The 288,358-nt window shown below is 36.3% G+C and overlaps 5 protein-coding genes, 1 long non-coding RNA gene and 1 pseudogene across 14 annotated transcripts; 4 read left to right on the forward strand and 3 right to left on the reverse strand.

The window, feature by feature from the left end:
* Window positions 1-596: 596 nt before the first annotated feature.
* Window positions 597-18,946, forward strand: GNRHR (gonadotropin releasing hormone receptor). Its single transcript, XM_020999837.1, has 3 exons — window positions 597-1,165; window positions 16,028-16,247; window positions 18,681-18,946. Exons 1-3 carry the CDS (start codon window positions 647-649, stop codon window positions 18,893-18,895), a joined length of 954 nt encoding a protein of 317 aa, XP_020855496.1. The 5' UTR covers window positions 597-646; the 3' UTR covers window positions 18,896-18,946.
* Window positions 18,947-35,235: 16,289 nt separating this feature from the next.
* Window positions 35,236-114,513, forward strand: UBA6 (ubiquitin like modifier activating enzyme 6). Of its 2 annotated transcripts, XM_020999834.2 has the most exons (33): window positions 35,236-35,387; window positions 38,508-38,576; window positions 45,491-45,585; window positions 45,845-45,873; window positions 46,043-46,137; window positions 46,545-46,656; window positions 48,402-48,482; window positions 51,820-51,942; window positions 56,976-57,099; window positions 59,242-59,345; window positions 62,146-62,208; window positions 63,093-63,169; window positions 65,190-65,256; window positions 66,079-66,222; window positions 72,411-72,478; window positions 72,781-72,859; window positions 75,222-75,302; window positions 76,429-76,506; window positions 77,854-78,035; window positions 82,614-82,719; window positions 84,825-84,914; window positions 85,019-85,099; window positions 86,349-86,477; window positions 91,242-91,293; window positions 91,390-91,453; window positions 94,290-94,359; window positions 95,301-95,372; window positions 97,400-97,517; window positions 100,655-100,848; window positions 103,057-103,184; window positions 103,959-104,046; window positions 104,356-104,450; window positions 109,551-114,513. In XM_020999834.2, exons 1-33 carry the CDS (start codon window positions 35,302-35,304, stop codon window positions 109,681-109,683), a joined length of 3,177 nt encoding a protein of 1,058 aa, XP_020855493.1. In that variant the 5' UTR covers window positions 35,236-35,301; the 3' UTR covers window positions 109,684-114,513. The 2 variants fall into 2 exon arrangements, with proteins under 2 accessions (XP_020855493.1, XP_020855494.1); XM_020999835.2 differs by lacking the exon at window positions 45,491-45,585 and having other exon boundaries at window positions 35,297-35,387.
* Window positions 114,514-116,554: 2,041 nt separating this feature from the next.
* On the reverse strand, window positions 116,555-169,043 carry STAP1 (signal transducing adaptor family member 1). 4 transcript variants are annotated; one of them, XM_020999809.2, is made up of 10 exons: window positions 168,815-169,042; window positions 142,697-142,768; window positions 137,004-137,117; window positions 134,236-134,292; window positions 130,488-130,660; window positions 127,208-127,336; window positions 121,383-121,452; window positions 119,781-119,877; window positions 117,331-117,444; window positions 116,555-116,645 (listed from the first exon to the last, which is right to left on the reverse strand). In XM_020999809.2, exons 1-10 carry the CDS (start codon window positions 168,932-168,934, stop codon window positions 116,632-116,634), a joined length of 960 nt encoding a protein of 319 aa, XP_020855468.1. In that variant the 5' UTR covers window positions 168,935-169,042; the 3' UTR covers window positions 116,555-116,631. The 4 variants fall into 4 exon arrangements, with proteins under 4 accessions (XP_020855468.1, XP_020855471.1, XP_020855469.1 ...); XM_020999812.2 differs by lacking the exon at window positions 142,697-142,768; XM_020999810.2 differs by lacking the exon at window positions 134,236-134,292.
* Window positions 164,144-171,474, forward strand: LOC110217412 (uncharacterized). Its single transcript, XR_002327040.2, has 3 exons — window positions 164,144-164,373; window positions 168,505-168,598; window positions 171,310-171,474. It is a non-coding gene; the product is annotated as an uncharacterized LOC110217412 (long non-coding RNA).
* Window positions 171,475-200,948: 29,474 nt separating this feature from the next.
* On the reverse strand, window positions 200,949-204,521 carry LOC144455417 (uncharacterized). The gene is made up of 2 exons (XM_078148797.1): window positions 203,937-204,521; window positions 200,949-201,815 (listed from the first exon to the last, which is right to left on the reverse strand). Exon 1 carries the CDS (start codon window positions 204,519-204,521, stop codon window positions 203,997-203,999), a length of 525 nt encoding a protein of 174 aa, XP_078004923.1. The 3' UTR covers window positions 200,949-201,815; window positions 203,937-203,996.
* Window positions 204,454-262,921, forward strand: CENPC (centromere protein C). 5 transcript variants are annotated; one of them, XM_020999806.2, is made up of 18 exons: window positions 204,454-204,537; window positions 209,020-209,066; window positions 209,997-210,067; window positions 210,793-210,902; window positions 213,366-213,480; window positions 214,367-214,520; window positions 214,994-215,197; window positions 221,961-222,832; window positions 226,339-226,539; window positions 231,545-231,848; window positions 234,903-235,013; window positions 237,926-238,005; window positions 252,069-252,161; window positions 252,462-252,569; window positions 254,853-254,948; window positions 257,845-257,999; window positions 261,527-261,617; window positions 262,710-262,921. In XM_020999806.2, exons 1-18 carry the CDS (start codon window positions 204,493-204,495, stop codon window positions 262,793-262,795), a joined length of 2,943 nt encoding a protein of 980 aa, XP_020855465.1. In that variant the 5' UTR covers window positions 204,454-204,492; the 3' UTR covers window positions 262,796-262,921. The 5 variants fall into 5 exon arrangements, 4 of the variants coding, with proteins under 4 accessions (XP_020855465.1, XP_020855466.1, XP_020855467.1 ...); XM_020999807.2 differs by having other exon boundaries at window positions 210,805-210,902; XR_002327039.2 differs by lacking the exon at window positions 257,845-257,999 and having other exon boundaries at window positions 262,710-262,798.
* LOC110217418 (pre-mRNA-splicing factor RBM22 pseudogene) lies at window positions 245,106-250,063 on the reverse strand (annotated as a pseudogene).
* Window positions 262,922-288,358: the final 25,437 nt, after the last annotated feature.

The following is a 288,358-nucleotide window of genomic DNA, read 5'->3' on the forward strand; positions in this document are numbered from 1 at the left end:
ATGTATTGAATTTCCCAGTCAACTAAATAATGTAGTTGTCTTTAACATGAATGGCTACTGAAATTGATCTCTCCCCATCCTAGTTTATGCCATTTGTTTTTTGAAAGATAATTTGTTATACTTTGCATATGTAAGCAGTAAACATTAACCTCTACTGGACTGTCAGGTTTTAAATACACTTCTTTTTCAGCATTCCTATTTCATTCTGCATGTATTCTTTATACAACTAAAATTCGACAATTTTTAAAGACCTCAATTAATATTACTAGTATAATGAAATCAGTAAATTCTTAAAGTCAAAATAAGGCTTGAGTCCCTCCTATTCTATTAGAAAGGAAAATGGAGGTGAATCAGACTTTAAAAGGGATTACAAAGGCCATCTGTTCCAATGCTACAGTTACAGCTGACCCTCAGAAAGTGTTCAACATCATCTGCTTTAGCGCATGCTTAGATTAGATGCTCACTAAACAAGTTCACCTTGATCTTTCACGTAAAGCCCCAAGTATCTAGGGAACATAATTTAACACAGATCTATGCCAAGGACACTTCCATTTAGGTAAGGCAGAATAAAACCCGACTGTATGAACTGTCACCATAATCAGAAGTACCAGAAACATAAGTTTACAAGGTCTATTGGCATACAGCTATGGAGAACAGAGCCTACTCCGAGCAGGAGCAAACTCACTGCTCAGTCATTAACAGTAGCTTCCCAACAACACACAGGGATCTCCCCACCCTGACTTTGTCTGGCAAAATCCGGGTAATGGTCACTTTCTTCCTTTTCCTGGTCTCTACAGCCTTCAATGCCTCCTTTCTAATGAAGCTGCAGAGGCAGACCCAGAAGAAAGAAGTAAAGAAGTTCACTCGGATGAAGGTGCTTCTTAAGCATCTGACGCTAGCCAACCTGCTGGAAACCGTGATTGTTATGCCATTAGATGGGATATGGAATGTGACTGTGCAGTGGTATGCTGGAGAGTTCTTATGCAAAGCTCTCAGCTACCTAAAGCTTTTCTCCATGTACGCTCCTGCCTTCATGATGGTAGTGATCAGCCTGGATAGATTCTTGGCTATCACCAGACCCTTGGCTGTGAAGAGCAACACAAAGGTTGGAAAATCTATGCTTGGTGTAGCCTGGTTTCTCAGTATTGTCTTTGCTGGGCCACAGGTAAATATCTTTTCTTTTTTTTTTTTTTGTGAGGCAATGGGATTAAGTGACTTGCCCAGGGTCACACAGGTAGTGTCAAGTGTCTGAGGCTGGATTTGAACTCAGGTCCTCCTGACTTCAAGGCCAGAGCTCTATCCACTGCACCACCTAGCTGCCCCTGTAAATATCTTTTCTTGTTGGAGTAATGGGACCTATTAGGATTCACATCCCAGATCTCTTACCTAACATTTAGGAAAGACCTTTTGAACCCGTAAGGATAGCCTCAAACTTAATACCCCAGTCACTGAAGTAAAATTAATTAATTAATTGACCAATCAACTAATTGATAATAATAACTAACATTTATGTAGCACCTTAAAGTTTGCAAACTGCTTTTACATATGCTGTCTCATTTGATCCTTACAATAACCCTGTAAGGTCGGTCCTATTGTTATCCTTATTTTACAGATGAGGAAACTGAGGCTAAAAGAGGTTAAATGACTCGCCCAGGATCACACAGTTAGTGTTTGAGGCAAGACGTTGATATTTGGATAAATATGTTGATACATATGTGATTCAGAGAGTGAGAGAGAAAGATGTTAAAAAACAAACAAAAAAGATTTAATAATATAATTCATTACATGGAATACCTTAAGCAATATACTTGTTTACTTGGGGGTTGAAGGGAAAGGAGTTAGAGTTTTCAGCTAGCCAGGATTAACTTAAAAAGGAAAAACAAAAAAGCGAGCTTGTGAAATTTTTAATTTTTACCAGATGCTGAGTTTGGGCTTTGTTGGCCCTAGGCAAAGGTTCTACAGTAAGAAGGATATATGGCTTAAGTAGGTGAAACTATTGTTTTCACTTGCTACAGAGAACCAAGGTTAAATTCTGAGAATCTGACCAATTAGTTGACCTAAAGAATGTGATTTTAGCACAGGACTTTCAGTAGAGGCAATCACAGCCAAATGGTCTGGTTTCTTCTGGAAAGTAGAAAAGGCTCTTGCAAACAGTAAATATCCCTAACCACAGCTGTCTACTCCCTTATGTACTCTAATGAACCTAGGGTGTGGACCAAGGATGAGCTAACCAGGATATTCTCTATATATACTACCACTCCCATCAGGGACTAATCTGAGAATCTTGAACTTCCCTAGCTGTGAAAAAAATTTTCCTTAAGAGGGAGGCAGTCTAAGCTTTAAAAAGCTCAGTGAAGCAGAAATCAGGTTTTCCTTAACATTTCTTCAACTTAACTTCTTAGGCAAATCTAATTACTACGTCTCTAAATTTACCCTAAGAGAGTAAGGACAAGACAGTTCAAGGGTCAACTGTAAGTATTAATGAAATAACAAAGAATAAAATTATTTTATTTCCTTGAAAAAGTTAAATATAAACCCAGATATCATCATTAGTCTCTCTACAATTGAATATGCAGGAAAAGGTCAAGTGAAATTGTCCCCTTGAAATAGGGTATGAAGGTATTTCATTTAACGGAAAAGTTGAAAGTCTTTCTTTAAAGCCAATTCATGAAAATTTCCAAGTCTTTACTTCTATAAAAGTGCCACTGTGACTTGGTAATTGGTTGGTCTTGATGCAGAAAAAGAAAAAATGAAATACGTGTTGGATTCCAGCTAAATGGTATCCTTCTTGCTCTAAGTCTACAATCTTATATGCCCAACAGTCTGCTAAGTACTAAGCATGTATAAATGAAAGGTAAGATACGATCCCTGTTCTCAAGTTTACAATTCAGCTGTGCTGGAAGGACTAATATATGTGGAATAATTAGAGGACAACTGAGTATGAAGCTTCATGCTGCTGACTTTTAGTGCAATAGAAGTCCAGAGTAGACACAGAATAGGAGAGAATAATCAGGGGAGGCTTCAAGGAAGAGATGGGATTAAAAAGAGTTTTGAAGATCTGGAGGAAGAAGAAAAAGACACGAGCATTCCAGATACAAAAAAAGGAACATAGTGCTCTTCAGAGAAAAGTTGAAGAGGCTCCTATGGCTAGCATAAAGGATTCATTTGAGGTAATGGTAGAAAATAATAAATAAATAAAAGTGGGATAAAGTGGGACCAAATTACAGAAATTTTGAAAGAGGAGGAAAGGAGTTTAGAATTAACGTGACAGGCAATAGACAGCCATCGTAAATTCTTGTGCAGGGGGATAATTTTATGAAAGTGATGCTTTAGAAAAATTAGATTAGCAGCAATATAGTAAGTAAGTAAGAATTTCTTAAGTACCCACTAAGTATAAAGCAAGAGTAGGTAGGTGGTACAATGGATAGTGCACAGGGCCTGGAGTCAGGAAGACTCATCTTCCTGAATTCAAATCTGCCCTCAGACACTTACTAGCTGTGTGACCCTGGGTAAGACACCTAACCCTGTTTACCTCAGTTTCCTCATCTGTAAAATGAGTTGGAGAAGGAAATGGCAAACCACTCTAGTATCTCTGCCAAGAAAACCCCAAATGGAATCACAAAGATTCAGACACAACAGAAACAAATAAACAACAAATGTACAAAGCACTGCACTAGGTACTAGGGATACAAGGACAAAGATGAAGAATAATCCTTTTCTTCAAGAAGCTTAAATTCTACTGAGACACAGAATTACATGGAGAGAGAAGAAACCAGGGAGACTGTCTAGGGAACTGTTTAGGAATTTAATAAGATCATGCATGAGGCCTCTAACTAGTGACAGTTAAAATAGAAATTATGGGGGGGAAAAAATTCAAAAAAAAGGAATAATATGATGTGTTGACAGATTGGCTATAGAAGTAAAACATAAGGAAACTGAAAATGACTCCGAAGTTAGTAACATAGGAAACTGGGGAAACGGTGACATCCCTGAATGAAATGGAGAAGTTGAACAGGGAAACTAATTCTGGGGGTTAAGGAAGAATAGATGATGAGTTTGTTTGAAAACACACTGAACTTGCTGTGACTGCTAAACTTGAGGAGTAGATATCCTGTAGGCAGTTGGAAGTATAAAATTAATGTACAATTGAGATACCAAACCCGAACAAAAGTATATAATTGATATATGGTATGTGTTATTAAGATTTGCCTTGTATCCATAGAAGGACCAGCTTCTATTTTCTCTGTATGTGCATGTATGTATATGTGTGTATATATACATAGATTAACAGGAACATAGTAGGTCAATCAGGTTTGTACAGAGAAAATGGGAAATGGTCCTTTTGTAGATAAAAGGTAAAATTTAATAGAGTACATAATACATTAGCATTTCTATACTTCAGAGAATCCAAGATCTTATCAGGATAGTTTCTCCATTTATCAGTACAGATAGCTATCCATATCCTCTCATTTTGGGATTCTTTCAGAAGAGATAACAGTGATTACCTGCACACCTACAGAGATTATCTATACAAAGATCTGGAGGCTTTCCCCTAGTTCTTTTGATATTTAATGTATACTTATGCAGCATTTGAGCTATCAATCTGTTCTTCCTCAACTTTGCTATATGACTACCCCATCTCTAGTTTTTCTTTGTTTTTTATGGCATGCTATCCAAATTATCATAGATTCATTTTAGTTTTAGTCTGAGGTCAGTGTGAAGGGAAAAGCTCAGGGTTGGATACTGGGTACAAAGAAAATATCATCATCCTATTCTTCTCTAAAGATCTTTAAGTGAATCACAAAATCTTCATATGTTGAAAAGATAACCCACATATTCATAAATCTAAATGGCAAAAAGGAAATAAGTAAATTGATTTTTCAATTTAGTAACATGTAAGAACAAAGGATTCTACCAATCTTTCCCAGGGAATTTTATGTGAATTTTTAAAGGACTATAATTCTTGATCACATTAGAAAAAAATGTTTTGATTAAAAGATGTCTCCCTTTACTAAAAAAGATTTCAGTTATGTAACTCAATTTAGGAGGCAGAAGACAAAGAAAGCTTATTTGTAAACCATTACATATAACCAATATGCCTAGTGTCTTACCACCTTCCATAGCTATGCCATCTGAGAATGACACACTCTTATATGGTTTATTTGTGACTGAAATAACTACTTAAACTCTGTTTCCTCTAACATTGGTATTTATTATCTATTACTTATATTGTGTTTAGAGCAGCACTGGATTAAGAATCAGAGGCCTACATTTAGTTTTCATCTTGATTTCACTGAACTATTGTTGTTCAGTCATTTTCAGTTGTGTCTGACTCTTTGTGACCCCATTTGCCATTTTCTTGGCAGAGATACTGGAGTGGTTTGCCATTTCCTTCTCCAACTCATTTTACAGATGAGAAACTGAGGCAAACAGGGTTAGGTGTCTTTCCCAGGGTCACACAGCTAGTAAGCGTCTGAGGTCAGATTTCAACTCAGGAAGAGTCACCTTCCTGACTCCAGGGAAAGTATTGTGCCACTTAGCAGCCCTTTCACTACACCAGAATTGCAGAAATACATAATTGACACCTGCCTCCCACTTTTTCTACCTTTCTACACCCAACAACTCCAAAAACCTGATCTCTATATTGGTGGTGACTTTGAATGGGTTTGATAGTTTCAGAAGTCTTACAGTTGTTAGCTTTAGGATACTGAGAAAAACAAAGTTTAGAAAAGTTGAGTATAAGAATGACAAGCTGAGATAGAAAAAACAGGCAATATAATAAAGGTTGCATATCTCAAAATTCATAAAATCTTTATTATCAATGACAAGAAAGTTTGGCCAACCAAGTACTACCCAAATTGCATCCATCCCATTTACTCTGAAAGCTATACTTACTAAGATATGACAAGATAACAATTTAGTTCTTGGGAATATAATTCCCAAGAATGATGTTTTTAAAAAATAGCCAATGGACCTTAGCTGTGGATCTGATTTAAAACAATCTGTTGTTAGGCTGTAACTATACAATGTTAGGTTGTAGGTACACCTGAATTAGGTATACTATACAATGTTAGGCTGTAGGTACACCTGAATTAGGTGTATCTAATTCATAATTAATTCATATCTAATTCATAATTAGGTCTTTTTAATTTAGTCATTTTAAAACTATAAGAGATATACAGAAGCAGATATTTTTGGAAAATTTTCACTAATTAGCTTATCTATGTTGATGGGAAGCATTACCTAGTGACAGCTTTAAATATCAAGGCTAATAATAAAAGATACATGAAAATATGTTCTCATGGAGTTTACATATCCATAATTTGGCATATCAGGATGGCAGTTAGAGGGACAGTAAAACATGTCACACAAGGATCAATCAACAGAACATCTCTTGGGGCAGCTAGGTTGCACAGTGGATAGAGCACCAGCCCTGGAATCAGGAGCACCCGAGTTCAAATCTGACCTCAGATACTTGATACTTACTAGCTGTGTGACCCTGAGCAAGTGACTTAACCCTGATTGCCTCAAAGAAAGAAAGAAAGAAAGAACATCTTTTTGTATCTGTTTCCTCTCTACTCATCTAGTTATTCCTCTAATTCAGTTCATCACCCCTTACCTGTAAAAACTTCCTGAAGTCTCCCTGTTCCCAGTCTCTCCTCTTTACTCTCCAGAATATTCTCTACAAAGCTCTGACCATGTCAACCTCCTCAAAAAAAAAAAACCCAGAACAAAACAAACAAACAAGAAAAACCCAAGCCTCTGCAGTGGGGTATATGAATTCAATGGAATATTATTTCACCATAAGAAATGTTGATTAAGACATTCTTAGAAACATGGGAAGATGAACATAGAATCATGAGAACAATGCATACAATAAACAATAACAATGCAAGTGAAAAATAAAATTAAAAGGAAGCTGAATTCAGACCAGGTGATGAAATACACTCCCCCTCCTCTTTTAAGGGAGACTGTCAGTATGGAATGCCCCAGCTTCAAATGCAATATCTGTCCATCAGTTTTGCTTGACTGTTTTTCTTTGTGATGAGGAAGAGTTCTCTGCCTGGGAGAGGTATTACTGGGTAATAACAGTGTAAAAAAAACAAAAGACATCAGTATTTTTTTAAATTTGGTGTCACCTCAGCACCTACAAATACAAATACCCTGGCATTTAAGACACTCTACAATAGGTTCCCGTTCCTACCTACCATTCCAGTCTTATTTTATAACTGCCCTCCAAAAAAATCTATATTACAGAAAAAATAGACTCTTGGTCTATCCCCTAATCCAACTCTCCATCACCATCCTCCATCTTTACAATGCCATCTCTCCTCATTTCCACCTCACAGAATCACTGTCTTTCTTAAAGGCTAGCTCTGGTACCACTTACACCATTAAGCCTTCCCTAACCACACACCTTTCTCTACCCTCTCCTCAGCCCCTTTAGGGTTCTCTAACTATTCAATTTTCTCTACTATATTTATTTGTGTACACATTAAAACAAATCCCCTCCACCAAGGACTGACCGGTAGAATATGATCTCCTTGAGGGCATGGATAGTTTTCTTTTTGTCTTTGTACTCCCCCAGAATATACTGCAATGCCTTAGACATCAAATAAATATTTGTTAAATTGTTAGATAAACTAGAACTACTCAGGAGAAACAAAGGATGGAGTTGGTGGTGTTACATGATATCTGTTTTCAAGTATCTGAAGGGTTATTATGTGGAAGATGGATCTGACTTGTTCTGCTTGGCCCCCCAAAAAAGAACTGGGAATGATGGATGGAAGTTGCAAAGAAGCAAATTTGAGCTAGACAGAAGGAAACTTTTCCTATGTGACTAGAATCATCCAAAAGAAGAATAGGTTACACAGGGAATTGGCCTCCCTTTTGGGGAGGTCTTCAAGCAGAGTCTACATGACTTCTTTTGCGGGATTTTATAAATGAAATTTGTGGTCAGGTATGGATTACACTAAATGCCCTCTGAGGCCCTGATACCTCTGACATACTGTGATTCTGAAAAAGAGTAATTTTCAGAGATATTTTGAAGGAAAATACATAGGTACAGCTACTTTTTTCTAAGTAAGAAAGATAAAGTACAGATTTCTAAGTCATGGAAGGATAGCAGGAGGGGACCAACACTGGAAATGATGGAATAAAGGAAGCAGAAACATGAAAAAATTAAGTGAAATTTAAAAAGAAGCTAAGGTACTACTTCCAGAGTAGTCACAAGCTAGACTAGCTCCCTAGCCTCCCTTGACAAAAACTACAGAAAGTTTGACAAAAGAACACTGGATTTGAAGTCAAAAGACCACAGCTTAATAGTAATTCTGCTACGTACCACTTATGTGATCTTAAGCACATCACAACTTCTCTGGGCCTCAGTTCTCTCATTGGTAGAAGAGAATTGAATGAGACCACCCCCAAAGCCCTTTTAGACTCTAAAACTATGATCCTATGAACTTAAGGTCACACACATACACACACACAAAAGAAGGGAAAGAAGAAAAGAAAGTAAAAATAAACCACCAAAACTTCCTTGCAGCTCTACATCTATGACCCTCTGATTCAAACTGATCTATCTGTTATTTTCTAAATTCAGAGGTTTCATCTCCTGCCTCAGTGCTTTTGCCCAGGCTCTCCTGTATCCCTCCTCACTTCTCAGAATCCTTAGTTTCTTTCAAGGCTCAACTCAGATGCCACCTCCTACCTGAAGCCTTCACTGATCTTCCTATTTGTAAATGCTCTCTCTCCTTCCTCATATGAGCTTATTTATAACATATGTTTATATATTCATAACATATTTATAACATATATGTTCCATCCCCCTGTTAAATATCCTCCTTGAAGGCAGAGAACCTAGCACATCATAGATGCTTAATAAAGGCTTGTTAAGTTGAATTGAACAGAAACAAGGTGGATCTGGTCAAGCCAAAGACACATGCTACTCCAGGATTAAGGTGGAGAGAGGCAGAGAAAGGACCTAGAGAAAATCAAAATCATTGCAGTTATGCAAGCAGGATCACCTGCTTCCTTTTCTCACCACCTTTCCCTTTCCCCTATTCTCCTGCCCCCTCAAAATTTAAAAGAAAAAAAAGAGTTGAAGAGGAATGGGAGTAGGAAGCATAGCTGCTTCCATGCGTTAGACAGAGAATAAGGAGAAAGAGAAGAAAGTCTACTGAATCTCTAAAACAGTAAAAAGGGTGGTGAGTAAACTGAATCCCTAAAACAACAACCTGTGGGCTAGCAATGAGAAGTAATCTGGCATGGTGGCTAGTGGGCCAATGTTTAATCCAAAAAGACCTGGGTTCAAGTCCCATCTCTGACACATACTGACTTGATGACCCTGAGCAAGTACCTTAAACTCTTGGTGCTCTAGGCAACTCTCTAAGACTGTAAGTTGCAGAGACTATTCCAACCTACATGAGTAAGGTAGTTCTCTACGTCAATGAAATCAGAGGTTCAGTCCCTATCCCACCTCTATGGGAAGCACAGCTTTAGCAATAGAAAATGGGCCTTAAGTATCTGACCATAACTATCACAGCTTTACACAATCCCTCCCATCCAAAGAGAGCAGGATTTGATTACATAAAGTCTAAAAAAAGTTCTGTACAAAAACAGTGATAGTAAATTAGATTGGAAGACTTAATTTACCTAATTTACCACCTTGAGGAAAATATCTATAGTTAATATATCAAATAAAATCTTATTTATAATGTATAATGTGCTAACACAAGGGCAAAGGCAGCACTCAATCACTACTAATCAACAGATATAAACAGAACATTTACCAAGAAAAAGAAAAGAAACATTGCAAATGGTCATTTTTTTAAATGTATAATGCCTCAGTATTAAGGCATTATCTTCTCTTAATATTAAGGCACAGTATTCTTTTAATATTAAGAGAAATGCACATTAGAATAACCTTGAAATCCTACATCCAATCCATCAGATTGGAAAAAAATAACTAAAAATAACAAAGCTCAATGACAGCAGGATTATGAAGAAGCAAGTGCACGCAAATATTGTTGGTAAAATTGGTAGAATGGGGGAGGGGAAAGGCAACCTGGCAGTACACAAAAAGAGTCACAAAATTGATCATGCCCATTAATGCAATAATCCTATTATCAATAGTATAATTAGTTTTATCATAAAGAGAAATAATACTGTATTTATTCATCTATATATCTATGGTTACATAGCAATTCAAAGCCTTTTTGTCTCACTTCAAACTACCTGAAGCACTCCCTTCCTATATGGTCTCTATTGAGGACATCATCTGATACTTCATAGAAAAAAATGATGCCGCTTGACAAGAGTTTCCTCTTTTCCCATCATCCTTGTTTCACATCACTCAGAGATCTTCCCCACTACCTGCTCCTTCACTTCAGCCTTGATGAAGAGGTGGTCTTTGTCCATGCTAAAGTCAACCTCTCTACAAGCACTCATCTCTCATCTTTTCCAGCAGATTGCCCACAATATCATCTCCACTCTCTCTTATTTTCAAATTCTCCCAAGATTAATGGCTCCTTCTCTCATGCCTGCAAATATGTACCCTATGTCTCTTCCATCCTTAAAAGAAACGCTCGCTTTACCTTACCGTTCCATAATGGTAAGATAATCTCATATCTCTCCTTTTCTTTATGGCCAATATCCTAAAGGGCTAAATTTTAAAACGATGAAAAAAATTAAAAATACCACTGGCAAAAATAAAAGTAGGGTACCTTAAATCAATCATGTAAGTAAATGTTGGCCTGAAAGACAAAATGGATTAGATTAAAAATATATTAGTGTACAGGTAAGAACTTAAATAAAAGTGATAAACATTAATAAGTGAGCCACAAAATTGGTACTGTTCTTCAAAGTCACTGTCCTCTAGTGTATTTTCATTACAATTTTGGAAACTATAAAATATAACTGAATGTTATACAAGACGATTTTTTAAAATCCCAATTCCAAGATATTAAGCTAATCTGCTTTAGAAGTATGTAAACATACTTACATCTGAGAACTAATGGAAACAGACAGAAAAAATAAGTTTTCTATTTTTCAAAGAAATCACCCATTTGTACCACCAATAGTGCTGAATTTGCAGATGAAATTTTGAGTTATGTTGTAAGACAAGAAAAATAAATGAATGAATGAATGAATACATATATATGTATATATATATGTATATATATATACATATATATGTATATATATGTATATATATATATAAAATGAGTGTATATGTAAATGAAAATTTCTTTTCCAAGTTACAGGAAAATCCAATTAGTCTTCTCTAAGCAGAAAAAAAGAAAGGAAGGAAGGAGTGAGGGAAGGAGAGAGAAAGTGAAGGAAATAAGGGGATAGGGAGAAAGAGAGAGAAAGGAAGAAAGGAAGAAAAGAAGAAAGGAAAGAAGGAAGGAAGGAAGGAAGGAAGGAAGGAAGGAAGGAAGGAAGGAAGGAAGGAAGGAAGGAAGGAAGGAGGAAGAGAAGAAAGAAAGAAGAAGAAAGAAAGAAAGAAAGAAAGAAAGAAAGAAAGAGAGAGAGAGAGAGAAAGAAAGAAAGAAAGAAAGAAAGAAAGAAAGAAAGAAAGAAAGAAAGAAAGAAAGAAAGAAAGAAAGAAAGAAAGAAAGAAAGAAAGAAAGAAAGAAAGAAATTCAACTGGATGAAGTGTCATTCATTTTCCTCCTTGATGTTAACAATATTGTGATCACTGGACTCCCTCTAGTGGGTTATATTAGTAATTGATTTGTTTTGTTTTGTTTTGTCTGTTTAAAAAAAAGCTCTGAATGCTTGTTTTTTTACTTTAACATCATAAATCAGGACTTAAGTAGTAGAAAAACAAAACTTGTATTCTTCTTCCTACTCTGCGCCTGTTTCTTCATCCGTAAAATAAAAGGGTTGGACCTCTAAGGTCCCTTCCTGCTCTAAGTCTTGATTCTAGAATCATACAAAACTTCAATTAAAAATTGGTACTAGGGCGCAGCCAGGTGGCGCAGTGGATAGAGCACCAGCCCTGAAGTCAGGAGGACCTGAGTTCAAATTTTACCTCAGACCCAACACTTGACACTTACTAGCTGTGTGACCTTGGGCAAGTCACTTAACCCCAATTGCCTAAAAGCCAAAAAAAATTGGTACTAGATGTTAGCTTAAAAGTAGTTGAAGGACAAATATGAATGTACATTTACTTGGCATATTTACCAGAAAAAAGCAGCATTGGCCAAAAATTAAGAAAAAGAAAAAAAATTCAAGAAAGCCAAGAACTGTTAAAAGTTTAATGTAAGGGTAGGGCCTGGTTCTGTGATTTCACTGGCATAAAGAACACCTTTCCATGTGAAGAAAGTCCCTCTACTAAAACCAGTGGGCACCTTCTCTGAAATCAATAGTTTTAGAGAGTTTTCTAGGTCATTTAAAAGTCAATTTGCTTGCCTGGGGTCACACAGCCAATGTTTGTCAGAAGTGGGACTTGAACCTTGGCCTTCCTGGCTTTGTTAGATATATTGGGTGTTTTCAATGCAAACAGAAAAAAAACTCTAAATTCACCACAAATTTTAAAATTCATACCAGCCCTACTGCTGAGGTCTAGAGGTTTAGGGTGCTGGGACCCCAAAATTACAACACGCAGGTCCTTCCCAAATGAATTCGACCCAAGCCTTCTTTCAGCCAGAGACAATGTTTATTAAAGATCTGCCATATTAGCCAGACTCTTAAGGAATCTGAGTATCTGTGAGCTATTGGCTAGATTGTAAATATCTGAACTTTTGGCAAGACTCTTAACAATCTGAGCACCTTAATGGAGACAAGATGGACCCTTATATACAGAAAGACAGTGAGAGAAATCTAGGGATCCAAGGGAGTACAGATAGGATTAAGGGGAGGAAGTGGCCTGGGGGCCACAGGGAGGTGAAACAATGGAGGGCTAGGATAAAATAAGGGTAAAGAGAACTGGGAGATTGAGCATAGGCCATAGCAAAAGGCCAGTTGACAGAATTTTAGCCTCAGGTGAAATCCAAAGATTTTGCCATGTGGGAAAGTCCAGGGTTTTTCCTTTCTGGGGTCCAGATCTCAACCCCATCACCACCATACAGTGGCTTAAGAAAAATCACTGCATATGTAAAATCAGTTAACATATCTTGCCTCTTCTGTTCCTGGTGGGTCTGCCTGCCTCTGTCTACAAGATCCATCCCCACTCCAATCCACCCTCCATTCAGCCACCAAAATGATTTTCCTAAAGCAAAAATTCAATCACGTCAGTCCCTCTACTCAGTAAACTCCAGTGGCTTCCAATTGCCTCATGGAGCAAAGAAAGACCTTTACAACCTACCCATTTTCTACCTTTCCAATATTTTTACACCTTACTTCCTAACACATACTCTGAGATCCACTGAAACTTGCCTCAATAAGACACCCCATCTCTCAGCTCTGGCCATTTTCTCTGTCTCATAGGTTTAGAATGTTCTCCCTCCTCTGCTCTAACTACTGACCTCCCTGGTTTCCTTAAAGTCCCAACTAAAACCCCACCTTCTATACAGGAAGCCTTCTCCAACCGTTCTTAATTCCAGTGCCTTCCTTCTCTTAATTATTTCCTATCTATCATATGTATATATATATATATATATATATATATATTATATATATATATATATATATATATATAGTTTGCTTCATATACATTTGTTTGCTTGTTGTCTGCCCCATTAGATTGTGAGCTCCTTGTCTGTCTTTTGCCTCTTTTTGTATCCCCAGCAGGTAGCACAATGCCTGACTTGTAGTAGGTGATTAATAAATGTTTGATTGATTGACTGATTGGTAGCACAGCTGGTGGTGCAGGAGATAAAGCACTCAGTCTAGAGTCAATAACCTCAGACATTAATTAGTTGTGTGACCCTGGGTGAGTCACTTAATCTGTTTGTCTCAGTTTCCTCAATTGTAAAATGGAGATAATAATAGCATCTACTTTGTAGGGTTGGGGAGGATCAAATAACTTAACATTTTTATTTTTTTTAAAGCATTTAGCACAGCGCCTGTGCTATATAAATACTTATAGGTGCTATATAAATACTTATTCTATTCTCCTCTCCTTCCCCTTTTCTGTTTGGATTGCTAGGCATCTGGGTGTTGGAAGGGATAAGTGACAAGGAGTACTCTGAGAATCTCTATTACAAGTAGATGTTCACATTCTCACAGTCTAATAACATGGGGGCATTATGAGTTAAAAAAACAATTATGGATACAAGTAGGTCAGAAGAAATGGAGAAAAAAATAAAATCTGACACACCTAATGTTTTCAAACACTGCTTGTGCTGCACCGAGAAATCAGCGAGCGAGACCCAGACGCAATTTAAAATGTGGATGGCTGCCAGGGGTATGCACACCCAAATCAAGCAGCCCCCATCAGGGTTCGAGCCAGGGTTTATATGGAAAAGAATATGGGAAAGAAATGCCAGGAACACTGATGAGGTAATCCAAAGGTGCAGGTGTCTTTGGGGGCTATGGATGGGTAAGTACAGGGAGTATACCGGACAGAGAGGGGGATGGATCTTTGGAGTCTGGCAGGAGGAAGAGTTCTTGGGCTGGTCAAGGACACCCCTCTCCCTCTGTCTTGATGAGAGAATGCTCTGCAACAAAGGAAAGCTTTCTCACAACTAAGGAATTGGGAGGCTTCCAGAGACATGATCTGAGGGCTGGGGCCTGAGCAGCCAGATAAGGGTCGTGCTGAGGCCCATGCATGAATAACTGCTAGGCACAGTGTCCTTGGGCTGGGGAGTGGTTGTCAGAGACAGTGTTTCTGAGACTAGGGAGACATCTGGGGCACAAGTATAAGCACAAGCACCTGAGCACCCCATCATTACAGGCCAGAGATCACACAAAGTAGACCATGTGTGCTGGTCTCTGGTATAAACATAATTATCTAAAGCAATTGTATTTCGAGCTTTCTTATCCATTTGTATTGGAGGTACGGCTATGCTGAGCTATGCAAGAGTACATTTCACTGTTGTTTAGATTTAGGAGAAAAGAGGTCTGGGGCAAGATTAAGCACCAACTTTTGCTTTCCATGGCTTAAAGGGCCCTACTACCTAAATGGCAAAATAATATTCTGCATTACATTTGCAAACTGAATGAATTCATGATGATCAATTCCATCCACTTTAAAAATGCCAAACTAGAAAACAACCTTGGCTATACTTGTTCATACATTTCTCCACCTTACAGGGTTTTCCTTCACTAATATTAATAATAACATTAATTTTTTAATAACAGCACCTTAAGGTCTATAAAGCACATTACATATATTATCTCATTTGATCTTCAAAACAACCCTGTAGGGTAGCTGCTATTATGGTCCACATTTTACAAATGAGAAAAGTAAGTACTAGGGAGGTGCTATAATTTCACCCATGGTCACAAAACTAAAGTTGTCTGTGGCAGATTTAGAACTCAGGCCTTTGAGGCTCCCGGACCAGGACTCTCTTTATGGCTCCACATCAATGGCTTAGGTGTATGTACTATATGAGCTAGTTACAACCAAGCCTGAGGTAGCTGAGGCACTTCCCTTTGTTCGCATAATTGTAAGGAATTTTACCTGAACAACTTGGAGTTCAGGTTTTGGTTTTTTGGTTTTTTTGTTGAGGCAATAGGGTTAAGTGACTTGCCCACAGTCACACAGCTAGTATCAAGTGTCTGAGGCCGCATTTGAATTCAGGTCCTCCTGACTCCAAGGCCAGAGCTTTATCTACTGTGCCACCTCACTGCCCAGGGTTTTAAAAAGTCCTCCTGATTACTATTATCTGTGCTAATCTCTGCTTCCAAATCTCAACAGATACCTGCTAAATTCCCAAGACAACTACTCATTCACAATTACCCTTTAATTTCTTTGAAGATAATATCGGGCAGTCATTTTAAACAAATGCTAATCATTTGTGGAGTTAATTTTAGCAAGTGCATTTTAAAGGTGTGGTACAAGACATTAGATAAAGTTTTCAGGAAGAAAATATAACCTAGGAACACCACCTTCTATTTTTAAAATTCCTTTCTACAGTTATACATTTTCAGGATGATCTATGTAGAGGATATCTCCGGACAGACAGGAAATTTTTCTCAATGTGTGACACACTGCAGTTTTCCAGAGTGGTGGCAGGAGGCCTTCTATAACCTCTTGACCTTTAGCTGCCTCTTCATCGTTCCTCTTCTCATCATGCTGGTGTGCAATGCTAAAATCATCTTCACCTTGACACAGTTCCTTCATCAGGATCCCCATGGTATGTACTCTACAATTTTTCTGTATCTTAAATACACAGTTGTTGAACAGGTGTGATTACTGTTGCTGACGAAATCCTGTCCAACTCCATCAGAGACAAACAAAGCCTGCCTCACCTCTGTGTGTTGGTTATTCCAGGATTTTTTTCCAGCCATTGTTATTTACTCCTCCAGGACTCCCATTTCCCTGCTAAAGGGGCTGTCTCTTTCTGACTGAGATATAACATCAGTCACTCAATTTGCACAGCCTTCTCTCACTTAAATCCAATTCACTTGCATGTCACGGCATCACCTCCCTGATGTCATGGTCCTCTTTCAGAATGAAGGACAAACAACAACAACAACAACAACAAGGTTAAAAATTACCTTCTGATCAGGATATTTGCACCCAAGTTTGACTGTGAAGTCTCCATTCCTGGAAAATTTTTACAAATTGGATAGATTTTTGGAAATAAAATATTACCTATAGTCGTATATTCAATAGAATCACTGGTGGAAAACTCTCCTATTTCACATTCAAAATTCTACAACTCAACAACATACGTTCTGCGACTTATACATGACAGAAAAATATTATTGAATATATAATGTGTCTACTATCTATGCAAACCCTACAATGATGGTTATTCCTCTGAAAGTTAATATGTTAAAATATTTGTTAATATATGAATAACTGTCCATAAGGCACCAAGAAGACATTTTGCTGAACAGTGAAATGATACATAGTTATCCTTGGTAATACTTTAACAGAAGATTGTATTTCAAGGGAGTGTTAGACAAACTTTAAAAGAAGATCGTGTTACAAGAAGTGATAGAAAGACTGAACTACTCATTCTCTACAGAAAATATTTTCAAAAAGTATTTTACTTCAGTGTTTGGAAGCTCATGCCACAAGATACTTAGGGAAACTCCCCCCTCCAACACACATACACACACACACACACACAATATCAAATGAAATTTGATCTTCCAAGACGGTAAAAGTACAAAAATGTATTTTTAATCAAATCTTCTTACTACACTGTCCCACTCTTCCATCATGCTGGTCTGCAATACTAGAATCATTTTCACCTTATCACAGGTCCTTTATTAGGAATGAGTTCTTCCTTTCATAGTTTCAGTACCATAGAGGCTAAGAAATGAAAGAGTAAAATGAACAAGGAGATGGGTTTGTCACCTGTTTGAACACAGGAACTGAAAATGAAGAGATGGAGCATTGCAGAGGAAGTTAGAAGCCAGTAGAGAGGTAGGGGACATTAAGCAATTATTAACAAGATAGATCCTAAATTCCTGGGTCTGGCTTTTTGTTGTAAGATTAGATCTCTATGCTGAATCAGATGTTCTTTCCCCCTTTTGCCTCCTTCATATATTTTTATTTCTTATAGGAAAAAGAAATAGCTTTGTTTATAGTCCATAACTCAAGACAAAAAAGGCTGTCTCACATCTTTCACTCATCTCTTCAAAAAGTGCATATGGACATCCATAAAGTCAAAAACAATGTGTCCTCTTCCTTAAAGTGTCATGTAGGTTTTTCCATGACTTCTAGACTCAATGCTATCTTAGAATGTCCTCAAAAGGTTCTGTCAATGATTAGAAATAGGATAAATTTCTCAGGTCTTTCAAATATCAGGGGAAGAGTAAGGTGGGGAAGCTATTTTCTTCATATTTTTATTACTTACACTTCAGTGAGACATAAAACATAATAAACTGATTAAAACCTGACAAAAAAGATGGCCTATCTTAATAGACCTATTCAGAAATCAGTTTTACAAGAATAAAAATGCTGATTCATTAAAAGAATGTATTCTCTGCCAATTGCTTCTTTTCACCAAGTATAGATGAGTAAGAAATTGTGAAAAAGATGTTTTCTTGAGTACAGAAATTATTTTCCTTGAAATTTTTAGTATTGAGTTATTGTTCTAAGATCATAAAATTAGGCCCATGTTACAAATGGAAATATGTTTTCTATCATGGAAATTCAAGAGCATTTCAAAGCTGTAGGTTGATTCCTTTAAGAATTAAGCCCTAAACTTAACAAAGGCAGTCTGACTTTGTTAAAACAGGCCAAATAGTTAAGGCTATGCTGACTTTAAAAGGCATGTCACCAAAAAAAGGAAAGTATTCATTGTAAAGAAACTAATCAGTGTGGCCAAACACAAAATAAATTTGGAAAAGATCACAAATTTTAAGAGTACTGAAAATTTAATCTTTTCCACATTTTATCTGACATTAGGAAAACTGAGACAAAAAGATGTTTTTCAAAAAAGGAGTATTATTGTTATTATTTAAGACAGGCTGATAGCAACTTGGAAAGGTTTGGGGTTTTTTTTGAGGGGGGATTAACTGTTGTTTTAGATTGTATCCTACTTCTTTTTGAGTTTTCTGATATTAATGGAAATGAAATACTCATTCCCTCCCCTTTTTTTTTTTAACAGAGCTGCAACTGAATCGATCAAAGAACAATATCCCAAGAGCACGTTTGAGGACACTAAAGATGACTGTAGCTTTTGCCACTTTATTTACTGTCTGCTGGACTCCCTACTATGTTCTCGGAATCTGGTATTGGTTTGATCCAGAAATGCTAAACAGGGTATCTGATCCCGGTAAATCACTTCTTCTTTCTCTTTGGTTTATTAAATCCATGCTTTGATCCACTTATATACGGATATTTCTCTCTCTAATTTTGTTTATCTATATAAGAAGACACAGAGAAAAGAAAGAAGCAATTAGCCATGATAAATAAGAATAACAAACTTTAGTAATACAGCTGTTTACATATTAACATAGTTCACAAACCATTCATCCCTCTCTTTTCCTTCTAGAAGGCTGTCAGAGTTCCAATTAGAAGAAACTCTCAGTTCTACATATCCTAGCCTGATTCTTATTATTCTCCTAGTATATACAACAGAAAGATTTACAATTGCCAGAGAAGGGAAAACTCAATAAAGTTTTGGGGGGTTTTTTTCTGCCTTAGTTCTCTGTGCATGAAATAGTTCAAAATTTAATTTTAGGCTTAAGAAAAGTGGAACTTTAGAGAGTTACAAACAATTAACTATGCAGGTTTTTGTTTTTTTAATCCAAATGAGATGCTTTTTTCACAAAATTGTCAAATTTCTAAGTTTCAGTTCTGATATTTAGTACTTCGATTAAGAAAAAGGAATGACTATTTCCAGCCATTCAGCAGAAATAAATGGCAGTAGGGTTTCACAGGAATACAAATCCTGACCTGTTAGAAGAGGGTAAGGGAGAAAAGAAAATAAGCATTTATATATCATCTACTATGTGTCAGGCACTGTGTTAAGAGCATTTTGCAAATATTATCTATCCCATTTGATCCTCTGTAAAGTGTTTTATTCCTCTAATTACAATGAGAAACAATTATCACGTTTTAGGCTATATTCTCTTCTTCTGGAAGTATCTTGCCAGTAATAGAGTCAATAGGATCCATTCACACCCTAACCCTAACCCTATTTTATTGGTGAAATCAAACTATCAATAGATACCACATGATGCCAATGGATATCACAACTCTATTTCTTTTTTTCCTTTGAGTACAAGAAACTTCTGTCTTTGGGCAAAAGATAAAGTGTTCTATACCTTCCTGGCCTATGAAAGTTATACAAAGGTCTCTTAATTTCCATCAATGACATGTCACAGGATATAATAAAATCATCTTACCTTTCTAAAGAGCTGTGAACTTACCTTAACTGAAAATAAAACATTTCTTGGATTATATAATCTATTAGAGCTATCTGCAATAATCAATAGGATCCAAGAATAGTATGTCATTTGGATGATACTTTATTTTTTATGCATTACTTAAACCATATCCTTCCAATATTACTGGTTTTAACTTCACTATCTTAATAAAACTAAGAAAGAAGCCTACTTATATAATGTAATAGCAAATACTTTATAGGCCAATATCTAAAAGATCTCATCACAATAGAGGGAATAACTACAAGGCAAAAAGATGGTTTGATATTCTAAAACTAATTTCCAAGGGGAGAGAAATAGTATATTCTGCAGAGTCTATAATGTTCAAAGTCCTTAACTAATAATCTGTTGAGTATTGCCTTGATTATTATACTTCATATGTATTTAAGATCAAGTACACAAAGGAACAAGTTACCCACAGTTGAAAAAGCAAATGGAAAGAGGCGTATTTAATGAGCAGAAGAATGCTCTACAAAAGACTAAAAAACATCAAAGACAGACCATTATTTTAATGAATTTTTTTAACTACTAAAAAAAAGAAACCTTTCAAATTCATTTGGGGCACTATCCAGAACAATAAGTGTATTAGTTTAACAAGAATGCTAATATTCCCAAAGCATGTGGTGTTATAGGAAGTAAATTGCTAACTGTGATCAGGTCTTACAGACACATGAAGCCTCCTGGTTTCCCTTCTCTAACCTCTACCCCTTTGCAATGTCTTTTCTTGCTTTGCCATGTCAGTCTCCAACTCTGCCTATTTCTGTCACCAATGGAGTAAAGTATTTCTACCCACTTCTTCATTGTATTTCTAAACAAATCCACTTGCTCTGGATACCTCCAAGTAACCAAAATAATGGCTGGTTCTAAATTGCTATGGTTAAGTCAGATCAGAACTGAAAATTGGAGTTTCTCAAAATTCTTAACAATAACATTTTTTGGTAATTTTTAAATCTTAAATAAAAAATGAGTAAAGAAAAAAAAACATTGTCATGTACACAGCAAACCATGAGAGATGATTCAGCATAAAATAATAAATTTCCTTTTCAAGAAAACTTATGTAATAAACACTACACATTGTTTTCAAAGCTGCCTGGCTTTTCTTTGCTTTCTTGTTTGTTTTCTTTTGTTCTCTGCTGTGTACCTTTTACTTTATTTTTTCTCTCACTCCCCTCTGCCACCCTAAAAAAGGCTACAATTAAGCATAGATATAGATATATACAGATATCTATAAATATATACATATACACATATATGTAAGACTGTACTATGCTTATTTCCTCCTATCATCTGTTTCTCTGAAGGTGGATAGCATCTTCCTTCATAAATCCAAGTCTTTCCATGTGTTTTCTAAATCAATCAGCTCATCATTTCCTACACCCAGAAATATTCCAACCCAATCACATCCTACCTGAGAGACTATGAAAGTTTTTTTCCTAATTTTCTGCATTCCTTCTGTTCTTGCCTACATAGGTTTTATATATACAAAAAAAAATTTAATTGAAAATAATTGAAAATATCCTTTTTATACTTCAACAATGCTCTCACCTTATCATATAGTTTGAGGTCTGATATTGCTGAATCTATTTCCTTTATATCTTTTTTCCCTGGTTTCTTGAAGTTCCTGACCTTTTGTTCTTCCAAATTAACTTTATTATTTTTCTAACTCAGTAAAATAATTCTTAGTAATTTAACTAGCATGACATTGAATAAATAGATTAGATAGGTACAATTGTCAATTTTTGAAATTATATTTGCTTTACTTACCCATGAACAACAAATATTACTTCAATTATTTAGATCTGAGTTTATTTGTATAAAAAGTGTTTTATGTTTATGTTCATATGGTTCCTGTGTCTGTTTTGGCAGGTATACACTCAGGTATCTTATGCTGTCTAGGTATTTTAAATGGTCTAAAATAAGATTGAATAATATTGCTGACACATAATGTAGTTTCTCTATTTTTCACTTTTGATTAAATCTATTTTAACTTTAACTTTGAGATCACGATTACTATCCCTGTTTTATTTTTAACATACTAAATTCTACTCCAGCCCTTTATCTTTATCTCTCATTTTCATTGAGTTTCCTAAAAATAACATATTGTTGAATTTAAATTTTCAATCTGCTATCCATTTCCATTTTACAGGCAAATTCCTCTCATTCACATTCTAAACCACAATTACTTGTTATATATTTTCCTCCTTCCTATTCTTCCTCACTATCCTTCTCACCCTATTTACCCTATCTGTCCGCACTCCTCTGCTTTATTTCTACCAACTACCTTTCCTTCCTATTCCTTAACCAACCCCACTTCTCAGTCCCTCCTTAACCTCCCCTCCCCACCCCATCCCCTTGTCTTCTTATTTCTTTCTGAATTTAGAAGCCTTTTATACCTTTCTAGATATGTGTGAGAGTAGGGACCACCTACCCATCCTCCCCCTATCAGTTTCTTCTGTATCAATTTTTTTTCTTTTTATGCCTTATTTATATGAGGTAATTACTCCTTTTTATCTCTCCCTACAGTTTTATTTTTTTTTAGAATCCTCCCATCATACTCAGCTCAGCCCATACCTTTCTTTCAAACTACCCAAATAATGATAACAATCATAAGAGTACTGCTAAAATTTTCACATATACAAAGTAAACAATTTGACTTTACTGAGTCCCTTATAATTGGTCTTTAATGTTTACCTTATATTTTTCCTGGATATTTTATGTCAAATTTTCCCTAATGTTTCAGGAGTTTTGTCACAAAAACCTAAAAGTATTTGAATTCATTGTGTCCATTTTTTTTTCACTCAGAATTATATTTAACTTTGCTGAGTAAGTTACCATTGGTTGTAACCCCAGCTCTTTTTGCTCTACGGAATATACTATTCCAAGACCTACAGTCTTTCAATGTAGTAGCTAATAGGTCTTGTGTAATCCATGATACTTAATTTTTTTTCCTTGTTTCCAATATTTTCTCCTTAACCCAGGAGCTTTGAAATTTGGCTATGATATTCCTGTAAGTTTTCCTCCTGAAATCTCTTTCAGGTAGTGATTGCTGGTTTTTTCCTATTTCTACTTTGCCTTCTTGTTCTAGAACTTCAGGGCAATTTTCCTTGATAATTTCTTGCAATAGTGTAATTTTTTTATTGTAATTTTCAGGTAGTCTAACTATTCTTATGTTATTTCTCCTCAATATGTTCTCCATATCATTTTTTTTCTGATGAGATTTATTTCTCTTCTATTTTTTCATTCTTTCAATTTTGTTTTATGATTTCTTGGTGTCCTGGAACTTCATTAGTTTCCCCTTGCCCAAATCTAGTTTTCAAGGAATTATTTTCTTCTTTAAGTTTTTTATTTTCTATTTGCAGTTGGTTGACTTTCTTTTCATAATTTTCTTGATTTTCTTCGATTACTCTTTTTTTTCTAATTTTTCCTCAATCTCTCTTCTTTCATTTTAAAAGTCCTTTTTAAGCTCTTCCAAGAATTCTTTTTGTGCTTGGGGCCATTTGACATTTCTCACTGAATTTTCTCCAGAGGTCTACTGTACCTAACTTTTCTAAGCTGCTATTCAACTCCTTAACTTCTTTCTTATTTATTTTGTGGTTAGATTTATCTAGTTCAGAGAGGGGGAGGTTGAGGTCCCCCAGTAGTATAGTTTTGCTGTCTATTTCTTCCTGTACCTTCCTGAACTTCTCCTCTAAGAATCTGAATGCTATACCACTTAGTGCATATATATTTAATAAATGACATTACTTCATTGTCTTTGGTGCCTTTTAGCAGGATGTAGTTTCCTGCCTTATCTCTTTTGATTAGATCTATTTTTGCTTTTGCTTTGTCTGAGATCAGGATTGCTACCCCTGCTCTTTTTACTTCAGCTGAAGCATAATATAATCTACTCCAGCCTTTTACCTTTACCATGTGTGTGTCCCTCCATTTCAAATGTGTTTCCTGTAAACAATATATTATAGGATTATGATTTTTAATTCATTCTCCTATCTGCTTCTGTGTCATGAAAAAGTTCATCCCATTCACATTCACAGTTATGATTACTAACTGTGTCTTTCTCTCCATCCTATTTCTCCCCTATTTATGGTTTACTTTCTCCTTTCTCCCTTTCCCTCCTCACTAGTGTTTTGCTTTTGACCACTGACTCCCTCAGTCCCACTTCCCTTCTATTAGCCCCCTCCCTTTTTTTCCCCTTTACTCTTACAACTTCTTTCCTCCCTTCTATCTCCCCTCCCTTTTCTTTTTCCTTGTCCTTTCTACTGCCTATAGGGCAAGTTAGATTTCTATACCTAACTGATTAGGCTACTCCCTCCATGAACCAAATCTGATGAGAGTAAGGTTCAAACAATGCTCATCCCCCTCTCTTCTTTCCCTCTAGTGTAACAGGTTTTTGTGCCTTTTCCTGCAATATAATTTACCCTTGTCTGCCTCCTCCTTTCCTTTTCTCCCAGTACATTCCCTTAATTAGATCAGATTAATCCACTTACTTAGATCCATTTAACCCACTTGATTAGATTTCTTCTATCATTACATCAAAGTCAACTTATACACAAGCCCTCTCTGTATACCCCTTTAAAATGGTGTAATAACAATACAGTTCTTGAAAGTTACAAGTGTCATCTTTCCTTGTAGGGATGTAAACAGTTTGTTCTTATTAATAACATTTTTTTCTGTCCCGTTTACCTTGCTATGTCTTTCTTGAGTCTTGTATTTGAAGATCAAATTTTCTGTTGAGCTCTGGTCTTTTTAACAGGAAGGTTAGGAAGTCCTCTATTTCATTGAATATCCATCTCCTCCCCTGAAAGATTATGCTCATTTTCACTAGGTAGTTGATCCTTGGTTTTAATCCAAGCTCCTCTGTCTTACAGAATGTCACAATCTTTTAATGTAGAAGCTGCAAGGTCCTGCGTACTCCTGACTGTGGTTCCATGATATTTAAATTGTTTCTTTCTGGTTGCTTGCAGTATTTTCTCTTTGACCTGGTAACTGGAACTTAGCTACTATATTCCTTGGCATTTTCAATTTGGGCTCTCTTTCAGAAGGTGATCAAGCTATGGCTATTTTGCCCTCTGGTTCTAGGACCACAGGCCAGTTTTCCTTGATGATTTCCTGAAAGACGCTGTACAGGCTCTTTTTTTCATCATGATTTGCAGGTAGACCAATAAGTTTTAAAATCTTCAATTAAATATCAAATTAGAAATACTGAAAACCAAAGGAGAAATTAATAAAATTGAAATTAAGAAAACTATTAAACCAATAAATAAAACTAAGAGCTGGTTTTATGAAAAAAAGTAATGATAAAATAGATAAACCTTTGGTTAATTTAATTAAAAAAAGAAGAAAACCAAATTACCAGTATCAAAAATGAAAAGAGTGAATCTGCCACCAAGGAAAAGGAAATTAAAACAATAATTAAGAACTATTTTGCCCAATTATAAGCCAATAAATTTGACAGTCTTAGTGAAATGGATGAATATTTACAAAAAACATAAATTGCCCATATTAACAGAAGAGGAAGTAAAATACTTAAATAACTGTATCTCAGAAAAAGAAATTGAACAAGCCATTGATGAACTCCCTAGGAAAAAATCTCCAGGGCCAGATGGATTTACAAGTGAATTCTATCAAACATTTAAAGGACAATTAATAATTAATAATAATACTATATAGACCATTTGGGAAAATAGGCAAAGACGGAGTCTTACCAAATTCTTCTTATGATACAAATATGGTGCTGATACCCAAAGCAAGAAGAGTCAAAACAGAGAAAGAAAATTATAGACCAATTTTCCTAATGAATATAGATGCAAAAATTTTAAATAAAATATTAGCAAATAGATTACAGCAACTTATCACAAGAATAATACACCATGCATGACCAGGTAGGATTTATACCAGGAATGCAAGGCTGGTTCAATATTAGGAAACCATCAGCATAATTGATCATATCAACAACAAAACTAACAGAAACCACATGATCATCTCAATAGATGCAGAAAAAGCTTTTGACAAAATACAACACCCATTCCTATTAAAAACACTAGAGAGCATAGGAGTAAATGGAGTCTTCCTTAAAATAATAAGTAGCATCTATCTAAAACCTTCAGCAAGCATCATATGTAATGGGAACAAGCTAGAAGCATTTCTAATAAGATTGGGGGTGATACAAGGATGTCCATTATTGCCACTGTTGTTCAATATGGTAACATTAGCTTTAAAAATAAGAGAAGTAAAAGAAATTAAAGGCGTTAGAATACGCAAAGAAACAAAACTATCGCTCTGCAGGTGATATGATAATATACTTACAGAAACCTACAGAATCAAGTAAAAAACTACTTGAAATAATAAACAACTCTAGGAAAGTTGCAGACTATAAAATAAACCCACATGAATCATCAGCATTTCTATATATTACCAACAAAGCCCAACAGTAAGAGATAGAAAGAGAAATTCCATTTAAAGTTACTATAGACTTTATAAAATATTTAGGAGTCTACCTACTGAAACAAACCCAGGAACCATGTGAACACAATTACAAAACACTTTTCACACAAATAAAGTCAGATCTAAATAATTAGAAAAACATCAGTTGCTCATGGGTAGGCCAAGCTAATATAATAAAAATGGCAATTCTACCTAAACTAATTTACTTATTCAGTGCCATACCAAAAAATAATTTTATAGAGCTAGAAAAAATAATAACAAGATTAATTTGGAATAACAAAAGGTCAAGAATATCAAGGGAACTAATGAAAAGAAATACAGGGGAAGGTGGCCTAGCCACACCAGATCTTAAATTGTATTATAAAGCAACAATCAACAAAACTACTTGGTACTGGCTAAGAAATAGGGTGGTGGATCAGTGGAATAGGTTAGGTATGCAAGACACAGTAGTCAATGACTATAGTAATCTACTATTTGACAAACCCAAAGACATTTCTCATTGAAAAAAGAGTGACTTTTTTAGCTGCATTATCTTCCTCTGAATATGAACCCAGTTTTTCTCTAACCCCATAGTAACTATCTATAATTGGGTTCTCTTTCCTTTGCTTACTTGCTTTTATTTGTTTTTTGTTTTATTTTGTTTTTAGCAGTTATTAGTGTAATCAAGTTGTAGTCACAAGGTATGGGGAACACTGCTCCAAGCCTCAGGTCCTTCTTACTGTTATTTTCTGAGGACTGTCTCTCAAGGCCCAACCTTGGGTTCCCCTCTCTACCCCTAAGTCACAGTTAGGGACCCCAGCCACACTGCCTTACAAATGATCTTTCTCCCTGACGTTCCTCCAGTGGCTGCAAACTACAGCTGTCCTCTCTTTCCCAGAATTGAAACCAGGGGCTCTGCTCCTGCAAATGCTCACAGCCAACAGGGTGCCTACCCTTCACTACTGTACTCATCATGTGTGTGCTAGCTCCTTCTCCCTTCAGCCACAGCCCAGGACCATCTGGTCAGCTCAGCTCTGCTTGGCATCCCTCCACAGAGGAAAGTCCTTCAATCTTTTCCTACTTAGTCCTCAGACCCACCCACGCCCAGAGTCTGTTAGATGAAAGTTTCTAAGGCTGAAGATTCCTCTCAACCAGCTGCCCCCAAGGGCTTGTTGTTTATGCTTCGGTCAGCCTGGAGGTGTTTGCCCTTCACTTAGGCCAAGCATCCAGCCCTGGAGATTGGGTTTTTCCTGGGGTCTTCTCAAACTGTTTTACGAAGACAACTGCTTTACCACCTGTTTATTTCTGCTGCTCTGAGGCAATGTTCTGTCTTTTTTTGTAGAAGAAATTAGGAGAAATGAAAGTTTTCTGACCTACGTTACCATCTCCCCAAGAATTCTCTAACAATACATTTACTTACTTACTAATTAATACATTTACTTAATACCATATAAGTTTTCTCTCTTAATTTCCTCTAATTATCCCTAATCATCCTTTGAATAATCTACACTATCTGATTTTGTACTATATAATCTTTGTTGAATAAACCATAAAGCACTAAAAAAAATCATAACTATGTGGAGTGAAACCAATTATTTCTCAGTTTTCACTCTTTGATATAAGAAAGTAGGTGAGGCATAACTAATCAGATTGTCCAAATAAGCTTATCAAAGCACAGCTTATCTTTCCTAAATCCTAAAAAGACAATGATCATACTTTTGCCCCCTTAAAAAGGGAAAATCCCTGTGTCTCAAATATGTTCGACAAGCACATCATATTTGCTGTTTAATTCACACATCATAACACTCAAAACAAGTATGTCATCAGTTACTTTTTAATATATTTTAAAAGGGCTATTCCAGGGCAGCTAAGAGGCACAGTGGATAGAGCACCAGGCTGCGACTCAAGTTCAACTCTGGTCTCAGACCAGACACTTGACAATTACTAGCTGTGTGGCCCTGGGCAAGTCACTTAACCCCAATTGCCTCACCAAAAAGAAAAAAAGAAAAAGAAAAGGGCTACTCAGAATCTGTAAGTGGGTCTTTGTATGCACAGAAATACATATTGTACCCAAAACTTACTTTTGTCAGACAGAATCATTTTCAGTGCATTAGATACATAATGGCATTATTCATTTTAAAGCTGGATTGTTTTAATTTGCTTAATTTCTCTTTAACTCAGAAATATTTCTTATTTTTAAGAAATAAGTTTTTAAAATAAAGGCTCTGTAGAAACTTCTAATATTCCTGGTTAGAATAATGGCATGTATGAACTCGTGGTATTTGGGGAAAAAAATAGAATTTATATAAAAAAATGTAAATTTAGATTTTTTTTTTAGTCTAATGCTAAACACAACATATTCTATGTTTATTGTTGATGGAGCTTTTCTATAATTATTGTGCTTACATGCTGTCATAATTGAAAAGGAAGATGCCATTTCTATTAATTTCATATTTCCTAAATTTTTATTTCATATTGATGACATAAGGGTAAAATGCTAATTTCTCACACATATATCCACACTCATGTTTATTTGCACTCAAATTTGTTTTTACATTATTTACATCAAAGGTAATGTGTCACTTTTTACTAAAAGAAATTTTATTAGTTTATAAACTCCTTAACAATAGCCATTGTGCTGTTTTTCATCCTTGCATTCTCAGCACCTAGCATAATATCTGCATGTTGCAGAAGGCTACTAAGTTCATTAACTTGAATTTTTGAAAGATATTTCTTAGAATTTTTTCTTTTGGCCTGATTTCAAACATTTAACTGGGTGGCAGGTTTATGTCAATATTCCTGTGGAAAAAGTAAGCCTTACTCTTTACTTCAAACTCATGGAAGAAGCTATCTTAACTATAAATAATACCATTAATTTTTACTCATTCTGACCATCAGATTATTAGATAAGTGAAATATCAAAATACTAGAAATGAAATGGAGACTAAATTTTGACATTGATTTCAAAAAGAAAATATTTAATATTAATAATGTCAGACATTATTTCTTCCAATCAAAATATTTCTGCCTTGTGATCAGTCTTTAATCCAGTGGAACCTGTGTAACATCTGTCTAACCACTATAAATGCTAATAAATGCTTTAACTGATTTGTCATTGATTTCTTAGAAATATTTGGTCCCTGGTTTCTCTAAAGTATATGATACTAGGGAAGGAATTTTTGTCTATTTAAAACTATAGCAGCAGCTTGACTGAAGAACCTTCTTCCAAGACTTGTAAATGTAACACTGAGCCCCATCAGAAAAAAGGCATCCTTTGAATTCTGATACTTCTATGGGAATTGAGAAATAATCATCTATTAAACACATTGAGTGCTGGTTATAAAACAGACACAAAGGAAAGTTCTTGCCTCAAGAAGTTTATATTCCGTCAGGGGATACATATATACATACATATACACACTCATACAGCACACACACACACACACACACACACACACACACACATATATATATATATATATATATACATATATATATATATATATATATACATATATATATATACGTATATATATATATATATATATATACACACACACACACACACACATATATATGTTGAGGTTTAGGGGTGCTGGGACCCCGAAATCCCACCCTTAATCCTAGCTAGGCTCCATTCTCCCTTGGCCATGAGGTCCAGGTCCCAGGCATTCTGTTCACCCCAGCTTACTGGCCACTCCCATTCAGATCTTCCTTAGACCCCCTCCTCCAGTCACCCCAAACTACTTGGACACTTCTGGGTCCCTCCCACAGCCTTTTGTATATAAGATCCACCTTGTCTCCATTAAGATGCTCAGATTCTTATAATCTAGCCAAAGGCACAGATTCTTAAAATCTAGCCAATAGCTCACAGATGCTCAGATTCCTTAAGAGTCTGGCTAATATGAACGATCTTTAATAAACCTTGTTTGGGCTGAAAGAAGGCTTGAGTTGAATTCTTTCAGAAAAGACCTGCATGTTGTGTTTTTGGGGTTGCAGCACCCCTCAACCTCAACAGATTCAGTCAAAGGGCTGCACTTGAGGTCCTAGAGAGCCACATGTGGCCTTGAGTCCACAGGTTCCCCACTCATGCTTGGGGACTACCTTCGTACAAAGACTCCAGAAAAACCAAATATTAGTGAGAGTCAATCTTTACTTTTTCTGCTCTATTGGAAGTGGAGGAAAGAAATTTTTACTACTTTCCCATTGCTCTCAGCATCTGCCAACTCCATGTACACTACTCTAGAATATAATTTGGTGATACATAAAGCAAACTCTCAAACAGGTAAGTAACATGAAGATTCATGAAGTTGTCTGGATGCAAAACAGATTTACCAGGAGGACCTGAGAATCTTTGCCTAACTACAGATTCATGAAAACTAGAGTCTCAGTGATACTATGAACTTAAGCCTTGGAAATGGGTAGCTACATACTGTGACAACTCAGCACTCCTGCATCATCAAACCACCAATTTGCAATCTGGCTTCCCATCTCATAACTCAACTGAAATTGCTCTCTCCAAAATTACCAGTGAGCTCTTAATTGCCAAATTGAATGGTCTTTTCTCCATTCTTATCCTTCTGGACCTTTCTTCAGCATTTAACACTGTTGACCACACTCTCTTCCCTACAGACTATCTCTTTTGTGCTTTCCTGACACTGCTCACTATTGGTTCTTCTCCTAGCTATCTGACTGTTCCTTTTCAAGCTCCTTTGCTGGATATCCTGCCTCCCAACTGTGGATATACCCCAAGATTCTTTCCTGGACATTCTTCTCTTCTATCTCTATTTTCTCACTTAATGAACTCATTAGCTTCCATGAACTTAATTATCATCTCTATACAGATGACTCCCAAATCTATATATATGCAGTTCTGGTCCCTCTCCTGGGCTCCAGTCCTCTATTACCAACTACCTAGAGGATATTTGGAACTGGCTCTCCCATAGGCACTTCATACTCTACATGTTCAAAAAAGAACTCATCTTTCCTCAAATACAAATTTCTTATACAATTCCCTATTTCTATCAAGAGTAGCACTATCTTTCCAGTCCCTTAAGGTCATAACCTTTGGGTCTCCTCATTCTCCCTTACTCAATATATAATCAGTTGTCGAGTCTAATTGATTCTACCTCTACAAATCATATTCTATCTATTCACATATCTGTGACACATTCAGGGCCTCATTACTTCTAGGCTGCATTATGAAGATAGTCTTGTAACAGGGGACTGGCCCAGTCTTTTGAGTATACACAATCTGTTCTGTCTGGTGCCAACCCACATGGATGCTTGGGATGCTAGCTTCAGAAATGTGCAATGGCATGTATGGAAGGTACTGCCCTCCACTTTATAGCATGCTAAGGTAATCTGTAACTGCTTCCTATCCACTTACTCCATGAAATCCAATAATATGATAATGAAAAGCTTAATTGGCTGTGGAACTAGAATTGAATATGCATACAAAAAGTTTCAGTGGAATAAGTCGACTTCACTTCCCCTTTTAGTGAGTGAGGCAAGAAATTACCTTAAGTTTCCAAGTGGAGAGAGAGGCAGGGCTGACACTTGATCTTAGGTGAATGGACATGAGGAGAAAACCAACCAGATCATGCTCTTATAAGCTTTGCAAGATCAGAGGAACCACTTAAGGTCCAGGCACTGTAGCCTGTAGCAGAGCCTGAGTTGGCTGCGGCAGCAGCAGCAACAGCAGCTAAACCCAATGAGGAGCCAGCTGCATGGCCCAGCCCAGCAGTCAACCAATCCAGCATTCAAGACACCATTTCCTGAAAGAAAGGAAAGGACTTATCATTTGCCTATGCTGTCCACATACAGAAATGAACTTGGGAGGTAGAATATTTGTAGCTCTGATTAAAGTTTAAGTCCATTCTCCCCAAGGACTGAGACCACAGAGGGGAGAGTGTGCCTCAGTTTGGAAGGCAGGGTCAGACTTCTATTTTTCCTGTATTTTGTAAGTAAATATCTTGTGGGAAAGGATATTGAAGAGCTATTATAATTGATTAATTATACTGGAAAGATACTAAGTGGCACTGGCAAATGATACTGTCATAGCAATCACTGATGATTGATATTGGAGGGAACACTCCAGAATGAGAACTCAGGACAACAGCATTAGAAAAAGCATACAAACCTTTCAGGTCAGGTTTACTCCTTGAATCCTGAGGGAATAATGTCATCAATCTCTGGGGACCCAACTTGCAATTGCAAATACAATTGTAGTCAAGAGAGTGAGCCTCAGAGCCTACATAAATTATGAGGCTTTGTTGTTGTTCAGTTGTTTCAGTCACATCTGACTCTTTGGGACCCCACTTGGGGTTTTCTTGGCAAAGATACTAAAGTAGTTTACCATTTCCTTCTCCAGTTCATTTTACAGATGAGGAAACTGAGGCAAACAAAGTTAAGTGACCTGCCCAGGCTCACATCGCTAGTAAGTGTTTCAGGCCAGATTTGAATTTAGGTCTTCCTGACTCCAAGTCCACCATTCCATCCATTGTACTACCTATATGTCACCTAAAATTATGAAGCTACTGCCCCATAATAGGCCTCCCTGCCTGAAGTCTATCCACACTCTAACACATCCTCCACATTTGATGCCAAACCAATTTTCCTAAAGCACAAGTCTGACCATGTCACATCCCCTACTCAATAAACTCCAGTGGTTCCCTATTGCTCCTAGGATAAAATACAATCTCCGAAATATAGCATTTAAAGCCCTTTACAATCCAATTACTGCCCTTCACACATTCTATGGTACAACCATACTAGTCTACTTGCTGTTCTTCTATCTTCTATCTTCTGTCTCTAATCCCTGTTCCTGTGTGCTGGCTGCCCCCTCCTATTCCCCATAACCAGAATGCAATTCCTCTTCACCTCTACTTCTGAGAATCTCTAGTTTCCTTCAAAACTCAGCTCAGGAGCCATCATCTACAATGAAGCCTTTCCTGATACTCCTAGCCTAGCAGCTAATGTTGTCTTCTATTTATTTTATATATGCTTAAACATGCACTAGAAGGCAGGAACTGTTTTATTTTTGTATTTGTAGTCCTGCCACCTAGCTAAGTTCCTGGCATAATGTGATTAATAAATGCTTGTAAATTGATTACTCCATTTTTCTTAACGACTCCAGCCACAGTTTACTACCACCTACCACCTTTTTCTACCATCACATAGGCCCCTAAACTTCAGTTTCTTTGGTTCGGAAAGACCATAGAATCTTTTTTGCTGCTCCTTCAAAGTAACATGCCTGTCTTTTATGTGTTTTTAAAAGAATTTACTGCAAAGTACATTAAGAGGAAGATACTTAGGGAAGACAGTAACACAAGAACTAGTAGAGCTGGAATATTTCCACCATGATACTAAGCACTAACCATAGACAGGTTCCCTCTTTGAACCCTGATTTCCCCTCAAAACTCAATTCAAGGTACCTTCTATATGAAAACTCTATTAACAACCTTCCTCCCTCCCAAGCTGCTAGTGTCTTTCCTCCCAAAACTATGTTGTATACATTTTTTATATATTATATATATTCCTATATCTCTACATTTTGTGTTTCCCTGTACTTTCTCTTCCCAAGGCAGTGACTAATTCACTTTTGTTATATCACCAGAGTTTAGCATAATACCTGGCACACTGATGGCACTTAATAAATGCTTTAAGGATTGATGTGCTTTGCACAGCCAAGAAAAAATGTTTAACTGGAGGAAATGGATTCCAAAAAGAAATATAGTGATTCCAGCATAATCCAGGCATACTTACCAATGTGACTATTAAATTGCTAATCCCAGAATGTTACAAATCTGTGATCATAAACGCATCTTTCCTGGGCAACAACTATGTTTTGTCACAGGACAGCTATCTATTGCTTTGCCAGGACTGACCATAAGTAATCAACCAACGATTTCACCGAGTGACCAACAACTTTCCAAGAGCACAAACATCTTGGAATAGACTCTAGGTTTGAATCCTGCCTCTGGGCAAGTCACTTAACTTCTCAGTGCCTCTAAGCAACTCGTAAGAATTTAGGCAGTTAAAAGAAATTTAAGTAGCAGTAGGACAGCTAGGTGGAACAGTGGATAGAATTCTGGCCTCCGAGTCAGGAGGGCCCTAGTTCAAATCCGACCTCAGGCATATGACACTTACTAGCTGTGTGACCCTGGGCACGTCATTTAACCCCAACTGCCTCACCAAAAAAGGCAAAAAAAAAAAATTTAGGTAGGTAGAGCAGCTGCTGAAAACATCGGGCATTTTCACTGGCTCTCCCCTAATCCTGAAATGCTCTTACTCAGATCCATTTCCTCTCTTTCTTAAAGTCCCAGCTAAAATCCCGTTTATCTTTGGCAGGCCTTTCCAGAACTTTCTTGTGCCTTCTCCCTGTTATTTCCAATTTACCCTATATATGACTTGTTTGTACGTTGTTGTCTCCCGCACTGGACTGTGAGCTGTCTTGTATCTATCTTTATAGTAGGTGTTTAATAAATGCATGTTAACTTTATGTGATCTAAATTTGGAAGGGGAGTGTCTCCATATCTGGAGTTCCCCTATCCCCCTCCCAACACACTGTCCAACTGAACTTACAGACTCCCGATCTCACACACACACACACACACACACACACACACACACACACACACACACACACACACACACACACACACACACACACACACACACACACACACACACACACACACACACACACACACACACACACACACACACACACACACACACGTCAGGACTACACGCCGGAAGTAGTGTCCGCCGGGAGCCGGAAATAGGGCCTTCCCCATCGCGCGACTTGACTTGTCCCCGCCCCCGTGACCCCTCAGGCTCCTCCCCGTTCCCTGCCTCCTTTGGGCGGCGGCGACAGCAGCGGCGGTAGCCACAGTAGCCACAACAGCTACCGCGATGGACGAAGCTCACTCTTTTCTACCGCCTCGGGGAGGAGAGACGGTAGCCTCAACGGCCTTTGCAGATCCGGGGGAGAGCAGCAGGTAATGCGGGCGGGAGGCCAGCATGAGTCAATAGGAGCTGGGAAGCGGCCACTGCGCTCCAGACTTGCCGCTTTTCACCCGCGGAGGCCGGAAGAGGCGCCTTTCTGGGCCGGGGGGAGAGCCCAGCTGGGCAGAGGAGGGGCGGGGCAGCCCCTGGCTCACGGACCCCGAAATCGGTTGAGGAGAAAGTGGCCCTCTGCCACCTCCCGGGATGCGCGCCAGATCCCGGTGGGGGCTCCACCCCTGGCTCCCAAGGCACGGGCTGAGCCTCCTCTCCCGCGGTAGAGCCCCAACCTCCACGCACCCCCTCGGCCCCTTCGCACTCTGTAAAATGGGTGCTCTGTAGAAAAAGTGCTGCCTCAGGCATGAGTGGCTGGAGGCTTTAGTGAGAAGAGAAATGGATCCGCCTGTAACATCCCTTGGCTACTGTTGGGGCTAGGAGGAGAGCCCCCCGAGGGCCAGCCCACCTGTCCTTAGCTGCGTTCGAGCTGGAAGAGACTCCTGCTTCCAGTTTGGGGCTGGAAACCATCGCTTTGTCGTCATGTGTATCCTCCTTTTCTGCCGCTAAAAAAACATAGTCTTAGATTCGGTCCTCTTTCTGTGAATACATATCTGGTATTAAAAGATCTGATGAATTAAGTGATAAGTTTGGTTTGTGAGTACAGTGGAATCTTTTTCACTTGGGAAGGAAGAGTTCTTCCTTAAGCCAAACAAATAGGGGCAGGAGTGAATGATGAAGAGGGTATGTATCCTAAATTGCTAAACTGAGAATATTCAAAATCCTATGTATTTGACAGTTCTGTAGTTGACACTCTGCCAGAATGATCCCAAACAGAATGGAACACTGACCTTCAGCAAGTCACTTAGCCTCTCAGTGTTCTAGGCCAGAGGTGTCAAACACTACCAAATTAAAATGTAATTGGGAAATAGTTAACTAAATAAAAATACAGTAGAATATAGATAATGTTTATATGTGATTTTCTAAGTTGATGTACACCGGCCGAGATCCTCATGTACAGTTAGTGGTGCCTTTTTCTCTTCCTCCTCCGTTTTCGGTTTGATTTTGACACCACTGCCCTGGGCAACTCTCTGACTTGCTGAGAAGGTGCTGACCTGTAGTGGACTTACCTCACTGGGGAGCTCCTTGTAGCCCTGAAATTATAGGTGCAGGGCCAGCTGGTGGTGCAGTGGATAGAGCACCGGCCCTGGAGTCAGGGGGACCAGAGTTTAAATCTAGCCTCAGACACTTGACACCAGTTTTGTGACCCTGGGCAAGTCATTTAACCCTGATTGCCTTACCAAAAAGCAAAAAAAAAAAATGTACGCGCCCAGTCCCTCTTCCCTAATCCTGTTGTGAGCCATGCAAAAGTCAATTGTAGAGGATGAATTATTGTATTAGTTGTAGTAGTAGTCCTCGGAGTCTACTACTACAAATAACTAGCATTTACATAATGTTTTAAGGTTTGCAAAGCATTTTACACATGCTAACTCATGTATCCACGAGTAAGTGCTTTTATTATCCCCATTTAATAAGTGAGAAAACTGATGCTGAGGTTAAGTGACTTACCCAGCCAGGGTCACACAGCTAAGTAAGTGTTTGGGGCAAAATTTGAACTCCGGGCTTTCAGACTCCAAACCCAGCACTGCATTCACAGTGCCACCCAGCTCTGTGATAAATCCACGTTATTTTGGGGGTACTCAGTTATAGTTTTCAGGCCAACTCTCTGTGAGTGTCAAGTTCATGACAAGACTGTTCTTAGAGGACCGACCTAGCTCAGTTTAGAAAAGCTCAACATAAAAGTTGGTCCAAGGTGATGACTTTTTTGGCTGTAGAAATTTTTAAAATCAAATTACAGAGGAGTTGGTTATCTGTGTCGGTTTAATCACAGATGTTTGAAATAGTTTTGTGAGGGAAACTTTTCTATAGATGGAAAAATTAAAGCCATTCAAAGGAAAGAGCTATTTAGAACATACCTTTTCCTCATTTCCATCTTTAAACTTTGCCCATTAGTCCTTCACTTTTTGAAGAATAGGAAGAATTTAAAGGGTACTAGCAAGCAAAGTGTCAAGGAAATCTAGTGTGTTCTTTTCTTTGTTCTTATTGTGCTACAAAGTTGAAGAAATTATAAGTGCGTTTCAGGGAGGAAATTTGTGGAGAATGATAACCTTTGGTTTCACCGAAAATCCATGAGTTAATCCAAGAGTTTTGTAATATTATATTTTAGTGACACAGACTTATAGACAATTTAATCATGACTGTCTGAAAACCTAGAAGGTACTTGCACAATGGCTAATACTTTTTTAAAAACTAGTAATTAATCCTGTTTTATAATTTTTTAAGACCTACTTTATCATCTTGTAGGCAATATTAGTTGCTCCTTCAGTGAAAGAGGGCTAATTCTTCAATAGGCTAAGAATATATATCATTAGTATCCAGCAACCCAGATTGCATTTACTCTATTAGATGTTCTTTGAAAAGTAGCAAATCTGAGATTAAGTCTTTCTCAGTTTACCTGGTCAGTTCACCAGAAAACAGGTCCCCTTGCTGGAACTGTTTTCCGGTTTTGAGTTTAGTAGGATTTGACTGTCTTGTTTGTGTCTTGCTAACTTAGCTTTTGAGAACAGAAGGTCATACTGTATCAAAATGAAATTTTCAAACCATACTTCAGCAGAAATAAAAATGTATTTGTGAAAATATATATATATATATATATATATATATATATATATGTATTTTAAAGGGTTTTTTTTAAGATTTATAAAAGTTAAAATTTTTAAATTTACATAAAATATCAGAGGTGGGCCTTGAGCTCAGTTCTTCTTGCCTCCAACCTTGCCTTTTCTACCTACTACATCATGCCACCTCTCACATACCTCTGACAGATACCAACTTTATGACCCTGCACAAGTTATTTAATCTCTCAGTACTTTATGCAGTTCCTTAAGACATTGGTCTTTAGTAGAGTTTCCTTATCCAAAATTTCCGTCTATGAGTGAAATCATAGTCCCTGTCCTACAGTTCCTAGACCATAGTAGGAGTTTAATAAATGTTTATTTACTGACTATGTCTAAATATTATTTAGTGACCTTACCCTTGTGATTGTTATCTTTTCTTTGCAGTTGCAGTAGAAACAAATATTTCCCCAGTATGTCAACTGAATCAATGGAAATTGATGATGCTTTATACAGGTAAGAGCCCATAGAAAACTAGTGTTTGGGGTTTGCATTTCAGCATTTGTTATTACAGTGCTCTTTTCTTAACATTGACATAATCTGAGGTTACTGTTAGACCTCTGAAGATTTTTGCAGATGTTCAGAAGAATTCTCCTTCAAATTAGAATTGGAGCATTACTTTATTGGCATACATTTTAAAATTTCATAAATATACTTGAAATCTCAATTGATAGTTAAACTACTATCTGAAAAATATTGCTCTTGAATCTTGGTCACATGCTTAAAATGAAATCTGTTTGGAAAAAAAATTACATACATTGATATAACTTTCTAGGCTACGCTCAGATTTCATATGAGCCAGATTGGAGGAATATCATATCAAATGACCTGTGTTTGGACCAGATCCCCACTTTGTAGGATTCTGAAGGAATCTATAGGAAATCCATTAGCTTTAATTGGTGAGGTGATCTGCTGTTGTATCATAAATATAACAGATCAGTTCATTAAAGGAAATAAATAGATAATGTATAAATTATTTATTTGAAGAACAGGTAATTTAACTGAGAGATGTCACTATTTTAACTATCTTCATTTTTTTCCTTAAATATGACAAAGTGACCTAAGTAACATTAATCATGTTGTCTTAGGCAGTTGAAACACATTTCTAGTTTTAACATTGGTATACCTGTAAAACAGTGAGTGTTTTAATAATTGAAGGTTTTTCAGGTTTTTTTTCCTCCTTTGGAAGATAAATATCAAAACTAAAGTCTTTTATGTATAGTCCAGCATTATTTGATTTGCCTTTCCTCTATAATCTTATAAGCACTGAATATGCAGTTTAACTTCTATAATACTGTCTTGTGTTTATCAGTGTTATCTTGCAGGTTTTAGTCTTCACCTAAACTGAATGCCCTGAGGTCCAAAACTTTCTTTATCCCCCTAGTCCCATCATTCTGTTCTAACTTCACTTGCTTCTTTACTGAACCTAAACCTGGGGATAGGGAACCTGCTGCCACATGGAGGCCACAGGTTCCCCTTTACTGGCCAGATACTCAGATCAGCCATTTCAGTCTACTACCGCTAAAATCTTCTAACTGCTAATCCCCAACCATGAGTTTGGAGCTGTATTCCTCATTCTAGAAGCTGGGGCCATTTCTATATATCTTCAGTCTTTCACTTTCTATTAAGCACCCTCCCTTTCTTTTCAAACTGTTCAGATGACACCTTTGTCCTAAAAATAGAAACCTCCTTTTGACTCTGCTACTCCCTTACTATCTTTTTTCTTATTGGATCATAGATTTAAACTTGGATGTAATTCCCTTTTTTTGGGGGGGGGGGCAATTGGGGTTAAGTGGCTTGCCCAGGGTCACGCAGCTAGTAAGTGTCAAGTGTTTGGTCTGAGGCCAGATTTGAACTCAGGTCTTCCTGATTTTAGAGCTGGTGCTCTATCCACTGTGCCACCTAGCTGTCCCCATAGATTTAAACTTGGACCTGCCCTCCAAAGACCACCCATCTCATTTTGCTGATAAGGAAACTAAGGCCTAGAGAAGCAAAGTATCGTGGGTCATATTGAAGTCACATGGGTCTTAAGTAGAATAGACAATATTTGAACTCAGTTGCTACTCAGCTGAAGCTGCTTCTTGGAGTTTATCACTGACCTCTTAATTACCTATTCATTGAACTTTATTCAGTGTTCAAGCTCCTTGACCTTTTTGTAACATTTAATGCTGTTTACCATCCCTCTCTTTGAAATTCCGTCTTCTTCGTTGGCTCCCATGATATTGCAGTATCCTGATTCTCCTCTAATGAATTTCTTTCTCTTTGCAAGCTCTTCCTCTCTCCATCTGCTCCCTGATGAATGGCTTTGCCTAAGGTTCTGTCTTTGTCCCATTTCCCTGTTCCTCCATGACATGCTTTCACTTTAGTTTAATTGTATATTTAAGTGCTTTCTATTTGGGCTAGATGTTGTAATCTCATTCACCCCTGTGGCTTTAACCATCACTTCTATTTGGTTAATTCCCATGTTTTCATCTCCCACTCTGACCTCTCCAGCATCAATTTTTATTTCTCTTTTGCCAATGACACTTCAAACTTGATGTACCTAAGTTGAACCCACCATTCACTTAAATTAGCTCACCTTTTTCAGCTGATTGTAGAACCATTACCCTAATTTCAAATCCCCTGAGCAATTTATAATCCTACTCTTTTCAGTAAAAAACCAAAACTCCTCTTTGTGGCTTTACCTCGTATATGTATATCTTTATGTTGCGGTCTAGAAGGGTGCCAGGACCTCAAAATCACGACGAGCGGGTCCTGCTCAAATGAATTCAACCCAAACCTTCTTTCATCCAAAGACAAGGTTTATTAAAGATCTGGCCATATTGGCCAGACTCTTAAGGAATCTGAGCATCTGTGAGCTATTGGCTAGATTGTAAAAATCTGAGCTTTTGGCTAGACTTTTAACAATCTGAGCACCTTAATGGAGACAAGATGGACCTTATATATGGAAAGACTGTGGGAGAATGGAGTCTAGATAGGATTAAGGGTGGGAATTGGCCGGGGACAATTGGGAGGCAAGAGAATAGAATGGGAGATTGGGCCTTGCCATGGTGAAAGGCCTATTGATAGGATTATGGCCTCAGGCAAAATCCAGAAATTTGGCCTTGTGGGAAAATCCAGGTTTTTTTCCTCTTAGGGGTCCAGATCCCATCCCCCTCACTTACATATGCCCTATTTGTTTCAGTAATTTTTTGAAATCTTCATTTTTGTCCTTCCATTTCAAAAGGGAGAAGAGATATAGGATGATGTACCCTGAGGGGATGGTAGGGTCAGGTGAAGGTTTTTTTGTGTCTGTGAATTGAGAAAAACTGGGCATGTTTGAAGTCAACAGAGAAGGGAACCAGTATATAAGGAAAGATTGAAAATGGCGGTAATGAAAGGGGCAAGCTCCCAGACCTAAGAGATAGGATCAAAAGCATAAATCAAGATAATGATCATTTCAAGAAGGACCTTGTTGGAAACTTAAACAAAGAAGGGAGTTTTAAAGTGTGAAGCTAGGGATGAGAAGGATCTCCCAGTGGATGGTATCTGTTACCTCAATTGTGAAATGGTTGGGAATTCTTCAAATAATTGTATCATAGGTAGTTAACAAAAGTAAGATCTTCAAGGCAGTTTTGAAAAGTTCTGTAGCAACAAATGGGAAAAGTCTTCCCATAACAATTGCACCTTTACTTTAGAAGAGTAAATCATTTGACTGCCCATTGGATCAATTCACCATCCTATTAACTCTCTAGACCAAAACACCCCATCCTAAGCACCACTCCCTATGTTTATCTGTTAATAAACTCCTTGAAGGTAGACCTGTCTTGCTTTTTGTAATTGAATACTCTCACCCACCTCCCCAGGCCCCTTTTAGTGTCTGGCACAAAGTAAGTGCTTAAGTGCTTTTTCTTTCATTCATCCCTTGTAGAAAACTGGCTATGGTAGTGACATGAAAAAGCTGAGACTAGGGATAATTGTGCCAGGAGGCAAGCAAGCTGGTCCACAAAATCTAGCCTGTATTGTTACATTATGACCAACTATCCTCAGTGCTTGATCTTTAACTTCCTGAGGAAGAGGGTGTGCTTGTGTAGAATTGGGGGGGGGGAATGGTACCCAGAGCACATGGTGGATAGAATACAGTGAATAAATTGTTAGAGTTGAAGTCAGGAAGGTACTTCAAATACAGCCTCAGCCAATTATTTACCTTGTGACCCTGGGCAAGTCAGTTAATCTGTCTTCTTCAGTTTCCTCAGCTGTAAAATGAAGGTAATAATAGCACCTATGTCCCAGGGTTGTTGTGAGGATCAAAATGTGATAAAATATGTATGATGCTTAGTATCATGCCTGATGGGGCCTACAGTACCATAGGAGAAGGAGTGGCTCTTCTGTCTTATAAATAGATGACTTCAAAACATGGCTCAAAAAATCAGCTTCAGAAGTCCAATATCATCTATGCATGGATAGACATCACTTTGCCTAAGAAAAATCAGGATATTTTAAGTGAACTAAATGTTCAATATGTGTCAACAGAATATGGACAAAAAAAGCTAATAAAATACTCAGCTACATTAAGATAGATATAATGTCAGACTAGGGAGGTGGTAGTTCCATTGTATTCTGCCCAATTAGTACATCTATACTGTTGTGGCCAACACATTTTAATGACAACACCAGTAAGGTAGAATAGTGTTCTTAGTAGAGTGACTAGAATTGTAAAGATTCTTGAAATCTTGCATCAGTTGAAGGAACTTGGAGACTATTAGAGAAGATTCAGAGGTGATATAGCTGTCTATTAGTATTTGAGCACTGTTATGTGCTTAAGGGATTATACTTTTTCTTGAACCCAAAGGGCAAATCTAAGAGAATGGGTGGAAGTAGTAGAAATCAAGATTTAGGCAGGATTTAAGGGGAATTTTCCTAACAAAGGTAACCAAAAGTGAAATGTGCTGCTACTGGATTTTCCCTCACTAGAATTAAGTCAGTTGGTCAGCACCTATACTGTGCCATGCAATTTGCTAAGCACTGGGAATACAATTTCTCTTTAAAGGCAAAAAAAAAAAAAAGAAAACCCAGTCCTTGCTCTCAAAGCGGTATTAGAGACAACTTATAAACAACTGCACAGACAAGATAGAGACATGATAAATTGGGGTTAGTCTCAGGAGGAAGGTACTAAGATTTAATAAAAAGGGCCAAAATTAAGAATTTAGGATGTCTAAATCTTTCTTATTATTTAATATTAATAATTTTCCTCATTCATTTTTTGAAATTTTGAATTCCAGCTTCTCTCTGTCCCTTCATTGAGAAGGCTGAAGAATGACTTTTGACTTAGTTCTCTATAATATTTGAGAAATGAGGCTTTTATAGAATGTATAAACCTTGAAGGCTGGGTAATGATTCATTAACTTTGTTATAAAGGGAATTGTTCAAATACATGTTGGATTGGATGACCTCTGAGATTCTTTTAAATTCTAATTCAACTTCTGTATTTCTGTGGGACAGCTGATGGCACAGCAGATAGAGCACTAGGCCTGGAGTCAGGAAGACCTCAGTTCAAATCTGACCTCAGACATTTAATAACTATGTGACCCTGGGCAAATCACTTAACCTTTTTGCCTCAGTTTCCTCCTCACCCGTAAAATGAGGATAATAACAGAACCTACCTCACAGTTATTATGAAGATCAGATGAGATAATATTTGTAGAAATGCTTAGCACAGTGCCTGGCACATAATAAGCACTATATAAATGCTTATTCTCTTTCCATTCCCTCTTCATTCTACTTCTCCCCCAGCACTGCAGTAGCCAAACAGTTGCCCAAGTCTTGTTGAGTCTACCTCAGTGTCTTTCACATCCATCCTCTTCTCTCTACTCTCAGGGCCACTACCCTATTTCAGACCCTCATCACTCTTACATGAACAACAATCAATCAACAAGCATTTATTAAGTACCTATTGTGTACGTAGTACTAGGTGCCAAGGATACAAATACAAAAAATGAAATAGGTCCGCCCCTGTTTACATCCTATCCAGGGAGAAAACATTTAAGTTTATGTTGTGTATTTACAGATACAAAATAAATACAAGGTAGTTTTGGGAGATAGGCACTTACTCCTAGAGGAATGAGGAAAGACCTCCTCCTGTAAAAATTGATATTTGAACTCTACTTTGAAAAGAAATTAGGGAATCTAAAAAGTATGGCAGTCAGGATGTAAATGCATTCCAGGCGTGATGTCTGGGAAATAGAATGTTATATATGAAGACCGCAAGAAGTATGGTTTGATTGGACCATAGATTCTCACATCCTCCTACTTGTTCCCCATTCTTCCATTCTCTTCCCTATCTATTCCATCCTCTAAGCTCCCAGATTGATGTTTCTATTCTGAATATCTGAACTCTGTTCTGATTGTCACTTCTGTTCAAAATTCTTCAGTGCTTCCTTCTTGTGTCTAGGATAACTCATAAGTCATGTAGAATCTAAAGCTTGACATTTAAAAGCTTCATAATATGGCTTCCATCTTCCTTCTGGTCTAATTTCCTATCATTCATCTTCATATATTCTTTATTCCAGTTAGGTATTCCCTACATACAACTTTCCATTTACTGCCTCCATGCCTTTGTGTGATCGGTCCCTCCTGCTTGGAATTCACTAACTTCCTTCAAAGTACAACTCACCTGCTTCCTCCTTTCAGGATCCTCACCCTTGTTGGAACTCTTGCCTTCTTGAAATTATTTCATATATATACTTTGTATTTTCTTAAGTGACATATTGTATTTCCTACCATTAAGTAAAATCTAAGCTACTTGAGGTCAGACACTCTGGCTTCACATCTAAGCACTGCCCTGAGAACTTTATTAGTAAGCACTTAAATATTGATTTGAATTGAATGAATAAATAAGGCCATTATCTTCAAGAAATGGTGCCTAGGTTTATGGGAGCACAGATTTAGATTTCCTAATCTTCACAGATTAGGAAACATGGCAGAATCTGAATTTGAACCCAGATTCCTTCGCCTCAAATCCAGTGCTCTTGCCACTACACAACATCAGTGTTCTTAAGTCATAAGTTTTGTAGCTAAACTCTTTTACCTGTTGGTTATAGTATTCCTAATATTTATAAAGTTGTGAATGTTCTATTTTTCCTTTTAATAACTCATTTAATGCAATCAAGTTCCTTTTTGCCATTTCTTTTGATTAGGTTATTAGTTTTAAAAATTAGAAGACTTTTAAATCATGTTGAAATATGATTTATAGGAACTTTTAATCTTCAGGTGAGGATAGAAACAGGTTTTTTTCTTCAGAAATGCTAAATTTAATATTAGTTTAAAGAAAGGATGCTTTTCTTGATAAGCTTTCTCCACCCCACCCCCCAAATGTGTTTCTTACTTTGTAGTCGACAAAGGTATGTTCTTGGAGATTCAGCAATGCAGAAGATGGCCAGATCCCATGTTTTCTTAAGTGGCATGGGTGGACTTGGTGTAGAAATTGGTAAGTTCTGTTTTAATGTTTATTTGGGACTCTAAGGTCCCAAAGTGCTTTTCAGAATTTTAAATGTGTTTCTTCAACATAATTTTCATTTTGCTTAACTTAAAAGTAAAAAGAAAAGTTCCACCAGATATTGATTGTCCCATGTATACCTCCCAGAATTTTTGTAAATTCTCTAGAAAGTAGATGATGAGTTAGCCACTTCTCTTGAGTGTTATCAATAATAGCCTATATTTATATATTCTTTTCCTTCCCATTTCAGCTAAGAATATTGTTCTTGCTGGAATCAAGGTATGTGAATAACTGTACATGACAAAATAATTCTTTGTTATAACGTTGTCCTTGTTCATTAAATTGCTTATAACTGGTTTTAAGATTATTTTCCCTCAACATGGTGAGTAGGTGTGTAAACGTATTTTTAAAAGGCTTGCTTTGGTTTTTTTGTTTGTTTGTTTTGAAGGCACTTACAATTCATGACACAAAGCAATGCCAAGCATGGGATCTAGGAACCAACTTCTTTATCTGCGAAGATGACATTGTAAATAGGAGAAACAGGTCTGGACAGATTTTATTATTTGATTTCTCTACTGTGTTTGCAAGTCTGTAATCCAGAATTCAGAAGGGCTAAAGCTGTTTAATCCATAGTTAGCTATAGTCTTAACATTACTGATCATTTAGATTTACTTTACCAATGTTAGAGGTTTCATATTTCATTGATATTATTGAAGTGTTTGGTTAGAAGATTTTTTGTTTGTTTGTTTGTTTGGGCAGTTGGGGTTAAGTGACTTGCCCAGGGTCACACAGCTAGTGTTATGTGTGTGAGGCCGGATTTGAACTCAGGTCCTCCTGAATCCAGGGCCGGTGCTCTATCCACTGCACCACCTAGCTGCCCCTGGTTAGAAGATTTTTAGCGATATATGCAGCTTAGATTTAGTAGACAAATTATGTCATTTTTATTTCAGAGCTGAAGCTATAATTCATCACATTGCAGAGCTAAATCCATATGTCCGTGTCACATCATCTTCTGTCCCTTTAGATGAAGCAACAGACCTCTCCTTCCTAAAGCAGTATCAGGTAGGTGGCTATCAGGTAGGCAATTATATTTAATGTTGGTATACTTTGCAGTAGTGTCTAAATGATCATGTGGTAAAATCCATTTAATTGAAATGACTTGGAATCGCATTATTTCAGTTAAGCCATTAATGTTTTTATTAAAAATCTGGGACTTTTCTAAATCCTTTAGCTCATGCGTGATATTTTGACTTTTTAAATGGCAATTCTTTTTTTTTTTGCCATTTCTGCACGCAATTCAGTTTTTCTTTTTCTTTTTTCTTTATACAAAGACATCACAAGATGTAAGAGGTTGAATTTTATTTCAATGCTAAAGCTAATACAAAAGTCAACAAAAACAAAGGAAATAACAATATTCCCCCCCCCCCGCGCCCAGCACCCTCAATAACATTATTTGTGTGCTTGCTCAATGGACTGAGGTTAATCTCTAATCTTTTTTCAAAGGTTATTTCTATATACTGTACATTTTGAGATGGTCATGGAAAGCTTGGCTTCAGCACACACACAGACACAGATACACACCCCAAAAGCTTGACTCAAAAGGCTGCATTTTGGCCCCACCAGCCCCCAAGAGTTTGGAGACTGTAGCCAAACCATAGTCCAGTCCATCATGCTTTGAACATTCGGTCTTCATCCTTCCTTTGTTGATGTATCTAGCCTATGTGAAATAACTAAAGAATATTATGTTTGACTTATATTGTTTTGTAATCTTGTGTTTTTGAATTAGTATGCATACGTACGCTAACTTAGAATAGTTGTGTGTTTCCCCGTACCTTTTTTGCATTATTTCTCTTCATGCATATTCCCAAACTCCATATGTCTGCTCCCTCCTTCTCATCCTCCCTTCAAGACTTAGGGCAATTGCCACTTCAGTCAGCTAGAATTTTCCTACAGTACTTTGTCTGGCTCTTCCCAGTTACCCCTTACCTTGTATTGTATTTATCTCCATACTGTGCTCCCTAATAGAGTATAAGCTCCTTGAGGACAAGGACTGTCAATATTTTTCGTTGTTTTCCTAGCAGTTTGCCCATAGTAGATGCTTAATAAATATCTGTTTAGTGAAAATTTAATAATCCATCCTTACCTAAGGATCTGGTTCCTAGATGAGCAAATGACCTTGGGGTCAAGTAGGTATCCTTTGTAATAAATGTTTGATGTTAGTGCTGATATTTATATGTTATTGCTTATCAAACAAATGTAGGGTATGTCAACAGGCAGTAACAACTTCCATGAAGCTTACATGAAAACTAGGTTTATTACAGGATAAATGAATATACATGTCAGGGGACCCCTTAATAGTCCTTAACAGGTAGTATAAAATAAAAGTAGAATTGATATGTTGACATCAATAGTAGTAAATTGTCATTCTGAAAATGCAGGTTAGATTCTTCCCAGAGAAAGAAAACTTAAATTTAAGTAGCTTATTTTAGAAGAAAGAGTGCTAAACGAGGAAAACTCAAGTTCTAGCCATGAATGTGTGAACTTGGGAAAGTTGACCTCTCTGAGGCTAATTTTTTTATCTTCAAAACCAGTATAATACCAGATTAGTATTTCTGTTTGATATTTCCCACTCCTGGACGTGATGACTTTACAGAGGGAGCAAAGAAACAATTTTCCCAAGGTGTATTTTCAGTTTATAAAATGTAGGGGAGTAACTAAAGTCAGAAATTGTATGCTTATACAGAAATGTTGCTTAAGGAATTATGGTGAGCTTTCTAGCAGTTAATATCATGTTTCTTCCTCAACAGTGTGTGGTATTGACTGAAATTAGACTTCCTTTGCAGAAGAAGATCAATGATTTTTGCCGTGCACAGCACCCACCTATTAAGGTAATGTTACCCATTTTAAACCTGTGGTTATTTAGTTGTGCAAGAGGTTACTAACATTATAAAAAACAAATTTGAAATGTGGGGTGTGGCAGGGTTTCCATGCCTTGTTCATCATCATGCTATCATTAAAACAAAAGGACTTTGATTTATAGATAGATTTCCAAAACTCATAAATTAATGAATTTAGAGATGTAGAGAGTGGTTTTCTGGCCTCAGAGAATGTTTCTTGGAAGTGTTTTTTTTACTAGAATTAAACATGTTATATGATCTTCCTGCCATTTGTTGCTGCAAAATAAGAAACAAAAAATAGAGCTTCCATTGTTAAGTCTAACTAAGAAATTGTTTACCAGGTTATAAGTTGTCTCTTAATAGCGGTCTTTTTAACAAACTGTCCACTGAACATAAGCATAAAACTTTATTTCCTATAATCTGTGCAATATTTTTTGGTCCCAACATTATACAGTCTTGTAAGTTACTTTTTTGTTGAGTTATATTCTGTCTTGGAAAGGAGTTCTTCAGATTCTTGTTTTCTCCCCTCACCTTTATTTTTTTTTTAGTACACTGTGAGGGATAAGAATATTCTGATATCAGTCTATTCCACATGAATTTCGTTTATGAACTTATGAAAATTCTAATCAAATAAGTTTGAGCAATAGAAAAAAGCATGGAGATCTGTTACTTTATTGTTTTGTAAAAAAATTAATAATTTTAATTGTAGCCTTTTGTTTTCATATTAGTCATTTACCAGTCTGACCCTGACATTGAATTCTTCTCTGTAACAATGAAAAACAGTTAAGCAAAAACTAATACAACAACTGGATCTAATTGTGTATTTTGCCTTTTTAGTGCCCTACCTCTCTAGTGAAGGGAGGGAGGTATGTTTCATTAAAGTATGGCTCTTTACAACCAATATAAGTTGTTAATTACTTTCAAAGTAGGGTTTTTTGTTTTTTAGTGCTCTTTTTATTTATAGTCAATTCTCAACTTTCATGGGGGTAATGTTTCTTAAAAATGGTGCAAGAGTCGAAAATGTGACATTGAATACATTGAACCTATGAGAAATAGGGGCTTAGGTTCCTTTGACCACCAAAACTAATTTTTCGCTAGAGATTGCTGAAAATACACTTTTCCTACATGTTTATTAAAATGTATCAATTCTGATAACGCTTTTCTCAACACAGTAACTATAAAATGCAGTGCACAAAATAAAATTGGCAACATGCAGAAGAACATTTTTCTCACTAGTAATTCCCTAGAGTTCGGTGACCTTTTAGCTAACATCTCAATAATGAAAAAAAAAATACTGATTTCAGACAGTAAATGAAAAAAAATAACTGATTTCAGACAGTATATAGTTTTCATAACACATGAAATGTACAGTACCATAAATACTGTATAGTAAATAAAATTCTTAAACATTTTATTTTTTTAACCCAAATCTTGCCTTCCACTGTGTCAGATGGTGGTGTGAGGAGGGCATTGTACTGTATAACAAGTTGTTGATTAGTTAACACCAAAATCCTAGCTGACAGTGGCTGCAGACAATCCTGCATGAAGTTTATCTTAACATCCTTATTTTCTCACTAACCTGTATCACTGACTTTGCATGCTTAGGCTTAGAGCCCAAAAGACTTGCACTATGCTTTGGGAACCTTTTCAACTTTTAAACAAAAGTTGAGTTTTAAAGGCAAACAATGAAAATATGCAGTGAATGCAGAGTGGTAGGATGAATAAGACCTGTGAAGCGAATTTAAATTGATACTCCACAAACTTGTGCATGTCGGGCCTCTCATTTTTTTTCTCTACTTCACGTAACCACAAATGTATGTTTGCCTAATACAAAAGTAGAAGTGATGTTACTAATAAAATCACACTAATGCTTAACGTTGGGAAAGTTAAATGTGAGAAGGTTGAGGGTTGGCTGTACATTGTTGTAGTTAGTAATCATTGTATGTGTTCTCTTGGTGCTACTTCAGTTCTTCCCAGGTTTCTCTAAATTCCTTGTACTTAATGATATTCTAGTACATTAATATACCATAGTTCATTTAGCTAGTTTATGGATTTTCAACTTCTTTGCCATCACAAAAAATGTTGTTATAAATATTTTGGCATATGTGGGATCTATCTGTCACATGTGGTTATTGTTGGTCAAAAAAATAGAGATTTCTTTCACATAATTCCAAATTGTTTTCCAACATAATTGAATCAATTCACCAATAGTATTTTGGTGTGTCTGTCTTTCCACAACCCTTTGAGTATTGACTTTCCATCTTTTACTTTCTTAACAAATTTTTGGTAGGTATTTGCATGAAATCTCAGAATTACTTTAGCTTGTCCTTCTCTTCTTTAGAGCATTTTCAAGTGATCATTGGTACTTCTTCCTTCTCTTGAAACTATTGATACTCTTTGACCATTTTGTTTGTTCCAGGGAACAATACTTAGTGTTATGTTTGTATCATTTTCTAATATGTCTTCACATTAGCCTTTTATCAGTAATTTTTGATGGAGTTTTCTTCCCATTCTTCCCCACTTATGTTTTAGCTGCATTGCTTTTATTTATTCAAGAGCTTTTAAATTTTATTTAAAGTTGTCTGTTTTTTCTCATGATCATCTCTGTTCCTTGTTTGGTATTTTAAAAAAAGTTCTCAACTAGCCACAATTGTATAAAATTCTTCTCATGAATTAAAAAAAAAATTATGTGGCTCTTTATATTATGTCTGACCCACTTGGAGCTCATTATGATATATGATACAAGATTTCTAGTCTAAAACTAATTTCAGCCAAAGTACTTCACAGTTTTCCCAAAAATTTTTAATCAAAATGGTAGCCTTATATTCTTGGGTCTGTCAACTCTACTCTTGATGTTTTTAACCAACACCACAGTAGTTTTGATAATTGTTACTTTATATAATTTTTGGTCTGATAATACTCTGCAACCTTTAATAACAAAAGTATTGCAGATGGTCTCAAATTTAACTTTGTTGGGAAACTGGTGTGGTAGCCATGAAATCAGGAATTAGACAGTCAACAAATATTTAAGTACTAAAACCAGTGAAGTGGCAAGAGTTTTGAAACCTAACCAATAGATGTAGTTTGTTATTTATAGTTTGCTTGTTCCAAAAGGAATCCTTAACTCGTAATTCTGAGATTGTCTTGAGACAGTGCCCATGGTTTAGTAACAACCCATATGTACACACCTTTAAAATAGAGAATGCTGTTTTTTACTATTTTCTCTTGGGGTTTTCATGAAAAAGCCATTTTGCAATCTCTAAAGCATATTGTTAATGTAAGCTAGTGCTGTTTGAAAGTGAACTTGTATTTATGTCTTATTTTGCAGTTTGTCAGTGCAGATGTGTTTGGGATTTGGTCGCGTTTGTTTTGTGATTTTGGTGAAGAATTTGAAGTGCTAGATACGTCAGGAGAAGAACCAAAAGAAATCTTCATTTCAAACATAACACAAGTAAGAGATTGAATTTCAAACTTAATAAATATATGTAATTTTGAATACTTATTAATTTGACACCATTACCTTTAATGTGATAGAGATAGATGAAGGATATTAGAATTATATTACTGTAATATTGCTTTCATTCCACTGCCAAAGTCTTACTTTGAAACCTGGTAATATGGAGGTTAGTTTCCCTAGGTAGTTGAGGACTTATGCAGTGAAACACAAGCTCTGACAGGTACTACAAACCTGGAAAGTATGGACATTGCTACTGATAGTATGTCTGTCATCACAGGATGAACCTTGCCTGAGTTTTGGAGAGGCTCTTCACCAGAAGGTTGAACACTTAAGTGAAGTTTTTTATCAGCCATAGTAATGTGTTCTGTGTAGAGGAGTTGCAATCTGAAATTAAGAAGGTTGTATGTATACCCCTGAAATCACAGATTATTGGAGGATTCATCAAATCTTTTTTACAAAAGAGATCCATTATAAGTTTGCCTATCTAATAAAGTTTAAGCTCTTTTGCCTGTCATTTTTTGGCAGTCTGTATATGATCTGGTACCATCTTGCTTTTGCCAAACAGGAATACTTTCCATCCCTTGAATAAGTCTTATTCTTTCCTGCTTCCATATCATTATTCACACTGATCCTATAGGTTTTATATGCCTTTGGTTTCCTTCCCTTACTCTGTGCCTGTTGAAAACCTGTCTGAAATGTTACAACCTTCTTGAAACTTTCGCCTTCTAGTTCCATATAACTTTTGTTTTGTACTTTTCTAGTGTATATAGGTATTACTGTGTTATTATAGGTAGTCTCCTTGAGAGTACAAACTTCTTATCTCTTGCAGTTGGAGGCTGTTTTGTTGAATCAAAAATGACGATCTAAATTTTCCTACAGTCATTTTGTACTCGACATGCCATCACTATGCTCTTTGTTTGCCAGTTTTTTTCATGTGGCATTTAGTCTTTCCTTCATTACATATGACATTAAATTGTATATTTATATGACATTTAATTATGATTCTAAATTTGCTATGTTAAATCAGAAAGAGAAAGGATTTCAGAAATGATCTGGTATAGCACTCTTATTCTAGGAAGGAGGAAATAAAACAGAGTAAAATAAAATAGAATACTGAAGTTGGAAGTGACTTCAGCCATCTAATCTAAACACATCCAAAAGGTGTTTCTGTTATAACATACTTGAACTATAGTCATCCTATCTCTGCTTGAAGAACTCTAGTGAGAGAGAACCCACTTCTTGAGGCAGTGGATTCCACTTTTGAACATCTGTAATTGTCAAAGCACTTTTTTTCCTCAAATTATGCTTAAATTTTCTTTGCGACTTCACCCATTATTCCTGAATCTACCCTATGGCATCTAATAGAACAAATCTAATTCTTCTTCTGCGTGATACCCCTTTAGATACTTGGAGACTGCTATCAGATGTTCAAGACCTGAGACTTCTCCCTGATATTTTTTTTTCCCCCAAGGCAATTGGGGTTAAGTGACTTGCCCAGGTCACACAGCTAATGTCAGGTGTCTGGTCTGAGACCCGCATTTGAACTCAGGTCCTCCTGGGCTGATGCTTTATCCACTGCACCACCTAGCTGCCCCTGAGACTTCTGTTCTCCAGTCTAATTGTCTTCAGATCCTTCAAGTAATCCTCCTGTGACATGGAGCCATAACCTATTCCATCGTGGTTACCCTTTTCTCTATGGTTAGTATCTCTAAACTGAGGTACCCAGAATTGGATGTCAGACTTTAGATGTGGTTTGACAAGGGCAGAATACAAGAAGGAGCATCATGTGTCTTTCTTCATGCAGCCCAAGATAACATTAGCTTTTTTTTGATGCTTCTTCATACTTCTGCCCCCAGAAGTATGATTTGCGACAAGCATTTGTCCAATCTGCTTCTTCCATTCTGTACTTAAGAAGGCGATTTTTTTTTCAACCTGAAGACTTACAACTATCCCTCTTGAATGTGTTCTTATGTAAATATCAGCCCAGTGCTCTAACATGCCAGGGTCTTTTTTGACTCCTAATTCGCATCTGATGTGTTACCCATCCCTCAGTTTTATCTTCAGTCCTGACACAGTTACCAATCTGATCCAGGCCTTCATATCCTCACCCCTGGACTGTTGCATAAACGTGCATATTGGACTCCATGCCACAAGACTCTCTCCCCACTTAAGTCCATTCTCTATCCTGCATGACCATTTTACCTCCACTTACCCCTCTGCTACTTAGTCAAATCCAGTGGCTCCGTATTACCTCCAAGATCAAATATAAAATTGTCTGTTATTCAAAACCATGTTCACAGCTGCCACTCCCACCAAACCTTTCCAATCATAAACAGACTGTGTGTGCTTTTATATCTGAAACACATACCCCATCTTCCTTTCACATACTCTTTAACCTGGTGACCCTGGCCATCTTGCTGTTCCTTACACAAGACACTCCCATCTCCCAACTCCATGCATTTTTACTGACTGTCCTCCATGTCTAGCATTCTTTTCCTTCTCATCTCTTTCTCCTGGCTTACAGTCCCTTCTACAGGAAGCCTTTTCTGATCTGCCTTAATTCTAGTGCCTCCCCCCATTGATTATTTCCAGTTTCTTCTGTTTGTAGCTTGTCTGTACATAGTTGTTTGTATGTTGTCTCCCCCATTAGACTGTGAGTTCCTTGAGGTCAGGGACTATCATTTATCTTTATATCCCAATCACAGTATGTGACACATTAGGCTCTTCTTAAATGCTCATTTCCAGATTGACTAGCTGACAGTTTAGTGTTTTCTTCAGATTTGATGAGTCTGCCCTCTGTGGCTTTATCCAAGTCATTGATCATTATATTAGAAAGCACAGATTTCTGATCTACTGCACTGGAGAATTTCCAGATTGACATTTATTGAACCATTAGCAACTACTTCAGATTTGTCTAATTGACCTGTTACAGGTTAATCCAGCTGTCGTCTTATTTAGAGTACATCTTTCTGTCTTGCGTACAAGAATGAGTGGCATGAGATACTTTGTCATATGTTTCTAGGTAACATGTAGCTGCAGCATGCTTTTGATCTATCAACTTAGTAACCTTATCAAAAAAGAAAATAAAATTAGTTTTGCATGACCTGTACTTGATGCTGTGCTGGATCTTTGTAATGACCACTTCTCTCAAGATATTAAAAGCAGTCTCACCAACCAATATAATTTGAAAATTGTATCTCTTCCCTTTTTTTAAAATTGAAAAATTTGCCTTTCCCCAGTCTTTTACAACTTTTATTTTACATGGTCTTTCACAGATTACTGACAGTAGCATACTGCTAGAAGCACTAACCTAACCCCTCTCCTATGCAAGTCAGGCTTATTTTTCCTTAAAAGGTAGTGAAACAGCCCTTGAGTCTTGGTTGATTGAAAGGACTAAAGCTTAGGCTGTTGACATCTCTTTCTGGTCACCTGAGTGCAGAGCAGCCATGAGGAGGTCCAAGAGTTCTGTGCTATTGGTAGACTATAATGAGCAACTCAGAAAAGTTCAAGCAGATCTCTTCAAGTTGTCTTTGATCCCTGTCCTTGTTGAATATTCCTCTCCAGCTATGAGTAAATATTCTGTCAAATGATTTTTGGCTATGAGTAAATATTCTGTCAAATGATTTTCAAATGTCTCATTTCATTCCAGTTTTGAACCTAAATTACAAGGCAACTGGTCAGAATCAGGCCCAGCCGGAACACAAAGTAGTGATGTGTTTTAATTTTTTCACATCTGGCCATGTGTTGTGAATTCATCAAGGGTAGCAACTAAGTGCTCTCCTACTATGTCCTTTTTTGTATTGGGTTATCACCTACTAGGTAGTCATTTTTTGTGATTTCCAGAGTAAAGATCATTGTCCTTAGCAGATTATTTTTGCAGAACTACCACACTCATATTTCCCTTTGTTACCTGCCCTTGCTTTCATCTTCTGCATATGTCTTTTTAAAATCTAACTTGGTTAGTAAGTTCTCTGTGAATATATGTTGGTCTTTTGAGAAAACTGCGTTTCCTCCTAAGAATTACTAAAGTTTTTGCATTTCGAATTTTATTTTTAAGAGTATCTCATTCCTCCCAGACTGACTTCCTCTATAGAATTTTAGACCAAGAGGGCCTGCCTATATTCTTATCTGTCTTTGTGTACAACAGGTCTTTGAAATCTGGTTTACTAAATTCTGTGACCTATGTCCAGCATTCCTCTTATCAGTCACAAGCTCTAGGAGGAAGTGATGAACCCAAGGTTCTCATCATTCTCGCCCCAAGTTCCTGCCTGTTAATATGAACTAGATTCAGGATAGAATTTCCCCTTATTGGCTCTTCCACGTTTCGAAGAATGAAATTATTTATATGAATAATTTTCTAAAATTTCTCAAATTTTCCTGGGTTGCTTATTTCAATTTTAATTAGCCCCAAAGTTGGGAATATAATCTTTATTGTCTAACAGTGAATTTCCTTTTCTTTAATTTGGTCTTTGGTAGATCTGTGATAAAAAAAAAAGACAAATATAATAACTTTTTTAAGTGGCTCTAATAAACAAGTACCTTTTGTTACATATTTTTTTAGTATTGTCATCTATATAACCTTTTGTCCAGTGATTTATTTTATCCTTAACTTTATTTAACTTCTGTGTGAAGTGGACACCAAAGTGACATGTATTAACTAAAACCTGATTAAAGTATAATGGGGTTATAACTTTCTGTCATTTGAATTATATGCTTGTGAATATATCCATGTGTAATAGATATTTTCTCTTACCCTGTTTTTAAGAAAAATTTTTAAAGCATATTACTAAAGGTTAGTGGTTCATTATGATAGCAGATCTTTCTCTTTTTTTCTAGTTATTTATTCTTTGTTGCTTTGTTAAACTACAGGTAAAATTCTCCATATCTTTTTCCCCCACTGGAATTTTGTTGTATTGGCTGTTGAAGGAATTTTAAGTGACTAGGCAAGAATTTGGACTAAAGATATTTGAGGCTGGGCTTTGAACAATTTTCTTTCTTCATTAACCTTCTGACTAATTTACTTTTAGGCAAATCCTGGAATTGTAACTTGTCTTGAAAATCATCCACACAAACTTGAGACAGGAAATTTGGTAACATTTCGAGAAATAAATGGAATGACAGAGTTAAATGGATCCACAAAACAAATAACTGGTAAGCTAATGGCATGTGTTGTAAGTACTTAAATTAGATCTGTGATCTCATTGATGTGGGTTCATATTTTATGCATACCAGTGAAATGTGGGCTATCATTATCTTTTGCTTTCGCATGTGTCTGACTTGTTTCCTTTTCCATGCAATGTCCTTTACACAACTTCTCTACAGTTTGTTGCTAAAATGCTATAGCATACTCTTGGCTACTGTCTTCCTCTCTTTTGTCTTTTCGATGAACCACAACTTCATTCCTTAAAGGTTAGGTCTTTGTTTCAAGGAGATATTTGAAATCATTTAAAGCAATACATAGTTTCCTGAATGTAGCCTATATGAAAAAAGGCATAAAACTCATCAAAGGTGTTTGCCATTTTCATGAAGGATGTCTGGCACAGAATCCAAATTGAATAAAGAACTCCTAATAGATGATGAGGTCCTTTAGATGCTCCTGTTTGCAGTGGCATTATGCTAACTACCAGAGAATATTGCAAAGCCTTCTTATGAAATATTCACCATTACTCAAAAGTGCTTATCCTTATTATCCCTGAAGAAAAACTAAGTGGGATGGGAAAATGTTTATTCAGACCATGCTATATGGTAGATTGATATAGGGATCCTACTTGGTAGGAAATACAGCTTAACATTTTGAGACATTTGAGAAATTAGTATGGCGTAGTAGAAAGACATTCTGTGCTTGGAAAGAAGAGTGACCTGAATTCTAATACCGTCTCTAGAAATTACTAGATCTGTGACCAGGGTCAAGTAAGTTACATGTATCTTTTTGAGCCTTGGTTTCCTCATCTGTAAGCTGTAAGTAGTAATGGCTCTAGTTGTGAGGATTAAATGAGATAACGTGTAGAATGCTTTTCAAACTTAAGGTGCTGTTTAACTATTTTATGTTGCTATTAATTATTAGCATTAAATGGATTCACAGCAAAAAACCTAGTAAGCCAGATTTAAGTTTTACGTAAAAAATAGAGGGCCAGCTTAATATAGCGGAAAGAATACTGAATTTGTAGAAAAGATGCCTGGTTTTGAGTTTCTCCTCCAAACCAGCTGTATGAGTGTGGGCAAGTCACTTGAGCCTATCAGCTTCAGTTCACTGATCTAGAAAACAGCAAGGCACATCGAATTTGCACTCCTAAGTAGCTGTGAGAAAAGGCCCGTTGTAAACCTTAAAGCCCTGTGTAAATGGGAGATGAGAGCTAACTACCAGTAAACCAACAATTCATTTCATTTGCTTAAACTTTCTAGTCGTGCTATGGATATAGTCCTGGCTTTGGAGTTCAAGGATCTGGGTTTAAATTCTGCCTCTGTCACCTAGTACCTCTGTGACTTTGAGCAAATCACCTAATCTCACTGGACTTGAGTTTCCTCATTGTGGAAATGAGGGAGTTTGTCTAGAGGACCTCACATACTTTCCTTCTCTCTCTTTTTTTTTTCTTATCAAAGAAATTTATTTGCAAGTAAGTAAACAGGTTCTTTTGCAGTGTTTTGGGGGAAAAAAACCAACAAAATAGATTTTTGTCTCCTTTCAAAAAAAAGAAAGAAAACCCCAAAGTCAAATTGGAAAACATTCTTTCTAGGATGATCTAGAAAAGACCCACCCCTGCTCTTGAACACCCCTGCACATTTCTGACCTCAAGAACTATAATATTTTCCTTCTCAAGCTCTTTATCTTTAGGTACTTAAGAGAATTAAAATGCAGGTTAGCCATCTCTATTATTTTTTAACCTTTAGTTTTCCACATAATTCTGCTGTCTTTTTTTTATCATATTGATCCAAATATAGAACAAACTTTCCCCCCAAATCTGACTTGTGCTTGTGTACTACAATTGATATTATTTTTAGTTATACAAATGTATTAGTTTTTTTCTTTGAAAGAGATAGAATTTTAGGAGCATAACCTATATCTAGATTTTTAAGATAGCTGTTTTAAATTAAGACGTCCTTTGACATTGGGACAAGTTGTCATTATAGAACCTGGTGGATAATTGCTTGAAATAGAATACAGTTGAGAATTAAAAATCTTGTTCGATGCTTGCCCTAAAGAGAAATAAAGTTTAGGGGGGGGAAATGGTTTTGCAGATATAAATCATTTTTATTATATAATTGTTTCTGTATTTTCTTTTTTTTTTTCTCCAGTGGTGTCACCATTCTCTTTCAGTATTGATGATACTACAGAAATGGAGCCATACTTACATGGAGGTATAGCTGTTCAAGTTAAGACATCTCAAACATTTTATTTTGTAAGTATTTTCTTTTGTTGCATATGTATTTATATTTAATGGCTAAAAGAATACCTAATGAACAAATAGAAAGTAGTATGTCTTCTGTTAGACTGCTAATTGAAGCTTCAGCTAGAATAATTTGTTTTGTTGTGTTTCTTAATCATTCCACATCAAGGAGAAGAAAGTAAATCATAAGAACAGTTTCCAGAATTTACTTTTTTTATTTCTTTTCTTTTTTTAAATTTTGCTAGTAATCTTCTGGAAGTAGTTTGAATTCAAGTCAGTATCCTTCTATTCTTCTAGTACTGGACAATATAATAAGTGTTTTTTACTGAGGTCCTGAGTCCACTTACACATGCTGCATGGTATAGTTGAAAAGAGCATTAATTGGATTTGGAGTCAAGAACCTGGCTGTGCTACATATCACTTCTGCACTTTGGAACAATTTACTTAACTTGTTCTAAGCTTCAGCTTCCTTATTAAGAAATGAGGATGTGTAGGGGCAGCTAGGTGGCGCAATGGATAGAACACTGGCCCTGCATTCAGGAGGACCTGAGTTAAAATCCAGCCTCAGACACATAACAGTCACTAGCTGTGTGACTGGGCAAGTCACTTAACCCCAATTGCCTCACCAAAACAAAAAGAAATGAGGGTGTGAATGGTCTCTGTTGTCCCAGTTTAGTTCTGTATCCTATGAAATAATATTGTTATATACTTCTCATATTCTTATATACTTATTATTTCAGAAGTGTGCTAATGTAATTTTTAAAAAGATTTTCAACAAATGTTAGATACTTCTCTTCTGAATCACTAGTTTCTTTACCCATAAGAGACTTGAATTTGGATGTTTCAGAAATACCTTTTCAGTACTGAAGTTCTGTGTTGCAAATAAAAAGAATTTTGTGTTATAACTCTGTTAACCAGAACATTCCACTGCATTAGCTTTTTAATAAATGAAGTTTTTACTATATTGCCAAGACATTTTACAAAACACACATACCAAATATGATAAAGCAGAGAGGTTCTAGAGCTAGATTTATTTCCTATTATTCAGAAACATAACTTAAGAATTATTTTAGTTAACTAGCAAGTAATATTATGCATTTCAGTTAAATTTATCCATAAGTTTAATATGAATGTTTGAAATTTTTTTTAAGTCTTACGAAAGAATAATACAGGGAATATATCTTTTGGGTAATAGGATAGTGGTCTTTTGGTGGGGTTTATATGAATCTGTTGTGTCTAAACCTCCATTGAGGCCAAGAAGAATACTTGTTCAGTGTCAGGAATTTTGGGAACTTGCAGAAGGGTTGTTTAGCATGAGAAAAATATTGCAGCCCAGGATATGTATACTGGATTGGCGAACTAGCACTTGGATTGCATCTTAAAGGGGAAACAAGAATTCTGAGAGGTGGTTTTAAGGAGAGTAAAGCATTTCAGACCTCCAAGAGCTCTTATGTGAATGCATATCAGCTTGAGCTTGTAGAACAGCAAGTATTCCGATTTGGTCAGAATATAGAAATTTGAAAAGGAGTAATGTAAAGAATGATTAGAAAGATAAGCCAAAACCACATTGCAGAGGGCCTAAAGCACCAAGCCGAAGAGAATTTAATCCTAGAAAGATTTGAAGGAGGGGAGTGATAGTGTCAGACTTATACTTAGGAATATTATTTTGGCATCCTTGTGGAGGATTTGTTAGAGAAAAGAAAGTCTGTAAACAAGGAGGCTCAGGTCCAGGCTCAGGCAAGAGTTAATGAATGTTTGAATTAGACTGTGAAGGGAAGGGTATAGATGTGAGAGGTGGTGTGGAAGATAGAATTAGCAAAGTTTAGCATCTGATCAGATAAATGTAGTGAGAGAGAAGGAAGAGTTAAGGATAACTCAAAGGTAGGAAATCTGAGCAATTGGAATAAACTTAATATGTTTTTTAAAACAAACTACATAACAAGTTTGCAGTTTTACTGTTACTCCTTTGGGTTGTTGTTTTGTTTTGTTTTGTTTTTTTGGTCAGTGATTAAGTTCATAATGTACATAGATTTTTTTTTTAAGAAAAGGCTGGTTATGGCCTCATTCAACATACTGTAGGACAGTTGAAGTGGTTGAGTCATTAGCATGTAAGATAATTTTGTTTTGGATGTGTTAGGTCTGAGGTAGGTATGTATAGGTAGATAGGTTCAGTTGGCAGTAAGGAATGGAAGTTCAAGAGAAAGAATAGGGCTAGGCTAGCATATTTCAGAGTCATCTGGATAGAGATATTAACATGAGCGAAGGGAGAGAATGAAGAGAGAAGAGGAGAAAGGAACATTTGTGGCAGAAATGAGGACTGATATTTTTTTCAGAATTAATCTTAGCTTCTTTCAAGCCTGCGGAAAAAGGGACACCTAATTAAAGGTTTTGTTGTTGATGATGTTGTTATTTCAACCTGTTGTTTCATTGGTGCAAAAAATTTCCGACGAGGAAATTTCCTCTTCCAAAACATATTGACAAAAACATCATTCTTAGAGAGCTTGCTTATGGCACTCAGAGGTTTCATGACTTGTGTACTCCTTCAGCTCCAGGATGTGTTAGAGGCTGGATTTGAACCCTTGCTTATTCCAAAGCTTGCTGTTTGTCTGCTATTCCACCCATTCTCTCATTGATTTATATAGAAATTATTTCTCAGAATAGACAAAAAGTACTATTTTGTTGTATGCCATTAACATGCATTTCTTCTGAAACTTTTCTTACTGATAACAATTATCTGACTAATGATTATATACTTTGTAGAACTTAAGTATTTTATCATTTGCTTTGATTATCTTTTGTTTTCCCCTGTCAGGAATGCCTGGAGAAACAAATGAAACATCCAACATGCCTTACTGCTGATTTTAGCAAACCTGAGGTAATTAATATGTTTGGGGAGAATGTACTGTTTTAAAATGGAATATACATGTTTATGTAAATGTTATGTAACCCAAGAAATTCTTAACTGGTCTTATATTTTCCAAGCAAAATCCTGGCTTTATGTGCAAATTGGGCCTTCAGTAAAATAGTTGTGTTGGTAGTCACCTAGTTTTTTTAATACAAATACATGAAGTGAGTTTAGGTGATTTTTTTCAAATTCACTTTTAAATTCCATTTTATATGTACATATATGTAATCTTAACACTTGTTAGGTGCTTAGTAGGCATTTGGTATAATTGTTTATTTTATTTATTTGGTATAATTGTTTATTATATTTATTGATTCAAATATATAGCTTGAATTAAATGTACAGAATATAAGAAAATATTTCTTTGAGGAAATAGTTGTAGTTCCAAATTGTTCACATTTTTTGTTAACTAGAAGTAGAAGGTAAAGGAATTAAAAGGACAAAACAGTGGTAGGGGATCTGCTCAGTGTACAGACCTTATGTCCTTCTAAGGCAAAAGCTCAAGGGATGGGAGAGATAAGTAGAAGAAGTATAAAGTACTCTGACATAAATCTACCACTACTAATTTGCTGTGTGACCTTGTCAAGTCACTTTACACTCTCTGGACTTCTGATTCCCTGTTGGTGAAAACAGGGGATTTGACTAGATGGCCTTAGGTTCCTTTTCAGCTCTAGAGGTTTGAGCACATTATTTCTTGGGGGCTCATTTTCCTCATCTGTAAAACTAGAGGCAAGAACTTAAAGCTTACTTCTTTCCTATTCTAACCTTGTACAGCATGTCATTTTTAATGCCAAATATTAAGAATAAAAATGTGTATTAATAGTGTTTTGTGGTTCCCTTTTTCTTCTGAATAGGCACCTCTACAGATCCATGCTGCCATGCTTGCTCTAGACCAATTCCAGGAAAACTACAATCGAAAGCCAAATATTGGGTAATATTTTTTGAGTGGTGTCTTGGGTCTGTTAATGAAATTTGAACTACTTAACCACCTAGCAAAAGGGTTGTTCTTTTTTGATTACAAAGGAACAAAGTGAAACAAAGCAATCAATTCTTCTTTTGGTACTTACTGATCGCCTACACTGTGCCAGGGTTTAGAGACCTATTTAAAAGGACATCCTCTTTGCCCAGTAATTCATTATTTTCTAAAGTACTCATATGTGATGGCTACTGATGGATAAGCCTTTCTTTAAGTTCTAGAATACAGCTGTTGATTTTTTGCTTTGTAGTCCACATGAGTTTAAACCAAAATTCTAGATTTTTTTTTGGTGGTGGGGGGCACTTTTCTGACAACTGTATATAAGGTTCTATACCTACGTGAGAGAGAGCTAACTTAAAACGAATACAGTAAAGAAGCAGTATGGCATAGTAGCAAGAGCATTTTGGCTCGGAGTCAGAAGACCTGAGGGAGGTGGTTGTCCTGTAGTATCATATATATACCCTGCCCTGGTCAGACCAAATCTGGAGTAGTCTTTTCAGCATTGGGCTTTTGGATGTCATCCCAGTTCTTGGATATTAAGTGTTCTGGTAATCATGATTCCATTAAACTTTAAGTAAATCACTAAACCTTAGGTTCCTAATCTGTATCATGCCTACCCTATACTTTGTAAGATGTGAAATTCAAATGGAATAATGTACATGAAAGGACGTAATGGTGGTGGTGATGGTGGCAATGTCTTATGATACAAAGAGGACATTTTTAAGGCTGAATTTGATAGATATGCTTGAGAAAATTGTCACATGGACCAAATTTTAGAGCCATTCCAGCAATTATTAATCTCACCCTCATGTTGATGTGTTCTTGTTCCTTTTCTAAAATTCACAGGATACCCAGATAAAGGCCTTTTTCCTCTTCTTGGTAACAGATGTTTTGTCTTTTTGAACCTTTTAATAAAGTCTTCCAAAAGCTAACCTTTGAGGAGAGTAAATTCAAGTCAGTGATACTGATTAAGCACCTTTGTGTTAAGGGCACTGCTGATTTCTGGGGATATAAAGATAAAAATGAAATAGTCCTTATTATCAAAGAGCTTGCATTCTATGGTAGGGATACCACATGTACACAGATAAATAGACACACCGTGGGGGCAGGTAGGTGGTGCAGTAGATAGAGGACTGGCCCTGGATTCAGGAGGACCTGAGTTCAAATCCAGCCTCAGATACATAATACTAGCTGTGTGACCCTGGGCAAGTCATTTAACCCCATTGCCCAGGCCCCCCCCCAAAAAAAATAAATACACCATAGATACAAAGTAACTCCAGTGGAAATAGAAAGGAGAACACCTAACCAACTAATAGGTTTCAGGAAAGGCCTCAAGTAGGAGGTGGAACCTCCATAGGCATGGACAAGAGTACAAAAGCAGGAGATGAAATGTCATGTGGAGAGAGCAGCAAATAGGCTACTTTGTGAGTGAATAAGTGGGAATAGAGTAAAGTCAATAAGGAAAGAGATTGGAGCCAGCCTTAAATGACCAATAGAGAAGTTTTTTCCCCCAGGGATGATTGGGTGCTACTGATAAAATTAGACATAGTCAGATATTAAATTCAGGAATCTTAGAAAAATAGTTGAAGTATTGTATTGCCTTAAATTATTTATCATAAATAATAACTGGCATTTATGTAGTACTTTGTTTATAAGGATTAACATATTTTCCATAAAGTTTAGTTTTATGTGTTCTTTGCTTTAAGCACCCCAACAGCCATGTGAGGGAAAGGTATTATCCCCATTTTACAGATAAGGAAACTGAGGCTCAAAAGAAATTGAGATGGTTACACAGCTAATTAAGTATCAGCGGTGGGATTTGAACCGAGGCTTCTCTTGGCTCCAAGTCCATTGTGCTTTTTCCAACCACACTGCCTCCTCTCTTAAATAGTTTAAGTATGAATCCATGTTTAAAACATTATACAGATCTGAAGTGTATTGATCTTTAACGATTATTCTTTGCGTTACATGCTAGATGTCATCAGGATTCTGAAGAATTATTGAAACTAGCAATGTCCATAAGTGCAGCCTTGCAAGACAAGGTAAGTGTTTTTTGTAAGCTACTACCTGTAGCCTTTCAATTTAACAAACAATTATTAATTTCTGCCTTTCTTAGGAAACTTCAGAGGCTGCCTATTTCCTTTAGAATAATATAATATGAACTCTTTGGAAGTCAGCCTTTCACCTTCTGACTTGATTCTGTTTTTCCAAGTTGATGTCATAGAACTGTTCATGTAAACTGTATTCCAACTCTACTAGACTCCATGAGATTCCCTATATGTGTTATTTCACACCAACTATCGTCCCTACACCTGGAATGTTCTTCCTCGTTACCCCTGTCTCCTAGAAAGCCAGCCTCTTTAAGGGCATAGTTTAGATGCCACCTCCTACAGAACGCTTTTGCTGTTTCTCCCACTTGTTAGTACCTTACTCTATCTCAAAGTACTTTGTGTTTATTTTGTGTACATCCTGTATTTATGTAACTATACGTGTTCTATTCCCTCCCCCCAATCCCCTCCGCTCCCAGTAGAATGTAAACTTCTTGGGAGGGGGGATGGTGTCAGTTTTGACTTTGTATCTCTAGCACTTCACTAACAGTACCTTCCATATGGGTTTTTAATCTTTTTGATAGGTTTAGTTACTTATTGTATACAAAAGGTTTACATTATAAGGCACAAACTTATGTGAATTTTTTTGTGAATCCAGAACTTTTATTACATCAACAACTTTAAAGTACATTTATAAGTTTTGAGCAGCCTTTTTAGAAGTAGACCCATGGTAATTTTCCCTTTGTCAGTAAAGTTTTAAATGGTCTGTGCTATAAAAATAATGTTGTTTATCTTTTTTCCTGGATTATTTTTCAGCCTGAAGTAAATGATGACATTGTGAATTGGCTCTCCTGGACTGCACAAGGCTTCTTAGCCCCACTGGCTGCAGCAGTAGGAGGGGTTGCTAGCCAAGAAGTATTGAAAGCTGTGACAGGAAAATTTTCTCCCTTATGCCAGTGGGTTAGTTTTGTATTTTAGTACTGTTTTATATTTTAATACTTTGGTAGAATTCTATATCTGAAGAGACTGAATAATTTGTTTTTGACGAACTTGAAAAATTATTGTAATAAAGCAAATTAGTATATTTCTTTGTACATAAATTTAAGATGAATAATTATCTATAAATCTTTCATTATGGAAATAGTTGCAGCAACATTTGAAATTTAGCCCACATATTAGATAACTTTCATGTTATCTACCCTTTGACCAAAAGATGTATTCTTTAATATATTTTTGGCGCTAAAGTCCTTAATGGTGTAGTATAGTGAAAGATCTTGGCTTTCAGTCCTACAGCCAATCTAAGGCTTCTGTCCCATCCCCCTGGGGTTATAAAAATTTCTAGTTTCTTTGACTATATTCAGGACTTCTTAAATTTTTTCCACTCGTGACCCATAATTTAAAAAGTGCTGGACTGGGGCAGCGAGGTGGCGCCGTGGATAGAGCTCTGGCCTTGGAGTCAGAAGGACCTGAATTCAAATCCAGCCTAAGACACTTGACACTTACTACCTGTGTTACCCTAAACAAGTCACTTAATTCCAATTGCCTAACCAAAAAAGGAGAAAAAAAAACCAAGCAGTAACACTGTACTATATTAGTCTTCAGGTGACCATCCTATTTAATATTATAATGATATTATTGAAGCATGTAACAAATCAGGAATTCTTGGGGTTTGTGAACTTGTCTTTTTAATTTTGGGGGCATTTAATTTCAATATAATTGGCTTCCTTTGTATTTGTGCATTTAAAAACATTATTCTGAAAAGGGATCCATAGGTTTCCAGACTGCCAAAGAGGTACATTACAAACAAAAAGGTTTAGACCCCCTGACGTAGATATTATGGAAATGTGAGGTACCTTTGATTACATGATCCTACAGTTTCACTTCCAAGTTATAGAGCTTACGAAACTATAGAGCTACAGGATTAGGAATAGTACTACTCTTGAAGCACAGAAGGGAGAAAAAAACCTTTGTTGTATTGCCAGGAAAAAGTTATTGGAGAAAGATGTCCATGTGCTTTTTAAAAATAATGTATTTTATTTATTAACATCACAGTCATTTCATGTTCCCTTCCACTCTCTCCCCTCCCCCAAATTATTTTTTAACTTTTTAAAATAATGTTAAAATAGACGAGTGAGACAACTACATCTGGCAGTACATGTAATATTTTAACATTTGGTCGTGCTTCTACTCCTTCTACCCATCCCTTGCCCATTCCTGACCCTTAGTGGTATAAATCATATGTGTGTGTGTGTGTGTGTGTGTGTGTGTGTGTGTGTGTGTGTGTGTGTGTGTGTGTGTTTTATCCTCTGGAATTATCCACTGTAATTTTGACATCTGTCTTTTAGCATTTTCATTTACATTATTATAGTCATTGGGTACATTGTTTTCTTGATTCTGCTCTCTTGACTTGCTCATACAAATCTTTCTATGTTTATCTGAATTTTTCATATTCCTCATTTCTTATAGTGCAGCAGTATTCCATTGCATTTACGTAGCACAATTTGTTCAGCTGTTCTCCAGTTGATGATTTTTCCAGATGTTTAGTATCCTCGCCTTTTTTAAATATCTTAAAATTGAACCCACAGTGCTTTTGAAATTGTCATTTACATCCTATCCTCTGGTCAAGTTTCTCTTCCAACTTCATGTTGGAAGTTCTAAAGTTCCAGTGTGGTATCACTGTAATAGATGATGAAATTAATGTACTATCAAAATACTGGCAGATGTCTTCCCATTTTTTCTTCTCCCAGTTTCATCTTCAGATGCCATTAAGATGATCTAACTTAATTGAATCTCATGGCAAGCTTCTTGCACTTTTCCCTCTTCTGTTACACTCTGCTATTTTATGAGCCATAATGCTCTTAATGTTCAACCATTCTCTTTTTAAAAATTTTACACTTCTGAAACAATACAAACCAGTATTGCCCTTGATGCTCTCTTCACTGTGGCAATTACTCTGTGTGGGTTAAACTTCTCCATTTTTGTTACTTTTAGCTATTTTATTGATGCATTGATTTCTTCCCCAACCCACTCACCCAAATAGAACAAGTACAGTCACATAACGCAAATGAACATATTTATTGTCCTGCCAAGAAGCAGGAGGAAACGTGCTATGCCATCATCTTCTAAAGTCACGTTTGGTTGCTGCATTAATCATAATTATGAAGTCTTTTTTCCTGAAGTCTTTCAATGTTATTTTCCTTTATATTGCATTAATATTTTTAATGTATTTTTATTGATTTTTCTGTTTCCTACATCATATCCTATGTATCTCTTCTCCCCCTACCAGAGAGCCATCCCATTGTAATTTTTTTTTAGAAGGGGGGGGAAAGTCAGCAGAACTGGTCAATACATTGAAAAAGGTCTGAAAATATATACAATGTGTAATACCTGTGGGCCTCCCACCTTCCCAAAGAGGTAGGTTAGGAGTGTCATATCTCTTCATTTTAGTTACACTTATCTTTATAATGTTTTTACATATACTTCTGATTTTTTTGTGTGTCGTTCTTTCCATTTTCATTGTTTTAGTTGATGTGTATATTGTTTTCTTGGCACTGCTTACTTCACTGAATCAGTTCATGATAGATCTTTTTATGTTTCTCTGTATTCATCACAGACATCATTTTTAGATAGAGCACAGCAGTATTTCATTACATTCATGTACCACACTGTGCTTAGCTCTTCCCCAGTTGATGGGCATCTGTCTACTCTGTTTCCAGTTCTTAGCTACCACAAAAAGCGTCACTTTCTTTAAGATGGCCCTATTCCTACTAGTTCTCCTCCTCTCATCCTTAGTCTCCTCTTATATTTCTTCCCTTTCTTTTTTCCTCTTCAGTCAAGTAGATACTCTTTTCTTCATCCACTTCAGCTAGTCATATTAATTAGTTTTTAGATTTAATTTTTTGTTCCCCTTTCCAAAAAGAATTTCTTTTGCTCTCTTCATTATCCATCTTTTCTTTCTGTTTACTATGGATGTCCATTCTCTGATTCATGATCCCTATCATTATCTAGTCTTTCTCTTTTCTCTGTGTCCTTCTTACTGTTAAAGCTTCCGAGGGTACTACATTCTAGGCTTTCCCTGTTCCATTGTACCTCTCTCCCAGAAAAATGCCAATTATTGCAGGTGTCAGAGAGGACACTGCCCCATGTTAGGGTCCCTCCCTTTACCATATTCCTGATTATGCAGATCATCACTGATAGATAGATAGATAGATACACACACACACACACACACACACACACACACACACACACACCCTCATATGTTGACCTTTTTTTGTATATTTGCCTGTAAATTTCTTGACTGTGTCTGGTCTCTCACTCCAGGCACCAGTTGCCCACAACAAAAACTCTTAAGTACCAAATCCCCCAAATTTTGTCCAGTGTAAAGACTTCATCTTCCATCACTGACATGTCTCTTCACACATAGGAGCATTCATCATTTGGACTCCTTCCAACCTCCAAAGAAAGGCCTCTTTCCATTACCTTACCAACTTCCCTTTAGGCTTTTCTTTTTCCTGAGACCACAGTGGTCACCTTCACTTCATTGCCAGCCTTTGGTTTGATCCCTGTGCATTGCTCCCTTCCCTTTGGCCCTTTTATGTACCTTCCCTTGTTGTAGTGTCCATCAAATCAAATTTAAAAAAATTGATTCACTCTTTTTATTGTTATCTTGTAACTTTTTTTGTTAAAAAATTAGGAACTTTAGATAGTCATCAGCAAACATACAAAGAACAGTTTAGTTTTTAAGTGTTTACTGAATTTAACAGATCTGTAGCAATCTGTTTTTCTGTTCCCTTCTGAATATTTTTATTTTGTCTTTTTGGTTTATTGATGTTCTTTTTGCATCTCTATTACTTCCCACTAACTTCCTACACCTACTCCCCAGCCAATAAATGCTCACTTATATTAGATAATCATAGGCAAGCAATTCTGCTTCATTTCGTAAGTCTTCCCCAAGTTTTCTTAATGTTTCATATCTGTTATTTCTTATGGTACAATAACATTCCTCTACATTCATGTACTACAGTTCTTTCATCCATTTTCTGATCAGTGGGCAACCACTTTCTTCCAGGTCTTTGTTACTACAAAAAGTATTTTTATATTGTACCTTTCCCTCTGATTTTGCCTTCCTTGATACACATTTATATGTAGTTTTTTCATATAATAAATTGTTCTCCAAAATGGTTGGATCATGTTACAGCTCCTCCAGTAGTACATTAATGTGCCTGTCTGCCTACAACTTTTCCAGCACTGAGCAATTTTGTTCATTTTTCGTATTTACCAGTCTGAAGGAGGTGAGGTAAAACCTAGTTAAAGTGCATTTCACCTTATTAGTGATTTAAAGCATTTTTATGATTGTTAATAGCTTGCCTTTCCTCTTTTGAAAATGCCTCTTTGTATCTTGTGATACTTATCAATGCCTTTTCCTTTATTTCCCATTTCTCACTTTCAATAGCTTATTGTTATTCAATATTATTATTATTGAATAATATTATTCAGTAGCTTATTATTATGTGTTGTGTTGGACTTTTTGTAATTGTACAGTCTGTGTCTCATCTTTACCCTCTTAGTTTGATGTTAGTCTTGACATTCATTGTAATGATTCATTAATCTTATTTCACACCAAGAGCTAATTCAGAAATGATTCTTATTGTTTCTTGTTATATATAGCTTGTGTGTGTGTGTATAGTGTTGTGCAATGCTAATTATGTCTAGAAGAAACGATTAATGATATACATGTATGAGGCTTCTGGATAGTCTACAAGTCTTTGACCTATTTTGTTTTATAATTCCAAAACACACGTCCTAACATTTTTCATCAACTCTTTGACATCTCCAAATATCATTGTATATGTTGACTAGCTTTGAAATCATGTGATAGTCTTATGAAATTCATAGATTTTTCCTGCGCGATCATCCCTTTTTTAAGGGATATTGGCACATAATTTGAAATTGTCCTAGTGGTAATCTTCTTGCTTATGCTGATTATCAAGGCCAGAAGGAAAGATGATCCGTTATCCCATTAAATTATGTTTCTTATTTTTGGCTATCATTGAACCCAACCTGTCTACCTACTCTCCGAGGAGAATCTGCAAACCCTCCTTTTGCTTACCTGAAACTTAACTTATGTGTTTTGCTATTATTTATAGATAAGAAATCAATATTGATACAGTTCAGTTACTAATTAGTGATGTATTGAAGTAGTCATTGGACAAGAATCTCACATTTTAGAATAGCAACTTAAATATTTACAGATTTCAAAACTGTGATAATTAGCTCTTGACCACAAGATGGTCAGCATGGAAAGGAACATGATATATTAATTAAATTATATAATATAACCACAATTTTATTATGGCTACTACATACCTGGTACTACATACCATAATTGTTTGGTTTTTTATTAAGTGATTTAGCTCTTTACATGGCAAGTGAGAGTCGTGGTTTACTCAACTCTTACTAAACTTGGACTATTTCAGTTTAGTCTTGATTTTATTTGTAACTGTGACTTGAGCTGGATGTATCACAACCATTGGAAGCCTCTATTTTTTTCATTTGTAAAATGGAGGTAATAATTCATGCCCTGCTCACTACACAGAGTTCTATATATCAAATCAGAATAAATATGTATGAAAGTACTTTGAAACATGTAAAATGAGTACTCTATGAGAGTAGTTTGTTACAGTTAATAAACCATAAATATAAGAATAATATTTATATAGTGCTTTAAGTTTTGCAAAACACCTTACATATATTAGATCATTTGATCTCACTTATATAAAATGTTGGCCATAGAAAAGTTAAATTAATCAGGTATTCATATAAGTATGTAGCTAAAATTAAGTAATGCCATCAGACTTCCCTTGGGGTCCTGAAAAGGAGCTGGAATTAAAGTTATTAAGGGTGGATTGTATTATCTAAAATAACCAGAGTGAATGTCTTTAAAACATAATTATCTGTTACTTTTAAGTTTTGTTAGCTTCATATGTACATATATTTTCTAGAGTCGTTCTTTGTTCTTTTTTAGGTTCATATAATGGTTTATTTTCCTTGCATGGTATTAAGTCCTTTTCATTATTTGTGAGAATCTGAAAGAAAAAAGTAGAATAAGGTACTTTAAACAATAAGTTTACTTTTTTTTTTCCCAGCTATATGTTGAAGCAGCAGATCTGTTTGAGTCACTGGATAAATCCAACTGTGAAGAATTCCTCCCCAGGTAAACAGTTCTGCTGTGTATTTTTATAGGTATGTGCTTACAAGACCCGATATTATATGGCCTAACAAAAAGTTAGATGAATGCCTTTGACCAATCGTTTTATCTCTCAAAATACAAGTTTCTTCCACTATGTTTGGTCTACTGCAGACATGTATTTTGAGCCTCATTTTCAAACTGATCATTTAGGTGCTGTTGTGGTAAGCATAATAAACGTTAAATATGCAATTTAAGTCTTATGGATGGCAATTTTTTGAAACAGTGAAGTTGTTGATTTGTCTTTCTGCTGTGTTTTTTTCCTGCAGAGGAGATCGATATGATGCATTAAGAGCCTGTATTGGTGACACTTTATGCCAAAAGCTTCAAAATTTGAATGTCTTCTTAGTAAGTATAGATGACAGAAGTATATGGTATATTCAAACTGTTATACTGTATCATGTAGCTAATTTAATAAAATAGAATGAGATTTACTAAATGCACCTCATATGAAGCATTTAGAATTTTTGGGGGGGCAGAGAAGTAGGACAATTTCTCTATAACTAGAAACACATTTCTGCCATTTATCTTTTTTTTTTTTTAAATAAATGAGGCAGGATTTGCCCAGAGTCTCACACAGCTAGTAAGTGTTCTGAGGCTGGATTTGAACGCAGGTCCTCCTGACTCCAGGGCTGGTGCTCTATCCACTGCTCCATCTAGCTGCCCCAATCCTTTCACTTTTTTTCTTTTTTAGCTTTTGTTATTATTTTATTTTTCCCCAGTTACATGTAAAAACAATTTTTCCAAATTTTCTCCTTTCCTCCCTCCCCAGCCCCCCCTCACTGAAAAGGCAACCAATACAATATAGATTATACAGTGTAGTCATGCAAAATACATTTCAATGTAAGTCATTCTGTAAAAGGAAAACATAGACAAGAAGTAAAAATCTCAAGAAAAATAAAGTTTAAAAAACATTTCGATCTGTATTCAGACACCATCAGTTCTTTCTCTGGGGATGGATAGCATTTTCCATCATAAGTCCTTCAGCATTGTCTTCAATCATTGTATTGCTGAGAATAGCTAAATCATTCACAGCTGATCATCTTAAAATGTTGCTGTTACTTTATACATAGTATATTTCACTTTGCATCGGCCCAGGTAAATCTTTCCTGGTTTTTTTAATAGTCTATACATACTCCTAACTACTCTAATAATGAGCACGGTCTTATGAATTACAAATATCATATTCCCATGTAGGAATATAAACATTTTAAACTTATTAAGTTTCTTATGATTTCCCTTTCCTATATACCTTTTCATGCTTATTTGAAAGTCAAGTTTTCTATTCAACTCTGGTCTTTTCATCAAGAATACTTGAATGTCCTCTATCTCATTGAATGTTCATTGTTTCCCTTGATTATACTTAGCTTTACTGGGTAGGTTGCCATTTATCTTTTAATTAAAGCTAATAGTACTTTTTAAGTGAGCAGTTTTTTTGTTGTTTGTTTGGGTTTTTGTATATAAATTTATTTATTTTTACCACAAGATTTTGAATTCCATATTTTTACCCCATCTTGCCCCTCCCCCCACTCCAAGATGGCATGCATTCTGAATACCCCTTCCCCTAGTCTGCCCTCCCTTCTGTCTCTCCCCACCCTTCTCTTATCTCCTTCCCCTTCTATTTTCCTGTAGGGCAGGGTGGATTTCTGTACCTCATTTCCTGTATTTATTTCCCAGTTGCATGTGGAAACATTTTTTTTTGAACATGTGTTTTTAAAACTTTGGGTTCCAAATTTTCTCCCCCCCCCCCATTGAAAAGGCAAGCAAGTCAGTAGAGGCCATACATGTGCGGTTATGCAAAACATTAAGTGACCAGTTTTTTAGAAATGTTGAAAAATAAAATATATATTTGTCTGTTTATTTAAGTGCCTCTTTGTGTACTTTTTTGCTTTCTCTTGCTTTAATTCAGTTAGATTTTTGAAGCTGATACTGTCTTCCACATAAGGAATTAAATTGATTATCATTCATTTGTGTTTTAAAAATTAGATAAATTGGATCACTTTTATAATATTCAAGACTTTGAGATGAACATCTAATGTTATTTTTAGAATGTTCATTTCTGTAGAACGTTATGATGAAAAACATCTTCATTTTTAAAAAATCACCTAAGTCTGGTCATTTAAGTCAAAAGTCTGATGAAAAGGACTTTGTGAAAGTAGAAGCTGCTTAAACTGACCATTTATTCCAAGGCAGATATAATGAAGAAAATGGCAGCAGAGAAGCAGAGTAACTATGTGAGGAAACATTAGCTGTGACTTAACACTGAAGAATTGACTGGGGAATCTTAGACTCTAAAAGAACCTAAGATTGTTGCAGCCTAAATGTGTGCTGTCTTCCCCTGCCCCTCCACCAATGCTTATCTTCCATAGGCACTAAATAAACTTGTTTGCATATGTATAAAAATGTAAATGCCTTTTAGAATAGGTAACCTTCATTTCTGCTCAGGCAGGTCACTTGTTGGAGATTGGATTCTTCCTAGATTTGAGACTTGCTGCACTGTTCCCTTTTTTATTTTTTTTTTGTGTGACTTATTTAGTAACTTTAAGCTTAGGGGTTTTTTTTCTTTTTTATGAATTTATTTTGATTTATCAATCACTTCCATATGCTTTTGAGTTTAAAATAAAATGTAGTTTTGAATAAAATTTGGAGTCATCTTTTAAAAAAATCACCTAAGTAAATGATTTAGTTCCCCTTGCTTTTTCTTCTATAGGTTGGATGTGGAGCAATAGGTTGTGAAATGTTAAAAAACTTTGCACTTCTTGGGGTTGGCACTGGCAAAGAGAAAGGAATGGTAAGATATATCCTTTTGATCTGTTTGACACATATGTTTCTTTTAATAATTTTACTTTGGACTGTGTAACCTTTGAAATTTTTATTTTTTGTACCTTTACCAAATGGTATCAAATTAAAATTTGTTTTTATTTTTTCACCTTGTAATAAAATTGACAAACAGAAATGACAAAGCTTTATCATTAGCTGGTTATGAGAAGTTATTAGAAGGATTTTAATTTTAAAATACATATTCCATTGTTAAGGCAAGTTGTTTTAAATTGGAATTTTATTTATGAGGGTTTTTTAAAACTAAAAGTCATTTTTGAAAATGAGTCAGTAATGTAAATTTCAGATTTTAGCAAAATTTGTCTTTGATGTTACTTTTTTCCCTCCTAAGGGGTGCATTGCCATTTCTGTTACCTAAAGGTATATTTCTGATTATCTTCTTTGCTTTTTTTTTCTTTCTTTCTTTCTTTTTTTTTTTTTTTTGGTGAGGCAGTTGGGGTTAAATGACTTGCCCAGGGTCACAAAGCTAGTAAAGTGTTATGTGTCTGAGGCCGGATTTGAACTCAGGTCCTCCTGAATCCAGGGCCAGTGCTCTATCCACTGCGCCACCCAACCACCCCTATTTCTGATTATCTTAAGCAAATCATGTTTAAGTTTTTAAAACCTAACTATAAAGAACGTGCTTTTATGACACTAGTCATTTTCTTTTCTGTACATCTCTTCCACCTTTTGCACATGTCAACATCCTGCAGCCTAGTTAAATACAAACATTCTGTTACCTTCCCCATACTATTAAACATAAATAAAGCAATCAATAGAAGGCCCACCCACCACTTTTGTGACTGGTTTACATGAGTCTAATAAGTTAGCATAGAGTCAGGAACAAGTGAAAGAGATTAGAAATAGCTTTGATGTTTTATTATTTTTAGAACTATTCCCAGAATATCAGAAATATACTTTCGCCTGAATATGTGTAGGAAAACATGCTAAGGATGATCCAGTAGCTTGGATTCTTTGTGCCATTGTCCCTCTCAGAGTAGACTAAAGAATTTACAGTCATTTTGGGAACTGAAATACCGTGAGAGTAGATCTAGTTTATTTATGATTGCAGGTCTTTTTGGTTTTTGCTTCATTTCCAGGTAACAATTACAGATCCTGACTTAATAGAAAAATCTAACCTAAATAGACAGTTTCTGTTTCGACCGCATCACATACAGGTATGGTGCCTATTCAATTCACAATATCCATTTTATTCTGCAAAAATAATTTAATAATGAAGTATTTTGTTTTCCATATTGATTCTTGTTTATACCTCCAAAAGTGTTGAATATTTAAAGGCATAAAAAGTAAGGAATTATTTTTTAAAATAGAAAACTTATGTTTGAGTTTTGGACATATGGGGTAAGGTCTTAATTAATATAAACCATTATAGCCAAAGTACTGTGTTTCATAACCGTCAAAATGAAAAGTTTTTATTTTCTGTATGTTAACATGAAGTTAGGTATATGCTCTTAGAATTTTTTAATACTGTTAATCTTGGTTGCAATACTTAGCTTATAACCTGTGTTTGTTCTTATTTGTACACAGTTATATAACAGGTTTGGTTATTTTAGTTTCTAAACTTTCAACAGCTTAAAAGCAACAGACTAGAAGGAGAAAAGCTTGAGAAGTAACAGCTTACCTCCTGATAACGTGGGAGAAAACAGAAAAGTATATAAAAAGTGGAGGAATTCAGAAGCACCATAGTATATATATATAGAGCAGCAGAGCAGACAGCTACATAAACCTCAGTTGGTCCTGAGGTGAGATTTGCAGCAAACATTGCTTTTTCCCACGTAACCGCTAGCAGCTACGGGAGCAACTAATGTAGTTTACAAAGCAGGTTGACTTTCATTTTCAGTTTTTAGAAAAAATCCAGAAGTCTTCAATAGAACATCACTATATTAAAGAATGATCTGAAAATTGGTATTAAAGTAACAATAGCTATCATTTTGAAATGCTCTTTTAAGAAATCAAGAAAATACTTAATGTATTTTATGTAGATTCCCATCCATTTTGATGTTTTCAGCACACATTTAAGTGCCTACTATATGTAAGGCAATCCCAAATAATGTTATCCACAATGACTCACACCCAACTTCTTCTAGATAGCTGACATTTATTTTTACTTTTTCTAGACACAAATCCTACAGTTACATAGATTCTAAATACAATAAAACTTTATTAATTTAAATATAAGTGATCTGGAAAATATGCTTTTAATTGTTTTATGTGGTATTTGTATTAATTAATGTTAATTCATATAGTTGTGCACTATTGTTGATTAGATTTATTCAGAAATTTATCATTTAGTCAGATAAGTGATATTTTGCTCTGAAATTACTAATGTAATGATACTCGTTCCGTTTTTAGTCATGATACATTATAATCACATTGGTATAGTCTATGACCATAGGAATGTGTAATAGCTCTATATCCGATTATATCTCTTTAAAAACCTGATTTTTACTTAGTATCTGTTCTCTTATTTAGAAAGAGTTTTGTGATTTTTTAAATTTGTTTAGAAACCTAAAAGTTATACTGCCGCTGCTGCAACTCTGAATATAAATCCTCAGTTAAAGATTGAGTCACACCTGCACAAAGTTTGTCCTGCCACTGAGATGATGTACAGTGATGAATTCTATACTAAACAAGATATAATTGTTACAGCTTTAGACAATGTGGAAGCCCGCAGATACGTAGACAGGTATAGTGGGTTTTTTTTTTTTGAGTCATAAAAAACCTTTGCCTTTGTTTCTGTGTCCACTCATTTCATCAGCTCTTTAGACTAAATTAAATATTGTTTTCTTTTACATTATAATATCTGCAGTCATATGGTGAGAGTAAAAATAAACTATTATTAAATGGTATAAGATAAAGAATTAATGACTTACATAGTGACCCGTGGGTCTTTCATAAGACTGTAGTCACAAGACATTAGAGCATAAGTGCCTATAGGAATAGATAAATAATAGAAAAATGTAATGACAAAAGATTTGATATACATACATACAGAAGGAAAGAAGGAAACTAGAGAAATGTTAGGAAAAAAGGTCAGAGATTGTGAAAAATGATTTTTTGATAAATAGTGTTTTGAATAAGATCAACAAAAGATCTTGAGGTGGCAGGTCATGAAAGGGATATTTTAGTCATAGTAAGTATTGAGAAAGGCAAAAACAAAACATACAATTAATATAATGAACAAAGTTTATTGGAGTTTAAGAGGTTAAGTGACTTTTTCAGGGTCACACAACTAGTAAGTGTCTAAGCAAGATTTTAAGTCAGATCTTCCAAATGCCAAGCCCAGAGCTCTTTCCACTGTACAATTAGCTATCTCTGTAAATTGCAAAGAAGTACTTCACTCAGTCGTTATGATCATCAATGTTTATACTCTCTCCAGTGGTGCAGATCACAAAGCATCCACGACTTTTCATCACGTGCAATTCTTGTTCTTGCCATCCTATAAATCCTCCAGTGGGAATCTACCCAGTAATCTACATTGTTTAATATTCCCTGGATTTCATGAAAGCATGTGAGCTGTCCATCTGTTTTGCTTGGTCTTGCTACATGGTGGGCCTGTCCTCTTGTCAGTCATACTTCTTCCTAGATGATTGTGTCCCTACCTGTAATGCATCTTTCCACTGACCTTTGGATCACCTGAAGTTTTCATTCTTCACAGATTATTTCATGGTTTGCAACCTTATAATATTAATAAAAATGAGAAGCAGCTTGGAATAGTTGAAAGTGCAACAGTTTCCCACATGCAATTAAGGAGAAAGGAGGAAAGGAAATAAGCATTTATTAAATACTTACTGTGGGCCTCGAAGTTCACTAGCACTTTAAAGATTTCTCATTTGAACCTCATAACAACTCTGTGAAGTTGGTGCTATTATCCCCACTTTGCATTTGAGGAAACTGAGACAGTGGTTAAGTGACTTGCCCAGGGTCACAAAGCTAGTAAGTGTCATGTGTCTCTGAGGCAGGATTTGAACTCAGGTCTTCCTGACTCCAGGCCCAGGTTTCTCAGTTAAACACATTCTCTTCCACCTGTTTATTTTTGGACCTACCTAACCATTCAGTACCTGTCCATGATATGGTGCTGCTGAGGAGTCCACCAGTTCAGTGGTTTGTCAGTCTTTCAATATCTTGGTCAATGAATATTTTCTAAACTTTGATTTTTACTGTGTGATTGTTAGGGCAGTGTCTTGGGTAGCTGTGGATCTCGTTGCAGAGGCTCTAGTATTCTGGAACTTCTGTTGCAATCAGTATGGTGTTTTCTTTTATGGGAGAGGTGTCAGATACATGGCCCATAGCATTCCTGAGTGCAGCCCAAACCAGATGAAAATGTAATTAGGAAATGTCTAACAAATTTTTTTTTAAAGGACAACATAATACATTTTAAAACTAAGTCAGCATATGGGCCACAGGGATCCGTATGTATGGATTGGTGCCTCACATTTCTACTTGAGTTTGAATACCAGTAGTTTAAGAATCGTCATCTTCAGGAGATCTGATTTCATTTGGATTCTGTACAGAATGCCCTTCACATCAGTCTTAGATGCACAACTTTCAAAATGTGTCACTGTTAATAATTATTCATTGTTCAATCAGATTATCTCTGTGCTTTCACTATCGATGAATCCTGTATATTCTTAGCACAAGCATTAGAAAGGCTTGGTTGGAGAAAAACCATTCTATTCAGAATAAAATGCTTTTTTTATAATCAAGAAATAATAATAGCTAGTATTTATATGGGACTTACAGATTTGCAAAGCACTTTACATAAGATAACTTACTTTATTCACAACAACCCTGTGAGGTAGGTGCTATTTTTAACCTCATTTCATAGATGATGAAACAGAAACAGAAAGGTTAAGTGATTTGGCCAGGGTTATATAGCTACTTAGTGTCACTGAGTCAGAATTTGATTTCAGATCTTCTTGATTCTGAGTTCTATTCTCTATCCGCTGCACCACCAAGGGAAAAGTCTTGTATTCTTTCTTGTATACCTTTTTGTTGGGTGTCAAACTAGACTTTCTATAGTCTTTTCCCGAGAATTGTCCTTGCCTGTTTTATGAGGCAGTACTGTTTTATAACCTTCCATCATTCTTCTCCAAAACATTTTACAGGTGGGTTCTTTTTTTAAACTGACTTTTGTCTTTCTGCTTGGCAAAGAGATGGACTATTTATTTGCTGGTTACAATTTTTCAGGGCTTTTTTGGCTTTCTCACTGTTACAGTTATTTTGTATATGTAATTGCCATAGGAAATTGACAATCCATGTTAATGCTTTAGTCCTTTATCTGTTTTCACTGTGAGTAACTTGTTTGTTTACATTGTTTGGAGCAGGTTTAAGTGCACCTTATGTCTTTTTTTGGTGGGGAGGGGGGATTGACAGCTATGCAGTGGCATTAAGTGACTTGCCGAGGGTCACACAGCTAGTAAGTGTTATGTCTGAGGCAGGATTTGAACTCGGGTCTTCCTGAATCCAGGGTCAGTGCTCTATCCACTGCACCACCTAGCTGCCCTCACCCTATGTCTTTATTTCATGTTTAGCCTGCTTTCTAATTTGCTGTTAATTCTGACCTTTGTTTTCGTAGATCCTTATTCTGTCTGTACACTGAAGAGTGTTTCAGGAATGATTCCCACGCTGATAATCAATTTCCTGTCTGTTAAGATAAAGTCAGTTTTATTTTTTATGATTCTGTCACATCCAGCACTCTCTATTTAAAGAAAATATTTAATGAAATATAAATATGCTTAGTAGTCTCCAAAAATCTTGGAATTATTTCATTTTTTAATGCTGAACCATAATTTCCAAAATGTTTCTCCTTCTTTATGCCCACTGTTGCACTGAAGTTACCAAGTATGTCTGTTGATTTGGTTTGGAAGATCTTGTCCAGATCTTTTTATCTACCTCTTTCCACTAAATATTACTATACAAACTTTATATGACAGTCGCCAAAGTATCAAAGTGATAAGAAACAGAATATTAGTAGCTGAATTAGTACTATTTTGAGAATAATTTGGAAATGGGAAGTGATCGTTCTCATTTCTGCGTACTATTTCCTGCATTGAGTGGAATATCTATCTTTCTCATTTTTGTGGTAAATTGTTATCCAATCTTGGAAGGGAAAAAGCTTGTGTATTGAAATGAGATTTATTGAAGGATTATTCTTTATAGACAGAACCTTCAGGGGGCTTGAGGTTGAGAGTGCTGTGAATCTCTGGGAAAGCTTCAACAAAGATGGCCTCCCACCTTCCTTTTTTTTATGCAGGGAAAGTTTCATTTGTGATATATGGCAGTAAATTTCCATTAGTTTTCTTCACTTCCCAGGAAGATAAGATGGCAATTATTGGAGAAAGAAGGTGTTCTATATTTCTTCTGCCAGATTTATGTTTTGGAATCTTTGACAGTTGTGATGAGTTAAGCGGGTAAAAGAGTCTGACTGACCGCTTAATAATTTATTGTGCCTGTTCTCAGAGCAGTAGATACCTACTTTTATGACCTTGGGTGGATTCCACAAAAAATTTATCTGTAAGTTCCTCAGAACCCAAGGATCCATCCCTTTTCACAGGTATAAGGGCCTGCACAACAAAACATGGAACAAAGGTATTATTCAGTTTGTTCATGGGCTCAGTTGCTAATAGCTCTCCAGTTCCAAGTCTTCAGACTTTAAAGTATTCTATAGGTGAATACACAGGGTGAATACTTTTGTCCAGCACAGCATATATTGGGATATCTTTTATCTGAGATGATCCAGAAAATAATTACTAATGTGTGTATATGCATGTATACGTTTTCTGGTAATGTTTGTTTACAGTCACAAAAGAGGAATGGCTTTTGGAATTAAAAAAAAAATCTTACATAGTAAACGTTCTTATATACTTTATGGGAAGGGTCATAGGAGCTACTAACCAGGGATCAGATGCCATGGAATTAATAGTGCAGTCATAATTCAGCAGGACCTACCATAGTAATATAAAAGGGTTCTTAGGAAGTGGTAAGTAATTTTTTCTGGTATTTAGTATTTTTTAATATTTCTAGTAAGGTTTTTTCACCGTGTTTGAAGATGTGTTAAGACCCACCAGGTTAAAAAAAAAAGGAAGAGAGAGCATATAGAGATAGACATAAATGGGGTACAGTAATGCCTATGAGGTGTATTTGGAGATTATCAACTTCAAAACAGTTAATGATACCTGGTTATTAGCCTTCTTATGTAACAAAATTACTGTTACTTTGCTTGTCTTTTACTGAATACTTCTGTTACTTTCTTTTCAAATAGCCGTTGCTTAGCGAACCTACGTCCGCTCTTAGATTCTGGCACAATGGGCACTAAAGGACACACTGAAGCTATTGTACCTCATTTAACCGAGTCCTATAATAGTCATGTAAGTGTTACAATTGTTTATGGGGAGGGCAGATGTTAAATTTTTCTTCTTATACAAAAGAGAATAGAAGGAAGTTCATAAGGAGATGTAAGCAGTCAGAACAGCTTTTAAATTAAAGTGTCAGGTTTACCATATGCTTTTAGAAAATTGTTGTTCGGTTGTTTTCAGGCATGTCCAACTCTTTATGACCCCATTTGGGGTTCTCTTGGAAAAGATACTAGAGTGGTTTGCCATTTCCTTCTCCAGCTCATTTTACAGATGAGTAAACTGAGGCAAACAGGGCTAACTGTGCCCAGAGTCATACAGCTAGTAAGTATTGACATCAGGCTTGTCACTCAAGCCACTTAGCTGCCCAGTTTTTAGAAAATACAAGTTTTACATAATAAAGTTTTGCAATTTTATATATATTTGTTAAAGCTATATTATTGTTTTGGAAATACTACAAAGGATAATTAACCTAATCAGGACAATTAAAATAAATAATTCCGTAATCAATCTGCATATTGATTTGTTCTTATTTTAGGCTAATTTTTATGAGCACATAAAAAGAATAAAGGAAAACATTCTGTTTTACATATGAACATTGAATTACAGTGAAAAAGAACTTAGGAAGTAGCTAGTCTAACTTCCCAAAAGTGGTCTCTGTGAGCATGTCCTTTAACAGAAAATTCAGCAGTATGAGATAGCTTGATGCATTTTTCAACAATTCTTTCTAGTATTTGACCCATATTGTTCTTCATTCTGTAATTTCTCCCTGTTAGCCTGTATCGGTATATAGAACTTGTAATCAACTAGAACTCATCATTTTCACATGCATAGCTGTCTGACCACATTACCCTTGTCATATACTCAAGCTACTGGTTCTGCTTAAGTGTAGAACTTTATTTTTATCTTCATTAACTTTTATCTTGTTTAGATTTGGTCTGTTTTTCAACCTTTGAAAATCTTTTTGAATCCTGAATCTGTCTTCAAGTGTTTTTAGCTTTCCTTGCTTGTTTTATGTAATCTATCCATTTGATAGACATTCTGTCAGTATCTTCTTCAGTCAAGTCATTTGATAAAGATGTTGACAAGACCTTGGTTAATTGTTTTATTTTAGGTACCTATTTCCTCAGAAGAAGATGTAAATTGTTTTCTTTGGGAGATGTAAAATAAGCATTCTAAATAATTGTTCTGACATAGAATACTATTAATATATTTTTTACATTTGCAAATGTCCTTCATTTTGCTAAGAAGATATAATCTAGCAAAATTCTCCACTAAATTTATTTTAAATGATTTATTCTCATTCACTTCTACTATAAACCCAGAAGTATATTTATGTACAAAAAAGTCATCCTAATATACCGATGTGAAAACTTAGCAGAGAGAAAAAAAAGCTATGTGGCAATAGGAGTCGTAATAGACTGTGCAGTATCCTGGGATTACTTTTGTAGCACTTTGCTTGTTAGTGTCTTCCACACGCTCATGTTGCTCCTGTTCACCAGCCTTCCTCAGATCTTGGAAACTTTTCTTATGTCTTAGAAATCTCACACAGTGACCAGCATTTGATCCCTTAAAGTGTTGAATGGCACATTAATGCATTTTTCCATTTTTAAATGTTTTTCCTCTTTGAAGAACAAGCAAAATATATACTTCGTATTAAGAAAAAGGAGAAAAATCTTAAGGTTAGAATTTCTTCATCCTGTTTTTGAGTAAGAGCAAGTAGTGTCCCTGTTATATGTTCTGGCCCTTATAGGAACTCTTGGTAATTATAAAAATTCTTACTTTTACTGAAAAAACAGTATGGAAAGGAGGCAAGTATTTATGACACATATGTGTGCCAGACACTGAAATGGATAGAGTATGATGTAATACTTGCTCTAGGAATTTACAATCTAGTCGACAGAGTATAAGGCAACTAGAAAATGTGTGATGTAGACTTAATGTTAAGGAGAATCTCCCACTTTCCTCCTTTTTTAGAGGAAAAAGATAAATTCAGGTTTTTCTTATTTTTACAATTTGAAGTACATGATGCCAGAGTTAAATATGATCTCAAAAACAAGAATATCTCAAATAGGTGTCCTCAACGATATGTAATCTTGCTTTTGTACTTACTAATTTAGCGGGATCCGCCAGAAGAAGAAATACCATTTTGTACTTTAAAATCTTTTCCAGCTGCTATTGAACATACTATTCAGTGGGCAAGAGATAAGGTAAATGTCTTTCTTTGGTATATTTAGTTCTCTGTGGAAAAGAAAGTGTTTTAGACTACCTAAAAAGTTCTTTTAAATTTATCTTTTTCCTCCCCCATATGCAGTTTGAAAGCTCGTTTTCCCATAAGCCTTCGTTGTTCAACAAATTTTGGCAAACTTACTCATCTGCAGAAGAGGTCTTACAAGTAAGAATCAATATGGTTTCTAAATGGAGTAAGATAGTGCTTTAGATTGATTTAAATTTTAGAAACTACATCTAAATGTTTTTCCCTCAAAGACTTACCCTCATTAATACTATAATTTGAAGTTTATAGAAATGATAGCTCAAAATTCTTAGTCTTCAACTTACAAACGCTATGTAGATTACAAGATTCTGAATTCTGATGTAAAAATTCATTAAAATATTTTACAGTTATTGAAGTGTATAGGCATAATGAGAATAAAATTCCAAATACTCAAGCAAAAAGCCTGGCTAAATTAAGTATGACCATTTGAAAAATTACTGAAATCATTGTCAGTGGTTGCTTCTTTTCCTCTAATCATAAGGTCTCCCTAAGGTATGCTTTTTATTTACCAGTATTTGTGAATAAGAAATAAACTATGCTTCTTAGTACTAAGGGCTGTCAAGGAATAACTGTGTGCAGAAAGACTAATGAGACAAAGAATGTTCAAGCTGGAAGGCTTCTCAGAAATTATTTAGTCCAGCCATCTTACAGATAGGAAAACAAGTCTAAAGAGACCAAATGGTTTCTCTGAAGTCACTTAATTAGTCAGTGGAAGACCCAATCCTAGAACCCAGGCTCCACACACCCACTCTAGTGCTAAAATTATTCTCAAGTAATTGATGTGTTCTAACTCAAAAAAACTTAGCCTAAGACTTGGAGTCTGAGGTGAAATTTGAAAAATTTATCTAACCAAGCTATTTAACAAAAGAAAAAACAGGCCTGAGAGGGCAGTTTTTCTGAGGCTTGGAGGCTCAACTGGTCACACAATGGGAAGAACATTGGGTCTGAAGGCAGGAAAACCTGAGTTCAAATGCAGCCTCTAACACTTACTAGGTGTGTGACACTGGGCAAGTCACTTAACCTCTGTTTGCCTCAGTTTCCTGTTATAAAATTAGAATCATAACACCTACTTCACAGAGGTTGTTGTGAGAATCAAATGAGATATTTGTAAAAAGCACTTAGGGCAGAACCTGGCACATAATAGGCACTATATAAATCCTTTTCCCCTTCTTCTTGCCACCTCAGTTTCTTTATACGTGAAATAAGGTCATACTAGATGTTTTGTAAAGTTCCTTCTAGATCTAACATTCTATGATCCTATTTTTCACTGTTATAATTTATGTAAACTTTATTTGCTTAATTAGAAATTATATTTATTTTTTCTTATTTTGTATTTCATCTTTTTTCTCCATCTTTTACCTCATTCTAGAGGATACAGTCTGGAGAGAGTTTAGAAGGCTGCTTTCAGGTTATTAAGTCACTTAGTAGAAGACCTAGAAATTGGTCCCAGTGTGTGGAATTAGCAAGAATAAAATTTGAAAAATATTTTAACCATAAGGTAAGTATGTGTTTTAGAATCTGTAAGTGTTGCATAAATGTTTGACAAAATCTAAGCCTTAATTAAGTAAACATTGAAGATAATAGATTTAGAATAAGGATGGACCTCAGGAGCCATCTAGTATAATCTTCCTTACTTTATGGAAAGAAAGCTTGAAATCTAAAGGGGTCACCCAGCTAGTAAATAATAGAGATAGTATTTGAACGCATGGCCTCTGACTCCAAATGTAGTGCCATTTTATGTCTCAGATTTTTCTAGATTTCATTGCAAAAAATATCCAACTTATATTTTCCTAGAAAACATTGTTAATAGTAAGTCCTGGAGAATATACCTTCCTGTCGTTATCTAAAAACTTGCAGAAGCCCACAATGAATTACAAAGTGATGGTTACACATTAAGCGCTTGGTAAAGTTTTTGACTAACCTAACAGCTTATAGACTGCCAATTTCCTTGAGATTTAACTGATGCCTTACTCTTAAGTGTATCATTGGATTTTAGGGGTTTTTATAAAGAATAACTTACATAGGAAAAGCATGAGTATCACTGGATTTGTCAAAGAAAGAAAAGCCAAAAAACACATGAAATTAAATTTTTGCTTCTCTGAATTTGATAGTTGAATGGTGATTTGATAAGTTCTGATTTCCTGCTATTCTAGGTTAAAGAATCAGAACTATATAATTTTGATGACTTTTTTCCTCTGACAGTATTAGAGTTACTGTATTATCAGAGAAACAGCTTTCACTTTGAACCTGCTCAGTTTTCTTCTGCTCATCATGTAAATCTCATTTTTGTCCAGAAGATACCACTCTCTTTCTAGTTTTCTTTTTAGTTGTATGCCCAATTCATTGATCTCCTCTTTTTCTGTTTTATTCATGTAAGCATTTAGAGATGTAAAACTTCCCCTAAGAACTGCTTTTGCTGCATCCCATAAGTTTTGGTGTGTTGTCTCATTGTCATTCTCTTGAATGAAGTTATTGATTATTTCTATGATTTGATGTTTGACCCAGTCATTTTTTAGCATTAGATTATTTAGTTTTCAGGTATTTTTTAGTCTGTCTTTCTATGGCCCTTTATTACATATAATTTTTTTTATTGCATCATGATCTGAAAAGGAAGCATTCGATATTTCTGCCTCTCTGCATTAGATGGTGAGGTTTTATCTAGATGGTGAGGTTTTATCTAGTTCAGAGAGAGGGAGGTTGACGTCCCACATTGGTATAGTTTTGCTGTTTATTTCTTCCTGTAACTCCCTCAACTTCTCCTCTACGAATCTGGATGCTATACCATTTGGTGCATATATGTTTAGTAATAATAATTACTTCATTGTCTATGGTGCCTTTTAGCAGGATGTAGTTTCCTTCCTTATTATCTCTTTTGATAGGATCTATTTTTGCTTTTGCTTTGTCTGAGATCAGGATTGCTACCCCTACTTTTTTTACTTCAGCTGAAGTATAATATATTCTACTCTGGTGTCCCTCTGTTTCAAGTGTTTCCTGTAAACAACATAGTGTAGGATTATGGTTTGTAATCCATTCTGTTAATCTGCTTCAGTTTTATGGGAGAGTTCATCCCATTCACATTCACTGTTACGATTACTATCTGTGTCTCTTTTTCCATCCTGTTTCCCCCTGTTGTGCATTTCTTTCTCCTTTTCTCCTTTTCCCTTCTCATAGTCCCATCTCCTTTCTGTTAGCCCCCTCCGTTTTCTTTCCACTTTTCCCCCCTACTGCCCTATAGTTAGATTTCTATATCTAACTGATTATATTATTCCAGAAGATACCACTTTGTAGCTGTCTTCTACAATACTGAATATTCTTTTCTCATTCTCCCCACCACCAGTATGCTGTACAGCTTACTGCTAGCTCCAGACCCTCTTTCCACTTTCCCAAAAATCCTCATTGCGGTTATCTACTGGCCTCTGCATTTTCCCTCTTTTCTAAAGGAGTACATAAAATTCCTAATCTTCTGTGCCCAACTGTTGCCCTCATATTTAGTGACTTCATTGAACATATCAACATACTGAACACCCTAGCGTCCATTTCATCAACCTTTTCAACTCCCAAGACCTGTGCTTTCACTCAGCCTGTCACAGGACTGTACTGATGGTCTGTCATCCGTAACTGTTTCACCTCCATGATCTTAAGTTTTAAAATTCCATTCTACATTTATAACCTCATATTCTGTCTCTGATTTCACTAGTCGTTAACATGTTCTTCATCCTCACTGTCACATTTAATCTTTCCACCCTGCCCTGTGATTGGTCAGTTCAGCTATATACACTCTTCTATCTTAAATCCCTTGCATCTTTGTTCTTTCATTGTTCATTCCTTACTAAGTCCCACTCCTCGGTTATCTCTGCCATCTTCACTCCCACTTGAGTTCAGCCTAACACTGCTGGAAAAAGTTCTATGCCATGCTGACCAGGTCTTCACTGCCATGCAACAGTCCTTTTTTTTCTTCCCTGATTGATTCTCTCTTTGCATTTTCCAAAACAGCTGTTCCAGACCTTCTCTTAAGTTCCATACCTCATCCTGTCTTCTCTTTTGCAGGTGACATCACCTCCTACTTTACTGAGAAAACAGAGGCCAGCTATTATAATCTTCCTTTTCTCCCCTAATCCAAATATCAGAACTGTTCTACACCATCCCCCGTTTTTTCCTTTGATCTCTGAAGAAGCAGTGCCTTTCTTATAGCCAAAGGCCATTCTCTTTATTCCTGGCTCTCCCTCTTTTCCTGGAGCTTACCTCTTTGATAATTTTTTTTTTGTCATCAGTCTCTCTGGTTCTTCCCCTGCTGCCTACAACCATGCCCAGGTCTTCAGTAAACCCTGCCCACCCCCTCAAGATACCATCTTATTAATAACCAGATACCTAGAAAAGATGTCTTATGCTCTGACTCTACTTCCTCACCTCCCACTTAAGTATCAACAACTTGCAACCTGAGTTCTGACTCTGCTGCTCTTACTTAACTATTCCAAGATGTACCAACTGCTAAATCCAGTAGCATGTTCTTCATCCTCATCTTGCTTTACCTCTTTGTTGCTTTTATTACTAATGACTATCACTTTTCCCCTAGATATTCTCTCTCTCTTTTTTTTTTTTCCTTTTGGCAATTGGGGTTAAGTGACTTGTCCAGGGTCACGCAGCTAGTGAGTGTTATGTATCTGAGGCTGGATTTAAACTCAGGTACTCCTGACTTCAGGGCCAGTGCTCTATCTACTGCGCCACCTAGCTGCCCCAGTGTTCTCTGTTCCTCAGTTTCTAATACACTGCTCTTTCCTAGTTATGTGATCACTCCTTTTTGTCTCATTTACTGGACTCTCACTCTTTTCCTATCCTCTGACTGTGGGTGTCCCCCTGGGTTCTGTCCTTGGTCTTCTTTTTTTGGTCTCTTCTCTTTCTTACTGATCTCATCAGCTTCCATAGTTTCAACTGTCATCACTTGAAAATCTATATATTCACATTTGCATCTCCATACTTTCCTATATTCCAATCAAATGGGACTACCAGAAATTACCTTAACTTGACACTCTGTCCTTACAAGCTTATCCCTCATACTTGGTATGACCTTGCCTCATCCCCACTTCTCAAAATTATTGCTTTCCTTCAAATCTCAAGTCAGATGCCACTGCCTCTGAAACCTCTGACATAGTTTGAATGTGAAGAGGGTCAGAAAATAGATGAAATAGGAAGTTAACACATAGTTAAGGTGAGAAGTGAAGAGAAGTTAGGGAGACGCAAGCCCTAGTGACTCAAATGAAAAACTGCTAAAACAAAACATACAAGTCTACTTACAACTTGATGCTGATCATTTTGTAAAAAATAATGATGAGAATGAGTAACTAAGATATTTTGAGGATATATTTTAAGACAAGGTAAAGACCTATTAGCAATAATGAAAAGTGGGATAATTTAGTAGAAAATGTCTTCCAATATAGATCTTTTATTGCAATTTATAAACATGATCCAATCTCTGACATCATTTTAAAAAACCCTGCATCTGACCCTACTATTCTTAAAGCTATTGTCCTATATTTCTTCTCACATATATGACCTAATTCTGAGAAAGGCTAAACTCTCTCCATTTTCTCACCTCCCACTCATTTCTCAACTCTTTGTAATCAGACTCCAGACACTTGAGAGAAAATGCTCTTTCCAAGGTCACCTCTGTTCTTTTTATGGTTAAAACCAATAGCTTTTTCCTTGGTACTCCATCTAAATTTGAATCCTCTGCAAGTAAATGACTGTTAATCATTCCCCCTCCCAAAACTCTTTTAATTCTATTGCCTTTCTTCTTTTAATTATTTCTGGTTTATCCTATTTGTAGCTTGCTTTGTACATATTTGTTTGCATGTTGTCTCAACCATCAGATTATAAACTTTTTGAGGGCAGGAAGTATCTTTTGTCAGTTTTTTGTGTCCCCAGTGCTTAGCAAAGTACCTGGCACTTAATAAATATTGATTGACTGGATACTCTCTCCTCTCTGGATTTTCCTGACACTATTCTTTTTTGATTCTCCTGGTCACCCTTTCTCAGTTTCATTTGAAACGTCATCAAAACCAACTCCCTCTTTATTTTCTACTCTCTCCACCCCAACTCCCTTCCCTGTATATCTGGACAAAGAACAATATATTTGAAAGAAAATGGTCTTCTGTTTTTTGTTTGTTTTTCTTTTTAAGAAAAGAATTGTATAACTACCATATTTTTAACGTTAATTATATTTTTCTTTGACCCTCTTCTTCCTTTCCCCTCCCTGACTCTCCAGGCTCTTCAGCTTCTTCATTGTTTTCCCCTGGATACACGATTAAAAGATGGCAGTAAGTATACCTGAACATGTGGAGGACACTTTAATGTAGGTTTTTTTTTAATTAACGGTTGCCTACATAAAAATTCACCGTTTATGTCTTTATTAGGTTTGTTTTGGCAGTCCCCAAAGAGGCCACCTTGTCCAGTCAAGTTTGAATTTAATGATCCTTTGTAAGTATTGGACCACAGATGTAATTTTACTTCGTTAAAATTCTTTTCTGCCTCATCAGTGGCAGGGAATTGGGTTCTTGAAGTTTATTCCTGTGGATCACGATTTCTTGCCAGTTATACCAAGTTTTAAGGGTTTCCTATACGGACCTCACATCAGATTTATTTGTCTGTCATACAAGGACCAGCCTATCCACATTTGGAGAGGTGCATTAAAGGCCACAGGGTAGCCTACTAACCAACTAACAAATACCATTTCCCTATGGTGTTAGGGTTATAATTTCTGAGGATGGTGAGATTGCCCACATCAGTGAAATCTTGAATTTTAAGTACAGTTATAATTTTTCATAATGTTTAATCACTAATCCCTTTATTGAAATATTTGCTATCAGATATATAAGGAATTATTGTTCTTAACTTGAAAATTATCTTTAGACTTATTAAGTAATTAGCTTTAACACTTCAGTATTTAAATAACAATATAACTACTCATTTAATGCCCCTGCTTTGGTTTCATCTGCTTTACAGGTTATTATGAGACCCAATAGGGATTCTAGAATCAGATTTCAACTCTGAAGATAACCTAAAGGTTATTTAGTCCAACACCTACTCAAATGTACTTGAAAACCTTTTTAGAACACTTCTTCTCAATTACTAACAATCTGTACTGAACCAGTAGTAAAGAATTCCATTTTTATGTATTTACTACTGATGTTCCTCTTACTGGTAGCCTTTTGAAAGTTGTACCATTAAGTAGGTAATCTGATATGCCCTCCACAATTAAAGGCTTCAGGATGGACTCTGTGCCTAATTAAGGTTGGAGATTATCATTACTGGGTTGGCGGTACAGTGATACATTTTTCAGCCATGGTAATTTTTATAGATTATAAAATAATTTTCTATGTAGAAATAATAGATTTCATTTTTTTAAGCTACCATAGAAATCTTTTGTACTTAAATAACGGGGCTCGTTTATGTATTTCAAATAAATTAAGAAGATTATAAAAAAAGATCATTGATCTAGGCCAGGTCTGCATAACAAACAGCCTGTGGACCACTTGCAGCCCACCAAAGCAGCCCCTGGGAATATGTTGTGCAGGCTGTTTTACATCCTCGTTGTCTACCCAAAATCTTTGGCATGGCCACCAGCAGCCCATGTGCCTCTTGTGCCAGCCTGATCTAGGCAGTATTCAAGAGAAAATTAGGAAATTTGCGTTTCATTTCTGTGGGGTTTGTTGTTGTTGTTTTTTGTGTGTTTTGTTTTTGGTGTTTTGTTTTGGTTTTGTTTTGATTTTTTTGGCTAGGCAGTGGGGTTAAGTGACTTGCCCAGAGTCACACAGCTAGTAAGTGTTATGTGTCTGAGGCTGGATTTGAACTCGGGTCCTCCTGAATCCAGGGCCAGTGCTCACCACCCAGCTGCCCTTGCATTTCATTTCTGAATCAATACTTGTATTATGTGAAGAAATAGTGTTTACCTCTTTACTAACCTGAACAATATAAAAAGAAGGTCAGTGATATTTTTATATTCATTAAAACTAGAAGGATGAGATTTTAGGTTTGTGGAAAAAATTAACTAATATGTGGATTCACCTGTTTATTTTGTTGGTGTTGGACATTGTTAAAAATTGAATGTACATTCTGGCTTCTATTTATCTAAAACTTCTTAATTCCTTTTGTCCCATATTTCTTTGTAGTTTTTATGTGCCCTAAAAATATCTTTTGTGGCCAGAAAGTTACATTCGTTTTTTGATCAGGCAGTTGAGGTTAAGTAACTTGCCCAGGGTCACACAGCTAGTTAAGTGTTAAGTGTCTGAAGCTGAATTTGAACTCAGGTCCTCCTGACTCCCAAGACTGGAGCTCTGTCCACTGCGCCACCTAGCTGCCCCTATGAAAGTTACATTCTTCATGATTGTTTTAAATCCTGATGTTATCTACCACACTGTAATACAAAGATGGCTTGATGTGGAAAGAAAAAAACCTGAGCCTGAATTTTGAGCATATCACACTTAACTGGTCTAGACCTCGGTTTCCTCACCTATAGATAACTTTAAAGGCTCACCTAGCTTCAAATCTATGATTTGTTTATACTGTTATTCCCTCCTTTGTTGGTTGCCACTAGTAAAATGAGGAATGTGAGAAAAGAACCCTTAAACAAGGAAATAGGTAAATTAAACAAATGTCTTATTTTTTCATGATTCAAATTGTGTCCAGTGTATTAAAAAGATTTTTTCTTCCCCTAAAGGCATATAGACTTAAAAACTGTATTTAAAAGAGAATGTTTTAGATTACAGTTTGTCAGGGCAAGAAACATCTCTTTAGGAAACTCTTATAAAATGGGATCCTTTCCTCTGTTTTTATGCAAGAACCCTATATAGGTGAGAACTCTGTTCTGTGTGCCTTTTTTGCAATTTAACTTGCATGCTTCAGCTTTTTTATTAACAACATTTTACAGATTGTCACACAGGAGTAAATAAAAAGCTTGTTTATTAATTTTGTCTTTGGTACTCGATAAGGCAACATTGATATTTCTAATGGGTTCTAATGGTTTTGCAGTGTTTTCTCAGTGGAAATTTTGTGATTTTGAAACTTATGAGCATCATGAGTTTTCTTGGTGCTTTAGAACAGATATATAATTTTCTTGTTTCCACTTATGACTATTTTGACTTAATTCTTTTAAACTTAAGAAAAGTATCATGCAATAAAAACATAATGCCCTAATAACGTAAAAGTTGATGATATAACAGTTGATGATGCAGCTTAACAAAAGCTGTATCAAATTGGGTTGTTAATATTACATTGGCATTTGACTAGGTTACTTTTTGTTTGTTTATTTTAACAGACACTTCAGTTTCATACACACTGCAGCAAAGCTATTTGCTACAATATATTGCATCCCGTTTACGGAAGAGGTGAGATGTTCTTGGAAGTACTACAAGACATTAAAACAGATCAAAACTTAATTACATGTCAGCTTTTCTGTAAATGTTGGTATCAACTTGGTATCAATGCTTCCCTTTTTTTAAAGAAATACTCTGTAATGTGTTGCATTGTTGCCTAGGCTTCCATATAAGGAGCTAAAAAGTCTTGTATTACTAAGCAGAAGTTGTAATATATTTACTCTGAAACTTAATAGTGAAATACAACTATCCAGTAAAAATTAGTTTATTGATTTAGTGGTATGTAATTTAATAAAGACAAATGTAAAATTGGCATCTTGGATTCAGAAAGGTAACTTCAAAAGTATGTGGAAAGGTAAGACCTAAGTATCAGCTCATCAGAAAAAAATGTAGGAGCTTAGTAAAACTACAGATTCAGTACGAGCCCCTTCCTAGGCTGATATCCTCCCAAGGCGTGGGGGGGGGGGGGCAGTGTTGAGGGGAGGGGGAAGGGAGACAGTCTCACAAAGTTCCTTATTACTGAATACTCTGTAGGTATAGGAGCAAATTATACTAAATGGCATAAATGAACACCAGTCTTCCTAAACTTCAGTAGTTTAACTGCCACTAATTATAAAAAAAAACTCAACACCTTATGTATTTTCAGTTGAGTGCTCTACAAAGTTAGATTATCAGTTAACTTACATGCACCTTCAATTTAAGGAACTATTGCATCATGGGGAAATGATTGTTAAAAATAAAATGTGAATATCTAAAATGGATACAGCATAATCTGATCATTTTGGTTCCACATACCTGAAATGCCATTGGATCTAGATTTTTGTTCATTTGGTTTTCCTTTTTTGGTCTTATTTTGGAGAGTCTTAGAATACAGAGATAATTTCAGGACTAGTTCTCTAACAATATGGTTAGATTTTGAGATACCATTTATTGAAATCATTTCTTTAAAATAGGACTTGTCCGTAGAAACTTTCTACAGTATACTTTCCAAATTAGAGATTCCAAGATTCAAACCTTCAAACAAGGTATGTTTTAAATATTTTCATATGTTTAGTTTTATTTCTAGCATGTGCTTTCCTGAAATATCCTTTGAAAAATCTCACAAAAGATTATTATTCATCCTTCATAGGGATTCTTCCATTTAGTCTTCCTTCATCTCCAACCAGAAAGAATCTCTCTTGTGATAACTTTTTCTTCTTGTACTTTCATATCATAAGGAATTTACTAAGGTTGAACTATTTATACTCCTACAAGGAAAGATGATATTTGTAACTCATGAAGCCTTTCTCAGTATTAGGGGAGTTGGAGAGAATATAGACAGAGGGCACAGGGTAAGTTGAATATGAAGGGATGATATCTAAAAAATTTAAGGAGTGGGAGAAGATTGTACTGGGAGAAGGAGAAAGGGAGAAGTAGAATGGGTTCAATTATACTACATGAAAGAGGCAAAAAAAAATAGTGGAGAAGAGGGGAGAGGTGAGATGGAATGAATGAACCTTACTATCTTTGGATTTGGCTTAAGGAGGGAATAACATACACACTCACTTGCGTATGGAAATCGATCTTACCCTACAGGAAAACGGGGGAAGAGGATGGGGGGGGGCGATAGAGGGGAGGACTGATTGGGGGAGGGGATAGTCAGAGGCAAAGCACTTTTGAGGAGGGAGTGTAAAAGGAGAAAGAGAATAGAATAAACGGAGGTGGGACAGGATGGCAGGAAATATAGTTAGTCTTTCACAACATGATTTATGGAAGTGTTTTGCATGACTGCACTTGTATAACCTATATTGAATTGCTTGCATTCTCAATAAGGGAAGGCAGGGAGGGAGGAAGAGCATTTCTAACTCAAAATTTTAAAAATGAATGTTAAAAAATTGTTTTTACATACAACTGGGAAATAAGATATTCAGGCAAAGGGATATAGAAATCTGTCCTGCCCTACAGGAAAGTAGAAGGGGAAGGGGATAAGAGAAAGTGGGGAGTTGATAGAAAGGAGGGCAGATTGGGTTATTCAGAATGCATGTCCTCCTGGGGTGGGAGGAGGGTTGAGATGGGTAGAAAATTTGGAACTAAATCTTGTGGGAGTGAATGTTGAAAATTAAAAATAAATTGAAAAATAATTTTTAAAAATTGTACATATTTTACAGTTAATTATGTGCATTTTTATCCACCCCATAATCTGTTAGCTACATGGAAGCAGTTTTTTTCTTTATATCCTCTAGCACCCAGAAAAATGGCAGTGTATAGAGGAGGCAATAAACATATATTGACTGTAAGCAAACTCACATTCTGTCACCTTATCCTTCAAAGGTGCATTTTAGCAATTTCTGCCATTCACCTTATTTCCCATAGAGTTTTGTTTTGGGTATAGGAAAGAAAGAAATTGACATAGAACTGTAGGCTAATGAGTTGCATAAATGCAAATTGTTGTCAAACCTGTTGAATAAATAAGTACTTGTTGAATGAATCTTCCATGGCTTCAGCATGCAAAGATTCCCAAAGAGTACTGATGGAAAGCTCTGAAACTGGATGAAAAGGTTTGTGTAGTTACTGTTCCCACCTCTAGCATCAAGGAGAAACTGGAACTTGCCTTGTATAAAAAACAAAAAAAATGCCTGCCCACATTGTGTTTAATAGGGATTTTGTTACCTTTTCTTATGAAGTGAGAGGCAGCAATTTTCATGTCTTGTGTGGAGAGCTGGCCTCGGTAAAAACCTAGAATCTTCTAATTCCATTGCCGTGCATTGTGTAAATTTGAGCAAGGCATTTCGCCTCATTATACCCCTCTACAAGTAGCAGTTCAGATACCTTGCTGGGAATCCCTATATCAGTGAAGTAACAAGTCTAACTGTTCTGCTTCCCTTTAAAAATAATATGTCGATATTTGCTTTAGATTACAGCTTGCAATGAATGGGTTTACACTAATTTCTTTTCTCTGTAGTTTTATTTTTTAACATAAAAATATATAGATAACATATATAGTGGGAGCCAACTTCAGACCAAGAAAATGATGGCGTTAAACTGAGTAGCTCTGTTTCCTATATAAATTTAGGTTGTGCAAACAGATGAGACTGCGAGGAAACCTGACCATGTTCATGTCAGTAGTGAAGATGAGAGGAATGCTATTTTCCAATTAGAAAAGGCCATCTTGTCCAATGAGGCTACTAAAAGTAAGGAGACTGTCTTTATAAAAGTAATTTTGACTGTGACTTTTTCTTTAAATAGTACTGTATCTACACAAAAGAGAAACACAGGATTTTATAAAGTAGGTTCGGTAGCTATTAAAATGATTGGGCAACAAGGTGACGCAACAGATCAAATGCCAGGCCTGGACTCAAGAAGACCCATCTTTTTGGGTTCAAACCTGGCCGTAGACACTTCCTAGCTGTGTGATCTTGGGCAAATCACCTAACTCTGTTGTTTGCCTCAGTTTCCTCACTTGCAAAATGAGCTGGAAAAGGAAATGGCAAACCATTCCAGTATCTTTGCCAAAAAAACCCCAAACAGGGTTATGAAGAGTTGGATGTTACTAAAACAACAACAAAAGATGATTATAACAAATCCATCTCTAAAATATTGTAGAGAACTGAGTCAAATTTATAGGAATACAAGTCATTCTTCAACTGATAAATAATCAGAAGTTATGAACAGGCAGTTTTCAGATGAAGAAAAAAAGTATATTCGTGTGAAAAAAATGTTCTAAATCACTACAGATTAGCGAAATGAAATTAAAACAACTTTGAGATATCACTTCACACCTGTCGGATGGTCTACCATGACAAAATAGGAAAATGATAAATGTTGAAGATGTGGGAAAATTAGAAAACTAACATATTGTTGTTGGAGATGTGAACTGATCCATCCATTCTGGAGAGCAATTTGGAACTGTGCCCAAAGGGATATAAAAATGTGCATACCCTTTGACCTAGCAATACCATTTCTAGGTCTGTATCCCAAAGAGATCATAAGAATGGGAAAAGGACCCATATGAACCAAAATATTTATAGCGCATCTTTTTGGGGAATGGCTGAAAAAGTTGTGGTATATTAATGTAATGGAATACTGTTTTATAAGAAATGATGTGAATATTTCCTCAACTAAATGTTTTGTAATTTTAAAAAAGATATCACTTAACAGTCTTCCAACTCTGTGATCAAATATAACCATGTAAGTTTTTTATTTTCTATCCCCCAGTTTCACTGACCTTGTAGTGAAATATCTTTTAATCTTCTAGTGAAATATCTTTTGATCTTCCATATAGTTTTACCTCTTCCTATGTATATTTAATAGATATATCAGAAGCTGCCTACTTTTTTCCCCTTAAACGTTAATTCCTGCTTGTAGAAGTTCACAACACATTTTGAAGTCTTTCTGAGGAAAACAAAACAAAACTCAGAACACTGTAAAATTTTTCAGTGTACAAGACAATTTTGTATCTTTAAAGTTGGAATTGTTAATGGCATGATGCTGCATACTTCAGCCTCAATATTTTCCCATTTGTCACAGTCTTGTTTACACATCTGACTGTACCATGTGTTATAATAAAAAGGAGAAATTTTGTATAAGAAAAAAATAATGAGCCAGCAGGTTTAAGAAAGACTTAGGTGAAACTGATGCTGAGTGAAGCAAGCAGAATCCGGAGAACATTGTACACAGTAACAGTAACACTGTGTAATGATCAACTGTGATAAACTTAGCTCTTCTCAGCAATGCAGTGATCTAAGACAATCCCAAAAGATTCCATGGAAAGTGCTGTCCACACCCAGAGGAAGAACTATGGAGTCTGAATGCAGATCAAAGCATACTATTTTCTCTTTTTTGTTTTTCTCTTTCTCATGTTTTTTTTTTGTTCTGATTCTTCTTTCACAGTGTGACTAATGTGGAAATATATTTAATATCATTGTACATGTATATGTAGCATATATCAGATTGCATGCCATCTTGGGGAGGGGGTGGAAATTTGGAATTCAAAACATTATGAAATTGAATGTTGAAAACTAAATATAAATAAGGGGAAAAAACAAATCCATCATTCACTTTTAAACCTTAACTGAATTCAATAATTCCAACACTTTTTCTGTCAAGGCAGTTTAAGGAGCTCCAATGCACTAATATAACAATTTTCTATCCCCATAGCTCTACGTATTTTGCCTGATGAGCTGGTAAAGGGTACTAATTAAAAAGTGACTGAAATCACATGAGGTTGTACCTTAGTCAGTTTCCTTTAGGAAACAAACATATCTAGATCTGTTCCTACAGATAAACTCTGCCATATTGATGCTTTAGGTTAACTCTGGTTAAGAGTACAAAGAAAAAAGTACAAATTTCATCAGTAGTGATCTAAAACGTAGACATTTTAGTGAATCATCAGTTGTAGACGAGAGTCTTGTATCATTGTTCCTTTATTCCTGATCTTTTTGTTTGTTTGTTTTATAAGTAATTTTTTACAGTGGAAAAAGCCCCTCACATGTAGTAGTCAAGTGATCATAAGCAAATTACTCAACTTCAACTTCTTCGTCTATAAAATGGAGATGACAAAAATAAGCACCACCTACCTTATCACTCTTGTGAGGAAAGTACTTTTGTAAACTGTATTTAAGTCTGATGTTATTATGCTTGACTCTTATCCTTTATTCACAGGATTTTGATATTCAAAAGTCCACCACTTAAAGCATATAGACGAGGCCACATTTTTAGACCATTTACAGTCTTAATAACTTTCAACTCTTTATGAGTAGTAAACATCCTTTAGAAATGCATCTAAAATGTACTTGTTCGCTCTCCATACCCCTCCTTTTTTAAAATTTTATCAAATTTAGAGCAGTTTGCTTGAATTCTGCTTGTTGACATAGTGTGACTACATTTATTTAATTATTGTAATATTTAGATTAGAGATACATCATAGCCTAATGGATACAGAGCTGGTATCTAAGTCTTGAACTTGGGTTCAAGTCTTGCTCTAAATAAAACACTTAACCTTACCCTCTCACTGCCCCAGGCAACTTCAGCTGGAAATTGCAGAGAAGGTCGCAGTGTACAGAGGAAGTTTCCTCATGATATACCAATGAAATCATAGGTCTGCTTTAAAAAAAAAAATAGGTGGCATTTGCTCATGTCAGCACACAAATCTTGCCTTTGTATCTTTTAGTAACTGCAATTCCTGGCTTATCTCCCACTTTGTCATTTTTTCTTCAGTCATCTTAAAACAAAACAGAAATCATCAGGGAGGAAAAAACCATCAGTTGTAATCGTTACTTTTAAAATGTGGGCATCTGGTTCAAACTTTTTTTTTCTTATTTTTAATCAGATGACCTTCGGATGGTGGTACTTTCATTTGAAAAAGATGATGATAGTAATGGGCACATAGATTTCATCACTGCAGCATCCAATCTTCGAGCCAAGATGTATAACATTGAACCAGCTGACCGACTGAAAACAAAGCGCATTGCTGGGAAAATAATCCCTGCTATAGCAACATCCACGGCTGCAGTGTCTGGTTTGGTGAGTGTCTTGATCCTCTCAATGAAAACCTTTCTGACCATGACTTATTTTTAGGAAGGATGAATATAAATATTATCTATTATAGAATTTAAATTTTGACTGAAAACATTTCAACATTTTCATGTCGTTTTGGAGGTGTGGAGATGTTTTAGAATGATAGAAGTGCTTCATGTACTGTAACTGACCTAACCACAACTCGGTATCAAAATGATAAATGCTTTGCTTTTAAAAAAAAAAAAAAGAATGTGGATGGGGATGCAGTAAATGGGAGTGAAGCATCAAAAATAGTTCTGAGGTGCCTAGAAGGTATTATCCTTAACATTAATAGGGAAGTCTGGGAGAACAATGGTTTTGGAGAAGATAATGAATTTGGTTTTGGACATGTTGATTTTGATATATCCTGTAGACAGCTGGTGATACAGTTCTGGAGTTCAAGAGAAATACTAGGGCTGGCTATATGAATATGGGTCAGCTAAATAGAAATGATCATTGACCCCATGGGAACTCATTAGTTCACTTAGATCAGCACCCTAATTTACTACAAGTAGCCTCTGTTTTCTCAGCATAAAGTAAGGGTCTCTGCTGTAAGCAAGGTGATTGGATGTGATATGCAAAACTTGAAAAGAAAAAAAAAAGTTTTGAACAGTCTTTAGTCATTTTCAAGAGGGAGCTAGTCAATTAGAGAAAAATAAAAGGATTTTCTTGGCAGTTAGGCCTACTTTGTATTTTATTACAGATTTGTAAGCCATTGAGAAACAAGAGATAAATATACATATTACATAGAGTACTCTTGTTTATCCAGCATTGTAGGAGGAAGAAAATATATGTCATTCCAGATAATGATCTTCTTTAAGTAGTGAAACTTTAATCATTTTAGATGAATTTTTTTTTCTAGAATATATACATTATTCTGTCCTCTGAAAGAGTGTGTTCTATGGATCCACAGTCTCATTGATACGGTCACTGCCTCTAACATGCGAAGTGCAAACTATCTACGTCTTCTAATCTTACGTGACTGGTTTCTATCCATGTCTTTCCTTAAGTCCTTCACAGTGCTATACCTAACATGGTGGAGGCCTTCTTCTAGATTTCATTTTTTTTCTTAATTGTACCTGTGATTTCATTAATATAGGAAACTCTTTCTACCAGAGCAGATCAACATTTATGCCACAACTTAACAGAGTAGTGAGCCTGGGTCCTGAAAATATAAATGACTTGCTTTAGGGGTCACACAGCCAGAATGTGTCAGAAATAAGACTTTAACTTACATCTTAATTCTAGGGCTCTCTGTCCATTATGTCACACTGCTGCCTCCCTTCAATCATCTTTTTTTTCTTTACGCATAATTCTAAATTGCTTTCTGGAACATTAGGACCAATTTACAACTCCTCTCTGTGGCACATTACTGTGCCTATCTTGTCACAACCCATCCAGCATGGATTTTTTTCCTTCTTTTGTAAACTTTGATGATTGGCAAATACCAACTCAATTTTAATTTGTAGCTCTCTTATTAGTTCTTTAAAGGAATCTTCTGTGTAGTTAATAGTTTGCTTTTTTTTTGAGAACTGGGGTTTTTGTGTTTAATATAATTCCATATGTTTTGAATAACACCAGAACTATTTGATATTGATTTAAAAAATAAGTAAGTAGGCCAGTGGTTCAGGCTGGACAAGCAAGATGTAGAAACAAAGTATACTAATGAATATTAGTGTTAGTAAACCCCAAAACCCCATGCACTGTGCTAAACACTAGGGATACAAACACAAGCGAATAAAATAGTCTGTGCTACAAAGCAGCTTGCATTTTGATAGGGGATGACAATACTAATGGAGAAAGAGGTAGTCATTAAGTAGTCAAGGAGGAGTATTTTGTACAGGGGCATGAGAGGGCTGATGATTCCGGTAATGGTGGTGTTGATTTGGTTATTGTTCTCAGCTAGGGTCAGAAAGTATGGCAGTGGAGGTGGGGGTTATTCGTACAGCTGTATTGTATATAGGTGGAAGTAACATAGTGGCTCTGCATCTGGGAAATGTCAGGTGAATACTCACCATTCCAAAAGCCATACAAGTTATTTAGCAATTGATTTTGTTTTGTTTTCTGAGAAATGCCTGAGATGATGTATGGGAAGAATGCCAAGTAATAGGGATCATAGTGTATTATGAATTAAATATTAGATAATATTTAATCAGATCTATTTCTTATATCCAGATTGCATTGGAGTTGATCAAAGTTGCTGGTGGCCTTCCATTTGAAGCCTACAGAAATTGTTTCCTTAACTTAGCCATTCCAATTATAGTGTTTACCGAGACAGCTGAAGTTAAAAAAATTGAAATCAGGTATGTAACAAGTAGTTTAAAAAATCAGATTCTTCTGTATTCTGAAATATAGTAGAATCAAGCATAATTTACCTTTTTCCCATGTAGAAGGAAATAGATATGCCCTCTACTGTCATTTCTTCCACTAAATCCCATTTTATTCTTTGAAACTCCTAAATAGGTAGAAATTTTATTCCTTTGATTACCCAACAGCACAGTCTGTATATATGACATAATTGAGAGCAAATTTAATTGTACATTATTGTTTTCATTATTTCATAGGTAATAATCATATTTCCCCCACCTACATATAGTGTATGATATAGAGCTCTAGACTAGGCCTGTACAACATGAGGCCTGCAGGCTATATGTTGTGCAGGTCTGCTCTAAACTAAGAATCAATAGACTTGGATTCTAGACTTGGCTCTTTTGCCAACCAGCTTTGTGACCTTGAGCAAGTCACTTAATTCTCTGGATCTTACTCTCTTCAAATATAAAGTGAATTGAATAGACTAGATGTCATCTAAGACCATTCTAACTCAAAATTATCCAATTTTGAGTTTCCAATTTTTTTCTCAAAATAAAAAAAAAACCTGCATTCAATTTTCTTAAATCCTTTTTCATAAGTCAGATTTTAAACATTTTAAAACATTCAAGAAATAGCCTTTCTTTCTCTCTTACATTCATTTTTATTTATTAACAAAAGATAAGTATTGCCTACAAGCTGGACCTTGTTGTATTTTTATTAAAAAGAAGCAAGATAAACATCCTACACATTTTTCTTTTTAATAACAGAAATGGAATAACATTTACCATCTGGGACAGGTGGACTATTCATGGAAGAGAAGAATTTACCCTTTCAGATTTCATAAATGCTGTCAGGGTAAGACCTTTTATTTCTTTTTGATTCATTCTATTGGGAAATTGAGGAATAGATAGCATCTTCTATTGAGAGCACTTATCCTCACTCTTTATGCTTCTTTTTCTCTATAAGATTCAAAAGTAAATAGTTTCAGTTGTGTTGCAGATAATCTTCAGTAGTTATCTTGCCTTTGCCACAAATCTCTTAATTTTTCAAGAGAGTTGGACACTGTGGTTAAGTATTTGGTCACAAGGATTAAATAGTTTTAATGTTTAAGATAACTACACATTGATGTGGTCCATTTTTTTAAAAGTTTTTTTATCTTCACAGGAGAAGTATGGAGTTGAACCCACAATGGTGGTACAGGGAGTCAAGATGCTTTATGTTCCTGTAATGCCTGGTCATACAAAAAGATTAAAATTGACGTGAGTATCAAAACGTTTAACCCAAAGATCCACCAGGATTAAAATCCTGGCTTAGATCTTTATTAAGCAAATGAAGATTTTCTAACACCAGTGCAGTTATACCTAGAGTATGTCGGTATATAAAAGTATGTTGGCACACCTTAAATGTCTTAATAATTTTCCATATTAGAAGTCAGTGTTCAAAGAAGCAATAAGCATCTTGCCCCTATAAAGCTCATTGACTTTCTTAAAACAAGATCCCTTTCTAAACTATATGGTGAAAAAAACCAAATGGAAGAATTAATTTGTAATTTACAGAAGTGTCTGTTTTGGTAGACCAGTTAAATTAGCTTGAATTTTTTCATTACGACCAGCCTTAATCAAGGTTGTTTCAATTTTGATGACTTTCTCTTTTACTCTCTTTTGTCACATTAGGAGGAAACATACTATCTTCTTATTTCTAGTAACTAACAAATAAATGCTATAAAAGAAGTTGCCACATCTCTGTAGGCTCAGTACTATAAATGACTGAAGTCATAGGGACAAAAGCAATAAGGAGCCAAGAGTCTTGTTTTGGGAAGGTACTGACCCATTCAGATTTGCACCCAAAACTGCTGGAACTAATTAAGTGGGTAAAAGCCTGCAGACTTTCGTTGTTAATTTTTTTAAAAAATTTAACTAGTTAATATTCATTATTGGCATTAGCAAAAAACATTCAACCAATGGTAAATTATATAGTTGGTGGAATTAAAAAATTACTACAAATAATTCACAACAAAGAGATGTCTGTGTTCAGTTCAGTTGACCAAATATTTGAATGTTTATTATGTGCCAGGCATTGGACTAAAGCATTGGAAATATGAAGTCAAAAAGGAAACAGGCCCTCCCTTTAATGATTTTATTTTTCTGGGGCTTATACAACATAGAATCAGTCAACCAGTATTTATTCAGTATGTGCCTTGTGCCCAGTACTAAGCTGTAAGAATATAAAGAAAAAATGGAATAGTTCCTGCCTTCAAGTTCATATTCTAGCAGGAGCCAACATGTATAGAAGATTGTTTTGTCAGGGGGAACACTGCCAGTTGTAGGGAAACCAGGAAAGACTTTATGTAAAAGGTTGCACTAGGTTGTATCTTGAAGTAAACCAGAGATTTGAGGAGGTAGCAATAAGGAGAGAAAGCACACCGAGCATAGAGGGCGGCCAGTGCAAAAGCCTGGAGAGGGAATGTCCTGTTTGAGGAATAGTAGGCAGACCAACCAGTATGGCTACACCACCGATTTTAGAAAAGGGAGTAATGTGGAAGATTAACCTAGAAGCACTGTGAAATAGGCAGGAACTAGAGACAGAAAGTCAAATTAGAAGACTGTTAGAATAGTTCAGGGATGATAATTAGTGGGAATGAAAAGGAAGGGATGGATGCAACAGTACTTGATTTGATTGGATATGACAATTGAGAGATTTTTTATTTTTTTAATCCATTTCGAACTTAAATGCAAAAATGAAAAAAAGCATTTCCATATACACAGCACAACACAAAAAGAGGATTCAGTATGAAACCATGAATCTCCATTTTTCAGAGTTTACCTTTTTTTAAACTGTAACAAATACAGTTTTACATTGTTCTCAAAACTACCCTGCTTTTCTGCGTTTCCTTCTGAGTTTTCTTTTGTTCTCTGCTGAGGACTTTTTAATTTTACTTTTCTCCCTCTGTCTTTCCCTCCCCACCCCTCGCTAGAGAAGGCCATCTGTATTTTGGGGTATGTGTATGTGTTTATATGTATATATATAAACCAATATATATATGCTTCTATTATCAGTTCTTTCTCTAGAGGTGGATACCATACTCCTTCATAGGTCCTTTGTAGTTAATTGAGTATTTACAATATTCAAAGTAACTTAGTTGCTCACAGTTGTTATTCTGAAGAATATTGCTGTTACTGTAGGTAGTGTTCTCTTGCTTCTGCTCATTTCACTTTTCATTATTTCATGCAAGGTTTTCCATATTTTTCTAAAATCGAACAGCTTTTTTATAGTACGGTAGTATTCCATCACAATCATGTGCCACAGCTTGTTTAGCCATTCCCCAATTCATGGCATCCCCCTCAGTTTCTAGTTCTTTACCACCACAAAGAGAGTTGCTATAAATATTTTAGAAGATAACAGGGTTTTTTTTTTTCCTTTTTCCCTGATCACCTTGGGAAACAGACCTAATAGCGACATTGCCAGGTCAGAGGATATTTTTATAACTTTTGGGCCATGACAATTGGAAGATTGAGAAAAATAAAAAATAAACACCAAATTTTCAGATATGTAACTGAGTGAATAGTAGTGCCATTGACAGAGGAAGTAGATTTGAGGGGCAAATAGTATGTTGCTTTGGATGAGTTTGAGGTGTTTATGGAACATCCAAGAGACAAGAAATGTGGGTCTAGCAGTCATCAAAACTGCTTGGTACTGGCTAAGAAATAGGGAGGTGGATCAGTGGAATAGGTTAAATATGCAAGACACAGTAGTCAATGACTATAGTAATCTATTATTTGATAAACCCAAAGACCCCAGCTTCTGGGATAAGAACCCACTCTTTGAAAAAAACTGCTGGGAAAACTGGAAAAGAGTATGGCAGAAACTAGGCATAGACCCAAATCTCACACCATATACCAAAATAAAGTCAAAATGGGTTCAGGACTTAGATATAAAGGCTGATACCATAAGTAAACTGGGAGAACAAGGAATAGTTTACCTATCACATCTATGGAGAACAGAAGAATTCATGACCAAACAGGAGATAGAGAACATTATGAAAAGCAAAATGGATAATTTTGATTACATTAAATTGAAAAGTTTTTGCACAAACAAAGCCAATGCAACTAAGATTAGAAGGAAGGTAGAAAATTGGGAAAGAATTTTTACAACCAGTCTTTCTGATAAAGGCCTCATTTCTAAAATATATAGAGAATTAAGACAAATTTATAAGAACACAAGCCATTCCCCAATTGATAAATGGTCAAAGGATATGAACGACAGTTCTCAGATGAAGAAATTAAAGCCATCTATAGTCATATGAAAAAATGCTCTAAATCATTATTGATTAGAGAAATGCAAATCAAAACAACTCTGAGGTACCACATCACACTATCAGATTGGCCAACATGACAAAACAGGAAAATGATAAATGTTGGAGAGGATGTGGGAAAATTGGAACGCTAATACATTGTTGGTGGAGTTGTGAAATGATCCAGCCATTTTGGAGAACAATTTGGAACTATGCCCAAAGGGCTACAAAAATGTGCATACCCTTTGATCCAGCAATAGCACTTCTAGGGCTATATCCCAAAGAGATCAAACAAATGGGAAAGGGACCCACATGTACAAAGATATTCGTGGCAGCTCTTTTTGTGGTGGCAAAGAATTGGAAATTGAGAGGATGCCCATCAATTGGGGAATGGCTGAGCAAGTTGTGGTATATGAATGTAATGGAATACTGTTGTTCTATAAGAAATGATGAACAGGCTGACTTCAGAAAAACCTGGGAAGACTTATATGGTCTGATGCTGAGTGAAGTGAGCAGAACCCAGAGGCCTTTGTAACAATAGCAGCCACGTTATGCAATGACTAAGAATGTTAAACTGAACCCTTCTCAGCATTACTAGGATCTAAGACATCTCCAGAGGCCTTGGGATGGAAAATGCTGTCCACATCCAAAGAAAGAACTGTGGAAGTCAAATTGCTGTCACTTATTTTTACCTTAAGTTGAATTTTGTTTCAGCTTTCTGATGGTTCCTCCTATTGGTTTTAATTTTTACTTACAACTTCACTAGTGTGAAAATATGTTTAATGGGTATGTTTAAAAAAAAAAGAAAGAAAGAAATGTGGGTCTAGCAAGTTTGGAAAATAGACCAGGGCTGAAAATATAGAATCCCCTGTATGGAAATAATAAGTTAAAAGCCATAGGAGTAAATGTGATTGCCAAACTAGAGAATACATAGAATAGAACTAAAGCTAAGACCATGGGGAATAATCTTCCCTTACAATAGCAGAAAGTAGAAGAGCAGCTAGCAAATTAGAATTAACTAGAAAAGCAGGCGTAATCAGAATCTCAGAGTTGAAAAGGACCTCAGAGGTCATTTTAGTCCAACTTGTACAAGAATCCATAGTAATAACTACTGACCTTTGTATAGCCCTTTAAGGTTACACGTGGTCTTCCATGCTTTTCTTGAAGACTTTTAGTGATCTGGAATCCATCCCAAGGCAGCTTATCCCACTCAGGATAGCACTACTTGTGAGGAAGTTTGTGAAGTCAAAACTAAAACTGTATCTGATATATCCGCCTTTGGCTCCTAGTTCTAATCTTTGGAGCAGAAATGTCAAATCTTCAACCAGTTTGCTGGAGACCCACCAGATTATAATTGGGAAATGTTTAATAAAATAAACAAAAATAATACAGCATAGATAATGTTCATTTGTGATTTTCTAAGTCAGTATGCAGCTGGCAGGGATTGTTTCTATTTGAATTTGACACTACTGCTTTAGAGCCAAACTGGACAAATTAATCCTTTTTCCCCTGACTGCTCTTTAAATACTTGAAAACAGTTATCATGCTTCACCCTTTGGAAAAGGATAAGGGGGGGAATATGCTGTTACCCTAGGGCAGGCCTACACAACATAACAGTTTTGTTGTGCAGGCCTGCCCTAGGGGAACTTTGCATAGTCAGTTTTGCTGAGGATTTGCATTTTTGCTGGCTGCCCAGAATCCTCTAGAGGGCTTCAAACAGTGTACTGTAAGTGGTCCATGATGTTGTGCAGGCCTACTTCAGGAAGATGGTTATCAGTAAAGTCATATGCTTCAAATTCCATTTTATTTCCTGAAGAATTCATTGGTGACCTTAGAATAGTGTCTGTAGAGTGGTGATGGACAGATTGCTATAGGTTAAGTAGTTGTATGATAAAGGAGTAGAGACAGGCTGCTTCTCATAACAGTTCCTCAGTGAAAGAGAGGGGAAAAAACTACGGGAGATCATTTGGGTAGAAAGATAGAATAAAGAGAGCTTTTTTGTTTTGTTTTTAAGAATTGTTCATCTCTGAGTACCTTTACAGGATTAATCTTTGATTTTTCTTCATAGAATGCACAAGCTTGTGAAACCATCAACTGAAAAGAAATATGTAGATCTTACTGTATCGTTTGCCCCAGAAAATGATGGTGATGAAGATTTGCCAGGACCCCCTGTAAGATACTACTTCAGCCACAGCGATTGACAACAACAATTTTAAAGTCACTCCAGGACCACTTCTTTGGATAGGAGTGTACTTAACTTGAGTAACTTTTAAAAGTCACAGTATGGTACTACGTACTTCTCTTTAATGAAGCCTTAATTTAAAAAAGAAAGAAAATTCAGTAGGAAACTGCACTGAAGAACTGTAAAACAGAATTGAATTTATTATACACTTGGCCTGATTCTCTTCATGCATTGGTTTAGTCCCAGGAATGTCAGTTACTGAACTGGAATACCATTTTGTGACATTTACCACAACAGAAATGTATGTATTATCCTGGGCGAATGAAAACAGGAAGAATATATTTATCTGTCATGCTTTTCAGATGCAAGCAAGGTGTAAGGAAGTGACAACGATCAAGAATTTAAAGTCTTACAAAATGGAAACAGACAAGCTGCTTCTTGGAATCTTTTTTTTTATAGACTTTGAAAATTTGAGACATGTTGTTTATGTGTTTATTCTAGTGTTTGTTTTGTTTCAGTACCTCAGATGATTAGGCTTTGAAACTCAAGCACCAATTATTTTGTGGATGTCTTAGAAAAAATACAGTTTATAATTGTGCAGTAAAAAAAAAAATAATTCTTTTTATGAGCAGCACTCTTCTGCTTCTTGTAAGGGGTTTTGACCAGTCTGCTACATCATCATCCATCATCATCATCATCATCATCATCATCATCATCAGTTAGTATATTTATCTGCCCAACCCATAAATCAGGCCTTCTGTTGAATACACCAGCTTATGGACTGTAAGATGAGGATCGGGCAAAGTTCCATATTAACCTAGATGTTATAATTATGCTAATTTTGACAATTGCCTATAGCCTACTTAGAGATGAAAGGGAGTTGAATGGAAAATATGACTAATCCTGGTTCTTAAAATGTCAGGTGTTTTTTAATGGCTTTTTATTTGAAATTCACTAAATCTGATTTCCTCTATAGCCCATCAGTCTATAGGAGGTTTAAAAGAAGAGCATCCTTGGAAAGGAATGGAAAATAATAGTTAAAATGTAATACTTTTAACATTTGTTCTGATTATGAAAAGAGAATCTGTTATCTCACTGCCTATTCCCAAAGACTAGGTGGACTGGGGTAGATTTTTTTTACAGCCCTAATCAACATAATCCTTGTTTGTTGAGACCTAGCAGATATAAATACAGGTACTGTCTTTAAATGATGACTTATTCAGTATTGTAAAGTCTGTAAGGTCAGTAAATGATTGTTAATTTTGGAATTATAATGCAGTCTAAAGCAACTAACAGTTTATAACATCATTGCAGTCATTTTGCCGTTGTTTCCTTCCTTGCTACCCTTAAATTTTGTTTGGTTTTTGTTTTGTTTTGTTTTGTTTTTTTTGCTTTCTCCAGTTTATCAATATGAGAAGACTTCAAGATGCCAAGTATAAAAATACCAAAGATAGCTATTAAAACCTGGATTTTGTATCAGATTTAGCTCATGTTGATTCCCAATTTAGTGCATTTAATGAGGGATATTTATTTCCTCTCTTTATACCTCTTATAAATTATTTAGTTGATTTTGCTTGTCAGAAAGATGAGTATTTTTTTCCCTTTATTTTAGGTTCTGATCTCATTAAAATATCCATTTTGCCAGGTATGTGAGCAAAAAATTCCTATCACTACCTAAGTCTCTATTACTGACTGGGGCAGGGTGATCAAAGAAAAACTAAAAGTAATTAATTGTTTTTAAAATCATCAGTATTTGCCACTGTTCATATCCTATTGTTTTCTAGTCCAAATGAAATAACTAAATTTTCATATTTTAATATATTCAGGGGGAGTCCAAAATCCTCTGACTTATGTTGTCCCCAGTCCTAAACTTTAAAATAAGATTTTATCCTTTATGCTACTCTCAAATTGGTTATGAGATAGTACTGAGAATTTTACAGGAGTTAATTTTTGCAATTAGTGGCTATTGATACCCATGCATTTATTTATTTGTAATTTGAAGGCCTTAGGGGTTTCCATTTCATGGTTTCTTTAGGAGTAAACATGGAACCTTTCTATCAATGCATACTTTAGGGGTGTCAAAATGCTTTTGTAGGTATAAGCAAAATTAACAGTGTTAAGTTAATTTTATGGTTATAACTGTGTCCCTTTAGAGACAACCTGTTCTGCAAGTTAGTTCCAGTCTGATCATTTCTACCCCTGCTGGAAAGCCGTTGTGAGCTTCCAAGTGTTCTTCCTTTAATTGTACATGTGTGCATTTCTGTAGTGTGAGATCTACATACATCAGTGACAAATATCAGGTGTAAAGATGGATAGCATGATTTGTACAGGACCATCAGGTAATTTTTTTACTTATTAAAATAATTAAATTCATAAAATGGGTATCTTTTGTTGAAAAAATAAGATATTTCTATGTCTTGGTCCATCGTTAATGTAGGTTGAATATCATTTTGTATTCCATGATTTATGCAAGGTTATCTTCTCACTTCTGTGAGAAAAATCTTGAGATTAAATGTGCTCACAGGAAAATCCTTAATTAGGGGATCCTGGAGCATCATTGCATGTTCTTCCCCATTGGAAATCAGGGTGGCACAAGTAAGCAGTGAAGGAGCATCAGCAGCAACTTTTGTTTTGTTTTGTTTTGTTTTTTCAAATTTTTCTTTAGTTTGAATTTTTTTTAATTAGTTAATTTTGATTTATCAGCAATCACTTCCATAAGCTTTTGAATTTAAAATTTTTCTCCCCTTTCCTCCCCACCACCCTTCCCAAGATGGCGCACAATCTGACAAAAGCTATACATATACATTCCTATTAAAGATATTTTCACATTAGTAATGTTGTAAGTAAGAATTAGAACCAATAAGAGGAACTACCAGAAAGAGGAAACAAAATTCAACAGAAGAAAAAAAAATAGCCAGTAGTATGCTTTGATCTGCATTTAAACTCCATAGTTTTTCCTTTGGATGTGGATAGCATTTTCTATCATGAGACCTTTGGAGATGTCTTAGATCCTTGTATTACTGGAAAGGGTTAAGTTTATCAATATTAGTCATCACACAGCCATTCTCCTGGTTCTGCTTGCGTCAGCATCAGACCATACAAGTCCTTCCAGGTTTTTCTGAAGTCAGCCTGTTCATCATTTCTTATAGCACATTTCATACATTTCATTTACATTTCATATACCACAACTTGTTCAGCCATTCCCCAATTGATGGGCATCCTTTCAGTTTCTAATTCTTTGCCACCACAAAAAGAGGTGCTATAAATATTTTTGTGCATGTGGGTCCTTTTCCCATTTGTATGATCTCTTTGGGATATAGCCCTAGAAGTGTTATTGCTGGGTCAAAGGGTATGCACATTTTAATAGCCTTTTGGGCATAGTTCCAAATTGTTCTCCAAATGGAGCATTTCACAACTCCACTAAGAATGCATTAGTGTTCCAATTTTCCCACATCTTCTCCAACATTTATCATTTTCCTGTTTTGTCATGTTGGCCAATCTGATAGGTGTGATGTGGTACCTCAGAGTTCTTTTTGTTTGCATTTCTGTAATCAATAGTGATTTAGAGCATTTTTTCATATGAGTATAGATGGCTTTAATTTCTTCATCTGAGAACTAACTACCTGTTCATATCCTTTGACCATTTATCAATTGGGGAATGACTTTTATTCTTATAAATTTGAATTAGTTCTCTGTTTTAGAAATGAGGCCCTTATCAGAGACAGCAGCAGTGGTTTTGAAGATAGTACCAATAGTCCTAATTCTACTAGTTGGGAAATCTTTAGTTTAGAGTATTATGGTTCAAGTTCATTTTAAGAAGTTACCTTTACTTCTGATCCTCACAAATTGTACCAGTCAGAATATCTGAGAGTGCACACACAAAAAGACAGAAATGTACAATTTCTGATTCAGTGGAACGATATTGGGCCTTGGCAGGAGAAAGGCCTGGTTCTAGTCCTGGAGATGCTACCAACTCTGTGCCTTTGGGCACCTCACCCCATTAAGACTTGAACTAAGCACCTACTGGATGCCAAACACTGCTCATTGGTAGAGGGATTCAAAGATAAAAGAAACTGTCACTGCCCTCAGACTTAAATTCTACTCTTGTTCAGAAAAAAAAATGGTGCTGATTATAAGACGAAAATAGTAGTGGCCTCTATTGACTCCCTCTGGTTCAAGGCAGATACTGTCTTATTTGGATTATATAGTGCCACACAAAGGAATGGTGTGGAAAAAAACACGTATTTTTAGTGAAACGACCTGTGTTCAAATCCCAACTCTACCACTGCAATTTTATGTAAATAGTTTCAGTTTCTGTAAAGGGAGTCATAGTGACATAGCTGACGATTAAAGTCAATTGCAGGGGCAGCTAGGTGGCACAGCGGATAGAGCACCGGCCCTGGATTCAGGAGTACCTGAGTTCAAATCCGGCCTCAGACACATAACACTAGCTGTGTGACCCTGGGCAAGTCACTTAACCCCATTGCCTAGCAAAAAAAAAAAAAGTTAATTGCATCTTTAAATCAATTATGATGATGATGGTGATGATTCATCCACTTGTATTAGCTGACACACTTTAATTTTCCTTTAGAGATGGCTCTCTTAGAGGGGGTGGGAAGGTCATATTGAGAAAAGTAGGTGATACAAAAACAAGATTATTTTAAAAAGGCAATAATTTTTCCTTAGAATGCCTTGGATAAGATAACCCCTTTATCACTTCAACTAGCAGAAGAGGAGCTTTCTTGGGATCAACAAATCAATAAAGGACTCAGAATCTGCCTTCTAAATATTTTTGATGTGGCAGTATAGCATTTAAAATCCAGAAACGAAATAAATAACCTGGAAAATACCATGTTTATTCTTACTGTCTACATTTTTTCCCTAAAGTTTTATAGTTAAAGGTTTTTCAGGTTTTTTTTTTTTTGCATTTTGTGTAATCCAATATTTAATTTGTAACCTTTGTTCTGCTTTTTTTGCCAGTAGTTATAGTTTATGATGTTCTTTTATGAGGCCTATCTCCTTTACCAGGATGGTCATAAAAACAATGCAACATTTTATCAAGGACCTACAATATGCCAGCCCCCAAAGATATGAAGAGCAAAATAAGAAAGGCTTGGGATCTGTTACACTAGGAAAAAAAAATTCTGTTGCCATTCCCCTCAGGACCATCATTTATAGGCCCTACCCCTTCTCAGTGTGTCAGTCAGGATTTATGGAGAATTTTCTGTGTGTTAAGTAAAATACTGCCCATCAGAGTGATGAAAGTTCTAGATGAACTAGACTGGTTCTGAACTACCCACAATTATGGCTCTTTTTTTAGAATTAATCAAGCAATTAGTGTTACCCTGGTTCAGAACTGGAGGCCCTTCAGAGGTCATGCAATCCAAACTCCACTTACAGTATGAATATTTTCTATGAGATCTCAAACAAATAACCATCCAAACTTTCTTTGAAGGCCTCCAGTACCTGGGAATGCATTACCACCCAAAGAAATGATTCTACTAATTAGGAAACTTGTTCTTTAATAAAGTTCATATCTACCTCATAACTTCACACCTATTATTCTACCCTTTTGGGCAGAGCAGAGAACAAGTTTATTCCCTCCTAGTGAAAATCCTATGTATACTTACAAGTACCTATTCCACCTTAAGTCTTCTGTAGACTAAACATCTTAGTTTTTTCAACTGAATCCTAATGGTGTGGTTTTCAATAATCTTTATTGTCCTGCTCTGGATAGGTAATTTGTAGATGTCCTTACTAAAATATAGCATCCGAAACTATACACAGTACTTAAGATATTATTTATGTTTATTTTTGTTGCTCATACTATTAACTCAGAACTCCGCTGTTTCTCAAGATGTACCTACTGCACTCAGTACACTGAATGATTTTAAAATTTCATCCCTTCACACCATCACCACCCCAAAGAATTTCCTTGCTCTCCAATGCTGTATGTCATCATTTTTAAACTCACAGTTTTATAACTTTGACTACAATAAATGGTTGATTTTTTTTTTCCAGTAGCTTCAGTCCTCCTCTGATCATCACAATAGAACTTGGGAACCGAAAAGCAAGTAGAATTTAAGACGTCCATCTAGTAGAATTCAAAAGTGCCTCAAATTGTGAATTTGCGCCACCTGCAAATAACTTTTTAGAGAGCTTTGCAATTTTAGATTCCATTACCAGTCTCTCCATTGCCCTCCCCACCTTATAAATGATTCCATGCCATAAGGTAAGAAACTATAGATAACCTAATTCTCTAATGTGACATTAGACATGTCAAAACATTCAGTCTCAGTTATCTGAAAAATGAGGCAGTTGAATTAGTTGATCTCTGAAATACTTTAACACAATGAGTCTGAAATCCTTTGAGATGATAAAATAAGGGAAAAATATGCAAAGTAGGTAAGGCCCATTTATTTTAAATAATGGAGACAGGGAGCTATGGTCCTCTCACCCTGGTTAAAATGTTTTTTCATCTTAATGATCAGATGCTTCCCTATCTGGTCAATTAAAATGTTTCTACTTGGAAAGTTCAAGTTCAAATCAAACTTCACAGCATAGGAACTACCATAGTTTAAAGAAAATCTTTTGGGAAAATGGTATGTGGAAATTCATATAGACTAACCAAGCCCCCACAAAGAGAGTATTCAAAGTTCATTTACAGAGATTAATGTCAGCTTATAAAAGCATGTGGAAAATGTGTGCATCCCCTAAAGACCCTTCATAGTAGTATTCTGTATCATCCTTGTAAGAAGATAACTCTACCAAGACAACATTCTACATGTATAATGCTTGGGTGTAACTTTTTGTCACCCAGAATCAGAAGACACCAAGGAATTTCCTTGCAAGAAAGAATTTTTGAAATAGATTTTCCCAAGATCAGGCAGGCTGATTTATAATTTTATTTTAGTCAGTGTCCACTTTTTTCTTCCATTTCCTTCTGCTTTCTCATTTTATTGGATTCTTAGCCTGGAAATTCTGTTGAAGAAAAGTTGAGATTAGTCAGGAATAATAACCTAAAGAAAAGGACAGAATAGTTTTCAATATCAGTTAAGTTCTTGGCTCCCAAACTTATTTTTTCTATTTCTTTAGCATATTCAAATGCCACTTTCTTTTCATTTTATTTAAGACATTGGTTTTTCCTAAATAGGTCATGCTTTGGAAAGCAGATTATTTTTCTTCTTGAATTGACATGGCATATAATTATATAGCATTCATCTTGGTTACAAATGCTAACCATATCTTAAGAGGCAGACTGAACAAGGTGTAGAGGTAATTGTATTTCTAGGCACTGTTTCTCTGGGAATACAACTTTGTAACCCTAAATGGAGAGAATCCAGGAAATTAGGAAGACCAAAGGAAATCACAAGGTCCAGGAAACTGAACTGTGCTAAAGGGTAAATATAATTCAAACTAAAAATAGAAATGAGCAGTACTCCATGGCTATCCTATAGGTAACAGTGACTCTAGATTATTAGAGTGACTCTGTATTACTAGAAGATATATAAGCTGACCTTCCATCCTCAAGATGAAACTGATTACTTTTTTTTTTTACTTTGGGAAAACATTTGGGAACTTGAAATGTAGATCACCCATACTCTAAAGGAGCTCTCAATTTAGCTCTCAATATTTCTGAAAGGAAAAATAAAAATGTATTTCTCACCATTCAGGTAATCATTCACATGAGGCCTAACAGCATTTTTGACCACTGGTCTCACAAGAGGTTGCTCTTGCCTCCATGGGGAAATTTTGATTGGTGAGTCTGCCTTTGTATGTCCTCAAGGAGCAAAAAAAAAAAAAAGGAGAGAAATAACTCGACACCCTCATTTTCTTGGTGCTATATTGTCAAGTTTTCTAAATAAAAACATCAGGAGCAATGAATGGCTGTATTTTTGATAGTGGCTTACTACCCATAATCAAGGTATAACCTAAATATTTTGCAAACACAATCAAAGCCTAGAACAATGGTTCTCAAAATGTGGACTGAGCCACTGTAACTAAGTATGCCACAAAATGTGTTGATTCTTTTTCCTTTCTTGGTGGTTTTGACTTTCACTGAGACAAAAATGAGAAATAATGTAAGGGGAGAGGCCTTGGGCCTCATCCCTCTGAGGAGACCTGACCCCTATAAAACAATTGGTTCTTTGCCTTTCTATTTGGTCTTTTGTTTTAGGTGAAAGAGAGTAATCTAGACAGAGGCTCTCATAAGTTTTTAAAAGTCAGTGTAACTAATTTCCAGGAATCTGGTAGACTGGTAGTCCATACCAGGTTTTGTAGCCTGCTCAGCATCAATGTTCCAATTCAGGGACTGAGTGAGCCCACTCCTCCCAGAGATCTAGGTGCCCTGAGTATGCCTGCTCCTGAGGTTTGGGGCTGAGGGGAGTTTTTCTTTTTGTACTATATCATCAAAGCAAAAATCATTTGTAAAAGCTTTTTAAGGGGAGAAAAAAAGATTCGTTAAGAGATGTCTGATAAAAAGTCAGGTTTGGGAGGGGGAAGGATATGAGAGAAACTTCTAGGAATTATTAGACTAGTCAACAAAATAGTTTTTATAACATATCCAAACAGATCATTTCAGCAAACTTTATTAAATGCAGACTATGTGCTAGTCACTAGGGATATAGAACGAAATAGAAAAGTAGTCTTTGAAAGTATGTTCTATTGGAGGCTTTACGTCTTTATTTTGGAGAGAAAGTAAATGACTTGGTTTTCAAGTTAATTCTACCTTGATTATAAAATGGGATGCGCCTGGAAGACTTCAACAAAAGTTCCATTAAGAGGTACAGGAAACAGCTTTCAGGTGCAAATAAACATTTCTACCCCAGGAAAGGTAGGAGGGTGGAATACTTTAATTGAATATGAAAAGTCTTGCAAGACTTGGCTCTGAGGCATAGACAATATTCATAACTTTTTACCTGACCACTCACCTATGTCAAATTCCCTAAAGAGTATACAGATGAATATGACTGAATTGAAATTAATCACAATAAGGCAATGGTAATGGCTTTGGGTCAGGAATAATTTGTCCAATAGGAAAGGCAACCTTTCTCTCATCTCCTGATGAAGGTAACAAAGCACCCCAAGAGCTAAAGTTCTGAGAGAGTCAGAGGAAGAAGCTTCAATAGATACTTAAGCTAAGGGTCATTGCTCTAGCTCAATAGTTCCCAGTAAGTGGGTTTGGGATAATGCTGCAAAGATTTTGTACTAAAAATTCTTTAATCGTGCTTTAAGCAGTTTAAAAAAACCCAATTATGTTAGAAATTGTCATACAATTGTTTCTAAACCACCACAAGGATAGAAGTTTATTGATTGGTTGTCTTCAGCCTCATTAAACTCATTGCAGCCACAAATTAAACTATGCCCTTTTATAAATATTCCCACGTATACATTTCTAACTCCATTTTCATATTGCCAACAAAATGTTAAGTACCTTGAGGTCAGAGACTATTTCTGTTTTTTACTTTACATTCCCAGTGCCTAGTAGAGTGCCTTGAATGTAACGGGTGGGTAATAAATGCTCACTGAACTGAACTGAATTCCCTACTGCCTGCTGAACTCTGACCCCTAGATGTTCTGCTAGCCTCTCAAATTATTTAGTTAGTTAGTTCTTTTTAGTGAGGCAATTGGGGTTAAGTGACTTGCCCAGAGTCACGCAGCTAGGAAGTATTATGTGTCTGAGGCTGGATTTAAACTCAGGTCCTCCTGAATCCATGGCTGGTGCTCTATCCACTGCACCACCTAGCTGCCCCCTAAGCCTCTCAAATTTAACACAACTAAAACTAAACTCATTATTTTCCTCTCCAGATCAGCTTCTTATTTTGACTTCTTTATTTCTGTGAATGGTATTATAATTCTCCCATTTACCCAGGCTTAAATCTCTGTACTCATCTGAAAACTCCATCTCTCATGTCTGGGGGCCTACCATCACCACCCCCACATCCAAACAATTACCAAATATTATCAATTCTTTCTCCTAAGTGTTTCTTGAATACATCCTTTTCTTTAAAAAAAAAAAGTTTTTACTGATGCTAATTTCTTACTTTCATTCCTACTGCAAACGGGTACATTTCAACTTATTACCTCATACATGGACCATTACATTGAGAAACATACCAAGATTTTCATCAGTGGAATATATAAATGGTCTTAGGTTTCCTCGAGTTTCCTTCACAAAATAATCAATGACACTGAAGAGGTTGGGTAGTGTCACCTGAGTATTAACAAGACAGAAAACACAAGAGGAGGAATGCAGGTTATGTCTAACGACCACAGGACCAATCTAATAATATCTGCTCCCTACAACCATAAGGTCTAATAATATAAAGCATAATACAATATCTCAGGAGGTACAGAATTAACAAGACTCAGTGTGTGTTTGCAGGGCCACCACTGGCCTGGGGTGGGGGGAGCTTTGAGCTAAGTATGTTCATGTTGCCCACATACGCACACTTTTGTGCAAGTTGAGAAATCAGTTTAAAGTGAAAATCAAGGCCAGTCTCTAAGGTGAAAAGGAATACAAAAAGGACAATTTGATACCATACCAATGACATATAGTAACACACTATATGAAATGAAAAACACTGTTTCAGTATTAGCTGGTGGAGTCACCTTGTCCTCTGGTCACGGCCCTCCTGAAACAATGTCAATTGCCCATGGCTCCAAAGGTTGAAGTTAGTGCAGACATTCCAATGGGCTTAATCTTAATCTGCCTTTATACATTTAGAATGTTCTAAAAAACTAGGCCAGGGATAGGAACTAAGGAATCCTGGGAAAGGTTGGAGGCTAGAAATCAAACGAGAGACGACTTTGCCAGCAGTTTTGCTGCCTCCAATTGAAGCCCATCCTCTCTAAGCTGTAGAGGATGTGGTCACAACACAGGAAATTCTATGGCTTTCCTCTTCCTCTCCATTGAGTTGGAAGCAATGAGACTGGGAAAGCAAGGGGCAGGGCTAGGAGGCCCGATGAACAATATAAATTTCTTTGAGACCTATCAGTTTCCTGTAAACAAAAGCATTCTTAGCATCCTTCCTCAGTCTCAGTCCAAGGAAAGTCAGCTCCTTTCCTTCCCTCATTCTGTAATCAGACTGCTACACTGAAAGTATCCCCAACCACTGATGATCTGGAAGCACCTTAATGGCCTTGACCAAGAAGGAAAGGATTTCTTCACCCCACCCCCTCCACTGTTATTGTGCAGGTGAAAGAAGTAAAAGGGGGGGGGGTGTTGAATGGGGAAGGAGGGAGGGACATTTTCCCAAGCATTTCCCTTTAGATTTGAAAATGAACTGAAACTTATAAAGCATAAGAATCGCAAGCTTCTCTACTTCTTACTAGTTTTAAACAAACTCTTTTAAACTCTTTTACTTGGGGGAATTTAAATCAGATGTCTAGCACAATTAATATTCTGTCTCACCCTAAAAATAATTTATATTTAGAAAGAATTGTGCAAAGTGAATGAGGGAAAGAGCATCACCTCCTAAATCTTTACAACCTTCTACCCCTGCTCCATCACCACTCAGTCCAAAGTTGCCCCTCTCAACACTCTCCATCCAGAGAATCTGCTAGCCTCAATTCTTTTAACGTGATATTTTTCATCAGCACAAATTTCCTGGGCAATAAGTTTTTGTCTGTTTTTCAACCTTCCTTATAGTTCTAGAAAGCAGAAGTCTGGGCAGAATTAATCTAACGAAAATAGTTACAACAAAGATAATGACTTACTGGTTTTTCCAGTTCAATAGTGTAGTTGGCTCCTACGCTCACCACTCTGTAGTGCTTTATTCTTGGAGTGCTGAAACAAAGCAAAAAAAAAAAATAAAGATTCTTTCCTATTTGTTCTCATTGTTGTGGGGAAAAAATAAAAACTAAACATGCATATGACAAATAAAATTTCCATTCAGCCCAGCAAAAATGTCTGGGGAGTCCCTTTATCTATCTCTGTATTTTTCCCCAGGCTACTTCAGGCTAATGATGTAGGGATCTGGATCAGTGACAGTGACTAGTGAAAAGTCCTTCAATATTTGTAGGATTCACAATTTCATTTGTGTGGATGCACACAAGTCAGGCCTGCACATCCTTTGGCATGCCACAGGTTGTTCAAGCCTGACACATGTAAAGCCTGAAGCTAAAGAACAAGCCACATTTACATAAGTGCTTTTAAGGTTCACAAAGTACTTCCCTCACAAACATCCTTCAGGGCATATAATAGTAGCTAGCATTTATGTAGCACCTCAAGCTTTGCAAAGTATTTAATGAATACCTCCTTTAATCCTCACTACAACCCCGGGAGGTAAGTGCTATTATTGTCCCCATTTTACAGAAGCAGGTTAGAACTAAAATTTCCTCCCTTTTACATATGAGGAGACTGAGGCTGGAAGAGGTTAAGTGGATATGCTTTATTATTATCCCCATTTTACATATGAGGAAACTGAGGAGGGCAGAAATTAAGTAACTTGCCCAGGTCAAGTGTCTGAGGCTAGATTTGAATTCAAATCTTCCTAACACCAAGTCTAACACTGTATTTACCTCCCTTTTACAGAGAGGGAAAGTGAAGAGTAGACAAGTTAAGTGATTTGATCAAGGTACTCAGTACTCCATTTAAAAGTAATAAGTGATGGGACTGTCATGGTCTTTATGAAATAGGATGGCTGAAATAAAACAGTCACCTGGTGGCCAACCTCCTGGTGTCGAGCTTGGAGATCTGAATCTAGTTCTAGGTTTTGTCCATCTAGAAGTGACATTTAAAGCCTTCCCAAGTTGACAGGCCTTTCTAGAGCTTGCATTATGCTGATACAAACTGAAAGAAGCCAGGGCCATCTCCATGCCATGATTAGAAGCAATGTAGCACATAAATAGAAATGGAATGTAGAAAATGAAATATCAAGGAGGGCCAGACAACCTTGCAGGGAGAAATAATCATTTCACTTTAAAAAGTGCCACTAACTCACTTAAAATAATACATTATTTAAGTTTAACTCCTCATATTCTAGTTCTATGTAAATATACTCATGACTCTTCCAAATGATACCTGATTATACAGAAAATTCTAATAAATAGGAAACATACTAGTACTTATATAGCTAAGTCCAGTTAAATGAATCTGGGCCAGTCACTTAACCCCTGTTTGCATAAAGCTAGAGAAGGAAATGGCAAACCATTCCAACATCTTTGCCAAAAAACAAAACCAAACCAAACCCATGGACAGTTGGTCCACAGAGTCCCGAAGAGTCAGATATGACTGAAGAACAGCAGATGTACCTGAAGCTGTAAGATGAGAATTTAATGTCTGTCTTGTTGTATTTTTTGGCTCCCTTTTAAGGTTATGGCTTTCTCTAAACTTTCCCCCAATGTTGAAAAATTAACTGTCATTATTTGCTTCTGATTAATTGCTTGAGAGAACTACTAATTCGACTTGCCCAATAAGTAAGGCCTGTCCTAAGCAAAACTGTATGACACATGAAGTTTTCATTTCAATGTCTTTCTACCTTATCAGAACCTCTCCCCCTCTTTAAGAGTTTAGGGTATTCCGCTCCGGACCATACTGCTATATAGCACCTCATGATCTCAACTTATCAGCACCTGCTCTCATATAGCCATCAAGTTGGGGAAAATATCACAAATTGCCTAACATAAAAGTATTTCTGGCTAATAACTCTTTAGCCAGAATATTATTTTTATGTTCCCTTTAACATGGGACAATGCATAACCTAAAATAAAGACTCCCCAGTGGCAGCAATTCAGACATCAATTACAGGATGGTGGGGAAGATTTGGGAAAATGAAGGAGGAGCTTCCCAACATTCTTCTGAAAATAACTGTTTATCTATAAGGCCAACCTTACTTATCTACGTACAGCACAACTGCGAGAATGAAAGAGGCCTTTAGCATCTGCTGTTAACATTTTAAAATATCACTGGTTCCAATAAATACACTGTTGCATAAAACTGCCTGGGAAATTTGGTCATTATTTATGAATCCCAATTTTGTGTAAGGGGGATAAAAAAAAGCAAAAATTAACTGGAAGTAGGATTCACAATTGTAGCTGGCATTAGAACATACATTTCCTCCAACACGTGCCCCTGGCTCTCACCTCGGCCCTATCACTTTTTCCACTTTTTTTTTTTGGCTAAGCCATAGGGTTAAGTGACTTGCCCATGGGGTTAAGTGACAGCTAATAAGTGTCAAGTGTCTAAGGTTGGATTTGAACTCAGGTCCTCCTGATTCTGGGGCCAATGCTCTACCCACTGTGCCACCTTGTTGCCCCCCTATCATTTTTTTTTCAAGGATTAGTTAGAATAAAAAAGTTGTTGGTACAATTTGTTATCTTGAGATTTCCTGGCTGAAACCTTAAAAAAAAAAACACATCGTAAATTATTTTGTATGGCACTGAGACTCATGGGATTTCTGGACTTTAGAGATCACCTGGTTCAAGCCCCTCATCTTCCAGATGAAGAAGCTGAGCCCCAAAGTGAAGTAGCCTGCTCTAGGTAATAAGCAGCAAAGCTGGGGTTCAAATTCAAATCTTCTGACTCTAAGGCCAATGCTCTTTCTACCACACCATCTTACCTCTTCTTGGTTCTAAGACTTTGACCTAAGTTCTTAGGAAGATGTAACTTGTTGGTAAATTGTCTACCATCCTAGCTTGCTAACCACCAATAACAATTTAAAGAAGATAAAAATAAAACAGGAAGTTGTGTTATGAGAACAGCTTCTTGCCTTCTGAATGCACAGGCCAGTAAGAATGACATCCTCCATTAAGAGAAGGGTCACCTTAATAATCTGGCATACAGTAATTCTGTCCCTCCCTAATCTAAAATTCATGATTGATTAGCAGGTGGAGTTTATGCCTCCATAAAGCTGCTTCTGTGTAAGCAATATGCTCTTTGTTGCTTCTGTTTTGCCAGACACACTTACTGACTCACATGACTGAATAGCATTTCTTGTTCTGTGTATAAGAGAGGTTTGGTTTTGTGGACAACACAGGTGTTTCCTAACACTGGATTACTGCCAGGCACTTCTTGCTCAGGGACTCAGTAAGATCGAGTAAGTTAAATATTCTTCTATCAAGCTAGAAAGAAGAGAGCTGGACTGAGAGACAAAAGACCTGAGTTATAGTTCTGAATCTTCTCCTAGTTAGTTGTGAATGCTTGAGTTAATCATTTGAACTCTGTGAGTCTCAGTTTGCTCATCTGTAAAATAAGAGGACTGGATTAGGTATGACCTCTCAGGTCCCTTCCAACCCTAGCATTCTATGATTCTAAGATTCATTGCCATTGCTATTCCTCACTTTTCAGTATTTTAGATGCTGTCCAGCAGAGATAAGGAAATTACAATCAGAATCATGTCTTTTAAATGTTTTTAAAAGATCTGCTGTGGGATTTTGGAAGAGACAGATGTTCTGGGGGTCAGATTCTTCAGAATTATTTTGTTCACTGTGAAGAGCTGCAAACACGAGGACCTTTGGAAATATAAAACAGCTAAATTGTCAAAATGTACACATAGGAACTTAGATGCTAGAATATTCTAATTTGACCATTCCATTTTCCTAGTTCACTAACAGCTTTCTGTCAGCCTACTTCAAAATGAACAGAATTTCCCCCCAAGGATATTGTCATACAGATACTTATGACACTTTAAAAATTCATATTAGGAATTTACAATTTAATTCAAATTAGGAATTTGAAAAAACCTCAACCTTTCAACTTTGCTACTGACTCCTTTTTTGGTTTCTTCATCTTCTGTTCATCAAGAGCAAAAGCTTTGTGAAACTGAGGAAATTTCCTGGTATGTATCATAATGTAGAATTGATGAAAACCAATTTCTCCTGATTAGTTCTCTCACATGATGTAACAGGGCGCATAATGCAAGCGCTAAGTGAAGAATGTGACACTGAACCAAACTGGATAGGCCAATATTCTAAAAATGCATTTGGTCAAAAACCACATCCACAGTCCAAATGCTCAACTATGTAGAAAATGAATGCTCAGTGTAACTAATAACATTATTAATCGAAGCTAGAAGAAATCCCCAAACCAATGCAAAGATTTTAAGAAGCTAATCAGAATAAAATATTTGGCTTTGTAAAAATACTGACAATATTTTAAAAATAGGAAGGCAATAACATATTTCAAACACATGCAGACAGATTGATCAGGCAAGCTTGCATGAAGAAATGGAAAGAAAATATTTCTATAAGTCAGCTTCTCTAGACCTCAATTTGGCTTATTTAGATCTTATCTAAAAAATGACAACTTTGGGGGCAGCTAGGTGGTGCAGTGGATAGAGCTCTGGCTCTGAAGTCAGGAGGACCTGAGTTCAAATTTGGCCTCAGACCAAACCCTTGGCACTTACTAGCTGTGTGACCCTGGGCAAGTCTCTTAACCCCAATTACCTAAAAATAAAAAAAAAAGTTTTTTTTAAATGACAGCTTTGGAATAGGTGATTGCAAAGTCTTTTTCTAGCTCTAAACTCTATGATCTCATGAGATGATTTAATTATGATTCTGCCATAATTTGAGAAACAACTTGTCATGTCATGTTTCCAGACATGTTGTTCTCTGATGATCATTAATGGTTGTTGACTTTTCATTTTAGTGAACTGTTTAGAATTTTATAGATCTTTTAGCCTAGAGAGGACCTTTACTTGTCAATGATTTTGGCAAAGATGACATTTTTTGTGATGATGGATTTTCTCTAATCCATGCAGGCCCTCATATCCACATTCCTTGGTAATCACTGCCACGTGTTTTCCAGACAGTTGGGTGAGGTGAGAGATCCTGCAGTTTGTGACAGTGAAAGACAAATATTAAAAGTTGGCACCCTTTCTGGGAATGAACCTGAAGCCTTTGCCTCAGAATCACCATGCTGACAAAACAAACTAACCAGCCAACCACAGAACTAACACTGAAAGCTGATTTAAAGTTCCCAATTTATGAAGCAACTCTGTTTGAGCTCATATTCATCATAAAATCACACAGTTGGTATTTTTACCTTGCCTCATGTCTTGCTGTATTTTTTTCTTATTATTTTGAGGTCATGTTCTTGATTGATTCATTGTTTATGTGTGTACCTTTAGTCCACTATTTTCTTCTCTATTTACATATGTTTTTTATAACCAAAAGATACAGTGGCTAGTGTCTACAACAAGGTAGAACAATTAGCAAATTCTGGAATTCAAAGCTATATTTATACTTTTATTCTGAAAGATAATTATTTGTTAGCCATTTCATTTTATATTTTTGATAATGGAGCCTTAGATCACTGCTGTGAAAAACAGATGTTCAAAAACACTTATAAACAAAGTTCATTTTAAGTTTTAAATGGTCACTTTCGAATGTATTTTACTTTTAAAAAAACTTCTTTGATAAGAGAAATATAAACTGGACCCAAGTTAGTATATTTGCTAATTGTTCTTTCCTATAATAGCAGGTATTTGTCTTAAGTCTGCCATCACCACATTAAGTATAAAATCATATGAACTATAAGACTCTGCATTCTTAGTGACAGAATTCCTGTTAAATATTAGATAAACTTTGTAAATTCAACATACTCTATTTCCTGTCTGATGGTAATGGAATAGTTCCTACTGTCACTACCAGGCCTCAGGATCATATTTCCCGAAGAAGGGTTCTTCTCTAGCATTTCGGTTGCTTCTTTCCGAGACACTGAGTAAAAGCACCTACAGATGAAGAAAAGACAGAATGAATTATTAATTTTTAGTCTGACTGACTAATCAAAAGACTAGTTTTAAAAATGCTTTGAATGTCTGGTAGGAGAGAGACTGATGTTTCCCCTCTTGTGGTTGTGCCACAATAATTCATCTTATAATTCCTGTAGGGTACAACCTGTGACATTCCTATTACCCTATGTGAATATTCTAATAATTAAAATTCTTCCTTTTACTCACCCCTACCCCTCACCCCAATCCTTTCCCTACCAAATGAGAATACAAAAATTTAAATAACTCCTTTAGCAAAACACAACCAATCTCTGAATATTTAGGCCCAGAATAGTTGATGAAATTAAGACAATAAATGGTTTCATTTCCATTCTGAGATTTTACAATAAGCTTTTAAATAAATACTATTTGTTTCTGTTCTCCAGAGAGGAGATCACTTCATTGTTAATGCTGCACTGGAGTTGTTAGCCATTCCTGTTTGCTTTAAGCAACTAGTCTTTAAGGATATGTCTGAATGCCTTCTTTGACTCACCCTTTAGACACATTGCATAGCTCCTGTGGCAATTAGAAATTGATTCTAATTAATAAGATTTGATAAGAGCAGCTTTTAAAATAAAAGTTTGATTCTCTCTTTTGACAGCCCAGCATTTGATAAGAATGATCAAAGAATATGTCACACCTTTTCACTGTGTTGGTTAGATTTACTAAACTGTATCTTTTGTTTGTTTCTCCTTTTATTCTTTGAGTTGTGGGGGGGGGAAGGAGTGAATGAGAATACTGGAACACTTAAGTTTTGTAAAAACAAAAGACATTGATTTAGAAAAAATGTTTTAAGTGATGGCAGACAGGGTTCTATATTGATATCATGAATGACACTACAGGATGACATGGCCCCAAACACTTATGAGCAATTCCCACTTCCATCAGTTAGGCTCAAATCCCGAGTCTAGGTCTTTTGGCTTCTCCCTGAGCACTGTCTTTTCCTGCAGACAGATTACTGGGGGCCCAGAGCTATATCAACCAGATATTTATGTCTGCCAGGACCTTGTTATCAGCTTCCAGTTACTCATGGGGATATCACAGCCCAGGACCCAGGGCCTGTAACAAACTTGGCTGGCTATAAAATCAGGAATTACCTACCTTTAACTCACTCTAAAACCAACTTCCCAGGAGCACAATGCTAAATCAACTTTAAAGACACCCTACTTTTTATCACAGAATTGGTTCTGGTTGTCCATACCTAGCAGACTTTCCTCCCTTACATAGTAATCAATATCTACTTCATATACTCTATCCACTTGACTCTTTCTATCTCCCTCACTCTCTCCTGATTTTTTCTGGGGGTGGGGGAGTATGCTATTATAAGCAGCTTATAAAATATCAGCAAACATAAATATATCCATATACCAAGATGAAATAATAAACTTCTGACATGGTTTTCAAGTATACATATATTAAATTTAACACAATAATAACAAAACTTCCCGGCCTATCTGTATCCCCTTCTGAACTTCCTTTGCACTTTTTAGTATATTTTTAAATGTATCATTGATGCTATTTCCTTTCTTTTCTTTTTTCACCTTTTTTTCCTACCACTATCACTACCCACTCATTTCCCCCACAACTTCCCCTTCAAAAAATAAAAGTCCTCCCATGTATCAAATAAGTATAATCAAGTAAAACAAATTCTCATATTAGCAGTGTCTGACTCTTCCACTTTTTTTTACCTCACTCTCCCTTTCTCTTCTCATGTACTATTTCACCACACACCACCAGGGGCCATATCTCATAAAGAACAGTTTGATCACCAAGGTAAAATGAACAAGCTGACACTCTTTAAATAGACCAAGTGGGCAAGAAATGTTTTCAGATAGCTGCATGAACTATCTCCTTACACTGGGATTCTTAATCTAATATTGGTAAACTATTTTCACTGTTAGATAGGTAAGCACTTCAGGAAAAAAAAATTAAAAGAGGATCAGAATTGTGGTGTGCTCCTTTTTCAAAGAGTACCAACTCCTGAAGCAGCATAAAGTTTCATGGAGTTATGCTCTACTGTATTTCTGTCTCTATCAGATCACATCAGGAATAAATCAGTACCACTTTTTAGGAGTATATTGACAGCAAGGAGCGTGTCCAGAACTCCTGGTGAGGATCAGATGAAGGAAATGAAGATATTTAGCCTTGACAAGATAACTATAGGAAATGATGATAGTTTTCTTCAAATATCTGACTCACTGTCACATTGGATTTGCTCAACTTGGCCTCCAGAGGCTGAACTAGAAGCAATGGACTGGGGCAGCTAAGTGGTGCAGTGGATAGAGCATCAGCCCTGGAATTAGGAGGACCTGAGTTCAAATCTGGTCTCAGACCAGACACTTGACACTTACTAGCTGTGTGACCCTGGGCAAAATCACTTAACCCCAATTGCCTCACCAAAAACAAACAAAAAAAACCAACAACCAAAAAGACAAACAATGAACTTAAGCTGCAAATATACAAATTTTAATTTGATATAAAAATAAACTCTTCACCATTTGGAGCAATTCATACATAGCATAGGGCATCCTTGGGAAATTCCCTCTTCCAAGAACTTTTTAAAGGCTGGTTGACAATCTCTTGGGTATGCTATAAATGAGACTCTTGTTTGGGTATGAATTGGACTACATGGCCTCTAAGGCCGCTTTCAACTCTAAGATTCTATGTGATTCTATGGGTGAGGTTGAGAAACGGGGGAGTGAGAGAGACAAAAGTGACAAAGGGCAGGGCTGGCCTTTGAGTTTTCAAGCCTAACTAGGAGATCATTCGATGCCGTAAATGGAAATGGGGAAATTAGAAGGAAGGGAAGGTTCAGGGATTGGGAAGGTGGGGAAGAGGAAGATGACAAATTCTGTTTTGAGTAAGTTGGATTTAAAGTACTGGCAGTACATGTAGGTATAGCTATCGAGCATTTAATTGGAAAAAGGAGACTGCAGCTCAGCTGCAGACAGATATTGGGAAGCCATTTGCTCAGTGATATGCTGTTTATTCCAAAGAAAGTAGTTTACTGTCCTTGGCTTAATCTTCAGAAGTAGTTTATTTACTTTAGTAGCAACAAATAAGTAAGCTAGGAAAGTAATGACGAATTAATTATTATTCAATAAGGACTTACGGTGGCATAGGGTTCAGGATGTCCACATACTCCCCAACTGGTTGCTTGTCTTTTCTCAAAGGTATGTTGGGTGGTCCCTCAATCTCAATCCTTCTTTTCTTTTCTCTCTCTAAGACTTCATGCAGTCTGATCATTTGTCCAGGTAGCAGTGATACATGCTGAGGGACTGATAACTAAGAATTAATTAAAACATAAGGCAAATAGGTTAAGGAAAGCAATGTAATGGATAATATACAGCCGATGTGAACTTGGTCTGGTCCTGAAGGCTTCAGACACCTTTTAGGAGAATATTGTCTTTCTCCTTGTATTTTTATCCCCAGTGCTTAGCAATGTGCCTACCTAGCACATAATAAGTGCTTAATAAATGTTTATTTACTTAGATGGGAAGAGTGGAAGATGCAGGAAATTTTAGTTCTACTTTTATCCCTTGGGATCATTTTTGAGCCAATTAGAATCAATGGAGTAGCCTGGAATTACCTAATATGGGCTCTCTGTTTGTGGTCCCAGAGCAGAACTTCTCATACTCCAGATCCACACAATAAATTTATTTTGGGGAAATACATTGGGGGCTAGGGATGATCCAGGATATCTGAGGTTTGATCGGCAGAGCTGGGCACCAAGCCAGCTCACAACAAATCAGCTATAAATAAATGTGGCTCACCAGCTGTACTCTCATAAGCTTTGATGACCTTTGTGATAACACTGTTAACATGACACCATTCATTAATGGATGCTGCAGGAGTTTAGTTTAGTTTTTTTTTTTTAAGTATACTACACTCAATCCATGAACTTTCTAATAGCAGAGATGGTTTTGTGCTGAGCCATCCAGATTCACTCCCTATTGTGGGCAACTGTGTGCATCTGTAAAGTAATTGATGAGTATAAAATATGACTTCAGGAGAGAATTTTAATTTATAGAAGCAAACTGACCCGTATGGGGACAGAATCCAATCTCCTTAGCATCATGTTTTAGCAAATAGGCTAGCTGGACCACGCTATTTATTTATAGACCTAGCTAAAGAAGCAATAATAGGTAAATGTCTAGTATAGTAAGAAGCAATTTATATCTATACCAACCATTTCTCCCTCTCTCAAGTCCCTTCCATCTTCAAGTCTTTGGCCTTTTTGCTTTTTACTATCCTCATAATTACTATCTAGTATGGAAATAAATCCTGTAAAATTCACATTTGTTTAATTCATATATCACAGAATTGTAAAGTTAGAAGACACCTGATATGTCATCATCACCAGGTAGGGGTGCTTGGCTAGAGTGACTTGCCTATGATCTTTTGACTCCCTGGCTAGTGTTTTTCCCAATACCTCCTTTCTTTTGATAAGGATCAAGGATGAAGATATTCATCATCTCATTAAAATTCTATTAATTCATGTGACAGTAAGGACTTAACTTAGAAATGAGATACTAGGAGCTAATCCAAAATATGAAAATTGGGGAGGGGTCTCCTCTAAGCACTAGAGTTTATTGTAGCCTTATGTCCATATGTTGGATGCTGATTATCAGAATGATATTGTTTTGATAACAGTCATTACATCATTTTTTAAAAAAATAAGTTATCTTACTGCAACATTTAATGAACTATTATTAGCAGTAAAGCTATTTTCCTCTGATAAAATGTGTCAAAGAACATTAGATAAGCACATAGTTATTTTTTGCACAGAAGTTTTTTTTTCTCATTATGTTGTCATTTTCCAGTGACCACAGCTTCCTCTCATCTTCCACTCTCTTCCACCCCCACGAAACAGAATCCTCTCTTTTAACAAAGAAATGCAGTGAAGCAAAACAATACAATACAGTGGCCATATTTGAGAATATATGCCTTATTCCAGGCCTTTAGTCCACCACCCATCTGTTGAGAAGGGGGGAAGGTATGTTTTATCATTAGTCTCCTAAAATCAAGAACTGAGCTCTTTTCTAGAAACTTAGTAAATGAGTAAGCATTTAAATGTTAACTCTTTTCTGTGAACAGTCCTAAGCCAATGTTCAAATTAGGAATCATGTTTATATTTTGCTAACCAGATTCAAAACAACTTGTCAAAGATCAGGCAATAGCCTAGGAAGAGACTGATTTAAGATTAGGATGTGAGTTTGTCCACCAATGAAACCAGGGCTTTACTTCCACCCCATTCCATTCCAAGAGGAAAGAGTATGGGCACAAGTTCAACAGGGAACTTTGACATCTTAGAAAAGTAACCCAAGGTTAAATGTTAGCCACCACATTTTGAGACAATCAGGATCATTCTGCAGAATACTTTGTATTTGAAGAATTTCAAGTCAAAGGTCATTCCCCCACCCTTGCAGCATCTCCACCTTGTTGAATCTTTAGACTCACTGGGGATTCTGTCCCCATATGGGTTAGTTCACTTCATATAAATGAAAATTTTCTCCTAAACCTCAGTTTCCTCAAATGTAAAATGAGGGGATTGGAATGGATCTGCAAGGTTCCTTCTGGTTATAATGGGGTGTGGCCCAAGCTGAGGTCTTCCTCCCTTGATCCAAAGGGAATCTGGCTCCCCTTTGTCTACAGGACCAAGACCCTCATCTCCCTTTGAAAGCCTTAGCCTACCTTTTAATCTCATTCAGATACCTTTCAGTTCCTTCATTATCTATTCCCATTGTCTATTCAATCTCTTAAACATTCCAATCTCTGGGAATTCTCACCCAGACCCTTTTCCCAGACTTTTTTCCCAGACCCTTCCCTGGTTACCCAAAGTATATAAAATCTACCCTGGCCCTCATTCAAGGCTGAGAATCTCATGCCCAAGGGCAGCTAGGTGATGCAGTGGATAGAGCTTCGGCCCTGAAGTCAGAAGGACCTGAGTTCAAATCCGGCCTCAGGCCAAATACTTGACATTTACTAGCTGTGTGACTCTGGGCAAGTCACTTAACCCCAATTGCCTAAAAAAAAAAAAAGAGGGTCCCAATGTCAGGACAGAGAGGTCCTTAGACTTCCCCAGAATGCTCCCCCTCTTCGGAGGAAGCTAGGTGGCACAGTGGATAGAGCACTGGCCCTGGATTCAGGAGGATGTGACTTCAAATACGGCCTCAGACACATAACACTTACTAGCTGTGTGACCCTGGGCAAGTCACTTAACCTCATTGCCTAGCCAAAAGAAAAAAAAAGAATCTCATGCCCAAAAGGCTGAGAACCTCTCACGCCCTCATCCTTACAGGCATCACCTGGCCTATTATATGTTTTATCATTAATAAACTTTTCCTCTGGCTGAGCTGAATTCTTTCAGGCAGGGCCTGGCACCGCAATATTGGGGTTCCAGCAGCACCCCAAAGCCCTAGACCTCTTCAGTTCTACATATCATGGCTATTGAGTAAGCTTCTCTTATTAATCTGTGTTTCTTACTACAGAAGTAGCTGAATAAATTTTAGATTTTTTTTTTTTAGGCAATTGGGTCTAAGGTCACATAGCTAATAAGTATCAAGTGTTTGGTCTGAGGCCACATTTGAACTCAGGTCCTCCTGACTGCAGGGCCAGTGCTCTATCCACTGTGCCACCTAGCTGCCCCTAAAGTTTAGATTTTTTAAAAAATTTAAATTGTTTGCTAGTTGCCAGGAAACAATAGGTGACATGAGAACTCTTTTGTGCTTGAGAAAAAACACTAGACGCCTTTTATATTTTCAAATGTGCTTCTGAAAACCAAAATAATGAGCTACAAAAAAGAGCAAGAATTCCACTATATTATGTTCAGAAGAAAAAGTGGAGCAGGTAGCTCTTACCTCTGTAATAGTAAGAATAAAGCCTCTCCACTCCTCCCCACTTTCTATGTTCTCTGTCTGAAAAGGAAGAAAAAAGTGAATGAGGGACTAAACATATAAATACACTATAATCATCTTTGTTATTTTGCTTGGTTAGTTTGCTTTTTAAATTTTATTTTAGGACCAGACCTGTGATGTCATTGGTATGGGGATTGTCTGGTACAAACTCCCTCTATTAATGTTTCTTATTTATTACTTACAGTTTTAGAGTAACTTGGGGGTTTGAGAAGTTAAGTGACTAGTCCAGTGACAGAGCCAATATGATTAGAATAAGGACTTACCGATTCTGAGGCCCGCTCTCTATCACACTATACCATGCAGTCTTGGTTAGTTTATAAGCATCAGAAACATATAATTTGGGGCTTGATTTGGGGCTGTGATTTCAATAGTACAGAAATTTAGCAACATGGAAACTCCTTCTACCAGCACATATCAACTTCAGTAGCTGATACAGAGTTTCCTGGGGCAAAAACTTACAATGATCATACCACTAAGTATATCAGAGACAGGACTTGAACCCTGGCCTTGCTTATTTCAATGCCAGTTATCTGTCCACTTCATTATCTACATACAAACCCTAAAAAGTAGAGTGAACTACAAAATATACCCTCACCACCAGTAGGATATGCTAAGAATACGGGTGGGAATAAACTTTTTTATGTCTAATCTTCTTCCCTGAATATCACAAACTTTTAAAATCTAATCTGAAATCTGCTCTTGGCTTCAGTTTTCATGAATTTGTAATATGATTAAACAATTCAAAAATAGGTAACCGATCTATTTTCAGCAAATGAAGGGGTACATTACTTGGTTCCATGCATTGACTACTGGTCTTGGAGTTAACAAGACCTGAATAAGATCTTGTTTTAGATACTAGGTACATGTGCCTACATAAGTAATTTAATCTTAAAGTAACCTCTTTCAGCCTCAGTTTCCTCTGCTGTAAAATGAGGACAATAATAGCTCTTACCCTAGAATGTTGTTATGAGGATGGCATGAAATAAAAGATAAAAAGTGTTTTGCAAACCTGAAAGTTTGCATAGTATTGGCTATTGCTATTAATTTCTACTTTTAACTTATTCTTTATGTTTATTGGCCCAAGGGTTACAAGTTTAAAATTATTATTACCAATATTCACATTGACCATTTTGCTCATTATATTTAATTTTAATTACAAAGATCAAACATTGAGTCTTTCAGATTTCCAGCACATAATGAAGGCATTGTTAAAGAAGGTATGCATATGAAACACTTGTAATTGGTTCTTAAGGGCTCCAAATTCTTTCTTTTTTTGGAAACAATCAGGGTTAAATAACTTGCTCAGGGTCACACAGGTATAAGTGTCAGGCCAGATTTGGAGTCCCTGCACCACCTAGCTGCCCCTACAACCTCCTGATTCTTATTTCCTGGTTTATCAACGCTATGAATATGATCTACATCTGGGCAGGCTTCTGACTAGTTCTTTCTTAGCTGAAAGTTTCCCATAGCATATTTTTTATTTTTTACTTACACACTGAGAAGCAACATGGTGTAGTGGCTAGAGAACTGCTCTCAGAGTCAGGAAGACCTGGGTTCAAATTCTACATCTGACACCTACTTGACTGAATGACTTTCTGGAAATCGCTTAACTTCTCAATACCCTCAGAAAACTAAGACTAGAAGTTACAGAGCAGGGATTGAACTATTTTGGTAGAGGGTTTCTCAAATGGTGTTTCCTAAGGCAGTGAGATCATAAATCAGGTAACAAAAAAAGTTGATATTATGTATTTCTTTTACAAAAGCTACACACACACACACACACACACATACACAGAGAGAGAGAGAGAGAGAGAGAGAGAGAGAGAGAGAGATATGAAAAAACCTTAATGCTAGCTGCTTGTTTAACTTAATTAGTCCATATAATAGAGAGGCCAATTTGAAACCTTGAGTTTTTCAGAAGAAAGAGGTACTTGGTTTCAGCTAATTTCCGAAACAAACATAAGTAACCAAAATAATCCACATAAAAAAAAAGGGGAGGGGACAAAAGGAAGGGAGAGAGGGAGGGAAGGAGGAAGAGAAAAGAAACATAATTATAGTCTAGATTTCAGTAAACTTTAAAAAATTGCAACAAAGAGCAGCTAGTCCTTGGCACTCCTGTCCTGTTGCCCTTCCCCTCAATCTACTTCAGCTGTGAACTTGTAAAAAGGAGGTGATAATACCCACTGCTTGACAGAGGGGTGATATACCCAAGATTCAGAACAAGATGTACATTTTTGGACACAGCCAATGTGAGAATTTGGTTTATTTGACTATATATATTTCAAACAATTTCTTTTTCTTTTCCAATTGGGTATAGGATGAACGGGGATAGGGAGAGGGTAGAAGAAAGAAGGAAGGAAGAAAGGATGGGAGGAAGAGAGGAAAGGAGGAAATAAGAGATTGAGGCATCTTTTTTAAAAAAATGGATGGAAGAGGACAGAAAGAAGTCCAGGAAAAAGCATATACAAGTAGGAGCTCTTTGAAAGCTACATGATGAACATGTCATATACTTAAAAAGAAAAGCAAGCTGTACATAAAAGAGATAGGCAGTTTCATACCCATTTGATTTGGAAATTGTTAAATTCAAAAAAATTTTTTTTAAATAGAAAAAACAGGTGGGGTTGCAGGGGTGCAGGATGGAGGTAGGGGTTTGGAGGCAGCCAATATAAGTCAGACCCTTCATCCTTATGGTCAGAGTTATTATCCCTTACCTTCAGTTCTACTTCTTCCTTGGGCAGTACCAAAAGGAATCTTGCACAGCACTTCTCAGTCGGATTCTGATCAGTAAGGCATGTAAGATCTGTCAGGTCTAATTTGTCAATATACTGCAGAGATAAGAGAAAACGACATTCAATTTTTTAATGGAAAATACACATGAATAGTCCTCAAAAGAGCTATAACTGCTTCTTTTAAAAGGAGTTTTAAATTATATTTTACTCAGGGCTCCTCAAGTCTCCAAGGGCAGGTTCTCTTTCAGCAAGTGTCCTAGATTCCTACTTTATTTAGATTGAGGACATCTGAGTATATTCTCTCAACTCTCCTCTTTACTCCTATTGTCTCAATGATGTGATTTTTTTTTTGTCCTGGCCTGTAAATATGCTTATTTTGCATGAAGGCTCCAAAATCCTTCCCCAGTTTCTGGGGAAGATAAGCCTCTCATGTTTGAAACTCATTTCCTGGGGCCCAGCTAGGTTGACTGGTGGCTGACAGAATGCAAATTTATCTAGTCCACTATACCTGACTGACCCCAGTCCCCAGACTCCAGCTCATTGGACCACCCTTCACCTTCATACCCAATCTAGCCATGAATTTGGGCCATCTTAACATCTGCCTGCCCTTGCATGCCTCCATCACACCCTTTTGAATAGTACAGTGATAAGTGAATTACTTGAGATGAACAATAATTTTGACATGGTTTTATTCTGCAACATCGATGGTTGTGTGTGTATGTGTTTCTATTGACATTAGGCTGACTCAGAATGTACATTACCCTCAAGGAAACATGCGCGAAAGTTGTAGCTCTCTAAGCGCACAATTCAATAGCTACCACAGATACTGCAACAGCTGTTGGTATGAGGAAATCCAGAATTGCAAGGATCATCCAAGTCCACAAAAAAATAGAATTGTTACACTGTAGTACAAAGGAAAATGAGGTAAAATATTTTTTTAAAAATAACACAAATAGTGGATAGAGCACTGGACCTAAAGTCAGGAGGACCTGAGTTCAAATCTGGCCTCAGACCAAACACTTGACACTTACTAGCTGTGTGACCCTGGGCAAGTCACTTAACCCCAATTGCCTAAAAAAAAAAAATTTAAAAATAACACGAATTGACAAACTATTGCTGCGAAACAGCCAAATTAATCCTCATAAAACAAAGCCCTTCAGAGTGACCTAGCCTATGCAAGATCAATTCTAGAATACTCTCTATAGTGGCATAGGCCTCTTAAAATTGGAAGAACTGCAAGAAGACCACTAAAAAGAACAACTACTAATTGCAGTTATGAAGAAAAAAAGGTTCATCATGGCCAACATGATACAAAGAATGAAGTACCAAAAACTTGGAAAAAGTATTTTTTTTCTCATGAAACTCATTTTTTAATTCAAGGTTCTACCAAAACCATTATCAGAAATCCAGGTGAGCCTCTAAAGCCTGATTATCTTCATTAAACTATAAAACATCTACCCCAAAAATGTTTTAATAAAAGAAATTTTTTCCAGTGGGTCTGGGTGTCTTTTAACCATTAAGGGAATGAATTCTGATAAAAATATTGCTATGCTGAGTGGAATTGATATAGAATTACAAAATCCCCAAATGAAAATGAAGTACTACATTGAAGTCTTGCACCATACCACACATCACACAATGTTTCACTTTGTTTCCCCTAGGAGAGAGAAATAAATATGCTTCAATGGCCTGAGAACTAAGCTGATTTAATACTGTCAAAAACCTATGAGCGTAAGCTCCAAAAGGACGCATGATAAATGTAAAAGGTCACATGATAAATGAGCGATGCAAGGAAGAAAATATCTTTACAACTATATTTAGAGGAAGAGTTGTTGACAAAAAAAGGGGTAGAGAGGATCACAGAAGACAAAATGGACAACTTTGATTACATAAAATAAAAAACTTTTTGTACAAATAAAACCGTTGTTGTTGTTGTTGTTGTTGTATTGTTTGGTTGTGTTGGACTCTTTGTGACCCTATGGACCATAGCACACCAGACCCAACTATCCTCCACTACCTCTTGAAGTCTGTCCGAATTCATGTTCATTATTTAGGGTACAATAAAAGGGAAACAATTAACTGGGAGGGATTCTTTGTAGCAAATTTCTCTGAAAAAGTCTCATATACAAAATATATAAAGAACCAATTTGAATTTGTAGCAATCAGAGCAATTCTCTAATTGATAATTGGTCAGATGATTTGAACTTTCCTTTTAGAGGAAGAAATGCAAAGCTACCAAGAACCATATGAAAATGAGATGCAAATTAAACAACTCCAAGGTTTTATCTCACACTCCTCAGATTGGCAAAGACAATTTTAAAAAAAGGAAAATGGCAAATGTTGGAGAGACTACAGATAAAGAATCACTTTAATGCTTTGTTGGTGGAGCTGTGAATTAGTACAGCCATTCTGGAAAACAATTTGAATTATGCCTCAAAATCTACTAAACTGTGCATACTCTTTGACCCAATGATACTAGTACTAGGCCTCTATTCCCAAAGAGATCAAAGAAAGAAGAAAAAGACCCATGAGTACAAAATATTTATAACAGCTCTTTTCATAGTGGCGAAGACCTGGAAACCAATGGTACATGTATATAATGGAATATTATTGCACTATAACAAATGACAAAAGAGATGGAGAATATGTGCCATGAAAGCCCTACTCTTAGGCTTCACCATAGAGTCAAGTGACTCTGAGTTCTGTTCCCAAACACTAGCAAGCTGAAAGCCTTCTAATACAGGATCAGAGAGAGGCTATATACTCCCATGGCTTTAATTATCATTTCAATGCAGATGACACCTAAATCTATATAGAGAGTTTTGCATTTCTCACTGCTTGTTGGGCATCTCTACCTGGGCGTCTAATTTCAAAGTCTAATGTGTGAAAAATGAACTGATCTTTCCCACAAAACTTGCTCCTCTTCCCAAACTCCCTTACCTCTGTTGATGGTAGTGCCATATACACAGTTTCTCAGGCTCAAAACTTTAGTATTATTTTGATTCTTCCTTCTTTTCACTCCCACACACAATCAGTTATTGAGTTTTATCAATTCTATTTCCCCATTTTATCTTGTATCCATCTCCTTTCCATTCTTATCTGTAATACTGTAATGACCTCTCAACTGGCCTTCTTGATTCCAGTTTCTCCCCCTCTCTAATCTTTTATTCACAGAGCTGCTAAACAATCTCTTAAAATTTTTATTTTACTTTTTTAATTAATAAAAATATATTTTATCTCCCTCCCATCTCCCCTCATTAAAACAAAATCTATATAACAAATGTGCATAGTCAAACAAAATATATTCCTCCATTGATTGTATCCAAAAAAAATGTCTTATTCTGTATCCTGAGTCCATTCTCTGTCAGGAAGTGGGCAACATTCTTCACCATTGCTCCTCTAGAACTGTGGTCATTCATTGGCATATTCCCTTCCTACTCAATAAACTCCAGTGGGTCCCTATTATCCAGGATAAAATATAAAATCCTGTTTGACTTTTAAAGTTCTCCATAACCCGTTCCCTTCCTAACTTTCCAGGCTTCTTACACTTCATTCCCCTCCAAATACTCCAAGATCCAGGGTCACTGTCCTTGCTGCTCTTCATATATGACCCTCCATTTCCTCACTCCACGCCTTTTCACTAGCTCTCCCCCATGCCTTGAATGCCTCCCTCCTTTCCTCTGTCTCCTAAGTTCCTTGGCTTCCTTCAAGACTCAGCTCAAAGTCTACCTTGTCTCCACCTATCCTTCCACAACTTCCAGCCACTGCTCATGCCTTCCCTCTGAAATTACTTCCCATTATGCCGTATATATCTTATACATACATAGCTGTTTGCACACTCTCTCCCAATTCTGCTTTTTGAGGTTACGGTGCTACTTTTGCCTTTCTTTGTAATGCTCGGCACTTAGTGCAGACATGTCCGATGTGTTGTAAGAGCTTAATAAAGGCCTATGGATTGATTTGCCAACCACCAAGTAATCTTACATGCACAGGTCTAACAATGTCACTCTCCTGCTAAAAAACCTTTTATGGGTCCCCTTTGCCCACCAGATAACCTCCAAATACCTTAGCCTGGCAATTAAGCCCCCCCACAACTTGGCTGAAATCTTAACTTTCAAAGCTTATTTCACTCCATTAAGCTTCGTGTTATTTCACATTCCAGACAGACTGGGCTGCTTGCTATTTCCTAATCTCCTTCTGGCCTCTAAAAACTTTTTGAATTTTTGAAGGCATACCAGAATGGACTTTCGCTTTACCTCCTACTATGGAAATCCTTCTCTTCCTTCTAGGACCAGGTCAAGTATTAGCTTCTTCATGAAGTAGTTCCAGATCTTCCATCCCTCAACTGCAAGTGATCTCTCCCTCCCCAAATTTCATAAAGTATTTTATTTAGCCCTGTTATTATTCTTCATCTTTTTTTGTATAATGGACCCATTTGGAAGTCTGGTGAAGCCTATGGATCACTTCTCGGAATAACATTATTAAATGCATAAAATTTAATACACAGGATTACAAAGGAAACAAATCACATTGGAAACTCTAGAAGTCTTCATTTTTAATCCAAAAAAGGATAGAAGCCAAGAATGATGTGGTAGTGACTGAGGATGACCAAATAGGCCCTCTTCCAAGCACTTTGGTGAAAAGTATGGACTGGTTGCTTGCATTTTCCTTACTCTCTTTAGTTAGTTTTACTATGTATGCTACTGTTCAGACTGAAAGTATTTGATGGCTAATTCCAGGACAAGAGCATAAGCATCCAGAGTAATAATAGACTGAAAAATGAAATTGGAAAAATTAATTTCAATCTTTGCTTTCAGAAGCTAGTGCTGAAATTCCATTGTTTTCCATGTATTATATTTTAACTTAGATTAAAGTAATTTCACATTTAAGCTACTAAATGTACAAAAAAATCATACACTAATGTTGCATATTAGTGTTTCAATAAACATGAAAAGATTCAGAAAATAGTTATATGAATATTAAAAAGAAAGTTCCCAGACCCCAAATGAAGAACCCCACTTTTGCCCTTAATGTATTTTATCTTGCATTATATTTCTTTGAGTATATGTCTTACCTCCTCTACTAAATTATAAGCTTCTAGAAAGCATACACAATTTTTTTCTCATCTTTGTATTTCTGTACTCAAACATAGTGTCTGATGTATAATAAATTTTTAATAAATGTTTATTGAGTTTAATTGAATTCTCCTCCAAAACTAGCCTACCTAGACTCAGAGGAGTTCAACTCATGAAATGGTCTATTAAGGAATGGAGGTATTGCAATCCACATCAGCAGAGGGAATACCCATATTGATGAAATCATAAGTCTTTTGAAGAGTTGAAGTGAATCAATACTGTATGGTTTAGTGATACAACTATGGAAAAGCTAGATTAGGCAGGTCGGGAGCACAAAGGGTAGCGTACTGGACTTGGACTCAGAAAGATTTGCTTCACTCACTTACCAGCTATGTGACCTTGGGCAAGTCATATAAACTCTTCTAGACTCAGTTTCCTCAATTGCAAAATGGGGCAATAATAGTGCCTACCTCAGAAAGTTGTTATGAGGCTCAAATATATATAAAATGTAAAAAGCTCTGTAAACCTTAAAGTGTTACATAAATGCTAGTTATTGTTATCATTATTATTACTATATGACCTACAAGTTGAGCTACTTACAGTTGGATTTTTTTTGTCAATGTAAAAAAAAAGGGTAGTTCCTCTCAGTTCTGTCCAATAGTGTTTAAATTCCTGTGGAAAAACAAGTTTAAATTTTATTTTGATGGTTCATTTTCATCCAATGGGGATAACCATATAGACAAAAACATTTTCATATGATTTAGAGAAGGAAAGGGACTTTGAGATGGTCTAATCAAGATAACATCTTTACATTGCTCATCCTAGGTTCTACAAGCACCTTTAAACATGATTCGTTTCACCTCATTGTCACACAGTTCTATACTTTACTGAGAAAATAGAGATTACTCACTGTAAGCTCCTTTTCTCCTTCTCTATATCTTCAAAACCCTTGACATAATCCTGCATTAAGAACAACCCTTCTACATGTATACCTGCTCCTATCCCCTCCTGTGTCCTCTGGCAGTTTATTCCCACAATCATATTAGGTAGTTAATGTTGGTGATGCCCAAGAAAGAAGATTCCTTCCCCTTTGAAGTTGTATGATTCCAGGAATCAAATTGGAGATAGCTAAGAATGATGTGGGCAGCTATGTGGCACAGTGGATAGAGCACCAGGCCTGGAGTCGGGAAGACTCATCTTCCCCAGTTCAAATCTGACCTGAGACACTTACTAGTTGTGTGACCCTGGCAAGTCACTTAACCTTGTTTGCCTCATTTTCCTCATCTGTAAAATGAGCTGGAGAAGGAAATGGCAAACTACTCCAGTGTCTCTACCAAGAAAATCCGAAGTGAAGTCAAGAAGAGTCAGACATGACTGAAAAACAACTGAACAACAACAAAGAATGATGTATAACCAAGAATATACACAGTAGATAGTTATGGAAAACCAATAGCCAGCTCAATGTCACCAACTTAGGCCACCGGATTTGGAGTCAGAAGATTTGGATTCAAATCCTGGGTCCTACTTCCTTTCTGTGTGAACATGGGCAAGTTCTTTTACCCTTCTGGGCTTAAATTCCCTCAGCTGTGAAATGAAGGCATTGGACTAGATAACCCTTAAGGTCCTTCCACATTGAAATCCTATGATCTTCTCATTTAAACTCATTTAAGGCCTAGCAAGGAGAAGGGACTTGCTGAAAATCATAGACGTGGTAGAGCCTGAATTCAAACCTAGGTCTTCTGAATGTTAATCCAGTGATCTTTATTATTGTTGTTGTTTTCCCTTTTCTTGGACCAGACCTATGATTTCATTGACGTACAAAACTTCAAGTGATTAAATTTTCTAGACCAATGCAGATGGGTACTTTCTCTATAATTCCCACTCATAGAAAGTTGCCGGTAACCTGAGAGGTTAGGTCACTTGCCCTGGGTCACACAACAAGTGTATGTCTGAAGTGAGACTTGAACCAACGTCATCCTGATTTGGAGGTCTGCTTTCTATCCACTATGCCATGTTGTGTCTCTCAGGGCTCTTTTGATGACAACCTCTGTGATTTCACTACAACTTCTTGAAATTAGCAATAGAACCTGAAGAAAAGTTTTCGGACCTGCCATTTCATTATGGGAGAATTCATGGTATGGAAACTCCTTCCGCTGATGTCAGTCTACAATTTATCCCCCTCTAGCCACCATGCCATGCTGACTCTTGCAGGGAAATGTGAGGTACATAAAAAGGAAGTAATTGGTCCTTGTCAGAGCCAGAGAAAGGACCGTAGCCTTGTAGATTCATATTAGTTACAATATCTGTGCTAGTAAGATCTTTGTGCTTGAAAATCATGATATTCCTCAGGGTTTAAGGAGAGTTGTCAGTTTGATCCTCTGCTTCTCTCCCAGGGACCTATTTAGTATCCAGGGCATAAAGGCTGATGGAAGAAACAGCTGCTCTGCTAGAGATCTGTGGATCCCTATGGCGTGCCAAGGGAGCCTCAGAGCTATCCCAGAACTGTGATTCCCTCTCCATCACCCATCCTGACCTGAAAACTGCCTGTCATTAATCTGACCATCTGGGAGAGATAGTGTAACAGAGGAGAAAGAGCGCTGTAGAAGCCCAGAAAATTTTGTTCCTGGAGGAGAGGGGCAAGGCGGAAGAGCATCCTGTGTGAGCCCATAGCCAGGAAGAGCACTATTCCCCCAAGTGAAATATAATCATGAACAACCGGAGCCTTATCTGATTTGCTGACTTGCTGAAGGAATGATCTGCCTGGATGTACCTATTTGTTGCCCTGTAAGACATGGTCAAGTTATTCTCTCTTCACACTTTCTCTGTCTCGTTGCTGCAGGCAAACTGGCATTACTGCTCTTGGGAGTCTCCAGCTCTGTTCAAACTTTGTTTATTTGCTAGCTCTATTTTTATAAGTTAGCTGTACTTTTATGTTTGCTAGCTTGTATTTTTTATAAAATAAACATAAGCTGATTTTGTTGTTGTTAAGAAAAAGAAGGGTGGAGGAGAGAGAGACAGACAGATAGAGACAGAGAAACAAAAAGAGGAGGAAAGGGAGACGGAAAGGAAAAAAGAAAGGAGACGAAGAGAGAAGAGAGAGTGCTGGACAAGGAGACAAGAGAAGAGCAGATTCCCACCTATGACATTTCCTGGCTATGTGACATGATCAAGTCACTCAAACTCTCTCATTTTCTTTACCTGTACAGTAGGATTAATAACATTTGTATTACCTACTTTACAGAGTTGTTATGAAGAAAGCACTTGGTAAACCTTAAAGTGCTATGGAAACACAAGGGTTTTTGTTTGTTTAGTATTATTCCTGCCTATCTATTATTTATATATCTTCCTGAGGGTTGCTGCCCTTGCAATGGACCTAAGGACATATGCTATTGATGTGTACCTAGGAAGATGAACTTCCTTCAGCACAAGACTGTATTCTTCTGTCGTGAGTAAGGGACTGAACCTGGGAAACTACCAAAGCTGGTCACAATTCTAAGAGTGAGACTAGGATGAAACTAGTCACTCTTCCAGTGAGCACATCTCTGGTAATAGATTTCTGAGGCTCTTTGCTTCCCCAAACAACATTCTCATACTCAAAACCTGTGCCCAAGCAGTTTTCAGATGAAGAAATCAAAGCTATCTATAGACATATGAAAAAATGCTCTAAATCACTATTGATTAGAGAAATGCAAATTAAAACAGTTCTGAGGTACTTCATCACACTTATCAGATTGGCTAACATGACAAAACAGGAAAATGATAAATGTTAGAGAAGATGTGGGAAAATTGGAACACTAATGCATTGTTGGTAGAGTTGTGAAATGATCCAACCATTCTGGAGAGCAATTTGGAACTATACCCAAAGGGCTATAAAACTGTGCATATGCTTTGACCTAGCAATACTACTACTAGGTCTGTATCCCAAAGACATCATAAAAAAGGGGAAAGAACCCACATGTACAAAAATATTTATAGCAGCTCTTTTTGTGGTGGCAAATAATTGGAAATTGAGGGGATACCCATTAATTGGGGAATGGCTGAACAAGTAGTCTATGAATGTGATGGAAAACTATTGTTCTATAAGAAATAATGAGCAGGAGGATTTCAGAAAAACCTGGAAAGGCTTACATGAACTGATGTTGACTGAAATGAGCAGAACCAGGAGAACATTGTACATAGTAACAGCAACACTGTACAACAATCACCTATGTGGACTTAGCTCTTCTCAGCAATGGAATAATCTAAGACAATTCCAAAAGACTCATGATGGAAAATGCTATCCACATCCAGAGAAAGAACCATGGAATCTGAATGCAGATAGAGCATACTATTTTCTCTCTCTTTTTTTCCTCGTGGTTTTTCTCTTTTCTTCTGATTCTTCTTTCACAATATGACTACTGTGGAAATATGTTTAATACGATTATACATGGAGAGCCTATACCAGATTGCATGCCATCTTGGGGAGAGAGAATGAGAGGCAAGGGAAAAAATTTCGAACTCAAAATCTTATAAAAGTGAATGTTGAAAACCAAAAATAAATAAAAAAGAAAAAATCCTCAAAAAAAGTCCATGCCCAAGGACTATTCTCACCAAATGTTTAGAACTTCAGGACTGCTACAGTTAATAGGTATTAGTGTAGTGTAGTGGAAGGCAAAGATGACCTAGGCTGTAATACTGACCTTGTGCAAGTTCCTTCCTCTCTTTTGGCCTCATTTTCCTTATCTGTAAAATGGAGAGGTTGAACTAGATAATCTCAAACGTTCCTTTCAGTTCTAAATCTTAGGAGTCTGAAGGGGAAGTGGAAATAGATTATTGACCCTTTTCCTTCCTGTTATTTGACATAGTTCTACAAATTTAACAATAACAATAAAACAGGAGAAAGAAAATGTGAGACCAAGCAGAGCTGATTACCTCACTTAAAAAAAGTGTAGCAGAGGGGGCAGAACCTGCCCTGGTACAAAGAAAGTCCTAATTCAGGAACTAAGTCTGGAGAGATGAGTAAATCTTCCAAAGAAAACCATTATCAGAAATTATTACAAATCTAGAGATTTCCCAAGAGAAGTAACTACATGACAAATGCAAGCAGAGACTCAAGAAATGAGACTCCCTGAAAACTAGAATAGACAAAAGAGAAACCATTCATCGAGACACTGGACATTATATTTCAAGAAATCATGAATGAAAACTGCCCAGATCCATTAAAACCCAAAAGAAAAGTAAAGATAAAAAGAACCCACAGATCACCTCCTGAAAGGAAAAGTCCCAGGTCTGCCATAAGCAAGACTCAGAGCTTCCAAGTCAAAGAAAAAGGTATGCAAACAGCCAGGAAGAAAGAGTTGCAGTACCAAGGAACCCAGTTAGGATCACAATAGACCTGGCAGCAGAGAGCTTGGAATACAGTAATCCAAAAGGCAAAGGAAAGGTACTAACATCTGAGAATAATTTACCTGGCAAAGCTTAGTGTAATCCTATATCAACAACAAGAGTAAACACAGAGGAGTGGATATCACGTGAACCTCCTTCTTATCTGGACCAGACAAATGAGGAGTCAACACACACACACACACACACACACACACACACACACACACAAATATACACAGAGTTTCATGTAGAAATATAGATATAAAACAACTCAATCAGAAAATAGGCTGGGATAGAAAGAATGAGGGGATTAAGAGGTAGGATAATACTATGAAGAGTTCCAAACAAGACACATTTCATCTTCAGAGAACAGATCCTGAACTCAATACTAAAAGGGGGGGAAAGATTAAGATAGGATCCAGCGATTAGGATCTGGTCAGGGAGGATCCAGGAAGGGCAAAGGAACGGAAGCAGATTGCTTCAGTTATAAAACCACTGATGTTGATCACATTCCTTCTCTTTTACCACCTGCTTCTGTGTAAAGGGAGATCTAAGAGAGGAAGTGAGAACTGAGGGCAAAAATCTTTGTAGAAAGTTTTTCTAATAAAGATCTGTTATGTAGTTGAATTCATTATCTTCTTTGTCCAGGGCAACATCATCTTCTCAGTATCCCAGGTTCACAATCCTTACTATTTCTCACACTGCATATCCAATCTGTTGCCAAGGCCTCTCAGTCTCTCAAAATATTTCCCCTTCTCTCTTCTGACACTCTAGTAGAGGCTACCATGAATGGCTTATTGCAATAGTCTGCGAATGGGTCTGCCTGCCTCAAGTCTCTCCCCACTCCAATTGATTCTCCACTCAGCCACCAAAGTGATTTTCCTAAGCTGCAGGCCTGACCATGTCATTTCCCCTCCCTCCTACTCAATAAACTCCAGTGGCTCCCAATTACCTCCTAGGTCAAGTACAATATCCTCTGTTTAGCATTCAAAATCCTTCATAAACTAGGGTCCCCTATCTTTCCAGGTTTCATACACAGTAGACCCTCATTCCCATGTTCTTCAATCCAGTGGAGCTGTGAATTAGTCCAACCATTCTGGAAAGCAATTTTGAATCACTCAAATTCCTCAAAAGTCACTAAACTGTGCATGTACTTTGACTCAACAATTCCACTTAGACTTATATGCCAAAGAGATCAAGGAAAAAGGAAAAGTACCTATTTGTACAAAAATATTTACAGTAGCACTTTTTGTTGTAGCAAAGAACTGGAAACTAAGATGAGGCCCATCAATTAGGGAATAGTTGAACAGGAAATGATAAAAGAGACAATTTCAGAGAATCCTGTGAAGATTCAAATGAATGGATGCAGAGTGAGGTGAACAGAATCAGAATAATTTACACAATAACAAAAATGTCATAAAGGAAAACAACGTTGAAAGACTTAAAAACCTTGATCAAAGTGATGACCAACCACTACTCCAGAGGACCTATGAGATGTGATAGACTCTAGGTGCAGAAAGATACATACATTTTCAGACATGGTCACTGTATAGATGTGTTTTGCTTGACTATGCTTATTTATCACAAGATGGTTGTTGTTTTTTTTTTAATTTGGGGAAGGATAGCAATAGTGATTCCCCCCTCCCAAAAAAAAAAGGAAAAGAAAAAAAGTATGCCTTTGAAACATTTTTTTAATGCACAGAAGAGAACAGCTCAGAAGGAAATTCAGAAGGAAGCACAAGCAGGTCAGCTTTGAAAGTAGTTTGTTGAATTTATGATATATTGAAAAAAAACGAGAAAAAGATTCAACTATATATACAATCCTCTTTTTTTCTGATTGATGGTGGAAATGGCAATGGTGAACAAGGAATATTTTGTTTCCCCAATCAGTACCAGTGAGTCAGGGAGATGGAGAGAAGGTACAACTAGTACTGAAAAGGATGACTAGAGATAAAGTGTCATCTGTGAGGAGCCACATCTCAGTGAGTACCAGAAAAAGAAGCAAGAGAGGAAGAGGCCTAAAGTGAAAAGAAATTTATTAATTATAGAGTGGGAATTCCCCGGGATATAGATAAAGGGGTGGATAGCTCAATAGTGGGGCATGAGGTTCAAGTACGGTTGAGGTAAATGAAGGTGAGGAAGAAGACATCTGGAAAAAAATTGTTTTTTCTTTAACAATAAGAGTTCAGTATCACTCGGATCAAGAGAATATGAGGAGGTGGAAGTAGGTTAACCACAAGGGAATGAAGTCAAGGCAGAATATTAATGGATACAAGGTCTCCACAAAGCCCTGGACCACAAAGTCTCAACATAGACCTTAATTTTCTGACCTGATAAGTAGTATTGTTATGTTCTCAGGCATCCAAAAGTTACCAATAAAACTTTTCTTTTGAGGCTAAAGATAATAAAAGATGACAAAATTCAGTGCCAAGGTGGTTGTTATAAAACAAAATGCTATTACACGGCTAGTAGAAATGTGTCTTGGTTGTTGTAAAGTAATATGGAATTACACAATAAGAATTAGAAAAATGTGCATATCTTTTACCCAGTGTACCCAATCTTTCATTTTACTTCAAGAAGTTACTAGCAAATTATCTGTGTCAAAATATTGCTAACAGCATTATTTATAATATGAAAAAATTGAAAACATAAAGATATCCAAAGACTAGGGAGTGGTTTGATAAATTACAGGTTATGAATATAAAGGACTATTATTACACAAGAAATTATAAATGTGAAAATTCAAAGCCATGTGGAATACTTATATGAAGTGCTATAGAGCGAAGAAATTAGAACCAAAAGAACAATTTATACTCTAACTACACTACATAATTAAAGACAACAGTAGCAGCAAAAATTTGCACTAAATACATACACCAGGTCAAAAGGGATATGAAAACAAGATGGTATTAGCATTATCGTGTTAAATGTAATATGTACTTCTCTTTATAAGAGTTAACAATAAATAAATAAAAATTTTATGGACTTGTACAATAATTTGTGATATTTTGTTTTGTTTTATTGTTTTGTCCATTTTTCTAACTTCATTTTCTCTTGCACACACACACACACACACATACTATATATATATAATATATATATATATATATGTATGTATGTATGTATGTATCAAGGGCATGCTGATAAGTGTTTAACAATGAGATTTCTGAAAAAAAGTATGCTCAACTCATTTTTAAGTTTAATATGAATTAATGCTTTTTCTCTATCATTTTCTTAAATCTAGATAATCAATAAAATAATAAATCAAGCCACGACTTGTAGCAATTAATGTTTTCAATGGTGTAAATATTAAGAGTGAAAATTTAACAATTGGTTCTCAGGAGCCCAAATGATCTGGCTCCAGCATACCCCTGCTTGTACTTGTCAAGAGAAGTTTCAATAATATCTGGGAGTCTAGTAAGCATCCTAGCACTGAAGCTAAACTTTTTGAAATTCTGGTAAGCTAGGATCTTTATGTGTAAGGGACAGATGACAGAGGAAAATTCAAATTGGCTGCTGTGTGTACAGCTGACAGGAGTGAGTCCAAGCAAGCTGAGCAAAATAATCACATTATCATATTATAATTATATTCATATAATTTTGTTGTATGACTAGTCAAGGGGTGACTGTTCAGAAACTACCTGGCATGTAGCAAAATTTATAGGATCTGTTTTGAGCAAAGGCAGCCCATGAAGAGAAACAGCAAAGCTGAAAACCCCAAAAATTGTAGTCACAGACAGAAACCAAAGAACAGAGATAGAGGACACGAAGATCAACAGATCATGGGGTTCTTCCTTGAGTCTCAGTTCTGCATATGGATAGCAATAAAGCTTACATGAATTGTGAATAGAGAGTATGAGAGATTGGGAAGGCTAGACAGAAACTTAGAGACCACTCAGTCCATCCTCTTCATTTCACAGGGAGGGCCTGAGCTAACTGAACAGCCCAGTAGTCTGTCATTGATCCTATGCTGTTCAACATTTTTATCAGTGACTTGGATGAAGGCATAGATGACATACAAATCAGATTTGTAGATGAAATGAAGCTGGGAAGGATAGCTCACAGATAGGATGATTGAGTCTGATCCACAAAGGATCTCATCAGGCTAGAATAATGGGCTGAATTCAGTATAATTGGATTTAATGAAAGCAAATGTAAATCACTGCACAAGTTCCAAAAACAACTTCACAAATTCAGAAAAGGGGAGGTGTGGATAGATAATAGTTCATATAAAAAGACATCAAGTTTTAGGGTACTATGAGTTTCAAATTTCAAGATTCAACATTGGGACATAGCAGCCAAAAATACAAATAACTCAGCAGTAAAGATACTCAGACAAATAAATTAAGTGGTTGTTAAAATTCTGAAGTATGCATATTTACAGATTACTATGTAAGGGAGTTGTTTTTAAATGACATTTTATTCTTTCCCAATTACATGTAAAGACAATTTTTAACATTCTCCTTTTAAATTTCGAGTTCCAAATTTTTTCCCTCCCTCCCTCATCTCCCCTGTTTCTGAGGTGGTAAGCAATTAGACATAGGTTATATGTACGTAATCATGCAAACATATTTCCATGTTAGTCATGTTGTACAAGAAGATACAGACCAAAAGAAAAATAAACAAACAAAAAACAAAACAAAACAAAAAAAAGTGAAAAACAATATGCTTCAATCTGCATTCAGACCCATAAGTTCTCTCTCTAGATATGGATAGCATTTTTCATATGAATCCTTTGAAATTGTCTTGGATCATTATATTACTGAGAATAGCTCGGTCATTAACAGTTAAACATAGTAAAATACTGTTGTTACTGTGTACAATGTTCTCCTGGTTCTGCTCACTTCACTCAACGGAAGTTTTTAAAAAGAAGTATGGAAGAAGTTTTTTTTTTAAAGAAATATAAAGAAATTTTGGATTATATATATAACTGCTGGTTAAAAAAGAATTTGAATTGACTTACTGAATTACTAAATGAGAGAATTAGGCAAATAAAGATTAACCTTTAGTATTTTACTTTTTCCTCTTAAGGAGCCAGATCTATTGAGTCTTCCCTATCATTGGAAGGGAGTTAGGAGAGGTGATGGATCCAAGATACAGAATAGGACATACATCTTTGGACGTACCCAAGTGGGAATTTGTTTTGCTTGACTATGCAATATTGTGAGGACTTAGTTTTTCTTTTTCTTTTCCTTTTTCAGTCTGAGAGTAGCCTGAGAAGGAGATGTGGATAGGAACAGGATAGCCAAAATAGAAAGAAAAAAGACTCACTGGAACCATTTATTTTTCACTGAAACTGGTTTTTTTGTTTGTTTGGTTTTTTTGGGTAAGGCAATCTGGGTTAAGTGACTTGCCCAGATCACACTGTTAGTGTTAAGTGTCTGAGGACGGATTTGAACTCACGTCCTTCTGACTCCAGGGCTGGTGCTCTATCCACTGCGCCACCTAGCTGCCCTCAACTTTTTTTAAAGTACACATGAAAGAACAGAAGAAAGGCCAGAAAGAATCACAGACAGGCAGAATAACTCTAAAAGTTGTGTTTTTTAAAATTTAATCTTTTATTTTATATATATATATATATTCTTATATACATATATATTGAAGTTACTATATATTTAAAAAAGAAAAACACACTGCAGAATAGAAACTCTCAGTTTCATGTACAATTTCTTTTTTACTCTTCTATTATGTAACAGAAATGACATTTTATTTGGTATCTGTTAAATTTATTATTTTTTTTAAAAAAGGAAGGGATATAAGGATGGAGAGAATGAGTTGATACCATGTATCATAAATATCAGAAGTAACATGCAGTTTTTAAAATTTATTGTCAATTTAAAATAATTTATATTCTCTCCTTCCTATCTCCTCTGAACTGAACAAAAAGAAAAAGAAAACCTTTGTGAGAAAATATTGGTAGTCAATCAAAGCAAATTCTCATTCTGCATTTTAAGTCCATCATCAGTCAGGAGGTAGGTAGCATGTTTCCATCCTGGAAAGGAATTTGGAACTGTTCCTTAAAAGTTTTATCATGTCTTATGGCTCAATAGCATTCCATTACATTTTTATATCATAATTTGCTTAGACTTAACCAATGGACAGGCATTTCCCTTAATTTCCTGAGGGTTTTGTTTGTTTGGTTTTTTTTTTTGCTACTACATGAAGAAAGCTACTACAAAAATTTTTATACATATAGATCCTTCTCTATATGTACAGATCTAGTGATAGTACTGTTAGATTAAAGTGGATGTACAGTTAAATAACTTCTGAGAAACAGTTCCAAATTCCTTTCCAGGATGGCTGGACCAGTTCCATTCACAGTGGATTAATGTGCCTATTTTCCTTTAGCTCAGCAACACTTCTCATTTTCCATTTTTGTCATTTTTGCCAATCTGATGGGTAGCAATGCAGTTTCAAAACAAACTTCAAACAAACCCAACAGAATCCTGTGAAGAAGAGTTATAATCTGCACTGATAGAAGGAGGACCCATACTGATCACATTATTGCTGTATCTAGTTACTGAAATATGACCATAATATATTCACTTTTCATAATTTATTCTTGACCATAAGTGTACAATTTAACCAATCTCAGTTTGACTATCTGTCAAACAGCTAGCAGTAGTAATATCTGTGTTTCTTACAAAAGAGATACAAAATATAATTATAATCAAAGATTCTCAGAGGAAAAAAGAACCTATAAATTAAGTTAAAATTGGCCTTATAGTAGAAAATCTGATGAATTTTAAGAGCCTTAAGCAGTTAATGAGTTCCTCCCTTTATGTATAGGCAGAATGTCACCTGAATTTCCCAGACAAATGAGACTGACAGAGTCTTAACTTGAATTAGGAAAGGAAGGCTTTAACCAAGATGGGAAATTTACCTAATAGTAAATAGGTAGAGATATGGCTGTGGATCTTGTCATAGTAGGACAGCATCTACTGGGAGAATGATCCCAGTTCCTATGACTTGAAAGGGATAGAATCCTAACACTCTAGGTACTATCCCTCCACCAGGAGTTTGTTGGAGTTAGATATATCTTCTTTTCGTGTCAGCCTTATTTATAAAACTGGGTACCTTCCACCTAAGCCAAAGCCCAGAGTAGAATTGAGGGGTGGGGTGAGTTTGGAAATGGCAGATAGCCCCAGGCTAGGCCCAAGTTGAGTACATGTGCAGAGAAGAAGGGAAAAAAGGATGAGGTTGCTCTGCTTCTCAGTACCAGCCACTGTTGAGTCCATAGACAAGCTAGGAGGTCCATTAGGAGCAGCAGCTTTCCACTAATGTAAGTAGGTGCTTTTTTCCCAGTAGCCAGGTCTTCCCAAAAGACAAGTGCAAGAAGGATAAGATGGGTAACTGGGATAATAAGGACACTGGGAGACAGGGGGACATATACCCAATAATATACTTCCCCATTTCCCAAATGATAAATGGCCAAAGGATATGAATAAGCAGTTTTCAAAGGAAGAAATATAAGTTTTCAACAGCCATATGGAAAAATGCTTCAAATTACTAATAATTCCCCCTCACATCCATCATATTGGCAAAAATGGGAAAAAAAATAGAAAGTGACAAATGTTACAGGGGCTGCAGGAAAAACACACACTAATGCTTGTGGGGGGAGCTTTGAGTTGGTCCAGCCACTCTGGAAAGTAATTTGGAACTATGCTCAAAGATTCACCAAACTGTGCATACCCTTTGATACAGCAATACCATTATTAGGCCTATACCCCAGAGAGATCAAAGAAAAAGGAAAAAAGACGAACATGTACAAAAATATTTATAGCAGCTTTTTTTTGTAGTGACAAAGTACTAGAAACTAAGTGGGTGACCATCAACTGGTATGTGGCTAAAAAAATTATAGTATGTGAATGTAGTGGAGTACTATGATGCTCTAAGAAAAGACAACATGGACAGTTTCTGAGAAATCTGGGAAGATTTGTATGAAATGATAAGGAATAAAGTAAGCCGAACCAGGAGGTCAATTTATATTACAATATCAAATAATTTTGAAAGACTCGAGAACTCTAATCTATGAAACAAGCAACCCTATGATCAACTACTCACCTCTCAACAGAGAATAAATGGACCCAGGAGGTAGAACGAGACAAACATTTTTGGACATGCCAATGTGAGATTTTGTTTTGCTTGACTATGCATATTTGCTAAATGGGCTTGATTTTTCCTTTTCTTATATTATATGGGGGTGAAGGAAGTAATTAAGAGAGAAATTTAATGCTTGCTAATTGAAATAAAATAAAATGTTTTTTTAAAAATCAATAACATGCTTCTCTCTGCCTCACTTCCTGTCTCTTCTTCATAAAAGTCGCAGATGAGACCATTTATCTGCTCAGCCATGGTTGGGTCAACAAGTAAGCTTCTGCACCCACAATTTGGGGTCAGATCTCACCCACCATCATCTTGAAGAGAAACAGATGGGTTCCTGGGGTTGAGAACACTTACAGATAGAGATGGTGATAGTAAAAGAGAATTTTGAGTTGGTGGAAAAGTATGTCGGACATCTTCCCTCCCATAGCCCCATCCTGGACAAACCACCATTGACCTAACTAGCATATAGTTAGCAAAAACAATTATTTTAAATAGGAAGTATTGACCTCTACATTCCACAGTCAAACCCCCTCCTTAAAACTTTATATACTCTTTGCTTCAAGAGAGAATTTAAGGCTAGGTATATAGATCTTGGCACCTGCAAAGAGATGATTATTGAACCCGCCAGATCTGATGGCATCACCAAAAGAAGTTATAGATACATAAATGAAACAGGACCAGAACAGAGACTTGGGGACCACCCACAATTTGGGAGAAGGACATGGAGGATGATACAGTAAAGGAGACTGAGTAATGGTTAGACAGAAGTGGTTAGAACGTCTAGAAAAACAATGAAAATGGAGAAAGAAAATAGTAGGAGAGAGTGTTCTCAAGGAACAGAAGATGGTAAACAGTGTCAAAAGCCTCAGAAAGGTAAAGAAAAATGAGGCCTGAGAAAAGGCTATTAGATATAACAATTAAGAGATCCTTGATAACCTCCGAGAAAGCAGTTGCATTTGAGTTGTGAGGTCTGAAATTAAATTATAAGGAGATGAATGGTAAGTACAAATTGAGGAAATAGAGCCTAGGGGCTCTGAGATAACTAAAACTCTGTCCTGAGTGAACAGAACAGGCCCTGAAGATTCACTACTCTGAATCTCAAAGATCCAACAGAGCCTAACCCCTAGTGCAGGGGATCCAAGGCAGGACCAAGGAGGGCTGACCACCCCATCCTAAAATAGAGCAGAGGGGAAGAACCTGGCCCTAGCACAAACCTCAGTTCAGGAACAAAGGCTGGAGAGATGAGTTAATCAAAGGCAAAATCCAAAAGTTTCATCAAAGAAAACACTGTAAGGATACAGAAAAAGGCAGTTCAAGTAGCTTTTACATTTTTGTAAACATCTTTGAAAACATCCACGAAAGACTTAAGATCTATCATCAGTACAATGACTAACTATGACTCCAGAAGACTGATGATGATGAATCACGGTTCCCATCTCTTAATGCAGTTCAAATAATATTTTTGTTCAAGTACCAAGGAATGATAGAATTACCAAGACCTAGGAATTTCTACTACAAGTGAGAGAACAGCTTAGAAAACAATAGTCCAAAAGGCAAAAAGATATAGGCTTACAACTGAGAATAACTTTCCCTGAAAAGTTTACTATGATCCAATGGGAGTCGGGGTGGCAGGGGAAGAATGTATCTGTAATGGAATAGAGGATTTTCATCACCCAATTGATAAATGGCCAAAAGATATGAACAGGCAGTTTTCAGATGAAGAAATTAAAGCTATCTGTAGCCATATGAAAAAATGCTCTAAATCACCACAGATTAGAGAAATGCAAATTAAAACAACTCTGAGTTACCACTTCACACCTATCAGACGTCTACCATGACAAAACAGGAAAATGATGAATGTTGGAGATGTGGGAAAATTGGAACACATTGTTGGTGGAGTTGTGAACTGATCCAACCATTCTGGAGAACATAAAACTGTGCATACCCTTTGACCTAGCTATACCACTACTAGATCTGTATCCCAAAGAGATCATAAAAAAGAGGAACGAACCCACACGCACAAAAATATTTAGAGCAGCTGTTTTTGTGGGGGCAAAGAATAGGAAATTGAGGGGATGTCCATCAATTGGGGAATGGTTGAACAAATTGTGGTATATGAATGTAACGGAATACTGTTGTTCTTTCAGAAATGAAGAGCAGGAGGATTTTGGAAAAACTTACATGAACTGGTGCTGAATGAAGTGAGCAGAACCAGGACAACATTGTACACAGTAAAAGCGACATTGTGCGATGATCAACTTTGATAGACTTAGTTCTTCTCAGCAATGCAATGATCTAAGACAATTCTAAAAGACTCATGATGGAAAATGCTATCCAAATCTAGAGAAAGAACGATAGAGTCTAAATACAGATGGAAGCATACTATTTTCTCTATCTCTTCTTTGTTTTTTTTTTCTTTCTTGAAGTTTTCCCCTTTTGTTCTTATTCTTCTTTTACAACATGACTAATGTGGAAATATATTTAATATGATTGTACGTGTTTAGCCTATATCAGATTGCATGCCATCTTGGGGAGGGGGGAGGAAAAGAAGGGAGGAAGAAAATTTTGGAACTCAAAATCTTATAAAAGTGAATGTTGAAAACTAAAAATAAAGAAATATCTTGTAAAAGATGTTTTAGGGGCAGCTAGGTGGCGCAGTGGATAGAGCATTGGCCCTGAAGTCAGAAAGACATGAGTTCAAATTCGGCTTCAGACCAAACACTCGACACTTATTAGCTGTGTGACCCTGGGCAAGTCACTTAACCCCAAAGACCTAAAAACAAAACAAAAAGATGTTTTAAAAAAAGGAATAGAGGACTTTCAGACATTTTTAAAGAAAAGACCAGAACTGAATAGAAATTTTGAAATGTGAAAAAAAGAGTCCAGAGAAATATGGGTAAATTTTTTTTGAATAATTGAAATGACCTGTATGATGAGACAGTGCTAACATTAAAATAGAGGGAAAAGAAACAAGTGTTCTTTTAGAACCTTAATGTTCTCAGTGTGGATTAGGGAGGATAAAGAAAAACAGAGGTCCTAGAAGTGAGTGAATCCTGTTCTGAGGGTTTTAATAGGAGAAAGGGAATGGGGTAAAAGGAATTTATAGTATAGAAAGGAAGAATAAGGAGGTGAAATTTGCTCTTTCTCATAATTAAGTATGTGAGAAGATAAATAAACATGGAGGAAGTGAGTGTCAGATGGACCTCCCTCTTATCTTTTTTTTTTTAAAGGCAATTGGGATTAAGTGACTTGCCGAGGGTCACACAGCTAATAAGTGTCAAGTGTTTGGTCTGAGGCCGCATTTGAACTCAGCTCCTCCTGACTTCAGGGAGAGTGCTCTATCCACTGCACCACCTAGTTGCCCCAACCTTCTTCTTGTCTTAAATGAATAGAGAAGGGTGAATACATGCAGAGTTTAGTGTGAAAATACATGAAACTAAATAAGGAAAAAAGTAAGAATGGGGCAGGAGAAGAAATAGCAAGGAGGAAAATATTGGGGAGGGAATAGTCTTAAACAAAACAAACTTCCTGAAAAGGCTAAAAAGGGAGGGGAAAAGAAAAGCAAAATTCTAAAATCTAAGGCAGCACTTTAGATTGCCTCAGACAATTGGGGAATGGCTAAATAAATTGTGACAAATGGAGAAGAATGTTATTATGTCCTAAGAAATGGTAAAAGAGATGATTTCAGAGACTCCTGGGTAGGACAAACTGACACAGAATGAACAGAACAGAATCAAGACAATACTTTATATAAAGACAGCAATGTTGTAAAGAAAAACTATTTTGGAGAACTTGAGAACTCTGGTCAATGCAATCATCAGTTGTATCTGGAGGACATATGATGAAGCATGGTACCCAATGATGGTGAGGACTCAAAATGCAGAAGCATACATTTTTTTTTCACATGGTCATTGTATGCATTCATTTGGCATGACTATTCTTACTTATTATAAGGGTTTTTTTTTCTTTTTCTCGTGGTTTAGTCGGAGGTGGGGGTGGGATAAGGAGAGTAGCAACAGTGATACCAAATAAAACAAAATAAGACAAAACAAGACCCATTGTAACTTTTTAAAAAATTCATAGAAAAAAAAAAAGAAGTCCAGAAGGAAGTCAAATTAAGTCTTCAACAAGCATTTACTAACTGCTTCCTATCTTTAATTAATTTTTAGTTTTCAATGTTCACTTTTATAAGATTTTGAGTTCTAAATTTTCTTCCTTCCCCAAGATGGCATGCAATCTGATATAGGCTATACATGTACAATAATATTAAACATATTTCCACATTAGTCATGTTGTGAAAGAAGAATCAGAACAAAAGGGAAAAACCAGGAGAAAGAAAAAACAAAAAACAAAAGAGAAATAGTATGCTTCCATCTGCATTCAGACTCCATAGCTCTTTCTCTGGATGTGGATAACATTTTCCAGCATGAGTCTTTTGGAATTGTCTTAGATCATTGTAAATGCTTCCTATCTTTCAAGGCAATAGAGATAGGAAAGCAAAAAATAGTTCTAGCAAACAAGGTGCTTGTCTAATGACAACCTGGAAACAACCATATACAAACAAGATATATCCAGAATAAACTGGAGTTAGTGTCAGAGGGAAGTTGCTAAGATTAAGGAGGACTTGGAAAGGCTTCTTGCACAGGGTGGTACTTGAAGGAAACTTAAAAGAAGATGACACTTAGAGAAGCCAGAGAAACCAGAAGGCAGAGATGATGAGGGAGAGAGTTACAGGCCTGGGGGAGAGCCAGTGAAAAGGTGAGGAATCAGTAGTCAAAGCGATGGAACAACTTGCTCAAGAAACATCCAGGATGCTAATGTCACTGGATCACAGAGTACCTTGAAAGGAGCAAAGTTTAGGAAGAGTGAAATAATAGGAAGGGGCCAGGTTACGAAGGGTGTTCCTTTGAAGGCAATTGGGGTTAAGTCACTTGCCCAGGGTCACACAGCTAATAAGTGTCAAATGTTTGGTCTGAGGTCGCATTTGAACTCAGGTCTTCCTGATTTCAGGGCTGGTGCTCTATCCACCGCACCACCTAGCTGCCCTTATGAAGGGTTTTAAAAACAAAATTCAGGAATTTATATTTGATGTTGGAGGAAATAAGTCACTGGAGTTTATTGAGTGGTGTGTGGGGAGGGTGGGGGTGAGAATTACATTCAGTCTTGTACTCTAGGAAGATTAATTTGACAGCTGACTGGAGGAAGGAAAGGAGGAGGAAGAATCTTGAAGCAGGGAGACGCACTAGGCAGGATAGTTCAGTAGTCCAGGCGTGAGGGATCAAGGGCCTGCACCTGTGTGGTAGCTGTGTCAAAGGAGAAAAGTGAATGTATATATGAAGGTAAAAATGATAGGACATGGAAATTGATTGGATATATAGGATGTGAGAGAGAGTAAAGAGTCAAGGATGACATCTAGGCTATGAGCTTTGGTGATTGAGAGAATGGTGGTACCTTCAACAGTAGTGAGTATGTTAGGAAGAGGGGAGGATTTTGGGGAAAAGACAGAGTGTTTTTTAGACGTGTTGAGTTGAAGACACCTATGAGACATCTAATCTGATACATCCAATATGTAGTTAGAATTGGACAAAGAGATCTGCATAAAGATATAATTGAATCCATGGGATCTGATTGAGATAACAAAAGGAGATAGTGTGGAAGGAGAGAAGAGGGGCCAGGACTAAGGCTGGGGAGACACCCAAAATAAACGCAGAGGGGGAAAAAGTAGCACAGAAAAGAAGTAAAGTTTTGAAAGTGATACATAACATTTGTTTTATACTCTTTAAAAATGGGCACATAAGGGGCAGCTAGGTGGCAAAGTGGATAGAGCACTGGCCCTGAAGTCAGGAAGACCTGAGTTCAAATCTGGCCTCAGACCAAACATGTCACACTTATTAGCTGTGTGACCCTTGGCAAGTGACTTAACCGCAATTGCCTAAAAAAAAAAATTTTTTTTTTTAAATGGGCAGACGGTGTGAGATGGAGATTCACAGTTTCATGTGGAAGCTTCTTTTTGTGTTCTGTTGTGTGTATGGAAATGTTTTGGGGTTTTTTGTTTATTGTTGTTTGGGGTTTTTGTTTGTTGTTTTCGTGTTTAGTGATAGGAGGGGATGGGATCTAGTGTGCATGTGGAAGATTGGCCTCGATGAGGAGTAAGGCCATTTCTTTGTTAGAAGACTGAAAAAAAGGAGGAGAGATTATGTGAAAAAAATTATATAAAGGAAGAAATGGACAAGAATATTAAGGATAATTATGAAAAAAAGGGACTTACAATGTCAAATCTCAAAAGGCACTACAACACAATAATTTGCAAAACTATCTGGAATTGAATAAAAAGAAAAACTGACAAATTCCTTTAGTCGTAACTCAAAATTATAACAATTATGTAATAGACATGTTTGAAGAGTCCAAGATCATAAGACATTGAAGAAAGGAATTATTATTCAATAATAATAACTGTTAGAAAGATTAGATAACAGTATGGGGAAAATGGAATTTGATCCATATTCTATTCCACATAACACAATTATATCATGAGGCAGTGTAGCATATTGAATGGCGAGTTGCCCTTGATGAGCCTGGAAGAACCGGGTTTAATCTTGTCTCTGAAATCTCCTGGCTCTGTGATCCTCAGGAAGTCCTTTAACCTCTTGGTACCCCAAGCATTCTCTAAGATGAAAACTTGCAGAGAAGGTCCTGACTTACATTGGTAGAAGGCATTTTCTCATCTGTGAATTTCTTCTGGACTTTCTTTACCATGCCACAGAAGTCTTTTCACCCTGAAAATTACTTCATCCTTGGTCTTCACACAATGGAAGTATACTCTGCCTTTGTGACCCCTTGATTGGCTTGCTTCTCTGTGAAACTACATTTTAAGGGAAATGTCCAGGCAAGCCATGTCTTCGTTCTTCTCCAAGCTCTACCCACTCCTGACTCTCTTTTCTACCATCACCCCATGTGGATACCTTCTCCTTTACCCTTGCTTTCAGCTTCCTTTTATGTGTTGTCTTCCCCAATTAGAATGTAATATAGAGAGGAGATCCCTCCTTGAGGACATGGATTGTCTTTCAGCTTTTATTTGTATTCCCAGCACTTAGCACATCACCTGGCAACCTAAAGCGTGTATGGAGATGCTTCTGAGCTCTGGTCCCCTATCGCGGGCCTCATGCTCAGCTCTAAAGTGCTTGGGATAACTTTGAGAATATGCAGCAATCACATATTGGACTAAATGGATTTGTACTTTGTGTTGATGATGGCCATCTCAGGAAGCATACATAAGAATATGACCATGCTTCATTTCCTTGCCTATGTGACTGAAAACTACTTGTTAGTCCTTATGGTCCCCACCCCTGAAAAATATATCAGGGATAACCTTCCACTGAGCAGGAGAAGTTGCCTCACAAATAGGCTTTTAAAAAAATGATCTCTAGTCTCACCCTTTTTCCTCTCTTTTCAAGTATGTGCCTTGGGATTCTGACAACCATCCCTTGTAATTACTGATTGGGGAAGACAAGATTTCTCTCCTCTCCTCACACTCTAGTAGTAACTATGTTGGTTACATATACATGCACATAATGTGCTTGCCTTGGTGAGACTGAGCATGGATCTTAAAGCTCTAGTTACCTCCTTCACTTTTCATTTTTTTCCCTGAGCACAGATAACCAAATAAAGATCCTGAGATGATGACTACCTCGTGACCTAAAGAGGTCTGGAGTTATTGCCCAGATAGATCCTTCTTGAAGAAGATGACAAGGAGGGTGAGTCATGTATGCTTGGCTAGCCAGAAGATATATACCATGAATTACTATTCAAACAATATAGACCCAAGAGGAAGATGAAAAATCTTTTCAGCAGTTACACAAATCACTTGGGAATGTTTACTTCTCAAGAGAGTATAATAGGAATGATGGGTTACTGTTTCATGTTTTAAGTATTTGTCAGTATGTCAACATGCAAAATATTTTGTATTTTATGCATTTCTTTTACGGTAGAGGAAATAAATAGTGGTCCTATACCTGGTATTTACTACTTTGTAAATTGAGTAACTTTCTAGAAGGGATCCTGTTAATCCCTTTGGGAAGACTTTGAGACATGAGTTAATATAATTATAACATATAACATAATTAACATAACATAGCATAACAAAAGTAACATAATTAAGTGTTAAGAGATTTTTCCTTGAGTTCTTTCTCTTCTGGAGTCAGAGTTTATTGAGCAAGAGTCTGAGAAAAGCCTGATTCTCTTTCTGTAGAGGTCAGGCCTAGAATGAACTTGGTTTCAGTTGAGTCTACAGCTGGTATTATCTTGTGGGACAGAGCACCCTCTTCCCACTCTAGGCCATAGATGACACTGATAAAAATCTCACATTCAAAAATTTACTGACATAAATGTGTAAGTCAGATCCATTCCAATAATCAAGGATATGATCTGGCACTTTCTAGAACTTCCCTATCCTTGATAATGACCTCTACTTTGAGAAGCCCTTTCCCCTTTAACTCTACCCCAGATGTGGAATTTCACGGTTTCAGTGCCAAACCCAATCAGGACCACATTTCAGCATGACTTGTAGCATCTGTACAGGATGACAGCACATGCAGACAAAAGCCGCATGACTAAATATAACTTGGGTATTGTGTTTGGCCCAACTCTGCTATACCCACAACAGACCTCTCTCCCAGCTGCCTCTGCTCTCTGCTCCGGGGACCTGGTTCTAGTATTGCAGAATGATTTCCCTAGCCTCTTTGCTATCACTTGACACTTGAGCTTTCTTCCCTTACAAATGTGCTGAGTTGACCCTGGTTCTGAAACAGGTAAGTAGCACCTTTATTTGTTAGATGGCAGGATACTTTTCATTTTAGGGAGAAGACCTCCTTCAGGTGGTGTGTGGTTTGGCTTGTTTTCACTCAGATGGTGTTTCTGTTCAAAGAAACTTTAATCTTCTGAGGATGCTAGGGGACCCTAGAGGGTGATCTCTGGGGTCTTTTTCCTGTTGCCTAGATGATTTTGTCTTTATTTCTGTGATTTTGGATTAAAAACTCCAGCAGAAGGAATGACTCCTCTCGCTTTTCCTCCACAAATCTGACCACACAACTTCCCTGCTCAACTTCCCTTGCCTCTAAGATAAATTACAAACTTCTCTGTTTGGCACTCAGAGCTCTTCGCAATATGGCGCCAATGTATCTTTCTAGAATGATTTCACATTACTCCCCATTCTATATTCCAGTCGACCTAGCCTACCCACTGTTTCCTATACACAGCATTCCATCTCCTCTCTCTAACTTCACACAGTATAAGTTCCATGCCTGCAATGTTTTTCTCTCTTATTTCTTTTGTTTTTACTCTTTTTTTTTTAAGGCAATTGGGGTTAAGTGACTTGTCCCGGGTCACACAGCTAGTAAGTGTCAAGTATCTGGTCTGAGGCTGGATTTGAACTCGGGTCCTCCTGACTTCAGGGCCGGCACTCTACCCTCTGTGCCACCTAGCTGCCCTTTCTCTCTTATTTCACCCTATGAAATCCTTACATCACTCCAAGGCTTACTCACACCTCCTAGAGAAGACCTTTCTTTTCCTGATCCTCCCAATGCTGGGAGTGCTGTTCTTTCCTTTCTCCCCAAAATTACTTGGTATATATTGATTTATCTATGTATATTGTGTTCTCTCTCTCCCCCTTCCACCCTCTTAGAATGCAAGTTGTAGCATTGAGAGCAGAAAGTATTTTCTTTTTGATGGTCTTTGTGTAGCACAAGCTCTACAACTACTCTCTTAGCTTCTAGTTACACTGGCAGTATGGGACCCCAGAGCTCATTGGAGACATTTTCCTTAAAGGTTCTAAAGCAAACCTGCACAGCTTATAAACTTCTTCAGGCCACAGATAGATTAGACTAGAGACTCATGTGAAGAACAAGAGAGTGCACAGTAGCAACCCTTTATTTTACTCAGGCTGCCAGAAATCCTTTGATGGTCTATATGTTGTTCAGGCCTGTTCTAGAGGCAGCACTGAGAGGTTCTGGGTGAGTGTTTTTTCTTAATTCTATAGCTCACAAACCCCCACCTGTGATTATATGTCGATATAAATTACTTAGCCAAAAAGTCACTAAACTTTGCTTACCCTTTTAATACAACAATACTACTACTAGGCTTCTCTCTCAAAAAGATAAAAGAAGAGGGCAAAGACCAATATGCACTAAATATTTATAAAAGTACTTTCTATTGTAGCAAAGAACTGGAAACAAAATAGGTATCAAGCATTTGGGAAATGGCTGAACAAATTTTGGTATGAATTTAATAAAATATTATTGTGCATGAGAAATTATGAAAGATAGATTTAGACAACTCTAAGAAGACTTATATGAACTGATGCATAATGAAGTGAGAAGAATCAGGAAAATAATCTATACAATGATTACAATACTATAAAGGAAAACATCTTTGAAAGACTTAAGACCTATAATCAATACAATGACTAACCATGACTCCAGAAGACTGATGATGGTGAATCATGGTTCCCATCTTTTGGCATAGGTGATGGTATAGATTGATACACACATGTTCAGATATGGATAATATACATATTTGACTAAATATATTTATTTTGTACATAGGAGGGCTTTTACTTTGGGGAGCGAATTGAGGGAGATTGGAGGGTAGTGAAAGTGATATTAAAGAAAATCCAACCACCGAATTACCTTATTTGTTCTTATGTATTGTATAACACCCAAGTGTTAAACCATTGAGTGACACCAGATGTATAATATCCAATTGCTGAGTTGGATCCCAGACAAAGAACTCCATTTCATATAAAAAGTACTGCTTTAGGTTAATTCAGTGAGGTTTCTACACAGAACAAACTCAGGATGCTGGGAGTTCTCAGTACAGGTGATTGTTTTATCAGGGATGTTTTATCAGGAGGAATCTCAATGCTAGAAGTAAAAGGTTACACTCACGTGTCTTTTCTATCTCTTTAGTAAGATTCTTTTAGCTACTAAAAAAAGGAAGAGAAAGAGAAAGAATACCAATCAATCTTCTGAAAAAATAGAAGAAAGCAGAAGGAAGTTCAAAAGACAAGCAGGCCTGTTTTAGAATGCTCATGCTAACTTTAAAATATACATATAAAAAACAAGCTGTACATTGCAGAAATTCACAATTTTATATGAAGCCTTCCTTCCTCTGTTCTTTGTATAGGGAAATGTTCATATTTGTTGGTGTTTGTTAAGCTTATAAGAATAAAAACATTTAAAAAACACAAATGTTCAATAATTACCCCAAAAATCTGCTAAAAAGAAATTCTAATTAAAATCACCTATTAAATTAGCTGGGTTAAAAATTATGAAGTTCAAAACTGGCATACCATTATATACCATACATACCATAAGCATACCATTACACTGTAAGGGCAGCAGGGAATCAATACAATCTTTTAGGAAAACAGTACGGGATCATACAAAACTTTAAAATCATGCATATCCTTTGACTTAATGATCATACAACTAGAATCCTAAGAAAGTCATTGATTGGGCAGGGGAGGTACATAAAAATATGAATTTTAACATTATACATAAAAAATAAACCAACTCAACGTCTCCAACCATTGAGGAATAGCTGAACAAACTGCTATAAATTAATATAAGAAATAGTAATATGAATAAAAGTAGTACTGTCATAAGAAATGACAAATACAAAGAGTACAAAGATATATAGAAAGGCTTATGAAGACATTCAAAGTGAAGAAAGCAGCATTAAAACAACAATGCATACATTGGCTACAGCTGTTTTTGAAAATAATAATAGTGGGGAAATTCAGATAAAAAGAGCTGAAAAGAACAAGGATGCAAACAATATTTTATCGATGACTTTTTTTTTTAGGCAGTTGGGGTTAAGTGACTTGCTCAGGGTCACACAGCTAGTAAGTGTCAAGTGTCTGGTCTGAGGCCATATTTGAACTCAGGTCCTCCTGACTTCAGGGCCAGTGCTCTATCCACTGTGCCACCTAGCTGCCCCCAAACAATATTTTATTGCTACCTTCATAAAATTAACATGCACAATTTTTAAACAAAGTGTAACAAGGTTTAATAATTGTGTTCTTTATACATACAAATATTTGCTTGTGTTGATGGTTGCTAAGTTTAGAATTTTTAAGACAGAGATGTACAAACTATAATTACCTAAACTTTAATTGTTCTATAAATTTTTCTTTTATCTCCTGTTAACATTTTAAAATTCCCAAGCAATTATATTTAAACAAAATTGTAGTTATATATATCTTCATAGAGTATTTAACTATATATTTATATACATATTACATATATGTATATTATGTATACATGTATGTGTGTGTGTGTGTGTGTGTGTGTGTGTTAAAACTCTGATCTCCTGAAAAAAGCAGAAGCTAAAGTGGTCACATATTCTTTCACAATTTATTGATTTTTTTTTCCTCCCTGGCACACATAACTCTGACATTATAACAGCAGAATCAAATATTCTAGAAATGGGACAAATCTTAGAGGTCAACTAATCTAATTTCTTGATTTTATAAATGAGTAAACTGAGGCACAATAAGGTTAAATGGCTTGCCCGTAATTACATAGTTTGTAAATAGCTGAGCCAGGATGAGAACACAGGTAGTCTGAATCTCAGTAAAATTCAAATACTCTTCTCCGTCCATAGCACATAGATTGTGCAGCTCTACAGAAATTAAAAAACAAACAAACAAAAATTCTTAAACTACCATTCTTTTGTGACTTTTTGATAAGCTTTTACTGGTGGAATTTTTTAGCAAAACTTTTGATATCATCCTAATTACAGAAGAGGCAGTGTGGTGTAGTGGTTGGAGAACTTGCCTGGGTGTCAGGAAGACTTAGGCTTTCAAGCCCTGGCTTTGCCACATACTTCTGTGTAACTCTGGGCTAGTTATTTCACCTATCAGCCTTTCTCTAAACCTTTAGATTTCAAAGACATCACCCGTCTTCATTGGTGGAGGAATTCCTCACAAGGAGTGCCCTACCCTAATGAAATCATCAGTGAGATGCCAAAATTTTGGTAAGTATTTTTAAATTCAAACATTTGATTTTAATTATAAACATGCTAAAGTTTTACCACAAAATAATGGGGGGGGTGCAGTTTCATTTCCACGCAATAGCAGAGTCAAGAAAGCTCCCAAATTTCATGTCAGTCCCATTTAACTTTAGCGGCTTGTTAAAAGCCAGGAGTCCCAGCCATAAGTTTGCATTTGGGCATTGAGAACTCTCCCCTTACCTGGTGCTCTGCCCGCTTCACTAACAAATATCCTTCAAAGTACAAGGGCAGGGAGGTGATCCTCATTCTCTCCTGGAAAATTCGCCGAGGGGCCGCCTTGGGGGGCTTCTTTGCCATCATAACCTCTATCGTCTGAGTGCGTGGGAACGTTTTGTTATCAACCGTCTCTAGCCTCAGTCAAAGACAGCTCTCTCCCTGGTGTGATAGGAAAAGAAAACAGTGCAAAGAGGAAGTCCTCGCACTTGTTTTTTTAAAACAACCCCTCCCCTTCTCTCTCCCTCCCATTCTCTCCTATTTTTCTTCTTTTTCTTTGTAATGTGAGGAAGGAATGGGGATAGGCTCATTTTTATTTGACTATAGTCATACCTGGCACTGAGACTTAAAGGAGCAAATAAACAAAAGATTAACACCACCCTAGGACTAAAAGGACAGAATTAAAATGAAATTCAATACCTGCTGCCCTATTCCGAGGGTGGGGAAGGGGGGAGAGAACTTTAGGGAAATATTTGAAAAGTCCTCTATGTTTTTTGCAGTGAAATAGAGTAGAAACCACACTGGCCTTGGTATCAAGAGAGACCTGAGCTCAGTTCCCATATCCAGCATTTACTTGGAGTGTGACCATGCACTAGTGAATTAGTTTTCTTGCATTAGTAATGTGGAGGAAATGATACCTATGGCACTTACCTTAAGGGGGCAGCTAGGTAGTGCAGTGGATAGAATGCTGGGCCTGAAGTCAGGAAGATTCATTTTCCTGAGTTCAAATGTGATCTCAGACACTTACTAGCTCTGTGACCCTGGGCAAGTCACTTAATCCTGTTTGCCTCAATTCCAAATCTGTAAAATGAGTTGTTTTTCAGGCATGTCCAGCTCTTTGTGACCTCATCTGGGATTTTCTTGGCAAGGATACTGGAACAGTTTGCTGTTCTCTTCTCTAGCTCATTTTACAAATGAGGAAACTGAGGCAAACAGGGTTAAGTGACTTGCCCAGGGTCACATAGCTAGTAAGTGTCTGAGGTCAGATTTAAACTCACAAAGGTGAGTCCTGATGTGAGGCCCAGCATTCTATCCATTGCACCACCTAGCTGCCCTCTGTAAACGGAAATAGAGAAGGAAATGGTAAAGAACTCCAGTTTCTTTGCCAACCCCAAATGAGTACTGACTCACAAAGATTCAGACATGACTGAAAACAACTTACTGGGTCATTCTGAGGATCAAATGAGATTATGTTATGTAGAGTGTTTTGCATACTTAAAAGCACCATAGGTATGTGCACACGAACAATTTAGAGTGCTCTCAGGGATTAATTTTGTTCCTAGTTCCAGAAGTTGACCTGTATTGCGGTACTTTCCTTCACAGAATAATATCATTAGAATTGTCTCCATAGGCCATAGCATCATAGGATCATAAATCTAGGGCCGGAGGGGACATCAAATGGTTCAAAGTCATCATTTTACAGATGAGGCTACTGAGTACCGAGTAGGTTACTTACCTAAGGGCATATGAAGAGGGATTTGAACCCAGATTGATTCTTTGACTCCAGATCCAGTGCTGGATAAATGAATATAAATACATATGTACATATGTGTATGTTACATATACAAATGTATGTATATACATACATATATTATATATGTAACATCTACATATTTTGTCCATATTTATGTGGGCACTTGTCCTCCAATAGAGTGTAAGCTCTTTGAGGGCAAGGATTACTTCATTTTCACCTTTATAACTCCAGAACCTGTGCATTACAAAACCAACTTAATGGTTTAAATTTAAAACTCATTTATATTCTATGTCACTTATACTTTCAATATTAGTTCTAATGTGGTTGTTGAAAAATTAAAATTTTACTACATTCTTTTGTAAATGGAAATTTAGAATATCCAAGATGGGTTTTCTTGCAAAATGTTTCAGGGATAACAGTAATTTTTCATGTTGACATGTTAATGGCACCTCTTATTGCTGCAGTAATCCCTATTATCCTTATGCCCCCAAATAGATATTTGATGCCAAGTCATTTTCGTTTAGCTCCTCCCTCCCATCCTTGCTTGTGTCCTATGATTAGCACCTAATATCTTCTGACTCTTTGAATGGGGATAAGGATAGTAGAAGGACCAGCCCTTCCTCTACCTACATCCTGTCATTAGAGGCAGTCACCCAAAAGGTCACAGGATTGAAGAAGTTTTCTATCTGGAGTCAAAGGGGCAGACTGCCCTAAATCCTCAGATTTAGATACAATGAATCATGTTGACTGAAGAGGAGTCAGAGGATTTTTATTCATTCAATGGGGTCAAATTCCCCTCCCCCAGAATTATTTCTTTCTGGCAGAGCTTTCAGTACAGACATGTGGTGTTGTCTCACTTTTGAGGAGAGGACTGAGGAACCATAGAAGAATGTGACCCATTCTGAACAGAATAGGCAGGGTTACCATGCAGGCAGGGCTTCTAGAGTGTTTACTCTTGACCTTGCTTCCTATCTGTCTCCTTTTCTAGATGGCAACAAGAGCAGTCACCTCTGGGTATTCTTGCTACATCGCCCTTCCTTTCTGGTGGCCTAGGAAAGTGGCAATCCTTGGCTGGACTCCAAGCTTCTTATCATCCCCGCCAGCCACAAGGGCATATTAAAGCCTGACCTTGCTCTCTGTCCTGCATCTACTCCAATCTAGAGCTGAGTCCAGCATTTCTCACTGTTAGAAGTTTTTCCTTAATTCAAGTGTAAATTTGCTTCTTATCAGTTTCTCTATGTTGTCTCTAGGTATACCTTCTGGATCTAAGCTAAGAATCTAACCTTCTTTCCCAGTCCATAGCACTAGAGATAATTGAAGTTAGCTCTCATGGTCTATTCTATGCCTTTTATTGTCAATTGATGATCAATCAACAAGTACTTATTAAGTGCTTGAGGCACTGGATATACAAGTACAAAGAATGAAGATATATAGATATAGATACAGATATAGACATAGATATAGATATAGATATAACATACAGGTGTGTACATGTATATATTTACACATACATACAAATATATAGACACATACACTTGTTTCCCATATATCTATGTATATACTCCAGTTCTCAATATCTTTTCTTTCTTTTTTTGCTTTAAATACTTTTCTTTTGTTAAATATTTCCCAATTAAAGGTAAAAAAATTAACTATCTTTTTTTAAAATTTTGAGTTCCAAATTTTCTTCTTCCCTCTAACTCCTCTCACCTCTTTGAGAAGGCAAGAATTTTGATGTCAATTATGAGATCATTCAAAACATATTTCTATATTAGCCATGTTGAAAAAGAAAACAAAAGCAAAATAAAACAACAAAAAATAAAGTTTTTAAAAAGTATGCTTCAATCTGTATTCAAAGTTCATCAACTCTCTTTGGAAGTGGATAGCATTTTTCATCACAGGTCCTTTGGAATTGTCTTGGATTGCTGTCTTGATCAGAGTAGCTAAATCTTTCATGGCTGATCTTCCCAGATTTTTCTGAAACCGTCCTGCTATCATTTCTTATAGCACAATAGTATTCCAACCCAATCATCTACCACAGTTTGTTCACTTCTTTGTGCTTACCACTTCCACTTGTAGACATTTGTTATCCATTCTCTTTATAGTATTCTCTGGAATTTTTCCAGGTTTTGAAGTCAAGATCATTGTGCTATAATTTGCAACTCTGTTCTCTTCCCTTTTTTGCATATCTTTTTGTTTGTTTGTTTGTTTGTTTGTTTTTGCTAGGCAAAGAGGTGAAGTGACTTGCCGAGAGTCACACAGCTAGTAAGCAGGTATGTGTTTGAGGCCAGATTTGAACTCAGGTCCTCCTGACTCCAGGGCCATCACTCTATCCACTGCACCACCTAGCTGCCCCTCTTCCCTTGTTTGAAAACCAGGACATATGACCTTCTCCACTTCTTCCAAAGATCACTAACCGTGTGGAACACATCCTAATTATTTTAGTGTCTGAATATGGAGCTCATCTCTACTTGATGAAGTGCAAGAGAAAGTATTCGTTTACTTACTTATATTGGGAAACAACTCCCTACTGGCTACACATACTAGATGTTTAATAAATGTTTATTTATGGACTTGATGGGGGCGGGGCCCAAGCCAAGATGTTCCCCCCTTGCCCCAAAGGGAATCTGACTTCCATTTGTCTACAGGCCCCAGGCCCTCTCATCTCCCTTTGAAAGCCTTAGCCTTACCTTTTAATCTTATTCAGACCGCCTTTGCTCCTCCCCCTAAAAGAATCTGGCTCCTTTTGTCTATGGACCCCCGGAAAGGCCTTATTCTGGTCTCAAATGGTTCCTTATCGACTCCCCTTATCTCCCTTTGAAAGTCCTAGCCCCAGCCTTTGACCTTGTGCAGATGCCTTTCAAACTTCTGCCTTTCTGTTTCCTCCATTAGCTATTCCCACTGTCTATTCAATCTCTCAGACCTTCCAATTGGAATTCTCACCTAGACCCTTTTCCCAGCCCCCTTCTCTGGCCACCCAAAGTTACTTCAGTGTATAAAAATTCCACCCTGGCTGAGGTGCTGAGAATCTCAGGCCCACAAGGCTGAGCCTTTCTCATGCCCGCTCGTTCTCATGAGCGTTACCTGGCCTACGTGATTTATCACTAATAAACTTTTCCTCTGGCTGGAAGAAGATTTGAGTTGAATTCATTCAGGCAGGGCCCGGTACTGAGCCAGCAGCACCCCAAAAGTCCTAGACCTCTTCAGACTGACTGACTTCTACTGCAGTCAGAGTGCATCACTATTGTATTTGTTTCTGGATACCACATCTTGGAAAAGACATTGGGAGCTGTTAGAAATAGGCTTAACACCAAAAATTTAGTATCAAGAAAATTTATTATAAAGAAAGTCCAGAGGATTTAGACTTTTCTGGCCAGAAGTGGGCTGCACCCCTCTTCAGGAGGTGTGGGGCCCTGAGTGCAAAGGAAAGTGTGCTTTTATGCAGTTGAATTTGGCGTGAAACCTCCCAGGCCGGGATTGGTCCATCCCTTCCCAGGCCACACCCCTCCTAACATATTTCCCCTTGACATGCTCAAGTATGTTCCCCCTCCCCTGGTCATACATCCCATGACTTGTTAATGAGGCTCCAATTTTATGCGGGGTGTGCCAGATAATAGTAATGAAGCTCATTAAGCAGGCCCACTAGCACTTTTCAGGTGTCCTCAGATTGATCCCAACTGGTCTGAGCTGGCTTGACCCTTATCTTGATTTTGGGGTCTTCTTGGAACAATCCACTTACTTCCTATTGGTCAAGCCCAGCCCACCTACAGTGTACCACTTCCTGGGACCTTTGTTCTTTAAATCTCTGCATTATTCTCTTTCTCTGTGGAAATTTAACCTTTACCTGACTCTCATAGAGCCAAGATGGCAGACTAGAGAAGGCACTCAGCTATGTCATCCCAACATTTCCCTCTAAATAATTTCAAAATAAAGTCTCAAATTGAATTCTGGAGTGGCAGAGCCAACAAACAGTCAGAGTAAGACATTCTTCCAGCCCAAGACAACACAGAAGGTGGGACAGAGGGATCTGTGATGTAGGAGAGGAGGCTGGCCTGGAGCTCACAAGGATGAAACTCCAGCGTTAGAACTAAGTGGAAGTGAAGGAACCAGTAACTGCTTCAAGAGCTCTCAAGTCAGAGATGGTAAAGGGACCCAGCAACTAACTGGTTAGAAAGATATTATGGTTGTCATACAACCTCATTTCGTTTGTCTTTCCTTATAACAAACTCTGTGATAGCTGACACAGTGTACCCCTGGATGCAGAAGCAGATGCTGTTTGGCAGCTCCATTGGTTATGTCTGCTTCTGGGTTATAGTCCAAGGGCAGAGAGTAGCACTTTCCATCAAGAGAGAGGAAGCCCAGAAGGGCAGTATCACTTCCAGCCCCAAGGGATCCGGGACCCTGAGGAACAGTATCATTTCCAGTCCCAAGAGAGGGAGGAGCGGTACTGATTGCAATCCCAAGGAATCAGGGACTCTGCCTGGGTAAAGAAGAGACTAGACCAAGAAAGCAGTAACCACACTTCTCTCCAGATTACACCACCATAGAAGCAAAGTAAGAACTAAGGAGCTCTGCTGTTTCCTTCTTATCAATGTCAGACTGCCTAACTGTGTTCAGTCACTTTTGTACTGGGCTGGGCTTAATTCATATTAATCTCCTGGTAGTTTAAGTCTGATACTGGAATGAAATGAGGCACTTGCAGACTGATCAACCGTTAACAAAAGAAGATCCAGTGAGCTATAATAGGGGAAAGATGTTCAACAAGAATAAGTAAGGAAGACACTGAAAATTGATTCAGTTGAGGAAAGCTCCCCTGCCTCTGAGTTGCCTGTGGCAGTCCACCAAGGATTAGGGAGCACTTGGACTTTTTTGTATTCAGATCACTAGGAAGTGATGTCAATAGTCTTCGATTAAATTTGGAGTTGGAATTCTTAATCTCGGGCCTATGGACAGATTTCAGGGGCTCTGTGAACTTAGATGGGAAAAAATACATCTTTATCTAACCTCTAAGTGAAATTTTCCATTGCCTTCAATTTATTTTATGCATTTAAAAACATTACTTTGGAGTCCATGACACACAAAAAATGGTTAATAAACCCTGTTCTAGAGGATAGCTTTAATACATTTAAGGAAAAAGTAGCCTAACTTGTATAGGATGGGGAATTAGAATATTATTCCCATTGCAAGTATACATAGGGAGGAAAATCACCTGATAGTAATGTTAGCAAGGGTCCTTTAGGAGCCTGGGTCTAGTGAAGAGCTGTGCTATGGGTTCTGCTTTGTCTCACAGAGAATCTGAGAGGTTTCAGGTTGTCAAAAGGAATCTTGGAGGCCTAATTCACTTGTCCTCATCATAGTGGTCTCCTCTACTGAATCCCTTCCACCTGTAACTCACAACTATTGGTATACCCCAATAGACTCTGTTCTGGTCACTCTTTTCTCTCTACTCTCTCAGTAACATTATCAGCTCCATTATCATTTCTGTATACATGACTCCCAGATCTAAAAATTCAGCCCTAATCTCCCGAGTTCCAGGCCTATATTACCATATTAGACACTTCAAATTGACCATCCCATAGGCATCTTAAACTTAGCACATCCAAAACAGAACTCATTATTTTTCTCCCAAAACCCACTTTTCTTCCTATCTTCCATATTTCTGTCAAGGGCAATGCCATACTTCCAAGAATTCTCAGCTCCTCACTCTCTATTCATTCCACATATCCAAACAATTTCCAAGTATGTCTTTCTCTTTTCTAATCCATCCTCCACCAAGTTGCCAACCTTTTTCTGAAGTATAAGTCTAGCCATGTCATTTCCCTGCTCAATGTGGGCTATTTGTGTCATTTGTAGGGGTTTTAGTTGGGGTGAAGTGGGGGAAGTTCTCACTTCTTCCCATTCTTGCTTGTGTTCTATGGTTGGCACTTGATTTCTTCTGACTGTTCAGGTGGGGACATGAATGGTAGAAGGACCTGACCCTCCTTTACCTACATCCTGTCATTAGAGGTGTTGTCCCCAAAGATGTCACTATTCCTTATTATCTCCAGGACCAAATTAAAACTCTTCTGCTTAGCATTTAAAGCCATGCACAACCTGCCTCTAATCTACCTTTTTAGTGTTATTACTACCTTTCAGGCACTATTTGGTCTGGTTAATCAATTAGCCAACAAACATTTAAGTGCTTACTATGTGCTAGGCTAAGCATTGGAGAGACAAAGAAAGGCAAAAATAGTCCCTGCCCTAAAGGACCTTGCGATGTGGTAGGAGAAACAACAATGAATTAGGTACATATATTATACATATAAAGTAAATGAAAGGTAACCTTAGAGTAGAAGGTGGTAGCAGGTGGGAGAAGAAGGAGTTGGGAAAGCCCTGCTGTAGAAAGTGGGATTTGAGATAAATCTTGAAAGAAGCCAGTTACTATGAGGCAGAGGTAAAGAGGTAAAGATGTCCACGCATAACAACAGTCAAAGAGAAAAACAAAGTTATAGACGGGAAGTAGAAGTGTCATGTGCAAAGAAGAAAAAGCCAGCATGACTGAATCATTAAGTGAGAGGAAGAGAGTAAAGTGTAAAGGTAAGAACAGGCCAGGTTAGATCTTTAAATGTCAGACAAAGGGCTCTATATATTTGATTCCAGAGGTAATAGAGAAGTACAAAAATTTATTGTGTAGCAAATGTGACAGTCAGATCTGCACCTTACAAAAATCACTTTGGCATCTGTGTAGAGTAGAGATTGGGTAGGGGAAAAATTTGAGGCAGGGAAAACAATTAGAAGGATAATGTGATAGTCAAGTTTAGAAGTATTGAAAACCTTGTTAGTCAGTCATTTATGATTCTTGATGACCCCATCTACAATTTTCTTGGCAAAGATACTGGAGTGGTTTGCCATTTCATTCTTTAGCTCATTTTGTAGATAAGGAAATCAAGGCAATCAGGGGCATGTGACTTGCCCAGGGTCACATAGCTAGTAGGTGTCTGAGGCCAAATTTGAACTCGGATCTTCTGGCCTCCAGTTCCAGCATTCTATCCATTGAGCCACCTAGCCGCCCCATTGAAAGCCTACTAGAGTGGTAAGTAGAGAGACAGCAAAAGAGAGGGAAATATTGTAGAAGTAGAAACGAGAGGCCTTAGTAATTGACTGGATGGAGAGAGTGAGAAAGAGTTTGGAAATGATGATCTCTAGGTTGTAAGCCTGAATGACTGAAAGGATGGTGGTGTACTTGATTTTAAAAAAAAAAAGGAAGAAAGGTATTAATAGAAGATTTAGTTTGATGAAAGACAATGAGTTTTGTTTTGGATATATTATTAGATCTATGTTAAGCCTATGAGATATCCAACTGGAAATGTCTGGGCAGCTACGTGGTCCAGTAGAGTACTGGACTTCAAGTCAGGAATACCTGAGTTCAAATCTGACTTCAGATATTTATTAGCTGTATGACCCCCGGCAAGTCATTTAACCTTTATCTGCCTCAGATTCATCATCTGTAAAATGGTGATAACAGCAGCACTTAACACTCAGGGTCGTTCTTTGGATAAAATGAGATGATATTTGTAAATCACTTTGCAAACCTGTATACATAGAAACCTATACTAAGTAGTATATAAATGCTAGGTATTATTATTATTATTATTTTCATCATTATCATCATCTTCAAATGTTCAATAGGAATTAGTCATATGGGGTGGGAATTCATCTGTGAAGGACGCCGAGAGAATAAAAAGAATATACTGGATAAATTAGAGATAATATCAGAGGGAGGAACTAGCTTTAAAAGGATTAAAACGCAGGATTTTAGCTAAGACTTGAAGGAAACTAGGGAAGACAGGAGTCAGAGACAAGGAAGGAGAACATTGTAGGCAAAGGAATAAGGAATGGAAATGCCTGGAGTCAAAACACAGATGTTGCGATAAAGAGTCCAGTATCATGGATCATAGTACATGAAGAGGAGGGATAAAGTCCGTGAAGACTAGAAAGGCCAGAACAGGCCAGGGCTTTAAAAGCCAAAAAGAGGATTTTATATTTGACCAAAAAAGTAAGGGGGAACCACTGGTATTTATTGAATGTGGGGTGACATGTTCCGACCTCTGCTTTAGGATGATCAATTTGATAGTGGAGTGTAGGAGAGCCTAAAGTGAGAAGGAAATTGAGGCAGGGAGACCAACAAGAAGGCTATTGGAATAATCCAGGCATTAGATGATGAGGCTGTACTCCAAGGTAATGGCAGCATCAGAGGAGAGAAGTAGACATATATGAAAAACATTGCAAAAGTAGCATAGACACAGCTTGGAAAGAGACGGTAGATGAAAAGAGAAAGTGAGGAGCTGATGATTAAGACCTGGGATGTTGTGAATCTAGGAGGTTAGTAGTACCCTTGACAATAATTGGCAAGTTAGGAAGAGGATAACATTTTGGGGAAAAGATAATGAGTATTTTTTTTACTATGTCTATTGGACATCTAGCCCACGGTATTCAGTAGGCAGAGATGTGAGTCTAGAGGCCAGGAGAGAGGTTAGGGCTGGGAATTATCATAGAGATGTAATGTAATAAGTACATCTGAGAGTCATCACAGAGATGATAATTTGAATCCATGGGAACCGATAGAGTCATCAAATAAAATAATATAGAAGAAAAAAGAAAAAGGCTCAGAACAGAACTTTCAGAGAACACTAAGAGTTAATATGTTACAACATGGATGAAGATTTCAGCAAAGAAGACTGAGAGATGGAGGAGGAGAACCAGGAGGGAACAGTTCTGCAAAATATAGAGAAAAGAGAGCATCATGGAAAAGAATGTGATTGACAGGTCAAGAAGGACGAAAGTTGAGATGATGTCATTTGATTTGGTGATTAAGAGATTGTTGGATGAACAGAATTTTATATAAGCTAGATGCAATACATGTTTGGAGACAATTGAATGGGAATAGAAAGGAATATACCTTTTTCTTGTGGTACATGGCACCTTTACAAAAACTGACCATATGTTAGGACATAAAAACATTATAGCCAAATGCAAGAAAGCAGAAATAGTAAATGCATCCTTTTTAGATCATACTGCAATAAAAATTACATTGAACAAAGGGCTATGGAAAAAACAGATTAAAAATTCATTGGAGACTTAACCTAATCTTAAAGAATGAGTCAAAAAACAAACCATAGAAACAATAAATAATTTTATTAAAGAAAATGGTAACAATGGGACAATATATTAAAACTTACAGGATTCAGCAAAAGCAGCAATCAAAGGAAAATGTATATCTCTAAATGCTTACATCAATAAAATAGAGAAAGAGCAGATCAATGAATTGGGTATGCAATTAAAAAAAAACTAGAAAAAGAACATATTAAAAATCCCCAAATAAACACCCAAGTTGGAAATCCTGAAAATTAAAGAAGAGATTAATACAATTAAATGTAAGAAAACCATTGAATTAATAAATATAACTAGGATTTTGTTTTGTGAAAAAATAAAATAGATTATTGGCTAATATGACTTTTTTTTTATTTTTGGGCTTTGGGAGTAAGTGACTTGCCCAGGGTCACATAGCTAAGGAAGTGTCAAGTGTTTGGTCTGAAGCCAAATTTGAACTCAAGTCCTCTTGACTTCAGGGCTGGTGCTCTATCCACTGTGCCACCTAGCTGCCCCTAATATGACTTTTTAAGAAGAGAGAAGAAAACAAATTACTAGTATCAAAAATAAAAAAAGAATACACCACTAATAAAGATGAAATTAAAGCAATTATTTAGGACTTCTTTTGCCCAATTATATGCCAATAAATTTAACAATTTAAGTGAAATGGAAGAATACTTACAAAAATATAAACTGCTCAGAATAATAGAAGAGGAATCAGAATATCTAAATAAACCTATTTTAGAAAAAGAAATTGAACAGGCCATAAATTAGCTTTCTAAGAAAAAGCAGATAGATTTATAAGTGAATTCTACCAAATATTTAAAAATCAACTAATTCCATTATTAAATAATTATTTGGAATAATAGGCAAAGAAGTCCTACCAGATTCCTTTTATGAAACAAATATGTTGCTGATACTTAAACCAAGAAGAGCAAAAATAGAGAAAGAAAATTATTGACCCATTTCACTAATGAATATTGATGCAAAAGTCCTAAACAAAATACTATAGTAATGTATCACAAAGATTATACATTTTTACCAAGTGGGATTTATAACAAGGAATACAGGGCTGGTTAAATATAAGGAAAACTGCTAACATATTCAATTATTCAGTTGTATCTGACTCTCTGTGACCCCATTTGTGATTTTCTTAGCAGAGATACTAATGATTTGCCATTTCCTTCACCTCATTTTACATATGAGGAAACTGAGCCAAACAGTGTTAAATGACCTGCCCGGGGTCACACAGCTAGTAAGTGTCTGAGGCCAGATTTGAATTTAGGATGATGAGTCTTTCCTGACTCTAGGTCCAACACTCTATCCATTAGGCCATCTAGCTGCCAATAACAAAATAACAAAAGCAACAAAAATCAAATAATTATATCAATAGATGCAGAAAAAGCTTTTGACAAAATACAATACTTATTATTCCTATCAAAAAACACTTAAAGCATAGGTATAAATGGATTTTTCCTTAAAATGATAAGAAGTAGGGGCAGCTAGGTGACTCAGTGGATAGAGCACCAACCCTGAAATTGGGAGGATCTGAGTTCAAATCCGGCCTCAGACACATAACACTTACTAGCTATGTGACTCTGGGAAAGTCACTTAACCTTAATTACCTCACGCCCCCCCCCCAAAAAAAATGATAAGTATCTGCCTAAAACCATTAGCAAGCATTATCTGTAATGGGGATAAGCTAGAAGCCTTCCCAATAAAATCGGGAGTGAAACAAGGATGCCTATCATCACCAATATTATTCAATATTGTAACAGAAATAATAGCAACAAGGAAAAGAAATTGAAGGAATCAGAATTGGCAATGAGGAAATAAAACCATATCTTTTTGCAGAAGATATGATAGCATACTTGGGAAATCCTAGAGATTCAGCTAAAAAATTGGTAGAAATAATAATTTTAGCAAAGTAGCAAGATATTAAACAAACCCACATCAATTATCAGCATTTCTATATATCATCAACAAATCCCTGCAAAAACAGATAGTTAGAAACACTTCATTTAAAATAAACACAAACAATTCAAAATACCTGGCATTGTACTTGCCAATACAAACCCAGGAACTATAACAAAATAATACGTAAATAAAGTCAGATTTCAATAATTGGAGATATGTTATCTGTTCATGGGTGGGCCAATCCAATAAAACAAAAATGACAATTCTATCTAAATTAATTTAATCAGTGACATCCCAGTTAATTAGCAAATATATAATTATATTAATATATTAATTATAAAATATATATTAATTATATGATTAATATATATTATTGAGCTAGAAAAAAAATAAAATTCATTTAGAAGAACAAAAGTCAAGAATATCAAAGGAGTTAATTAAAAAATGTTAAGGAAGGTAGTCTAGCAGTACCAGATCTTAAACTGTATTATAAGGTGGTAATTATAAAAACTATCTGGTACTAGCTAAAAGACAGAATTGTAGATCAGTAGAATAGATTAAGTAGGTATATAGTACACAGTAGTAAATGATTATAGTAATCTTGTGTTTGATAAACATAAAGATCTAAGCTTCGGGGATAAGAACTCACTATTTGGCAAAAATTGCTGGGAAAACTGGAAAGCAGTCTGACAGAAACTGGGTATAGAGACCTATATCTTGCACCATTTACCAAGATAAGGTCAAAATGGATAGGTGACCTAGGTATAAAGGGAGATATAAGTAAATTAAAAGAGCATGGAACATGAATAAACAACAGATAAAAAGCAATGTAGGATATAAAGTTGATAGTTTTGATTACATTAAATTAAATTAGTTTGCACATATAAAACCAATGTAACCAAGATTAGAATGCAAGTAGAAAAGTTGGGGGAAATTTTTTTGTAGACAGTTTCTTAGATAAAGATTTCATATCTTAAAATATGTAGAGAACCGAGCCAAATTTATATGAATATAAGTTATTCCTCAGTTAACAAATGGTCAAAGGATATGAGCAGTCAGTTTTTGGAAGAAGTCAAAGCTATATATAGTCATGTAAAAATGCTCTAAATCATTTTTGATTAGAGAAGTGCAAATTAAAACAACTTTGAAATGCCATTTCATACCTATCAGATTGGCTAAGATGATAGAAGGGGAAAATGACAAATGTTGGAGGAGATGTGGAAATATCAGGACAGTTACACACTGTTGGTAGAACTGTGGACTGATCCAACCATTTTGGAGAGCAATCTGGAGTTATGCCCAAAGAATTGTAAAACTGCATACCCTTTGACCTAGCAAAACCACTATCAGGCCTGTTTCTCAAGGTGATCAGGGGAAAAGGAAAAGAACCTATATGTTCTAAAATATCAAAGCAGCTCTCTTTATGGAGGCAAAGAACTGGAAATCGAAAGAATGCCTATCAGTTGGGGAATGGCAGAATAAATTGTATATAATTGTGGTGGAATACTACTATGCTATAAGAAATGATAAACAGGTTGATTTTAGAAAAACATAGATTTGCGTGAAATAATGCTGAATGAAATGAGCAGAACTAAGAGAACATTGTATACAGTAACAGCAATATTATTCAAAGAGCAACTGTGAATGACTAAACTATTCTGAATAATATGAATATTCAAATCTGCTGCAAAAGACTTATGAAGGAATATCATACAACTCCAGAGAGAACGCATATATGGAAGTATGTATTATATGGTTCCACATATATATATATCTATATCAAATGTTGGCCTTCTTTAATGTAGTATTGGGAGGGAAGGAGGGAGGAAGACAACTTGGAACTGAAAATTTAACAAAATAAATGAATAAATAAATAAATGAAGAGATCATTGGTATTTTTAGAGACAGCAATTTCAGTTGAATGATAAGGATCAAAGTCAGACTACAAAGAGTTAAGAAGCAAAAGAACTAAGCAAATTGTGGTATGTGATTGTGATAGAAGACTATTTTGCTATAAGAAATGAGCCAAATGATCTTTAAAAATATGGAAAATTTTGCACAAAATAACGAAGAGTGAAATGAGCAGAACCAAGAGAACACTGTGTATGGTCACAGCAATATTGTTTTAAGAACAACTTTGAGCAAATAAATCATTTTGACTACTATAAATACCCAAACTAACTACAAAGGACATAGGAAGGAAGACACTATCTTCATCCGGAGAAAGAACTGATAAATAGAAGTATATATAGAATGATTTTACATATATATTCTACATTATATTATATAGACACACACATATTTGTGTTTAATGGTAGCCATCTTTGGGGGGAAGAGAAGAAAAGAAAAAAAGGGAAAAAATAAATATACATGATGATTTTGTTATATATTTGAAAAGAATAGCAAGTTGTGTACAGTAGATTTGCAGTTTCAAGTGCAATCATCTTTTTTTTTAATTATTATACTATGCTATGGAAATGCTTGTTTTATTCCATAAATTAAAAATAAAAATTTTTTTTATAAAAGAAGCAAAAAGAAAGACACCAATTGTACAAGGCCTGCTCAAGGAGTTTACTCATGAAAGGGAGAGATATTGGATGATAAGTAGCAGGTATGTATGGATCAAGTGAGGGTCTTTTGAGAATAGGGGAGACATGGGCATTTGTAGGCAGCAATGAAGCAGTTGGTAGATTGAAGATGAGAGACAGAGTAGGAGTGTTAAAGGGGACAATCTGCTGGAGAAAACAAGATGGAATGAGATTGCTTGTGCATGTAGAAGGTAAAGAGAAGGTTTATCTTTTCATGTGAGACAGGTCTGAAGGAGGAGATATCAGTAGAAGGCAACCTGGTGATGTGAGATGAGGAAGAGCAGGGGAAAAGAAGGAGCTGTCTTTGAATGGCCAATTTTTTTTTCAGTGAAATTTGAAGCAATGTTCTCAGCTGACAGCATAGGAGGAATAGCTATGGAACATTTGAGAAAGGATGAATAGCTTTGGGGAAGAGCTGTTGTGGTCAATGTGATTATCTTGCATCAGTGAAGACCTAATTGAGATAGTGTAATATAAATTTGTAGTAGAACCAGTCAGCATGTTTTTGTGATTTTCTCCAACTTCATTCAGCAGTACATGAATAGGAGCAAAGGCAACATATGGTAGGAGTAATCCAAGGTTGGGGCTCGTCGTGAAAGCAAAGTCAATGATAGGATAAAGGGGCGAGGTACTAGAGAGGATAGTACATAATTGAACTGGTTCACCAAGTAGTCAAGATGGGAAAGGGTACGGTGTAGCAGAGGTGGTGGTTTGGGGAAGAATTGAGCAGTATAAGGATTTGAGGTCACAGTGTGGATGAAGAACAGAGCAGCAGGTTATAAGGCAGAGGGAATAATAGAATGATAAAATTTGTGGTTATTGGCAAAATCAAGGGGTATGATCATCTCTATGTATACCTCAGGTGGGGTGGAGTAGGTAATGGGAAATGAATAAGTTCAGCAACTGGGAAATAAGGGTGTTTGAGAGGATATTGAAAAATGTTGAAGTCCTCTAACATAAGGGCAGAAGTTGGGGAGGAGAGAGGACTGTGAACCAGGCAGTGAACTCATTGATGAAGGAGCTCAAATGTACAAGATTTCACTAAGTAACAGCTACCAGAATCTTGATTAGGTCACAAATATAAATTTAAAGAATCTCAAAGGAAAAGAGGTCATTGAGCAATAGTGGTAGAGGGAGAACCTGGAAGTGACAATGGGAAGCAAGGAGTATTCCTACTCTCCTTCAAGGCACGAAGGCTAGGAACTGGGGAAGTAGGGGAAGGTTAGGAGGACTGATAAAATGGTTGATCCAGTCAAGGACCTTCCCCGGAATATAAGGGATTTGCAATTTCATTAATGTAGGAAATGCCTCTTTACTTCTACATATTAGTATTTGTTTGCATTTTTTTTTGTCTCTCTTATCCCTAAATTCTAAAGGGTGCCACTGTGGTTAGAGACCTGGACTTAGAGTCAGGAAGACCTGAGTTCAAATGTAACTTTAGATAGTTACTAGCTATGTGACCCTGGGCAAATAATTTAACTTATTTGTCTGTTTCCTCATCTGTAAACTAGGGATTATAATAGCACCTACTATACAGGATTGTTGTGAGTATCAAATAAGATAATATTTGTAAAATTCATAGCACAGTAGCTGGCACCTAGTGTTATATAAATGCTTATTCTCTTCCCTTCTTCCTTCTAATGGTCTCATTTATTGCATATGATGGAAAGAAAAAGAATATTCATGTTCAGTCATGACCAACTCTTTGTGACCCCATATGGGGTTTTCTTGACAAAGACACTAGAATGGTTTGCCATTTCCTTCTCCAGATCATTTTACAGATGAGGACACTGAGGGAAATAGGATTAAGCAAGTGGCTCAGGGTCACACAGCTAATAAGTGTCTGAGGCCAGATTTGAACTCAGGAAGATGAGTCTTCCTGATTCTAGGCCTGGTACTCCATCCACAGAGCCACCTAACTGCCCCAAAGAAAAAGAAACAGACAAAAAAGGAACAATCTGGCCTCAACCATTTGGTGACATTTGGAGATCCCTCAAATAATAAATGAGATTAGGCTTAGAACAATTAGTCAGCTACTTCAGGCATGCACTATTGTTAACTTACAAATATCAATAAAAATAATCAAGCATTTATTAAATACCCAGTCTGTATTAGGCATGGAGATGCAAAATAAAATAGAATAAAAGATAGTTTCTGCCATCAAGGGACTTATATTCCATCACATGCACATGAATAAGTATATTAGCGACTACCACCACTATCCCTCTTCCCCATCACTTGCAAAAAACCCCAGCCCAACCACCACCTGGTACCACCACCTGTAGACACCTCCATTGGGCATGCCTATAATCTATAGGGTGAAGGGTATAGATAATCAAAGCTTGCTCCCATCAAACAAACTGATCAGTGAACTCACAAAGTCAAACCCTCTTACACTTTCTTCCCAATTAAAAAATTGCTGTCACAATAAATCAAACTGGGGTGCCTTTCGGGCACATTGCATAATGTGTAGGGGAGGCCTTGGAAAGCTACAGTAATAGTGCTCTTTTTAATCATCTCTCCTCTTTCAATGACAAAGAACTACTATGAATTTGATAGTGATTTTACCAGAAACCATTCAAAACAATATCAGAGCTTCTCTACAAATTAAAAAAAAAAGAAACAATTACAACCCCAGAAGTTCTTAGTATCATTAGATCATAGGATCTAGAACTTCCTGGAAGGGACCTTATTTCGTTAAGGTGGTTAATTAGAGTTATTAACACCTCATCTCCCTCAGCTGCCTCTCCCCTTTAAACCTTTATAGCAGTCTCAGAACTTTCTGAGTAACTCTCCATTTTCCATCAGAGGCTCTGCTTGGTTTTGATTTCACAGAACATCATTCCTGTACCCTCACCTCCTGCCTTGTAATCCCACTCCCAGGATAAACTGATTTCCTAGAATCTCAGTTTTTGAGACCTGCATTTAAGGAAAGAGTTCAGCTCACACATCTCATTTCATACTTGGCTGTACTACTTTGGGACTTCTCTGCCTGACTTTTCTACTATGTCCTAAGAAGCTCATTATTGAGATAACCTCACTATCTTGTAAGATCTCTTCAGCCTAGATACTCTACCTCATCACTACTCTCTGTCTCTCTGATTGGAGGATGGGGCCATAAACTCCAAACCTCCATTTAAAGAGAGAGCTCAGCTCAGAAATCTCATTTCTCATAGGGTTGTTTTACTTTGAGATTTCTCTGTCTGAATACACTGACTTCATGTCCTGAGTCTGGTATCTTCTCATTCCCCCTTCCCCCCCACTCTCAGCTTCCCTTTGTTTGGGTGTTCCCCAATTAGATTGTAAGCTCCTTGAGGGCAGGACTGTCTTTTTTTTTTTTTCACATATTCCTAGAGTTTAGCACAGTACCAGGCCCCTAATAGGCACTTAACTAAATGTTTATGGATTGATACTCAACAACTTCTCAGCTCCCTCAGGTGTCTCTCCTCTCCTGTTGGAGGGCTGAGCAATAAACTTTTCCCAAAGCCTTCCATTTTCCATGCTTGGTTTGAAACCCTGAACACCATTCCCCTCCCCTTCTCCCAACCCAGATTCTCTCTGGTGACCCCCTCCTTTTCAATTTCCTTTTATGTATTGTCTCCCTCCACCTCCCATTAGATTTTAAGCTGCTGGAGGAGAGAGTCTATCTTTTTTTTTTTTTGCATCCCCAGGGCTTAGAATAGTGCTTGGGCCATAGTAGGACTTAATAAATGGTTATTGAATTTTATTTGTTTAAACATGATAACATCTTTAGCAAGGATAGATTTACTTTGGATAGAAGTAATAATAACTCACACTTCCTTGACCAAGCCTTTCCTTACAGTAGATCTGTAACGTGGGTAGTACAAGTATTGCTCTCCCTGTTTTACAGATGAAAACACTGAAGCTCAAGTTAAGTGACTTGCCCATTGTCATGCTGCTAGTATCTTACGCTAGGATTTGAACTGAGGCAGCTTACCTGGCTTAGTGGATACAGCACTGAGCTTGGAGTCAGGAAAACCTAGGTTCAAATCTTATCTTGATATCTGCGTGTCTCTGGGCAAGTCATTTAAACTCTGTTTGCCTCAGTTTCCTCAACTGTAAAATGAGTGTAAGAAAGATTTTACGGGGTTAGGCTTCCTCAGCAGGATAAGAAATTCCAAGATCTTGTGGATAGCCCCTCAACCAATCAGAAAGTACTCCAAACTTTTCTATAAACAATTAGTTCTTAAGAAAGAGCCCTAGAGGCTAAACCAGTTGCAACCAGCCACAAAGGCTGACACACCCCAAGGGCGAAGATAGCTGTCGTTCTTGAACGTGGGACTTGTGGAGTACGTAGAGTTAACAGAACATGGACGAACATTCGATGGGCTGTCCAGGAAGGGTCTAACTCAGATGAACCAGACCAATCGTAGCCATGATGGGTGGAATATGGATCTTACTAATAGTTTAAAAGTTGATTTTACCAATGAATCACTGGCCAGGTGCTACTAAAGTTTGTTGTGCCCACTTCGTAATAAAGACTTTCCTTCACTTACTCACTGTAGTAGATTTTTGTTTCAGATTTTTCTAACATGAGGATAATAATAGCAACTACCTTTGTTGTGAGGATAAAATATAGATGCTATATCAATATTTATTTCCTCTTCTACTGAGAGAGGAAAAGTAGCTACAAGTCACAAGAAAGAAAATTAGTGGAAATTTTTTTTTCTGAGAGAAACTATTAGGAAAAATATGTACATGTAAGAGGAAAAAAGGAAAAGGAGGCAGTTGTCATAGCAGTCAAGTTTACTGCATGCAGAACTCAATTTGGGGACCTTATATTTCCTAACAAGAGCACTGAACCTGTCTTTCAGTGAATTACTGCCACCTATCTGATATTACAAGTGTGTTTACATAACTATTACAATTCTATAATCATTCAATGTGAATCAAGTATTAACTAGGGAGAAAGAATAGTGTGTTGCAACAACCATGGAAAGAAGTTTTAAAAAGTAACTATACCCACAAATCGAAAATAGTAACAATTTCCAACTTCGCCCTCAAGATGAATTTCTGTATGTCATGTTTTGCCCTTTATTGTGAAAAGATACCTAGTTTCAGGCTCCTCCCCCCCCCAGCCTCTCCCCCCCCCATCAGTGGTCATTTAAAACTGTCGTAGTCACACGGATTTTCAACTACTTTTACTGAAGCACAGTGATGGAACACGACAGATGTGACATTAGCTCAAGGGGGAATGATCCTCTAGGCTATTCATCATGTTATACCCTGGTCCAAAGAGTTGGCATTTACAAGGTACTACTAACCTTTAATTGGCAAATTTACTTTTAAATCACTATGGCTGCAAAGGAATGAGCAAGGACAAAGACAGGATGAGAGAGCGAGAGCTGGATGCAATTTTAGAAGCCATCTAGTAGAATTTCACTTTACAAATGGGAAAATAGAGGCCCTGAGTGGTTAAACTGGGGAGAATTTTGGTTTCTGCATAATCTTCTTGACTTCTTTCCACTTGCAGAAGTGAATTTCTCTTTTTTGGTAATATCTTTTTGGTCTGATATTTAAAGTTCTATATTTTATATCTGCTTTTTGGGCTTCTGCAATGATGGTGTAACCTGTGATTTCCATGTGTTCTAAAGACCTTCTTAGCATAATTTTAACACATAAAAAGATATAATTCCAATTCTACATATTAAATTCTATTTATTCTGAAGTTGTAATGGGGCATATGGTATGATGCAGAGTGTGGGTTACAAAGTTTCCTATAAACAATAAAAGGCAACTTAATATTCCATTTGTTTAAAGTTCATATTTTATTATGAATAAAATAAAATCTCAGTTCTCATAGCATCTAAAGTTATACGTCCACAAAAGATTTATTCTGATCCTCCACCATCATGTGGACATAACACTTTGTTGTCAAGGACTATGCCAGAGAAAGGTTTTGAATATGGTTGGTTGAACAACAGTTTTCTTTACTGGATGCTGCTCCTCTGGATAAGGCCCTGCTGGACACTACACTACTAAACGTTTCCTCTCTGTTAGATGTTGTCAGGCCTAGCCCTGCAGGACATATCACTTTCTTTCTATTTCCAGCTTCAGCTGAAATCCTTAGCTATAATGTTTTCTCTTCCTTATGAAAAGAGTGCTGATTTATTGTTGTTATTGTTCAAAAGCCAGAGGTGTTTTTTAAAATAGCTCTTTTAGAAAAGTAGTCACCACAGGGGAAGGAACCCTTCTCTTCTTTGCAGGAGGGAGGGGTGCCCCCCAGTGGCCTGTTCTTTTTAACCTTTTCAAAAAGGATCATGGGATTATCAATTTAAAAGTAAAAGGGACACTTCAGGGGTGGAGTTGGAATGGCAAAGTAGAGGAAAAGGTGAGCTCTCTCTACATTCCCCTCCAAAACAACTTTAAAATAATACATCAGGGGCAGCTAGATGGCCTAGTGGATATAGTACCAGCCCTGGATTTAGGAAGACCTAAATTCAAATCTGGCCTGAGACACTTAATTAACACTTACTAGCTGTGTGACCCGGGGCAAGTCACTTCACCCAATTGCCTCACAAATAAAATAACACATCAAATCAAATTTGTGAGTAGTAGAGCCAATAAAAGGTTGGAGTGAGACATTTTTTTCCAGGTCAAGACAATTTAGGAGGTCAGAAGGAGAGGTCTGTGACACTGGGGTGGGGACTGGCCTAGAGTACACATAGTTGCAACACCAGCTGTGGGCCTTGGAGGTGGTGATAGCAGTCAGATGAATGAGAAGCCCAAGAAACATAGTTTCTGGGTAATTAATAATCTATTTATTAGGCTAGCGGACAATCAATAAATTGATGGTGATTGGCTTTTCTCTGTAACCAAAGGCAAAACTATGGAGATCACTGAATGCTTAAATAACCTTAGAAAAGGGGGAGCCCTCGACAGGTGAAAACAATTAATGGGGGAGAGGACTTTAAAATAAGATGGGCTGAAAGCTTCCAGCTCCTCCTGCTGAGAACACAGCTTGATCATGAGACTCAGCCACCTCCAGCAATCTGGAAAAAAGGAATCCATCTCTACCCAGACCTCTCTGGTTGGTTTTCTCCTGCATGAACTGGGTTACCCTAAACTCCAAATCAAGGAGCATTCCTTTCCCTTTGCATAATCTCATCTATCAACAATATTCTTCAGAGACTGACTAACTGGTCTACAGGGGCTGGTCCCTGAATGAGGACATAGAGAGAAAAAACCTTAACCCTAATTTAGTAATTGGTTATTAACACAATAGAAAATAATGATTTCTGCAGCAGTAGCAACAGCTTCAGCAACTTTCAAGTCAGAGATGTTACAGGGCCAAAAGGAATGCTTGCAGTCCCAAGGGAGCAGGTACCCTGAGAAGCAGTATTACTTGCAGCTCTAAGGGATCAGGGGCACTTCTTGGGTAAGGACCCAAGAGAGAGCAGTGATCACACCTCCCCCCAAATCACACCACTTTTGAAGCACCAAAAAACTTCCAACCCCTCAGCACTAGCTTTGAAAACAATAGTGCATGAAAGACTGAAGCTTGAGACAGTGCCCTGCCAACCCCACCCCAGGAAAGAGCCCAACTTTAACATAAAGCTTAAAGTGAAGAAATAAATTGGGAAAATGAGTAAACAACAACAAAAAAACCCAATTATAAAAAGTTATTATGGTGACAGAGAAGATCAAGACACAAACTCAGAAGACAGTGCTGTCAAACAGCAAAGCTTCAAAGAAAAATAGGAATTGGACAGAAGCCCCAAAAGAATTCCTAGAAGAGCTTAAAAAAAGATTTTCAATATCAAATAAAGATGAAGGAAAAATTGGGAAAAGAAATGAGAGCAATCCAAGAAAATTACAAAAAAGACAATTAACAACTTAGTAATAAGAAAGAGTCACAAAAAATACTGAAGAAAATAACATCTTAGAAAATAGAATTGGCCAAATGGAAAAAGAAGTACAAAAATTCACTCAGGAAAATAGCCTTTTTTTCCTTTTGTAATTCTCTTTATTGGGGGGGTAGGGTGGATTTATATTTTTTAAATAATATTTTGGTTTTTTTTCCCAGTGAAATGTAAAGACAATTTTTTTCCATTAATTTATTTTGACTTATCAACAATCACTTCCATAAGCTTTTGAGTCTTAACTTTTTCTCCCCCTCCCTCTCCCCTCCCTCCCCAAGATGGCTCACAATCTGATATAGGCTTTACATATACATTCCTATTAAACATATTTTCACATTACTGATGTTGTAAGGAAAATTAGGACCTATAGGAGGAATCACCAGAAAGAGAAAGAGGAAACAAAACACAACAGAAGAAAAAAATAGCAAATAGTGTGCTTCAATCTGCATTCAAACTCCATAGTTCTTTCCTTGGATGTGAATAGCACTTTCCATTATGAGACCTTTGGAGATGTTTTAGATCCTCATACAAGGGAAATTCTACAGAGGTGAGCTTGTTCTTGTAATAGAGATCATCATACAGTATTGCTGTTACTGTGTACAATGTTCTCCTGGCTCTGCTCACTTCACTTTGCATCATATAAGTCGTTCCAGGTTTTTCTGAAATCCATCTGCTCGTCTCTTTTATGGTACAGTAATATTCCATTATAATCATATGCCAAAACTTGGTCAAGACATTCCCCAATTGATGGGAATCCCCTCAATTTCCAATTCTTTGCCACAATTCTTTGAGCTGCTATAAGTATTTTTGTAAAAATAAGTTCTCTCCGGCCCCCACCCCCAAACCCTTTTTTTATCTCTTTGGGATACAGACCTACTAATGGTATTTCTGTATCAAAGGGTATACACAGGTTGATTGCCCTTTGACCATAGTTTCAAATTGCTCTGCAGAATGGTTGGATCAGTTCACAGCTCTACCAACAGTGCATTAGTGTTTTAATTTTCCCATGTCTCCTCCAACTTTTATTACTTTCCTTTTCTGTCACATTAGCCAATCTGATAGGTATGAAGTGGTAACTAAGACTTGTTTTAATTTAATTTCTCTAATCAGAAGATTTAGAGCATTTTTTTTTCATGACTACAGATGGCTTTGATTTCTTCATCTGAAAAGTACCTGTTCAGAACCTTTGACCATTTATCACTTGGGGAATGACTTGTATTCCTATACATTTGAATCAGTTCTCTACATATTTTGAAAAATGAGACCTTTATCAGAAACACTTGCTGTAAAAATTGTTTCCCAGCTTTCTGCTTTTCTTCTAATCTTAGTTGCATTGGTTTTGTTTCTGCAAAACCTTTTTAATTTAACATCAAAGCTGTCCATTTTATATTTAGTCATGCTCTCTCTTGTTTGGTCTTAAAATCTTTCCTTTATTCATAGATCTGACAGATAAACAATTCCATGCTCTCCTAATTTGCTTATGGTTATCACCCTTTAGGTCAAAATCATGTACCCATTTTTATTTTATCTTGGTATACAGTATAAAATGTTGGTCTATATCTAATTTCTGCCATACTGTTTTCTAGTGTTTTCAGCAGTTTTTGTCAAATAGTGATTTCTTGTCCCCAAAGCTGGGGTTTTTGGGTTTATCAAACACTATATTACTGTGATCATTTACTAGAGTGTTCTGTAATTTATCCCACTGATCTATCACTCTGTTTCTTACACAGTACCAGCTAGTTTTGATGATTACCACTTTATAATATAGTAAGATCTGATTATTAATTACCCTGAAACTATGTCTGTCAGACTTTTCATTCATCCGTTTGTTTGTTGTTTTCAGCCAAAGACAAGGTTTATTAAAGATCTGCCATATTAGTTAGACTCTTAATTAAACACAGTCACTGGACCAAGAGCCTGAGAGTGTCAGGTTGAGTTTGAGACAGCCTTGTAAGCTGTCTGACCTAATGGGACTTGAGAGGTCAGGCATGAAAAACATTTCCAAGCCAAGCCTTGCTAGGTGCTTGGAAATGCACCTAATTGCAGGGGCAAGAAAGGGACTAGGGGGAGAGGGGAGGCTTATGTACCTTCCAGTCTTGGCTGGTGAATAGCTTGTTATTAGGCAGTTTTTCCCAGTCAGTGAACTATATGATGAGGTCTAGGGGTTTAGGGGTACTGGGACCCTGAGATCAGGACACATGGGTCCTGCCGAAAAGAATTCAACCCAAGCCTTTTTTCAGCCAAAGACAAGGTTTATTAAAGATCTGCCATATTAGCCAGACTCTTAAGGAATCTGAGCATCTATGAGCTATTGGCTAGATTGTAAGAATCTGAGCAGGGAGGGCTCTTCTTTCATCTGAAGCCACCTTCCTTCACATTTGTTGTCATTAATTCCCTTGATATTCTTGACCTTTTGTTCTTCTAGATGAATTTTGTTATGATTTTTCTAGCTTTATAAAATAATTTTTTGGTATTTTGATTGGTATAGGACTGGAGAAGTAAATTAATTTAGGCAGTATTGTCATTTTTATTGCTTGACCTACCATTAACAATTGAGATTTTCCAAATTGTTTAGATCTGACTTTGTGTGAAAAGCATTTTGTAATTATATTCACATAGTTCCTGGGTTTGTCTTGACAAGTAGACTTCCAAGTATTATATATTGTCTACAGTTATTTTAAATGGAATTTCTCTATCGCATGTTGCTGGGTTTTGTTGGTAATATATAGAAATGCTGATGATTTATGTGTGTTTATTTTATATCTTGCAACTTTACTAAAGTTGTTAATTATTTCAACTAGTTTTTTAAAGTTAATTCTCTTGGATTCTTTTTTTTTTTAGGCAATTGGGGTTAAGTGACTTGCCCAGGGTCACACAGCTAGTAAGTGTCAAATGTTTGGTCTGAGGCTGGATTTGAACTCAGGTCCTCCTGACTTCAGGGCTGGTGCTCTACCCACTGTGCCACCTAGCTGCCCCTTGGATTCTTTAAGTATACCATTATATCATCTGCAAACAGTGATGGTTCCTCATTGACTATTTTTGCACTCCTGGAATAAATCCCACATAGTGATAGCGTAAGATCCTTGTGATATATTGTTGTAATCTCCCTGCTAACTTTGCTTACATTTTTTGCATTAATATTCATTAGAGAAATTGACCTATAGTTTTCTTTCTCTGTTTGGCTCTTCCTGGTTTAGGTATCAGCACCATATTTATATCATAAAAGGTATTTGCTAGGACTCCTTCTTCACTTATTTTCCCAAAGAGTTTATATAGCATTGAAATTAATTGTTCTTAAATATCTGGGTAAAATTCGCTTATGAATCCATCTGGCCCCGGGGATTTTTTTTAGAGAGTTCACTGATGGCTTGTTTAATTTCTTTTTCTAAGATGGGGATTATTTAAACATTCTATTCCTCTTCTGTTACTGGGCAATTTATATTTTTGTAAATATTCATCCATTTCACTTAAATTGTCAGATTTATTGGCACACAATTGGTCAAAATAGTTCCTAATTTTCCCCATTCTTTCTTTCCCTTCTCCATTCTTCTTGTGTATCCCTCTTTCTCACCCATCTTTTTTTTTTTTGAGATCATTCCAACATAATAGACTCACCCACATGCCCTCAATCTATGTAGAGTTCTTCTAATAATAACTTTTTTGGAGTTACATGTATCATTTTCCCTTAAAGGAATGTAAGCTGTTTAATTTTATTGAGTACTTTATGATTTCTCTTTCATGTTTACCTTTTTATTCTTCTCTTGAGTATGGTATTGAAAGTCAAACTTTTATTTATCTCTGATCTTTTTTTTTAAATCAAAAATGCTTGAAGGGATGAGGTGAAACAACTTTCTAGCCCAAGATAACTTAGAAGAACTGCAGAAAAGTTCCATCTCACTTGGGTAAAAGGGGAGTGCAACCCAGTACTGGTGGTATCCAGGCAAGTCAGTGAAAGTCCTTAGCCCCAGCATCTATCAGCAATCAAGCCACCCTATCTTCTCCACTCCCCACCCTCCACAGCCTTGGTGCAGTAGGCCAGCTGCACAGTGGGCCAGCTGTGATGCCTCCAGCCCCTGGCACAGAAGGCTGGGTGGTCAGGCTCAGTGGCCCCAGCATAGGAGATACAAGTGGCTTGGCCAACTCTACATAGCAGGTGAGCTGCTATGTAGGAGGCTCTAGTGCAGCAGGCCCAAAGACCTTAGTGCAGCAGGCCAGTGGCTGGGCCCCTGATTCCCAATGCAAGAAGCTTGAATTGCCTACTGTATCCAGCAATAGAGGTCAACTTTAAAAGTTACAAAATAGGCTGAAAAATCAGCAAAAAAAACTAACAACAACAACAATAAAAACTCTGAGCATAGAAATCTATTATGGTGACAGGGAAACTCAAAACAAACTCAGAATATCAAAACACCTATATGAGAAGCCTCAAAGAGAAATATGAATTGCTCTCACACCCAAAAAGAACTCCTGGAAGAACTCAAAAAGGATTTAAAAAATCAATTAACAGAAGTAGAAGAAAAATTGGGAAACAAAATGAGAATCATGCAAGAGAATCATGGAAAAAAGTCAATAGCTTGGTAAAGGAAGCACAAACAAATGGAAAAAAGGTGTATAAAAATTCACTGAAGAAAACAACTCCTTAAAAAGTAGAATTGGGAAAGTAGAAGCTAATGACTCAATAGATTCAGAAAAAGCTTTTGACAAAATATAACACCCATTACTATTAAAAACACTAGAAAGGATAGGAATAAATAAAACATTTCCTAAAATGATAAGTAGTATCTATCTAAAACCAAGAGCAAACATTAACTGTGGGATAAACTAGATGTTTTCCCAATAAGATCAGGGGTGAAGCAGGGATATCTATTATCGCCAATATTGTTAAATAGTGTATTACAAATGCTAGCTATAGCAATAAGACAAGAAAAAGAAATTGAAGGAACAGAAATAGACAATAAACTATCAATACTGCAGATGATACAATAGTATACTTAAAGAACTCTAAAAAATCAGCTAAAAAACTAGTTGAAACAATTAACTTTCAGGTAATTAGCAAAATTGTTCAGTCATTTCAGTCATGTCTGACTCTTTGTGATCCCATTTGGGATTTTCTTGGCAAAGATAATGGAATGGTTCGCCATTTCCGTCTCCAGCTCATTTTTACAGATGAGTTACTGAGACAAATGGGTTAAATGACTTGCCCAGGGTCACACAGCTAGTAAGTGTCTGAGGCTAGATTTGAATTTAGGGAGATGTCTTTCTAACTTCAGTTCTGGCATTGTGTTACCTAGCTGCACTTAGCAAAGCCATAGGATTAAAATAAGCCCACACAGATTATCAGCATTTCTATATATCTCCAACAAAACCCAGCAGGAAAAAATAGAAGAAATTCCATTAAAAAAAGCTGCAGATATTATAAAATGCTTGAGAGTGTAAGTGCCAAGACAAACCCAAGGATTATGTGAATATAATAATGAAACACTTTTCACTCAAATAAAGACAGATCTAAAATATTAATTGCTCATGAGTAGCCTGAGCCAATATAATAAAAATGACAATTTTACCTAAATTTACATATTCAGTGCCATATCAAACTATCAAGGAATTATTTTATAGAGCTAGAAAAAATAATAAAATTCATCTGAAAGAACAAAAAGTCATGAATATCAAGAGAATCTATGAAAAAATGTGAAGGAAGGTGGCCTAGAAGTACTAGATTTCAAAATATATTATAAAGCAGTAATTATGAAAACAATCTAGTACTGGTGAAGAAATAGAATGGTAGATCAGTGGAACAGATTAAGTATACAATATATAGTAGTGAATGACCATAGTAATCTAGTGTTTGATTGACTCAAACATCCATCCAATCTTTTGGTGCAAGAGCTCACTATTTGACAAAAATTGGGAAAACTGGAAAGCAGTTTGGCAGAAACAGGCATATACTAACATATCACACCATATACCAAAATAAGGTCAAAATGTGTAAATGGCTTAGACGTAAAAGGTGATATCATAAGTAAATTAGTGGAGCATAGACAAATATACCTTTCAGATTTATGGATAAGGAAAGAGTTTATGACCAAACAAGGGATAAAGAGAATCATGGGAACTAAAATGGGAAATTTTGATTATATGAAATACAGTTTTTGCACAAACAAAATCAATATAGCCAAAATTAGAAGGAAATTAGGAAAGCAGGAAGTTTGTCTGACATAGGCCTCATATCTCAAATATATAGGGAACTGAGTCAGATTTATAAAAAATAAGAGCCATTTCCCAACTTATAAATGGCCAAAGGAGATGAATACTCAGTTTCCAGAAGAAATCAAAGCTATCAATAGTCACATAAAAAAAGGCTCTAAATCTCTTATTAGAGACATGTAAGTTAAAATAATTCTTATATACCACTTCACACCTATTAGACTGCCTAATATGGCAGAGAAGGAAAATGCTAACTACTGGGGGGATATGGAAAAATAGGGATGGTAATGCACTCTTGGTGGAGTTATGAACTGGTCCAATTATTCTGGAGATCAATTTCAAATTATGCATAAAGAGCTATAAAACTGTGTATGGCCTTTGACCTAGAAATACCACTACTAGGTTTGCATCCCAAAGAGATTAAAGAAAAGGTGAAAGAACCTTTATGTAAAAAATATATATAGAATCTCTTTTTGTGGTGGCGAAGAACTGGAAATTGAGGGGATGCCCATCAATTGGGGAATAGCTGAACAAGTTGTGGTATATGATTGTGACAGAATAGTATTGTGGTATGGGAAATGACAAGCAGAATGGTTTCAGAAAAACCTGGGAAAACCTATATGAACTGATGCAAAGTAAAGTAGGAGAACCAGGAGAACATTGTATACAATAATAGCAATATTATAACCATGATCAAATGTGGAAGACTACTGATTAATACAATGATCCAAGACAATTCCAAAGCACCAATGATGAAAAATGCTATCCACCTCCAGAAGGTGAACTAATGAACTCTGAATGAAGCATTTTTTTTGAACTTTGTTTCTTGCTTTTAATTTTGTTAATAACAAGGCTAATACGGAAATGTTTTGCATGACTTCACATGTATAATTGGTATACTGCTTGCCTTCTTGGTAAGTGAGGGAGGGAATTTAGAATTTAAAATTTAAAAAAATGTTAAAAATAAATTAAGATTTAAAAAAAATTAAAAGAGACCTTAAAAGTCAACTAATCCAGTGTCCTTATTATGTAAGTAAGGCAACTGAAGGACCAGGGAGGCTAAGTGATTTTCCCAGTATCACACAGATAGGAAGTGGTATCAATCAGGATTTGAATAGACATTTACCAACTTCAGATCTGGTGATTTTAACACTATTATTCTGCCTTTTAGGCTTTTAATAGTAGAAAATTCTGCCCTGTTTCTTGCACCTAATATGTTCAGCTAAATATTTTCTTTGGATTCAAATTCCTAGTGCAAATATTTGGCTTTTACTGTCAGATTTCATTGTAGTTCGTGATAAGCATTCCTTTTACTACCTTTTTTTAATCTCTGTTTGACTATGTTTTCACATCATCCATATAAAGGATATTTACCTCTAAATCACCAATTACTCTGGGTTAGTGACTCTCCAATTTTTTCAACTGAAATAACCTTTTGATCTTCCATGTAGATGAATGAGAAGAGTAGAAGGTAGCAGGAAAAATCATTGTCTCTTCTATATTGCTAGTTTTTCACATCTGCATATGGCCATCCAAACACAAAAAAGTGCTTTGAACTTATCCTTACGTATGGTATTAGCATGCCACTGTGCCTAATTTAATGCTTTACCATTGCTGAATATTCTTTCCTTGTTATTATACGAATTTGTGTTTGTTAAATGTTTGTCTACGAGGGGCTCATTTCATTCTAGTCCTGGGCCTGAATCATAGAACAGACTTGAGTTAGACCTGGCCAAGAATATTTGTCACAGATAGAAGATTAGATCAATATGGCCTTTTCTCTGATCCCATGGTTGAAGTAGAGGAAAGGCAATGTAGGGGAAGGGGAACCCCCGAGTATATGCCCTGATGTCAGCAGTCTTACATGCTGAGGCTGCCATGCTTCTGGCTGCCTATAAGTCCTATCAGTGTTTGGGCAGCAGTTTCCACTGATTCAGCAAGATTAAGAAAACTGTACTTGGTGCATTTGATAATTAGAAAAAGATGTGAATGTTCTCTGGGTCTTTAAGAATTGCAATAAATGTAAAAAAAAATTTGTTGTATTTGCATAATTTTGTATTTGGGGAGATTGTGATCTCAAGACCCACTAATTGTATTAGGCATGGACCCTCTTTGAAGACTGTATTTTTGAGATTAAGAATTGTGCTGAATGGACTCCTTGACATATAAGAAGCCATTAAGAATCATACCATTTGGACTTTGGTAACATTCTGTAATTCAGGCTCTGGGAGAGGAACTTGAAAGGATGATGCTCGGACATCTCCAGTATACCAGAGAACTTTCCAGATTATTCAGCTCTTTCATCCACAACTTCTCCTACAGCTTTTTTGGAGAGAGTAAGTACTAGCAAACCTGTGGAGTTGGTGTGTATAGATTTATCTTTGGAAGAAGATAAAAACATAAGCAACATCTAGTGGTAAAAGACCATTTATCCTTCATTCTATATGCATCAGTCTATCAAATAAACAAAAGGCTTTTACAAGTACTCAGGGTATTATGGGACAAATGGTTTTCTGTGTATTCTATTCCTGTTGGGATCCATTTTGATCAGAGTTGTGTTTTTGAGAACTTACTCAAGCTGATGATCAATATGGTAGGAATAAAAAAGTCTCAGAACCACACAATCTCATATCTATTCCCAAGGAACAGTCTGATCTCCTCTTTATGCCTCTTTTTCCCCCCTTTGCATTGCTTTTAGCTTTCCTTGCAAGCCTCAGATCAATCTGAATGTTAGCACTCCTGATACTTATAAGGTTGTTCTACACTGTTGTATTCTTCTTCCATTATCAGCCTTTGCTTCCATCTTCTGTACATATATTTTGTTAACAGAATTTTAAATGTAGTCTGGACAGGATCAGTCTCTAACTTATGAATACCTGGAGATATGCAAAGCAGGCTAGAGACAGGAGTGCCAGAACACAAGTAGCAATTTAATTAATTACTTTCAGAATGCTCTATGTGCTGGAGTAAAGGTTGAGTTTATGTACATAAATCACAGGTGGGAAAGGGGAGAACGGTGGATTACAATCATTTCCAGGGCCTGAATGATTGCCCACAACAAATCCACCAGTGCAGGACAATACAGGTGTTCTGGAGTCTTGTGGGAACAGCATTGTTTCAAGTCTTTGGGGGTCCTTACTTGGTGGGGTGCAGGACTAGAATTGTGACAGGAACAGGTTCTACAATCTTTGATTCACTTCACTTAGACAGCACAGGAATGCAGTGATTGTAAGAGCATCGTCAAGGGTTTGATCATTTCAAGCTGCATTGTAAGCTTCTGACTCCCAAGCCAGAAGAGGCAGCTCTGAGAAATCTAAATTAATAGCATATTCATTATACATATTGTATGGATTAATATCCCTGTAATCTGCATCTATCTGTTTAGAAAACTCCCAGTCATATGTTGGTTTTGCTGAACTTATTTTTTGTTTTCAAAAATCTATATTACAAGAGAGCTTACTACATAGGGGAAAGTAATAGGGATACATTCAGAAATGAGCTGTGTTTAGTGGTTCATACCTATAATCCTGCTATTAGGGAGTGCAAGACTAGCATAGTTCTTGAGTTCATTATGTTCTGAGCTACAGTATGGCTAAAGCTGATTGGGGTACCCAGAAGCTGGGGTAGGGTGGGGGTGGAGGTGTGGAGGAGGAGACCAGGCTGCCTAAGGAGCAGCAAACTGGCCCAGGTCAGGAACAAAGAGGGCCAAAGCTTCTTTGCAAAACATCAACCCGTGAGGAGCTGTGGCACTTCCAACTTGGATGAGATAGGGAGACCTAATCAGAAAGAAAAAAGAGAAAGAATGGAAAAAAAAAGGCAGGAAAGAGAGGAAGAGAAGAAGGAAGAAAAAAGGTAAGTGAATATATCAATTTTTTTTAAATTAAGGAAAATTCCTTTTCTTTCTTATTTGAATTTGTTTCCATTTCTCAGAATTTCATTCTTTTTGTTTTTTTGGGTTTTTTTGGCTAGGCAATGGGGTTAAGTGACTTGCCCAAGGTCATACAGCTAGTGTCATTTGCCTGAGACCAGATTTGAATTTAGGTCCTCCTGACTCCAAGGCCAGTGCTCTATCCACTGTGCCACCTACCTGGCCTGGGAATTTCATTCTTGAGAGCTTCCCAGACTTTCTGGCTTGACTTTTCTTATAGAATTTTAGTCCATGGGATCCTACTTTTCCTTCCTTTGAAACCTTTAATATTGGCTCTCCAAAGATCTAGGTTACTTGCTTTATCTACCTTCTTCTTTTTGATGATTGCATCTGCTTCCTTGGTCTCAATAATTTTCTCTCTGTTTATGATTTCTAAATCCACATATCCATCGACATATCTTGAATTCTTCCTCCTACCTCACTCTCTCACATTCAGCGTATGCCCCAGCTAAATTGGTCTAATTGCTCTTTTCTTTTATGACATTCCATGTTCTTCCCCCATGCCTTTGCCCAGGCTGTGTCCCATTGTTTGGAATGCTGATGCTTTTTACCTCTTCCTTTTGGAACTTCTAGCTTCTTTCAAAGTTCCTTAATACCCTAGTTGTTTATATCCCTTCCCCTGAAATCACATTATATTGATTTTGTATTTATCCTATATTTACTTGTGAATATGCTGCATGACCAGTAGAAAACAATATTTCTTTAAATTATTAAAAAAAAACCCACCACCACCACCAACAAAAAATTCCAAGAAAGGATTCACAGGCTTCATTAGACTGCCAGAGGGGTCCTTGACAAAAAAGTTAAGAACCTCTCTACTTCAGGATATTTAAAACTACTCAATATGGCATCCAGCAACCCTCTAAAATCTGGCTCCGAAGTACCTTTCCATACTTATTTAATAGAAGCAGTGTGGGGAAATGGATAGAGTAGGGAGGTGCCAAGTGTCTTTTTTGAGGAGCAGCAAGGAGGCCAGTGTCACAGGATTGAAGGGTATTGGGGGTTGGGGTATAGCATAAGAAATCTGGAAAGATGGGGCTGAGGGTTATGAAGGGATTTGAACAGCAAACAGATCATTTTGTATTTGATCCTGGAGGCAACAAGGAATCAACAATTTGAGTGTGTGTGTGTGTGTGTGTATGGGGACGGTGTTGAATGACGGAAGTTGAATGACTTGGTCAGACCTGGGCTTTAGGAAAATCATTTTAATGATTGAATAGAGGATGAATTGTAGTGGGAAAGAGAACTGAGGCAGGCAGACCGCATTAGCAGTCTATTGTAATAATCCAGGTGTGAGGTGATGACGACCTGCACTAGGGTGGTGGCAGTCAGGGCAGAAGGGGAAGTATTCGAAAGCTATTGCAAAAGTGAAATCTACAGACTTCCGAAACAGACTGGATATGGGGGTGGGGTTGTGAGTGAGAGGGGTCAGGATGACACTTGGGGCGCAGCCCTCTTCTTAAAACATCTTCTATTCATTCTATCTACAGCTGTATCCCTGCCGAAGGAGAAAGTAGAATCCCCCTAGAGGGACTGTTTTGTTTTCAACGTAGGATTTTCTGAGCATAGCACTTCTCTTACACAAATGTGATTATATGTGTGTGTGTGTGTGTGTGTGTGTGTGTGTGTATACACACACACACACACATACACGCACATCTATAAAAGAGGCAACCAAGAATATACTTAGGCACCAACACTTACACAACCTCTCTCCACTATAACACATTCGCACTTTCTCACCATCTAGAAAACAAATGCATTTCCGATAACACACTATCTCATTAGTCGACACACAAATCCCTCTCCCCTCTAACACTCACACACACTTATCCACCCACACCTCCATAAAAAAATTCCTCGCCGCTAATACAAACATAAACTTTCTCACGCACACAGAACTTCTCACCGCCACTCACTTAAAAACCCTTTTCGGGCTTCACACGCTCACTCAGTCACTCTCACTTACTCAGCGTCTCACAAACACACTATCCTCTGCTTCGCAGCGGAGCAACAGAAAACCCAACGGTCACAAATGGGAGGCGTGGGTCTGACTGCAACAAATTAGCCAATCCCAGCCAGGCAGGCTATCGCTCGCGCCAATCCCAGTCAGCCAGGCTGTCGCTCGCGCCAATCCCAGCCCAGGCTCAGCGGGCTGGGTGCGGGGAGGGCTGGAGGAGACGAGAAGGAGGGCGTCTTCTACCTCCACCGTAAGTTTTCTTCCGGGACTCTGGAGAGTGAGCTCGAGTCCGTTTCTGCGCATGTTCATCCAGTTTTCAAACTTCTCCCCCCCCCCCCCAACTCTTTGCCGCGAGCTTGGCGGGTAGAGGGGACGGCTCTGAGAGTGCGTGGGAACTTGGAGACACTGACCCGAGTGTCTCCGGCGTGTCCGCCCTTCGACTCCCCAGTCCACCAAGAGCGTTTCGAGACGTCTCCCTTCACCCAAGCCCAGCGACCCGGCTTGGGCCGGCCAGCACCATTCGCTCCACACGCGTCGCCCCCTTCCCCACCACGTACTTGGGCAGATGAGACCGGGGCCCCGTGGTGTGACCATGGCTTCCTCTGACCTGGTAAGTGGGTGGTTGTGGTCGTTTTGAACAAACGACTCTTGGCCTCGGTGGCTTTGGCTTAGGTGCGGAGGGGGCGGGGAGGGGGCGGGCCCTGGGGGCTGCCGCAAGGACCTGCCCTCAGCCTCAGTTTACTTCTCTCTACCCTGGGCCTGGGAGCCGTCGGCGGGAGAGAGGGAGACGGAGCGGGCCTCGGGAACCGGGAGAGGGGGCGAGGGAACGGAGTTGAGGTGCGGGCGGGTCCACAGGGATGCCAGGACTGGGTGCCCGCGAGCGGAGCTGGGGCTGAGGCAGCCTGACAGCTTGGAGGAAAGGCCCCCGGGGTGCGGGCGGCACGCCCCAGGCTGGCCCAGTTGTTGGGGTAGGGGTCGGTGGATCATTGCCCGCCTGACCTGGCAGAGAGCGAGTTACCAACCTTCTTCTCTGGCTTCTGGCCTGATGCTTGAGTGAGACCTTAACTGAACGTGCCGTCTGCCGTTCATCTTCAGGGGGTGGAAGTGCCTGGTGAATGGCCTTTCACCTTCCTGCCTGGTGGCTAGCAAACTCTTTGAGAGTTTATGTTTGTGAATGTTTATGAAGTTCTACTACGGGCAGGCGGGGCACTGTGCTAAGCACAGAGTAAACAAAGACGTTGGAAGGGAACTGAGCACATAAATTTATTATTTTGTTAAAGTTTTATTAGTGGTTTGGAGTTTTATTTGGGATTTTGCCTGCCATATTATTTATTTGATTATTTCAGATTAAGTTTTTGGTCCGCACTTGTGTACAATTTTGCACGCATTTATTAAGTACTACTTAGGCCAAGTGCAGGGAGTTAAGTTCCACGGGGAGGGGGCGGGGCGGGAGACTATCTACAAACAATTACATATAACACCCACTCTATACGCAGGGTAATTTGGAGGTAATTAATTGATGTTGTTCGAGGACTGGGACAGTTTTTTAATCTTTCTTTGTATTTCCCCATGGCTAGCACGTTATAATCTGGGGGAAATATTTCCTTATTTATATTGAGTTGATCACCTCTCCAGGTTTCTGTTAGCTTTCTAGTTAAAAACCCTTTTCGATTAAATGCTTACGATTCCCTGCATAGTGCCAACACTTTCTTGCTTGTCTGCGTCCCCATCTGAGCTCCTTTTTCTGTTTTTTTTAAATAAATTTTTTTATTTATCCTTTGTTTTTACATTGCTTAAATTTTTGCCTTTTTCCCCTCCAAGACTGAGCTATGGCTTATTCCAAACAATCGTTACTTAGGACCAGAGTGGTTTACCACGACCCTTCTGGAGTCCAGTCTTTGGGGGTTGTGACTTGGGTCGCAGGACCAGAGTTCAGTGATGGGAACAGGCTCTACAATCTTTGATTTGCTTCACTTGAGGTACACGGCCAGTGATTATGAGCTTTGTCAAAGGATTTGATTGATCATTTCAAGTTATATTGTAAGCTGACTCAGAGAGGCAATTTTGAAAAATCTAATCTATTAGTATATTCATTACATCACATTGATTAATAAGAAAAAAATCATAGTTCTCTTTACACTCCATTGCTTCTGTTTCCTTTCTGTTATTTCATTTTTCAGTCTTTTGTAGTTTGGCTTCTGACCTCATCACTTATAGACTGTTCTTTCGAAGTTTACCAATATTCTCTTAATTGATAAATTGATAACCTTTTCTTGGTCTTGTAGTGTTTGACATTATTGACATCTCTTATTCTTGGATATTCCCAAGAGTTTTCATGATACTTTGTTTTCCCGGTTCTCCCATCTGACTAACATTCTCAGTTTCCTTTGTTGAATCATCAACTATGTCAGGGGCCCCCATGTGTGGCTATATCCTCTGTCTTCAGCCCTCATCTCTTCTCTTTCTAACTTTCCTGATGATCTATCTAATTAGCTCCCACAGATTCAGTTATTTCTATGCAGATGATTCCCAGATCTATATACCTTGTGCTAATGATTATTTGTATAAAGACATGGAAGCAGGGGGTAGTTTCTCTCCAGAGTTCCAGGCCTGTTTTACCAAATTTCTGTTAGATCCAGCTGGCTGTCCCATAGAAATCTTGGACTCAGTGGGTATATAATGGAGCTCATTATCTTTTCCTCTAAACCCATTTTTTCTCTAAACTTCTCTATTTCTGTTGAGGACACTTTCTTCTAGTGACCCAGGTTTATCTTAGACTCATCCCTTTATCCTCAGTCATTTGCCTAGTCTTGTCAATTCTGTCACCACAACATCTCCATTTGTTGATCTGCTGTTTCCTTTCCTCCACGTAAACAGACACTGTCCAAATTAAGGGATTCTTAACCCCTCAACTGAATTACCGCAACAATTTGACCTCTCAACTTTTAGTGTCTCCAAATTAGCTGTCCAAATAATTTTCTGAAAGCACAAGACTGACCTTTTCAAATCACTGCTTAAAAATCTTCCAGAGTTTCTTATTTCCACCAGGAAAAAATTACAAATTTGGTATTGCATCTAAAGCCTTTCATAATCTGGTTCCACTCTACTTTTCCAGACTTAAGTAAATTACTTTATTTCCCTTTATGCATAGTTTGTTGCAGCCAAATTGTCCTAGGTATTAGTCCCCTGAACTCTGAGTGCCATCCATTGCTTCCCTGTCCACCTTTACTTCTTAGAATTTCCTGGTTTACCTCAAGGCCCCTGTGGTACTTACCTCAAGTACCTCTGAGGATGTTTGTTTTTTCTTAAGTTTAATAATTTGTCTCTAATTCTTAGAATGAACAAACAAATGAAGGAAAAATTAATCAAATGGGTTTTTTAGGCATAATTTTTTTGATGGAATTCTGATGGCGTAGTAGGATTTTACTTAATTTATTCTACCACTTCATACTAGAATCATAAAGAGGGTCATTGTTACATAAATATTCTCGAGCTTCATCATCTGGGCTTTAGATTCTAGGGCCTCTTTTTAATCTTTTGGTATTGAAATTAATCTCTTTTGAAAACTTTTTGGACAATCATTGATTTACAAAGACATTGACTAGATGAATGCTAGGGATAACCACTGGTCTTAGGAGAGAGATTGAAGAGAGCCTAATTTTTTAAGTGGTAAGTTCTTTAGTGAATGTCTTCGTGTTTTGAGGCTTTTGCTTCTTTAGAAAACCTTGCAACAGTTTTTCTAGGCAGTAGTGGCTAAAGAGTTGGCCTCATTGTCAGGAAGACCTGTATTCAAGTTACACCTCTGACAGAGCAGGTCACTTAACCTTTCAGTACTCCAAGACAATTTTTTAAAGACTGTGACTTGCATGGGGAGAAAGGTGATTCAGGGAATGAGTACTCTGATAGTGAGAACCTCCTGATATCTATGTTCCTGCTATATTCACCCACCAAAATGTAAACTTTAAACAGTAAGTATTGGAAACTAATTAGATATAACTTTTCTGACAGAATCATATAATAGCATAGTAGCATTTTACTAATTTTTCCACTTAATTTTCAGAGCAGAGTCATAAAGAGAGTCAATTGTTACATAAGTCTTCTAGCGCTTCATTATTTGGGCCTTAGATTCTAGGGACTGACTCTCTTAATCCTTTGATATTGAAATCATTCTCTTTTGAAGACTTTTTGAATAATCGGTGATTGAGAAAGGCATTGACTAGATGGATACTAGGGATAGCCACTGGTTTTAAGAGGGAGATGAATACTTGAAGAGGGACTAATTTTTTTTTTTTTTGGAAAATCTAGTAGCCCTGTTTAGCTAGATGGAGAGTATAAAGACACTTAACTGTGAAAAGACCACAACTTCATGTTGCTGATAATTTTTGAACAGAGAAAAGACAGATCTCTGCCTCACCAAGATTATTTTGTCAGCTATGTGGAAATTTGGAGAGGAGAGAGTGATAGAAGGGAGACCAATTAGGAAGACCGATTGGAAAACCAGTTGCAATAGCTCTGAAGAGAGGTAATTAGACCTTTGTCTGAGCTATTGTGAAAGTGGATATCATGAGTGTAGAAAAAAGGGAACTGCTGGTGTTTGAGGTGTCCTGGAAGTAAACTTGGTAGATTATGACTGCTTTGAGTGTGGGAGTGGAGGGAAAACTCTTTAGGATAGGAATTCGTAACATTTTTTGTATCATGGACCTCTTTGCCAGTCTTATGAAGCTAAGATCCTCTTCTGAGAATAATGTTTTTAAATGCATAAAATTAAATACATAAGATGGTAAAGGAAACTAGTTATGTTGAAATAATTATCAAAATTTTTAGAAAGTTCACAAACTAGATTAAGAGCCTCTGCTGTAGTGCGACTCCCAAGTTATATATTAGGATGACTGGGAACATAGGAAGACCTTCAACAAAAATAGGGATGTTTGGAGGTGAGGAGAGTTTAGAAGAGACCGATAAGGAGAAGTCATGTCAACTTGTCATATATGATCAAGTTAAATAATTATTTACAATTCAGCTGTATTTTTTTAAAACAATTCAAATATTAAATCTGGGTAAATAATTTACTTTTTCTTTTTTTCTTTTCCAGGATCACCTGAAAATTAGCTACAGAACAAGATTTTGCTATAATTCTAGGTGATATTTTATAAAAGCTTTTATAAACTTGATTTTCATATCAAACTTTAATGAACAAATTCGTTTGTTTTTACTGAAGGACTATATTGTAAGAGTTTTTAAATTTAAGATTTGTTTAAAATTTTAATATTTTAGTGATGACTGGGAAAATGTTTAACTTAGAGTCTGGTCTCAGTTATTCACATCAATGGAAGGGAATATTATCATCTAATTACTGTTCTACTCAGTAAGTATTTATTTGTACAGTGGAACAAATATTGACTTTAGTTAGTAGACTTGGGTTCAAGATACTACCTATATAACCTTGACTTAGCCACAACCTCTTTGAGCCTCAGAGGTTTCCTTATTTGTAATAAAAAGGGTTGGAGTAGAAGACCTTTGAATCCCCTTTTAGCTCTCTGATCCTATTAAACAGTTCCTATAAGAAATGCAAAATGAGACTATTCCTTCCCCCAAGCAATTTATATTCTAGTAGAATACATGGGCAGGAGCCCTGGATTTGAAGCCACTGGACTCAAATTCGAATTCCAAATCAGTTACAGTACTACGAGTGTGACCTTGGATAAAGCATGTAAACTCTCAGAATCTTCATTTTATGATTTGTAAACTGAGCGGGTTGGACCAGATAATTTCTAAAGCAGTTATAAGTCTGGTTTTAGTAAATAGTAGCAATATTTTCTTTTAATGATATATGAATTCATATGGTCCTTTACATAAAATAATATAATATTTATTTATGAATTTAGTACTTTAGATACTGAACTTTAGATCTTAAAGCACTTTTTTTCAAGTATTCATAAAGTAAGGATGCCAATGTCTTCCTAATTAAATTTATTTTAGAATTTTAAAGTAGAGCAGTGGAATCTAGGCAATAAATGACAATTTAAGTGTCTTAAGCACTCTCCCCTTATCTCTTTTGTTTTACTATAGGGTTCCTGATACTGATCTATGGCAAGGTCAGAATATACTGGAAAATATACAAGACTGTTTTGAAGAAAAAAGTAAGCCTGTATTTCTGATTTATATGTGGAGATGGCTGGAACAAATGAAGATTTAGCTTATTTTAATATTAAAAATACAATGTTTAAATAAACATATTTGTAAAAATGTTTTTCTTTGTTTTAAAGAGTAAAATCTGAAATTCACCATTTTGCCAGTTGGTATTTGTACTTTTTACATGGTACCCAGTGAATGGGGATGACTTTTGTACTTGAATTTCCCCTCCAAGTTCTTAATCCAAGTATTTAACTACTTTTTAAGGTTAAGAGTTAAGATGATATAATAAGCCTAAGGCGGGAAAAACAGAAGCAGAAGTTCTATTTCTAAAGCTTACAAAAGAAGAGATCTCTCTTCTATCACTGATCATCTCCTCTGTTACCTTTCTCATTCCAATCCTCTCAACACAGCCAACATCACGGAGAAGTTTTGCAACATAAATTATTCTTTGTTTTTTCTTTGGAGAGGTACTGCAAATCATAATAATCTATCTGGCAACTATCAAAAAGCTACATCCATTCTTTTCATGCTTTTTACATATGTGTACGTATGTTCACATTGGATTAACATAGTTGTATGTACAACCTTCAGAAGTAAGTACTTGGATTTGCTTTACACTTAGAGGCTTGTACAGAGATGGCTGTTTTTTGGTGTTAAAATTACATGAAGTGTATCAGAAAGGCCTTTGCATTTTAATCATTTACATGGTATTTTAAATTCTAAATTTTAGACTCTTTTTTAGGTTCTGACACTGGCTTTAGCACAAATCCTGGAAGTCCAACTCTTTGTTCAACTCCTTGCAAATTAAGAAATTATTCTTATTCATCACCAGATAAAGAGGTAAGTTTAAAAGGTAGTGGTCAGTATTAATTTTAAGGAATGGAATTTATGCTCCAGCAGAATTATAAGGCATATTTTTTAAAAATTGGCCTGGTTTTTCCATTGACTTTATGATAAAATTCTGTACGTTTTATGAGAGTATAGGAGCAAATGGATTCTTCATGTTTCAGTTGTACGTTATATATCTGGAATTATATGTGATACAGGAGAGCTCATAGTGGGAGCAAACATCCTTTCTAGAGGGGTAGGAGGGTGAGGTGTTGCTGATATGGGAAGGTCATTATACTGCTCTCAGGCCAACCTATCTGCTTATCTTGTGTCTGTGCTCATTAAGATCAGCTTAATAAATCAGAGTTAGTTTCCATTTTAGAAAATATAAATATATAAATTTTTTTACATTGCTTAATTTCCCCTAGTCTTTTTTCACACACTTTCCAGAAAGTTATCCCATATAAATAAGAAATTTTTAAAAAGTTAAAAACAAAGGCAAAAAGAATAAATGTAACATCAATTATTTTTTAAAAACCCCAAACCTTGACATTATATACAAATGTTCCATGATTGTAGACCTCCCACCTTTGCAGAAGACGTGCCTTCTAACATATCTTGGGAACATGCTTATTAGTTGTAATTTAGAAATTTAAAAATTTTTTTGGTGGTTCTTTTCATTTACATTGTTGTGGTCATGTTTTGTATCATGTATATGTTGTTTTCTTGTCTCTGCTACAATTTCTTATAGCATGGTTATATTCCATTCCATTCATGTACCATAATTTATTTTGCCATTCCTCATTTGTTACCTATCTGCTATGAGCACTGAATTATTTAATAAGAAATAATAAATTAATATATTTAACATTTAATTAATTATTTAGGTTTTTTTATTTCTTTAAGGGGCTCATTGTAATTGAACCTACACAACTTTTCTGTGCTTTGATAGATTGACTTGAGTGTCTTATGCATTTTTCAGTTAGTTTGAATGATTTACCTTTCTACTGTTGCCTATTAGATTTTATTGTTATTATGTAGAAATGCACATTTAAGGCAATATTGGTGGAGCTATGAATTGGTCTAGAGATTCTGGAAGGCAATTTGAAACTATGCCTCAAAAGTCACTAAACTTCATATACCCTTTGATATAGGCATACCCCTACTAGGCATATACCCCAAAGGATTAAAAACAAAAGGGACCCATGTATACAAAAATATGTGTAACAGCTCTTTTTGTAGTGGTGAAGAATTGGAAACTAAGTGGAGTGGCTGAACAAATTATAATATATGAATGTGATGAAATATTACTGTACCTTAAGAAATTACATCAAATCAACCTAGGAAGACTTATATAAACTTATGTAAAGTATGCAGAACATTGAGAATAACTTACAGAATAACAACATTGAAAAAATAAACAACTTTGAAAAACTTAATAGTTCTTATCAATTCAGCATCTATCCATGTTTCCAGACAATCAGTGATGAAGCATGATACTTACTTCCTAACAGAGTGGTGATGATACACAATGAGAAATAAATTTTTGGATGTGGCCAATTATGAGAATTTGTTTTGATGATGCATACTAGTTACAGGGTTTTGTTTTTCTTTCTTTTCTTTTTTGTTTTTGGAGGTAGGTTGTGTGTGATAGGGTTAGAAAATAAATGCTAATTGAAAATATATTAGAAACAAGCTATATTTAAAAGAGATTTGGAGATACAAAAATCATCTTTTCCCCCTGTTCTATTATAAGCAGAATTAAACTGCTTTTTTTCCCTTTTGGTATTTAAGTGCAGAATAAAAACAATAAAATTATGGCTTCCTAATTTTTTGGGTAGACCCTCTGTAAAAATCAAAGAATGAGAAGATGGAGATAGTAATCCGTCTGTTTTGGTGGAAGTTATAGTACACTGATGAGATCAGAGATCCATCCAAATGTTATGTATAGAAGAGTCAGATATATAGAACTTTCCAGTTGATTGCCATATAAACCACTTTTAATATATGTAATAAAGAATTGTATTACTTCACCTGTTCGTTCCATTTCATCAGTGTTAATAGAGCACTTTTAAAGTATTTTAATTTTAATATATGTATATTAAGTTAATTCTCAGGATAAATTAACATTTAAAATAAAATCTTGAACAGGGATTCTTAACTTTAAGATGGGAATTCTTAACCTTAAAGTCCATGAACTTTAAAAAAAATTAACTATTTCAATATAATTAGTTTTCTTTGTAATCTTATGTATTTTATTTTGTGGATTTAAAAATATTCTGAGAAGATGGCATAGATTCACTAGATTGAAATGGGTCTATAACACACAAAAAAGGGTAAGAACCTCTGATATAGAATCAGCAGTCCTCTTTTAAGAATGGGTAACATTGGCAAATTATTTGCCAATTAGTTTAGATTTTAAATATTATTTTTCAATAGACTGAAATTTTCTTTTTTTTTTATATTCCTACTCAGTGCCATATATCACCTTCAAAGTCTGATAGGATTTCTTCAGTGAAAAAGAAAGCTAAAACCTCAGCCCTTTCACAGCAATCTGTTATGTTACAAAATCAAACAAATAACAGTTCAGGTTGGTAATAATTATATGGTTGGGGAATGGGGTAGGGAATATTATTTGAAGCCTGCACTGAATTCAGGATTGGCCCTAGTCAAAATTTTGAAGGAGTCAAAGTTTATCTTAGATTCCAGATCCTCTGTTGAAACCTATTATTACCTCTTGCCTTTTCCTCTGTTCCTTTCCATTTTTGCTCTTGGGTGACTGTTAACCTGCAAAACTGTTAATGCTTTTAAGTGTCTTAAAGGATCTTTGGGAGCCTGTCTTGATTTTTTTTCCCCTTTCTTTCTAATCTTTTGTACCCAGAACAAAAAGTTTAAAGGATCATTCCCCTTGGAGCCCTCTGCTGAGGTGTCTGCAGCTAGACTTTGATTTTATTTTAAAGGAAGAAAGGAAAATGGGGGTAGTCATTCTTCCTAAGTAAATAAGAAAATAAAATGCTAGCATTCTACCCCTGAAAAGTTGCTACCCATGACATTCACATGGATTCAACAATAATTTTTAAGGGATATAATTGATGGGAATTAATTCTATAAATTCAAAGTTTACAAAACAAACTAAAAGAGTGCTTCATTTTATTATATGGATTAGAAAATCTGATATGCAAATAAATTGTTTCCTTTAAAACAGGCATTTTTAAAGTTTTCAAGACTTAACAAGATGTTAGTCTTTTGAAAATTGTTTCTGGGTTACTGAGTTTTATGTTATTTTCATAATAATATGAAAGTTTTTTTCTTAGTTGATAATTTTTTCTTAGCCCCATCCCCTGATGTCCCTCAAAAATTATCACGAGGTGATGTAATTGGTTTGACGAATACATCAAAATTAAGATATACTTCAAGTGGAGCTGAAGAATTTAATAAAATTCCTAATGAAGTTCTGGAAGAATTTTATTTAACAGGTGGATCACCAGGTCTTTTGGCCAAGGAAACAGAGATGTTACCATTACCTCAGCAAGCTACTCCTACTACACAAGATAGACGGAGCCGGGTGTTTCAAAATTCAGTCATCCAACAACCTTTGCTTCCCAAATCGAGTCTTAAAACTAAAAAGAGGTAACCTTTTTATGCTTCTCAAATGGCATTTTCATTTCACATTTTGTCTTTTATAATAACAGATTTTGAGGAAAAAAAGTAATACTTCTATATTAGTGTCTTAAAGTTCTTCCATAGGAAGAAAGAATGAGACCTTTGAATGAAAATCAATTGGAGCTTAAAGTTGTGGTACAGAAGAAAAGAACTGTGGCATTTTGGCTGCATGTGTTGTGCAAAAGCTTGAAAATTAAAAAAAAATAATTTAAAATAAAGATTTAGTATACCCTTTAATAATTGGATTACGGTGTAGTTGTAGAGAGAATAATTTCAATGTTCAGAGAAGTTCTGAAATAAAATTTATGGTATTATCTAAAATTCTGATCTTTGCTTTTGAATATTCACACAGACACATTTTCACAAGTTACACACGTGCACACACACACGCACACGCACACATATATACATATATGCATTTTACTTTTTGTAATCCATAGCTTAAACTGTGAAGATATAGCAGTTTGGTCTCCTGTGAAGAAAGGAGAAAAAGATGTTCAGGTGTCAGAAGGACGACAGAAGAGGAAACAGTCAGAATCTTCTGAGCAAATAACACAAGATCCAAAGCAGAAAATTCAACAAAAAACTGAAATGAATTTTTCAACTTTACTTTTAGAAGCAGCAAAAAGGAACTGTAGAAACAGGTGAGTTAACAATTATGATTTGAGATGAAAAATAAATATATTTTATTTAAAATTCTATAACATCTAAAATTGGCATATAATTCAGTTTTTTTTTCAGATAATTCAGTGTAAAAATGCAATGTAAATTTTGCTGTGAGGACATGATTCTTTTTTACTCAGAAGTCGGGAAAATTCATTTATTAAAGAAATACTGAGTATTAAAGGTATTAGGTAATTCCTCTGCCTTCAAGTAACTTGCAGTCTTTTAGGGGTAATAAGATATTTTTATGAATATGTAGATCCAAGAGAATATTGTTTATAGTAACAGAAATATTGTTTTAAGAACAGCTCTGAGCGAATAAGTCATTTTGACTAGTATAAATGCCCAAATTAACTACAAAGGAAATATGAAGGAAGAAACTATCTGCATCCAGAGAAAGAACTGATAAATAGAAATAGGTGTAGAATGATTTTACATATGTGTGTGTGTATGTATATGTATATGTATGTATACACACACACACACACAGACATATATATACATATATCACACATATTTGTATCTAATAGTAACCATGTCTAGGGAGGCAGGGAGAGGGGAGAAAAAAAAAGAAATTTACATGATAACTTTTATATATTTTAAAAGAATAGCAAGTTATACATAATAGATGTGCAGTTTCATGTAGTCACTTTTAAAAAATTATAATATGTTTTGGGAATGCTTGTTCCATAAATTAAAAATAAATAAAAATTTTAAAAATGTAGAATACAATTTAGAACAGAAGGATGACCTAAGAAAATTTCCAGTCAGATGAAGTGGAATTTCTAGTTTATGGAGGGGAAAGATCATTGAAGGTTTCATGGAAGTAGTGGCATTTGAATTGAACCTTGAGGATTGGTAGGGTACCATAAAGGCAGAAATGAGGGATATCTTTTAAAAATCCCTTAAATTACAGATGGAGGAAAAGTATCTTTCTGACTACTCATCAGACATCAGAGGCTGAAGGCGAGATGTGGAGATAAAACAAAGTGCATTTTCCTAGTACAGGCATGAAATTCCCCTCTTATCAGCTAATCTTTCAGTTCCATCGTGGTACTTTTCTGTAAAAAAAAAAACCCTCTGGCTTTCAGTTGTCTATAATATAGCATTCAACCTTCAATCTGAAACTGAGATTCTTTATGACCTTACCTGATGCTACCTGTCCAACTTTTATTTTCCTCTATACCTTAACACTGAATCTTTTCCATTTAAACTGTTTTGTTGTGTGATTTTTTTGACTTGCTCATACTGGTGTCTCTTTATTTTCTTGTTCCTTGGCATGTATTGGGATATTGCATCAAGGCCAGACTCTTCTCTTCTCCCGTTTCACTTTGCTTTTGTATGGGATGATAAGCTCTGCTTGATCTCACCCTGGGTCATGTGGGTACTGGAGCTGACCTTTACTCTCATTGCTGAATGCTGGTAGTTTTTAGTCCCTGTTGAGTCTTCAGGATCATCTATGACACCTGAGGACAGAGTGCTATGTGTCTCAGAGCCTTTGGGTTTAGAATGGCCCAGACTAGTTACTGGCTTTACTGGTCACTCTGAGTATCCATTTTATGGATTTCCAGTGCCCCTAGGCCTTTTTTTTTTTTTTTTGGTGAGGTAATCGGGGTTAAGTGACTTGCCCAGGGTCACACAGCTAGGAAGTGTCAAGTGTCCGAGGCCAGATTTGAACTCAAATCCTCCTGACTCCAGGGCCTGGGTTCTATCCAGACTGTCATCTAGCCACCTCTACCTAGGCCTTTCTCATAAAAGCCTTTTGCTTGTTTTATTTTTAAAATGAAAAATTTTTTGTTTGCTTAAACTTTTACTTTCTTTCCCTCCTTGCCCTCATGGAAGGACAAGGAAAACAAACAAAACTTCTGTAATCAGTATTCATTGTAAAGCCAAAGAAATTCCCACACTGCCCGTATCCAAAAATGGATATCTTAATCTGAAACTTGAGTCCATTGGTTTTTTGTTAGGAAGTGTGTAGCATTTTTCACAGTTCCTCTGGGATTGTGGTTGATCATTACATTGATCCAAAGTTCTTGAGTCTTTAAAAGATATTTGTTGTTACAGTGTTGTTGTTATATAAATTGTTCTCTTGGTGGTTCTCACTTCACTCTGCATCAGTTCATGTAAGTCTTTCCAGTTTTTTCTGAAACATTCCTTTTCTTTATTTCTTATGGCATAGTAGTGTTACATTCATATACCATAATTTGACCATCATGATTTCTGTTTCTTTGCCACTACAAAAAAATTGCTCAAAATATTTTGTATGAGTCCTTTTCCTCTTACTATGTAACAATGGATAGATAACATAATCAGGAAAACCTGGATTCAAAATTTAAAACATACCTCAGATTCTTATTAGCTATGTGATCCTGGGCAAGTCACTTAATCTTTTCAGAATCAGTTTCTTCATCCGTAAATGGAGTTAATTATAGCACCTGCTTCTTAGGTTGTTATGAGGCTTAAATGAGATGCCATACAAATTGCTATGTAAAATCCTATTTGTTGCTTAAGCATACAGAGAATAAAACCCAGCTTGCAGGGAGCTTTCACAATAGGTATATACCTCTATTTATATCTGCATATTCTTAAGTAAATATGCATTTTGCCTTGTAAAATTCTAATCGTCATCATCATCATCATTATTGTTATTCCATTTGTCTTTTAGGGATGTAGTTAAATCACTTTTGGGGCACACATCTAAATTGCTTTCCACAATGACTGGACCAATTTGTGTCTCCCTCAACAGTACATTAACGTACCTATTTTTTTCATAACCTTCAACATTTGTCATTTTTTTTTTCCAGCTTTGCTAATCTGTTCAGTGTGAGGTGGAACTTCAGAGTTTCTTACTTTTGTATTTTTCTGATTACTAATCATCTACCTTTCTGCTGAGAAGAAGAGGGGTATATTTGACTATCTGTTCTTTGGGGGCCGTTAGTGGTTTCCCATTACATAGGATTCAGCTACATGTTGAGTCTGAATTGTCTCTGATTCATCCACTTTGAAATGTCCTCTAAGCAACTCATGCTGCAGAACTGCAGCTCAGAGAGGCTGGGGTTAGATATAGCAATCTGTGATTGATAGGCATGGAGGTGAGTGTTAAATATGAGAGTTGATGAGGTTATTGAGAGAGTGGAGAGAGAAAAGAGAAGTCCTGGGACAGGACCTTGGGGAATGCCCACAGTTAGGAAGTAGGATTTGGATGATGAGCCTGCAAAGGAGAAGGGGCAATCAGAAAGCTAGGAGAAGAACCAGTAGAGATTAGTGGAACAAAAACCAAAAGATGTGAGTGAGAGTATCTTCGTAGAGAGCTTGGTCAGCAGTGTCAGATGCTGGTTATAGGTCAAGTTGGATAAAGATTGAGAAAAGACCATTAGATTTAGCAATTAAAAGATCATTGTTACCTTGGGAGAGAGCAATTTCATGAAGTGATGAGGTCGGAAGTCCAGTTGCAAAATGTTGAAAAGTGAGGGAGAGAAGTAGAAACTGTTTGTGTAGAAGACTTTTTAAAAAAGTAGTTTGGCTGAGAAAGTAGTAGAGAGGTAGTATGATAGCTTGATATGATGGCAGGATGTATGAAGTTTTTTTAAAGAAAGGGAGAGACCTTGAAGATTAGAGAAAAGGGGGGATTAATGTTGCAATTTGCTCAAGATAGGGTGGGAATAAAGACACGAAGAGAGGTTGACCTTGGCAAAGACAAAATCTATCTTGTTTTACTAAAGGAAAGAAGATGCAAGTGATTGGGAAAAACTTGAATGAACACAGTTTTCTCAGTAAAGTAAGAAGTGAAGTCCTCAGCTAAGATGAGGAAGAGGAGATGGGGGAGATTTGGGAAACTTGAGGAAGGGGTGGAAGCAAAGGTGAGATAGGTCAATTAAGGAGGACTTAAAAGGGCCCAGTTGATGTTATATAACATGAATTTATAATATATTCAGCACAGATGTGAGATTTCTCCATTTAAATAGATGACAGTTATATAATTACTCCATAAAGAAGCATATGTCTGCTTATCAGAATTAAGTACTTTGGTGCTTAGTATCTAATTTTACAGATGGTTATTTTGGTTACTTGAAGCTATGAATTGGAAAAAAAATTCCTTTTATTTTGATCTGTGAAATAAACTTCGAATAGGCTTTTTACATTTTATATAGGAACAATCAGTTTATACTGCAAATTAATGCACAAACATTTCAGGAGAAACCTTCTACTTGCCTAAGAGAACAAAATTCCTGTATTCAATTTAGCAAGTATTTTTGAGTGCTTACTTTTTTTTAAAACCACTATTTTAGATATTATGGAGACTACAAAAGATGGGATGACATGGTCAGTGTTCCCTCACCTTCTCAGTAGTTAATAATCATGTTGGGCAGATAAGACTTGAAGCACATGAATAACAATATAAAATAGTATGCAAGAAGATACTAAAATGAATTTAATTTGATTTAACATGACATCACATAACATAACATTAAAGCTCTAAGGCCCAAATATCACTAGGATACTACACTGGTGACCTCCTTCCAAGTTGACTTTGAAACATTAATGACTACTCTTTGGGTCAGCAGTTCTGAATCTACGGAATTATACTATTGTCTAACCCGTATCTTTCCATCTTGTCCACAAGAAACTTTAGCAATAGTGCTGTGATAAAATCTGGCTACTACTCCTTTGATTTACCAGAAATAGAAATAACTTACTCTGGCGTGTTCTTGATAAAGCCATATTGATTCTTTGTAATCACTGCTTCCTTTTCCAGATATTCACTAACCCTTTAGCAACATATTCTAGAATTTTGCTAGGATTAAAAGTTAAATTAGCTGGCCTAAAGTTGGAGAATTCCATTCTCTTCTATATTTTGGAAATTGGGACAGTATTTTTCTTTTTATAATCCTATAGTATTTGTCTAATTCTACATAGTCTTCTAGTGATCCCTGGCAGTGGCTTAGTAATCATATTTGCCATTTATTTCAGCACTCAAAGATGTAGTTCCTCTGAGTCTTCTGATTTGAATTCAAGAAGCAGTTAGGCTTTTTCTTCCTGTTTGCCTACCTGTCTTACATATAAACATAATAAACATGCCAAACATGCCATTTTTTTTTCTTTCTGCCATCTTCTCTGACTACTGTTGCCCTTTCTCCATTCCACCTATTAAAATCATATTCATTTTATCCCATGCCATCCTAATCACCCGTGAGCACAGCACAAGCTCCATATCCTCAATAAAACTGACTATTCCAGGCCTAAGGTCTTAGGACTTTTTTGCCTCAGTACAGTGATTTAGTGAAACAACTTCATTTTATAGATGAGACAGTTGAGTTCCTAGGTGTTAAATGAGTTAGTACAGATGAAGCAACTAATAAGTTTCTGAGGCAGGATATAAAGCCAGGTCTCCTGACCCTAAAGATAGTTTTCCTTTCACTTGGACCATGCCTTTTCTCAATTGGAATTGTTTCCTTCTCACCAGTTTGGAAATTCTTCATTTTGTTCTTAAGAACTTCCATTATTGAATTTTGGGTCATGAAATCTCATCTTTCTTTTAACCCTTTGAAATTCGTGTTCTTAAAATCTAGAGTTTATATCAAATTATGTCCAGCTTTCCTGTCATATCTATTAAGATGGAGTGGTTACTTCCCATTCAAGGTTTCCATCATTTTAGTTCTAGCAAACCAATTTTTTCTTATTGATAAGAATCTCTATAGTAGAATTTCCTCTTGTTTGGTAGTTCCACTGTAGGATGAAACTGTCATTAAAACACAGCAAGAAATTATTAGCACCTCTTCTTTTGGCAGAGGGCTCCCAAATGTCTGGATATTGGAATATAATTAACATCATTCTTTCCATTATGGGTTGGATGGAGGGAGAGAAATGCATAAAAAATAACTAAATGTATAGGAACCCTTGCCTTTAGTTTCTTTATGTTCCTATATTCCATACAGCCACTAATTGTTATTTTTAAAGTACAGGTGTGACCATGCCATTTCTCTGTTTAAGAAGCTTTAGTGGTGGGGCAGTCAGGTGGCACAGTGGATGGAGCACCAGCCCTGGATTCAGGAGGACGTGACTTCAAATCTGGCCTCAGACACGTAACAGTTACTAGCTGTGTGACCCTGGGCAAGTCACTTAACCCCATAGCCTAGCCCAAAAAAATAATGACAATAAGAAACTTTAGTGGGTTCCCTGTTGCCTTTAGGATAAAATACACACATTTAAAAACCTTCATAATTTGCCTCTAGCCCATTTTTCCAAATCAGTTTCACTTTATTCTACCTCGTATACTCTGTATTTCAGCCAAACTACCCTACTTGCTTGTACTACATGCTACATTATTACTCACTTCCATGCCTTTGTACAGGCTGTCCTATGTCTGGATTGCCTTCCCTCTTCACGCTTACCTCTTGGAATTCCTGTCTGTCTTCAAAGCTCAACTTAACTGCCACCTCCTTTACAAGCCTTTCCAGATTACCCCCTCAGTTGTTATTATTAATTATGTTTCAGAATAGAATATAAGAGCATAAGAGATGTTAAACATGCTTTCTGAGACCTGAAGAAGAAGAAGAATACTTTTGACTAGGGAGGCTGTGGTGATGGGGAGGATCAGGAACGCAGCATGTGAGAAATGACCTTTGTTCTGATTCTAAAAGGATGGATAAATTTTGTGTTCTGAATATGTTATCTTTCTGATACAGTTTAGTGCTTTTTTTTGTCTTTAAACTTTTTTTAATGTGACACAATATTCCCTGTTAGTTCTGTCCTTAGGCATGTGTCATCGCCACAGATCCGTTCTCCTTCCCCCTTTTCAAATGACTTAGAATCATCAAATGATGAATTTATAATTGATGAATCAGATTGCTCTTTCTCTCAAGACTGGATTTTAATACCTAACAAGAATAGCAAGTCTGCAAAACAGAGCAAGACAACCCCAGTGGAGAACTCCCAGGACCCAGAAAGAAAAAAGTCAAGGATAGAGCAACAGAAAGGAGAAAAATGCAGCTCAGCAAGTGATAAACACCCTGATGCAGAGAATGGAATTTCAGATGTTATTAGTGGAGAGAAGACCTCAAAATCTGTAAAACATAAAACTCGAGCAGTGGAGAAATCACAGTCCTCTAAAAGAAAAAAATCAGACAATTTATCTGGTGAAATGGAAAATGCTTCTGAATCCACAAGACATAGAATATATTCTGAGGAATCAGAACAATTTTTGGAAAATAAAAAGGCTGTTGTGCAGCACCAGAATGAAAAGTGTGAGACCCAAATAGATAATAGACAGTCTGATGAAGATCTAGTTAATTTTGCTGAAGAAAACCAAGATAGTTTCCACAGTGAGCTAAATATTGCAGAAGTAGATACTGCATTAAGAACTACTAAATCCAAAACTAACTCAGTGGAGAAATCACAAACTACAGAGAGAAGAAAGTTCAGGAAATGTCAGAATAGAGAATACAAGTGCAAAGTAGGTGTGAAGCAGCATGGCATAGAGCAGACCAAGAAGAAAAGATGTAATGTGTCACAAACAAATCAAGATGAGTTACAAAGGAAGTCTGACAGAAGTTTAGGAAAACGGGAAGAAAGAGCAGAATCTTGCCACTCTGCAGAACAAACACAGTCTGCTGCTGGTAAGTGTTCGCATATGGTAGGGAAAATACTAAGATGAAAGTATAGTCACACTTTGCCCAACAGGAACTGAATTGGAGGACTGAAAAGTAACCAGTAAAGCCTTCTCAGTATGAATGAGAAGCATCATAGTACAGTGGAAAGGCAATAAATTGGGAGTCAGAGGGCTTGCATTAAAATCCTAGTTCTGCCACTTATGACTTACTGGATGTTGGCTAAAAGTCACTTAATCTCCTTCAATCTCCTGATGGCTATTTCAGTTGAAAGTTTTCTAGCTTACCTTTTGAGCTTTATAATACATTCTTCTTTATGCATTCTGTAATACAGCTGAGCTGGCCTTCTTGCTGTTGTTCACATAGGACATTCTTATCTCCCATCAACTTACCTTTGTACTGGTTTTACATCTTTTCTGGGATGCATTTCCTCATTGACTTCATCTATTAGAATCCCAAGGTATTTTCAAAACTTATCTATTGTTATTGTACGTGAAGGCTTTCTTATGCTTCCCCCTCCCACAGCTGCTAGTTTTAGTGTCATCATCCTCTCCCCATCATATATTTATTTTGTGTGTATTTTGTATGTGCTTATTTGTATATGTTTTCTTCATTAATAGTATGTGAACTTTTTTTGTTTCTGTTTCTGTGCTGTCTGGCTCAGTGCCTTGCAAATAGATATTTCCTGTTTCTTGTTTGATTGATTTGGCATTGACAGAAGCACAGTTATTTTGCCTCTGTCACTTGTTATGTGATCTTGAGCAGGTTACTTAACATCTTCACTTCAGTTTTCTCATCCATAAAATTACAAATTTGAGCTCAATGGCCAGTTTTTGCGGTATAATGATCTTTCAGGTGACTGGAAAATTCTCTTTCCTTTCTATACATTGGCACTGAGATTCTCATTTGCCTTTTGTTACTTCTACTCCTGGTCTAGTAATTTGAATGGTTCACTAATTTATCATGTCTGTTAATAGTTTTAGGCCTTCCTTCTCTATCATCCCTACTTTTATCTATGTCAGCTCCATTTGATCAGTTTATCATGTTCCTCTCAAGGCCCTAAGGCAAACAGTTGTGATTCTTAGCTGTTATTTCAGTCCTGGTTCAGCCCTCCTTTATATTTTTGGCTGTGTAAATATCACTTGTGTCTGTGCTATTCTTATTATTGATCTTTGTCTTAGATCTGATTCTGTCACCTTGTCCTTAAGCCATCTGTAATTGTAATTGGTCCCTGAAGTAACATTGTTAGCTTTCTTTTGCATTATAGTGACATTCCTTTCTGCATTATTGTCTGAATGGGTCTGTGGAGACACCATTTTTTTTTTCGTAGTCAGTAAACATTTATTAAGCACTTACTATAAGTGCTAAGTGTTAGGGATGTGAAAAGAGGCAAAAGACAGTGTCTGCTCTCAAGAAACTCATGGTTTCTTGATGGTCATACATTAAGTCTGACCAAGTGTCTAATCCAAGATTTGAGACTACATCTTTTCAGTTGAAATATAGTGTTTCCATTTTCTTTTTTTCTTTTTCTTTTTTTGTGGGGGGGCGCAGTTGGAGTTAAGTGACTTGCCTAGGGTCACACAGCTAGTAAGTGTTTGGTCTGAGGCCAGATTTGAAATTGGGGCCTCCTGACTTCAAGGCTGGTGCTCTATCCACTGCGCCACCTAGCTGCCCTTAGTATTTTCGTTTTCTAGGCTGTCTCCTTTTCATGTTTTTAAAAACTGTTCTGCACATTTGATTAATATTTTCTTGTCTTATTTCAGTCATAATTTTTAATTGTTTTTTTTAAAAATTCTTTAATGCTTATGTACAGCGTTAATATGCTGGAGCAGAATCTGTGGGTTCCACATACTAATCTAAGGCATAGGGAAGAAGGATAAGCAATGAATAAAGGTAATTGGGGAATAGAAAAAGTAAGGATTTGGAGAGAAAGATGAGAGAAGGAAAAAGAAAATATGAAGTAGTCCCTATCTAGTACTATAGCATCTTTAATGGATCCACTTACTACTAAGTGGTAACCTTATCATAATTAACTCACTGTTGCTTTAGAGCTGTTTTTTTTCCTTCAGTAATCTCTAGTCACCCAAATCCAGGCACCATCCTAGTTTTACATTTCCCTTTTAGACAAGTTCCAACTCTTTTATCAAGGTGGTGACTGTGTTATATATCTTTTCATTATTGATCTCTCCTAACTCTAACTTCTTTTGTGTTCATAACATGCAGTTTAATCTAGCAAACATTTTAAGACTATACTATGTATGTTACACTTCTTAACATTTTGTCATATCAGTGCATAATTTTGCCATTTGAATCTTTTTACTTGTTTCATGTGTATAACGTAAGATTCATATGGGTAGTGTTTATTTTAAAATTTTTCTCATATCCTGAATGGTCTAGCATATATAATGTTAACCACATATTACATGCTCATTAAATATTTTTTAAAAAAGTTTTGGTAGTGAAGTTCTTCCTTTTGTTTGTCCAGACGAACTCTATATGCCAATCTCTGTCTTGCTATGTCATTATACACAAATTCTAGGTTATAGGCGAACTTTAAAGTAGAATGATCTTTTCTGCTTTCTCTCATCTTTGGTTTTTATCAGCTAAAATGGTACAGCTGAAAATTATCTTTTTCTTTTACTTGGTGGTTTTATATATATCACTTCCTTAAACTTCTCTGCTCCTTTTTTAATTATCCTTTGCATCACTGGTGGATTAATTTTTTTGTTTTAGTTGATTTATAGTCTTTATAACTTGTCAACTTATGCCAATCATTGTTTTCATTTCCTCTATTTAAATTGTGTCATTATTCTCTAATTTATTTCTCTCTTTTTGTTTTTTTTTTTTGGCTAGGCAATGGGGTTAAGTGACTTGCCCAGGGTCATACAGCTAGTAAGTGTTATGAGTCTGAGGCTAGATTTGAACTCAGGTCCTCCTGAATCCAGGGCCGGTGCTCTATTCACTGTGCCACCTAGCTGCCCCTACCAATTTCTCTTTTCTCAGTCTATAAGTGAGCCTCTCTTTATGGAAAGAATAAAAAAAAACATTTATCAAGTACTCATGTGCAAAACACTGCTAAACACTGAACATACACATAGAAACATAAATGCAAATTGGAAAAATCACACATCTCATCTACCTAGAGTGAAGCTGGACAAAACTCTGCTTTTAAAAAAATTCTCTGCTAATTTACTTAAAGTGTAATAATAGGAAAAAATCTCATTTCTTATTTGTTCCTAAGAATATTTTTTTTATGGTATGGAAGTAAATATTGATTATCAAAATTTTTTTTTTGTAAATATGAACCATGAAAATTTGCTGTTAAAGTTTGGTAACTGGTAATTTTACAGAGAATTTAATTCTCCTTTATGAAGACAAAATCAAAACTTAAAGGTTGGATTTAAAAAAAATTTCAGTTTTTATGTCCCGAGTTGTCTTATGTCTTTTTCCCACTTTCTGAAAAATCCCCTGTTCAATAAAATATGAATTATTTTTTTCATGCTGCTTAATTTCAGGAAAAGGAAAAAACAACAATGGTACTTCTCAACAAATTCAGAAAAAAGGACATTTAAATAAGATGGCATCTAAAAACCAACAAATGTCTAAGAAGGGAGAAATTATACTGAAACAAAACCAATCTCCAAAGGTCACTGTTACTAGAAGTCAGCGAATTTCTAAGCGTCCATCTAATTGGTGGGTAGTTACAGCAGAACAGAGTAAGTATTGCTGTTTCATAATGAACAAAATTTCTTCTATTCTGGCTTTCTTCCTTTCATGCTCCTTTCATCTACTTGTACTCCTTCAGACCTGGTTTCCTGCATATGACCGTGCATCCCTGGCCATCTTCTCCAACTCATGCTATATTGTTTCATCTGACACACTAACTTTGGAGGGGGAGATATAATACTTCCTGCTGTCCCTATACTTAACATTACTTAGCAGCTTCTTCTCTGAAATTTTATCACACTTTTTCATTCTATACAAGTTATAGTGACTGTTGTCTACTAGCCACAAAATCATTCTACCTTTTTTTTTCCCCCAGTAAATTTTACTATGTAACTCACTGTTTTCCTCTCCTCCCTAGCTCTTGCCTTTGTACTAGAGGACTCCCGTCTCTCCATATGACCTCTAGGATTGGATGTAAAATCCTCTGGCCTTCAAAGTTCTTTCTAACCTACTCTGTCCTGCCCCATCCTCCCTCCCATCTCCCTTTGGTTGCAGTCTTCTAACTGCTTACCTTACTGCCCTCTCTTTTCCTCCACAAATGTGCTCTTCAGTTCAGTGATAATAACCTCTTTGCTGTCCCTTGAAAAAGACACTGCATCTGTTAACTCTGGGCTTTTTTTCTACTGGCTGCCTCCGTGTCTGGAATGTTCTCCCCTCATCTATACCTCCTGGCTTCCCTACCCTCTTTGAAGTTCCAACTAAAATCTCACCTTCTACAGGAAGTCTTTCCTGATCCCTCTTAATTCTAGTGCCTTCCCTCTGTTGATTATTGCTAATTTATGTTGTGTATAGCTTGTTTATATTTAGTTATTTGCATATTGTCTTCCCCATTACATTGTGAACTCCTCAAGAGCTGGAACTGTCTTTTACCTCTTTTTGTATCCCTAGTCCTTAGCTCAGTGCCTGGCACACTTTTGTTGTTCAATTGTGTCTGACTCCTTGTGACTCAATGGACCATAGCGTGTCAGGCCCTTGTTGCAAAAAAAACTTTGCAATAAAGAGAAACCGAGGCACAAAATTCTGAGCATGATCAAGTTATTAGGAAGGCTAGCAATTGCCAATAAATGGGATCCATGGCTTCTTTAATAGCCCAGGATGCCATTGATAGCCAGAGCAGTTCTTTTTTATGCAGGGAAAAGATAACAGATTGTATGAGGTGGCAAAACTAGTTCTGTAATGAAAACTAAACTAAGGCTGTAATTGGTGTATTGCAGAGGTAAAAGGCAGGCTTAAGTTTGGCCTGATTCACAAGAGGGGATCTCAAGGACACATGACAATGGGGAAAACACAAAATTGACTAACATCCTGTGGGACAGTCCTTTGTCAGGCACTAGAGTGGTCTGGTACTAGGCAAAACATCTTATGACTAGGTCAGGTCAGCTCATCTTCTGTTTTCCCCCCTCCTTCCTTCTGAGGTAACATAAATTGAATCCAGGCTTTAGCCCATAAGGGTAGGGAAGTTAAACTCTTACAAACTCTAGTACTAAGGCCTGTGCAACCAAAGCTAAATCTGATCCAGAAGTGTTGATTCTAGTGATTAGATACAGTTGTCAATAAGTAATACAAAATAAGGTGGGGTTGAATTTTTCAATTTCACACCTTTCTGTCCTCCTCTGTCTCCTAGAGTCTGTCTAAGCTCATATTCATTGCTTCCATGACACTGTCTATCTCAACTTCTGCCATCCCCTCCTTTTGCCTTCAATTTTTCCTGGCATCAGAGTTTTTCTGATGACTTCTGTCATATTATGTGGCCAAAGTATTTAAGTTTCAACTTCATTTAGTATTTGTCCTTCGAATGAATAGTCCAGTTTCCTTAAGTATTGACTGATTTGATCTCCTTGCTGTCCAGGGGACTCTTAAAAGTCTTCCCTAGCACCGTAATTCAAAAGCTTCGATTCTACAGCTCTCAGCTTTCCTTATAGACCAACCCTCACAGTCCTATTAGTACTGGAAAAACCATAGCTTTGACCATATGGACCTCTGTTGGCAAGGTGATGTGTCTGCTTTTTAGCATTCTCACCAGATTTGCCATAGCTTTTTTTCCAAGGAGCAAGTATCTTTTAATTTCATGGCTGTGGTCATTGTCTGCAGTGGTCTTTGAAACCAAGAATAGAAAATCTTAGAATTCTTCCATTTCTTCTCCCTTTATTTTCCAGGAAGTGGTGGAACAGATGCTATGATCTTAGTTTTTTTTTTTATGTTAATCTTCAAGCCAGCTTTTGCACTCTCCTCCTTTCACCCTCACCAAGAGGCTTCTTAATTCTTCTTCATTCTCTGCCACCAGAGTGGTATTGTCTGTGTATCTTAAGATTGTGGATATTTCTTCTAGCAGTCTTAATTTTGGCTTTTGATTTATCCAGCCTGGCATTTCACATGATATACTCAGCATATAAGTTAAATAAGGTAACAACATACAGCCTTGTTGTGCTCCTTTCCTAATCTTGAACCAGTTGTTTTCAGTTTTCGGTTCTGTTTTTTCTTGAGGAGCATATAGGTTCCTCAGGAGATTAGTAAGATAATTTGGTACCCCCATCTTTTTTGAGGACTTGCCACATTTTGTTGTGTTCTACATAGTCAAAGGCTTTAGTGTAGTCAGTGAAGCAGAAGTAGATGTTTTTCTGGAACTCCCTTGCTTTCTCTATAACCCAATGAATGTTGGCAATTTGGTCTCTAGTTTCTCCACCTTTTTGAAACGTGGCTGTACTTTTATTAATTCTTGGTCCGCATATTGATGATAAAGGCTAGCTTGCAGAATCTTAGTCATGACCTAGCTGGCATGTGAAATGAGTGCAGTTGTTCAGTAGTTTGAACATTCTTTGGCATTGCTCCTATTTAGGATTGGGATATAAACTGACCTTTTCCAATCCAGTGGCTGCTGTTGAGTTTTCCAAATTTGTTGGCATGTTGAGTTGCAACATTTTCATAGCATCATCTTTTAGGATTTTAAATAGTTTAGCTGGAATTCTATCACTTCCATTAGCCCCTATTGTTAGCAGTGCTTCCTGAGGCCCACTTGACTTCATTTTCCATGATGTATGGCTCTTGCTCAGTAACCACACCATAGTGTTATCAGTGATGTAAAGATATTTCTTGTGTAGTCCTGTATATTCTTGCCACCTTTTCTTAAACTCTTCTACTTCTGTTAAGTCTCTTCCATTTTTGTCATTTTACCTTGCCTATTTTTGCATAAAACATTCCCTTCGCCTCTCCAATTTTTCTGAAGAGATCTCTTGTCTTTCCCATTCATTCTATTTTCCTCTATTTCGTTGCACTGCTTACTTAAGAAAACATCCTTATCTTTCCTTACTGTTCTCTGGAATTCTGCATTCAATTGGGTATATCTTCTCCTTTCTCCTTTGCTCTTTGCTTTCCTTAGCTATTTGTAAAGGCTCATCAGACAGCCATTTTGCTTTCTTGCTCCTCTTTTTCTTTGGAATGTTTTGTTACTGCTTCCTGTACAATATTGTGAACTTCCGTCCATAATTCTTTAGGCAGTCTTTCTACCAAAGCTAATCTGTTAAATCTATGTGCATTACAAGAATTTAAGAGCTTAAATTATCATCTGCTCTTTGTACTTGCTATAAAAACAAATTTATAGCTGCTGAAGTGAACAAATATGGTTTGAGTGCCTGCTCTTTGAAGGTACTCTTAGGTGTAGGTAGGATATAAAAAAGAGTAAGTTCTTGTTGCTGAAATAGTATTCAGTTTAGGGAGGTAGGACATAATTACATGAAAAATACAATGTTCAGAGTTGTCTTGAAAGGTTTTTAATTAGTCGCCTAGTTTTATTAGTTTTTTGTTTGTGTTGATTATCTAAATTAAGTAGTTTAGACAAAAATGTTATGTGATGTGAAGATGTGGTATCCACTGTAATAGCCATATGCACAAGTTATCTGGGCTAGAGTGAGGGGGAAGGTAAGGTAGTTTTCATAGTTTAACTCTAGAGAGGAATCTAACATTTAATTCAGAATTATCAGCAAGTTATAGTTTGTGACTACTTTGAAACTGAGTAATATGACTGTAGAGATGGGGATCCTTATTTTTTTCTATTGTGATTGGTATTCTCCCTGCTTACTTTGTAGATTCATTTTCATACCCTAAATTTCCTAAAAATTTTCCCCAAGGCAGCTGGATGAACAAATGTTCTGGTAAATGGGCACCTTGAAGAACTTAGTAACAGTGCTGAAGTTGTAATGTAATAGTACTGAAGTTGGAATATTTCATTTCCTTTTTTTTCCCCCTAATTGAGACTTTGCAGCTTTAAAGATTCTTAATGACAAAAAAATTGAAGAGCTATTTTTTTCAAAATTTTTTTGAGGCTCTTTTATTTCATGAATAATAATAGATCTAACAAGCCTAGCTCATCACAATTCTCTGTATCCAGTAGGTATTTAAGAAATATTTTGAATTGAATGTCATATTTGGATAGTATTTTGCCTATTTCAGAGTGCTTTTCACATTTATTAGGTCATTTGAGACATACAACTATCATGTGAGGTAGGTAAGGTAGGTAATAACATTTGCAATAATAGGTAATGATGAAATTAAGGTTCATAGACAGTGACTTGCCCAATTGCATATGACTAGTAGACAGCACAACTGGAACTTGCGCCAATGGCTTTAGAATCATTATCCGTTGCTCTTTCTTTTAAACCAGGGGTGGGGAAACTGTGACCTTGAGGCCACATGTGGCCTCCTTTGAGGTCCTTGGATGTGGCCTTTTGACTGAGTCCTAGTTTTACAGAACAAATCTTTTTATTAAGGGGATTTGTTTTGTGAAGTTTGGATTCAGTCAAATGGCCACATTTGAGGACCTATAAGGCCACATGTCTTGAGGCCGCAGATTCTCCACCCCTACTCTAAATCATGCTTACCTCAAGAACTGATTTGCAATGTAGAGTACTACAAATACTATAAAGTGCTGCATAAATGTAAACCATTTGTGTTCCTGTTGACAATCTCTTGTTAATTTCAAATTATCCTTACATTTTTTAGGTAATCTGTTTTATAGTCCTGCTTTGGAGTTACCAGTAAACAATAAAAAAAAACCCAAACTATCTAAAGAAACAAAAAAGATACCTATCAAGACTTTGGAGAAAGGAACTCTTTCACTCAAACGACAGAAATCATCTATTTGTGCCAAGCCAAAAGAAGCATCTATTCCAAACAAACAAAAGAGAAAGAAATTATCATATTCAAGTGATGAAAATTGTGATATGGCACACACAGTTCCCAAACTCGATGAACAAGAAGATTCATTGAAAGAAACTCCAAAAAAGAAAAATGCTGCCTGTTCTAGGTAATATCCATTATTTATACAATGTTTCTTATAATTGGTCTGATGCAATCTCAACATTTTTTTTCTTTCAGCTAAAGGTACATTTTACTTATTTGATATAACCTTAATGTAGCTTCAGAGCTTACAGATAGTTTATTTCTAGGAATTTTAACATGTTCATATCAGGTATTTCATTTGATGTTTTGATAATACTGTGTGATAGGTGGGACAGGCATTATTTTATGATTGGCAACCAAGGTCAAGACAAAGACCTTGTTTTTGGCAAGTTAGGGGGCAAAGCTGGGATAGGACCTAGATATCCTGATGCCTATGCTATTAATTACAATCCTATATTACAGACATAAAAAAAAGAATTACTCATTTAAATATTGTTTAGATTAAATTTTTTTCTGAATAAAATCATTGGTTCATAGATCTAGATTCTGGAGGTGGAAGGGCCCTCAAGAGTTCATCTAGTTAAGTACCTTTCTTTTACAGATGAGGAAACTGAGGCCTGTGGCAGTTCAGTGACATGCCCAAGGTCCATAAGTGGTAAATAAATGTTGGTGGGATTTGTGCCAAGGTCTCTGACTCCTGGGGCAATTGATGATTTGGCTTATGAATTATTTAAAATGATATCTGACCTTAGAAATAGAGTCAAACATTGAAGCCTAGGTGTATGGCTTATCTATGCTCATGTAACATGTTACTGGCTCAGTCAGCTTTAGAATCCATGTCTCTTGACTCTTAGGAGGTCTCCATCACTTAATATGACATGGTTATGAAATTATCAGACCATGAATAACATATAAGAAGCTTAGTTACGGATATTTATGGAACATTTTCTTATATTTTCTTGCAAGGACAGCTTTCACCAAAAGCAGTAGATGTTCATTATGTGTATTTTATGTATTGGACTTCAACCCAAACTCATAACTATTTTATTTGGAAAAGTTTATTGGTGCTTTTTGTTTTTTACAAGTTACAGTTCAGACTAAAACAGGATTTTACATAAGATTTGGTAGTTTCTGACAGTGTTATTTTTACACATTCTAAAGGAATGCACCAAAAAATTAATACATTAAAATAACATTGGAAAAAAATTGTGTGTGTGTAAATCAAATCAAATTATAGAAGTACTTTTTATGGTAGAACACCCAAAAGTCAAAGACAGAAAGGTGTTTTGTATGTGTATATATGTACAATAATAATTTCAAAATATAACAGTACTTTTTGTGGTAAAACAAAATGGCACATAGTAGGCATTTAATATTTATTGGCTAAGTAATATGCATATGTACATATGCGTGTATGCATATAATAAAAATATAGCAGTACTTTTTATAGTAGAAAAATGTGTATATATTTGGTACATGTGTATGTCATATCTGTATATGTGTGTATGTGTAGATGTATATATATTTGCATGTGAATATTTGTATATATGCACATGTGTCATATCTTCTGTTGCCAGTCTGGTGTTGAGTCTCTTAATTCCTAAGCTTAGCTAAGCTTTTTCTAGTAGGCACACTCTCTCCTCTGGCTTATATGGAAAGCCTTTACAATCTTTTAAAAGTTCTGTTTAAATTATTTATGAAATTTTTTTTTCTTATAGTGTAATTGCTAACCCTTTTTAGTCAGGCAAGCAGAAGTTAAATTATGGGAGTATGCATCTGAGTCCTTACCTTTTGCTTTTGAAGAACTGAAACTAGACTTCCCTTTGATAATTAAAAGAATCACAGTTTTTGAGCTGGAACTAACTTTATTCAGTATCATCTAGTCAAAGACCCTTATTTTGTAGATGTGGAACAGACAGGGAGAGGGAAAGTGACCTTGTTCCTGGTCTTTCAGCTAGTTAGTGGCAGAGCTGAAACAAGAATCATAGAATTCATAGGATGATGACTCCATCATGGGATTTCTGATCTACTGGGACTCAGTTTATCTAATTTTCAGGAAAGCTAGATGATTTATTTGAATATAGTTTTAAAGACAATATTATTATAATTTCTATCCAGTATAATCTTGAGAGTCAATATATTAATTCAAAACATACATTTGGTTATTTTAATAAAAAGGATTTTTTAAACAATATTTCAGTCAAAACTCAAAAAATTTTTTTAAATTACTTTTACACAATTTTTCTCTTAGGTATCTTTAAATTTCAAAAGTTGTAGTTGCCAAATTACCTTTTATAGTATTCAAAAAGAACAACTTGTCTGAAAAGTTTATTCTGTCAAAACATAGCACTTTAATGATCAAGTTGAACATATTTCTGATAGGCGATGAGCTTTAATTGTATCAAAACTAGGAAATGCTAAGTGATGTAAGTTTGTATATTGACCATATACCTTAGCCTATTGTAGTAGAAACAGTAAGAACTAGATTTGAAATCAGAAGCCCTGGGATCAAGTCCTGACCTTGACGCTAACTTGCTTGAATTGGTTACTTTATTAATGTCTCTATATATCAGTTTTCTCATCTGTGAAAATAAATCAGTTTGAAATAAAGCTGCACACAACATGTCCTTTTCTTCTTCCATATCTATACTTTTTTTCTTTGGTGTATGTATTGTATACACCCTGTTAGACTTAAAAGCAGGGGCTGTTGTTTTTCATTTTTGTGCCCCATTCCTTAGCACAGTACTTTGCTTATGATAGATATTTAATATTAAATGTTTGTTAAACTGAATTGAATTGAATTTCCCTATGAAAAATGGCCACTTCACTTTAATGGGGAATAAACATAACAGGCCTGGAACATTTCTAGTAACTACCCAAGCAGAATAAAACTACCTGTATAGCCTTCATTTCTTACCAGATCCTGATTTAAGATCAAATCTCTAAATATTTCTTACCCTTTTGAAGATGAAGCCGCCTTGAAGATCCCAGAATCAAGACTCCTTCTTTATTTGACTCTGATCTTTATAACCAGAGCAGAGTACCCATCATAGAGTATACTGAACATTAGTTGCCAGGGAGGAAAGGAATGGATAAGATGATAAAATGTCATTTATCATGCATAGTGTATTTGTTTGGTTTTGTATGTATGAGCAGTTTAAAATTTTTATTTCTACAGTTCTGCAGAACCCCCTAAGGAATGTATTGATGATGTTCAAAATGTTAATCTGACACCAACAATGCCAACATCAGATTCTAAAACCTTTGTGACTTCAACCATGGAAGAAAGGTATTGGTCACTAGATAATTAAAATTAGCCTGTCCTTTGATGTCCAATAGTATGATCTCTCTGATTTAGTGAATTTAAATTATGGTTTCATTTTTAAATGCTTTAGAGGGACTGACCAAGCTTGTCATAAATTTTGCTATATCGGCAAAAGATACTGGAGATTGACTAAATGTTTAGAGGAGGGAGACAGGTTGGTTGTAAGTTGGCAAGAGGGACTGAGTGTACCCAATTGAAAGAAAAGAAGGTAGGAGTTGATTATGTGGACCGCTTGTGACCAACTCTTTAAATTCAGAAGTTGGGATTTAGATTTTAAGCTTTATTTGGATCTGTGTTTTTTAAACACTATAGAGGTTGAAAATATGATTTTGAAAAAAAAATGTGTGATGTATTTTCAGTTTTTATGTTAAGTTATTAAATTGTGCTTTCATGGAATGCTTTAAAGCAGTGCCATTTTGTTTTAGTTAAAACTCTTACATTTCATCTAAAAGTGATATAGATTGCGTATGACAAATGGACTTTGTGTCAAATCTAATTTTTCATATTAGTGATTTCAGAATTGATTCATTTTTATCATAACTAGATAGTTATTTTCGTGGATCTATGATCTCAATGATGTGGGTACTTCTGTCATTCATGGACATCTACAACCCAGCTATGCATTCTCATCCTATGCATCTCTTGTCCATATCCTTATACAGGAATTTTGTTCTATATCTTTTGACATTTTTATGGTTACCAAGGGAGTGCTCAGACTTTGTATTGTTTATCCATCACTCTTGTTATGTGATTGAATTTTCCCTTTTATGGTCATACATATCCTCGATTATATTCTTCATATTGCTTTTTCCATTCAATTCTTTTTTTAAATATTATAATTTTTTTGTTAATTTAGTTTTCAACAATCGCTTCCATACACTTTTGAGTTTTAAATTTTTCTCCTTCTCTCTCCCCCCAAGACGGTGTGCAATCTGTTATAGGCTCTATGTATACATTCCTATTAAACATATTTTCACATTAGTCATGTTGTAAGGAAGAATTAGAACCAATAGGAGGAAGCACAAGAAAGAGGAAACGAAACAAAACAGAAGAAAAATAAAGAGCAAATAGTATGCTTTGATCTGCATTCAAACTCCATAGTTCTTTCTCTGGATGTGGATAACATTTTCCGTCATGAGACTTTTGGAGATGTCTTAGATTCTTGTGTTGCTGAGAAGGGCTCATTCAATTCTTCTTTGGCAAAATGTTGCTGCCTATTTGATGCCTACCATTTGTCACTCCATTAACCATTTGCTTGACCTGCACCTGGTTGTTAAGAGATTGTGATATTCCATGACTATTCTATAGCCAGAAGATTGATTTTGAAAAGAGGAGGCCATGTTTCACCCTCCTTAAAAGCACTTCATGACTTCCCAGTGGCAATAGGGTCGTTCTCCTTTTCCTTACCAATTCTGTGTGTAGATTTTTGCTGTTCTGCAGGGTTTTTCTAAGATGTAACAGCTCAGTGGTTTGTCCATATGGCTTCTTGACATAATGAGTTTGTGTGTGGCTGAACTCTTTTGAGTGACTATGCATCCAATTTAGGAGGTTTTGCAGTGTTTTGGGGCTTGAAGTTAACAACAGTATGGTTCTTAAATAGCAATATTTAGAAGAACTCATTCTACAGGGTGTCTTCCATTTGGACTATACTGTGGACATCCTCCCAAATACTGTTAATCATAATTGGTGAGCATAAAACCTCTCTCTTTTGTTCCTCACTTAATATTAATAATCCGAGGGTCACTGAACAAAAGTTATCTTTGCTCTTTATCTTTCAAAAAATCTTGTGTCATTTTGTTATATTTATGGGAGATATTTTGCTGGGGAAAAGTGACATTTTGTTCTGCCGAATCATGTGCCTTTTTCTAGTCAGTAAATGTAGTTGGAACTTTTATTTAATTCCACAGTTAGCCAGTTGTGCAACTGTAAAATTATGATCCACTGTGGAATAACACTTGTAAAAGTCTGGCTGTTTCCTTCTTATGCCTTCATTGAGAATGCTTCTGATGTGTTGCCACATTTTCTGATTTTAGGCTTCCTAGTGGGCAGCCAGTGAGTGGTGATAAAGGCTTTTTTAATTAGCTAGGCTGTCCCTTATAAAGTAGTTTCAAGGGCTGGGAAGACTTTGCTTTTCATCATGGTAGAACCTACTACTATTAGAGCCCATTCTCAATGACATAACCCTTGACAATTATTTGTAACCTCCGTAGTGTATTGAAGCATTTGACTAGGCATGTATGATATAGTATAGTAGGTGGGAGGGAAGAGATAAAGATAAATTAAACATAAGCTTAAAAGTCATAAAGCATGACATTTATCTGGTATGACAGCCAATTATGAAATTTTAATGCATATTTTAAAAGATAATTGTCATTTCCAAATATTTCTCTATTCCTTCTCTTCCTACAGTTCCTCCATACAGCATTTATGTCAAATTTGCTGAGTTGATTAGTTTGAAGTGCAACCTCATAGTTCCTTTGATTTGCATTCCTTTTATTAATAGAGAGAATTTTGCATATGGTTGTTGAGAATTTGTATTTCATATTCTTATAATTTTGGACCACTTATTTCTTGGTCTTATATGTTTGTATCAGTTCCCTAATATGTCTTGTATATCAAACTTTTATCCAGAGATTTTCAATGTGAATTTTTTTTTCTAATCCAGTTTCTATTATTTTCAGTGCATTGAGTTTGTTGATACAAATGCATTTAATTCCAGTTATGGAAGTAAAACTTTTTCAGCAAGTATTACTCTCTTGGCATGCTCTCATCTCTATTAATTTTTAATGTATAAGAAAAAATTATAATAGTTCTTGGAGAGTGATTTAATTTTTTAAAAACAGTTTGGATTTTGAGAATTCTTTTTCTTTCCAAAGTGGACCAGCCAGGTTAAGGAATATCGTTTTAACATCTACAAACAACAGAATCCTTGGAGATGAACAGGAATGTGGTACAGGTATGTCAATGATAGTTTACTCTTTGTTTTTCTTAGATTTGTAGAGCCTCATACAAAGATATATTCAGAGGTGATAATAGTATTTCATATTTTGCCTATTATGTGATTAAGGCCCCATACTAGGCTTGTTTCTCCCTTCGTACTATTACCTTTGGTGAGTTCATCCTTCTCATGTCATGGCTTCATCTATCTTCTCAATGACTAACACATCTGGCCCTACCACCCGTCTTTGCCACCTGTTGCCCAACTCCTTCTAAAACCTCTTGAGTTCTTAACCTTCCATTCTCAAGTGCTTACTGACACCTCCTAGTTGTATACAACAAAACTCATCATCTCTACCCCAAACCTATCTTTCTATGCTTCCTTGTTTCTGTTAATGGAATTAATGTTCTTGCTTTTGAATCCTACCAAATTATAATTTCCTTCATTTTCCCCAGACCCCTATCTCCAGTCACTCCTGTTTCTAATCACATTATAATCTCTTACAGTTCTACTTCTATATCACTCTTAAATATATCTATCCCTTTCTGTTTTTACTGTTTCCTTAGTTCAATACCCTCATTATGTCTCTCTTGTACCGGCATACCTGCTTTAATTTTTTTTCACCTTCAATCCATTTGAATCACTCTTGTTAAATCACCTTAAATTTTTTTTTAAGTTGAGCTAACAGAAACAGTTCTATGTACAAAAAAGGAATTGCATTACCTTTTTTTTTAATGAAATATGATATATTTATATATGTATAGATATAGATCTCTAAATAAAACGTAATGAGCTAGTGACTATATTCTATTTTGGTCCCTTTTTACATATTTTTATTGTGGGGGGTGGTGGTACATTTTTTTGTGAGCTCCTTGAGTTCAGAGAGACTGTTTTTTGCCTTCTTTTCATCCCAAACAGTTAGTACAGTGCCTTGAATGTGGTAGGCACTTAATAAATACTGACTTAATTATTTGACATTTAAAAATTTTGCATTAATACTTTCCTTTTTCATATCTATATTACTACTCATTGACCTACAGCCCATACCCCCTACCACAACCCTCAGAATTAGATCATCTCCCTTGTAATGAACATATGTAATCCAACTATACAAATTATAAGATCATAGATCAGTGGACCCCGGGTCCGTAGAGGTTGTCAGAAATGTCAGACATGGGCTTCACAGGCTGCATGTGGTGTTTGAGTGTGTCCTGAATAAGAATGATATAATTGGCACATATTGAACAAAATAAATACGTTAAAATTATATGTGTGTGTATGTGTGTGTATATATATATATATATATATATATATATATATATATATATATATATACATACACATACATATTTATAAAACTTGTGATTATCTAAGTCAGTATACAGCCTTCAGAGATCCTTATGCATGGTTTAGTGGTTCCTATTTGTATTCGGGTTTAACATAATTGCTGTAGACCAGAGGTTCCCAAACTCATTTGGCCTACTGCCCCCTTTTAAAAAAAAAAAGTTACTCAGTGCCCCCTTGGAAATCTACTTTTTTTAACCCTATAATGGGTTTAAAAAAAAATTTTCATCATTTCAAAAAAATATAAAATATTTTTTTAAAAAAATGACACATTTTAAATTTAATAATTTGTTGTAAATTTGTGGTTTTTTTCTGCATTGAAATTTTGATGACACAGTATTGTGTTGTGTAACCACATAGTATTGTATTGTAAACAAGTCATATTCCTGCAACGCTTGCTGGACTTCCTGACAACGTGTGACATGCTCACCTGGCAACACTTGCTTGTTAATAAGACCTGTTGACAGCTTGACCACTGGTCAGTTATAACTTGCATTTTGTGTGTTTATTTGGAAAATTATGTAATCACTATGACTTTAACTCTATTACACAACAGAGGAAACGTGTCTGGTTTTTCAAAATTTTCTTTTCTTCTTTCCTTATGCTTCTACCACCTCCTTATTTTTATTTAACACCCCCCAATTGCATCCAAGGCTACTACCATCTCCCTGGATGGTTTCACCCCCCCCCCCGCCCAGCCCCCGGAATTGGTATTGCCTGCTTTGGGAACCTGTGGTCTAGAGACCAAATCCTTCATTTTACACCTGCAGAATCCAAGCTAGGGAGATTAAGTGACTTGCTCAAGATCACCTAGATAATAAGCATCAGAAGAAAGATCTGAACCTAGGTCCTCAAACTTTAGAGCCAGTGATCTTTTGCTTGTAGCACAACTAGGTGTTGCAGCTTAGGATCATAGCAAGTAATCTGCAGTTTCTTCAGTGGAATCCAACTTATTCTCTTCCTCCTATTCAAGAGTTATAATGATAATAATAATGACAATAGCCATAATAAGAACTAGCATTCATATAGCACTTTAAGGTTTGCAAAGTACTTTATAAATATTTCATTTTATCCTAAAAACAACACTGGGATGTAATTGCTATAATTACTCCCATTTTACAAGTGAGGAAATTGGGACAGACAAATGAGTTGACCAGGGTCACGTAGCTATTAAGTGTCTGAAGTAGGATTTGAACTCAAGTCTTCCTGACTCCCAGTTCCCATACTCTATCCATTGTGCCCCCTAGCTGCCTCAGTATGTACTGGGAAACTAATTCAGTTGAGCTACCCATTTAGTTGATTGCTACAGTTTTCATCTATTTTCCCTGGCTGATTTTTTTTTTTGGTCAATCTCTTTTGAGCAAATGTGAGTTTCATTGAGTAGGCCTTGTAATATTGTGGGGCTTTGTGCTGATTTCATTATGTCATCTGCAGTTATGAGCATTTGGCAGACTTTACCTTTGTGGAATGGTGGGTAGGACACTGGACTCAGAGTCAGGAAGACTGTTTCAAATTCTATCTTAGACAGCTATTAGCTGGTTGAAGTTGGGTACCTTTCATGTTTTATGCTTCTCTTGGTGTTAAAAGGCTCTTTATTGGAAATGGACCTTTAAGACTTCTTATACTGTACTGAGTCAAATGTTTTTACAGTTGTGGAAGAAAAACCTCTGTACTCTGTTTCAGCCACAATCTCTTAGAGACAATTTACTAATACACAATACTCCTACTGATGTTTAGAGCTGCAAAAGACCTTAGAGGCTATATAGTGCAACCCCCTTATTTTATAGATGACATTGTCCAAGAGAGCTAAAGTTACTTACCAAAGGTCATATGGTAAGAAAGTATTTGAACCTGAAATTGGGAGTCAGGTCTTTCTGACTCCCAAGTACAGAACCTTGCCACTGATTAAACTAGACCATTCTACAATTAAATGTTTAAAGGGGCATATTTGCTAATTTGAGTTGTTTTTCATCTAAACAATTTTCACTTACATTTTATAGTAATCCTAAATCAAAAGACAAAACGTATACCTGCATGCATGCGTGTGTGTACTACATTGACTGATATCATGCACCTATGTGTGTGCACATACAATACAGACACATATATATGCATGTATGTATGCATATATAACACGAAGTTATATATATGTATCCTTAATGGTTTATATATCTTGCAAAACAAATACTTATTAGAGAAATTTGATAAAAAGATTTTTTTCCTCCATTCAACTGCTTCCCTTAACCTTGATGTGGTAATTTTGTGCAGAAACTTTTCTCATGCAATCAGGTTATCCATTTTGTTTTTGTAATTTCCCATATCCCTTTTGTGATCAGGAATACATCTCTTGCCCATAGCTCTGAGAAGTGTATGTTCTACCTTTCCTATTTATTTATTGTAAAAACTTTGATATCAATTTCATATGTCCATTTGGAATGAATTGTGGAATGTGTTATAAGGTTTTGGTCTAAGCCTAATTTCTGCCAGACTGCTCTCTAGTTTTCCCAGGAATTTTTGTTAAAAAAGGGAGTTCTTCTCTAAACAATTTACATTTTCTGGTTCATTGAACACTGGGTTTTGTATTCTTTTGTTTCTTGTTGTCCCTTGAATGTTTCTAGTTGGTTCCATTGATCTACTTTTCAGGCAATAGTAAGTTGTATTGATGATTACTCCTTTATAATAAAGTTTGAGGTCTGTAAGTGCTATTGCCCTTTCATCCTTATGCTCTCATGGGGAAAGAGAAATCTATAAGGAAAAATTGGGGACTTTATAATGAACATTAGCTACAGGGAATTGTGATTTGAAAGAGAGGGCAAAATTGAAGTGTAGGGTGGAGCCAAGATGACGGAGTGAAAGCAGTGACTTGCTTGAGCTCTCCTCCAAACCCCTCCAAATACTCATAAAAAATGGCTCTAAACAAATTCTGAAGCAGCAGAACCCACAAAAAGACAGAGTGAAACAAATATCTAGCCCAAGACAACCTGGATGATTGATCAGAAAGGTGTATCGCGCTAGGCTGGGAGCGCAGTGCAGCGCGGCATGGGCGCGCAGGACGCAGTGAACCTGGAGCAGGCCTCAGAGGACTGAATCAGGGGGCAGCTGTGGAGGTTTCAGGACTCCTCAATCCACGAATGCCAAAGACAACTTAGAAGGTCAGTGGGAAAAGTCTGTTTCTGTCGGTGCTGAGACAGGAAGGTGGGGCTTCAGATACATTCCCCAAGAGCGTGGCCCTGGGGGGGAGCAGCTGCTTCCCGAGCTTCTGGCCCACATACTGAGGGGGACTCCACTGACTGATCAGAGAGGGACTGCAGGCATCTCTTTGCCAATGCTAAGGCAGGAATCTCTTGCTTTGCCCCAGTTTGGATCTGGGTCACAGTTCTGGGCGGCGGTGCTGGGGTGAGGAGGAACGCTGGCGTGGTAGAGCTTGGAGTGGCTGTGGAGAGGAACCCTTCCTCACAGTTACAGGACAGAAAGGAATACTTGTGGTCACAGGCCAGGAAAGGAGTAAACACCTTGCCCCTTATCATACCACCTTGGAAGAACTGAAAATTTACAGGTCCCTACAAGTATCTCTGAAAACAGCTATACAAACCCATGAAGCTTGGGACAATACATTCTTCACATTGGAAGCAGACTCTTACCTTAACAAAGAGTTTAAAACTCAAGTAATTGGCTGGGATCATGAGCAAGCAGCGCAAAAAGAGTCAGACCATAGAATCTTACTTTGGTGAAAAAGAAGATCAAAATAACAACCAGAAGAAGACAACAAAGTCAAAGCTCCTACATCCAAAGCCTCCAAGAAAAATATGAATCAGTCCCAGGCCTTGGAAGAGCTCAAAAGGGATTTTGAGAAGCAAGTAAGAGAAGTAGAGGAAAAACTGGGAAGAGAAATGAGAGTGATGCAAGAAAATCATGAAAAACAAGTCAACAGCTTGCTAAAGGAGACCCAAAAAAATACTGAAGAAAATAACACCTTAAAAAATAGCCTAACCCAAATGGCAAAAGAGGTCCAAAAAGCCAATGAGGAGAAGAATGCCCTAAAAAGAAAAATTGGCCAAATGGAAAAGGAAGTCCAAAAGATTACTGAAGAAAATACTTCCTTAAAAATTAGAATAGAGCAATTGGAAGATAGTGACTTTATGAGAAATCAAGACACAGTAAACAAATCCAAAAGAATGAAAAATTAGAAAACAATGTGAAATATCTCATTGGAAAAACAACTGACCTGGAAAATAGATCCAGGAGAGAGAATTTAAAAATTATTGGACTATCTGAAAGCCATGATCAAAAAAAGAGCCTAGACATCATCTTTCAAGAAATTATCAAGGAAAACTGCCCTGATATATTAGAACCAGAGGGCAAAATAGAAATTGAAAGAATCCACAGATCTCCTCCTGAAAGAGATCCCCAAAGGAAAACTCCTAGGAATATTGTAGCCAAATTCCAGAGTTCCCAGGTCAAGGAGAAAATATTACAAGCTGCCAGAAGGAAACAATTCAAGTACTGTGGAAACACAATCAGGATAACACAAGATTTAGCAGCTTCTACATTAAAGGACCGCAGGGCATGGAATATAATATTCCAGAGGGCAAAGGAGATAGGATTACAACCAAGAATCACCTACCCAGCAAAATTGAGTATAATCCTTCAGGGGAAAAAATGGTTATTCAGTGAAATAGAGGACTTTCAAGCATTCTTGATGAAAAGACCAGAGCTGAATAGAAAATTTGACTTTCAAATACAGGGCTCAAGTGGAACATGAAGAGGTAAACAGGAAAGAGAAATCATAAGAGACTTATTAAGATTGAACTGTTTACATTCCTGCATGGAAAGATGATATTTATAACTCATGAGACCTTTGTCAGTATTAGGGTAGTTGGAGGAAAAAAATTATATGTATGTTATAGATAGATAGATAGAAGATAGATAGATAGGGCACAGGGTGAGTTGAAGATTAAGGGGTCATATCTGGAGAATAAAATTAAGGGATGAGAGAGGATTATACTCGGAGAAGAAGATAGGGAGAGGTAGAATGGGATAAACTAACTCAAAAAAAAAACAAAAGGAAAATCTTACAGTGGAGGGGAAACGGGGGAAGGTGAGAGAGAATGAGTGAATCTTATTCTCATAGGATTTGGCTTAAGGAGGGACACATTCAATTGGGTATGGAAATCTGTCTTACCCTACAGGAAAATAGGGGGAGAAGGGGACAAGAGAGCAGGGGGATGATAGAGAGGAGGGCAGATTGGGAAAGTAATCAGAAGTAAATACTTCTGAGGAGGGACAGGGTCAAAAGAAAGAATAGAATAAATGGGAGGGCAGGATAGGATTAAGGGAAATAGAGTTAGTTTTTCACAACATGTCTACTATGGAAGTGTTTTGCATAACTGCATATGTGCAACCTATATTGAGTTGCTTGCCTTTTCAATGAGGGTGGGTGGGGAGGGAGGAAGAGAGAAAATTTGAAACCTAAAGTTTTAAAAACATATGTTTAAAAAAATGTTTTCACATGCTACTGGGAAATAAGAAATACAGGAAAGGGGGTACAGAAGTCTATTCTGCCCTACAGGAAAATAGAAGGGGAAGGGGATAAGAGAAGGGGAGAAAGATAGAAGAGAGGACAGACTAGGGGAAGGGATATTCAGAATGCATGCCATCTTGGGGTGGGGGAGGGGGAGATGGGTAAAATTTGGAATTGAAAAACTTGTGGGAGTGAATGTTGAAAGCTAAAAATAAATAAATTTATATTAAAAAAAAAAAGAGGGCAAAATTACTCATTTTTGTAGGACCACTGGGAAGAGGTTAAAAATAATTAACAGAGTCTTTTTTTTGGCCGCTAGAGGAAGAACAGCTATTCCAGGGACAGGCACCAGCTTAATTCCAGAGTCTGTATTTTTTTTTTCCTTTTCTTTGATCCGTTTGGGATACTTTCCCACTTCACATTAAGCCCATTCCATTTACAATTAGTTTGTTGAAGGACTTCTTAGGAGACATCTTTTCTGATGAAGTGGATGGAAAGCACACACTGCTGCTGTACAGCTTTGATTGTTTTGATCTCACAAAGTTGGTAAAAGTGATTTGAGATATGCCTCACTGATGGTATCTCCCAAGCCTCTAACATATTGGTGTGGTAATGGTTTTTTATTATCTGGTGGGTCCAGATAAGGTTGTATTGAAGCCTATTTTCAAAGCTTTAGCAGGATCATTAATGCTATTAACATTTTTGATGTTCTAACCAGCATCAGTGTATGTAGGCTTTTCATGTCTGTATGGATATTTTTCTTTTTCACATTTTCTTTTAAGCTAGAAGGAATAAATGTGTGGATGTTTATATCTATGGTAAGGGGTGGTCTGGGCCAATTTAAGTAGCATGCCACTGGTAGCTGTTATCTTCTCCAAAGCACCAACTGGCCAAGTTCCATCAGTTAGCAATTTGTCACTCAACATTTTGTGCATAATTACTTGTTCACGTAAGACTTAGTCATATTATCTTTAAAGTACAGTGTTGTATCAGGGACCTGAATTAGGTAAACTGTATTCTTGGTCCAAAAGCAAGGTCTAACTTTTTCTTTTATTTTAAAAAATTAATTAATTTTTAGTTTTCAACATTCACTTCCATAAGCTTTTGAGTTTCAAATTTTCTTCTCCTCCCTCTTTTGCTCCCTCTCCAAGACAACGTGCAATCTGATATAAGTTCTACAATACATTCCTATTTGCAGGCTTAAACATATTTTCACATTAGTCATGTTGTAATGAAGAATTAGAACTAATAGGAGAAACCACAAGAAAGAAAAAAGAAAATAGGGGGGAAAAAAAGCAAATAGTTTGCTTCTATCTGCAGTCAGACTCCATAGTTCTTTCTCTGGGTGTGGGTAGCATTTTCCATCATGAGTCTTTTGGAGATGGAGGTCTAACTTTCTTTTAGTTTGCTGTAGGTTTATTGTACTTCAGTCTTCTAAACATGCATGCAAACTGGGAGCAGAGATGGCAGAGTAGGAAGTAAGTCACTCCCACCCTTGCTTACTGACCTTAAAAAACCCAGAAAATATAGCCCCAGAAGAACCTCTGGAACAGCTGAGCCAGCAGAAAGATTGGGTGCAGCAGTCTCGTAGCCTAGGAAACTTGGGGATTTAATGGGAAAAGTCCCTTTTGCTCTAGTAGAAAGGGACAATACAGGACAGGAGGAGTTTCCGCAAGGCAAGCCCCATCCCAGCAAACCAGTGGAAGATCATGAGTCCCGGGGGGGGGGGAGGATGGAGCAGGCAAGTCCCACACCAGGACCCCCTGAGTGCTTTGGCACAGGAAGGGGAACTGGCAGACTCCAGTTTAGAAAACCCCCACATGCGCTGGTGGGCATTCTTCATTAGTCAATCATTCCAGTGCTTCAAAGCACCCCAGTTGAGCAGGTGTCCTCCAGAGGACCTCCCTCCCGGCCCCCCCTCCCAACTCCCACCCTGAAAACTTCATTGTTGCTGACCCCAGCTCAATACAAGGTAAGCTGTGAGACCCCTATAGCCTCCAGCTGCCAGCACCTGAGGCCCCTGAACACAAAATCAGTGAACAGGTAGGTCTCTGGCCCTCAGCACAGGAAGCTTGGGTTGGTGCCCCTTATGCTGCAGCAGAAGAGCTCAACTTAAAAAGCCAGGAAAATAGGCAAACACCATGAGCGAAAAGAAGAAATGGACAATGATCATAGATTCTTACTATGGGGACAGGAAGATCAAAATATAAATTCAGAAAAGAACAGCATTGTGAATGTACCCACATCAGAAACCTGAAAGAGGAATATGAACTTGTCTCTTCTTGGAAGAGCTCAAGAATGATTCGATTTGATTTGATTTGATTATTTTTAGTTTTCAGCATTCATTTACATAAGCTTTTGAGTTTTAAATTTTCTTCCCCTCCTCACCTCCCTTCCCAAGATGGCATGCAATCTGATATAGGCTGTACATATACATTCCTATTAAGCATATTTTCACATTAGTCATGTTGTAAAGAAGAATTAGAACTAATAGGAGGAACTGTATGAAAGAAGAAACAAAGCAAAACGGAAGAAAAGAAAAGAGCAAATAGTATGCTTTGTTCGCATTCGGACTCCAGAGTTCTTTCTCTGGATGTGGATTTTCCATCATAAGACTTTTGGCGTTGTCTTAGATCCTTGCATTGCTGAGAAGAGCTAAGTCTATCAAAGTTAGTCATCACATAGTATGGCTGTTACTGTGTACAATATTCTCCTGGTTCTGCTCATCTCACTCAGCATCAGTCCATACATGTTCAAGAAGGATTTTAAAGTCAAATAAGAGAGGTAGAAGAAAAATTGGAAAAAGAAATGAGAGGTATCCAAGAAAGAGTCAATAGCTTGGAAAAGGAAGGACAAAAATTGACCGTAGAAAACAATTTCTTAAAAAGTAGAATTGGCCAAAAGGAAAAGAAAGTAGAAAAACTCACTGACGAGAAGAGCTCCTTGAAAAGCAAAGTGGGCCAAATGGAAAAGGAGGTACAAAATCTAATTGAAGAAAACAATTTGTTAAAAATTAGAATTTGGCAAATGAAAGCTAACGATGCTTATGAGACAGCAAAAATCAGTCAAACAAAATCAAAATAATGAAAAAAACAGAAGAAAATGTAAAATATCTCATTGGAATAACAGCAGACCTGGAAAATAGATCCAGGTGAGATAATTTAAAAATTATTGGTCTGTCTGAAAGCCATGATGAAACATGCATGCTAACACCAGAGCACCAATGGAATACTGTGAATAGTCCAGCACAAAGTTTGTATTCTTTTCCATACTTCTTATTGATCATATTAATAGAAGAGTTTTCTGTAAGGCACATCTGATAAAGAGTAGGGAGGTCCAAAGTTCTTTATGTGTCTGGTGTTAGAGGCCAAAGACCTTGTCATCTTAGAGGTAATGTCAGCCATGTTGCTATTGGCAGAAATAGGAACTGTGGCTAGATAGCCAGAATTCACTTGAGTTTTTTAAGGATCTTGAAATCAGCATCTGACAGTTCATACCCTGGGGGCTACCAAAAGCTTAAAAGTTGTGCTTGGTCTGTAGTGCACAGGAAGTCTTTGCTATATTTACTACAGGGAACAGGGTCAGTGCAGAACACAGGACCAAAGAGGTCTTAGGGGAGGCCTGTGACCATTACAATCTACTAGATCTGGTTGAGGCCTGTTAGGCCACAACCAGGAGTTATTTCCAGGGTAGTATTGCTACAAAGAGGGGGAACCAGAAGGGCCAAGGACAAAAGCCAGGTTGGATTCTAAAGATCCAGATGTTGGAACTTCTGGCAGATGGTAAAGCCTAGTTATAATCTCTCAATTGCTTAATTACAGCACCAGTGGCATCTAGACTATAGAAAGAGCAGAACCAAACAAGGACTTTCCATCCCATCCGAGATTATAGGAAGAAGAGTGTGGCCCTAGTACAAAGTCCTTATCTTAATTTTAATATGGGCAGTTAGGTGGCACAATGTATAGAACGCTAGGCCTGGAGTCAGAGAGACCCGAGTTTAAATCTAGTGTCAGACATTTACTACCTGTATGACCCTGGGCAAATCACTTAACCTCTGTTTGCCTCAGTTTCCTTATCCATAAAATGGGGATAATAATAGCACCTACCTTCCAGGATTGTTGTGAGGATCAAATGAGATAATAATTGAGAAGCACTTAGCATAATGTCAGGCACCTAATAAGTGCTATATAAATGGTAGTTATTATTATAATCATGTCTAATGATATGTTAATATAAGTAATAAATATGCATATTTTAGTAATAATCACTGATAACTATTAATACATGAGTAAGCAGAAGAAAATTAAGAAATACTTTGTGTTGAGCAACTGAGATAAAACCAGAAGAAAAGAGAAACTGCCACAAGTACCTCAGAACAAAGCATGACTTGGTTACAACTCTAGAAGTAGTTAGAAGAAATGAAATAATTGTTTAAAAAGTGAAACATGTGAGATTAAAATTTCTGAGAAAGAAGTGAAAGGAGATTAAATAGTTTGAAATAAAAGGTAGGTAATTATTATACAAGCTGTGGACTCCCTGACAAATAGAATGGAATAACTGGGGGGAAAACAGAAAAAATGTGAAATATGTAGTATTAAAAAAATAGATCATGTGGAAAAATAGGCTAAGGAGGGATGATTTAAAAATGAAACCATGACCAAACAAAAAGCCTAGGTATCATATTTCAGGAAATCATAAAAGAATACTGCCCAGAAGCTGTTTAGGACCATATAACAAAAGTAGAGTTCAGTCAGGACCACTCAAGGCTATATTGTAAGAACTTTATAGGAGAGAAAATCTTGCCATTGTAATTTCCAAAAGGCAAAAGAAAATAGTTTACAACCAAGAATAATTTACCCAGAAAAACTGAACAGAACTTTACAGTATTTACAAAAAAACAACAACAACAAAACACCCTTGGAATATGACAGACAAAAGGACAAGAACAGGTAAAATCTTTAAAACATAAACACAGGAGACAAGAGAAACTTGGAAAGATAAATAGATTCATTTCCCTCCAGGCTACATTTCTCTGGACTTTTCTACCATGACCCAGAATACCTTTTTATCCTGGAAGACTACTTTACCCCTGGATCTCACGCCTTGGAAATAACCCTCTGTCTCTGGGACCCCCTCCCTCTGATTACTGGGATCCTTCCACAGTCTCCATTTTTGGAAGGCACCTAGGCTAGCCATCTCTTCATTTTCCATCAGGCTAATTTCCTCTGGACTTTTCCATCATGCACTCTCACAGGGTAACTTCCACCCACTCTACTTCTCAGCTTCTTTTTATATACTGTCAAACCCTTAGAAGGCAGAGACTTTTCTTTCTTTTTGCTTGTATTTGTATTCCCAGCTCACAGTTGTTAAAGGACTACCAAGGAAAACAAATGCAGGAATGGAGTGTTTTTGTTCTGTTTTATAGATTTAAGAAAGGATAGAAAAGTGACAGAAAAAGGATTATTTAGACTAAGGAAGAAATGAGAAAGGAGTAGAAGGAACTTAGTGCTTGTGTAATTGGTGTAGTCAGTAAGAATATACTCTACCCTCTGGCAAAATGCAAAAGGATATTGAAGGGTTAAGGAATCTCTTGAACCTCACTTTGAATCAGAGAAAGGAGTGTTGAACATATGTAGGATTTGGTATAAAAATACGTTAACATATTAAAGAAAAATAGACATCAACAAAGAAAAAGTAGAGAAGGTTTTAAGAGGGACAGTAGAATTGGTAAGGAATATCACAAGCAAAACAGACTTTATTTTCAAAAAGTGGATTATAAGGTCAGCATATCATGCCATATAAAACATACAGCATTTATTATTTTACAGTAAAAATTATTTTTTAATTTAATTTTTATTCTGAAAAAATACATAAAGAAAACTTCCAGAACAAAAAAGGGTATGTGAAACTGGGAATCTTCTTTATGATACAGGTTGCCTTTTCTTTCAAATATATAATTCAACTTGTTATTTTCAAAGCTGTCTTGCTTCTCTATGCTTCCTTCCAAACTTTTTTTCTTTCCTATAGTTTAAAATGCCAGGATACCCTCTTTTCCTTCATGTTAGTAGCAAAAATTATCACAATCACGTGATGCTCTTAATAGAAGTACAAAAAGCTTTTAACAACATATACTACCAATTTCTGAGAAAAACACTCAAAAGCATAGGAATAAATGGATCTTTTCTTAATATGGTAAATAGCATCTAAAATCAAGAACTAGCATTTTATAGAAAGCAGATAAACTAAAGGCTTTTTCGATAAGATGAAGGGTAAAGCAAGGATGTCCATATTTTTATTTAACGTTGTTATGGAAATGGTAGCTGTGGTAATAAAACAAGAAAAAGAAATTGAAAGAATAAGCACAAAGAGGAAACAAGATTCTTTCTTTTGCAGAAGATCTGATAAATAATATAACTCTTGAGATTCATTAAAATGGAAAGAGTTGATATAAGGAAAATAGCAGGATATAAAATAAACCCATATAAATTATCAGTCTTTCTATGTATTACTCCCCTTGCCTCTAATAGCAAGAAGAAATAGAGAAATTTATTTCAAAATAACTATAGAATATATAAGATATTTAGGAGGCTGCCTACCAAAACCAAAGAGGAACTATAAGAACAATTTTTCTTTTTTTAATTTTTTATATTCAAACATGAAATACAATTAGCATTTCCATATACATGGCAGGAAAAGAAAATCATACAGGAAACTCCAAATCTCTATTACTTCTTGCTTTTCTTTTTAAGTATATATTAAGTTTAGTTTGTTACTTTTAAAGCTATTTGGTTATGATTGTTTTTGGCCTCACTTCTGTTCTCTTTTTTGCATTTTTAATAATTTAAAAATTAAGTTTATTCCAATTCATAGAAATAATTTCCCCCTCCCCCCAAAAAAATTGAGAGGAAAAAAAAACACCAAACCTTTAAAACAAAGATATATAAAGGAAGCCAAATTCTCTCATTGGCCATGTCCAGCACATATGTTGTTCATTCTGTACCAAGTAGTAGCATGCTTCATCATTAGATCTCTGGAATTATGGTTGGTCACTGTATCAGAGTTCTTAAATCTTTCAAAGTTCTTGTCTTTACAGTGAAGAAATTAATTTTCAAGAAGATATTTGAAGACCTGTGTGGAATAACTGATGTTGTGGCTCCATCTCATCCAAAATATGTAACTTTATTTCCTTCTGTTTTTGTTGAACATCCATAAATAGACCTTCCTGACAAAATGCCATGTGTTCGTCGCACTGCAAGAATTAAAATGAAACCTTTGGAATACTGGAGAGGAGAGCGAGTAGACTCTGAAGGCATGTTATTAGATAATGTTTAACTTTGATTGGAATGTGTTTTATTCCAATTTAAGAGGAACCATATGATCATTTGTGTTTTTTATTTCTATACATTCTACTGAACTTCAGAAAAGGCATGAGAAATCTTTAGCAATAGAAAAGTAGTTTATCAAAACACTATCTCCTTTTCTCTCCTCTGACATTTTGGTGACTTTAGACAATAAAAATCATTTAGTCTTATTTTATAAGTAATTGTAAAAATTTACATAGTGAGGACTGAGGTTGAAATTAATGATTAACCTTCCTTGTTTATTTTAGGTGGACTTGTGGTCAATGGGACAGTATTTAATGACAGAGTTTCACCCAGAAAGAAGTCTAACAGAAAAAGGGAAAAAGTTAATACAGATTCTTGTGAAGACGAACAAAGTATGACCTTAATTGTTTGAGTTTTGGGGATATTTTTATTTTATTTTGATATTTAATATTAGAGCTTTGAAAAATTATTTTGAGTATTTTGAAACATACCCTTTAACCTTTTAGGAGTAATTAGCACAGTGCCTAAAGCTCTTAGAAGAGTGCCTGACAGCTAGTAGGTACAATATAAATGCTTATTCACTTCTCTCCTTCCCCTTCTTTAAATAATTGTATAATAGAAAGGTTGCTGGATTTAGAGTCAGAAGATTTGGTTTGAAACTCAGCTCTTGCTGTTTATGACTTTTTTGGCTTTCCTCATAAGACAAGGTGAGAATATATGAGAAGATAGCATCACAAAGTGTGAAGAATGCTGGGTTTGGAGTCAGAGGACATGGGTTTGCTTCCTAAATCTGTCACTTAATACCTTGATCTTGACCAAGTCACTTGACCTCTTTTATCCTCAGTTTCTTTATCTTTAAATTGATTGAGATCAGGGGTTTGAACCTTTAGTCCAGTGAACTTATTTTTTAAACTGTTTTGATAATTATATTTTATAATTGTTTCCTTTGAAATCCTCTGTTTTAAACATGTAACATTATTCTGAGAAGTGGTCTGTTAGGCTTCCCTAGAATGTTAGAAGGGGTCAGTGACACAGAATTTGTGAATACCTGCACTAGGTAGGTAGATAGATAAACAGACAAAACATTTATTAACTGCTTACTATGTGCCAGGAATTGTGCTAAGTGCTAGGGATACCTCTAAAAGCCAACAAGATAGTTCTGCCTTCAAGGAGCTACCATTATAATGGGGAAAGACAGTGTATATATAAAGTGGCCTTGGGATTGGGATGGGGATGGAATGGGAAGGAAAAGCAGTTATGAAGAGGCATGATTTGGAGATTGCAGAAAGTGTCATGATGGCCCAATTCCTAGCTCACCTATCCAAGCTTGGAAGAGGAGCCGCAAGGACTAGATGACCTTTAAGATTACTTTCAGTTCTTAAGTTTATGAATCTATGAACCCTTAGAATTTTGCAACTCTGAATCTTCTCTGAGCCTCAGTTGCTTCAACTGTAAAATGAAGGGATTATACTAGATTGATTTCAAAGGTCCTTTCCATCTCTGATACTATTGTCACGCATCATTTGTTGCCAAGGAGTGAGTTTTTCCATGTAGATGAATTTCTACATAATTTAATCCCTGTAAGTATAAAAACTTCTAGCATCGTCTGGTTAAAACTTTTGAAAATATATTATACTTGTCCTTGCCTTAAGAGGCATATTGAACATAATTAAATGGTTTTTGATAACACAGGTTCATGATTATAAATTTCAGTCCTTATACTGTGTTTGTCGATAGGAGCTATTAAGGCACTAAATGGCTCTAGATTGGACTTTTCCTATTTTCTCCCTTATTGTCGGTTTGTAAGATTACACTTCTTGTACCTGCCAGTATTCTTGCTTCTAGCAGTAATTCATTTTCCCTTCTTCCCTTTAATCTACAGCATCTAATCTACTATGGGCTGGGAAACCAGATAAACAATCTTATTAGAATGATGTCTAAAGTAAATATAAATTGGCTTAAGGGATTTTTTTCTATAATTTGAGCTTTAGTGTAGGGTCTGTGTGACATATATTTTGACTCTTCAGTGTTTATTCTTTTTACCCTCCAATTTTCATTAACTTCTAATAATTGAGGTTGCCAGATAAGTGAGTTATGTTCCATTTTTGTTTTTTTTTATTTTCATTTATATTTGTGGGCTCTATCTCATTTGCAAGGAATTAAAATAACACTCTATTTATAATATTAAAAAAATCTTTAAAGATAATTTGGAAAGTTCAAGTGGTGTTACCCTTTTCATTTTAGCCCATTCTTTTTATCTTATTCTTAGCAAAAAATACTTTCATTTTTGGTACTGTAAAAAAAATCATGGAATTTTGGAACTGGAAGTGATTTTTAAGAGATCATCATATCAGAGTCTCTGATTTTACAGCTAAGTAAATTAAGGTCTAGAGAAGTTAATCGAATTATGGTTGGCCAGATAGAGAGTCAGGACAAAATACAAGTTTTCTGGTTCCAGTCTACCGATCTTTCTAATGTACTATACTTGAGAAGAGGATTTAAATAACTTTTTTTTTCAGACTGATCACTTGGAATTTGAAAAGGATTTGGGCTCTTTATAGTTTTTATAGTCTTCCATATTAAGATTTTTTATAATTTGAAATTAATTATATCTGACTGCATCATTAACTTGCCAGTTTTAAGTATTTGCTATGTATTTTTATGATTTTTTTCAGAAAAGAAAGCAATTGCTGCTCTGAATGTATCTCTTGGAGATCCTTTAAAACCAACTTGTGTATTCGACCCAGGAAGAGAACAAATGGTTTTCAGGGGTAAGATGTTGAATAGACATCAAGACTAACTTCTGATTTATTTTACTAGTGTGACATTTTTCATCATTCAGTCATTCATCAGTCACCCAACAAGCATTTATTAAGTGCATACTATGTTCCAGGCACTATCTATTTCCTGAGAGATACAAAGAAAAGCAAAAATGCTGTTCCTGCCCTCATAATGAGACAATATGTAAATAACTGTTTGCATATAAATATATGTGTATATGTGTGTATATATAGAACATATATGTATGTGTGTATACACACACACACACACACATATATAGAACATATATGTATGTGTGTATACACACACACACACACACACACACACACACACACACACTAAGTTAAAGGTAATTTTAGAAGTAAGGCATTAGCAGTAGAGGTAACTGCAAAAAGCCTCTTGCAGAAGGTAGGATGAGCTTATTTTTGAAGGAAGCCAAGGAAACTAAGAGGTAGAGGTGAGGAGAGAGAACATTCCAGGTGTGTGGGACAGCTGAGCTTAGAAGGGAGGTAGGGATTTTGAGTAGCAGAGGTGAGCAGGGGACTGACTGCATTTCAGGAATGGAGATGGAAGGTGGAGTGTTGTGTATGAAGAGCAGTAAGTAGACCCATTTGGCTGGAGCATAGAGTGCATGAGGGTAAATAATAAGTAATAAATTGGCTAGTGTCAAATTGTGCAGAGTTTTAAATGACAAACAGAGGAGTTTGTATTTGCTGTTGGAGCTTTTTGAACAGGTGAGTGACATAGGCAGACCTGCACTTTAGGTGTTTCACTTTGGAAACTGAGGAATGGATTGGGGAGCAAGGAGACCCAAGTGAGGAAGCTGTTGCATTAGTCCATAAGTAAGGTGATAAGAACCTTTCACTAGAGTGGTGAGTGGAGAGAAGACGATAAATAGATGTGGAGATATTATAAAAGTAGAATAAGCAGAACTTGCTAACTGACTATTAGATATAAGGAGTGAGGGAAATTGAAAAGTTGAAGATGACTCCTTAGTTGTGAACTTGCATGACTAGAAGGATGGTGTGCCCATGATAAAAGTAAGAAAGGTAGTAGAAAAGACTGGGATTTGAAGGGAAAGATGATGAGTTATTTTAGACATGTTGAGTTTGAGATGCCTTAGTAGTAGAGGATCATGGATTAAGACCTAGAAAGAACCATAGAGGTCTTCTAGTCCATCCCTTTTATTTTGTAGATGAGATTTTACCTAAATAAACTCATATAGCTGTGCAGAGCTAGGGTGTGAACTCAGGTTCTCTGAAAATAAAACTAGTAATTTTTATGTTGGGTAATACTACTTTAACCTATCTGACAGGGGGAAATAGCCAACAGACGTTGATGATGGGTGTCTGGACCTCAGATGGAAGAATGAGGCTAAAGAATATAAGCAAGTTACTTAACGTTTTTGGCTTTAGCGTTTCATCTGTAAAATGACGACTTTGGATTAGGTAGCTATTAAAATTTTTTTTTAGTTCTGAATCTATAATCTTCAGATTTAAATCTATGATATTTTACTATGACATAAGGTTGATCATTCGAAAGAAGAGGGAAGAGAAGGAGCTACAGGTTCCTGCTGTTTCTCATATTTCTAATGAGACAATATGTAAATAACTGTTTGCATATAAATATATATATAGGTGTGTGTATTTAATATGTGTGTGTGTGTGTATATTTGTGTATGTATGTATGTGTGTATACACACAATGTAAGTTGAAGGTAATCTTAGAAGACAATACCATGGGTTATAGCCACAATTAAAGGGTAGATCAAGAATGATGATCAAGCAAAGTTTGAAGGGACTGAAAGATGAAGAGGAATTAGTCAGACTTCATTAGACATTTCTTCAAGTAGACCATTTTCTTAGTCACAAATTGAATGAAAGGTACCCAGAATACAAGCCTTCATTCTTTTAATTGGTAATTTATGAAGAAGCATTTGCTTTGGGTAAAGCATTACAACTCTCCTCTCATAGAGTGTCTCCCATGAATAAGATAAGATCTTTCAAGATTACTTGTTCAGCCTCTACAGAATAAAAATTAGGGTGACCCAAAAGGCAGCAGAGAGATGTGTAAGAGTGGAGTGTGGCATAATACCAATGATCATTCAAAAAGTAACTCATATACATAACTGGAAAAGAAGTGAAGCAATCACTTAGAAGAAATGAAAAACAGACAACATAAATGCTTTACTTGTATCTGCAGGTACTAAAATCTAGAGCAAAGACTATATGTTGAATAAGTACACTGTGGAGGACTTAAGGGAAAATCTGATTTAGAATTAAGTCATAGATATGTTTTACTCTACCCTGTTGAAAAGAATCTGCATATTCGTGAAACCAGGAACCTATCAATGTCTGGCTTTATTAACTTTACTCCGTGGTTTTATTCATGTTGATCAAGTTATGTATCTAGAAGTGTCTGTGGATAAAAGAGAAATCATTGAACTCTAGGAACTTTAGATGAAATGAAGAGATATAACTATATCTACTTGAACATTTTCTGGTCAATATCTTGAGTCTCAAAGATATTTCAACATTTGGAGATTGCAATTTGAGTGACAATCAAGGGAAGAAGTAGGAGAAGTATATGAAGGTTAATGCAGACAAGTACTTAACTGAGCTGATTTCACATGGCTAGTAAGTGGTCGTAGGATTTAAATCTGGAAGGGACTTTAAAGTTAATTTAGTCCATGCTCCTCATTTTATAGAAGAAGAAACAGTGTCAGAGTGGTGAGGTATCTTGTGTAAGGTTGCACAGGAAGTTAGTTGCAGAACTGAGATTGGAACCCAAATCTTCTTACTGTGGATGGAATGCTGTTTCCACTGGCTATACCATCCTACTTCTTTAGTATACTTTATGTACTTCATATATCTTTCTTTCCCCTTAGACCTTGTGAAGCTTAAAGGTACACATGAATTTTGTGTTCAGGATGACACATTGAAAATGTTTAAAATTTTGAATACTTCATTGTTTGCCACTGGCACATTGATTTTGGAGCCCTTTAAAGAAAAGGGAAAACAGTATGTCTGTTCAGATACAGTGGTGAGTATCCATTTTCTCCCTGTCTTTCTTTGTATTATAGGTTGAATCCAGTTTTAATGATCTAAAACATCAAAATAGCTATTTATAAACTTTACTAAAATGAAAGACCAATTATAATGCAGTGAGGTTTTTTGTTTACAGTCAATCCACCCTACCAACAAATATTTCTAACATGCTTAGTGCTATGTTATAAAATCGAAAACAACTATGAGACATAGTTTTATCTATAAGGAATTGAATAGAATCATAAAAAGTGGAAATGATTATATCTTAATAGATAGGAAATCACTTATGACCAGTACAGTAGTCATTTCTTAATCCACAGTCAATGGCCATTTTTATCATTAACTTGTTGGAACAAGGGTAAAAATCAACACTAATTTAGAAGGAAGTATAAAGATGTGAAGCTATAGCATCCTGTTACAAAAGTTGTAACCTGACATACAAAAGAAGTTATTGATGGTGAAAATAGGAGATAAAGAAAAAGATATCGACACAGACTCACCATTTTTTTTTTATCTAGGCAGTGGGGTTAAGTGACTTGCCTAGGGTCACACGGCTAGTAAATGTCAAGTGTTTGGTCTGAGGCTGGATTTGAACTCAGGTCCTCCTGACTTCAGGGCCGGTGCCCTATCTACTGCGCCACCTAGCTGCCTGTAGACTCACCATTTTTAACAGAAGTTAAACAGGTATATAGCAGTTCCAACAATGAAGAGGCCTAAACAGCCAAGAGACTGCCTTAACCAGAAAAATTTGATCTTTATAAATGGAACAACATGGTAACACCAGTTTAGAGTATAACCTAGTTTTCAAAGGAAAAAGGATAGTGTTGCCTTATGAAACAATGGAGGGAGAGTTAAAATTGCAGAAAGTTGGTATAATGTCTACATGAGCCAGATCATCCTAGAAGTTCTTAGAGATGAAACTTGAAGGACAATAAATAAATATAGTAGCTCAGAAAACTGGCCTGACTCCAGTAGATAGTTCAGATAAATGGATAAAGAATGTGAGCTATTAAAAGGAATTTAGATTTCTTTCAGTAAACAAACTCAGTTATGCTTTAAAACTCTTGGGGAATTTAAGAACCAGTAGAGAAGAGGTGAGATAGAGAAGGGACCTAGTCAGAGGAAGTCTATGGCATTTGAATAATTGTAAGTTGCAGTTCAGTTCTGTGCTCTTGAGCAATCCATGAATTCCTGTACTTTGTACATACTGTGCTATTTCTTTAGGTTAACTTAATGAATTGATTTAGGCAGGCTAATTTACCTTATCCATATGGTGGCTGACCTTTCCCCACCTTCTCCAAATGACATGATGTGATTCTTCATCTTTTACAAAAAAATCTATTCAAACTTCCCATTTTATGCTTTTCCTCTGTTAACCTCCAAATTTGTTTGTCCTCAATATCTTTGGTGTTTAGCTCTTGATTCTTCAAATATGTTATCTCATAAATATAGCACTTCCCTCCATCATTGTAAATTACAGCTTATCTATTTTTCTTATTCTGTGTACTTCTTATCTAATTCTTCCCCAGTTCCTCAAGAGCAGGAGTTTTTAACCTGGGGTTTGTGAATCCCCAAGGGATAAATAGATTTCAGGAATATCTGGAATCTTGATCAGAAGAGAGAGAGAGAGAGAGAGAGAGAGAGAGAGAGAGAGAGAGAGAGAGAGAGTGAGAGTGTGTGTGTGTGTGTGTGTGTATTGAATAATAATGTATTGAATAATAATAACAATGATGATAATGAACATATATGTTCCAGTATTTCACAAAGGGAAGAGAATAGAATTTGCAAGCCCTATATCAATGAAGTTGCCTTCAGTTCCTACAAAATTCTAAGAAGTATTATTGAACTAATATGGCTTCATAAAGAATAGGTTGTGGCGGGGGCAGCTAGGTGGCGCAATGGGAATGGCTGAACAAATTGTGGTACTTGAATGTGATGGAGTATCACTGGTCTGTAAGAAAAGATGAATGTTAAAAATACAGAGAAGTATTGGAGACAATGAACTGATACAAAGTGAAGTGAGCAGAATTAGGAAAACAATATACACAACCAACAATGCCAATTGAAAGACCTCTCAAAAAAATGAAATGTGATACCTAACTTCTTATAGTTACCAAGCTTGGCCCAAAGGATAGATGAGAAAAATGCTTCTCCTTTCTTTGTAGAACTTGAGGACTATGGATGTGACGCATTAAATACATTATCATCTCATAAATATGGCAGATCTGGTTAGGCAAGGGCTAAGGTGCTTTTTTCCTTGTTTTTTCTTTGCAAAAAGGGGAAGGAGAGTAGTAGAGATGGGATTTATTTGTAAATGAAGGTGAAGTAAAATTTTCTTTTTTTCAAAAGATAGGTCATGTCAAATGAATTTTTTCTTTTTCCTTTTTGAAAGGCTTAATAGAATGATGGATCAAGGGATTTCTGTAAGATGTGGTTTATCGAGATCAGGGGTGGGGAAACCTGAGCCCTTGAGGCCATGTATGGTCCTCTAGGTCCCCAAGTGTAGCTCTTTGATTGAATCCAAACTTCACAGAGCAGATCCTCTTAATAAAAGAATGTGTGGATTATTTAAAAAACATTCTTTTAAGAGTATTAAATCTACATCAGGGTCTGTATTAAATATAATGCTATTTTCTTTGTAAAGTCAGCAGCATTTCAGTCTAATAATTGCGTAGGCCAGCCATAAATGACATTTAAACTTAAATGAATCTACCATGATAATGGCTACAAACATATGTAGAAGTGTTAGAGTTCTCATTTTTTTTTGGACATGAAAAACAATAAAGAAATGTATGCTTTTTAAAGGCAAATTTCTTTTCAGATGCAGTGTGAAAAATAACACCTTAGCCAACCTTCTGATCCTTTCAGAATCATTTATATAATTGTTCTAGCATATAAAAGCTTTTGATGCCTTTAGCTTAAAATTTTAAACAGATATATTTTGTTGAGGTTTTTTTAATGTAGCTATTGGTTCCTTGCATAAGACAGGGCTTAATTTAAATTAACAAGATGCCATCCAAATACCACGTGTTTCTAGGTTTTGTATGGAGTTCTGTGTGCCTTTGTATGGAATTCATTGTGAATAATGTTTTGATTAATTTGATGGTGGTGCTGTATCAGGGTCTTAGCACTTTCTTAAATGTAATAATTCTGTATTATTAGTTCTCTTATTATGACTGAACAGAAGTGCATAAAGTTAACATTATGATAAAATGATATCTTGAAAAAGAACAATTGAGCAAATCAGTAAGGTCAAATTTAAGAAGAAAATTTTTACTATATATGTTTACTGTAAGAACAGTATTTTGGGGCATCTAGGGCGCACAGAGGATAGAGCACTGGCCCTGGAGTCAGGAGGACCTGAGTTTAAATCCAGCCTCAGACACTTGATACATGCTAGCTGTATGACCCTGGGCAACTCACTTAACCCCACTGCCTAGCCAAAAAAAACCCAACAACAACAAACCAAACTGGTATATTTTTAAAAATCCTAATTAAAAGATTTGATTTTATGTTTTACAGGTATTCTTTATTGTCTGTGGTGATCTTATATGTACTTTACATGAGACATCTTACAATTTAACTACTGGAGATATATTCTATGTTCCTTCAGGTAAGATTTAAAGAGAATTGATTTCAAAGCAATTATAACATTTGCCATCACTTTTAGAGTTTATATAAGAGCACAATAGAGTTAAAAGCCATACTAAATAGGAACTAAATAGCCTGGTATATATTGAAGATGCACGGAGAAAATGATTTGTTAATGAACATTGAGCATGAAAAAAGTTAGAGGAGTCCTCAAATAGAAGGAGTACTATAATAGCTTTTAGTAACTTATGAAGAACTGATACGGTCATACTTAATTGGTTTTCATGCTTCATTTTTACCTTTTTGTTACTCTGCCTCAAATATATATATATTTATATATAATTTTATATATGTGTACATATAAATATATATGTATATACTATTAAAAACAACATTTTATTTTGTAATGTGTAAATTACCCCAGTATGTATATAATACAGGGCTCCTGCTCTGGTATTATATAACGCGCTCAGCATGAACATGATTTTTGTTATTTTCCCTTATCCAGGCTAATTTAGGATTATCTACTTGCATGAGCAATCCAAAAAGTATTTGTCAGTCCAATGTGACCTTTGCTGTCCTAGGACTGTTAGTTAAGTCTATGAATTTCAAAGGGCTTTCCTTTTCTAAGGCCATGTCAACTTGAGTGCACTCCGTTTTGGCTGATCTCAGAGACTAAGCAGGGTTAGGCCTGACTATTACTTGTATGGGAGACTATGGAGGAATGACTGGGTACTAGGAGTTTTTGCTTTTGAGAGGCAATATGGTTCAATAGATAGGGCATTGGACTTGGAGTTAGGAAGACTTAGGTTCAAATTTTGCTTCAGATACTTACTGGCTAACTTTGGTCAAGTCACTTCTCTCTGTCTCAAGTTACACCTGAAAATGAGGGGCTTTCACCTGATAGCTGCTAAGTTCCCCTTCATTATGATCCTTTGATCTACTTTAAAAAAAAATTGAGATCCTGTTTATTGGAATTAAGTAAATTAAAGTTATTTATTGGCATATATTCTTAAGTATATAAAAAGGCTAATCAAAATGAGATGAGGCTTTATTAAATTTAATATGAAGGAAATTTCATAATATTACCATATTTTCCGTATTTTACTTCTAGGTAATTTTTACAACATAAAAAATCTCCTGAATGAGAGAAGCATTCTTCTTTTCACTCAGATAAAAAGTGAAAGACCAGAAAAGTAAAAAACTGCATGTGCATACATAACATTGTTGTACCGTTTTCCCTGGGAGTCATTTTTTTTGTGTGTTTGGAATTATAAACATCCTGTTTTGTGTACATAAATAATATTATAAATATTTTCAAACTTCCCTCATGCGTGTTGTTTTTTTTTTCCTCTTAATATACACGGCATGGTCTTTAGTAACATGGATAGAACAACAAAATTGTTAATGAGATGAAGGACATTTGTTTTTGTCAGAGGGAAAGTAGTTGATCTAATCATACACTTTTTCCCCTTTTCTTTAAATTGTTATTGGTTGAGTAATCTAACAATAGTGAATTGAAATGTGTACTGTTTTGGAAAAAGCAACTTTTTTTGGGGGAAAAAACAACAAAGCAACTGCCCACCTCATTTTTGTACCTTCTTCCCAGTACACAGCACTTGAGGCAATGCTACATTTGCCTTGGTTGTCTGTATTTCAACTTATATTTTACCCTAAAATAACAGGATTATGCTAGGTATCATGCTTTCAATAGTTTCTGAGTTACAGAGTGCTGTTATATCATAATGAATATGGTTTTAAAATGCTGCTTGCAAACTGTCATATGTACATAAGTTTTAAGAAGATATGTTTTTGTAATGACTGAAATGTAAGAGCTGTGGTTTTAATCTGAAAAGTATTCTAAAGGTAACTGGAATTTTTGGCTAGATTTTTTTAAAAAATCAAGTCTAGATAATGAAAAAAGTTATTTTCTTTAATTGAAGATTGAAATGGTAGAGTTTTTTTTGTTTCGGAATATGTTAATACCATTCAGTTCCATTTAAATTAAATAAATACTAATTATGTGCAAAGCATTGTGCTAGATAATGATGATTAAAAAATAAAGATGAAATAGCCCCCCTTTTGGTGGAATTTAGATTCTTTTGAGGAAGATATAATACACACACAAATAAAATTCAGGAGTAAGAGAGTCAGTAACTGGAAGGGGGAAGAGTAGAGAAAGTTTTCATTAACAAAGTACATTCCAAGTATGAAAAAGGTCTTGTTCATTCAGTCAGTAGACAGGCTTTTCATCTAATGCTTATTACATAGTAGGAACTGTGCAAAGCTCTTAGGAATGTAAAGAAAGGTAAAAAAACAGTTCCTGCCCTGAAGGAGTACTCGGTTTAAAATTATTTGGTAGTCTAATATAATTCAAAAGTACAGATGCAAGGGGCATAGTATGGAATAAACTTAGAAATCCATCAGCATTTATTGGTTACCCACTATATTTCAGGTCTTAGGGAATCAAACTGAATAGGCCCTTCAAAGAGCTTAAAGTCTAGGGAGGCAGTGTGTTCACCTATATGTATACACAGACTAAATACAAAGTACTTTGGCAAGGGTAGGTGCTAGCAACTTGAATGCTTAGGAAAAACTTTATGGAGAAAGTGGTGATTAAACTAAATCTTGAATGAAATAAGAGATTCTAAGAGGAATAAGTGAGGGGGGAGTACATTACAGGTATGGGGCACAAAGACAGAAAGATGGAATGTCATGTAAGAATTTAAGCATTTATTATTAATCATTAAGCATTTATTAAATACTATGTCAGGAATGTTCTGTTCTGGAGTTAGAAAAATAGTCTTTGTCCCCAAGAACCTAACATTGTAATGGGGAAGAAAATATGCATATTTAAATATATACGTATATGTCAGTACTTAAGAGATTAAGCAATAAAGGGTAATTTAAAGGAGATAGCACTAGCTGGGGGGACCAGGAAAGTCTTTCTGGAGGAGTTGGTATTTGAGCTGAGTTTTGAAGGAAGTCAACCATTCTAATCCTTGTTGAGAGGAATAGTAAGTTGAGAGGAAACAAGTATTTATTTTTTATAAATACACATAATGCTTAATGGTTAACAGTACCTTATATCCATTACGTGATTTGTGACTCACAAAAACCTTATGAGATACATAATGCAAACATTATTATCCTTATTTTACAACTGAGGAAACTGAGGTTCAGGGATTTTAAGTAACCAGTCTAAAGTCACACAGCTATTATGCTCCATGATTTCAGAGTACAACAATATCAACAAGTAGTAATCCAGGGACTGATGTATTACCAGTAGCTCTTAAAGTCAACACAAAAGATAAAATACAGATGGATTAATTGCAGATTAGTCTTCAGGGTTGTACAGTAATGTAAGGTCATGCATTACTTGAATAAGGGAAACAAGTATTTATTAAGCACCTACTATGTGTTGGGCACTGTGCTAAGCACTTCACAAGTACCACATTTGATCCATATAACAATCCTGTGAAGTAGGCATTATTATCCCCATTTTAAAGCTAGGGAAACTGAGTCAGGCAGGTTAAGTGATTTGCCTAGGGTCACATCTACTAAGTCTGAGGCTAGATTTGAACTCAGATCTTCCTCACTCCAGGCCCAGTGTTCTATTCCCCTTGGCCACATCACTGCCTAGGGAAAAGCATTCCAGGTATGGAAAACAGCAAATGCAAAAGCAGTGAGACAAAAGATGAAGTGTTGTATGAAAGGAAAGCCAATTGTAGAAAATAGTAAACTATTAACGAGAATGGAAAGGTAAGGAGCTTTAAATGCCAGACAAAAGAGTTTATATTTAATCTGTGAGGTAATAGGGAGCCAATGGAGTTTATTGAGTGTGACTTCACGTATATACTTTAGGAAAACACTTTGGCAGTTGAATGAAGAATGGATTAGAATAGTAGGAGGAGGCAGGGAAAGCAAATGGGTGGCTATTGCAATATTACAGGCAAGAGATTCAGAGGACTTGAACTAGGATGGTGGCTGTGTAATAGAGAAGATATAATTCTATGTCTATGATGTTAGGAAAATATCTTTTTTTGTAAAATTCATTTTTGAAAATTATGAACTTGGCAAATGTCACATAAAATGAGCATTGCTACATACATAAAACAGAAAAAGATTAATCCTGAAATCAAATCTATTATGTACAATTTGCATTACACACAGGACACCCACATATGCATTAAAAATATCAAAGTGTCTTGCTTATCATGTGATTTTGGTTTTTTAGCCTTTTCTGTGCATTTATAAATGCTTCAATTTCCCCTATTTTTGTGGGGGTAGTAGGGAAGCTATTGATAAGCTCACTGCCTATCTCCTCCTTCCCACCCCCAGTTATGGAGAAAAAGTATAGGAAAAACAAATACCTCTTACAAATGTGTAATCAAGCAAAACAAATTCTTATATTAGCCCTCTCCAAAAATGTATATCTAATTCTATACATTAAATTCATCAACTCTTTCAGGAGGTAGTTTACTTGCTTCATCATCTGTCCTATGAAATTGTGATCAGTCATTGCTTTGATCAGTTTCTGTGTTTTTCAAAATTGTTTTTCTTTACAATGTTGCTGTATGAATTGTTCTGCTTTTGTTCATTCTATATCATTTTATATAAATTTTTCCCAGTTTCTTTTAAACCATCCCTTTCATCATTACTTGCAGGCATAATTTCATTATTTTTTCCCAGCTCAATAAAGGAACACTATTAATTTGGTATAGCACTTAATAAATAAGTGAATTTAATTATTATTGTCATTTTTATTATATTATCATTGCTTACCCATGAAAAATCAGTATTTCTCCAGTTATTTAGGTTTGTCATTTTTTATGTAAAGAGTGTTTTATAGTTGTATTCATGTAATTGGGTAGGTCTTGGTAGATATACTCCAAAATATTTTATAAATTCTGTAGTTATTTTGAAAGGACTTTCTCTTTTGATATTTTTATAATGCATTTTTTGGTAATTTTGATGAATTTTATTTGCAGCGCCAAAATGCTTATAATTTATGTAGAATAACTTCTATCATGCAACTGTGCTGAAGTGAATTGTTTTGATTAAATTTTTAGTTGATTCTTTGGAGTTCTCTAGACCATCATTTTATCTGCAAAAAAGTAAAAGTTGTTTCCTCTTCATATATGCCTATTCCCTGAATATCCTTTTCAGGTCTTATAGGTAGCATTCCTAGCATTATGTTATTATAGTGATGATAATTGTCACTTGCTTTACCCTTTATTAGAAAGATCTCTAGCCTTTTTTCATTATGTATAATATTAAGTCTTGGTTTTTAGCTAGATACTATTTACTATGTTAGGGAAAGGTTTATTCCTAGCTTTTTAGTGTTTTAAGAGAATGTTTCTTGGATTAAAAAAAAAGTTTCTGGTATTTATTGATGTAATTATGTGAGTTTAATTTTTATCATTTTTCTATTTTTATTATATTGAACCAATCCTATATTCCTAGTGTAAGTCCAACATGGTAATAATGTATATACTTTTTACGATGTTATTATACTAGCCTTTTTGAAAATATTGGTTTTTTTTAATTGATGTCATTGGGGATATTGGTCTATGATTTCCTTCATTTTGGTATCAAGGCCATATCAGAGAAAGTCATAAGGATAACTTTTCCCCATTTTTCAAATAGTTCATCTAATATTTAAATAGTCTTTAAAAGTTTGATAGATTTAACTTGTAAATTCAACCAATTAAGAAGTTGTTTTATTTGAAAGTGTATCTGTGGCTCACTTAATTGCCTTTTCTATTTCTTGTATTGTTAATCTGGGTAATTTGTTTTTTGAAAATAGTCATCAATTTCACCTAAGTTATCCATTTTGTTGGTATATAATTTGGCAAAATAGTTTCTCATATTTTACTTTATTTCGTCTTAGGTTGTTGTGAATTCTTATTTTTCATCTTTCCTATAATTTGGTTTTCTTTTTATACAAAATGGACTATTAAAAATATTTACTAGTTTTATTTATCAATTTAATAAGGTTTTGCTTTTACTTTTGTTAATGTCTTTTGATTTTTTGAATTTCTACTAACTTTTTTTTTGATTAATTGCTTTTTTAGTTTTTTAAAGCTCGTGCCTATCTCTTATTGAAGAAAATATTTAGAAGAAAGTATTATACAAGTTTTCCTCTAAGGCTTAAAATTTGTATCCCACAAATTTTATTATGTTGACTTTTCTTGCCCATTAGATTGTAAACATTCATCTTCTAGTCTTTTCCAGTTGATCAAATATTTATGTTAGGTTTTCTATATTTCTCTTGACTCTGGAATTTCATTTCAAAGTTCTTAACCCCATTGTGACCTTGTTTTTTTTTTTTAAATCAGGAATGCTTCAAAGGCCTCTATTTCATTAAAGATCCATTTTTCCCCCTGTGGGATTATATTCAATTTGGCAATTAGGTTGTTCTTAGGTGCTGCTCTGGCTGTGTGGCAGGTTATGCCTTTTGTTAGGCTGCTGGGCATAATTCTTCCTGGACTTTTCCTGAACTGAGCTTTAGGCAAGTGCTTCCTTGAGTGTCTCTCTGGGTACTTCCCTGACCTTGTCTCTTGGTGTGGCTCAGGAGGATTGCTTCAGTGTTGCTGAGTGTTGGTCTAGCCCTGTCTTTGCAGTGGTCCAGCTTTGGGTTTGCACTGTTTCTTGAACTGGATGCAGGAGCTTACATCAGTTTCTGTTCAGTTCTCTTTTGGAGCTTGACTTGAGGTGTTTGTGATGGATCCTTCAGCACTTCAGTGGCATGTAGCTGAAATAAATTGTTAGTCTATTACTAGGAAAATCTCAGGTACCAATAACAATAATTAAAATTGAGACTTAAGTTTATGAGCAAGTTAACTTCCTTTTCCTAGGGATACAAAAACCAACATTAAATTGTTGAACAAATAAGCTGAAGGTTTTGTCTGTACCATCAGATGTGTAGAAGGGCACTGAAATTGATTGATGACTGATGTTGACTTTATTGAATTCCCCACAGTTTCACTTTCTTCAAATGATAGTGCCTTCATTACTATGATTGGAGCTGTATAATTTGAGCTTTTGTACCTCCTTTTGCCCTCTAACTCTTATTTGTTCCCTTTGGGAATGTTAATATTAAGTACCTATCATGTACTTAACATTGTTTTGGATAGAGTGGAGATATGGAGTTAAAAAAAAGTTACAAAGCGCGATCCTTTCCCTGAGAGCTTGAAGTTCCAGTCCATATAGATGATGTCTCTTTCTTAATTGGATAAACGTAGAAAATTTTTTACTCTTCACTTCTTTAAAATGAATTATTAGCCACCAAAATTGATATGCAATAACTATTTAGTAACAACCTTCAAGAGATCATAGTGCAGTGCAAAGAGCACTGAATTCGGAATCAGGACCTGGGATCAAATCCTGTCTCTGCCACTTTTTGCCTGCATGACTCTGCGCAAATCACCTTTCTCTCTGGTTTTTAGTTTGCTCATATATAAAGCGAAGGGTTTGGATCAGATGATCTCTGAGGTGCCTTCTAGCTCTCAAGTCTATGATCCTGAAGTTATCGTTTAAGATTATAGCTAAATTGCGTTTTATCTTTTAAAAAGCTTTTTTTTTAAAAGGAAGATCTAGTGACTTTTTTTTTTCTTTTTGGTGAGGCAGTTAGGGTTAAGTGACTTGCCCAGGGTCACACAGCTAGTAAGGGTCAAGTGTCTGGGGCCGGATTTGAACTCAGGACCTCCTGACTCCAAGGCCAGAGCTTTGTCCACTGTGACTAGGTTGTAAGCTCCTTGAGATCCAGGAATCTATTCAAGGAGGGTTTTGAAAAGTTTTGTAATTCTTTGTAAGTCTTCTGGTAGCTAAGTGTCTTATACATAGTAGGTACTTACTAAATATTTGTTTATTGTCTTTAACAATTTGAAAACTAGGAAAGTATAATTGAGTGAGCAATAGTGTTAAGTAAATTATATTTGTTAGTTAATCACACCTTGGGAAATCTAGCTGTTTGGGTCTCCACTACTAACTTGATGGCAGCTACTGTATGGCTTCTAGGGAGGGAAAAACAACACTCTAGATTGTAGACTACAAACTGGAAAGGAATTTCAGGAATCATAGCTACTTTATTAACCAACACAAATGTTTTTTAAAACGATGCCATTGAAATAAGGGGGAAATATGGTATCTTTTGGCTGGGGAGAATAAAGATAAAAAGCAAACAAACCTCGAAGTCATTGTCAGAATCCCTCCTAATTTGAGCCACTAGTGTATTATTTACATGAAGGATTCACTTTACATAATTGATTTCTTCCAGTTTTTTTTGTTTGTTCATTTCTTTAGGGCTTCCTTCCTCTGGTGACCTCCTTGGATTAGCAAGCAACAGTTGTTAGTTTGAATAAGCTTTCTCACAGCTTGATCAACTTTCACACCTTGGTAATACAGATTCTGTTGATTCTGTTGTGGGTAATTAAGGAGAGCACAATTTTTAAAAAAGAATTTTATTTGTGCCAGAAGGAAAACACAAATAATAGAGTTGGAAAATGCAAATAATTTAATAAACTAGTTTCAGATGTTTGTTTTTCTGCCACTATTCACACAACCTGGTGTTGAACCCCAATAATTTAGTCTGTTCTGTGAAAGAGACAAACGGAATCAGGTTGTATATGTTCATGGTTTAATTTATCTCAAGCTGGCTTTATATGCATTGCATGAGAGTTCAGTCCACAAGTGGGCACAGCTAAGGGGGGCCAGTTCAGAACTGGTTCTATTTGGAATTTGGAGGTACAAGGTTAAATACCTTTTCAACAAGGGCTCATATCAACTTGCCATCATTCCAGACCATCCCAGCCGTGATCTGTCTTGACAGGAAAATCTGTCTCCTCTCAAGCCTTGAGTAGGATAAAATCAATTCAGGGTTGGGTAGGGTTTGACCAGGATAAGAAGATTCAAAGCAATCTCATCAGTAATGTCCTTCTGAAGAACTTTGAAGCAGAAGGCTGTAGGGTGGAGCTCTGAGTCCCCAAGACAGATTACCAAGAGAAATCGTTTTTCACATTCCTCCATCTGATTCTAATGAGAAGTGTAGCCTTCTCAATGAATCACTGATATGGTCAACACTTCAAGGGGTTTTGGGGACTTAACAACAATATGGGAGAGGGGAAGGAGAAATTGATCACGTTGACAAATCAAGGGGGCAGTCCCCTAAGTAAATAGCAAAGGGAAAAAGTACACATAAATAAATTGTCCATTAAGGCTCAGAAGTCTCATACAGCTGTCTGGGAGGGCATCATCTGATGAAGTTTTCTGGTCAGTGTTGTTTAAGCAGTCTCCAGCACACTGTATTAAAGACTCCTTGTAGAGCAAAGTCCTCTTTCTTTGTTGAAATCTCCTACAAAAGTGATCTTAACACAGTTTCAAATTACCTTGCCAATAACCAGGTCAAATAATGAAAGTTAACTCAGCCCTTATGTCTCTATTATTACAAAATCAGAATTGGAACCTTGGCCAATAGTCATGTTAATAAGAAACTCAAAAACAGGAAAATTAGAACCCAGTTTTTGTACTTCACATTCATTTCCCATCAGGAGGATGAGATTCCACTAAGGAACTAATAACAGAACAGTTTTTATAAAAAGATGACTCCAATACATACATAATACATTGAATGATCAATTTTAAAGACAGTACATATCAAGTAATAAAACAATTCCAACTTCTGGTCATGTTCAAATAACCCCTAATTAAAGTGGATGCTTCTTTTAAGGCATTTACAAGATAGACCACCAGCCATTCTTTTAACAACTAATTATAACAAAACTGAGACAGGTCTGATATTAACTGAATAACAGAATAATATCCTGATTTCACAAGTTCTCAACTTAATTATCCCCATACCATTATGAGGAATTAAAGGACCCTAACTTATACAAGAATATAGTAGTAACAGATGTCAAAGCTAAATACTTAATTCCAGAGTTCTAGGCCAAATAGCTCAATCTTATACTTGAATTTTACTATAATAACCTCAGATATTCCAGCATCAGTCTTAATAGGTTTAATATTGTGCTTGTAAAACTTTTTGATTACAGAAATTTGCCGTAAGAGAATAGGGACATAACAATAGTAAGGAAATAATGTTCCCTAACTTCATGCCAGTTCCAGGCAGAGGTTATGTAAGGTGGCTAATTGCATTGGACCAGGCTTAAAGTCTGCCGGGGGTGGGATAGTCATGTTGGGGAAATTGAGTCAGGAGAGTTCTACCTCAGCTCATGCAGAAGTCATTCTTCCAACCTTTCCCATTAGAACACCCTCTGTAGTTCATAGAGGCAGTTCATAGACCCCCACAGGATTGCTAGCATGGATCAGTGGCTCAGTAACGTTCCTTGATAACCATACCTGGAGTCAGACTCAGAATAACAGTCAGTTAGCAGTCCCATAAGGTGTTGAATAGCAAGTTCCAATAATCAGAGCCTTAAGTAGTGTGTATGCATTCCTACACATGTACTAATTCCTGATCAAATAACATCATAAGTAAAATCAAATTTCCATTAAGATCATAAGTTGCTACTCTAATAGATTTGCATCTCTGTTTCTTTTTTTAAAATCATTTTATTTATTTATTTATTTTTGGCTAGGCAATGGGGTTAAGTGACTTGCCCAGGGTCACACAGCTAGTAAGTGTTATGTGTCTGAGGCTGGATTTGAACTCAGGTACTCCTGAATTCAGGGCTGGTGCTCTATCCAGTGCCCCTTGCATTTCTGTTTCTTGAGCTTGTTTGTCCTTCTCTCACTGTACTTAATCTGAAAGAACATGACACTTCAGAAATTTAATCTTATACACATAATAAGTTCTAACACTAATTTTAACCCTTGCTAGGCCATGGAACGAATTCAGATCAGAACAGCAAGATCTTTCGCACTAACTGCTCATTGCAGTAATTGCTTTAGTATTAATCACTAGCTTTAGACCTCTGATGCTGCTCCCACTGAGCTGCTGCTGACTCTGTTTCTCAGAAAGCGCCCATTTAAGGCTAGTCCAAGGACACAACAACCTAGGAATGAAACTTGAAATTCAAAGTAGATTTAGACATAATTGTCATTAATATAAAATTATTACTGCAATGAATTAGCTTGCAAATGGAAATTTAGTAGGCCTTCAAAAAAATTACACAAAAGATTTTGGAAAACATTTCTTCATAATAGTATTTCCCTTTCTTAAGTTACCTTTTACTATAGTAAACTAAATTAATTACAAGGTCCTTTCTTTGCATAATTACTGTTTCCTTTCACAAAAATACTTTTGTAAATACTTGATTTAAACAGTAGCTCCGAATAGCTTAGTTAACAATCTTAATTTTCATAAATGAAAACCAAATAATTTTCACGGAAACTTCCTTTTAAATATAGACAAAACCTGGAAGTTTGTTGTGATTTCTTAAATTACAGTACTTCAGAACATTACAACACATGATCAGGTAGAATTACCTAAGAGCTTCCTAACCCATTCATTCATTTTTCCCCCTTGACTGTACAATTCTAATCTAATAGAGAAATTGCTTTTCTAACAACATAGGTGGTACAATTCTTAACAAATTGTACAATATGAGGAATTTTTAGAAATATAATAATATTTCCCAGTTGATAAGTGGTCAAAGGATATGAACCAGCAGTTCCCAGGTGAAGAAATTAAAGCCATCTATCATCATATGAAAAAATGCTCTAAATCACTATTGATTAGAGAAATGCAAATCAAAATAACTCTGAGGGGGCAGCTAGGTGGTACAGAGGATAGAGCGCCAGCCCTGGATTCAGGAGAACCTGAGTTCAAATCCAGCCTCAGACACATAACACTAGCTGTGTGACTGTGGGCAAGTCACTTAACCCCATTGCCTAGCCAAAAAAAAAAAAAAAACCCAACCAAAAAAACCCCAAAAAGCAACTCTGAGGTACCATATCATACCTATCAGATTGGCCAACATGACAAAACAGGAAAATGATAAATGTTGGAGAAGATGTGGGAAAATTGGAACACTAATGCATTGTTGGTGGAGTTGTGAAATGATCCAACCATTTTGGAGAGCAATTTGGAACTATACCCAAAGGGCTATAAAAATGTGCCTACCCTTTGACCTGGCAATAGCACTTCTAGGACTATATTCCAAAGAGATCATACAAATGGGAAAAGGACCCACATGTACAAAAATATTTATAGCAGTTCTTTTTGTGGTAGCAAAGAATTGGAAATTAAGATGATGCCCATCAATTGGGGAATGTAATGGAATACTATTGTGCTATAAGAAATGATGAACAGGCTGACTTCAGAAAAACCTGGAAAGACTTGTATGGACTGATGCTGAGTGAAGTGAGCAAAACCAGGAGAACAATGTACACAGTAACAGCCACGTGCTATGACTAGTATTGATAGACTTAACCCTTCTCAGTAATACAAGGATCTAAGACATCTCCAAAGGCTTCATGATGGAGAATGCTATCCACATCCAAAGAAAGAACTATGAAGGTTGAATGCAGATCGAAGCATGCTATTTGCTATTTTTTTTTCTTCTGTTGTGTTTTGTTTCCTCTTTCTGGTGGTTCCTCCTATTGATTCTAATTCTTACCTACATTACTAATGTGAAAATGTGTTTAATAGGAATATATATGTATAACCAAATCAGATTGTGTGCCATCTTGGGGAGGGAGGTGGAGAGAGGGGAAGAAAAATTTAAAACTCAAAAGCTTATGGAACTGATTGTTGATAATTCAAAATAAATTAATTAGAAATGCAAAAAAAAATATAACAATACCATAAACAATGATAATGTAGTTAAACTGAAACCAATTAATTACCAAATAGGTGACCTTAATTTAAACAATTACATTTATGCAGTTAACATTCAGATAGCATTTGTCCTACACCAAACTGTGCCAAGCATTTTATGATCATGTGATCCTTACAATATCCCTGTGAAGTGGTTTCCACTATTATCCCCTTACAGAACAGTAAACTGAGGTAAATAGAGCTTTCTCAGGGCCATACAGTTAATAAATTTCTTAATGCCAAATAACTTTTTTTGTGCTTAATCGAAGAGCACTCTCAGATGCTGTTCTTATTCCTTCAGGACAGAATTTTGACTTAAATCTGGGTTTATAATTGCTAATGATAAACATTTTAATTTTTTTAAAAGTCCAGTATTATTGGCACTTTAAAGGGAAATATGTACAAATTCCCGTATTCCCTTAAAAAGACACGTAATGACAATTCCCAGCTCTGAATGACTTTTCTTTTTTCTCTACTTCCTTAAGAAAGCTGAAGGTCCTGTCTCCTTTTTGAGGCTTGAAAAACTACCCTAAGCATTCCATCCTCCTGGAAGTTTCAGGCTGATGCATACAAGTTTTACAAACAGTTTGAAATCACCTGTAATCATCAGGTTAGTTTAAAATGTGCTTTCTAACTGCTGCTTTTGGCCCAGGCAAAAAGAGATCTAAGGAATTTGATTTAGTGACAGGGTGTGGCTAGTTTCCCCAGATGTAAGCCTCCAGAGCCTCCAATAGTTAAAATGAACAGTACCAGGAAACATCTCAAGATTTTATATGATAATCTCAAACCATAATAACCAGTATCTTTATCATAGTCAGTATTTATATAATGTTAGATTTAATTCGGCTTTCCTGCGGATTTATCCTAAAAGGCAGGTAGAGAGAATTCCTTTTAACCCTCTATAACTTTATCCATTGGTTTTCAAATCAAGCCACAGAATTTTCATCTTCAATCTTTCTATTTAAAACAAAATCAAATTTCCTCACACCCTTTCAACATGCTTAAACCATCGGAATTTGGCACAAAGGCACCCAGAACAACCATCCAAGGATGGGGTGGGGGGTGAGGTTAAAGCACATGGGCTTGCTGCTGACCACACCCATTTGTCTCTAAACCATTTTTTCTGCCCTTCATATTTTTGCTCAAACCTTTACTTCTTTTTCCTAATCTTTCAAACCCATTACTCAGACTACCTCCACTTTACATTCAAAATTTAAAATTCTACTTACCCCAATTTGTCCTGCTTGTTTTCTTTCACCTTTTAGAATCTGGAGGGAATTAACACCTAAATCGAGAGAGCTGTATTTCTTTTCACAAACAGCTTTTATAATGTTAATATGCATTCTAAAAGAAAAATCCTTATTTTTGCGGTTTTAAACACATTGCCGTGATATTAGATATATTGTCAGGAGGGGTGCAGACAGTTCTTTAGATTTAATTTAAACATAAAGCACAAACTTTAGCTTTGGGATGTGATTAAAACCGAATTCAAATGCTCAGCTCTTGCCTGGTTTAGATTCTTATCAGTCTAAAAGCTGCTTGCTAACTGATTCCACCTCCCAACTTGGGAGAGTCTTATTCTGCCTTTTAATCCATTACTCATTATCTAACTTTATTTTGGTATTCCAATTTGGCCAGTGTTGGGCACCCCCCAAAAAGTCTTAATCTCCTACTGAAAGCCTAAGGTGGGAGTTCTTTTTCAGTGTTCTAATTACAGACCTTATAAGTTTTTCTGGCTGCATTTTAAATCTTTCACCATGAGCATGAAACATTTTACACACAGAGACAGAAACAACTTGACGCGACAAAGTTCACATGAATCTAATTTTCTTGTGGCTTTTTAGGCTTAGTTTGTTTTTAAGATAAACCAGTTTAGAATTAGAATTAGACTGGTCAAAATTCAGAGTTATCTTTTAGTTCTACATCCTTCTAAAAGCAACCAATTCAGATTACAATACCATTTCATATGCCAATTTACTCTGACTGACCCATAGCAAATTATGGAGGATATCCTTTCCTTCCAGGAGACCTGTCTAGATCTCTGTCCCCAGAGCCACTTGTAGAAAAGCGGACTGCAACCTAATATAGGAAGTCTGATAGATAAGGAGCAGGAATTTGGGGATAAAACTCACCCCCTTCAGGGCTGGGACTTCAGGAGAAAGTCCTATGGGTGACCAGTCTCAGCTGTTGAGGTGAAAGTTTCCTCCCAAAATCTCAGTCCAAATCTGAGTCATAGTACCATTTAATGTTGAAACCCAATAAATTACAGAGTCTCTTCTAAGAAAGAGACAAATGAAATTAGGGTGTGTGTGTCCATGGTTTAATTTCTGTCAACCTGGCTTGATATGCATTGCGTGGGAGTTCAGTCCAAAATTGGGCCCCCCTAAGGGGGCCAGTTCAGAACTGGCTCTAATTGGGATTTGGGGGTACAGGGTTATATACCTTTTCAACAGGGGCTCATATCAACTTGCCATCATTCCAGACCACTCCCAGCCTTGGTCTATCTTGACCGGAAGATCTGTCTCCACCCAAGTCTGAGTGGGATAAAAATCAATTCAGGGTTGGGTAGGGTTTGACCAGGATAGGAAGATTCAATGCAATCTTATCAGTAATGTCCTTCTGAAGAACTTTGAAGCAGAAGGCTGTGGGGTGGAGCTTTGAGTCTCCTGGACACAGATTACCAAGAGAAATAATTTTTCACACTGGATATTAACATTGCCTGATGAGCCAAATGGAAATCTTTCTAGAAAACAAGTGCTTATCCATATGAAGCAAAACAAGACTTTCAAGGCACTGTAGAATTTAGTGGCCAGAAAGAGGCAATTTAGCATATAAGATTCTTTGAAAATTATTTTTGTTGAAATATTATTTGTCATCTGTACTTAATAACAGCACATTATGGTAAGCCCAGGAATGCTACTATGAAAATTGCTTAGTATCTTGTATTTCACACAGCAAATATTTATTGAATAACACCCTGGGGAAACAATTCTGTCTTTCCATTGACTGAATGGATCTCATAGCATCATAGACTTAAAGTTATAAGGAATCTTAGACTTCATTGCTTGGGCAAGACAGAGTACCAACCTAGATACAATTGTGTCTGGATGCTTTCTGTAAAAGGACACAAGGCTAGGGTGTCTAAGGAAGTCTAATATATTCTCCCTCTTTTTACTTTACCAAGAAGCTTAACAAGCACTAAGTACCTGTCTAATAACGCCTGAATAATGAGTATAATAATGAGCTCATCAAGGAAGGTCATGAACTTCATGAGTATTTCTGACCAAATTTTAAGGAAGCAAATACTGAAAAAAAAAAGTTTGTATTCCACAGTAGGCAACATCTGCTCAGAAAGGTTTCCTCCTTTGCATTAATGGTTGTGGGTATGAGTTGATGAATGGGAGTCTGAAGATTTACACACAGAGACACCATCAGAAAACCTCATTCTGTTAGCTCCCAGGAAAACTGACTTTCTAAAAGTCACATTGGGGATAGTGTGCATAGAAAATTAGATATTAAAGTTTGTGAATAGTCTAAATACTTGTGATGTTGAATTATTTTGAGTTGTTGGAGTTTTATCAGTAGCAGCCAAATTTAACCTATTGGTAGAAGTGTAACTTTTGACAATTTAGAAGTTTCCATTCTAGATTCACAATTGAGGAAATAAAATGTTTAAAGGAGGAGAGGCATTTTTTTTTGTGATATGGGGGAGTTTAAAAATTTATAAAGATAAAAATGGAAATAGTTTAATGCTTTTTTCTTTTTTTTAATTAATTTATTTTATCAACAATCACTTCCATAAGCTTTTGAGTTTTAAATTTTTCTCTCCGTCCCTCCCTGCCTCTCTCCTTAAGATGGTATGCAGTCTGATATAGGCTATGCATATACATTCCTATTAAACATATTTTCACATTAATGATGTTGTAAGGAAGAATTAAAAGCAGTAGGAGGAACCACCAGAAAGAGGAAACAAAACACAACAGAAGAAAAAAATAGCAAATAGTGTGCTTCGATCTGCATTCAAACTCCATAGTTCTTCCTTTGGATGTGGATAGCATTTTCCATCATGAGACCTTTGGAGATGTCTTAGATCTTTGCATTGCTGAGAAGGGCTAAGTCTATCAATGTTAGTCATTACACAACATGACTGTTACTGTGTACAACGTTCTCCTGGTTCTGCTCACTTCACTCAGCATCAGTGAATGCTTTTCCCCACTAAGGGCAAAGAGTGGTTTTTTTTTAAATTTTTTATGCTGTCCCCTTTCCCTTATGGTCATCAGGTGTTCAGTGACCCAATTTTTCTCTTGACTGTAAAAGGGCTCTCATAGCTCTATGTCTTACCAGAATTCTCATTAAAATCTTTTAGCCTCATGTTCCATTCTCCAAGAGCTCTGCTCTCTACTAGATAATCTGAAAACAAATCTGAGTCAACACATTACAAATCCTAGGCAATGCTTGGTGTGTGCCTTTTAAGAGATTAATGTCTCAATCTAGAGGAGCAGAAATGACAAAATGGTGAGGGAAATAGTTTTGGTAAACAGTGACAAAGTTTAGTTGTTCAGTTGTGTCTGACTCTTCATGACCCCATTTGGGATTTTCTTGGCTACTTGGCTACTGGAGTGGTTTGCCATTTCCTCCAACTTATTTTACAGATGAGGAACTGGGACAAACAGGGTTAAGTGACTTGTCAGATAGCTAGTAAGTGTCTAAGTCCAGATTTAAACTCGTGAATATGAGTCTTCCTGATTCCAAGCCCAGTTCTCTATCCACTGCACCCCTGTCTGCTTCCTCATGAAATGAAGGGAGATGGGGAAGGCTTAAGGCCCTAACTTAAAGAAGTCAATGAATATTTGTTTTATCCCAGGATTTGTTCTGTGTATCAACAAATGCACCATGTAGGCAGCTTCCAACTTTTCCAACTAGGGCTTGCTATGGTCCTAAGCCATGTGTGGAATGCTCTCAAATCAAATCAATGATGTGATTTAAAAGTGAATTACAAATCATGTACTTTCTTATTAGGACAATGTTACTATTAATTTACAGATGAGAAGAATGAGGATTTACTCTAAAATGAATCAACTTTTTTTTCTTAGAGTCACCCTGTCCTAATTTTTAGTGTCCATTCAGTTTAATTTCTCCAACAGGTTTTTAAAATTGAATGCCAGATCATTAAAATATAAGGCAGTTTTGACATTCTAAAGATGGAGAAAAAAAGACATAATTGAAGATCAAAGGAGAAAGTCGTGTGAATCATATAACTAGAGGGACTGTGAAATTTTTCCAAGGGGTCCACCTTATTAAATGATTCAGATAATAAATAAGAAAAGATACACACATGTGTAGTGGGTATTTCTTCAATGCCATTTCATCTCCCTGGGTACTCAAGGAACCCTGGAAGTTGCTAGGGGGTGCTGAGAGGAGAATATGTGAGACACTGGGAAGCTGTATAACCCAAAGCATATTCACAGCATGAAGAAAGCTAGGTGAAAGGTATAGGGTAAACAAATTCTATGTGCCTATTTGTTGGCCCAGCTGGGGTCATCTTCTGTTGATATCCACTCCCCTCATTCAGAATGAAAGAAAAATAAAATCTCTGTTAGAAACATGTATACTCAAGCAAAATGAATTTCTGTACTCACCATGTCAAAAGTAAAAATTGTCTCATTCTATAGTCTGAGTTCTTCACCTCCCTATCAGGAAATATGCAGCATGCCCTTTATCATATTCTCCAATTTATGGGCACCCCCTCATATTTCCATTCTTTGATACTTCAGAAAGAACTATAAATATCCTTAGAGTTTGTTTTTCTTAGGATTAATTCCTTCCTATTCCCTTCTTTCCTTTCCCTCCTTTTCCCATATTGAATAACATGTTTGTAACCAACTCTGTGTGTTGCTCTATGTATTTTTATGTTTTGGGGAGAGCCTACATCTGGGTAACATAACCCGAGAGTTATATAGGTCTTGGGAGAGGGGGAGCTCATTAGAGGAGTGGGTTGCTTGACTCTCTAGCAACTATGAGTGCATGTAACCGTGGTGTTTAAAACTTCTTGGGGAGAGATTTATTATGGGCTTTAACCACATTTTGTGTTTGTAAGATGGAGTGTCAAATAATCTCTAACATTTTATCTTATTTTTAGCTAAGAGCTCCCAGAAGAAATAGAACTTCTGGTAGGTTTTTTGTTTGTTTTTGGCCAGGCAATTGGGGTTAAGTGACTTGCCCAGAGTCATACAGCTAGTAAGTGTTATGTATCTGAGGCCAGATTTGATCTCAGGTCCTCCTGACTCCAGGGCCATCACTCAATCCACTGTACCACCTAGCTGCCCCCAGAAATAGAACTGGCAAAAGAGTCTGTCTCTTTGAGGAAATTTCCCCCTCATCTGCATCATCGTGACTTCCCTAAAAGTACATCCCATATAAAAATAAATGCCCACTCTGTTTATAAAGGAAAAGTAAAGAATTGAATCGGAGAAAGATAGACAAATTTTCCCCTTGCCCAGATCAAAAAGCTTCAGCTTCCCATGGAGGAATTCAAGGTAAGAAAGGAGATATAGGATTAGTTCCTGGAGCTCCATAGTACCAGCAGTTTAGCCTGTGTCCTGACACATTCCAGTGCCCAAGCAGCCTCCATCTGAGTATTGACCTTTCTTTTTGGTGATTGTCTTTGCCTGCAGCTATCTCTTAAAACTTCCTATTCTCCAAGACTGGGACTTGTGAATTGACTTTTAAAGTTGCCAGGGTGTGTGGCTTCAGTCTTTATCCTATCTGTTGATGGCTTTTTGAATCACTGCAGGGACTAATTCATAGCTCATATATTGTTGATCACCTAACTGACAAACCCTTTTTTGTGGTTAGGTTCTGGGCCACTTTCTTGAATACTTTTTTTTTTTCAATTGGAAACAAATACATTCTGTCTGCAGCATTTGACAACAATAGCATGTCCCTCCCTACTTCCAAAATGCTTAAATGAAATGAGAAAGGTGTATTTTCTCAAAGCTTTTCTGGGGCCAAGATTGCTTAGTATAAATTGAATGGTCAGCTTTCTTTTGTTTTTTTTGTTTTGTTTTCTTTCCCTTTCCCTTTCCCTTCTGTTCCCCTTCCCTCTCCTTCCTTTCCCTTTTGACAATGAAGAGGCAACACCCCAAAGTTTATTGACTGAAACAAATGAAAATCTTGGAGGGAAAGAAATAGCTCTGAAAACATAAATGAATAAAATAGAAAAAAGATTAGCATATGATTTTTAAAAGAGGAACATATAATTAAAACAAAAATTTAACAAACCACCAAATACAAACAAGCAGAGAAAAATGAAGTCTTAAAAATTAAAAGAGAAATAGATAAAATGGAAAACAAAGACTGTATTAATGTTAAAACTAAATGCTTATTATTTGAAAAGACAAAATAAAAATCCTTTAAGCTAGTCTGATGAAAAAGAGGTAGGCAAATTTAATTATAAAAAAACGAATAATGAAAACACATCAGAAAAAGAATTATCAGAATCTGTTACACATAATTACATGCTAGCAAAACTAAGAAGTAAAATGGAGATTACCTAGGACAATATAAAATACTCAAATTAAAACAGGATATGGAGCTCTTAATCGAATCTCAGAAAATGAAATTGAATGAGCCCTAACAGCTTGTTCCACCAAAGGGAAGAAAAATGCTGGTCCAGACAGATTAGAAGTTCAGTTCAATAAAAACATTTAAAAAGCACTTAACAAACAATGATTAAGTGGGGAGGGCACTATTCTAGGCACTGGGTCAATGAAAATGAGTGAAACAATTCCTATTCACAAAGAATTTACATTTTAATAAGGAGTAATAAGTATATGCATATGCATATACATATACATATACATACTTTTTATCTCCTTGTTTTATAATATATATATATGCATGTATATGAGTGTATGTATATTTGTATACAGACATATGTATGAAGAAAGAGAGAGAGAAAGAGAAGTACAAAAGTAGTTAAATACGAAGTAGTTTGGAAGGGAGGGTACTAGTAGTTAAAGGGGATCAGGAACAGCTTTGTGTGTAGTGTGGTGCCTGAATTTTTCTTGAAGGAACATTGGGATTCTTTGAGGCTGAGATGAAAACAGAATGGATTTTAGGCATTGAGGAAACATCAGCCAGTACAAAAACATGGAGATGGGATATGGAATGTCTTTTGTTAAAAGGCCAATTCAGCTGGATTGCAGAAGGTGGGAGAAGTCATGTACAATGACATTGAAAGGTAGGTTGGGGCCAGGTTATGAAGAGCTTTAAAAGCTAAGAAGAGGATTTTATATTTGGTCCTAGAGGCAATGAGGAATCAATGGAGTTTGTTGGGTAGGGAAGTAATATGATCAGATCTGTGCTTAAGGAAAATCTTTTTGGAAGCATTGTGGAGAATGGATTGAGGTGGAGGGGGATAGGTAAAGAGACCTATTAGGGGGCTATTAAAATAATCTAATTCTGAGGTCATAAGGCCTTGAATTAAGGTGGTATCTATTTGAGGAGAGAAAAAAGGTCAGCAGTGAGATGTTGCAGAGGAAGAAACAGCAAGTTCTGGCAAGGGATTGGTTAGATGGGGCCAAGGAGGTTAAGAAGTCAAGAATAACATGGAGATTATGACCATGGAAAACTGGAAGAATGGTGGCGCCTTCCAAAGGAGTAGGGAAATTTGAAAGAAGACTGGTTTTTGGTGAAAGATAATTAGTTCTGTTTTGGATATGTTGAGTTTCAGATATTTCCTGGATATCCAATTTGAAATATCCAGTTAGCAGTTGATGATGGTCAGAGCCTGGGACTAGATGTTTAGATTTGTGAATCATTAGTATAGAGACAACAAATTTGTGAAAGCTGATGAGGTCACCAAGAAACAGCATGTAGAGAGTGGAAAGGACCCAACACAAAGCTTTAGGGTGGATGTGACATGGATGACCTGCCAGAAAAAGGAGAATGGGCAATGGTCAGTCTGATATGAAAACCAGGAGAAAGGAGTGTGATTAAAAACCTAGAGAGGAGAAGTTATCCCAGGAAGAGAAAGTTATTAACTGTCAAATGCAACAGACAGGTTGAGAAGGATTCAGACTGAAAAAAGACCATCAGTGTTGACAATTGAGATCATTGTTAATGACTTGGAAGAGAACTGTTTCAGTTGAATGAGGTCAGAAGCAGGATTGCAAAGGGTTGAGAAAGTTAAGAAGTGAAGTAAATAAGTGTAGACAATTTTTATAAGGAGTTCGAGAAACAGAGAAGATATCTAGGATGATGGCTTGAGGGGAGAGCAGAGTATAGTGAATTTTTTTTTTAATGATGGAGGAGATTTTGGTATATTTGAAGGCAGTAGATAATAAGATGATAACAATGAGAGGAATGATTGATTTTGCAATATGTTGAAAAAAGTTGGAAGGACGGGGATAGAAGGCACATGTAGAATGATTGGTAAGGAGAAGGTCTACCTCATTATCATACTGGGGAAAAGGAGGTGTTATCTCAAAAATCACTTTCCCCTAATTCTTTTTATGAGATAAATATAGTCCAGGAAAGGGCAAAGTAAATAAAATGAACTACAGACCAAGACTTTACTAACATATATTGATGCAAAAATGTTAAATAAAATTCTAGCCAAACAATAACAACAAAATGATAGTAATATATAAAAAAAAACTTCTAGCATTTAGCACAATGACTGGAACATAATAGGTACTTTATAAATGCATGTTGACTAATTATGACCAAATTGGATTTGACTGGAGAGGGAGGCAGAGAAACTAATTAAGAGGCTGTTGAAATTATCCTGGTGACAGGTAAAAAGGTATCTATTGATAATTTACTTAGAAATTATGAGTTCTATCACTAACTGCCAGGGATACGAGGATGATTCAACATTAGGAAAACAACTTAGTTACTGATAAACTGGGTACCATACAGAAAATAGCAACCAGCATGGTAAAGGGCTTTGAGGTCATGTAGTAAATAGATCAATTGAAAGACCTGTTTAGCCTGCAGAAGAGGTGATTTAGTGGGACATGATAGCCATATTCAAGTATTTGCTACCTAGGTTTTCATATGGAAGAGGAATGATATTTTTTCTGCTTGGTCCCAGAAGGCAGAATTATGTGCAAAGAAGGAATTTCAGGCTTGATGTGAGGAATAACTTAGAGCTACCCCAAATGAAATGGGTAGTGGTAGCTTCCCCTTCACTGAATATCCTTAAGTGGAGTTTGGATGATTATTTCTTGGATAGTCTTTTTTAGGCATGAGTTGGGCTAGGTGAATTGGTCTTGTAACTAAGATTCTGTGATTCTACAGCTCTTTCTATGCACCAGATATGGCCTGATGGCAAAATCTTGAGAAAAATAGGAGAAAAGGAATTTAAGATTAGTGTCACTAATGAATATTTGGACAAGATATTAAATACAATATTGGTAAATAGTGGATAGAGAACTTGCCATGGAGCCAGGAAGACCTGAGTACGAATTCCAACTTTGACAGACTAGGTATGCGCCTCAGGACAAGTCGTAATCCCTCGGTGTTCTAGGCAACTTTATAAGGCTCTGGACTACATAAAAGGCGTCAAACGATAGTGGCAGAAAGATTTTGTTTTTTTGGGTTGACCCTATGCTACTGAAATCACAGGGCCAATTCCTATCCCTAAAAAAATGCATATTTTATCTAAATGGATAGACATATTTCATTATGATAAATTAATATTGACACAAAAAACTAATAGATGGCTCAACATTAGGAAAATGATTAGGATAATACATCATATCAATAAGAACAAGAATATAATTATACTAATATATAAAATAAGCCTTTCACTCATATGTAAAAAGTACTCTAATGCATATGTACAGCAGGATTTTTTTTATTGTCAAGATAAAAGGCATTTGTCTGAAATTAGGGACAAGAGTAAAGAAAGCCCATATTCACCATCACTATTAAATATAGGTCAAGACAAGAAAATGAAAATAAAGAAATGTTTATAAAGAAGAAACTAAAAGATTAATAAATCAAGCAGCAAATATTTATTAAGGGCCTACTGTGGGCTAGGCACAGTGCTAGGTGCTAAAGATAAGTGAAATAATCCTTGCCTACAAGTACCTTACATCTTATGGGGGGAGAGGGATGAGAAGAGCAACATCCATCTATCCATCTATCTATCTATCTATCTATCTATCTATCTATCTATCTAATCTATCTCTCTATCTCTACAAAATAAATACAAAATAAATGCAGCAATGGGGAAGAGATCAGAAAAACCTTCATATAGAAAATGGAATGTGATCAAAAGTATTCTAATATTCAGAGATGAGGAGGGAGAACATTTCAGGGATGTGGAGATTGCAAAGGCATAGAGATGAGAGATGGAATGTTGATGGAATGTGAAGAATATTAGGAAGACAATTAAACTGGACTACAGAGTTTGTGGAGGGAAGTAATGTGAAATAAAGTGAGAAAGATAGGCAGAGGTCAGTTTGTTCACATAGAAAGAAGAGATTGAACCTAGAGATAATATGGGACTGCTGAAGTTGGAGTAGTGGAGTGACATGGTTAGACTTGTTCTCTAAGAAAATCACTGTGTGGAGGATAGACTGGAGAGGGAGGCAGAGAAACTAATTAGAAGGCTGTTGAAATTATCCTGGTGACAGGTAAAAAGGTATCTATTGATAATTTACTTAGAAATTATGAGTTCTATCACTAACTGCCTTACTGGACAGTTCCACCTGGATATTCCATAGGCAAGCTCAACATATCCAAAATAAGCATCATATTTTGACCCCTAAACCATCCCTTTCTTCTCCCTTCCTTATTTCTTTTGATAGTTCCATCATCTTTACAATCTTCTAAGTTTACCACCTCAGCTACTTTTGACTCTTAATTCTCCCTTAGACCCACCCCATACTCAATTAATTGCTGTTTCCTTGATTCTATCTATGACATCCATCCCCTTCTCTACACACACACACACACACACACACACACACACACACACCCCACTTTGGTTTACATCTTCTTCACCAGCTAGTTTTCTGATTGATCTTCTGAATTCTAATTTTTCTCTTTTCTATTCTGCGTCTAACACAGCTTATATCTATTGGCATAGCTTTCAAGAATCCAGGATCATGTTATGATGAAGCATTGGAGGGAAATGTTCTCTATTTCTCTCTCTCTCTCTGAATCAAAGATATGTTTAGTATTGTGGCAACTGTAATTCTTTTTTAAACTGTGGAAAAAGAAATGACAGAATAACTTGTTTTCTTGTTTTTTTTTGTTTTGCTTTATTTTTCTTTTTCAGAGTGACTTGTTAACTTGACTTCTAGTACTCTCAAAACTGAGAAAGCCATAATTTCATGGTTCCATATTGGTTTATTCACTGCTAGTACACTAGTAACCTATCCATATATTCTCATCCTGAATAAGTCTTATTTAGTTTATTATAAATTCTCTATAGCAGATCCACCCACTGCACCAGAGACCTTGCTCTTGTTATTTGAACATTCCAAGGAGAACCAGTAAATTACTTGGTTTGTTCATCTCTCTGGTCTCTCACCAACTCACTTTCCTTTCTTGGTTATTAATATTCTTTTTTTTTTTTTGGTAATTTAATATTTTATTTTTTTCAATTACATGTAAAAGCAAATTTAGCATTCTTTTTTTCAAATACGAGTTCCAAATTCTTTCCCTCCTTCCCCTTCCCCCTCATTGAAAAAGCAATCAATTTAACATAAGTTATATATGTATAGTTATGCAAAACACATTTCCATGTAAGTCATGGTATGAAAGAAAACACAGAGATAAAACCCCAAGAAAAATAAAGAGTAAAAAATATTTTCTACCTGAATTCAAGCTCTAACAGTTATTTCTCTGGAGATGGATATCATTTGTTCATCATAAATCTTTCAGAATTGTCTTGGATCATTGTATTGCTGAGAATAGCTAAGTCATTCACTGATGATCCTCATACAATATTGCTGTTACTGTGTGCGGTGTTCTCCTGGTTCTGCTTATTGGATTATGCATCAGTTTATGTAAGTCTTTTCAGGGTTTTTTGAGAGCATCCTGCTCAATATTTCTTATAGCACGATAGTATTCAATCACAATCATATGAAACAACTTGTTCAGACATTCCCCAATTGATGGTCCTCCTCTCAATTTCCAGTTCTTTGCCACTACTAAAAGGGCTGCTGTAAATATTTTTGTATACATAGGTCTTTTTCTGTTTTGATTTTTATTTCTTTGGGATACAGACCTAGTAGTCATATTACTTAGTCAAAGTGTATGTATGGTTTTATAGTCCTTTGGGCATAGTTCCAAATTGCTCTTCAGAATGGTTGAATCAGCATACAACTTCACCAATAGTACATTAAGTGTTTTAATTTTCCCATGTCCCCTCCAACATTTGTCATTTTCCTTTTCTGTCATATTAGCTAGTCTGATAGGTGTGTCGTGGTAGCTCAGAGTTGTTTTAATTTGCAATTCTATAGTCAATAGTGATTTAGAGCATTTTTTCATATGCTTTGATTACTTTAATTAGACTTTGATTACTTTGTATGAAAACTGCCTGTTCATCTCTTTTGACCATTTATCAATAAAAGGAATGGCTCTTATTTCTATAAATTTGACTCAGTTTTCTATATGTTTGAGAAATGAAGTCTTTGTCAGAGAAATTTGGTGTAAAATTTTTTTTCACAGTAATATTTACCAACTATGTATTTCCCTCCATCCTATTTTCCCCTGTTTATCCTACTCTTTCTCTCCTTTTACCCTGTCCATTCTCAAAAGTGTTTTGCTTCTGACTTTTATCTCTCCCAAACTGCCCTCCCTTCTATCAGCCCCCCTCCCCCTTCTCTTATCCCCTTCTCCTCCTACTTTGCTGTATGGTAAGAGAGATTTCTACACCCAACTGAGGGTGTATGTTATTCCCTCTTTGAACAAATTCTGATGAGAGTAAGGTTCACATACTACCCTCTCCCCTCCCT

Source organism: Phascolarctos cinereus, unplaced genomic scaffold (assembly GCF_003287225.1).
Source record: "Phascolarctos cinereus isolate Bilbo 61053 unplaced genomic scaffold, phaCin_HiC Scaffold_9;HRSCAF=440, whole genome shotgun sequence".
NCBI lineage: Eukaryota > Metazoa > Chordata > Mammalia > Diprotodontia > Phascolarctidae > Phascolarctos > Phascolarctos cinereus.

Bases quoted from the DNA above. Each gene is read 5' to 3' on its own strand.
- CENPC (XM_020999806.2), top strand. From the start codon at position 204,493: ATGAGACCGGGGCCCCGTGGTGTGACCATGGCTTCCTCTGACCTG. The intron at 209,067-209,996 runs GTGATATTTTAT...GTTTTACTATAG, and splicing joins AGATTTTGCTATAATTCTAG to GGTTCCTGATACTGATCTAT. The intron at 231,849-234,902 runs GTAATATCCATT...TTATTTCTACAG, and splicing joins AAAAATGCTGCCTGTTCTAG to TTCTGCAGAACCCCCTAAGG.
- LOC144455417 (XM_078148797.1), bottom strand. From the start codon at position 204,521: ATGGTCACACCACGGGGCCCCGGTCTCATCTGCCCAAGTACGTGGTGG.
- GNRHR (XM_020999837.1), top strand. From the start codon at position 647: ATGGAGAACAGAGCCTACTCCGAGCAGGAGCAAACTCACTGCTCAGTC. The intron at 1,166-16,027 runs GTAAATATCTTT...TCCTTTCTACAG, and splicing joins TTGTCTTTGCTGGGCCACAG to TTATACATTTTCAGGATGAT. The intron at 16,248-18,680 runs GTATGTACTCTA...TTTTTTTAACAG, and splicing joins CCTTCATCAGGATCCCCATG to AGCTGCAACTGAATCGATCA.
- STAP1 (XM_020999809.2), bottom strand. From the start codon at position 168,934: ATGATGGCAAAGAAGCCCCCCAAGGCGGCCCCTCGGCGAATTTTCCAG. The intron at 137,118-142,696 runs GTAAGTAGCTCA...TTATCTCTGCAG, and splicing joins TTGACAAAAAAAATCCAACT to TATATTGACAAATTAGACCT. The intron at 134,293-137,003 runs GTAAGGGATAAT...CTTCCTTTTCAG, and splicing joins AGGAAGAAGTAGAACTGAAG to ACAGAGAACATAGAAAGTGG.
- UBA6 (XM_020999834.2), top strand. From the start codon at position 35,302: ATGGACGAAGCTCACTCTTTTCTACCGCCTCGGGGAGGAGAGACGGTA. The intron at 45,874-46,042 runs GTATGTGAATAA...TTTGTTTTGAAG, and splicing joins TTGTTCTTGCTGGAATCAAG to GCACTTACAATTCATGACAC. The intron at 62,209-63,092 runs GTAATTAATATG...TCTTCTGAATAG, and splicing joins CTGATTTTAGCAAACCTGAG to GCACCTCTACAGATCCATGC.